This window comes from Lutra lutra, chromosome 15 (assembly GCF_902655055.1).
Source record: "Lutra lutra chromosome 15, mLutLut1.2, whole genome shotgun sequence".
Classification (NCBI taxonomy): Eukaryota; Metazoa; Chordata; class Mammalia; order Carnivora; family Mustelidae; genus Lutra; species Lutra lutra.
Genome location: NC_062292.1, coordinates 16,102,153 through 16,364,628, shown reverse-complemented (window position 1 = coordinate 16,364,628; position 262,476 = coordinate 16,102,153). Strand labels below are relative to the sequence as shown.

The window sequence follows — 262,476 nt, the reverse complement described above, 5'->3', positions numbered from 1 at the left end:
ATAAAGTAGAATGTATATTGTCATTAGAAAATACAACAAAAATATTTAATAATGTAAGATAGTGATGTTTATTAGACAAAGAGTGAATATGAGGCAGTATGAACTGTAGGGTTCTTTTAACCAGCACAGATAGAAAATATATGTTAAAATATAAAAGTGGTTACCTACACAGTGGATATTTTTATTATCTTAGTTTTCCTTTTTTAAGTTTTCTAAATTATTTTATAAAGAGAAAAAAACTAATAAAATTGCTTCAAAAACATTGAGAAAACACTGAAAGGAAATATATCAAAATGCTCTTTAAAAACCCATTGGAAGAGGAGTGCCTGGGTGGCTCAGTGGGTTAAAGCCTCTGCCTTCAGCTCAGGTCATGATCTCAAGGTCCTGGGATCAAGCCCAGCAGGGAGCCTGCCTCCCCCTACTCTCTGCCTCTGCCTACTTGTGATCTCTCTCTCCCTGTAAATAAATACATAAAATATTTTTATTTTTAAAAAAACCTATTGGAAGAAAAGTAAATTAAGGAGATGTATTATGAATTTTTTTCTTTTTTTCTCTTTCCCAGATTTTCTATAAACTGGTAACATTTTTTTCAGTAATATTAGTAAAAGAGAAAATATTTATATGCAGGGAATGTCAAGCATATGTGGTAGTGACTTTTATCATTAAAAATTTTATTTTGGGGGTGCCTGGGTGGCTCAGTGGGTTAAAGCCTCTGCCTTTGGCTCAGGTTATGATCTCAAGGTCCTGGGATCGAGCCCCACATCAGGCTCTCTGCTCAGCAGGGAACCTGCTTCCCTCCCTTTCTCTCTCTGCCTATTTGTGATCTCTCTCTCTCTGTCAAATGAATAAATAAAATCTTTTAAAAAAAATTATTTTGGGGGCGCCTGGGTGGCTCAGTGGGTTAAGCCTCTGCCTTTGGCTCAGGTCATGATCTCAGGAACCTGGGATCAAGCCGCCCCCACATTGGGCTCTCTGCTCAGCAGGGAGCCTGTCCCCCCCCCCCCCCCTGCCTACGTCTCTGCCTGCTTGTGATCTTTCTCTGTCAAATAAATAAAAAAAATCTTTAAAAATAAATAAAAATAAATAAATAAAAATTAAAATGCTTTCTGCACCTCCTGCTCCCCTCGTATGAGCTTGCACAGGTCCTGCCCTCTTTTCACTGCTGGTCACTAGCCTGTCACTGGGGGAAGGGGCAGCACGACTGTGGGGGACGCTTGCCCAGCGCTGACTCAGCAGATGCCTTTCTCACCTTTATCCAATGACACAGGAGCCCCGGGAGGCCCACTTGGTTCTCAGTTCTTGAACTTGTGGGCAGCAGCTCCCCTGCACCCCGCTGCATCCCCACTCATACACCCACTGTTCCTCGGCCAATAAATGTCCTTGCCACGTTCGGAGACTTTTCTAGAAGTATGAGCTAGGTTCCATTCCCAACATCTTCCACTCACAGCCTGCATCTGCCAAAGCACTCACATCCTTCCTGCGGCCTCCACTTTCCCATCTGTAAATGATGCAACCCCCATGAAAACCTTTCCTTGAGTAGATATTCGAGTGCCTTCGGCTGCTGATAGCAACGGGAACATACAGTGGTAATAACAGCCACCAACATTTACTGACAGTTTGAAACTGTGCCAGGCACCCAGGTAAGTGCTTCCACCTACATAATCCATCTTTTTCCTCATAACAATTCAATAAATGGTATTGTCATACCTATCTGGAGGATGAAAAAGCTGAGGCTGACAGGGGCTAAGGTAGTCTCTCCCCCCACAGAACAGGCGGAATGGCTGCATCCCACCGGAAGCCTCTCTGGTGGGTCTGTGTGGAGCTGACAGAGCAGGGGTCTTCTTAGTGAAAGCCACCCAGGGCTGGCAGGTGACCCACCAGGGGCGATAGTCTTTGGAGCAGACCTGAGGCTCTCAGCTACAACTCCGTCGGAGGGTGGGCACCAGAGGACGGCTCAGTGGTGATGGGGCTTTCCCCGGGTCTAAGTTCTGCCAGGGCGGTCGGTCAGTAAGAGTTTCTGGTGCTTTCTGGACATCTACACATTATGTTTCTGGGAACCGGACTCGACATGTCAGTGGATCCAGTTCCGAAGGAAGAAGCTCTAGAAACCCAATTCAGGAGAGCGATTATAGCTTGCAGTTGTCTAGCACTTGACAATTTACAGAGTCCCTCTACATATTTTATCTCATCTGATCTTCATAATCGTGCTGGGCTTCGGTATGATTATCAGGAAACGGAGAGGTTAAGTGGTTTGCCTAAGGTCACGCTGCTAATAAGTTGCAGAGCCTGCTGGAGATTAAATCCAGCCTTTGACTCCCACTCTGGTGCTCTTCGCACTCTACGAAGCAGACTTCTAACCCTTACATTTTAGGAGCTCCACAGAATGGGTGAGTTCACCCTCAAATGCCAGGAATTCCGAACCCCAACTTCCTTCTCCACTCACAACTCCTGCTCCCCATCAGCCCATCTCCAATCACCTCCTCCTTGTCCTCCTGCCTCTCAAACCCTCTTTCATCATTTGCATTTTGAAACTGTTTCCTTAATTATTCCCCTGCTGTTGGAAACCTGCTCTCCCCCTTCTCGGTGGCATTCTTTGATTTATCTCTGTCTGGATAACAGCTCCCCGGTTCTCCTTGGGGAATCCAATTTTCATTCATTTTTCCACTGAGCTAGATTGATATAGACCCTCTGCCCTGGTCCATATTACTCATCCCAACAGAGAGAACCAGGGAGACCGACCCTCAGCCTGGCCCCTGGGGAGCCACTGTCTTGTTCAGGGAGCCACAAGGAGTTCTCCAATAAAAGGACAGGGGCCTTTGCTCTTCCCCATCTGTCCACCCAGTCCTTCCAGTCATTTGTCAAGGGCCCCTTTCGTGAGCCCACCACTTTGTCATTTGTCTCCTTCTCTTCCCAGAACCTTCCAGGGATCTGCCCCCACCCCCAGGATGCTGATCAGAAGGCAGTTGCTGCTTAACTTAACCCTGCCCTGTGTCCTTGACCCAGGAATTGAAGGGCTGTGGAAAAGAGGTGGTTCTGCCCTTGGGCATCTAACTCTCAAGATAAGACTCTGAGGCCATAACCAACTGAGAAACAGAATAAGACAAGAGCACTGGGTCCTCAGTGGAAGAAGGGAGGGGACAATAGCTAACACTCCTTTTGCCAGCACTGCTCCAAGTACTGCTCCATATGTGTTAACTCATTTAATCCTCACAAACACTTTGAGGCAGGTATTATTATCCCCATTTTACAGATGAGGAAACTGAGGCACAGAGAAGTCAAGTGACATGCTGAAGGTTGCACAGCAGTAGACGGTGGAGTCAGGATATGATCACAGGTAGTCTGGCTCTACGTTTGCCAGCACCGCCAGCATCATCATATAGCCCTCATTTGAAAGTCTCTGGGTATAGCCAGGTGGTGAGTCCACACAGAGCCCATTACCTGGCAAGGCCAAGTCCTCTGAGGTCCATCTGTGCAGCTGTCACACCCCATGGCCTGGGTGCATGAGAAGCTGGGGAATGAATCCAGGAATTTGGTCTCATTCTAATTTCAGGACTTATTTTTTTTTTATTTCCCATTAGGAATCTAGAGCATCTTAGATCATTTCTGAATGCATGCACTCATTGAGCATCTGTTGTATACCAGCTCCTTCCTAGACCCTGGACGACAATCCCCCGGAGGGCCAAGTGCAGACGGCCCATAACTTGCTTTGCTCCAGAACTCCCAGCATTCCCGTGAGATAGTGTCAGTCAAGTTCCCCAGGTGCAATGAATACATTCCTTATGCCGGGAGGGGTTTGGAGAATGGGTGAGCAAACCTTTGGGTTCTGGGCTCGGGGTGTCTGTGTTCAAATTCCAACTTGGATAGAGTCTAAGTGGGGCAACTTTGGCAAGGTCCTTCTCATAGGCGGATTGGGGTAACAGTAGTACTCTCCTTGCAGGTGGTCACTAGAGGCACCCAGGAAGATTTCCCCTAGAAACTTTGGCTGGCATCATAATTGTACCTCTTCTGCAGTATTGTGTCTGTTTTTCTGTTTCTCTTGTTTTATATTTATGGGAGAAACCCGGGGACAAGAAACTTACTCGGGTGTTTTCAAGCAACGACTAGAACTTGGGAGCTCTTCTTCCTAAAAATGTTAGTTGGGAGAGAGAAAGACCCATGGTGGTAGGACCAGACTTTGCGCTTCTTCCCCCTTGCAGAGTGTGGGAGACCTGCTCCTCCAATATGGTCTCAAGCTGGGGTCTGGGTTCCAAAACTGCCCCTTGGGTGAAGTTCCAGTCATCTTATGAAAAGCTTCCTGGCGCCCAGGGCAAGTGAGTCAACCTTGCTGGCCTCATTTGCCTCATGTGTAAAATGGGGATAAAACCTGCCTACATGGTAGGGACTAGCTGGATTCTGGGGGCTGCATATAAACCCGAGAGCCCAGGGCACCACACGTAGAAGGCTCTCAAATGTCACTGCGGTGGTTAAGAACGGTGACAGGCGGCTCTGCTCCCTCTGCCTGCTTCTCCGAGGCACATGGACGTCTTCTCAGCAGAAGCTCCTCTGCCCACGCCACCTGCAATCGCGCCTTTGCTTCTGTTTGTTTTTAAAGTCGACTTAATATCTAGGTTTATTCAAAGAGCCCGACGGCGGATGTTCACCACTGGCAACCTTTCTCCTATGTTCTCTCTTCCCCCTCCAGGCCTCGGAGGCATCCCGAATCCAAAAATGAGCTCCGTCACCCACATCGTCATGGCGCTTTACAGTTTGTGAAGGGTCGTCACAGGCCTTTGCTCACCCACGCCTCCCCAGAGAGGTGGGGCTCCCCGGGGTTAGGACCGTTTACCCCATGAGGACCTGCAGCCCTGAGTGGGGGTGGGGGAGAGCTGTCTGCACTCCCGGATGAGGGCTCAGACCCACAGGGTCTGATTCTCGGCTTCTGTGGAGTAGGGGAGGGGTGGGATGACCCCCGGGCTCCCTTTGAAAATAACAGCAGGTGTCAAGGCTAATCTATAAAATAACCCCGTCATCATCTTGGCGAAAGATTTTTACTGGAGGAGCTTAACTCAGCGGTTTTGTCTCAGGATCTGACTTACAATAAAAAAATGTGGATGTGTTAGATGTGGGCCACAGGAGACCGGAGACAGGCCCAAGAGGCCTGTGGGGAGAAGTGGTGAGGAAGGGGTGGACCCCGACCTGGAGCCGGGTGGGCGGCGCTCCGACCTCCACCTGCTGATATGTGTAATGGGAGAGTTAGCACGGAGCCTGGCACACAGAGAGTCCCCACTAACGACAACTCCGATCAGAGTGAAAGGACGAGGAGCTCATCCCTTTTTGCCTCCCTCACCGCTTGGTCTCCTCTGTGCTCACAGCCGGGCCTGACCAGGAAGGGGTCTGCCCTTGGTCACCAAAGCTTTCTGCTTAAAAACACATGACCCCGGAGAAGGGACCAGGACACTGTCACTATGGCCACTTTGGGTGGTCAAGGAAGAAATACTGAGAGCTTTGGGGGACAAAGGATTTCTCCAGACCTCATCCGAGGAAGTAATCTGTGGAAAACACAAATCCTGGACTGACTCTACATCAGTTTTACAGCTGTGAGAAGTTAAACTCTCTGAGCCTCTGTGTTCCTGTGTTTACTGGAGATGATAATCCTCAGATCGTTCTCCTGAGAAGGGGTTGTGGGGGATTGTAGGGGACCCACCTCTACGGAGCTTCTAAGGCAAGTGCTCTGTGAACACTCGTTCTGTTTCCAAGCTCTGGCACACATGGGCCCTCGGATTTACTACGCACGTCAATCCCTGGGGCGTTTGGTTTAAATACAGATTCTGATCCAGCAGGCCTGGGACCTGAGATTCTGCATTCCTAACACATCTCTAGGCCACGCTGATGCTGCCGGCCCGTGGGCCACACTGCGTGGGAATGCTCTAGGACTCAGTGGTCCAGTGTGGTGGCCGCTGGTCACGGACGCCTACTGAGGGCCGTCATGTGGCTGGTCAGAGAGACGTTGTGCTACAGAGGCCAATGACATATGGATTTTGGAGACTTAATCCAAAGGAAAGAATGTAAAATAGCTCATTAAGATTTTTTAAGTTTTATTACATGTTGAAATGATAATACTTTGGATATCTTAGATTGAATTAAGTCCAGTCTTAAATGCCCTTTTTTCTTTTATGGGCATGGCCACCAGAAAATTGAAACTTACACAAGCGGCTGGCCTTGTATTTCTATTGGACTGTGCTATTCTAGGGCATTTAGAGGGAAGTACTGTACGCGCGCGCACACACACACACACAGACACACACAGACACACACAGACACACAGCAGTCCCTTTTCCTCCTAGCACCGAGCATAGTTTCTGGCACCAAGTAAGGGACTAATAAGCACTTGCCAGGTAAATGTGCTGGGAGGAAGCCCACGAATGTAGCCCCGAAAGAGATGGGGTCCACACACTGATGAGGGGACCTCAGCTGCACAAGACAGCAGGCGGGGGCTGAGTAGGTGGCTGGACCTGGAGAATGACCATCTCCCCCTTGCAGTTGACCCTGATCTGCCACCCATCCATTCTCCATCAGCCTCAGCCCCACCCTCCGCTCTTTCCAAGGATCTGATGGCAAAGAAAAAAAGGAATTCTTGTGCTCCCTCCCCAGAACTTGCCAGATAAAGAGGATAGTCATGGGATCACCAGGAGTCCAGGGACCAACCTCTCTGTGCCACACAGGCTTCCTGCCTTCCCTGAAAGCCACCTCCGCTAGCCTGTCCCTCTCCCCCAGGGGGCTCTTTGTGGTCCTGGCCCCATCCCTGCTTGGGGATTGGGGGTACAAAAGCCCAGGAGCACGGGGCACAGGAAAGACATGAACTTGCACAGACCTTCCTGAACCCCTGTCACAGCCCAAGGGGTTCTCAGAGAAAGAGATGGACAGCAGCTTCTGAAGATGGTCCCCCTGCCCCCCACCATGTCCACCCTGGAATTAGCAGGAAAGAGGAAAGGACAACTCAGTCCAGATTCCCACATCTTTTATACTCCCAATGACCAGCATCAGGTTTCAGGGCACCGCAGGGTGAGAGCTGGGAGTATGGGGTGTCTGGAGGGAACACCGGCCCCAGGAAAGGCTCTAGTGAGCCAGGGGGTAATCTTAGGGCACCCAGGAGCTGGGCTCTGCCCTAACCGCACGGCTCTGAGCTGATTTCTGCCCCCTCCGTGGGGCACTGAGTTGTGTACATGAGGCCCACACCATCCCTCTTCCTCCCAGGCTATCCTCCTCCTCCTGACGTTTTCCCCCTCAAACCTCTGACACGGAGCAGGACAAAGAGAATTCTCGAAGCATGTTAACTTACCAGAGGTCAGGGGACGAATCTGCCTTCATGGTGAGGCTTTGGAGGCTGAGAGTGGCTATTGTCGCTGAATGTGGGCAGCTCTAGAGGAAAGTCAGGAGAGTGTCTGGGAGGGGAGCAGCAGCCCCCTCTGGGGAAGGGGTTCAGGAGGTGGGGCAGAGCTCTTCCAAAGGAGGCCAAATGGATGGGTTTGGACAGAGCCTGAGGAGGCCCCTCTCCTCTTTTCTCTGAGAGAAGGTGCTCTGCTCCCCCCCGGAAGCTGGGGAAATGAGGGTCTGTCTGGGGGAGGGTAGCAGAGGGGCTGGAGACCGCCTCGGAGAAAATTAAATTGCACTTGAGGGCAAATTCTATTAGGGAATAGAGCCTGTCTCTCAACAGCCTGCGTCCATTTAGGTGATTAGCTCAGCCCCGCACCTCCACCCCACAGCCTGGTGAGTTCTGCTGGGGAAGCCAGGCTCGTGGCCTCTGGGGACCCAGCTGCCCCTGCTCCCCGCTCCTGGCCCCCAGCCAACCCTGGGAGGACCCTTCCCTCATCACTCACAGACCCCACGCTCTTTGAAAGTGGTCACGAACACCCCAGTGTTTACCTACAATGTCCTGGGCAATGGGGTGCCCTGGGACAGACATGGAGATCAAGGGCAGGCAACACCAGAGAGAAAGGAGCCAGGACTTCCTCTGATGAGGGAGAGCCCACCGGGCACTGGGTTGGACAGCAGGCTGGAAAGCAGAAGGGATCTGGGTAGGGGGAGAAGAGAGAAGAGAGAAGGAGACTGGGTGAGTGAATGGGCAAGAATGAAAGCAGGGAGAGGGGCCGGAGGCAGGGTTTGAATCCGCAGAATTTGGAAGTAGGTACAGAGAAATATAAGCAGCTGATATTTGGAGAATGTCAAATGTGATGATAAATTAATAGAATGTAATGGTAAATGGTATCATGAATTCATCTGTAAAATGGGCATGATCATAATAAATTGTGCCTTACGGGGCTGTGGTGCCACTTCAGCAAGCTTTGGGGCTTATGATTAGCTATTGGTGCTGCGTTCATACACTTGAGGCTGGATCCAAGCTTTGGCAGGAGGGTCTAGATCTGAGGGACCACTGGGGAGGGCCACTTACCAGCCCCCAATCTCCTAGCCCCCTTGGCACCACAGGTCCCTACTTCACAGGCCAGTCTCAACCGGCTGGACCCTCTCCTAGACCCTGTGGGACACCTGCCCATGGAGATGGTCCCTTCTCTCCTTCGTATTGACCAGTGATAGAGTTTGCTTGATTTCCCTCAGTATCTGGCTACACAATTATTTCATTTGCTTAATAAAACTTCATTAAGCACTTAAAATGTATCTTGAAGAGAACAGTGCCAAGTTTCTAGAACAAGGAGAAACGGGTACTGAAAACCCGTAACGGGGCATAAAGCATTGCCTCTGACCTGTGGCATGAGTTCTTCTAGTGTCTGTGAACCCCCTCTTCCGGGCTCTTCCACAGCCCACCCAAGTGCCCTGGGACACAGAATTCCAGTCGCAAGTGAGCTTAACCTTTAAACCAAGGATTAGGCGGTGTATTTATGTAGCTGGGGTGGTTGTACCAGGCCACATAGCAAGGGATTTGTGTGCTGTGGGGCTGCTCAGAAAGGGAAGGCCCTGAGGGAGAGAAAGAGAAAGTGTGTGGCGTGCTGGGGACTGGGAAGTTCCCAGCCTGGAGACTACAGGCAGGGTCCTGAGGAGGGAAGCCCAGAGCCTTCTGCCAAGCCCTCCAGCCTGTCGGGGCTGCTCCTGCCCAGAGATGGGCTCCAGGGAGCCTCTACCCGAGCTCTGACCCTTGCCCATCTGCCAGAGTGACAGTTTAGCATCTGAAGGCACTTGGTGAGTCCTGGGAACTAGCTGGTGTTGCAGACAGCCTGGGGGCTGCTGTCTGTCTCCCAAAGTCCAGGCTTCCTGGCCTCAGACAGCTTGACAAGGCCCCTAATCCCCAAGAACATCCTCTTCTCATTTCCCCCCTTTACGAAGGAGGGGCAGCCCCCCCTGCGCCCCCCCCGTAGGATTCCTACAGTCCGTAACAGGAACATCCCTGAAAACATGGCCCTGACTGGACTTGGGTACCCCTCCCTCAGGCACACAGTCATGGGGGTCCTCCCGGGTGGCTCTGAGAAGGCATTCAAGGACCGTTGAGTCTCCCTGGCTCCTCCCTCCACAGATAATTTGACTTTGATAGGCTTCAGGGCTGGGGCCTCGGGAAGCTGTTTAACCCCCGGAAAATGGAGGAATCAGCTGCCTCTCAGGAGGACACAGGAAGCAATGATGCTCCGGGCGGGGGGCCGGGCTCCATAGATGGTAACAGATGCTGCCATGAAGTCTCGCCCCCTTTCTCACCTCTCTGCTGACAGTAAAGAGCCGGTCTTCTTTACCATTACGCGTCCAGCTCCCAGGACAGGGCCCAGCCCATTCTGGCCTCTCACAGCTCTGTAGGTATGTGTCCCGTGAACGGGTGAGGGAGGGAGGAAGGGAGTTCATGTCACCCACTGCGACAGCCCAGGAACGGGAGAAGCCTGAGAACGTCTTCCTTGGGCCGGCCGGGAGGCCCTGAGCAGCTGCTCCCCAGCCCCGAGCCCCGAGCCCGTCAGGGGCCCTGTCAGGCCTGGTTAGGCATTATCGGTGTGGCCGCTGGCTGGATCCCCATGGTTACAGCTGTCAGGGCCCAGCTTACCTCTCACCCCTAATGGGTCCTGGCTTTTTATGGACTTGCTGCTCTCCCTCGGCGTTCTGCAGACTTTATTACATGGGCCCGGGGTCTCTGTGATGAGTTAAAGAAGAAGGGGAAAGCCTGGGCAGGTGACCCGGACACGGAGGCCACACCAGCCTCCTGCTTCAGCCCCTGTCATTGCGGGGGGGCTCCCGCCTGTAAACCCTTCAAGGGCTTCTGCAGCCCCCGGGGTGCCAGCCGCTCCTCTCCTCCTGTCCAAGTGCTGGGGCCCCTGCTCAGGCTCACCTCCATCATCCAGACCCGGGTGCCTCCAGCAGCGCTGGAAGTGACTGAGAGGGCTGACAGCCCAGCCCCTGCCCGTGCCCCTGCCCCTGCAGAACCTGGTCTGTGCACCCCTGCAGGGGGCAGTCATCCAGCCTCGGGCTGAACCCCGCGGGGTGCCGGGGCTCGCTCTTTTCAGAGGCGCTCAGGGCCATTTCCAGGCAGTTCTGCAGGGGACTGTTACGGTTCCCACAAAATCTGCCTTTGAATAAATGTAGTCACAAGTGTGATCTCGCTGATGTGTGTGTGCGCGCACGCACGCGCATGCAGGTGCCTGCTTTATTAGCGCGTACATTGTTGCAAATACATTCAAAATTACTTCAGCATCTGGAATTACTTGCTTTTCCCACCATTTCCTTAACCTGCAATGATAGGAGGAAGGGGTGATCTCCACAGTTAGATCTTGGCTTTTTCCAAGGGGCCCACTGATGTGTCACTGCATTTTAGGTTGTTGACTGTTTCCTGAAAACATGAAAATGAATTGCTCTCAAAGATTTCGTGACGATTCGGGTGATCCCGCCCTTGAAGACTATCCACAGCAGGCCACATTCTCATACCCAAAGTAGACCTTTGGGGTTTATACCAGCCAAAAAAAGGCCACGTGATAGTGTACCACACAGGTGATCCTAATGAACCACATCTCTGGTATATGTAACCTTGTGCAGTGCCCTCCCCTGGACTCTGGACTGGGTCTGTGACTTACTTTAACCACCAGAATGCGGGTGGTGTGACTGTGCCAGTTTCAGCATGAAGCTTGGAGAGGGCATGGCCTTTCTGGACAGGATGGGGGGGGCGTGGTGGTCGCCTATTCCTGTAAGATGTTCTACTACCCTGCTGGCCAGACCACACACCAAAAAGCTCACCAAAAAGTTCTATCAATGTACAGATCTTATGGTGCTTCTGAGAACCTAAATTTAAAAAAAAAAAAAAACCTAAAAAACATTTTAGTATCTTTCCTCTCCCGATGTAGCTGAGCGCCTCTGGGGTACAGGAACTGGAGTCAGCCTGGGACAGAGAGGAGCTGGGTCCTAGCTGGGTCAGGATGTGTTTTACTTCCTGTTGGGAAAGGAGGACATGTTTTCACACATCGGCCATTATTGGAGCAGCAAAGGTGCCAGAGATGCAGGGATGGAGAGGCTGCGGGGTTCACAGCCTGAGGGGGGTGGCCCGCATTCCAGAGTTCAGAACCTGTGGCCAGGTGGTCAGCACACACCTTCAGCAATGTGATGAGAACAGCAAGACAGGAAAAGGATGGTGCTTACCGTGGCCGTACAGGGAAGAGTTTGACTGTAGGGTGTGGCTCAAGGAGGGTCAGGAAGGCTTCTCGGAGGAGGTGACATTTGATCCCAGACAGGCATTCCGTGGGGGAGGATTTCAGGTGGGGAGAAGAGCACACGCAAAGGCCTGTGGATTGAAAGTTTTAGACCTGGCGACTCACGAGTCCTATAGTTCAGCCTGGGTGGGGCACCCTGGAGTGGCAGAGAGGCAGCTGGAGAGGCGAGCAGGCACAGCCGGACAACTACACCAAGCCCTTACATGCTATCGGCTGAGAACTGAGACCTCAGACCTCAACTTCTCACCCCAGGAACATTGTGCTAAAATATCCCTGAGGAGCACCTGAGGGGCTCAGCTGGTAAGCATCTGCCTCTTGGTTTTGGTTCAGGTTATGATCTCAGGGTCATGAGATCGAGCCCAGCATCTGGCTGGGTATTCAGCGCAGTCTACTTGTCCCTCTCCCTCTGCTCCTTCCCCACTCTCTGTTTCTTTCTCTCTCATAGATAAATAAAATCTTTTAAAAGATAAAAATCGGGGCGCCTGGGTGGCTTCTGCCTTCAGCTCAGGCCATGATCCCAGAATCCTGGGATCGAGTCCCACATCGGGCTCCCTGCTTGGCAGGAAGCCTGTTTCTCCCTCTCCTACTCCCTCTGCTTGTGTTCCCTCTCTCGCTGTGTGTCTGTCAATTAAATAAATAAAATCTCTTAAAATAAATAAATAAATAAAAATAAATAAATACTTGACCCTGTGCCCTCTAACAGCCCACCAGCCCCTGTTGCCCGCAGAGTCCAGTCCAGACTTCCAGGCTGTTCCTTGAGTTCCCTGCTTAGGCCACATCCCCCCCCCACTCATCCCCAGGGCTCTTCCCCCTCTTTTCCTCCCCTACCTCTCTCCCCCATGCTCATTTCCTAGCGAACCTCTGCTCTCCTTGCCTGCTCCCTCTCCATCCTGAAGAGGAGGTGGGCCCTGGGACTCCACAGCCCCCCAGCCATTCTGTGGAGCTTCTAGGAGGCTGAAGTGTAATGGAACCCTTCTCTGGCGGGTCTCCCCTTCTGGACTCCACATTCCTTGAGGGCAGGGCACCTTAATAAATACTTGCTATGCATTACTGCCCCTTAGAGAAGCCCCTTCAAGGCTTTCCCTCTGGAGAGGGGACAAAGTGTCAGGAGCAGCACCTCTGCGGGAGACAGTTAGTTCGTCTGAAGTGTCCACAGCTATGGCCTGAGGTAGCAAGCTCCCCCCCCACCCCCCAGACACATGCACAACATCGTTCTGGTCTGTGCCGTCACAGAAACGGGACCGTGGTGACAGGAAGTGTTGCTCAGGCCACAGGCTGGACACAGAAAGGAATTCTCCCACGGAGAAGCAGAATTAGCCCCAAGCTCCCCACCCCCCACCCCTGGGCCTAGAGGTGACAGCTTCCTTCAGGCTGGTAATCCGCCGTGAAGGCTGCATTTCACACTTGCTACTCTGGAACAGGCCTGCAGGGACTTGCTCCTGCCGAGTGAAAATTGGAACTCGTCAGGGTAATTTGTCCATTTTACCACACACATTTCAGGGCTGGTGCTCACGGTCTGGCCCGTGACTGGCCGTGAATGACACTGGTCTCCCGGAGCCCCTGGCTCTCGGCTGGGAGAGAGCTGGGACCGCCACCCAGCTCACCCGTCACTGTCCTGCTGTGCCATCAAATTCTCCACCTCAGTGCCCCCACCCCATCCCAGCACTGAGACTCTCCTGCCAGCCCTCCCTTACGGGGTCCTCCTCCACATGTCTACACCCGATGAGGAGGATGGATGACGAGCACAGAGGGGGTTTTAGACACCACAAATACCTCTTCTCAGCCGTCAACTCTGCTCCCTCGCCTGCAGTGCCCTCCGCCAAACAGAAACTCGTCGTTATAGTCTAAGAAATCTGTCTCCAGGGGTGCCTGGGCGGTTCAGTTGGTTAAGCATCTGCCTTTGGCTCAGTTCATAATCCCAGAATCCTGGATCGAGTCCCACATCCAGGAGCCTGCTTCTCCCTCTGCCTGCAGCTCCCCCTGCTTGTGCTCTCTCTCTGACAAGTAAATAAAATCTTTAAAAAAACGAAAAAGAAATCTGTTTCTACTTCATCTTGTAGCTTGTGCTCTTTGGTTCTTTTTTTTTTTTTAAGTTTTTATTTATTTATTTGACAGACAGAGATCACAAGTAGGTGGGGAGGCGGCGGGGGGGTGGAAGCAGGCTCTTCTCCCCGCTGAGCAGGGAGCCGAGATGTGGGGCTTGATGCGGGGCTTGATGCAGGGCTCAATCCCAGGACCCTGAGATCATGACCTGAGCTGAAGGCAGAGGCTTAACCCACTGAGCCACCCAGGCGCCCCATGCTCTTTGGTTCTTTTTTTTTTTTTTTTTTAAGATTTTATTTATTTATTTGACAGGCAGAGATCACAAGTAAGCAGAGAGGCAGGCAGAGAGAGAGGAAGGGAAGCAGGCTCCCTGCTGAGCAGAGAGCCCGATGCGGGGCTCGATCCCAGGACCCTGGGATCATGACCTGAGCAGAAGGCAGAGGCTTTAACCCACTGAGCCACCCAGGCGCCCCTGCTCTTTGGTTCTTAAGAAGTGATTTCCCTCCCTATGTTGCCATGATATGCTCCCACATGTTCTTTTATTGGTTTTGTAACTTTTAATCTTTCACCGTTAGGGTTTAAATCTATCAGGGCTCATCCTTGGTACGAGCAGAGGTCCCGTTTCCTTTTCCTCCATGTAGCGAGGACATTGGTTCCTACGGTAAACATCACACTTTAAAAAAGTTCTCACGGGGCACCTGGGTGGCTCAGTGGGTTAAGCCTCTGCCTTCGGCTCAGGTCATGATCTCAGGGTCGTGGGATGCTCTCTGCTCAGCAGGGAAGCTGCTTCCTCCTCTCTCTCTGCCTGCTTGTGATCTCTCTCTGTCAAATAAATAAATAAAATCTAAAAAAAAAAAAAGTTCTCATAAGGCAAGTCCCCTACTTTACTCTCTCTTTTTTCCTCTCAAACTTGACTTAGTGATCCATGGATCTTTAATTACCTATATACATTTTAGAATAAGGTTGCCGAGTTCTACCGAAAAAATCCATCTGGATTTTTGATTGGTGTTATACTGAATTTCAGGTTAATTTGAAGAATCTCTCTACAATGTTGATCTGCCCATCCATAACCACAGACCATCTCTCAGTTCCGTGAGATCTTTATGTCCTAAATAAGAAAGTCCCATTTCTTTTCTCCGCAGCATATCACTCTGGGGCATCCTTGTTCGTTTATTTACTTGATTAGAGTCTGTCCCTTCATAGCATCTCATCAAAAAATGTCATCAGAGATCCTTCCTTTACTCTTCCCTGTGTTCCCAGCCTGACCCTACTTTGCTGCTGGAAAAGAACAGAGTTGGGAAAAGTTGAGCTTCCTGTGGTGGCAGAGGGAGCCAGTTTGCCCTGGCTTTGATTCCAGGGAAGACAAGCTAGGAGAGGCCTCCAGGGGCCCGTGGGGGGTAGGCATGTTGCTAAACCAAGGGGTGTAGGCTCTCTCCCTGCAGATCAGAGCGGGGCTGGGCATAGGAAAGAGGAAAGAATGCCTCACTGGAAAGGCAGGAGGAGCTTCCAGGCCTGGAGGAGTGAGGGGAACTCCGGGGTGGCCAAGAGAGGGACCCGGCTTGCAGAGGAAGCCTTGGTCGGGAGCCAGAGATGCGCAGGGAAGCAAGTCAGCGGCGTGGGAAGCTGCGTCTGGAGCTCAGAAGGGAGACCCGGATGGGGCTAGAGCTGGGGGCGTCCCAGAGACAGGACACTGCATGGGTTGGCCGTCCCTGTCTGTGACGAGAGAGCATGAATGAAATCTTCTTTTAAAATTATCTGTTGTCTTTTCTTTTCTTGCTTTCTTTTTTTTTTTTTTTTAAGATTTTATTTATTTATTTGACAGAGAGAGAGACAGCGAGAGGGAACATAAGCAGGGGGAGGAGGAGAGGGAGAAGCAGTCTTCTTGCTGAGCAGAGAGCCCCATGTGGGGCTCGATCCCAGGATCCTGGGATCATGACTTGAGCTGAAGGCAGATACTTAACCAACAGAGCCACCCAGGTGACCTACAATAGAACTTTAAAATATTTTAATCCTATTTATTTTCCTTCTTATTCTTTGTTTTCAAAAGAAATGTATTTATTGCAAAAATTCAAAAAGGTATTTAAGTATTTAGGTCAGAGCCAGGACTAGGGTGAAGTTATGGAGGCGCCCACGTTCCCCAATTTGAGGTGGCACTGTCAAGTGTCAATCCCGAAGATATGTGTCTCCCTCAATTTTGTTCTCCTCGCCTCGCTCTAGTCAAAGCCCTGGTTCCAGGCCACCCTAACCTCACTTTCTAGATATAACCACTGGTCAGAGTTTGATGTATCCTCTTCCAGGCTTTCTATAGACAAACATTAACATTTATATATCTGTATATAACTACATATACATATTTTGTAAGATTTTATTTTTTTTTAAGATTTTATTTATTTATTTGACAGAGATCACAAGTAGGCAGAGAGGCAGGCAGACAGAGAGAGGGGTAAGCAGGCTCCCCACTGAGCAGAGAGCCCAATGTGGGGCTCGATCCCAGGACCCTGAGATCATGACCCAAGCCGAAGGCAGAGGCTCAACCCACTGAGCCACCCAGACGCCCCAGCGACCCCCATTTTTAACTTATTTTTAAAAAAATCAGCGTTGTCAAGTAGATCAAGTGCTCACATCAGTTATATTTTCCGTGGCTTTTATGCTTACAAAAACAGTGACGTGTTCAATGATATTTTCCTATGCCTTATTCTTTTTATATCACTGCACATGGTGTGAAGATGGGCTCTCAGCTGAATTCTCCTCAAATAATCAATATTCTCCACATCATTTGCTTAACAGCCCCTCCCTCTTCAAGGCGGAGCTCTGTGACCACCAGAAGTTTTGATGTTTGAGGACTCTGGGATCATGACCTGAGCCAAAAGCAGAGGCTTTAACCCACTGAGCCACCCAGGTGCCCCATGGAGCACCTCCTTAATGTCATTCCCTCATGTTGGCAGAGATCCCCACCTTTGCCTTGAGAATTCTAGATTCTTTCCTTCCTGCCTGTGACCCAAGGCCAGCACATGCATTCCCCAGGCAGAGGTGAAGCCTGGAGAGAAGGGGCCAGGGAGGGGGAGCAGAGAGAAGGGGCCACCAGCCATACCCCTGGAGGCGCTCACGGGCGGGTGCTTTCTTCCAGATTTCTTCCAGAGCAGAGACCAAGGCTTGGACTGGGGTGGGAGGGTGGGAGGCCTGAGTGCAGTGAACGGAGTCGCTCGGGGAACTGGGATCCCGAGGGCATGGAGCGACTCGCTATGGAAGAGCTTGCACTGCTGGGGCCCAGGCAGGAGGAGGGCTAAGCCGCAGGGCAGGAGAGAGAGAGGAATAAGAGTTGTTCTCCCTCCTGGGTGTGAAGGACCCCCTAGGACAGCAGAGGAAGGGAGAAAGCAAGTGTGAGGGACCGTTGAGGCGAAGCTGGAAAAGCCAGGAGAAGCCAGGGCCCTGCACTGTTGTGGGGGGGACGCAGAGGTAGGCCCGAGGAGGAGGCAAGCCAGGCACAGGGGATCAGGGCTAGAAATGAAATTGTTCTTCTTGGAGTTTGGTTGAGTTCTTAAAGCTGTGTAGATGGGAATGGGGGAAATCTTACCCACCTGCCTAAGCAGCAGCTTCTGCCCTCATTGGAGGTTGGCCCTGAAATGAGGTGATGGGGAAGGAGAGGGACATGAGGGAGGCGTCCTTGGGCTTGGCAAGGCGATCCTTGAGGGACTCAGGCAGTGCTGGGGGGTAGCAGAGGACCACTGTGGGATGAAGGGTGCAGGCTGGTATGAGTGAGCTTTCCCTTCTCACAGTCGTCTTGGGCTTCCAGGATGACACAGATCATAAAAGCTGTGATTTCCGTTAGCTGGGAGTCCTTTCTGGAAGGTTCTGAAGGGACAAGTCCCTCACTGAGCTGACAAGAAATCAGCTGAAATCACTATCAGAGACATAAAGGCACCTTAGGGACCATGAAGCTTCGCCTGAAGCCTTCACCTTAGACGTGAAGAGGCCGAGACCCAAGAGATGAAGGGTTCACCCAATGTCCGATGCAGCTGGTTAGTGGCCAACCCGAAGGAATGAACCAAGTCTCCTCCTCCTTCTGCTGCTGGTGACATTCTCCAGGGCCAAGACTGTGTGGGTTCCCTGGAGCCCATTCCTCACCCCCACACCCAGGGAATGATGTGCTGCCCCAGCCTCCTTCCCCTACCCTGTGCCAAGGCTGCCAGGCTGGAGGGGGGCCACCCACAGGGACCTCACCAGCCTGGAGGTGACTTCTGAGCAAAGCAGCCCCTGGGGCTTACAGTCTCCCCCCCAACTTCCTGGCTTCTCATCCTTCAGGTCCGGAAATCCTCCCCCCCTCTCAGTCCCACCTGCTGGTCCCACCTTCAGAGCGCTTAGCACACTCTCTCTCCTCTCCTCCTCTAGCAAGGAAGCTCCACTCCAGCGGGAACCTCTCTTCCCTGTCTCCCCAGCTTTAACCCAGTGCAGCACCGAGAACACCCTTATATGTATTTTAAAAGATTTATTTTGAGTGACAGCGTGAAAAAGAGAGAGAGAGAGCAGGGGGAGGGGCAGAGGGAGAGGAAGAGCGAATCCTCAAGCAGACACCCCCTGGGTCTCAAGACCCTGAGATCATGACCTGAGCTGAAATCTACTGAGCCACCCAGGTGCCTCTTAAATTTTATTTTTTTTAAAGATTTTATTTATTTACCTGAGATAGAGGGAGTGAGAGAGAGAGCACAAGCATAGAAGCAGAGGGAGGAGGAGAAGCAGGCTCTCCACTGGGCGGGGAGCCCGATGTGGGGCTCGATCCCAGGACCCTGGGATCATGACCTGAGCTGAAGGCAGATGCTTAACCAACTGAGCCACCTAGGTGCTCCTTAAATTTTTTTTTTAACAAAATATTTTTTCTGCATTCTTATACTGAGAATTTCTTGTATTCACTATTTTTCTTTCTTGGACTTGGCACGTGCTTTCCCCTTGGCCTGTGATCCCTTTTTCCTCCTAATTTTCCTTGCGAACACCCACTCATTTGTCAAAAGTCAGCTCCGCTGCCTCCATCTTGAAGAAATCCTTTCTGAATGCTCAGTAGGGAGCATCCCAGACAGTGGGGGATTTCTCTGTCCGGCCACAGAACAAGGAGCCTTTGCTTTCCAGGGCTTCCCTGAGGATCCTCTCCTGCATGGGAGCTCTCCCAGGATGCGGAGAACCATCTAGAACGGTAAGCAGAGTTCCAGTCACAGAAGCCTGGGCTCCCAGGCTGGCAGACGGGTTGGAGGGAGGGGACGGGCTGGTGGGCAAGCCAGTTTATGCTGCTGAGTGCGCCCTGGGGAAATCAAGGTGAAAGGCAGCAGCCCCACTAAGGAGGGGGCCCACCCTTGTTTATCAGTGAGAGTGGCTGGGACAGCCCAAGAAATGTTTGGCTGTGAAGAGACCCACACCCACTGCCAGGGCCCTACTAGGGCCTGCCTCACTGGAGCTGTAAGGGCTCTCTGTCCTTGACATTGTGTCAGGTCCCAGGTGGTAGAGGAGCTAGACGGGTGGTCTTGGCTCGGCACGCACTGGCCCTGGGACCTCTTTCTCCTTCTTGCAGGCCAGGGTCATCCTGCCCTGTGTGTCCTGTGAGCCTCCCAGCCAGGCCCCAGTGGGGCAGGGGGAGAGGGGGTAGAGCCGGCTTAGGGGAATGGAGGGGACAGATGGAGGAGGGACGAGGAGAGGGAACCTACGGGCAGACAAGAGGCCTGCGGAGAGGCTCCAGGCTGGACTATCCGGCTAAAGAGGTAGCACAGGGCTGACTTAAGCAGGGCTGGGGAGGGGGGTGTTGACCCCTGCCTGTGCTCCTCATGCCAGCTGCCCTGGCAGAGGGAGCCTGCTTGGGATCCCACCTGCTCCACCCCGTGCCAAGGCCATCTGAGCTGAGTGAAGATGTCAAAGAGAAAACCCTAAATCGGATTGAGGCTCCTGCTCTCCCTTAATGAGGTTCATTATCAGCGGCTCTGAGCCTTGTAAAGCCTGCCGGGCCGGATTAGGGGCAGGCTCTCCAGTCGGGCTGACTCCTCCCTGTGGAAGAGCTCTTGAAAACAAACCCAAACCGTCTCCTTCCTTGAGATGAGGGAGGGAGGGAGGTGTGGCTGTGGCGGGCTCGGCAGGTGCAGAGGAAGGTTCCGGGAGCAGACCCGGAACTCCAGGGAGACTGGGGAAACAGGAGGCAGCGGCATTAGACTCACCAAGCTCTGTCCCCTGGCACCCCTGGAGATGGAAGGGGATTGGGGCCGGAGGTCTCCGGGCACTGTGGAGGAGGGCCAGGGCACCTTGTCCCCTGCAGGGTGGGAGCTCCGTGAGCCAAGGGCCAGCATGTCTGGCTGGATTCCCACAGAGGCTGGATTCTGTGCATTCTGGACTCAAGGTCTCCAAACAGCAACTTAAAGAACACACCAGCGTTTGCTTTAACAAAAATAATTTATTCCACAACCTTCCCAAGCAGTGGGGCAGAGTGGGAATCAAGCATGTGTATGGAGCCACCTTCCCCGCTGACCCTTTGAAAATCTACACGACGGGAGGTGGACCTTCAGGAGAGAGGATACCCCCCCTTACTCCAGCACCCTCCGCATTCAGAGACTAACATCTGTTTTGGAGGCCAAAATCAAAAGACAGCAAACCCAGCTCCAACAGGGGTGGAGTCCGCTGGGGAGGAGTCAAAGCACATTTGAAGCAACCGTCTTTTCCCTGAAGCTTCCCTCTCCCCTCACAGCTAAGCCCAGAGCCAAGGCACTAAAGACACCACCACCCATCCCTAAGTCCCCTGCTAGCCGCTCTCAGGTCCTGCCAAGCTCACCACCCAGCCCCGAGGCCATCACCCGTCCAAGTCCACACCAGCGCCAGCAGCAGAGGTCTGGGGAAGGAGCCAGAAGCTCTCCTCCCTCCAACCCTGAACCCAAGCCTCACCTGGGAGACCAGCAGGACTCTCAGAAGCTTCCAGACCATCCCCTCCCGCACCCAGAAGCAAGCCCCACCCTGGAGATTCGAGGGGCTGAAGGACACACAGGCCACAGAGGGCCAGAGACAGTCCTTCCTTCTCTGGCACAAAGGCTTCTTTGCATCCGGAAGGGAGCGGGATGGATGGAGCTCGGGAATACAGTGAGGAGTTCGGCTCTAGCCCACTAGGCTGGGAACTCTCCTCTGGAAGGGGAACCCGGGGATCTTTGGCCTTGGCTTGCCCCAGTTTTTAGGGCCAAGACCAAGTGGAGACACGGAAGCTTCAGCGAGAGCAAGGAGGGACTTCAAATAAGGTAAAAGAGAGGAATTTGGTGCTGAGCCTCCCAACCCCTCTGCCCAACGCTGCCTCCCCTGCACTGTCAGATGAACACAAGCCCTACGCATGCCTTCATGTCTATGGAACATTCCTTCCCAGAAGGCCCAAGGAGGTCCACTGGAGCAACTGGTTTCTCTGGATTTCCCTGGACAAGGAACACGGGGAGAGGGGAGAGGGGCAGGGGGCTGGGAGAGCACCACAAGTGGCGGCTCCCGGCCCTGCCCCTTCCCCAAGTTGAATGGTTCAGGCTGCGGGGTGGCCAACATGGCCCTTCAGCGCCCTCATCCTGGCCCGGAAGTAGGTGTAGACGGCCAGGAGGCCCATGAAGGACAGGGAGTAGAGCCCCACACAGAGGCTGATGTCCAGGTGGGAAAAGTTCCCCTCCAGCACCTGCAGCCACTGGCCCTGGCCCCGCATGGGCCCCGCCTCTGGCTCCCCCTCGGGGATGCTGGCCAGCTGCTTGGAGCTGCGGCCCACTCGCCGCAGCTCCAAAGGGGCTCTGGGTTGGCTCTTCTCGGCCAGGAACTCCGCCAGCAGCGTGGCTCCCGTGTCTCGCCTGCTCACGTGCTGCCGCCCCTCGGGCTGCTCCGCCTCATCCCTCTGAAGCTTCGCTACGTGCTCGGGGGACCCCTGCTCTGGCTCGGCCGCGGTGGCCCCGAAGCCAATGAGCACATCCTGGGGCTGACTCGCCCCGAGTCTCTCCACGGCAATGCCAGGAACAGCGGTTCCGAGGGACTCTGTCCCCGGGCCCGCCACCATCGCCGCCTTCGCAGGACTCAGAGTGACATTTCTGGCTGCCATCCTCTGGGCAGCCATCCGGGGGCCCGGCCGAGAGGAATGCGTGTCCAGGACCACATTGCTGGGCGAGAAGTGGGTCTTGAGAAATCGCAGAGTATTGTTCAGGTCCCACACAGCCGTACCCCGGAGTTCATTGTGGCAGGCAGCACAGAGCTCACGGGGCGGCCACTGCACCTTGGGGAAGTGGGGGTCCTCACTGGCGGCCCCTGGGGAGGGAAACACACATGGAGGGGCGGTGAGCCCTCGGCCCACCTCGGAGCCCAGACCCCATTCCTCCCTCAGAACGCTCGCTTTCTCATCTGCTAGAAGGGCTCCCCACTGCCCTTGGAAATGACATGTGGGCGGGAAGCCCTGTAAAACCTAGCCCAGAGGGGCGCCTGGGTGGCTCAGTGGGTTAAGCCTCTGCCTTCGGCTCAGGTCATGATCTCAGGGTCCTGGGAGGGAGCCTGCTTCCTCCTCTCTCTCTGCCTGCCTCTCTGCCTACTTGTGATCTCTGTCAAATAAACAAATAAAATCTTTAAAAAACAAAAACAAAAAACCTAGCCTAGGGCCCGTGGAGCCCAACAGCAGTGCTGGGGCCGCTCTGGCCACGGAGGACTCCTACCCCGCAGCCACCACAGCCTGCCTCCTAGGGATGGACAGCGGCTCCCTGCTGCCACTTCCTTACTTTTGTAACTAAGGGGAAAATGTGTGTGTGTGTGTGTGTGTGTTTTGAAGATTTTATTTACTTCACAGAGAGAGTGAGCGAGCACAAGAACGGGGAGCTGCAGAGGGAGAAGCAGACTCCCCGCTGAGCAGGAGGAAGCCAGACACCGGACTTGATTCCCGGACCACCCTGAGATCATGACCCGAGTTGAAGGCAGATGCTTAACCGACTGAGCCCCCCAGGTGCCCCGGAAAATGTTTTAAAACAAGAGGTTGTGGCACATGGTCATTCCACAGGTGTTCTCCTTTATGCCACAGCAGCCCTGGGGGGTAGGAGTCAGTGGGATTTCCTGCTGGGGGTGGTGAGAGGGACTTCCAAGGGGGAGCATAGGGGCACCTGGGGGGCCTGGGTGGGGAGGAGGGCACTTGGGAGAGTCAGGAAGTTACTCTGATGGCTGATAGAGCAGGCAGAGTCTCCAGCGGAGCCTGCCACTAGCTCCTCGCCCAGGGTCACCCGGGCACATCCACCAGCCCAGATCTCTTGGAGGAGGCACCTCTCCTACAGGATTTCACAAGGGCAGAAAAAGGTGCTGGCCAGAATGAAGCAGTGGCAAGTGAAGTCAAAGTCCGAATGGTTATTTTGGGGTGGGGACATCGAGTGGATTCCAAGGGTATAATGAGAAGCAGTAGTGACCAGCCTTGCCAAGTGAGCCCTCTTCCTAGTTTGATCTGGAAAGACCCCACTGCAGAGGTCAGGGTTCTGGCTTCTTTTGGGCCCCTCCAGGAGAAGCCCCAGATCGAGCCTCCAGCAGCATCTGGGTCCCCAGGGAAGCAGGGAGCCTGCTGAGGTCATGAGGCTGGAGGGTCAAAGGGAGCATGTGGCGGTGGGGGTTGGCAGGGAGGGAAGGGGTGAGAGGAGAGACAGGCTCCTATCTTCCTTTCAAAGCCCGCCAGGAGGCCCCAGGAGACAGCAGCCTAAACTGCCACCTGCTCCATTCAGCTCCTTTAACCTCCCAAGGCTGGGCTGGGCGGGAGGGGGTCAGTCGTCCACATGCTCTCCCCTCTCCCCACAGATAAGCCTGGGCTCCCGCCTACAGATGGCCCCCTCCCCCCTCGCTTCTGATCACTCTGGAGTCTGATGCTTCTGCCTGTTGGACACATCAGACTCCTGTGCCTGGGGAACAGAAAACACCGGAAGTGGGGACCCTCAGAAAACAAGGCCTCCCCCTAAGGGAATCGGTCCATTTTTCCTAGGAAGGACGTGGTCTTTCCTTTCCAGCACATTTCATTGCTAGACCCTTTCTAGTGGGTGGAAAAGCCCATCTCTCTCCTCCCTGTTGGTGTGAGTAAGGAAGGAGACAACAGGCAGAGGAAGAACAGGGGAGGTAAGAGAGGGACCCCAAGAGTTCCAGAAAAGGGGCCCTGGTACAGGGGAACAAGGGAGCAGCGGCGTTGGAAGACCACAGTCCTAGAGTATCAAAGCCTCAGCTTCCTCACCTGGAAAATGGGTCCAAGACACTGCCCTACCTCAGCAGGACAGGCAGAGCATGCGGAAGGGCTCTGTGCACAGTGAAACACGGGGTGTTACCTCAGGGGCAATGAGTGTCCCGCCTCCTACCTCTGGTCCAGGTCCCCAAACCCCCCTACCTCCCTCTCCCTCTGTGGGTAACTCTGGCCTTGGAGGGGGCCCTTCCTTACCGGCGAGGCGATTGTTGACCTTGTTGTGGCTGGACCAGAGCCAGAGCACGGCGCTGTTCAGACTCTCCACCCGGTGCATGGAGTCGGCTGCCATCTGCTCGAAGTGGTTGGCGCAGTCTCGGCAGCCGAAGAAGAAACGCACGTAGCTGCGGATGGCCTGGAGGACCTCCTGGGCCTTGGCTGCGGGCAGGAGAGGGCCGTGCCTGTCACGGGGGCCTCATGGGCCGCCTGTGCCCGCCAGCCCCACCACTGCGCCTGCCGCAGGCCTACCTTCTGAGGAAAGGCTTGCGGTCTCCTTGCACACCCGGCCGCCTTCCAGGGGCCACTTTAGAGTTGACCCCGTCACCTCCTAAAGTCCTAAATCCCAGTTTCCTTTCTCTGCCACTCATCCTGGTCCCTGTCACCAACTGACACTCAGGATAAAACCCAAACTCACCAGAAGGACACTGAGGCTCTTGGAGACCCGTCTGGAGAGGCAGGCAGGGGCCACACGGCCCAGCACCCGCCCCCGCACCCCTCCTGCGCCCGGCCCACTTTAGGCTTCCTGTTCCTTCAGGCACTGCCTCAGGGGCCCCCTGGATCCGGCGGCACATCTCCTGCTTGGTTTCCATCTCCCCTTGCCTCCCACTCCCTCCCACGGGGCCCCCAGCTTGGCATCAGCACGCACCTTTGAATACTCCCCTCACCTCCTTGCTCTGACCCTGGGCTCCCCGAAACATGTGTCTCTTAAACCGTTTTGTCTTCCACACGCCTCATTCGTCAGGCCTGGGGCGGCAGCAGGCCCCTCCCTGTTGTGGGCTGCTGTCCGGCTGTCCTGTTGCAGGACCCTAGCCCCTCAAAACCGAACTCACAGTCCCACCCCTCCATTCTCTGGGACTCCCACACCCCGCTCTGTGTCCCGCTCACGACCACTCCCCACGCCATCATTCCTGGTGACGTGAGCGGCCCCGAAGGCCAGGCCTCACCTCCCACCTCCCGGGCCTCCTCAGTGCTGCCTTCTCCCGGCCCAGCTGCCACGGCCCCACAGCTGTCTCCCCCACCCCACCCTGTGCTCTGGAACCTCACCCCTTCACCCCTGTACATATATATTCTTTTGTTGGCACGTCATTGATTTCTCCCTTAATTGGACCAGTAAAGACAACTGCAATAAAGATATCCCTTCTCTGACCCCAGTGCCAGCCCCGTTATCTCCAATTCCTGGCCTCTTAGTCTCTCTTCACCCCATCTAGCCAGGCCCTTCTCGCTGCTGCCCCAACACAACCACGCCTGCCAGAGAGCTCCGGGCCTGGCAGCCACCACCCCCCTCCCCACCCCACTGCAGGACTGCGGCTCCCGTCGGGCCTACACCCTCCTCCTTCCGACACCCTCCTTCCCCGTCCCCTTCGCTGGCTCCTGCTCCTCGGCAGGGGCCCAGAGGCTGCACACCGCAGAGCCCAGGCCTCCGCGCCATCCGCTGCCCACCCGGTCCCGAGGCTTTACCTATCACCCCCCATGCTACTGCCCACAAGGTTGGGATCTCTCCCCTGAGCCCCGGACTCACCCGTCTATGACTCTGTTCACACAGCTAGTGGGCACAGACCACGGAGTCCCCCACTGTCTACACCCTCCCATCTCTCGACTCATAGAACCATTGTCCACCAGCTGCTCAGGCCCAACGGCTCTGGGGTCCATGCTGGGTCCTGGCTCCTGCATATGCTCTCTGTCCAGTTGGCCACAGCTCCACTCAGCACCACTTTCAAACACTCCCAAATCTGACCACTTCCTCTACACACCACCTACGCTCTGGCCTGGGCTGCTACCGCCTCTCCCAGGCGCGTTCCACCCCTGCCGGGGACAGCCCACCCTCCACCCAGTGGTCTCTCTAAGCACCCGTCCAGAGGCATCTCATAGCGCTGACCAGGAAATCCCAACCCACCCCCTCTGAGAGCACCAGGCCTGCACCGCCCCCCCCCCAACCTTCCCCACACTGGGCTCTGCCACTGGCCTCCTCTGGGGCTGCGAACCCATCAGATTTGTTCTTGGTACCTGTTACTCCCTGGCCTGTGTCACAGGCCATACCGCGTCCACCCGCACTCACACGTCACGCACGTCAGAAAGTGACTGTATTTGGACAAAGAGTCTAAAGAAACACTGAAGGTCAAATGAGATCACGAGGGTGGGCTCTAAGCCACAGGACCGGTGTCATAAGAACAGGCAATCTGGACACGCACACACCCAGTGAAGACCACACGAACGCTCAGGGAGAAGATGGCCGTCTACAAGCCAAGGAAAGGTCCTGGCAGACACCGACCCTCCTGACACTGAACCGCCAGCCTCAGGAACTGGAGAAAATAAGTTTCTCTTGGGGAAGCACCCCCGTGTGTAGCACTTCGTCGGGGCAGCCTGGAAACCTCTCTTCCCAGCCCGGGGTCTGCGCAGGGCCACCTCCTCAGGGAAGCCTCCCGGAGCCACGAGGCCCCCCTTCTTCGTCCCTCCTCCACGCCCCCTAGTGTGTCTTCTTCAGGACACTCATCACCCTACCTAGATGAGGTCCCTGTAAGGTTACTGCCTGTCTCCGGCCCCTGCAATGCCATCCCCTGAGGCAAGGACTTCCTGGCTTGTATACCACCAGACCCAATCCCAGGGCTGACGGACGGACTGGTCCTCTAATCCCCTCTGCCTCTACTGGGACGCTCTCCTCCCTCCTCCCTGGCTCAGCTCCTGCTCCTCCATCCGGTCCAGCTCACCCCCCCGCCGCCGCCCCTCCTCACTGCACGAAGCCTTCTTCCCTCTCCCTGCACGCCCCCTCCCTGGCTGAGAGCCTTGGCCCGCTGCACAGCAGCTCTCTGCCCCCTGCCCCTTGCCCCCAGAGAGCGGGGCGCTTTCCGGCCCACCGACGCCTCCTCCAGGCTGACCCTGGTGATCTAACCCTCAGTCAGTGGGGACTGAGCTAGACACCTGCCCTTTGGTCGTGAGGTAAAGGTATGAGGCAGAGTGAGCGGCGGAGGGCAGCCACATGGTTTGAGGAGGGAATAGGGCACAAGGGGCAATGTGTTTCCCCAGCCTTCCTTAGAAAATGATTTTTCAGGGGCGCTTGGGTGGCTCAGTTGGTTAAGTGTCCAGCTTGATTTCATCTCAGGTCATGATCTCAGGGTTGTGAGACAGAGACCCCATTGGCTCCGTCTGCTTAAGGTTCTCTCTCTCCCTCTCCTCTGACCCTCCCCCTCCCCAGCTTGCAAACTCCCTCTCTAAAAAAGATTTTTCCGTGGGAAACAATAAAATTGTTCAAAGTATGTAGTATCAGCCATGTAGACTGAAACAGACAAAATTCCTAGTTTTATAGGAGTATACGAAATAGAACCACAAATTTATCACAAAGTTCTATAAACAAAGCAAGCTTATGGCTCCAAGAAAGCCAGAAAGAATCTTACACCCCCGAGCTCGCACAGGGCACCACCCTGGGGCTGGGGACAGGAATGCGTGGCCACTCCAGGTCCTCCCCGTCCCGGTTCTGGGCTGAGTGCACGTGGCCAGCTGCAAATGCAGAATCAGCTACCTCTGGGCCTGCGACACGAAGCCTGTGGAGGGCTGGGCCGGGGGCACAGGCCTTGGGCTCACCTGTCTCCTGTGAGTGGTCGAAATTGTGCCGAGCTGCTTGCACCGTCAGGAAATGGAAGAGGATCCACAGAGAACAGGGAAAGCCCCGGAAATGTGGCTCACTCCCCTGGCAGCCAACCCAGTTCACCTTCTCGGCAATCACAGTGCCCTGAGAACACACACGTGCACGAGAGCGTACATGGGGAAGAAAGAGAATGGGATGGACGGCGAGAGGAAAGAAGCTTCCAGGAGACTCAAAAGTCAGCACAGCCCTGAGACGAATGAAGTCCCTCTCCAGTTCACCACCAGGAAGGTGGCATCTCCCTTCCACTGGCTATGCCCATCAAAGGAGCAGCAGATTTGAAAAGCTGTGACACAGAGTCACATCCCTATTCTAGCCTCAACTTCCCCATCTGTAAAATGAGGGGTTTGGCCTCTGAGGTCCCTTCGAGCTTTGGCATCCAACATACTTGTACAGCTGGGTGTCTCTGCTGGCTGCACTGGGCCAGCTCTGCACAGAGCGGACGCACAGGAGCCCGGACAGGTGCCCCTGGAGAGGGCCAGATGGGCCTTGTGAGGGGCCCGATGTGCCTGCTGGCAGCACCAGCGACAAACTTGCTCACACTCAGTCTTAAATCCCGGCCCAACCACCTACTGGCCTGATGATCTTAGAGAATTACTTAACCTCTCTTAACCTCAGCTTCTCCATCTGCTAAATGGGGATAAGAGCTACCTTCCGCCCATGCTGGGAAGATGAGATGAGATGTGCACGCAGACGGCTCAGTAAGTAGTGGTTTATTCATTATTGCTGGAAGGGCCCAACCGAGATCCTGGACTTCTTCCGGAATGCAAGTGGGTGGAGGGCAGAGGCTACAGGGTTAACCCCTTCTATCCCCACAGTCACTGAGGACAGGGAGGTCTTCAGTTGCCCCCAGACTCACCTCCTTCCTGTTGTCCAGGGCAGCTTTAAAGAAACCATAGGGAATTTTCCTTCTCTGCTGCCTCTTCAGCCAGTCATTTATGGAATGCAGGAAGTTCTGGACTAAGGGCTGGCCGGGGAAGTGCTGTGGGAGGCATAAGGAGAAGCTGGGGTGGGAAAAGCAATTCCCAGAGCTCCACAGTCCCACAGAGGGGAGGGGGTTCCACAGAGGTGAGGAGGGGCAGTTTCCTGAAATGCTCCTAAGCCACCAGGGAAACATTCTTCCTCAGATACAAATGCAGTTCTTCGTTACCTTTGCTCTGGGGCACCTGGCAAGGTGGGGGAAGGGGTGGGGAGAGGACAGAGCTCTAAGGGAGGCTCAGCCCTCAGGCCTCCCTCTCAAGGCTGACCCTGACCCCACACTGCCCCTGGGAGGAAGGCTGAGCACCTGGGAACCTGGGCCACGGGGTCCTCTCTGTGGGCGATCTTCTGACAGACCAGCTGACTGCCTGCCGGGCGAGGCTGGCCAACAGCCTTTCATCTGTATTCCATGGGCCGCTGGTGGGGACAAGGCGGCCCGGGGGCTTATAGCCAAGGTCCAGACCTTGCTGGTAACTCCCAAGAGTCTCCGAGGAACATGAAAAGCTACTCTGACAATAAGTCAACTGAAATCTGATTAGTATCAGCACTTTAAAACCACAAGGACTCCAGGGAGGAGGACAGATGTGCGTGCGTGCGCGTGCACACACACACACAACACACACCCACAGGCGGGGGGAGGGGGCAGGAGAAGGGAGGGACACCAGCAGAGCGGGTCAGATAAAACCACCAAGACACAGGTCAGGAGGACAAAGACACCGAGAAACTTGTGGAGGAAAAAGAGCAAAGAATGATCATGAAACAGAAAAACCTGCCAGTGGATCCGGTCCCCTGAGAAAGCCATTACAGATTCCCATCAAACCTCCAGGGCTGGCCACTGGTCCTGAGGGAGAAGGGGCCAGAAGAATCTGGTCTCTGACACGCTCCCGCTCCGGCCTCTGGGCTCTCAACATGAATTTACAGCTTCAAGTCAGCGTTTCTCACTGACCTTCGCCCATCATCCTGACTTGGACCCTTCCTCCTCCTCAGGCCCTGGTGTCAGGAGGAAGGATGAATTAAGGGCTCTAGACTTCAGGGAGTCACCATCTGCCTCGAGCAGGAAACGCTGGTGACCGCACGCCACCCAGTGGCCAGTCATTCCAGCTGCTTCTAGGAGAGAGCAGGGAACTGGGGGAGGGACCAAAGGCTCTGGACTCAGGCTGTACCAGCACCACACAGACGAGCCAGATGGGCCTGAAGGCCAGGACAGGGGTGAGGCTGGCAGGCAGTTCCTGCTGGGGAGGCACAGATCACCCCCAGAGGTAGCCCCAGCTGCCCGCAGACCTGGCACCCGGGGACGGAGGGTGGCTGTGTCAGCAGCCAGCCTGCAAAGGGGACCGGAGCCCACATCTGACTCAGCGGTCCTCCACAGCCCGGAGCCTGGGGTTCTAAGTAGGGCAGCACTGGCCAGGGATCTGGAAGCAGACGGAAGGATGTGGGGAGGGAGGAGGAGACAGGTGCGGAAGGAAGGGGGCCTGCATTTCACCTTCAGGGAGCTGAGCAAGCTGTGTGGCAAAGAAAGGACCACAGGCTCTGGGGCCAGAGATCTCAGCCCAGGTCCTCCCGACACCTCCTCACTGGGAGGCATGAGGCAAGTCCCCTGAATACCCTGGGGCTCTGAAATGGGACTAACACTTGCCATTGTGCAAAGGCAAGAGGATTAAATGCCTGACACACAGCAGATCCCCGACAGGCAGGAGATACACTTCAGAGAGTAGCCATGTCGGCTGGAAACCACCAGGAAGGGGTGGCCAAGGAGCCGGTCACACTATGACCACGGACTGGGAAGGAAGAGAGGAGATGCAGAAAAGCCTTCTTTCCTTCCCTGTGGCATCCGCGGGTCCCGCTTCCCCAGTGACCACGGCCTCACTCCATGCTCCGACTGTAGTGGGGGACCCAGGCAGAATCCGCGGGGAACATCCCAGGGCATCCGGCCCTGCCCTACCCAGCCAGCAGCCTGGGGCAGCAGGCCTCGGTGGACCGGGACCGCTGTGGGTCCAGGTGTCCAGCCAGATCAGGAGCTCCCAAGGGAGGTACAGACAAGGGAGGCTGGGGCCCTGCTCACCTGGGCCAGCACGGCCACGAACTTTTTAAGGGCCACCAGGCGCTGCCCCTCCAGCACAGAGAACTTGCCCACTTCCACCCGCAGGATGTAGTGCAGCGCAGATTCCAGGTCAGCCATGTAGATCTTGGAGCTGAGGACCCAGAAGGCGGTGGAGAGAGAGAGAGAGGGGGGTGTTAACCACAGGCTGGGGGCTGGGGATGAGCACCCAGGGCTACAGGGAGGGAAGGGGAGGGCCACTGCCGATGGTCACAGAGTCCTGTAAGTTAGCACTGGGCTCTGCCACTAACCAGCTCTGTGACCTTGAGTATATTACTTAATCTCTCTAGCCAGAGTTCCTCATTTACTATAACAGAGAAATAATAAATTGCTCACGGGAAGGCTGCTGAGAGGAATAAATAAGAGCAGAAACACAAGCCACTCAGCAGCTCCTGGCACGAAGTAGGGGTCTCCTCCACAGGCTCAGGGCCGGCCCCTCCTGGGACTCACTGAAGGTGCTTTTAATCAGGCGGCTGCGGGAAGGCTGAGTTTTGCTCCCTGTTCTGAACAAAGACCCCTAGGGACAGACAGAACAATGGGTACGCCCAGACAATGTGGCTCTGGAAAGCTGGGCCCTCTTTGAAAGACCAAGGCTCCGGCTGCCCTCCGAGGCAGGGCATGGTGGGGGCTGAGGGTTAGGAGGGCAACTGGTGTGTTTTTATTTGGGGGCCGATGTCCTCGCAGCTGCCAGGCCTTGGGGAGCGGGTGAGGCTCCCGGTCACACCTCTTGGGCCATCCCAGCCCCGGGGGAAAGGCTGCAGGCTCCAAGCTGGCTGCCTCACCCCGCACCCATCCTGCTGGCTCGGGGTCTGGGCTCGAGCTTCTGTAGGAAAGGGCTCGGCACGGTGGCTGCTTCTCTATCCCTGTCTCCTGAGGCCTGGATTCTGGCCTCAGTTCTGGGAGGCAACTCAGTCCACCCTTCTGGGCCTCAGCGACCCCACCTGTAAAGTGAACTGGTTACTCCAGCCACACCTACCTCCTAACGCTGCAGGGAGCCAGCAGGGTCACTCAAGGGGTCAGCACTGTAAACCCCTATGCTCTATCCTCAGGGCAAAGGACCCTCTCTAGCCCCCACCGTGGTGTCCTGGGTCTGGGTACCTCTCCATTCTTGCGGTCTGCCTCAAGACGTGGCCCCTGACTTATGGGATAATGTATGGAAGGTGCCCAGCACGGAGTTTGGCACCTGAGGCCCGTAAGTGTCAGCTGTCATAATTCGAACGATGGGAATCGTCATAATGTGAATGACCATGATGACAGTTCCCACGTCTAGGTCTCTGTTTCCTTCTTACCCAATTTACTAAAACTCTCACTTCCTACCCTGCAAGTCCTTCATGTTGGGATGCAAAACCCTCTGGAAATCAGATGACCCCTCCCTCAGTTCTCTTGTACCGTCTCCTCGTGGAGGCCACCTTCCTGATGCGGCTCTGAGCTCCCGGTCAGCCATTTCTCCTTGGCATACCGCCGGTGCCAGCTTAAGAGGCTTAGAGCCCCATCTCCTACCCAACCAGCAGGAATTCTGCTGTAAGAGCAGAGCCAAGGGGCTTGGGAGAGAAAAGCAGCTTCCTCATGGTTATGTCTATGCACAAAGACACAGGCTAGCCCAGAAGGTAGTGAGCTCCCTGGCACCAGAGGCATTCAGAAGAGGTCAGTGACCTCCTGGAAGGGGCTGTAAACTCTGGGGGAAGGGACTGCATATCTGTGTGTGTCTGAATTACAGTGCCTAGTGGGTAGCAGGTACTCAAAAACATTTGCAGAAGAGATGGCTGCTCGGGTGGGAAGTTGGTCAGAAGGCCACAGGGTATCCCTCCAAGCTGATCCCACTTGCTCTTGAATCGTGTTAAGTTTAAGGAATGTGGGCATTGGAAAGTGTTCACTCCATCACTTACACAAGCAAGTGCTGTCTGGCACCTCCCACAGTCAGCAGACACGGGGCTGGGCCCTGGGTAACTGCTGCTGATCCTAACAACTATGACTCTTCTGTGTGTGGTCGGCAGCCAGGGGAGCCCAAAGGCCAAGGCCAGGCTTCAGGGGGTCTGCGATTGGAAAGGCATGTGCTAAGCTCAAGATAGGGACCAGAGTGTGGTATGGAGGCCGGGGCTCTGTGATCAGAGGTGAGGCTCTGGGGAGGCAAGGGGGTGTGGCCTTACCGATCTGCGACTTTCCACACAGTGGGAGCTATTGTGTGAGCAGTGGTTGGCACAGCCTTGGTGGGGACAGGCTCCCGGGGGGTCCTGGAGAACCTCTTCAGGTAAGTGGTGTAGAAGGACCTGGATTCCGCAAGCCTGTGAGGGAAGAAACCAGAGGGGAGGCAGTGGGTATGGAGAAAGAGACCCCAGGACAAAATCATGTCAGGAGAGGAGGCAGGTGGCTCAGCTGACAGAAATGTTTATTTTTTTAATTTATTTTTTAAAGATTTATTTATTTATTTTAGAGAGCGCGAGCAAGCATAGGCAGGAGGGGCAGAGGGAGAAGGAGAGAATCTCCAGCAGACTCTGTGCTGAGTGTGGAGCCCGACATGGGGCTTGATCCCATGACCCGGAGATCACGACGTGAGCCAAAACCAAGAGCTTCATGCTTCACCAACTGCGCCACCCAGGCGCCCCTTGACAGAAATGTTTATTAAGAAATATTTGAATCCAGGGGCATCTGGGTGGCTCAGTGGGTTAAAGCCTCTGCGTTCGGCTCAGGTCATGATCTCGGAGTCCTACGATCAAGCCCCACATGGGGTTCATGATCTCAGAGTCCTGGGATCGAGCCCCACATCGGGCTCTCTGCTCTGCAGGGAGCCTGCTTCCTCCTCTCTCTGCCTGTCTCTCTGCCTACTTGTAATCTCTGTCTGTCAAATAAATAAATAAAATCTTAAAAAAAAAAAAGAAATATTTGAATCTCGGGCATTTGGGTGGCTCAGTCGTTAAGCATCTGCCTTCTGCTTGGGTCTTGATCCCAGGGTCTTGGGATCAAGCCCCACCTCGGGCCCCCTGCTCAGCGGGGAGCCTGCTTCTCCCTCTCCCACTCCCCTTCTTGTGTTCCCTCTCTTGCTGTCTCTGTCAAATAAATAAAATCTCCAAAAAAAAAAAAAAAAAAAAAGAAATACTTGAATCTGGTTACATCTCATCCTCAGTGAGGTCAAACCAAGGCGCCCAGGCCTCATTTTAGCCTTTCCACCCACCACTCATACTGTGGAAAGGCTCTCTGACACCAGTCTGAGGCCCAAGCCCCATCTGGAAAAGCGGCAGGTCTGAGAATTCCTCAGCCTGCCCTGGAGGGGCTGTGGGACGGAGCTACTTCTGCCCATGGACAGGATGGCTGGGTCTGACTATCTCCGCCGGAGACCAAAGGAGGTTGCCCACTCATGAGCTTGCTTTGGGGTACCAGAGGTGGCCCTACTCCCCAAGGAAATCAAGGGGGTTTGATACCTGATTTTTTAAAAACAGGCAGTTATAACAACAACACTAAATTCTCTAATCCTTGTACAATCCTTTTGATTTTTCTCTCTTCTGACAGAGAGTCCTCAGGGCAGGCGACACCTCCTGGTCACGGCCGCCTGGAGGGAGGGTGTGAAGACCAGCAGCCACATGAGGGGACACCCCGGGGGAGCTGGCACCGGGAAGCACCGCTTTCCACACCGCTGTCCTGGCCCGATGTTTATCGCCGAGCAGATGGCTCAGGAGCAGCGTCGTCACAAACAATTTTCCCCTCCACCAGCTCCAAGTGAGGAGACAATGCCTCCTCTCCCCACCAGGACTGGCACTTTCTGTCCCTCCCTGTCCCTCTGCTGCCGCACGCTTCCCTCCCCCGGCGGAATTCCCTGACGAGGCTGGCCCAGTGCTGTTTGGCCACTGGGGCCGGCAAGGGCCAGGGGCCGCCCTGCCGGGCCTCCGTCCGGGATGGCGCTAACGGCCCCACAGGGCAGCTCATTGGGCACCTCAGGCAAGTCTTGGTCTCCCTGGCCCTCGAGGTCCTGCCGGCAGGAGCCAGGCGACATCAATCATCTGCCCAGGGAGGGCACCGAGGCACCATCTGGCGCCATTTCACAGGCCATTCAGCAGCAGGAGCCTGACAGAGGGGCTGAGGCCGGCCTGATTGTTTTCTCTTGGCATTTTGCAACTGGCTATTGTCTAGCTCCTAATGAACTTTTCTGCAATTAGAAAACCAAAGGGAGGGAGGGTCAGGCATATCTGAGTGAGTGCCAGGCCCGCAGCCTGCCAAGGAGTCTGTGAACGGTGGAGGATGGGGACTAGAGCCAGGGCTGCCAGGGCGATGGCGCTGGAGCAGTGGCGAGTGCACCAGGGGCCCGAGACCGGACTCCTGAGCTGGAGGCCGGGGGGCCGCGTGCCTGGCACTGCCCACCCACTCCATGCACAGCTGCTTCTCCTGCAGAAGGGGGCTCCTCAGAGCAACTGTAGGAGGAAGAACATGGCAGGCTTCTGTAGGCGGGAAGGCGGGATGGGGGCAGGGGGAGAGGAGAGAGGGGACGGAGGGACACACAGCACTCACACGTGGACCCGAGAGGCAGAGCCATTCCGAAACAGCAAGTAGCAAGATGGGAAGTCAGTGACCCCGAACTTGCTCACCACATCACCCTCCGTGTTCAGGACCCTGCGCACTGCTATGCCTTGGTGCTGGGACAAGTCCAGAGTCACCTGTGGAAACAGACAGACATGGTGGGGGCGGGGGCCCAGCCACTGGGCAGAGGGAACCCTGGGCGGGCACCATCCAGACTCTAAGCCTTTTGGGGAGTGGACGAGTGTGCCGGCAGTCTCCTGCCACCAACCACAACTACCCCACAGGCGACAAGAGGCACTTGCTACCCAGGACAGGGGCCTTGGAACTGTGCACACCACGCGCCTTGAATTCCCAAGGGCAGTCCAATCTAATGCAATTTTCTTTCTAATGAAAGTAATTTGTAGAAGGCATAATAAAATGTGGTTTCATTTTTATTCTTATATTTACAAGGCTTTCTATCTCTATTCCAAATCAGAAAAGCATACTTAGACATGATTTTATTTTTAGAAAGAAATAAGGGGAAAAATCGTGTTAGCTAACATTTACTGAGAAGGTATTATGACTGTTATGGATCGCTTCATTGAATCTTCAAAATAATGCTATGAGATGGGAACTATTATTAGGAGACCAAGCGGGGGGCTGCCTGCGTTTGCATCCTGGCCCCACTGGCCTAAACCTCCCCGACTCCATTTCTTTACTTGCAAAACTGGAATAATAACACACATACCAACCTCAGAGGGCTGTTAAAAGGACCAAAGGGGTTAATTTCATGAAATGTGTAACAGTGACTGGGGCATGTTTAAGTAACTGGGGTATATAAGTGTTCATTAAAAAACTAAAATGTCTTGGGGCGCCCGGGTGGCTCAGTGGGTTAAAGCCTCTGCCTTCGGCTCAGGTCATGATCTCAGGGTGCTGGGATCGAGCCCGCATCAGGCTCTCTGCTCGCAGGGAGCCTGCTTCCCCCACTCTCTCTGCCTGCCTCTCTGCCTACTTGTGATCTTTCTCTCTGTCAAATAAATAAGTAAAAAATCTTTAAAAAAAAAAACCCAAAAAACTAAAAAGTTTATTGCAAATGAGAACACAGAGGCTAAGCGGTGAAATCAAGTGCTCGGGGGACAGAGGCAGGAAGTGCCGGGACTGGGCAATGTACCCCAGTTAAACTTGCTCCACGGTCTGGGCTCTTGACTACTGAGCCCTCCTGCTTCTCACACTAACCATCTCTGAGCACCATTTGCGTGGACACAGGGTACCTGGCCCTGCAGGACAGTAGGAAGAAGATCTGTTTCCAATGAACATTTATTAATCACTTCCTCGTCATTAGGCCTGGACTGGGACCCCAGAAGGGTCAGGAAGTCCTTCAGCAAAGCTCCGTGCCCCCCCCCATCGCCCTTTGTTTCCCCTCTCAGGGCTCAGAGGCCTGGAGGCAGCCGGCAGCGCCCTGATATGCTTGAGGAATTTCAGGAGGAAAGCATTCGGAGCCAGCAGTGGTGTTTAATTTCATCTCCACCTCGTGCCTCTTCTGCATCCCTGCATTGCCTTGGGACTTCACCCATGGCCTGGCCCGTCCCCCCTCGGCGTGTGGGAAAAGCCCACAAGGGGTGTAGAGAAGTCTGTGCGCCAGCGGCAGACTGGAGAGCTCTCTGCGTTAGGCCAGGGGAACGGATCTTTAAAAAGCACCTACTCTGCGCCAGCTACCAGTCTAGGCCCTTCCCCTAACCTGCCTCGTCTATGCCAGAGGTGCTCTGAGGAAAGGGAACGATCACGCTTTCCAGACAGGGAAACAGGGCTTGGGGCAGACAGACAGGTCACCATGGGGCAGTAATTCACACCTGCCTGTTCGGTTACTGTTTCCTCCCGAGGCCCCGAACGAGCTCTGACCGCCCCTCCCCACACCCAGGCTCCAGTTCCGCAGGGGTGGAGCGGTGTGGAAACCACCAGGCTTTCGGCACTCACAGACCTGGTTCAAAGCCCCACTCCACCAATCCACTGGCCCGGGGCCCTTCAACCTGTTACCCGATCATTAACCTTAATTGTGAAGATTAGCGACTACGCGTGCCCCACTCTAGTCCGGTGCTCAGTGAACAGCGGGTGTTGCAGAGGCGCGGTCGACAAGAGAGATAAAAAAGACAAAGGTTTTCCCACGGAAAGGCCCAGCTCCCACACTTCCTGGGTCCTCCAGCAGGGGTCAGGCCAGTGCTGGGCTAAGACGTGCACGTGGCCAAGACCCCAGAATTCACAGGAACAGCCCAGCCCCTGAACTCACTGGGCTCTCTGCTGACATCCACCTTGGGGTTGCAAGGACCCTGGGGGGAGCTCACCTCTCTACCCAGGTAGGAGCCTTCCTTTTCAAAGATCAGGGCCAGATAATCTTTGTTGTTTCTCGCAAAGAATCCATCAATCTCCTCCAGCCTGCAAGAGACAAGAGCGGCAGTGACCTGCTGGGGACAGCACGCCTGTCACAAAACTATGGGGGCAGCCATACATCCCCGTCCTGTTCCCACTCGAGGCTCCATGGAAGTCGCCCCCGCCAGCCCTCCAGGGGGAGCAAGCCAAACCCTTAGTCTCAGAGGACGCTGCCTCTGCTTCCCCACAAGCTGCTTCTCCATTTGGCCCACATCGTTGATTCCCCCCCCCCCCCACGTTGTCTCTTTTAAGAATCTGGAGTGAGTATGAGGTGGCCTGGGGAGGAGCAGGAGGAGGAGGAGGATGGGAGGGGGGCTTTGAGACCAGCAGTCTCTGTGTTCTGGTAAGGGCAAGGCTGAGTGAATACAGACAATGTTTAGGACCCATGAGGTTGGCAGGTCTTCCTGACCTGCTGCTTCTGAGATCCGTGGGACTGAAAACGCACCATGAAGGATGTGTGTGCATGAGAGAGAGAGAGATGGACACGGTCACTGGGAAATGTAAGTAAGGGCAGGCTGGCAGGAATGTTTCCTGGAGAGAAGGGGTCTAGGGCAGCCCCAAACCAGACCAAGACTAACACTGGGCCCAGGGTCTCTGTGGGACCTCTAGGAGGAGGGACACTTGGACAAGCTGATAAAAAAAAAAAAAATTGCGGGTTGGATTCAACCCCAACTGACGCTAGCAGCATAGTCTGTCGGCAGGACTACTGCTTTCAAGAACATGAGTAAATCGATGTGGGGGGCCTGGAGCCCCAGCGCCGGCTTCATGAGCCTCCTCAGGCCCTGGGATCTTCTGTGCTCTGAGGCTGGGCTCCCTCCAGCAGTGCCTGCTGGTACCCAGATTTGCTCCTTCTTGGCAGGAATCCCTGAGGCGGGCTCTATCCTGTCTCAAGTTCTCATCTAGGAGGGCGAGACCTAGTGCTCTCAGTTTACCCTCTGTGGGAGAGCTGAAGCGAGGCGCCGTGCCCCTTCCTTCTAGAAGAGGCAATCTTGGAAGCCTGCCTGGCAGGCAGATGCGGGCCACCAGCAGCGTGGCCCACCCCCCGTCACAGCCACCGCTCAGAAAGATGACCACTTCCTCTTATAGGCAGGGCTCCCTTTTCCTCTGAGCCTTCCTTCTTCGTCCCCATGTCCACTCTGTCAGTGCCCCCTCTGGGTAAGATCCTGTGAAGTCTGCTGCACCCCACAAACGTTCCTGAGCACAGGCTGTGAAAAGCAGAGGCAGGCATGGCCCGGAGAACCCCCGCCCATCTCTTCCTTCCCTTGCACCCTTCCGCCCCATAAAGCCAGGGCTCCGCAGGGAGGCCCTCCAGTGACAGGGAGTCTCCTACCAGCGGCTCCAGAGCGGCTCTGGGCTCTAGCCCACAGAGGGTCTGCCCCAGAGACAAAGGCCTTTGTATCCCCTACGCAGCTGCCCCCGCTACCCTCTCACTCCCAGGCCTGCGATCCTGGCCCACGCCGCACCACACCTGCTCCAGCCCCGCATACCTGGCAGGCTCCAGGGGGGGGCAGGCGGGGGGCCACGTGTCACTGTGGGACTCCAAGGCGTCAATGAGCCTCTTCCGCAGCGTCTCCACATCAGCACCAGCCACTGGATGAAGACGGACATGGGGGAGGGGCGCATGAGGAGGGAGGAATAATCCCAATGGCCTTGTCAGCTTTGCTGAAACAAAGGGCCCGGGGCACAGGCTAGTTCTGAGAGAAACAGAGCATGGGTCAGTCCTTCTCTATTAGAGCAGTGCGGTGGGGTCTTCTTCTGTGGCCCTAAGTTACACGAGAAGACCCATCCCTCAGAGGGCAGGAAGCAGCCCCTTGGCCTGGAGCCCGTGAGTGCTTTTCCCTGGAGGATGTCTGCTCTGTCCCTCTGGATGCCAGCCCCATTTTGACATGACGGGTTAGTCTGGGTTCATGGCGACCCTCCCCTCTTCCCAGGACCCTGAATAGAGCAAAACAGAAGGATTTCTTCAGCCCCCTTTTCCAGAAGGCATCGTCCAGGCTGGCCGGGAAGGCCCCAGGAAAACACAAAACTCCATTTCCACTTAGGAAACTGTTCACCCTACGGAACATGCTGGGCTCTCCTCACCTCAGCAGGAACCCAACAGAAAGAAAAAGAAGATATTGACAACTGGAACCAGGACACCCACCTGGCAATGCTGATCCTGAGCCATTCTTGGAAAAGGCCTTAAAGAACTGGAAGCAAACACACGGGCAAGAGTCAGTAACACACGGAGCTAAGACTCCCACACGGGGGCCAGAGGGATCGGTGTCTGAGACCTGCTGCTTACTAAAGAGGCTGACTTCGGGCAAATGACTTAACTTTTTTGAGCCTCAGTTCCCTCGTCTGTAAGGAGAACAGGGAGGTATCGGAGCTGCACGCTGATTCCTGTCCCCACTGTCCGCGCATCTGATCCCCACCCCCATGGCTCTGACGCACCCGGGACACACAGGAGCAGCCTACACACTCCACGAGTGGCGGACAGTCTCTCCGACTTGAAACGAATGAATGAAAATACTCATTGCATGACTGAGTGGATAAGGCTGACTTAACTCACGAAACAAAGTCACTTCATATGTCCCCCGAGAAGTGTCAGCTGCCCTCTGAGGCAATCTGTCCACCATCACCAGCGGCTGGGATCTGTCCATGGAGAACTAGCAGCCTGGCTCGGCAGACACCCCATGAAGGGAGGGGTCTCCAGGTCAGGTCCTGCTGAAGGGTGGGCCTGAGCCCCTGCAGACACAAGTCTAGTTACAGACAGGTCAACTGAACTCATCACTTTGTCCCCTTTTCCCATTTACAGGACACTCCGGGCTCAGTCTGTCACCTCCTTGGGCAAGAGGACAGAGAGAACAAAGACAACTTGTCAGAATCTGGGCTTCTGCCTAAGTGGCAAGACTGCTGCTAGAGCTCTGGCCTGTGCTCTCACGGGCTCAGGAGGGAGTCAAGCTTAGTGGTCCTGACAGACAGACAGCCACCTGAGTGTCTGGCAGAGAGCCTACGGGCTGGGAAGAAGACTCTTCCTGAGATCTTCTGGGGCCACCTGTAGCTTCCTCGGGCCTCTGCTGCAACGGCATGGCCATCCGTCCGGACTTCTCCCAAGCTGGCGGTTGAGTGCAGGCCCCGGGGTCTACCAGACCTGGGCACCAGACCTGGCTCTGCCATACCCCTGCAGGATGACCTTGGCCAATCCCTTCTCATTTTTAAGACAAGGATGGCGCCATCACCTCAAGGAACTGCTGTGAGGACTCAAAGATGATACGTCTCCAGCGCTTGTGGTTCATGCATACAGTAGGGGATTAATACATGTTACCTGCAGGGTGATTATCACCCCCTTCCCTTGTTCCACCTTCTAAACGCTAGGAAAATCTGATCAGGGGCGCCTGGGTGGCTCAGTGGGTTAAAGCCTCTGCTTTCAGCTCAGGTCATGATCCCAGGGTCCTGGGATCGAGCCCCCGTGTCGGGCTCTCTGCTGGGCAGGGAGCCTGTTTCCTCCTCTCTCTCTGCCTGCCTCTCTGCCTACTTGTGATCTCTGTCAAATAAATAAATATAATCTTAAAAAAAAAAAAAGGAAACACTGATCAGCTAGCATGTATTTATTCTAGTCATTTGTAGGCAGAACACGAAAATCTGGACGTCACCTGCCCACCTTCCCATGTCTTGCCACCTGCAACCTTATCCTGTTCCCCCAGCCCTTACCCGGCTCCTAAGTCCTGCTGTTTTATTCTCTTTTCTTAGACCATCAATATAAACTTTTATTCTGGGTGGAAACCATCCGCTGATATATGCCATGTATATTTATAATAATATCCTTTGCACTCACTGAACAAATTTTGAGTGAGATTATACGTTACCCTAACACTTGTAAAAATGCTCACAAGTTCCCTAAACGGTGGGAATTCAGGGCGGACCCGCGCCGCTACAGCTGTTATTTTCAGCAGCGTGGTCACTTTTCTTCGGCCACCACAGCCTCCCCCGGATCTGAGCAGGTGCCTCACTGCAAGGCGGCTGGCCTTACCTCCATCAAGAGGCAGCCTGCCGGCCCCTGGCTGAATGTTCTGAGGGCCCAGCTTGTGAGGGGTCAGGCAGGAGCCCCAGCAAGACTGACCCAGGGGAATGCAGGGACTCGGAGACACAGTCCTTGAAGTGCAGGGTCACGGGAAGTCCCTCCATGTTCTTCCATGTTCCCCTGTGCTGTCACACACACGGCCTTCCCTCCTGCCTTCAGAAGCCTCCCATCTGCCTTCCAGAGTGACGACAGCACTGGAGCTCTGGCTCCCACTTCATGTTCTGGGGAACTTTTTTCTGTCAATTAACCTCTCTTTCCCCTTTCTGCCAGCAACTTCCCTAGGCCTGCAAGTAGATTCCGATCCTTTTAATCTAATTTCTTTAAAAAAAAAGAAAAAAAAAGGGACAGGAAGGGCAGGCAGATGGGAATGGAGAGAGGCCCTCCTCCCTGCTCCAGTTACGGCATGTTCCGATTCCCTGGGCTGACAGATTTCTCGAAGCAGTGTCTGCTCTGCCTCTCCAACTGCCCCTCTCTGATCCCACTGTATGCCCCCCCACTTGCTTTCTCTGCTGTGTCTCATGGTGGCCTGCCTGCCCTCTCCACCTGGCCAGGGTCTGCCATGTTTGGTACCACATATGCCGATGTGCTCCTTCTTGGCCTTCCTGCTGCCACCTCCCTTGATTCATCCAACACTGACCAGGCCTGCTTGGCTACCTTCCCAGCCTTCCCCTAGCCCTGTCCTAGCTGCTCCCCTGACTCCTTTCCTGTCTACTGCCCCCACGATCTCTTGCCCCAGTCTCTCCTCCTGCCACGTATCAGCTCGACACTCTTCTCTGGGAAGTACTGTCACAAACATGTGTGTGTGTGTGTCCATGTTTTTGAATGAGGGAGCAAGTACATGAGTGAACAAACATGCCTACTGCTTGTCTTCCTTGCCAACATCATGTACTTGGTCTAAATGATTTGCCATCTGAACCCTTTGTCTCAAGTCCTCACCTGTCCTAGACTTGTTTCCTCCTGGTGCCCTCCACACGGGTACCAGCCCCCCGACCAAGACCGAGTCATCCCTCCCCCAACTTGTTTCTCTGTCTGTGTTCCTAGACTCACCCCATGTGCTCCCCGTTAACCAGACCAGCATCTTCTCCCCCCGCAACCTCCATCTGCCAGTCAGAGGACAAGATCTATGAATTTGACCTTGTGACTCTTCAGCAGTGCTCTGGGCCGGCTGCCTTGTCCGGACCAGGGCTTACCACCTATTTCCTAGACTAATGCAACAGTCCCTACCAGTCTGTGAGCTCAGAAATGTTCATCTGCTCCGTCTTTTTGTTCTCCAACTGCTCCTCATTGCACTTTGCTTAGTGGCACTGTTCTAGTCTGATCGTGTCCCTCCTCCTCAAATCTCTTCCACGACTCCCCATTACCAGTGAATAATGTCCAAACTCACTGTGCTCAAAGCCTTCCAGGATCTGACCCAAACTCTGAAACTTACCTTCCACTGCCCTTCTTTCCTACACTTTGGCTATGATGGGCCTGGGACCTGAACTTTCTTTCTTTCTTTCTTTCTTTCTTTCTTTTTTTTTTTTTAAGATTTTATTTATTTATTTGACAGAGAGAAAGAGATCACAAGTAGGCAGAGAGGCAGGTAGAGAGAGACGGGGAAGCAGGCTCCCTGCCAAGCAGAGAGTCTGATGCAGGGCTCGATCCCAGGACCCGGTGATCATGACCTGAGCTGAAGGCAGAGGCTTAACCCACTGAGCCACCCAGGTGCCCCGAACCTGAACTTTCTTGAGGACAGGACCACACTTCGGCATCTCGGCAAGCCCCACAGTGTCTAGGACACAGTGTCTAGGACACTGAACATCTGTTCAGTCCAACAGAGAACCTCTCTGTCCTTTGATCACCATAGATGCTCATGTGAAAATCATATTAAAATCTAGTCAGGGCACATTTTTGTCCTCCTATTAAAAGGCATCCTTCTTAAGTCAGCTGTTGGAGGCGTGTGCCTCCCTAGGGGAAACCACCACCACTCCTTGGGAACAGGTATTTAAGATGTGAGCAGTGAGTCTTCTTTTTTCCAGGAGCGGTTGGCACCAGGACCCTTTCCTTCCATCACTAGCCTCTGCCCTCCCCAGCGCTGGTGCTCCTGGAAGGCCTCCACGGCTCCCCAAAGGCACAAGGTGGGTCTTACCAAACCTGCCTTTCTAGGAGTCAAGGCTGAACGGGCAGCATGCTTCCCAGCAGCAACCATCAATGACACTGAGGCCCAGCTTTTAAAACAAGTTCCAAGGAAAATGACCCCATCTCCAAACAGCTTACAGTGAGCCCAGGAGGATCCACACGCCTAACCATTCCTACGCTGGAGACTGATTGTGGAGGAGGCCGGGGGACAGCAGGGGGGTGGCGGCCCATATCCTTCCTCCAGAGAGAGGCAGGAGTCACCCCCTCTGACACCTCCCCCATCACAAGAGCCACATAAAGGTAACAGCTGAGCCTCTGTACCCCCAAAGTGTATCCACCTCCCAGCCCTGAGTTCAGGGCCCTGCCACAGCCCTGCCTCAGCCCTGCCTCAACCCTGCCCAGGAGCCTCTGCCCCAGCCAGACCAGTCTTCTCAACTTGTGACACACTTCTGCCCACACAGGGCCTCTGCTCTTACCTCCTCCCCGGCCGGCATTCCTCCCCTCCTAGTCCAGACCCATACATCCTCCAACACCGAGTGGAAGTCCCCTCCTCTCTGACACGTGAGGGAAAGGGCTCAGTGAGCCCAGGTGAGCTCCTCTGGCATCTACCGCATATGGATCACTCACCGCCTGCCGGCGGGTTGGTGAGCACCAAGTCGGCCCCCGGCAAGTACTCACTCAACTCACTCAACAGCTGCTGATGGATGGACAGACGGACAGCCTAAATGCAGTGCCCACAGAGGAGCTACCGGGAGCTCCACAGGGTGACTTAGGGAGGAGACAGGACAGCGGGAAGGAAGCCGAGTGACATTAACTGAACTCCAAGTAATACCACCCGGTGTCTCCTCCCTCTCGCGTGTAAGACACTTCACACTTGGCAACAATCCTATTAGGTATAGATACTATCATCCCACTTTTTAGAGACGAAGGAAACTGAGGCCTGTCGCCGAGGCACTGTTAAACACTCTGAGTCATATCTAGTACATACAGTGGTAAGCCGTGGGACCAGAATTTGAACCCACATCAATTACCTAAGGATCTTGCAAAGGGGAGATTTCTGTCCTCTCCCACCCCAATGTTGATGCCTTCTGCAATCTTAATCCCAGCTGGGCCTTTGGCTACAAGGGGTCCTGATGGATGACCCCCTGAGGGCACTCCTGTGGCCCATGGCAAGGCCCCTCCCCTCGAGGTCCAGCCTCTAGGTTCCCTAAGCTCCAGCCGGAACCTGCTGCCAGCTAGTTCCTCCCTCCCTCCCCCACACCTTTGTTTTCTTCCAGCTGAGCTCGGCTGGTCTGAAGGGCCCCTGACACAGCAGGCCCTGCAGGGCCTGGTGTTTGCTAAACAGGCTGGGCTAGTGGAAGCTCATTGCCTGCGAATGGTGACAAGGGGCAGGAGGCGGAGGAAAGGGACAATGACATATGTACCTGGGGGTGGCCCAGACTCATGTGTGGGTCTGTGTCCATCATACCAGCAACACTCTCTCTTCCCCTGTTCAGTGTGTGCCCTCATCTTAGAGTTCTCACAGCCTTTATGCATAGGAGTGAGGACCCGCCCAGCCCCCGGGACGCAGCACACAGGGCCACAGGGCGCTCTCTCCAGCCCACTGACAGCCAGGCTGACCTGGAGGGTCTGCACTGCTTCCCAGGGAGTCCAGCCATGATGCCTACAGGCACGCCAGACTCTGTGGAGATCTACGATCTGTAGAGAGCGGCCTTTTGCAAACATTAGAAGCAACCTAAACTGTAGCATCAATTTAGTGAATCACAGCTAGAATTTAAAAAAAAATTAATTTAAAAAATATATGGAATTGAAAATAGCAGCGTGTACTGCATTTAGAAAGAATGAATATCGTTTTATGAAACTTTCGAGCTGGCGATCACACACAAACCAACTTCTGGATCTCTCTGTGAAGTGTACGTATCTTACTCGGTCGCGCCTTAGAGCAGAGACCCAGCGGGATCTAGAAGCACTTGGCCCCTGGGGTAAAGGCCAGAGGACAGGGCACTGAGGGCCTCTCCCGGCTGAAACTGAACTGCCAGGCCCAGCCAGGCACTGCCCGTGTGGAGGCTGGGGAAGGTCTAGACAACCAGCTCTGGGCCCTCCCAGCTCCCATCCCACAGCCAGCTGGGCGGGGCAGGACATGATTAATCATACGAGGCATTCAGGCTGCGTGTGCTGCGTGACTTGGGTAGGCGCGGGGAACTTGGGGACCTCCCTCACACCCACCGAGCCCCGGCCTCTCCCAGGTAGAAACACCAAGCCTCGGGTGCCAGGTCCCACAGAACCTGCCTTCTCCCTCCGGAGGTCCTGACCTGGCCCTGGCACCAATGCCCGTCCCATTCCCAGGGGGCTGGACTCCCAGGGCCAGTCCTCGCTGAGAAAAGCAGCAGCCTGTGAACGAGGACTCTTCCAGACGCACTGGTTTTCCCACAACTTTTCACACAGGGCTGCCCACCCTGGTTCAGCCAAAGCAACAGAGATCCTCGTCCGCCCCCGAAGAGTAATTTGGAATATTTTCAGTTACATGTTTTGGGAGGAGGATATGGCAAAGCAATGGCCCTGCCAGGGAGGTCTTTGACTTGAAAGAGATGACTGATAAGCCATCTCTCTCCTGGGGCCTCTAAGTGATACGGCAGGACCTGTTCCCCAGACCAGTCTGGTCTTGGCTAAACCTGGGGCCTAGGACTGGTCCCCAAGTGGTAACAAGAACGTTGGACGGAGCCCTCTCCGTCTGTGGGGATCTCGAGCCCAGCAGGATTTCACTGGGCATGAGGAACAGAAAGGTCACATGGAGTTCAAGCTGGACATTCCTGCTGGAGCCGGGCTTTCCAGACAAATTCTCTTGGAGTAATTAGGCTGAGATTCGGCTCATGGTTCTGCTTGGAACCTGAGGACCCTGAGCTCAGATATCTTGTTCAGGGGACAATACTTGGCATTTTAGCTTTCAGAGGCCTTTCCGGATTATTCTTAGTGGTTATAGAAGAAATGCTTTTCTAGATGCCATTCTGGTAGAAAGAGGCTAATTACAGCTGGAGGTAGGGAGAGAGGTTCTGATTCTTTAATGTGGAAGCAAACTAACTGCATTATAGCTGGGCCTGAGCCCTTGGAAGGGCACTGAGTGTAACTGCACAGCCTTGCCCTTCTCGGCTTCCCAGAGCCTTGGAAGTTGTTCAGATGGTAATTAAGCTGTCGATGCCCCACAGTGGGCAGGTTGTCAGGTAAGGCCTCACTGGAGAGCTCACGCTACTTTCAGCCAGAGCCGGGGTGACAGAGCCCTCATGTGCCGGGTGTGATGACTCCCGTGATGGGGATCTCTGCTGCCTGAGGCACTGGCGTTTGACCACGGGGTGAGGTTACTCTGACAGGTCACTTCTGAGCTACTTGGATTCAAGGCACTTGCCTGATGAGGAGGAAGCTTGCTGGTATTTTCTGAAAGATCATCAGGCCTCCTGAATCTGATCTTGACCGTGTGCAGGTCAGAGCCCGAACTGGGGTTTATAGGGTTAGAGCAGGCCTCTAAGGCTGGGAGTCAGGAGGGAGAAGAAATGGAAAGAGGCCCTTGGGAGCTGCGGGATCTCACCAGCCCAGGCGATAACCACCTCACAGCTCAAATCAGAGTAGCTGAAACCAGCCCATCATAACTACCCTCCCCTGCCACAGCCCCTTCCTTTTTAAGGGGCAGAACTTGCCAGACCCAATGAACCTCCCAATTCATACCCCTGTCTGCCTCTGTGGCAGGGGTCTCTTCAAGCACGGGGACAGTGCTCTAGTGGCTGTGACCGAAGCTGATCAAGCCCAGAAGCATGGGAGGACCCATGGAGCTCCGGGGCCAGGGGGGCATGGGGCAGCCAGCCACACGCTCCTCCAGCAGCACACCTGCTCCCCTGCCCCTGTCACGCACCCTCACGGTCGGGAAGCCGGGGATGTTGAAGTCTCTGCAGACTGCACTATTGGTCTCATCAGCACAGTCCAGGGCAGCGAGATTAAGGGCGGGTCTCCAGTCTGGAAGGAAAAGAAAAACAATGAGGTCAGTAAGAGGGGCCGGCACCTCTGCCTGCTCACCTGCCCCGTGCCACACTCCAGCCACACCAATGCCCAGAGCACCTGCCCCTGGGGCTCTCCCGAGGAAGGGCATCCCTTCCTCAGGAACGCTGAGATGGTCTGGTCATCCCACACTCAGTCCGTGCTTAGGACGTGGCTAAGTAGCACAGGGCGGGCTCTCCTGGGACGGCATCTGTGTTTCTCCATTATTCGGGGGGGGGGGGGGGCGGGCACGGAGGCTGCAGGGGCTGAAGAAAGATGTGAGATGAGCTTGAACCCCCGGCGACCCCTGACATGGCCTCTGTCCCTGCTGCCCTCTAGAGAGCATCAGTTCCAGAAGGGTGAGGTTTGCAACTCCGAGTGGATGCTCGGGAAGGTACTGGCAGTCAGCCCCGCTTGCCCGGGTGGCACACAGGTGGTGAGGACTGGCTCCCCCGCCAGAGAGGGAGGCAGGCAGCCCAAGGGAGGGAGGGAAAGGCACCTGGAAGCGAGGGACCACCGGGAAAGAAGCCCTGAGGCCAGAGTCTGGAAGGAGATAGATGAAAGGCTCCCTGAGCTGCCTGGGCACCTGCTCCTACAACAGGCTCCAGGCTGCCGGCCTCCCTCCACTGAAACTCGCCTGCAGAGGAAATAATGGCACCATTCTGGGCCACGGCCCAAGATCTGTGAAACAGAAAACCGACTTCTCTACCAGGCAGGGCCCCCGAGCCTGGGTCCGGGGCCCCTCAGGCACCTACCAAAGTTCCCTGTTACAGCAAGCCTGCTTGGGCTGGAAGGCAAGCTCCACACACACCGTGGGGTGGTGATGGCCTGGGCCCAACATGTGGCTCAGAGCTCTAACTGGGTGCAGACACGGGGTAGGCCAGCCCTGGGGACCAAGGGGAGAGACTGACTGCAAGCTTGTCACTTAGCTGACAGGGGGCCCGTCTGGGTGAGCGACGTGTTCAGGGCCCTGCTCTGGCCACCTCCATGGTCACAAGCCTGTCAGTCCCTAAATGCCTCTTCATTTTTGCATCCCTGCCCGGCCTCCCAACAGTGCAGCCCGCACTAGGTGACCTCTGACCACATGACACAGTCGACCCAGGCCAGGGGCTGGCTCCCAGCAGCTCCAGTGCCAGAACGGGGTCTCCCAGCTCTGCCCCAGCATAACGGGTCCAGGCGAGGGCTAAAGGTGAGGCATACGAGAAGAGCTGCCTAGGTATAGGGTTTTGTCCTGGATCACAGGCAAGAGCACCACAGGCTGCCCTTCTGTGGCTTCTTCCCTGCTCAAGGGAGGCCCAGGTCACCCCCTACAGCCATCTGCCACACTCTAGACTTGGCTCTGTCTTCCATCTCGGGCTCTGGTCACCTTGTGCAGGGAGACCCTCAGGAGAGATTTGGCACCTCTCAAAAGAGTAAGTTGATCAGACAAAAGGGTGGAAGGGGAACAATTTCTTGTCTTTCCACCAGCGAGGGCCGGCAGGGGTCTCACAAAGCCACTTGGCTAGGTGACCAAGGACTGAAGGCCTCGGCTGCTCCTGTCCTCTCCGAGAGCACAGGCCACCATGCCTGGGGCCAGAGTCTGCCCCCTGCCATTGGGGCACGAAGGCTGAAGGGATGGGGAGGGGAAAGAACAGGGAGCTAGCACTCAGGGGGTATCTACGGCATGCCCTAGATGACCTCTCTCCACTACTCCCCCTGGATGGGGGGAGACGCACCCTCCCCACGACTCTAAAAAAAGCACTGAAGCCTCCAAGTTTTCCACGGGCCCCAGACTCCAACCTACTTCTCTTCCCTCGCCCCCTCGCCCGAGGCAGGATATCACGCTTCTATTTTTGCTCTTTGATCACAACCTTCCCCATGCAAGAGACAATGGTAAAAACACTGCTGTCCTCAAGCGACACAGGACTCTAACTCAAGCACCCAGTCACTGCCGTAGATGACGTTATCACACGTATGGAGAGTTGGCGAAGAGTTCGTTGTGTCTACCTTATCTCATTCAGTGTGCAACGAACCTCCAGGGAGACAGGAGTTACTCTCTCCAGACCCGCTTTCCTCCCTGTGAAAAAACTACCCGAGAACCATGCCCGAGGTGCACTGCGCCAGCGGTGAATCTGGGATCTGAACCTCTGGTCTCAAGAGGGCCCAAGACAGAACAGCAGAGCTACTCTGCCGGCTTCCCAACCAGGAAAGCCAGGGAGGGTGGGGCAGAGTGGGGTGTTCCTAGTTGGGACCTGGGGAAGGGATGCCTGGGAATATTAGCCCCTTGCTCCCGGGTAGCTCTTTGACTCCTTATCTTTCTTTATACCTTGATTCCCTGTCCCTCTGTGAAACAGAACCGGTGCCTCTGCTTACCTGCCCCAGGTACCTCGGGAGGTGGGGGGGGGGGGTAGGCTGGGGCCAGTCAGGTGCTCAGAGTCCTGGCTAAGGAATGTTTCTCAGGAATATCAATGTCACTACCTTGATAAGCCATAGTGACAATGAACAGCTGGTTTGCTACTAATAACCATGGGCCTGACCATTCATTCTAGTCCCGGTACACGGAACAGAGAGTACACGGAACGGAGAGCACCGTTCTCTGGGCGGTAATGCAAAGCTGCAAGTAAGTAAAGTGCACTGCTGTCCGCGGGGAACAGAACCGGGCAAGGGAGGCTTTCTCAAGTGTCAGGTGACTTACACATCACCACCTGCAGGCTTAACACCTAACATTAGCAGTATCAGCCCAGCCCTACTCTTGGAGAGAAAAATGTCTCCTGGTGCAATTACTGCCCTGGCAAAGTAATTTCTCTATTACTCTATTAACAGCAGAGTAAATGAGCACATGGAGAGGGGAAGGGTGGGGACATCTATGGTCTCTGGGTGGCGAGTGAGGAGATGCCCTGTAGTGGGGGGGGGGGTCATGGGCTCCTTCTGGAGTCAGAGGCAGTATCCCTGCCCCCACTCACCACTCCAGGAAGGGGCATTGACCCAGAGTCACATGACTTGCTTATAGCCAGAAGTGGCCACCAGGAGCTCCACATGTCTCCTTTCTGCGCCTCATGGGTCCAACAAAGACCAGGATAGATGGTCTCTCCTGTCCTTTCCAACTCGAACAAACACCCATGGGTCCTCCCATGTTAAGCAAGCTCCTATTAAGACAGAGGCCAGATCCACCCAAACCAGCAAGAACTAGTCAAGTGGTGAGAACTCCATCCAAGTCTCCAGGAGTCCTCCCGACAGGGAGTTAGCCAGTCCCTGCCCTCACCACAGCATCCCTTCCTCCCTGCTGCAGACTTCTGGGCAGTGAGGTCATGGGATAGACAAAATGCCTTCCCTGGCGTTCACACCTACCTGGCTGACACCCCAGGGCCGAGTCCAGGAGAGCCATAGCACAAGCAGCAGGCTTGGTCACTACATTCTCATTAGGACTCCTGTGAGGGTCATACCATTGGCCTGCGTAAGTGTCCAGTGGGCTCCTACCCTGTGCCAGGCTCCGCACTAAGGCATTCACAGGGGTACAAGAGAGGTGGCCTACACCGTGGAAAAGAAAAGAAGGCAAACCACCACTGTTCAGTGTTACCCAAACACCCACACCTTATAAATGCCGTCTCCGTAGCTTGGCAGAGGGCACTTTCCCAGCCCGGAGGACTCCTCCTCCTTCGCCCACCTCTCCACCTGCCTAGGTTCTAGAGCCAAAGAAACGGGTTCAAGAACCTCCTCCAGCATCTGTACAATGTTGGGCGCGTTACTCACTTGTTAAAAACAACAGCGAAAATCCCCCATCGAATCACAGATATTTTTTCATAAAGTGTATATCTATGCGCACTAGTGGCCTGCAAAGGCCCATAGGCAAGTGTATAAGGCAAGTGTGTAATAAATAACTGCTTGAATGAAGGCCTGGTGACAGATTAGCCCTCGGTGACTCTACCCTGCCCTGAGCTCCGACCAGAAATGGCTGAGCCACTCCTGTGGCCTTTCCCGAACGCGGCTTTTCCCTGCTGTCAATTCTCAATTCTCCCGCTGTGTGTAGCTCATTTCCCAAACTGCAATGTAAACAGTGTTCTGCACACAGAGGTCACTCAACAAATATTTATGGATTGATTAGCCAGTGAAGAGTAATGAAGATTAAGATGAACACAATCAATTTCCCAAACATACGGTAACACAAGAAGAGCTGTCCTGGAATAGAAAGGGATGACCAGATCTTAGGAAGCCAGCGCTCTGGCCGTCGGGACAACTGCCCCAGAGAAGCCGTCCCACAAGTCACTGAATAAAGGGGCCCTAGACAGTCAAGATGAAATGCGAGGCCAGCTGGGCAGGGTTGCAAAATGTTTCTCCCCCCGATGACCTTCCACACTACTCTCACTGCTCCTACCCCAGACACTCTTACCATTGGCAGAAGGCGGGGGGCACACTCCAACAGGCCCCAGATGGTGTTCGAGCCCTGTGCTGGCCCACAACCATTTTCTCAAAGAAACTCAGTAATACAGAGATAATGTGAGAACAACCCTGGCTTCCAGCAGGGCCTTACCCTTGGACTGGAGTGGGGGAAGTCTCTATCATCGCAGGCTGATACCAGATTCAGCCGCTGCTCTCCCCCAACTCCCCACCCCAGTGCCAACGCAATCTTGTTAAGGCCGTCCCCGTGGCTCCTGGGAGATCTCCAGTTTCCTACTTCCCACTGACTGTGGTTCATCTCTACAGACTTTGGTGCTTCCATTGTCCTTCCTGGAGAATGAGTTTCGATTTGCATTTCTTAGGGGAAGACTGTCACTCCATGCCCTAGGGCAAGACCCCTTTTGGAAGTGGCAACCCTCACCCAGGAGTAAGCTGGGTCAGTGTCTGGCTATGCAATTCACTGGAAAACTCTGGGTTGCAAGAGGTCAAACACATGAGTCAGCTGGAAGCTAACCTTCCCTCCAGCATTCTTAAGATAGAAGAGTCTTCTAGATTAAGTTTTTCTGCAGCCATTAGAGACCTCTCATAGCCTCAAGGTGGAAACTGATCTGGGGATTTTTGTGATTTTCAGGCCCACAAGGTCCCCTGAGCACCTAATGTCCCCTCAGGTGTTCCAGTTCCATGTTCAACACTCTTCCTCCCCCTTGCCCTGCCCAGATGTTTTGGTATCACTGAAACAGTGTGAAGAGCGGCTGAGACATGGCACACTGAGGTGATGGGACCAAAGAAGCATGCAGACATGTCCACATGTACACTAGAGATAAAATGGTTCATCGGTTTTGTTAAAAATAACTTTCCAGGACCACATGGCTAAGAGATGTATACATCTTTCCATCTGGCCCCTTCAGTAACCATTATGTGAACTGCTTGGGGGACATGGGAGCCTAACTTTGAAAACCAACACCTATAAGTACACTATTCTACCATGAATGGTTGAGCTGATTAAGAAATACCAGGGGTGCCTGGCTGGCTCAGATGGCAAAGCATCTACCTTCAGCTCAGGTCATGATCCCCGAGTTCTGGGATGGAGTTCCATGTTGGGCTCCCCACTCAGCGGGTAGTCTGCTTTTCCCTCTCCCTCTGACCTTGCCCCAGCTTGTGCTCTCACTCTCTCTCAAATGAATTTTTTAAAAAAGAAAATCTTTAAAAAAAAAAAAAAAGGAAATACCAACAGAGTAGCAAGGAAACAGCAGTTCCAGTTCTCTCTCTAGAAAGAGACCTATTCCCTAAGACCCCCACAGTCCTCATTCAGTGATCATTTTCAGTTGGGAGCCAAGATAGGGCCCTAGCTAGCACCACAATCAGGAAGTAGCTTCATTCAGAGACAGCAAATCAGAAACAAATCACCACCGCCACACCCACCAAACACCCACTATCTGGGCTAGGCAACTGTGTGACACCACAGAGATCCTCAAATTCTGGAAAGGAAACTCGGAGATAATGCATGTCATGTACTTACCCAGAAAGGTGTCAGACATACAGGAAGCACTTGTAAATATTTACTACTATTATGACCATATTTTTTCAGTTCTAAAGGTTTTTATTGTTGTTGTTTTAATTTACCATTTCTGTAATAGCGTACACTTTCAAATCTCTATACATTTAGTGGTCTTGTTATCTCTCTACCCCTCAGGCTTAGTAAACGAATGGTATGTCTCACAATTGAGGTCTGAGAATCGAGGACACAGGGTGCTACGGGTCAGGCCAGTGAACAGAAACACGGAGCAAGGGCAAACACACACCAAGAGGCTGCCTTCAGTCAGGTCTCTGGGTTCACGGGTTAACACAGAAGGGTCTGAGAGGGTGCGTGGCCAAGAGGAAGAGAGAAGATGTGGCCCAAAAGCTAATGAGCTCCAGGCAGCAGGTCAGGAGAGGCCTAGAACCCACACAAGAACACTGTCTCCAAAGTAAAGCTGGGAAAAAACGTCTATGGAGCAGCTGGGTCAACCAGCCAAGGGGTTGGCAGAGGGAATGTCATTCTTTCTCTCCCCAGCACTGATCCCACAGCAGCCGGGGAATTCGGCAGGAAGCGACACGGGTCCCCAAGCGAGAGGAAGGGGACTGCCACAGGCGACAGCAGAGGAGGCCGTAAGGTGTCAGCAGAGCTAGAGGAACAAAGGAGAGGCCAGCGCAGGGATGGGGGCACTAAGCCGGCTGAGGACCCACAGGAAGTCAGAGCAGGTGTGAGGGCCTGCTGGGAGTGGGGAGCAGCTCGGGGCACCGGCCAAGGGGAAAGAGACTGCGAGGCGCGGGGGCCAAAAATGGAGGTGAGGGCTGAAAACCGCGGGGGAAGTGCGAGGGGCAGAGAGGAAGAGATGGGCGGAGGGCCGGGGCCGGAGGAGGCGGGCTGGGTGGGAGAGACCCTCGGCTGGGCAGGTGGAGGGGGTCGCCCCGGGGGGCGCGAGGAGATCCCCCCCGCCAGCGGCCCGCCCCTCACCTTTGACGTCGTTGGCCAGCGCCTTCCACGTCGGGGCGAAGGCGATGCAGTGGCCGCACCAGGAGGCGAAGAACTCCACGGCCCAGGCGCTGCGGGAGCCCAGCACGGCGCCGCGCACGGTGTCCGCCTGCAGCAGCGTCAGCGGGTCAGAGGACGAGTAGAGCGCGGAGCGCGGGGCCGCGCCGGCGCCGGCCACCGCCACCAGCAGCAGCAGCGGCAGCCGCGACGGCGGCGGCCCGGAGCGGCAGCCGCACCAGCCCATCCTGCGGCGCGGCGCCCACCACTGCGCACCAGTTTCGGCCGAGTGGGAGCCCGGCCGCTCCGCCGCTCCTCCGGCGTCCGTCGAGGGGAGGAGCCTCGGGGCCCCGCCCCCTCCGCGGCCCGGTGCCGCCCCCTTCCCCGCCCCGCGGTCCGCGTCGGCCGCGGAGCTCGGCTAGTGGGTTCCCGCCTCCGGCCTCAGCGGGCGGGGAGCGCAGCCGGGGCCCGGGAGCCCCCACCCCCAAGCGAGCGGGGCGTTTCCGCGGCAGAGGCCCGGACCGGTATTCCGGTGGCTGCCGGGGACTCGAGGAGGTCATTTGGCTTCTCACGAGCCCGGTGCCTAACGGAAAAGGAGTAAATTGGAATAGATTGGATCGATTCGTGCCGTACCAAGAAAGTTCTGGGGCTCCCTCCACGCCACAAGATGTGAGTTAGAAGCAGGTGAGAGAGAAGACGAAGGTCTCCGGGTCTGTGATCATCATGACCCCGCAGGCATGACGTGTGCCCACACCGCTGAGGCCTTTGACCGTCCAAGGGCAACAGTCACGGAGGAGAAGTTCCCTCCCCGCCTTAAACGCTGGGCCGGATGGCGCGGCCATTGCGCTGCCATCGCGGTTTCCTGGGCACACAGGTCTGGCCACCCCCGTAAGGTTGTGCGGCGATTCCTCCAGTGGGGGCTCCCAGCAGCCCGGGTCCTCTACATCTAACTCTCCAGTCTCCTCGAAGCCCTTCCGTACTCAGGTGTCCTTCTCACAAGGAGCCCGATAACTAATTTTGTGTTCCTGTGTAAGAAGGCGTTAAATGGTAAACGTACCCTGGTCACCTTTTGTAGCTCCTAGGCGGAGTGATTTTACCGGGAGAAAGAGCTCCCCAGAGGGTTGTCACGCGTGGTCTTTTTCCTGTGTGTGTGTTTTCCGTTAGCCCACCTCATCTGCAAGCCGTCGGAGCCTGGACTCATTACTTCTTCAGCGTTTACTGAGTGGTTCCTTTGTGCCAGAGGCACCGCTCTAGGTACTAAGTATTAGACAGTAAACAAAACCAAGACTCTATGGTCACCACTTCCATTCTACTGGGGACAGACACAGAGAGAGGATATACAAGTAAATATAGATCTAATGGTGGCAAATGCCAAGAAGCACTATACAACCGGGTGAGACTACAGTGACAGAGGACGTGCTATTTTATTTCGTAGAGTGTGGTCAGGGATGGGTTTAACCCTAGATTTACAGGGCCAGGCTCAGAAGTACAAGTGGAAGCCCACATATCATAAGTCCACATATTTAAAAATTACAAACCAAGTGAAACTGGTATGCACAATTCCTATCCTTTCATTGTGACAATATACCTTCATCATAATCTGGAAGGCCAAGTTTAAGTTTAGAATTCCCCGACTCCACCAAGATGTATGCTGGAATAGGGTGGCTTAGGTGGTAACTGGTCCCTGGCCCTCGACCTTCCCCCCTACTCTTTGCACTCCAGCTCTGTCCCATACTTCAAGGGGCCATGTGCCCACCCCTGTCATATCTGGGTCTATGTGTCTGAGCTTCATCCACATCTCCTGCAAATAGCTGTTTATTGGTTCCTCAAGAGGATGGAAAGGTCAGTGCAGTCTCTAGAAGCTGGGCCTGGTGCCACAGGGATGGAGAATTCTAGGGTCTTGGGTACCCACAGGAGGATCTAAGGAGGGGTGAGGAGCAGGAGCTTGGGGTGGGCGCATCCCCTTGGCACATGGGCTTCTTGCTCTGTGGAAAAGGGTATGGTTAGAAGAGGGCCAGAGAGCTCAGAACCCAAGGTAGGGGCTTCTCTTGCCCCCAATCATTGTCGTCGTCGTCTTTTTTTTAAAGGTTTTGCTTATTTATTCATGAGAGACAGAAAGAGAGACAGAAGCAGAGGGAGAAGCAGGCTCCCCACTGAGCAGGGAACCCAATGCAGGGCTTGATCCCAGGACCCTGGGATCATGACCTGAGCCAAAGGCAGACACTTAACCTATTAAGCCACCCAGGCGCCATGTTGTCCCCAGTCTTAAGGCACTTCTCATGAGGTAACATTTGAGACAAATGAAGTATAAGAGGAAGCGTGTGGCAGTCTGAGGTAAAGGCACTGCAGGCAGAGATCTGCCTGGAATGAGAGAGGGCTTCTACTCCCTTCCCATATTCATAGTCTCTGTGCCCAAGGTCTTGAACTCCATAAAGAAATTGTATGTTGACCAGTGGAGGTGTTAGGACCTCCCCAAACTCCCACAGCGAGTTTCAGATGGTGATGCTCCCCCCACCCCCAGCCAGTCCAGGGAGCTTCTGCTACCCCATTTCCCTCACTCCTAGCAGCTCTTAGGACTAGGCTTGGCCCAGGCTTATCAGGATAGGGTCCTAGGAGTCTTTTGATTCCTGGGGTTGGAAGTGTTCCAGTGGCTGGATAGGGGGCCAGCAAAAGTCAAGTGCCTTCAAACGTCTCTTTTGTTCAATAGTGCTGTAGTTATCTTCCCTAGAGGCCTGAGAATTAGAGAGACAATATTGGCGGACCATGCTGAGCACCTGGCAAAGACATCCCAGACGAGTCCACAAAGATTTGCTTGTTCACATATCTGTTTCAGAGCATCGGAAGTAGAAAAGAATACAAACCATTTGAATGAAGTAGAGAAAGTTTCTTGGCAAGGGGGTTAAAGAAATTAAGACTGAGAGTTGCGATATCCTGGAACAGGGATTTCCGACTCTTTTAAGTCTCAGAAGCCTTTGTTCAAACAGAACCTTGAAAGGAAGCTTGAACAGATAAAAGCAAGCTAAAGGGACCTAGAGCGATATCCACTTTCCGAGGTCTGGGGGGCTTCTTGGGAGCCTCAGAGGCTCTCTAGGCCACCAACTGGAAACCGATGGTCTAGAATTGAAAGCAGAAAACATAAGGATCATAAGGGACTTCTGGGATAAAAAGATGGCAAAGAAGGGAATCTACTCAACAGTGGGATGTGGAGGGGGAGGGATAAGCTGATGAAAACATTGAAAGTGGAGGGGCAGGGCTTAGGAATTCCTACCCAGATCCCCTGCTCCCCTTCTTACATACAAGCTATGGGAGAGTGAGCCAAAAGGAGCCAGACGAGAGAGTAAAATAATAGTGTTAGATAATACTTTGCACCTGCTATTCTAACACTTACAGATGTTACTCATTTAATTCTCACACCAGCCCTATGAGGTTGATAGTCTTATTATCCCATTGATACAGATGAGGAGACTGAGGTAGAAGAAGCCCTGTTGACTTTCCCCACTTGTGACTCATTCATGTATTATGTATGAATAAAAGAGAGGGAATTTGGGAGTTTGTCAACCAAAAATAAGACAGATGGTCAGAGGAATGCAGCTTATACACAAATAGAAATAATTACGGTGAGCAACAGGATTGTGTTTGGTACAACATGTCAGCCAGTAGCCAACCATTAGATGACTTTCCACTCACTCATTTGCACCAAGGAGGAGAGAGGGTGTGTGCAGCTAGAAGACAAGGGCCCAGCAGCAAAGACCTCTATACTTTGTCCCTTCAAAACTCACCTCTTGGTCTTATAGATGAACTAGTCCATAGCCGGGGTTGGTTAGAATACCAGTTTGGAAAGCATACGGAGAGATACTGAGAGTCTGCGTCAGACAGCTATGGCAGAAAAGAGAAAGCACATTCGAAGTGTTTGTTAATGGAAGGGCTGCCTACAGAGGTGTGTGCAGGGTAAAAGGAACTGACAGGAGGTGCCAGGTCCCCAGTGACTGAAAACAGCAAGAAGTCCTTTGAGTGCCAAGGAACTTGGTGATGGAACCTGTGGGAGCTGGAGTCAAGGAAGGGGGCGACCCAACCAGAGCTGGAATTGCCAAATGCCACCACTGCCAGGAACACAGGGAAGTGCGAGGAGAGCGGGGAGGCAGCAGGAGAGTTTCGTTTCTACCTCTTCCTCGTCTAGTCCTCCACCAGCGCCTCCCATTGGCCAAACCCAATCAGCCAGAGGTGAGGGTGCCCTGACTGTAGTCCATGGAAATTGGCTTCCAAGACAAAAGGCAGGTTGGAAGAAGGTGGAGAATAGAAATACCCTCGTATAGGGTCCCTCAAGGTGAGCCCTTAGAGATGAGAATGGAAAACAGGAAAATACTTGACTATCCTTCTGCGTGTCTCTTAGATGGGAGCAAAGGGTTGGAGATCCATCTGACCTCTGGAGCGAGGGTAAGCCAGCAGAAGAGGGTGGCTAAGCTGTCCCTTCCCAGCTCCTTCTTCATACTGTTCACACACCCCAGTTGCTTTCTTCTTATCTGTAGAGGAGACAGAGGCCCAGAGAAGTTGAGAGACTTGGTTAAGGCCACACAGCAAGTACGGGTTCCTAACCCTCCCAGGAACTTTCCAGGTTTAATCTGAAACTGACCCCTGTACTCGCAGGGCAGGGAGGGACCGAAGACAGAGGCAGGCCACTCCAGCTTGGCAGGTGGCAGTTCTAACAAGCCGAGGGAACCTCTCTATGAGGCCTGTGTCGGGCAGCAAAAAGACTAATGGTTTCCTGCACTGCCTGCCAAATCTTTAAAGTACATAAAGAGGCCTTTAACTCGATTCAGTCACATAAACCGTGTAGGTATTCTTAACACCACATCCCTATCTCCAGGCTCTGTCCTTGGAGCAGCCTCTAGGAGTGGGAGAGGCAAGCTGAACCCATAGTCCAAGGATAGGGGAGGGGGTGAGGAGCCTCCAAGCGCTGGGGTCCAGCTTACAGGTCAATTAGCAGTTTTCGTCTTTTTCCAGCATGGCTGCTGAAGTATTGAGAAGGCGATGTGTGTCAATGGCATATCCGGGGCAGAACCCCACGTTCATGTACAGCTTCCCTTGTCCTGGGTCGCACGATGGCAGTTCAGTAGGAACGGCCCCCCTCACCCCTCCCCCCAGCACACAGAAGGACAGACTGAAGTGGAAAGGAGATAAAAGGCTATAAACTCACGGCCTTGCTGTTTGGGCTCTCTGGCTCATGTCAGGAGTGAGAGCTTCTGGGAACCTGCAAGTCATCAAAGGAGGCCCGAGGTCAAAGGCAAGAAGACCACATTGCTGGCATGGATGCTTCCCGGCGCTCCCCTGGGAAGGCTTCCGGGGACTTTGCCAACTGTGTGATGCTGTGCGATTTATCTGGGAGAACTGTAGGTTTCTGGAGGAGGCATCTTAATTGGAAATAGTTTCTGCCCCAACTTCAGGGTGTGTCCTGTATTTCCTGTATGATAGATAAAAACACGAAACTATAAAGCATAACTAACACCAGCCCGGAGAAGGGACGGAACTTATGAACTTCTTGGTTTATGACAAAAGCCTTCTCAGAATTTGCCCGAAGAGAAGATACATACGATGACATCATACGTGTTGGAAGGTGTGCGCATTGCATGTGCATGCGGAGGGAGGGCTGGAGGAGCAGGTGTGAGTCGGAAGAGAGGAGTCCCCTGGGTTAGCGTGGGGACACCCTCCTTCTACAGAATCAAAAGAGTTCAGGAGCTCTTTTGGAAGACGCTGGGGTGTGGCAGTTGAGCACTAGGTCTCTGGAATTAAAACAGTTTCGATCCTTGGCAACTGCCTCCAGTTCCCTGAGCTTCAGTTTCCTCATCTGTAAAATGGGCACAGAGACCACGTGAGGTGCAGAGCTCTTGTCTGTGAATGTGGTGGTGATTGTCTTATTTGGCTGCAGTTCCACTTGTCCTCAGACTAGTTTCACTAGTCCAAGGGGTAAAAATTTCTCCCCCCGCCCCAAGATTTTATTCATCTGTTTGACAGAGAGAGAGCACAAGCTGGGGGAGCAGCAGGTAGATGTAGAGGGAGAAGCGTCTCCCCACTGAACAAGGAGCTGGATATGGGACTTGATTCCAGAACCCTGGGATCATGACCTGAGCTGAAGGCAGCCTCTTAGCTGACTGAGCCACCCGGGTGCCCAGGGTTAAAAATTTCTATGTTAAGATTCTGTTCTGATTTCCCAAGTACTTTAAAAAAAAAATGAAATGATTGAGAGATGAATAGAGAAGCACAGAGTATTTTTAGGGCAGTAAAACTGCTCTGTGTGATACTGCAATGGTGAATCCAGGGTATTACACATTTTTCAAAAACCATAGAATGGCTTTATTCTCTCAGCCTGGCGGTTTCCAGAAGACTAGGGCTGTAGTCCTGTGCTTTCATCTTTGAGGTCGGAGGCAAAAGACAGGAAAGACTTCTCTCCTGACCCTAGTCTGAGAAGTTCTGGGGAAAAACTCTGGCCAGGCTTGAGCTATGTGCTCCTTCCCAGATCATTCACTGTGAACAGGGAGATGGTGTATGGCCACTGCCTCATCCCAGACGTCTCCATTCCTCTAGGTAGTTGGGTGAGCACAGGAATTGGCAGCCCCCACCAGAACTACATGTCTGAAGTAAGACAGGAGCAGTTTCTCCCATGAAAAGGATTACTGTTATCTGGGAAAGAGGTCAGATGGGGCTGTGCGGAAAAAAAACAGAGGACGATCACCACCAGGAGGCAGAGGTGTAAGGATTGAATAGGAGAATGTGAGAGTCTCGCACAGTGCCTGGGACAGTAGGGTGGAACTAGCAGTTCTAAAAAATACGGAAGGCTGAGGTCTGAGTACATCTGGGGGTCACATTACCTATGTCAAGATGTATCATGAATGTACTGGAGATTTTCAGGTGTCCAGATAAACTTGACTCAAGCCAACTGGGTGCAAAATTGGGGAGAAACAAACGTAAAGAAGAAAGAATTTCTTGCAAGAATTTGCCTGGGCCACAGTAGGCTCTTAGTGCCTTTTGTATGAATTGCCCAAAATTGAGTGTTTTTATGGTCTCAGGTGACTGTATCAGAATCCAGATATTACATTCTTTTTTTATGATGGCCTTGCTATCAGCAAACATCCCAAAAGATTTCTTGAGGCTGCACCCTCCATCTTTAGGGAGCCCACTTGCTCCGTGCTCTTGCCCTTGGTTCAGCCCTGGTTTCCACCCACCTGCCCAGCCCCTTGAGAGGGTTCATCTGTTAGACAGATGGACTTTCTAGATGGGCTACGTCTGGGCACATAATCACTGCATCTCTCTGAGTCCCAAGTTCTGCCATTCGGTGGTCAGCCCTGTCTCATCGGCAGCTAGGCACTATGACTTCCAGTCTGAAATGGAAGTTTGGGGATACCTGTGTGGCTTGATTGGTTAAGCATCTCTTGATCGCAGCTCAGGTCTTAATCTCAGGGTCATGAGTTCAAGCCCCATGTTGGTCTCCAGGCTGAGTGTGGCACCTACTTAAAAAAATATTAAAAAATAATAAGGGGCATCTGGGTAGCTCAGTTGGTTTGCTTTCAGCTCAGGTCATGATCTCATGGTCCTGGGCTGAATCCTGCACTGGGCTCCCCTTCAGTGGGGAGTCCGCTTCTACCTTTGCTTCTCCCACCTCTCTGTTCATGCTCTCTCTGTCTCTCAAATAAATAAAAATCTTTTAAAAATTAAAATAAAATGGAAGTTTTATTTTGGAAGTTTTAAAAGTCTTTTAAAAATTAAAATAAAATGGAAGTTTTATTTTTAAAATGGAAGTCATCTGCTACTGTACTTTCATAAAAACATAAAATGTTCCATCAGCCACTTTGTGGGCCTGAATTTTCCCAACTGACTGTCGTGGTCTTCTCTTCCCGACTTTGCCTTACCATCTGGAACAAAAGTTACCCAGCTTCCTGTCCTTTCTGGTGACATATTAATCTTGTCCTAAGAACTAATCACACTTGTGACTGTCTACCTTATGCAGTTCCTGGTGGTGGGAGATGAGAGGAGATGAAATCTCTCTTCTCCTCTCTCGTCTTTGCATATCCCAGTCGACACTCAGCTGTGGGCTAGAAGAAAGGTAATGGTTCCCGTTCCAGCAGCCCTGAGTCCTTGAGCATCCACTGCGTAACCAGCAGGGTGCTGGGTCCTCAAACATGGTGATGAACAGAGGTGGAGGTACCAAGCAGCTGAGGAAGAAGCAGCTTCAGGCTCTTCACGTGCCCAGCCCACGTGAATACTGCGAATCTCAGAAAGTTCGCGAAGCAGGCAGAGGAAGCCTGGTTACCACCAGGAAGCATTTCTTTGTCAGTATGTCTACTAAATTTTCTAAGTGAGCTCCTAGAAGGGATTTCTATCTCCTAAGCTCTAGGAGCTTGTGGTAATTCCAGTGCTCGCTCTAATAAATATTTGTTTATAGTTAATTTTATATTTATAATTATGTATTTATTTTCTTAAGGAGGGCTCCCCGCTTCAGATGATAAAATCTTCCACCCCACAAAACCTGAACCTGCCCCTGGTGATGAGCCCAAGACACGGTCCTTGCTTTCACGTTTCCAGTTTATTTTATTTATTTATTTATTTATTTATTTATTTATTTATTTATTTTTAAAAGATTTTATTTATCTGACAGAGAGTCAGCGAGGGAGGGAACACAAGCCGGGGGAGTGGGAGAGGGAGAAGCAGGCTTCCCACAGAGCAGGGAACCCGATGTGCGGCCAGATCCCAGGAGCCTGGGGTCATGACCCGAGCCCAAAGCAGACGGTCAATGACCGAGCCACCCAGGCACTCCAAGTTTACAGTTTAGGGGAAGAAACGCTGACCAAAGAATAATACCAATAAATCTATAATTTTAAAGCATAAAAAGCTCATGAAGGAGAGGTATGGAGTATCCAGGATAAAATAATACAGAAGATATCAGAGAAGCTTCCCTGAGCCGAGAGCTAAAGGGTGAGTTGAGAATGAGGCAGGGGGGGGTGTTCTTTTTTTAAGATTTTATTTATTTATTTATCAGAGAGAGAGAGAGAGCAAGCAAGGGGAGCAGCAGGCAGTGAGAGGGGCAGGCTTCCTGCTGAGCAAAGAGCCCGATGTGGGACTCTGATTCGAGGACCTTTGGATCATGACCTGAGCGCAAGGTAGACGCTTAACCAACAGAGCCACCCAGACGCCCTGGTGGGAAGGGGATTCTTAATGTTGCCACCGCTCTGTCTCTTACCAGAGTCCCATCGCCACAGCCTAGATCTGAAGCAGAGATCCTGGGCAGAGGCAGAGAGGTGGTAGCAGACTTCTCCCCAGACTCTCTCCTCTGGACCCTTTCCCAGAGCGCCTCCTTCCCTGCTTGACACATTCCCAGTGACTTCCCCTCCACTTGGAAAATCCACACCTGTCACTTAGACCCCATCTGCTGCCCCTGCTGCTCTGCCCCTCACTGGCCATGCCCCACGTCTGTGCTCACTGACATACTTACTTTTGTTAATTTTCAATCCAGTGTAATTAACATATTGCATGATGTTGGTTTCAGGGGTACAATATGGTGATCCACCAACTGTCCTCACTCAGCGCTCACCTGTCCTTATTCAGCGCTCACCAAGATAAGCATTCGTTTCATCCCCTATGGACCCCTACTATGGTAACCAGCACTTTGTTCTCTGTAGTTAAGAGTCTGTTTTTTGGGGCGCCTTGGTGGCTCAGTGGGTTAAAGCCTTTGCCTTCGGCTCAGGTCATGATCTCAGGGTCCTGGGATCGAGCCCCACATCGAGCCCCACATCGGGCTCTCTGCTCAGCGGGGAGCCTGCTTCCTCCTCTCTCTGCCTGCCTCTCTGCCTACTTGTGATCTCTGTCAAATAAATAAATTTCAAAAATCTTCAAAAAAATTTTCAACAATTTACATTTCTATGGTTTATATTTCAAAGGAGATGTCAAATTTAAACCAAAAAAAGAGTCTGTTTTTTGGTTTGTATCTTTTTTTTCACTCGTTTATTTCCTAAATTCAACATATGAGTGAAATCATATGGTATTTGTCTTTCTCTAACTGACTTTTTTACTTAGTATAATATCCTGCAGGCCCATCTATGCTGTTGCAAATAGCAAGATCTCATTCTTTTTGTGGCTGAGTAATATTTCATTGTGTATATATGCACCTTCATTATCCATTCATCTATCGAAGGACACTTGGGTTGCTTCCGTGTCTTGGCTAGTGTAAAGAAGACTGCAATAAACATAGGGACGCATATATCTTTTCAAATTAGTGTTTTCATCTTCTTTGGGTAAATACTCAGTAGAAGAATTACTGTATCATATGGTTATTCCATTTTTTATTTTTTTTTAAGGGGTCTCCATACTGTTTTCCAAAGTGGCTTCCCCAATTTGCATTCCCTTCAGCAATGCACAAGGGTTCCTTTTTTCCACCTCCTTGTCAAAACTCATTATTTCTTGTCTTTTTTATTTTAGTCATTCTGACAGGGTGAGTTAATATCTCATTGTGGTTTTGATCTGCATTTTCCTGATGATGAGGGATGTTGAGCATCTTTTCATGTGTCTGTTGGCCATTTACATGTCTTCTTTGGAAAAAATGTCTATTCAGGTCCTTTGTCTGTTTTTTAACTGGGTTGTTTGTATTTTTGGTGTTGATTTGTACAAGTTCTTTATATATTTTGGATATCAAACCCTTATAGGATACATCATTTACAAATATCTTCTTCCATTCAGTCATTTGTTGCCTTGTAATTTGTTGATGGTTTCCTTTGCCGTGCAAAAACTTTTTATTTTGGTGTAGTCCCAATAGTATAATAATTTTGCTTTGTTTCCCTTGTCTGAGAAGGCATATCTAGAAAAATGATTCTAGGCTGATATCAAGGAAATTGCTGCCTATGTTTTTTCTTCTAGGAGTTTTATGGTTTTTAGGTCTCAAATTTAGGTCTTTAATCCATTTTATTTTTTTATTTTTTTTTTTTAAGATTTTATTTATTTATTTGACAGAGAGAGATCACAAGTAGGCAGAGAGGCAGGCAGAGAGAGAGAGAGGGAAGCAGGCTCCCTGCTGAGCAGAGAGCCCGATGCGGGGCTCGATCCCAGGACCCTGAGATCATGACCTGAGCCGAAGGCAGCGGCTTAACCCACTGAGCCACCCAGGCGCCCCCCATTTTATTTTTCTGTATGATGTAAGAACGTGGTCTAGTCTCATTCTTTTGCAGTAGCTGTCCAATTTTCCCAGCACCATTTGGTGAAGAGCGCGTCTTTTCCCTATCGTACATTCTTGACTCTTTTGTCATAGATTAATTGACCATATAGGCATGGGTTTATTTCTGGACTCTCTATCTTATTCTCTTGATCTATGTGTCTGTTTTTGTACCAGTACCATACTGTTTTGATGAGTACAGCTTTGCAGTTTATCTTGCAATCTGGGATTAGGATACTTTGGCTATTGGGGTCTTCTATGGTTCTGAATTTTAGGATTATTTGTTCTCATTCTGTGAAAAATGCTGACATTTTGATAGAGATTGCATTAAATCTGTAGATTGCTTTGGGAGACATTTTAACAATATTAGTTCTTTAGATCATGAGCACGGACTATCTTTCCTTTTGTTTGTGTCCTCTTCAGTTTCTTTTGTCAGTATTTTACAGTTCTGGAGGTACAGGTCTTTCATCTTCCTTTGGATTTTTATATTACGAAATATCCCTTTTTATTGTAGTAACACTCTTCAACCTTGAATTTGATTTTATCTGTACATCTTTAATATACTCTCTATTGTTTTCTCTTGCTTCCTGTTTACATAGTGTATCTTTTCCTTTTCATTTACATTCACGTTATTTGTGCCCTCATACTTGAGGTGTTTCTTGAGACAGCATAGAGTTGGGTCTTGCTTTTTATTCATTTTCACAATATCTGCCTTTTAATTGGAGTTTTAGCCTTCATTAACATACAATACAACAATGGGGTGCCTGGGTGGCTCAGTTGGTTAAGCTGCTGTCTTCAGCTCAGGACATGGTCCTGGGATCGAGTCCCGCATGGGGCTCCTTGCTCGGCAGGGAGCCTGCTTCTCTCTCTGCCTCTGCCTGCCACTCTGCCTGCTTGTGTGCTTCTCTCTCTCTCTCTCTCTCTATCTGACAAATAAATAAATAAATAAAATCTTTAAAAATATATATACAATATTGAGATGGTTGGATTTATATTTATCATTTTGTTATTTATTTTCTGTTTTTCCTTCCTTGTTTTTTCCTTTGAAAGAGAGAGGAACACACAAAGGAGGAAACTTTCTAGCCCTCTTTGGACTATTTAAATGTTTCCTAGGCTTTTTTTTTTTTTTCTGACTTCTATTTAATTTTTTGAAAGGCTTTATTTATTTGTTTGTTTAGTTAGTTAGTTAGAGAGCGCGAGCAGGGGGAGGGGCGGAGGGAGAGGGAAAGAGAATCTCAAGCCGACTCACGCTGAGCCCTGAGGGGCTCCGTCTTACCATCCTGAGATCATGACCTGAGCCAAAATCAGGAGTCGGATGCTTGACAGACTAAGCCACCCAGGCTCCCCTAGACTTCTATTTTAATTGACCTACTGGCTTTTTAGCTCTATCTCTGGAATTTTCGGTGGTTGCTTTAGGACACTGGTTGTTAATGGGGAGGTACTTGCCCCCCGGGGAACAGTTGGCAGTGTTTGGAGACAGTTTGGGTTATCATAGCTGGGGAGAGTGATGCTACTGGCGGTTAGTGGGTTGAAACCAAGAATGCTGCTCAACATCCTCCGGTACTCAAGACACCCCTGCCGCACACACCCACACCTCCCCCACACACGCACGCACGCACTCACACACACGCACGCAGTCATACACATCAAGTGAAGAAGGATCTGACCGAAAAGGTCAACACTGCTACTATTGAGAGACACTGGCTTTTCACAGTTCACTTAGAATCAGTGTTGTACCACTGCATTTAAATGCAGAAACTTTGCCCCTATATAAGGCCTTCTGCCATCCAACTGCCCTTTTCCTTTATGCCAGGAGTGGACAAACATGCGGTGGGTGAGCCAGATCCTGCCTGGGGCCGATGTTTGTACGTAGAGTCTTACTGGAACATAGCCAGGCCCTCAGCTCGCGTCTGTGGCTGCTTTCTCACTACAGTGCAGAGCTGAGTCCCTGTGACGGATCCTGTGGCCTTCACATCCACCATTTACTCTCTTGCCCATTACAGGAAAAGTGTGCTGTCTTATGCTTCATATTATATTGTCATGTGCGTTAGTTATACCTACTTACATTGTAAAGCCCACAAGAAAATATTTCTTAGCATCAAATAGTCATACCTATTTTAAAGGAATTAAGAGGAAAAAATAGACTTTTCTATTTGTCGAGATGGTTCCATTTCCAAAGCTCTTCGTTCCTTCTTGGAGATCGGAATGTCAGTCTGGTAATGTTTTCCTTCAGCATGAAGAGTTTCATCATTTCTTGGAGTGAAGCTCTGTTGTCAATGAATTTTCTTAATTTTATCTGAAATTGGCTTTGGCTTCATTCTTGAAGGATGTTTGCATTAGCTTTAGAATTACACTTTTTTGTTTCTTTTTAGCACTTTAAAGCTGTTTCCATGGCTTCTGATAACAGTCATTCATGTCAGTGTTCCCTTGTATGTCGCATGTTGTTTTTTTCTTTCTTTCTGCTTCTCTTTTTGCTTTTTAATGGTTTGATGTGTCTAGGCATAGTTTTCTTCATATTTACCCTACTTCAGGCTCACTGAGCTTCGTCAATCTATAAATTTATGTCTTTTACCACATTTGGGGAGGAATCAGTCATTATTTCTTCAATTATTATTATTTTTTTAAAAAAGATTTTATTTATTTATTTGAGAGAGAGAGATTACAAGTAGGCAGAGAGGCAGGCAGAGAGAGAGAGGAGGAAGCAGGCTCCCCGCTGAGCAGAGAGCCCGATGTGGGGCTCGATCCCAGGACCCTGGGACCATGACCTGAGCTGAAGGCAGAGGCTTTAACCCACTGAGCCACCCAGGCGCCCTTCAATTATTTTTTTGTTTCATTTTCTCATTCTTTTCCTTCTATGACTCCATTTGTAAGTATGTTAGACACGTGTTCCATGAGTTCCACAGGTATCTGAAGGTCTTTTCTGATTTTTTTAAAAAATTTTTTTTCTTTCCCTCTCTGTTAATTTCTATTGGTCTAACTTTGAGTTCACTGATCTTTTTTTCAGTCATCTCCATTCTGTTGTGAAGCCCATTCCATAATTCTTTTTATTTCAGATATCGTAATTTTTAGTTTACTTCATAGGTTGTAATTTTTTGTTCTAGAATTGCCATTTAGTTATGTTTTATGATTTCTATTTTTCCCTGAGATTCCTTAACTTTCTATTCGTTGCAAGCGTATTTTTCCTTGCATCACCGAACACAGACGTACGGCTGCTCCAAAGTCTTATTTCCTGATTCCGGCATCGTAGTCATTCGTGGTTGTTTTCTGTTGAGAATGGGCCACATTTCCTTGCTTCTTCATATGTCAAATAATTTTGGATTATCTCCTGAACATTGTGAATATTATGCTTTAGAGACTCTGGATTGCTTGGAGGAATACAAAGAGTTGATTTTTGGGTTGGATTTGTTGGGTTTTAGCAAGCAATCCGCTCAGCTAGACACAAACTACAGACACTTTCCTTGGGAATCAGCTCAAAATCAGTTTAGTTCCTTTGCTACCATTTGAATGTCTCCATGAGTTTTGAAGGAGTTCCTTCCGTCTTCATTCCCCTGAAAATTTTTCTTTTGTCTATTGTGTCCTACTTCAGGAAAAAAAAAAAAAAGGGTCATTTGTATGGCATTAGGGGACTGGCAGGTGGAGTAGAGACGGTGGTTGCGGAGAAGAACGCGGTGCCCTTTGTTCCGGTTCTTCTGTCATAGGTGGCCAGGACCAAAGGTTGACCTCAGCATAGTTTCTGGGCCAGAGCATGATGTTGCCCATAGACCTCTGACTGCCAGCGGTTAGTCTCAAAACCACCTCTGTCTGTGTTGAGAGATGTGCCTCCCCCCTCCCCTCCTGCAGAGAGGGCCAGAGCAGACACAAGACTGGCACGCAAAGGCTCTGAAATGCTGGCACTTTCCCTCCTCCTCCCTTTCCTGGAAGCAGACAGGTTTTGTTGGCTCCCGGAAGGCCGTGTTAGACGGTGGCGAAAAAACATGAGCTTGGCATCAAACAGACCTGATTTGGACTCACAGTTCCTCAGCTGACCTGTGTCTGACCTCCTGCTCTCTGGTCCCTGCTTTCCGCTTTCTGCTGGGAGAATGCCCTCTCTCTCTCATCACAAGGAGGCGTATTTAACTTTTTATAAAAATTCTCCAAACTCCCTCTACTACAAGTCCTAATCCAGCAGAGAGCTTTCCCAGGGAACCTAAGTTAGATTACTTCCTGTCACTCTGGGGAATCCCAGAGAGAGGACACCCAGCAAGTGGCAGGGCAGGACCGGCCAGATGACAGCTGTAGACATTAGGGCTGGAGGAGCTCCCCAGGGATAGCAAGCCAAGACCCAGATGATTGCTTCCTTTGTCTGAGCTTTTCTTGGGACTGGGTGGAGGTGGAAGGAATTGTTCACGCTTGGGAAGGGAGTGATCTCAGAGAGCAGAGCTGTGGCGGCACAGACACCTCCCCTGCACTCATCTCCAGCCGTCGGGGGATCTCCACGTTCACTGGTCCCCTATTACAGGACGGACCCCACCCATCAAGAAATACAGGGCTCCACAGGCCACAGAGCACTTCCCCCATGTGCTCTTTCCTTGGAAGGAAGTGGGCGGGGCACGCGTGATTGAGATGCAGAAGCTAAAGAAACTGAGGCTCCAGCCAAACAAGAACGTTGAGTCAGGTTATAGGTCAAGGACATAACATACCTCGGGGCCCAACCTGGATCCAAGAGATCCTTCACAGTCTCAGCGTCAGGGGCAGAAGAGAGCCAGCGGAGGCCAGTTCCTCCCACACTCCAAGAGAAACCATTCCATGTCTTTCTCGCTCTCCTCAAACCTCCGACACACCTCCCTCTCCACACACCCTCATGTGAGACTTCACTACGGTCATTTGGGTGACAAAGTAGACGCCATCAGACAGGAACTCCTTTCACCCGCCATCAGACTACAAACTACCTTGCACCTGTGCCTGTTTTCTTTGTTTTCCTTCCAGCTCATTCCTCCCTTCTCCTGTGCACCGGGTCAGGCTCCCTCTTATCTCTCTTGCAAGGACTTTGCCCTTGATCCCCACCCCCACCCCCTTGCAAACCCAACTCCTGTCTACCAGGTTGATTCCTTTAGCAAACACACATGCTCTGGGGCTCCTCCTAAGACCAAAAAAAAAACAAAACTCCTGGATGAACCCACATCCTTCTCCAGGTACCAGCCTACTTCCTTCCTTCTCTTCGCAACCAGACTTTACAACAGAGTTGTCTGTGTTCACCGGCCTACTTCCTCGCCCTGCCCTTTATTCCTCAACCCACTCCAGCCTAGTCTTTGACCTCACCACTCTGCTGAAACTGCTTGTCAGGGTTGACAACAAGCTCGGTGTTGCCCCATCCAGAGCTCACACCTGTCTTCCTCTTACTCCACCTCACGCAGCCTTTGACACAGCTGATGGCTCCTTTCTCCTCCTCCAGAATGATTTTCTCTTTGGCCACATGAACTCATCTTCTATGGCTGCAGTAACAAATCATCACAAACTTAGTTTCTTTTTTTTTTTTTTAAGATTTTATTTCTTTATTTGACAGAGATCACAAGTAGGCAGAGAGGCAGGCAGACAGAGAGGAAGGGAAGCAGGCTCCTTGCTGAGCAGAGAGCCCAATGTGGGGCTCGATCCCAGGACCCTGAGATCATGACCTGAGCCGAAGGCAGAGGCTTTAACCCGCTGAGCCACTCAGGCACCCCACAAACTTAGTGTCTTAAAACAATGCAGATGGATAAAGAAGATGGGTATATACACAATGGAGTACTAGGCAGTCGTCAGAAAGAACCAAGTCTTGCCACTTGCAGTGACGTGGTTGGAACTGGAGGGTGTTACGCTAAGTGAAGTAAGTCGGTCAGAGAAAGACAATCATATGATCTCACTCGCATGTGGAATTTAAGAAACAAAACAGAGGATCATAGGGGAACGGAGGGAAAAAATAAAACAAGAGGAAATCAGATTGGGAGATAAACCGTAAGAGACTCTTAACCCTAGGAAACAAACTGAGGGTTGCTGGAGGGGAGATGGATGGGGGGATGGGGTGACTGGGTGAAGGACATTAAGGAGGGCACGTGATGGAATGAGCGCTGGGTGTGACATGCGACTGATGAATCACTGAACTCTACCTCTGAAACTAATGATATGCTATATGTTAATTAATTGAATTTAAATAAAATTTGAAAAACGTGGAATTTACCTTGCAGTTCTGTAGGTCAGAAGCCCAACACAGGTCTCACTGGCTAAAGCAGGTTCTGGCAACGCTGTGGTCCTTGCTAGGGGTTCTAGGGGAGACGCCGTTCCCTTGCTCATTCAGGTTGGTGGCAGAATTCAGTACTTGCCGTTGTGGGATCTGGGTCCTACGTCTTTGCTACCTGCCCGCTGAGGGCCGTTCCTGTGTTCTGGAATTGGCTTCTCCACCTTCAAAGCCTGCAAGCATGGATGAAGTTTTTCTCATGTTTCAAATCTCTTACGCCTCTTCTTCCATCTCTCCAACCCCCTCTCCTGTCTTCCATTTTATTTTGAAAGACCCTGGTGGTTAGATTGGGTCTACCCACACAATCCAGAATAATCTCTCCCCTCAAACTCTTTACCCTTAATTTCCATCTGCATCATTCCTTTCGCCACATCAGGTAATATAGTCACTGGTTCCATGCATTAGGGTGGGGGTGTCTTTGGGGTCCACGGTGAGGCCCGCTGCACCAGTCTCCTGGGCTTCTCCCTTCCCAGCCCTCCCTCACTCTCCTTTCCCGGCTCCTCCTCTGCCCGTGCCCCCTGGATTCTAGAAGTCTGCGGCGTCAGCTCTCAGCTCCCCTTTTCTGCTACACATTGTCCGTAAGCAAGTCCATCCAGTCTTGTGGCTTTGAAACACCGTCCGCAAACCAATGCTTCTAATGCTGTGAAAGCCCCAGCTTCACTCTTGAGTTCAAGATTCATCTCTCTGACTCAACATTTCCACTTGAACTTGGGACTGCCATCTCAAACTGAAACTCTGGGTTTTTTGTTTTGTTTTGTTTTTGTTTTACGAAGCCTGAGACTTGGCCACGCCACTCAAAGCATCACATTAGCTTCTAGCTGAGGCCCCAGACCTCGGAGCTGTCATGCTGGCGTTCTGTGTTTCACTCACCCCCTCGTGACTTAGCCAGGCTCATTGACATGCTCTGCCCTTCTCTGTGGTTCAGAACCAGCCCCATGCGGGGTGCTCCCACCTTCCACCGGTGCCGCTTCAATTTCCTCCCCACTGAGTCCAGCCTTTTCTCTTACCCCTGACCTCGTCTCCACACTGAAGCCAGGGAAAGCTTGAAAAATATGGCCAGACTGAGTCACATCCCTGCTTAAGGTCACCCAAAGTCTTCTCAACATAGTTACGATAGAATCTGTGGCCTAAAGCCCCGCTTCTCAAAGTGTGGTCCCTGGACCGGCAGCATTGGCCCAACCTGGGAGTGTGTTAGGAATGCAGAATTCCAGGCCCTGCCTCAGAACTTCAGAATCTGAATCTGTGCCGGTAGTGTGTGGGCATATTAACCTCTGAGAAGTGCACGATCAGGTCCTCCTCTGCTTTTCTAACTTCTGTCTCCTGTCATTCTTCCCCTTGCTCACTACCTTTAAGTGACACAGGTGTTCTGTTTCTCATATTATGTCCAGTGCATGACAAACTCAGGGCCCTGGCACTGGCCAATTTCGTTTCTTGGAATAACCTTTTTCCTGATTTGTTATACAGCTGGTTCCTCCTAATTATTCAGGTCTCAGTTTTTGTCTCTGTTTTTTAAAGATTTTTTATTTAGTTTATTTATTTGAGAGAGAACATGCAGGAAGAGAGGCAGGGGGAGAGAGAATTTGAAGCAGACCCACCCTACCCCTCACCCCCCACATTGGAGCACAAAGCCTGACCCCAGGCTGATCCCAGGCCCCTGAGATTATGACCTGAGTTGAGCCGAAATCAAGAATCAGGGGCTCAGCTGGCAGAGCCATCCAGGCGTCCCTTCAGGTCTCAAGTTTAATGTCTCGGAGGGACCAGCCTGCTGTGAGCAGTTCACCCTCCCTACCTCCCATCATTAGCCGCTCACTGTCCATTTACACTGTTCGATTTCTTTCACTCCCCTTATCTCTGTCCACAAGGCTCTGTTTATTTCATTGCTTTCTTGTTAAGTATCTTCCTTCTCTCCCCCTCCCCTACCCCAAGAAGGTGGGATGAATGAAGTTGGGGATCTTGTCGGTCTTGCTCAGTCCTGTTACCTGCAACAGTGCCTAGAACAGTACCTGCCCCAGAAACACTCTCTGAGCCAACTGTCAGCAGATACCGAGCCCTCCCTCCTATCCCATTCCCTTCTGTTCTTATCTTTCCAGGGTTTCTGTCTCAATCCGAGCTCTGGCCCGATGACAGATCGGGTAGCCAGAGTACCTGCTTCTTGGAATTCTCTAGATCTCCACAGAAGTGGCTCTGGCTCTTCCTCGTCACCAGTCCTGAAATGAGGTTTTTTGCAACACTCAATCTGTTAACGATGTTGAGGACGCCCAAGTGCAAGTAATAATTACACTTAACAGACAGCACTCACTCACGCTTTGCCCAGCACTGCTCTCAGCACTTGGCCCATTCTGAATAAGCTCATGGTTTCCTGTTACTCCTTACTGCCTTTATCTCCATTGCCCAGACGCCGCAAAGAAGGCCCAGAGAGATCAACGAGCAGGCCCAGAGTTTCACAATCAGGGGTTGGTAGCGGCAACATCCTTTAGACCCAGCCTAGAGAGACCTCTTCCCTGGGCCCCCACGCTTTGGAGCCGGCCCTGCCCCAGGGCACAGGATCTATGGGGCTGAGCAGAAAGCCCCACAGCTCCCTTGTACACCACGCTTGGGCACCTGGGACTGTGCAAATCCTGGTCCAAAGAGCCACAAATCTGTTTCCAGGGCCTCTTCCCGGGGTTCATCTTTCTGAGAGTGGATGGCACCCCCCAGTGAGCCCAGATGGTGGCCCAGTGGCAGGCTTTTGCAAAAGGCCTGGGCAGAGCTCGAAATGTGCAAGCCCAGGGTCCACGTGCTTTGGGGAAGGCCCCTCAGGAGGGACGGCAGAGCAGGGCCTGGGACAGAAGGGGCCGCTCTCCCCGCAGCTCCTCATCCAGACAGAAGGCTCTGTGGACTTTGAGGATGTGAAATCCCCGGGCCTCCCAGGTCTTCATGAAGGTTCCTGTGTCAAGGTGGGAGGAGAGAATGTATTTTACTTGATGGTGTGTTAGCTGGATTGAACGTTTTAAAATATTTTAAATATTTAGACATGTGCTCTGTGGCCTCCATCTGTCCTCACACGAACGTCAGGGGTGGGTCTGAGCAAACCCAGGCATTCTGGCTCAGGGCTTACGTCCCAAGCCGTGCCTGGGAAGCCTCTGTGCTCTGAGCCATGCACCTCCCCAGAGGTCGGGACCCTCCGCTCCTGGGGAGGCTTTGCCCAGTGGCCGTCCCGCCCTGCTTTCCAGCTGCTGCTCCCAGGGGAGCTCACACAGAGGTCATCAGTGTATCCAGCAAACCCTGCGATGCTCTCTTGTGGTGCCCCCGAGGCTGAGGGTTTAGGGAGGCCTGCTCTGGCTGGTGCTGCCATATGCCTTGAGTTCACATCCCAGCTCCACGATTTATAAGCTGTGTGATGTTGGGCAAATTACGTCTTCCTTAGCCTAGTCTGTGTTCTACCTTCAAAGATGAAATGGGGAAGTACATACTTGGTAACATTTATCCCCGTCATCATACCTTTTTCACCCTCTGCTCTGAGATCCAGGGCTGTGGGAAGCTGCCCCAAACCAACCTCAAGCTCAGAGCTGGCAGGAACCAAAGGAAACAGGCAGCAGTGACCCCTCATGGTTAAGTCCCGGGTTCTGGGCACCACTTAGCTGGGAGAGGGGTGGGGCAGGTTCCCCTGCATTGCCCCAAAGCAGGGTTCTGCGGAATGTCGGGAGCCACTGCAGGCCAGAACCCTCGGACCCAGCCTCTGCCTTGGGAAATCTTCTTCCCTTTCAAATTCTTCCCCTAGTGTGACCTTCCCTTCATACATGCCCATTGATTGTTGAGTCACACACAGTCAAATCCATAGACATGCAAATTGTTTTAGATGAAGTAATTTTTAGTGGCTCGTTAGAGATCATTGTTTGACAAGAGTTCTTTTAACTCATTATGAAACCCTCAAGTAAGATGTTACTAAGTGTGCGGTTAGCAAGGAAAGCACCAGGGATTTCTACAGAATAGGATGTTGAACCTGGCATTCCTTCCTTTGCCCTCTTTGGGCAGATGCGGGGTCGGCATTCACAGGAAGTGAACTTCTGTGATCCTAACCGGGGCGCAGACACTCTCTGAAGGGCCCACACCAAGCGCTGGCTGCAGACCCACGTGGTTTTCTCTCTTTTCTGCACCGACACCTGGAAGTCGGGCTTCAGCGGTCTGTTTTCAGGAGACAGTAAGCACCCACATTCAGGCTCTGAGAGCTGATGCCGATGGGCGTCTGCCAACAGGTGCAGCCCAAGGCTCTCGATTCCCTTACTGGGATTCCAGGCCTCACCACTGGCTAGCTGGGTGAAACTGGGCAAGTGACTTACCCTCCCTAGGCCTCAATCATCTCGTCTATTAGATGGATCCTCTAATAGTATCTGTTTCATAAGGTAATTTTCAGATTAAGTGAATTAACATACATTAATGCATGTAAACACTTGGGTGCAGAACACACTTAGAATGGTGACTGCAGGAGTAAATACTGAGTCTTGTTGCTTATCATTATTATTAATCATCCAAGGGGACGAGGCCGGAGCCTTGGGAAATGATGCCACCACATGATATTTTTTAACAAACACCCCAGTGATACTGACGCTGACCTGAGCGTAAGTGTGTGATGAGGACATGAGCCCAGGCTGTGGGGTGTGCAGCCTTGCTAAAGGGTTTGGTTCTATTCTGAACAAACAGGTTGGTATTTAAAGATTTTAATTTTGGAGCATCTGTGTGGCTCAGTCGATGAAGCATCCAGCTCCTGTTTTGGGCATGATCTCAGGGTCATGGAATCAAGCCCCACGTCGGCTTGTGGTCAGTGAGGAGTCTGCTGGAGAGTCTCTCCCTCTCCCTGTTTCCCCTGCCCTCCGCTGTCCACAATCTCTCTCTCTCTCTCAAATCAATCAATCAATACATCTTTAAAAAAATTTTTTTTAATTTTGCCATAGGCAGGTCTTGCAGTGTTACATAGGATGCGGTGACCTGGGGCCCGAGTTTGCCCTCCCAGCCTTACATGGGAGGAGACGGAACTCATTCTGAGTCCTGCGGAAGGGACAATGTCCAGGTGAAGGGACAATGACCAGAAATAAACATAGGATATGGCTTAGGACAAACATAGCATGGCTTTGGGAACCAGACAGACCCAGGCGAGTCCAGGTCGTGTCACTCGCAAGCCCTGTGTTTTCGGACAAGGTCCTTAGGTTTGAAATATCAGTTTCCTGACCGGTGACATGGGGCCTTGAAGGTCTGCTAGGGGAAATAAGGCAGATAAAGAACAAAAAACACTGCCGGATCGCACTTATCTGGGGACTTTGAAAAACAAACAATGAACAAACAAAACAAAACCAAACCTCAGGGATACCGAGAACAGATCTATGGAAGCCTGCGGGGCGGGCAGGGGGAGGGGTGGGCAAACCGGGTGAAGGGGATTAAAGGGCACAAACTTCCGGTGATGTCGTGGGATGTCATGGGATGTGAGGGACAGCCTGGTGCCTGCGGTGGATAATCTTGCACTGCTACTCTGAACGTGAATCTTAAAATTTCCCATGGCAAGAAAAAACATTTTTGCTGACTTTCTACGGTGACTGATGGTAGCTAGACTCCTCGTGACAGTCATTTCCCGACATACACGAATGCCGGGTCCTTCTGTGGGGACACCTGAACTAACCCTCTGTCCTGCATCAGGCCTCAGTGAAAAAGAAACAGGGAAGCAGAAGAGAAAAGGTTGGGTCAGAAACACGATCCAAGGGTTTTGCCCACCGCTCTCTAATTTACATCACGTCTGAGGCTTTCTGGTTTTTTCTTTTCGGTTCATGAGACTTGTCCTGACTTCAGCGCGCGGCTCAGCCCTGGGAAAACTGACAGATTCCAGGGGCTGAACTTCTCAGACTGGGGGTGGGAGCCCGGGTTGTGGTGAGTTACCCCAAGTATTACTGCCTCCCCATGAGGCCTCTCAGGGGACCGGGCCGTCTCTCCTGAGGCCTCCCCCTACTCACGTTCACACCTGCTCCCGTAACTGCCTCTCTAAAGGGGCTAAGGAACGGGCAAGGGGACTCATTTGCTAAATGAGGTTAAGAACGGCCCTGATGTGGTCTCGCCACGTCTCCTCCTAAGAACACTGCTGGGATCCAGTCAGCTCCCTTTCTGTTTCTACCTGTGCTTTCCCTCTGCATGAAACAGCCTCCCAGATCTCTCCAAATGCTCAGGACCACCCTTCCCGAAAGGTCTCTTAGCACCACAGACCACAACGGTCTCCCCCCACCCCTTTGAATAACCTGAATTCACAAGTGTCATGGGTCCCAGCCTTCCTCTGGGTGCGTAGCCAAAGTCCCTCCTGCCCTTACCACCCCGCGCGGTCCCGCAGCCTCACTCCAAGCCAGCCGGCCCCTTGCTACCCACTCCTCTTGCGTCCAGCTCACACTCTAGTCCGTGTTACTGTCGTTCCAGGCAGTGGCCCCGAATTCGCGGTTCTACTTCAGCACTTGCCAGATTCAAACCCCTTCTGCACCCAGGGGCCAGAATGAGCTTTTTAAAAGTGTAGACCTGACCTTGTCTCTCCCCTGGGTACCACTCTCCAAGGCGACACACCACACCTTGAATAAATCCCAACCTGTCACCCTGGACTGTGAGGCCCTTTGTCACGTAGGCTGACCTCAGCCTACTGTCCTGTGCTCAGCACTGTCCTGTACTCCCTGGGCCACACACACCTAGTCCTCATTCGTGTCTTAGGGCCTTTGTGTGACTGTTCTCTCTGCCTGGAACACGCTTCCCTCAGATCTCCTCACACATGGCTCCTTTTCTCATCATCAGGTCTCAGCTCAAATGCCGGCTTCTTGGAAAAGGCCTTCCCTGACCTTGGACACGTGTCTCACGTTCATCTGTTCTAGAGTCTTCCCACAGACTTCCCAAAGACTACCCTCTTTTTGCATTGGTTTATTTATTTATTGTCTGTCTTCTCCAACAAGCACGTAAGCAGTTAGAATGGGGGCCTTGATTTCTTGTCTTGCGTTGGCATCCATAGCAGAGAGGACAGTGCCAGAAAATAGTAGCTATTTGTGGAATGGGTGAATGGAGAATGGACCTAGCCTTGGTTATTGCCTTTACTTAAGTAAATGGTGCCCTTTACTTAATTTTTAAAAAGATTTATCTATCTATCTGAGGGAGAGAAAAAGAGAGACCATATGTGTTGGGGGAGGGGCAGAAGGAGAAGGAAAGAGAATCTCAAGCAGATTCTGCACTGAGCACGGAGCCCAACGTGGGACTCGATCTCATGACCTTGAGATCATGACCTGAGTCAAAATCAAGAGTCAGGTGCTTAACTGACTACACCACCCAGGCGCCCCTGGTGCCCTTTACTTATTAACATGTGTGTGTTTTGTCTCCACACCCTAATCATAAATCGCACAAGAGAACTCTGAAAACCTTCTGGCTAATGAATGAGCTCAAGAATGATGGTTTCTCTAGCGCTTTGAAAGCTAGAGAAATTGGTCCATTTGGGGGCTGCTGGGCATGTGGTTGTGCCCAGGGGCAAAGGGATGGAGAAGGTGAATGCTCAAGGCACGTCTTGTCACCACAGAGCGCCTGGAAGGGTGTTGGCCTGATGATGCAACGGGCCAGCAGGGGTTACCCAGTTACACCTTTATTTAGTCACAGACTCATAATTTTTCCAAGAAAGTCAGCAGCTCAGGATACGGCACTGCTGGCTGTGAAATAAATAGCCGAAATCCCACTCTTTCTCTTTACCCACGGGACCTGCCTTCAGAAGCCAAAAATTCTAGATACCTGCTTTCTGAGTCTCTAACAATCTGAGGGAGGGCATTGCTGTCAGCAACCTATAAAGGGAAGTTCGCTGAGGACTTATGGAAATAATTTCAAGTATTTTAAAAAGTAACGTATTAAAGTGTTATATTTTGCATTTTAGAACAGGGTACTGGGAGCTGCCACACTATCCAGCCGTCATGACCGGGAGAGTCCAGGAGGAGCTGACACTTCGGAGTCATTGGCCAACACTGACCTTGTCCGCCTCGGATTCCTTGTTAAGGGAGAAGGGTAAGTCCCTGTTGTTGACTTAGTTTTAACCAAGTATTCTGTTCCTGCCAGTCAAGTGCATACTAGCTGCTGCAGTTCTTCTTAGTAAAATTTACTTTTTTTTTTTTTTAATTTTACTTACTTGTCACAGAGAGAGAAAAAGCACAAGCAGGGGGAGCAGCAGGCAGAGGGAGAGGGAGAAGTAGACTCCCTGCTGAGCAGGGAGCCTGACATGGGGCTCGATCCCAGGACCCCGGGATCATGACCTGAGCAGAAGGCAAATGCTTAAACAACTGAGCCACCCAGGTCTCCCTAAAATTTACTTTTCATACTGGTTATTTCATACATTGAGATTCGTAGCTCTTTTTTTTTTTTTTTATAAAGATGTAGAAACCAAAATGATCTTTAAAAAAAGTTTTTATTTAAGTTTCAGTCAACCTACAGTGTAATTTTAGTTTTAGGAGTACACTATAGTGACTCAACACTTCCACACAAGGCCTGGTGCTCACCACAAGGGCCCTCTTTCGTCGCCATCACCTAGTCAACCCACGCCCCCACCTGCCGCCCCTCTGGTGACCATCAGTCTGTTCTCTATAGTTAAGTCCATTTCTTGGGTTGCCTCTCTCTTTTTCCCTGTGCTTGTTTGTTTTGTTTCTTAAATTCCACATATGACTGAAATCATGTGGTATTTGTCTTTGCCTGACTTGGTTCGCTCAGCATAATTCTCTCTAGATCCATCCGTCTCATTGTAAATGGCAAGATTTCATTGTTGATGATGGCTGAGTAATAATATTCCATTGTATATATCTACACCACATCTTCTTTCTCCGTTCATAGCAGTGACTTTGTGTCCATTCACTTTGCTCTCGGAAGAGCAAAACTCTGGAAGGGTTCAGCTCCTTCACCAGAAACCACCAAATTCTCCTCTCCTATTCTGGATCTCCGGGATAGAAATGGTTAAAATACGACTTAAGGCAGACTCTCTGCTGAGGCATATTTTGGGCAATGCTACTTCTAGGAAGTAGAATGAACAAGATAATGCTCTCAAAGGCCAGAAGTCAGGATTATCCACACCGCAATTCCCAAGGAATTCATGAGTCAATGCCCCTTCTGTCCCCTCTTCTCTGAGGAAACTCAACCTGGAGACTTGACGTAGGAATCTGGAGTTTTCATTCCATTTTGCTCATCTAATTGTTTGAATTCGTTTTCTCAAAATAGTAGCAATCATACTGACAGACCAGTCAGGGAAGTTATTTAGATGATTATTATTTAAAAAAATATTTTGACTGTACTTAAATTAGGTCATCACACATGCCTCTTTGTGCTGTGGAAACTCAGAATCCTGGAATGTGTTTGGGGCTACAAGAATGGTTTTGAGTTTCCTGACCTGCGTTCTTCAGCGGGGAAGACAAGTTGCATAAAATGTGTTTTTTAAATGGTACTCTTGTTCCAAAACAAAAGCACAAGAAAATGTGATATCTGCTTGCAAAAGGCGCCAGTATCATGGCAAAAATACATCTGGAAAGGTCATAGGGTCACAGCCCCAAGAGAAATGCTGGCCCCCAGGGTGTATTTGCCCACAAGCCAACCCACCGAGGCCACCAGTAAGTGATACCACACAGTGATTCCTCTCCCCACCACTAGCTACCAACCTTCAAACCACATCTTTAGCCCTTTAAAAAAATTTTTAAAATTTTTTATTAACATATAATGTATTATTAGCCCCAGGGGTACAGGTCTGTGAGTTGCCAGGTTTACACACTTCACAGCACTCACCATAGCACATACCTTCCCCAGTGTCCATCACCCAACCACCCTCTCTGCCCCCACCCCCGCAACCCTCAGTTTGTTTTGTGAGATGAAGAGTCTCTTATGGTTTGTCTAGACTTTTTTTTAAATATGCAGAATTACTAAAGTATTCTTAATTATGTTAAATGCACCACTTAAATTATGCCTGGCAGCAAAACGTTTTAATTACTTTGAGTCTAGTTCTAACTTGAAATAGAAAATATTTAAGTTGAAAAGCTGTGACCCAAATTTAGCTTCCATAGAAAATAGTACTAGAATAGTTATGAAGTTATAAGAGGAAAGGGGTTATAATTCCATCTAAATATGCCTGGGTGGTTTTGTTGGTTAAGCGTCTGCCTTTGGCTCAGGTCATGATCCCAGGGTCCTGGGATCAAGTCCCGCTTCAGGCTCCCTGCTCAGCGGGGAGTCAACTTCTCCATCTCCCTCTGTCCCCCACCCCTGCTGTGTTCTTTCTCTCTCTGTCTCAAATGTATAAATAAATTTTTAAAATATTTAAAAACTCAATATGCCTTCTTCACATTTAGTAGGAAGTAAATAAAGAGATGCTGAATTTATCCTTTTTGGCGAGGTTTACTTCTTGGTGGAGGGAATGTTAATTTTATTTTCAAGGTGAAAGTTGTGCATAGCAAAAAAGGCTATTAAGCAACACGTGTACACACAGAAAACACAAGTAGTCTTCAGCGCCATTTCTCTCTTCTTCCAGAGGCCCCCTGGTTAATCAATTCATTTCGGCATCTTTGCTCTGATCTTGACTTCTGTATTCAAGAAAATACGCTAATTTTTAATCACTAGTTTTATACTTTAGCTGTTGACTTCCTGTAGAAGTCAGAGAAAGAGAACCAATGAATTGTGTGTGGAGAGAGAACAGGGGACAGAGGGCATGCCTGGGAGGTGTGAGAGATTGAGAAAGGAATTGGCTCTTGTGATTTATAGGGGCTGACAAGCAGAGCAGACTGGCAGCTGTAGACCAAGAGAAGACCTGATATTGTGGCTCAAGTCCAAAGTCAGTCTGAGGCAGAATTTTCTCTCCCCTGTGGTACCTCATTCTTATTAAGACCGTCACCTGATTGAACGAGGCTCACCACACTTTGGACGTTATGAAGGGGGTAACCTGTTTTATTTAAAACCTACTGGCTTAAATATTAGTCTCATATAAAAATACCTTCATAGAAACATCTATACCGGTGTTTGGTCAAATATCTGGATACTATGGCCTGGCTAAAATTAATCGTCATGCTTCCGTAGAGGGTAGTAGTGTAGGGTTAGCTCTCTTGATACCTCCCTTCCCTTTCCTCATCCTCTCAATTAAGTGATATCACAGTATTTACATTATTGTAACTATAAATATTGTTCCTAGGTGAACCAGGGAGTGCATTATAATTGTTTCTTACTCACGCAATGCTTTGCTTTTCCTCCTTTTTTCATTACTCATTCTTTGAACCTATCACTCCATCTTTTCCTCGCTCTCCTATGGCTTCTCAATAAAATTTCATGTTGTTAAAACTTATGCTATTTGTTCCCCTCTCTTCCACCTCCTTGCTTCCTGGGGACATTCCTACTGGAGCTCTCCGTACAACCCCCCTCACCCCGCCTCTGATCTGGACCGATGTCTCTCTAGGTGTGCCAGAGAGCCGTCATCCCGGGAATGCCTTCCAAGTCATCCTGGGGATTTCCTTCACAGGCTTCTGGGTGGAGCCCCTGTTTCTGGGCCTCAAGACTTCATCTTTCAGGGATTATGCTCCCCACCCCCACCCCAAGAAAGGATGCGTTCATATTCTACCCTTGATTCAGGATTTGGCCAAGTGTAGACTTCTGGATGAAAATGATTTTCATTTGATATTTGAAATTTCTGCTGTGTTTTCTTACAGTCTCCAATGTTTCCGTTTAGGAGAGCGATGACATTTTTATTTCTAGCCCTTTTCTTTGCCCGCAGAGTTCTGATATCTCCCCAGGATAGGCGTTGCTGGGGATTGTTTCTCGTGTAGAGCCCCTCATTGGCCTGTTTCCAATGGCACACTCACATAGGTTAAGTTCTGAATTCTTTGCTTTGTCTAATTTCTTCCTGTTTTCTGTGTTTTTGTTAGATTCCAATTAATTAGATGTTGGGTTTCCTGGGCTGGTTCTCTAACTTCATCTGTTTCTCTCCTATTTTTATGTACCTTTTTGTTTTACCTTTTAGAATGTTTCCTCAACTTTGCTTTCTAACGTTCTACTGAATTTTAAATTATGGCTGCTCTAGTGTAATATTCAAGAGCTTCGTCTGGTCCTCCAATTCATTACTCCTTTGGAGTGTCCTGTTCCTATTTCGGGGACATGATATTGTGGAGCTGTCTGAGGGTTTTCATTTTAATTATGGTTTTTATGTCTTGTGATTCCTTCTGTGCCATGCGTTGTTTTACCAGAAGCCTTGTTTATTTTTTTTTTTTTTTCTCTTCTATTCGGTCTGGCTCATCTAGGTGGCTCTCCTCAAATTTCTTGAGATGGCTGGCTGTTTGTTCACATCTGGGTGATGCGCTAACATGTGGATGAGTAACTCAGAGGACACGTGTAGGACTTTTGCCTCGTCAGCTTCCCTGGAAGGAGATCAGGGAACAAACCATCTTCTTCTCTATAGGAATTCCCCATGTCAGTACCTAGAGGACTTTCCTCCAAAGCCATTCTATTTTTTCAAAGGAGGGTCCTCCAGTCTTCTTCCTGGAGGAGGGGGTCCTGGATAAGCCTAGATCTTTCCATTCAATCCACAGACTTCAATTTTTATTGTCAGTGTGTTGCCTATGGTTGTGTTTTGTTGTGCCTGGAGCCCTCTAGTTCAGGGACACTCTGGTTCAGTTTCTCCAGAGAATAAATGATTTCCTGAGAGCATTTGAGAGGGGATTGGCAGTGACCTGCATCCTTTGGAAAGGTATGGGTACCATGGGGATCTAGGTGTTCCTTTCAGAATTCAGCCAAGTTCTCTCTTTTCATCCCTGTTGGGGGAGGCGGTCATGCACAACTTCTCACCTCCTACAGGGTCACATAAGAATGAGCCTTGGACCTGGCACACTTCCTTAACCAAGAGATAGGGTGCTCACAGCCTGTGCTGGGCTTATCAGCTCCTGTGGGAATCCATTTCCCTCCTCCAGACTCCCAGTGTGTGCTCCTTTGTTCTGCTTAAGCACATGTGACCCTGGCCCTCAGGCCCAGCCCCAGCTGTATTTCAGACCCCATGGGGTGGGTGCTGGTAACTTCCTGGGGGCACAGCATGGGGTCCGTGCAGTCACACCTCCCCCTTGGGCTTTGGAGTGCACCTGTTGGCCACGGGGAACCCACGCATAGCAAGGGGCTGGCTCCTGTGCCCTTCCTGTCCTCTCTGGCTGTAGGGAGATGCTGTCCCACTTGAACCTCGGGTGCTGTTGTCTGTGCCCAGTGACCTCATCTCATGTCCCTGTTCTCTACCCTGGGTGCCACTTACCTGCCTTTTAACCTTGGCCTCACGTAGGCCAAGAGTGAATGGTGGAACAGTCCCCCTGCTTCACACCTTCTTCTGTGGCAGTCACTGCCTTCGGTTTCTGAGCTTTTCTGGGATTTTGGAGAGCACTGGCTAGTTCAGCATTCACTTCAGCAGGCACTGCCCACTGCAGATCTCACTGCTGTGGGCCCACCATCATTAGCTCCGCTGTCTACCAGTCCCAGCTACCATTTGCACATATTTGGATTCAAGGAAAAAGATATTTGGGTTTTTCCCCGCAAGGTTCAACCTGTCATTACTGTTGTGTCTACTTAGCACCACAGTATCTGGCACACAATGGGCACTCATAGATCTATTCTAGGAGTCAGAAGGATGTCTTAGAATCTGTAGCAATCTGGGGTCAGTCCTCTTTGAGAATTCTTTTAATATTCACGGCTCTGTGGGGGTTAAAAGCACACCAGGGTTGGCCACCAGGAGGCTCCTAGAGCTAGAGCAATTCAGGCAAGACCATGGCGGCTACTTCCACTCTGGAGGGCTAGAAAGATTCATTCCCAAGTGCCTACGTTTCCATCTTGGAAACTGATTTATTCTTCTAGATCTCTAGCTCCATTCTTCTCCAAGCTTGTATTTCTAGAAATAAATTATAGCCTCCACACCTAGTCATCGGATGGCTGCTTTTTTGTGGCCCACTTAATTGCATGTGACTTTTCTGTGTGTTATTTTGCAAGGGTGATCAGAATAAGTCATCTGGGGGAAACGTTGTTTGCCATGAATTGCAGGCAAGAAGCCCATCAAGAGCGAACACAGAGTTATAATTTGCCAGGGAGCCATTCTCTGACCCATCCCCACCCGCTGGGTTCTTTTTATTATATATTCTCAAACCCTGCGCGTGTTTCGCGTGCTTCGTTTGCAGCACTTAACTGCGATTCGTCATGTATTGTTTTCGAAATTCTGTTTTGATGACTCTTGCATTAGACTTTCAGCTCCACGGGATCAGGGGCCACGGCCGTGGCCTCCCACTTCCTCCCCAGCACTCGGCACAGTGCTCAGAACGTGAAGGTGTGCTCCCGGATCGCACACACGAGCGACGAACGTCCAGGCTGTTCGGGTGTCTGGGGCGACGGCCTTTCCGAGCGGAGGGTTCGGCCTCTCCCCTCAGGTCCCCCGACCCCGCGGCCCGAGCGCACGTGCTCTGCGAGCCGGCTCGCAACTTCACGGGGACCGGCTTCTGATCTCAACTCGGAAGGTGAAAAAACGGAGACGTAACACAAACTTAATTTATAAATCAGTTTATTTACAGATTTTTATCTCTTCTTAAAGTACATTTCAGTTAACAAATCTATTTACACAGGTATACACGGGAACTCATCCCAGTTATTTTACAGATCATACTTACAAACCACACCCCAAGTCTTCTGTGCAAAGCTGCACCTGATGGGACCATTGGCTGAAAACGGCCTGATGAGCAGCTATTTACACATACACAGTAAACGGGTTTGTTTTTCATGTCTGCACGGTACAGTACACACACGGAGGCCAGGCCTCCCAGAGAACGCTTTGCAATGTGTTTACCCAGAAGGCTTTGCAAAGTCCGGAAGGAAAAGCTATTAAACACAGATAGGTTAATTAAAATGACAGTACCTCCTTTACATCAGTTTACACTGTTTTCTTCACATTTTTATAATACAAAGATATTTTATTGAGTTGCTGCACAACCAGTTCAAGATGATTTGTAAACATGTAAATTCCTACAATTTGCATTAAACATCATTGTAGTTTCTATCATTTGCTCTTTGAATTAATGTTTTCTTCACTAGTATTCTTAAGGTAGTAAAAGAAGATGTTAAGTTTGAACTTCTTGCAGAAAAGTTATGAGTCTCTAATGCTGTGCGAGGACACACTTTATTCAAGTATTGCAAAAAGCTAAGGCCACTTTTTTCAAGACAAGAAAGTGAACAAAATTGTTTTTATCAATAGGCCACAACACTCTTATGAGCATGGAATCTCTTTTGAAAGATAATTTCTCAGAGACCAGTAGTCACAGAAGGAATTTTCTTTTCTTTTGGGTAAAAGAAAAACCAATTACCTTCCTTATTAACTACTTTTGAGCTCTTCCCACTTTTCCCTAGAATAAAAATTCCTGTTTAGACCTGAAGAGGGAATCTATACCCTGTACTTGTTTAACCCAGAGGTCAGCACCCTGGGTAGCACAAATTATTTTGGACTCAGAACGAAATCTGAAGCCTCTATGTTGGTTTACTACTAAATTCTGATAGTGCTATTCTAAAAGATATTACTGCTGATGCAAAGATCTTTTTCTTAGAGGAATTATGAAGAAAGTGAAAGAGGATGGGAGCGTGGGGAGAAGGAACAAAGATTAGAAAGAGGGAATATTTAGATTCTTGGTTAAGAGGCAGAGCTTGATTAAAAAGATCCCAATATGGAACGAGTAGCTGGGGATCCACAGTCACCAGTCCTAATGCTAACACTAAACATCTTTTCAATTCTATCCAATAGTTAAAATAATAAGAAATCTGCTAATTATAGATTCCTCTGTTTGCTGCTACCAAACTACGGACAACCATTTCTAACAAGGAGTAAGACGGACCGACTGCTGCCTCTCGGCCAGAGCCCGGGATTCTGAAGACGGGAGATGGCGGGAGCATGTGATGGGGGCCAATATGTGGTCCCGGCTATATCCTCACTAAGGAACCCCAAGTCTGGAGAGCCGACTCCACACACTTAAATCTTTTTTTTTTTCCTTTTCTGGAATCATAATGTCATAAAGAGTAAAGATTAATCTTCTTATTAAAAATTGATTTAGGTCCAAATAATGAGAATGTAGAAAAACAACCTATATTCCTATTATATTATTTTCATATTCACTTATAAAAAATTTATAGCAGCTGTAAAGTTTCAGTATCATAAGGACAATGTAATCCTACAAACAGCCAGAGGGTGTAGACAAGATGTTTTTCTGTCTTCCAAATAACACGAACTAAAAAGAAAGGCCTTTGCTTTTCCTTGGCCAACGTGAAAACAACATCTCCACACTACTGGTTAATAACCCCAAGAAACTCTAGCTCCTCTTAGTCGATCTGCTCATTATGGCTACAAGACGAGAGCTCAACAGCAAAAGCCCAGAAGAAATGCTGACAACGCATCAATCTGCGCATTTCCCGAGACCCAATCACCACATTTCAGTGCTTTCCTTATTCGTCAAGAGCTATCATACCAGTCATTGTGCAAAATGCAAATATTCCAATGATTATTTCGGTAAGTTTCTCATAATGACAAGATGAAACCAAGGAGGAATGGAAGTGTGCATAGTGACACATCTGAGACGCAAAGGCAGGTTGGGAGGAAAGATGCAGAAATGAACGAACGTGCACACTTAAAGATTATACCATCTTTGGGGTTTTTCTAACATATTTTGAAGCTATAACATTCCAGGATATTTGCAAAAATGAATCCAGTGGATGGATGTCTTATTATATCATGCTTCTAATCAGGACCTTCAATATTAAGGCATTTACATTCACGCCTAAGATTATCCACATTCTTCTAGATTACTTGAAGGACAGGACTGATTAAGAGAAACCAGTCAAGAAGGCAGGGTACTGAGGTCCCAGAGAGCATCACATATGCTCTAATGTAGCAGCTGGAGTCTCTGTATTTGTTTTCAGGTACAGGTAATAGTTGTGAGAAGCAATGATCCAAGAGAGGCAGAACTGAATTTTACAGTGTCTTGAAATATCTTATTCCATTCCTGCTACGGCAGGTGATCTTGGAAAAGTTCATCTTCTTTTCACGGAATTAAACTGCCTTCTTCGATATGTGTATGGGTTTGTTAAAATGGTAGATTTTCTGTGCAAAAGACTGTGAACCACAGAAGCTTCAAGACGGAAGTTTTACTATTATAAGAAGAATCTTTCACTTCTGAATAGGGACATACATTTTCAACTTAATAATTTATCTCAGAATAAATTTTAAAATGTTCCATAGCGTAGAACAAGCACACAAACAATAGACAATATCTTTTTGTCTTTGGTGCACACACTCATTTCCTAAATCATTCAAGTAACAGCGTCTCTGACTTCTTGGGGAGAGATGGGAGTTGAAAGTTTGAAGGCCAAAATGAATTATTTCCACTTCTGCCATGCCTGGATGCCTGAGATGGTCCTGAGGATCTGTGACTCTAGGAGCAGCTGGTAGAGGTTCAGAGGGAGTAAGAAAAGTGCAGGAAGAGAAGAAGGGGTAGAAGAACCAGTCCTGCATCAGTCCTTTGGGTCCAGTCTTCAGTGGGGGGCATTCTTTGTTTCATGCCCACACAGAGAAAACTAAAAATAATGCAAAGGTTTAAAATTCTTTAGATGGTGCTCAGAAAGCAAGGCTACCATTGACTTCTGTTAACTCGACAGTCCACTTGGTGCTTCTCAACTGCAAAAATGGAAGAAAATGGTCTTCAAAAAGAACTGAAAGGAATTCCAGAATGTGAAATAGGCACACGTTCTTAGACTTGCCTATTTGGAAGTGGTGAGGGGTTTAATACTGTTTAGAGACTATAATGTCCATTTATGACTTTCATGGTGTAGACCAGGGTTACTTTTCAAAGAATGGTAAGACGCAGAATTCTATATACCTCTCCTGCCCGACTTCAGACTCAACCAAGTGTTAGCCTCATCTCAGCTAAGAGGTAAGTCTGGTGTTTTCAGCCCGCATCTGAGACCCAGTAGGGGTGGTAACAAGAGGTGGAGGATTATACTGTGTGTCAACATCAGGAGTGCAGCCCTGCCCACCGAAAATCACCAACTAATCCAGCGGACAGTCTATAAAGGCAAAGGCTGTCCTACCAGATATACCGCATTGTCCCATGAACTGCAAACCAGTAGTCTTTAAGGAAAGGTAACAAGTCCAGAAGCGCTCTTGCTATGATGGAGATGGGGTGTGTATCAGGAGGCAGAAAGGCCCAGGACTCATGTTAGCACTCAGTGTTCGGTTTATTTGCAAGATGTCACACAAGTAGCATTCTCCCCTGTTTCTCAGTGATCTGATTCAGAACATCAATAGTATCTCTGATCAAGGTCTCAAAGATCCCGTCGGCTAGCTGCATCTTCACGCACAACTCATCCTCGTCGTAGTTCACCCACTGTGCCTCCTCCTCATGGAGCTCCTGGACCTAGAATTTAGAGAACAGGAAGGTTAGAAAATTACTGTCACATAAAAGCTAGGAAATTGATTGTACTGATATTATCATTGTATATTCATATTAATCATATTCCCATCCCACTCCCATGAGAATATAGCCCAAGTCAATTAGAGAAAAAGGTAGTTTTGAAAAGACTTGGGGCACCTGGGTGGCTCAGTCGGTTAAGCCGCTGCCTTCAGCTGGGGTCATGATCCCAGGGTCCTGGGATCGAGCCCCTCATTGGGCTCTTGCTGACTGGGGAGCCTGCTTCACTGCCTGACATTTCTCCTGCTTGTGCTGCCTCTCTTCTCTCTCTCTCTCCCTCTCTGTCAAATAAATAAATAAAGACTCAACTGACGAATAAAAGTGGCTTCAAATCTGTCAAAATGGAATCTGACAATATTCCAGCATTTTATAGATATTAAGGTTTACAGGTATGTTGTTGTCTATGACAATATAGGCAAACGTGTAAAGATTTAAGGGGGAGAGAAGCATGTAAAGTATTAGATATATGGATTTACAAATATAAAATGCATATATCCAAAGAAAATACTGAATGTGATTCTAGAGTATTATAAATGAATGAAGTTTAAATATTCATTAGAGTATTTTAAAAATACATTATTATTTATTATTTATGATTTTATTTGCCCAAGATTTTTTGCTTGTTTATAATCTTTAAAGACTGCTCGTAAAAGACACATAAGAGATGTACGGTACACAATGAGACCGTGTGTGGCACAGAAGCCAGAGGCAGAAAGTGGACTGTAAATCCGGATCTAGTGAGGAATTCAGTGAAGTCAAATGCAGCGACGGAGGGTCTCTAACCAGAAGTCTAACTTGGCGAAAAAGCCACGTGACCACAAATGCCAGGCCTGCTCTGATCATAGTCTCATCTTGAAAAAGGTAGAGGAAGCAAAGACTGGAACTGTACTCTGCTTCCTGTTATGAGTAAATGAGAAAACTCTCGGGGGAGAGAGAGCCCATGGCCCTGGAGTCTGAGAGCAAGAGAAGGAAGAACAGCTTTGTTCGACAGGTGCCCCTGGCCAGGGATGACAAATATATGACACCGTGGCTGCCACATGCTCGCTCGTGGAGGGTGTTTGAAGGATTTGCCAAATAGCCATTTCCTTTGTCCCCTAATTTATGATCCATGAGCAGATATGCCACCAAAAAGGGCTCCATGGTCAAGTAAGTTTCAGAAAACCCCACCTGGGAGGTTCACCTTGTACATTAGCTTATTAAATAGAAGTCCACCAGTAGAGAAACTTGTTTAATTCAGAGTCTCTATATTTATTTGATCAAAGAATCATTCTGTATGGATGTGTAAGGAATGTTATTAACGTACCAAGGAACTGGTGATGCTCTCCTGAAGGAGGTTGTAAGCAACAGCCTAATGCAACACTTCTCAAACTGGTTTTGAGGGAGAACCGTGTTCTGGGAAAGCTAACGGGTGTCCCCAAAAGCTTTACTGTCCCCATGAATTTTGTCCAAAGTTGCCCGGCTTTCCTTTTTAGAGGTTTTCTCCGCCTTTAACATTAAACCTTTTCTTTGAGCAAATTCCTCCCCACTGACAAAATTCAGGAAGCACAGTCCTGACGAAATCGTTGGTGGTCTCACAGGAGAATACAGACTTGGGACAAGATCCGCGGTCTCAGCGTGCAGACGACGGGCCTCACTGCGCCGTGTGAGGTTTAGCAAAAGCTTTGCTCCTCCTTAGAGCAAGAACCGCTTTTCTCTCAGCTGGTGAGGACCAACATCATGCTTTCCGTTTTGCTTTGGCCATCCAAAAGCACAAAGCCCCAACTTCGAACTGCAAATGTAGCAATCAAGGGGTTCTCACAGCCTGCAGATCTGCCTCCATTTTCTTCCGTTCTGGCTCCTGGAGCCTCTTCTGTCTTATTACACATTTCCCTTGCTCTTACCCATGTATCATACACGTATGGTAAGTTAATATATAGTATATAAATAAATTACATTACATTACAAAGTCTAATTTTAGACTAATGTAATTTTAGTCTAATGTAATTACATTACATTAAAAAGTCTAACTTCATTTTCTTTTATTTTGACAGGGTATGAGGCGGGCAGGAAAGAGAAATGTGGGAAACTAAACGTGGCCAGATTTCAGCAAGCATGGGGCAGGGTCTTCCACCATATCCTTGCAGACAAGATGGGGAAACAGAAATAGGTCAGTAAAATGGATTTGTGCTTTTTGATTAAAGGACAAAATTACCACCAACCTGCAAGGAAGTTTCTGCCTGAAAGACTCAGGAGCTTTTTCCTCTGTGCTCCCAATCCATCTTGCTGGTATTTCATTATTTGGCAAAACTGTACTCTATGTTTCCCAGTGACAAGGACGGTGCAAATAGAATGTGTTAAATATCTGGCCCATGGATTTTTCAGTGAGCGCTAAAAGCTGTCTTTGGCTGTATCCAGTTCATCATCTTTGGCCATGACTTGGATGAATTTTAGAGGTAACACAAGGTTGAGAGAGAGAATTATGTTGGAAGAACGCACTCAAAAATGTATTGGTATTTTGGACATTGGGGAGGGTATGGGCTATGGTGAGTGCTGTGAAGTGTGTAAACCTGGCGATTCACAGACCTGTACCCCTGGGGCTAATAATACATTATATGTTTATAAAAAAATTAAAAAAATTTTTTAAAAATGTATTGGTGGCTTGGAACAAAGGGCCAAATTTAACAAGATGATGGAAGAAAAGAATAAGGTCCTGTATTTGGGCCCCCCAAATAACTACAAAAGCTCTCTGGTTTTGAGGTTTTCCCAAGTTTTTCTGAGTCTCATGAGGCTCATGTAGTCAAAAAACAAATGTGATTATAAGCTGCATTAATGGAAAAAGAGAGGAGGCTATATGACTGCACTAATAAATCAGTACATGAAATATCACATGGTTAACTCTGGGCATGGTGTCTAAAGGGGGACACTGAAAAAAGTAAAGTTGAAAATGTTGAAGGAACTTAAAAATACTATCAGACAAGAGCAGAGAACACCAACGTTTAACAGGAAAGGAAAGACTTAGGTAGAACATGAGAGCTGCCTCAAAGACATGCGGAAAGAATTACAATTATTATAAAACCCCAAAGCTGTAGAAGTAAGTTCTAATTAGTTATATGAAAACCTTTTTAGGCTTACTATGAGAAAGAACTTTCCAACAGTAAGCAGACACTCAAGAGCAATCTACCTAGCATCTTATCAGATCTTACATTGTAAAGGAGATTCAGTCATTAGCTGGATGCTTTCACTCCAGGATTTGTGGTTTTAAGTGCAATTCTACCTACAGGAGAGAGATTTTCCAAGGCTACTGTGTATAAAGGATATACAAAAGTTGGTCTAACTTCTTGTCATTCATTCCACACATACACACTTTGAGGATGCATTGCTAAAAAATAGTTCGACATATTCTTAGCTCACCTAAGTTACAAATTCATCGATGTCCTTGTGAAGTGGTAACAGGACAGTGAATGGGAACTGGAGTTGAAGGAAAGATTTCTTTTTTTGGCTAATGGAGGCCTTTCTGTCTAAGAAACATTCTTTAAATTTTACTCACCTCAAATAACGCCACAGACTCATGGACAGTTAGACTGATTAGGGACCTTCCGGGTCTGAGCAAGGACAGCTCAATCATACATTTTCTTTCTCTCTCTCTGTGTTTAAGTAGGCTCCACGCCCAATGTGGAGCCCAGTGCAGGGCCTGAACTCACCAACCCAAGATCAAGACCTGAGCTGGGACCAAGAGTCCCTAAATTATTCTGCACGTTCGTACGGAGGAAGCAACCGTGTATCACGAAACGCTGAACACAGTAGTCTATCGCGTCACAAGTGCTAAGGTTCCGTGGGAGGGCACCCGCCCACGGTACGGACACCGCCCGCACTGCCATAGGAACGAAGCTCCCGCAGCCCCTCCGCGCTTCTCTGCATCATCCCATTATCTCTAGCGAATTTTTCCTCTCAGCATATTTCTTTCAAGCTACAAGACCCCTACCTTGTCACCATGACCCTCTCCATCTTTCACTTTACCAAAAAGAAACGCCTTTGAAATATCCACTTTTGCTCTCACTAATCTCTCATTCCCTCTTGAAAGCTACTGAAACCCAGCGTTGACCTCGCACATCCCAGATTACTCACATTAATGGTAAGATCAGTCAAGACCTACATATTGCTAAATGCCACGGTAAATCCTCAGTTCTTATTTTACCTGACCAATTAGCTATAGCCCATGCAGTTAATTCCTCCTCCCTCCTGGAAACGCTTTCACCTGGCTTCCAAGACCCCACACTCCCTGGCTTTCTTCTACCTCACTGGCTGCTCCTTTCTCCTTTCCTTTGTTGGTTCCTCCTCATCTTCTGAATGCCTGAAACACTAGAGTGTGACAGGAATCAGCTGCTGGACCTCCTCTCTATTAGTCTCTTGCCACGTGGCTTTGACTGCCACCTCCATGTCCATCATCCCCAAATTCCTATCTCCAGCTCAGGTCTCTGGCCTGAGCTCCAGACTCATACATCCAACTGCCTACTTGGTGTCTCCACTTGGATGTTTATCAGACACCTCAACTTTAGTATGTTCGAAACAGAACTCTTGATTTTCCTTTCCAACCCGTTCCTCTCAGTCTTTCTCAAATCAGCAAATGGCAATTCTATCCTTCCAGTTGCCCCCACCAAACCAATGGAGTTGTTCTTACTACCTTTTTTTTTTTAAGATTTTATTTTGACAGAGATCACACGTAGGCAGAGAGGCAGGCAGGGGTGGCGGGGAAAGCAGGCTCCCTGCTGAGCAGAGAGCGTGATTCTGGACTCAATCCCAGGACCCTAAGACCGTGACCCGACCTGAAGGCAGAGGCTTAACCCACTGAGCCACCCAGGCGCCTGTCTTACTACCTTTCTGTCTCTTACATGCCACATTCAATTTATCAGCAGTTCCGTTATTCTATTTTGAAAATACGTCGAGAATCTGACCACTTCTCACCACCTCAATACCACCAAACTGGTTCTGGCCACTTATCACTTGCCTGGATTATTACAATATCCCACTGGTCTCCTTGCCCCCAGCTTGCTACCATTCCTTCAGTCTATTCTCAACACACCAGCCACAGAGATCCTGTTAAATGTATGTCACATCACGTCACTCTTCTGCTCAATCGTTAAATGTCTGCCAGTCTTATTCAGGGTAAAACCTATAGTCTTTACAAGGGCCTCTTAGACCCTACATGATCTGGCCCTCTGTGCGCACACGCGCGCGCGCACACACACACACACACACAAAATACCTCTGAAACATCAACTCCTACTATTTCTGACCCCCCACTCTGCTCCATACCCAGTGACTTTCCCCCAGCGATCACGGCCCTATTTATCGTTCCCAGAATGTTCTTCCCCTGGATGAGCGCTTGGCTCACTTTGTTTCCCTCAGTCCTTTAAACAAGTGTCATCTTCTCAGCAAGACCTCCTCCAGCCATCCGTTCTAAAACTGCCACCCCCAATATTCCCTTATTGCCTCTATATATTTAACTTATTTTATGTCTCCCTCAGTACAATGAAAGCTCCTTGCATTTTGTCTGCTTTGTTTCACTCATGTATTCCCAGTGCCCAGAGTATCACACTTGGCACACAGCAGACGTACAGGAAATAACCGACTGGATTAATCTGAACTGGCCACAGGTGCTCCTGGGAGCTCAGAGGATCCTTTTCAATAATGCTTTAACAGGCAAATATGTGAAGAGTTTCCGCTAGTTCTTTCTTAACTGCTGTGAAGCACAGTATTTATGCATACACACATCAGAGTCCTTTTTCCAATTAAACTGTTTTTACGTGATTTAATTCTGTGCTAATAATCTTTTTTTTTATCACACAGGACGCATGTTGATGGTGTTCTGAACCAGCATGATGAAAGAAAATACTGGAATTGGTTAGAAAATTGTACCAAAAAAACTTGACAATATGGCTGACATATTATATGACCTAATATAGAAAGATGGAGCCACAACATTCTGGGATTTAAATCTACTAATATTGTTCGGATCTTTGGGTAGAGGTGACAGTGTCTCCTTGCTCTGAATCAAAGTGCTTTTTTTTTTTTTTAAAGATTTTTATTTATTTATTTGGCAGAGAGATCACGAGTAGGTGTGGGGAGGTGGAGCAGGCTCCCCGCTGAGCAGAGAGCCCGACGTGGGGCTCGATCCCAGGACCCTGGGACCATGACCTGAGCCGAAGGCAGAGGCTTAACCCACTTAGCCACCCAGGCGCCCCCAAAGTGCTTTTATTAGGAATGCTAGACCAGGCACAGGTGGCAGATTTAAACTACCATAGTTGAAGGGCACATACATTTTTAATAAAAAGATGGACTTTTCACAACTTAAACCCAATATCTTCATAGTTATATATCTCATAGCACCAAGTCAAATTTCTGACCCAAGTTCTAACTGACATAATTTAGACTCTGGCTGTTTGCAGGCAGGGAGGGTGGGGATCAAGTAAGAAAATGATTGTATATCAATACAAATGATTATATTAATAATACCTAGTACTTTTAAGAGCTTCCTATATGCCACTTAGGACACAGAGTACCTCATTTGGTCATTACAACAACTCTCTGAGGCCGCCACGCTACAGATGGGGAGACTGAGACAGAGAAGTGACTTACCTAAAGTCACATTGTTAATAAGTGGGAGAGACAAGTTTGAAACCTTACAAGAGGTCTGATTCCACAGATCTTGCTCTTAACTGCTAAGCCATGTATTCTCATTTTAGTGGCATTAACACCCACGGGAACATGTGCGGTTCATTACATCCAAACATACTAAATGAGACTCAGGAAGTTTCAGGACCTTTAAAAGCTTAAGATTCTAAACAAAATTACCAACAATCAAAGCTCTAGAAGAATAAAACCCATCAATTTTAAAAGAAAAGATGGCTTCATTTTACCTATAGTATTGGGCTGACCAAAATATTAACCTCTGTCTTCTGCTCTTTTAAATTATATCCAAATATTACTTAGAAATAAAATTTGAAAAACTCCTATAGTACATTGAAACAAACCACCACCACCAGCACCGGCAGCAAATAGTAGAGTAAGATAATGCAAAAAACCTCTTATATAAACACAGAAATACTGGATAAAATATAACAAAAAATATTGGTAATGCATAAAGAAATCTTGAGAAAAGAGGAAAATCTTAAGTACTGGGACAAATAGGAATTTTAAGCAGCAGCAATTGTTTCATCTACTTAGTGGAGGAATTAAGAGCGATGAAAGAGAGAACAGGGCCAAAGGTATGTCCAGAAAAGTGCCACAAGGAACTGGAGACCTGGGGAGAGGAAACATTCTGAGAGACAACAGCTGAGATTTTTCCAGAATTCAGTAAAGATATGAATCCATAGATTTAATAAGCACAGTGAATCCAAAGCAGGAAAAAAAAGAAATCCACATCTAGACATATCCAGAGAAACTGTAAAATGAACACATAAGAATCTTCCAACAGAAACCAAGAAGAAAAGACAGATTCCCCGTAAAGGACTGTCGGCACATTTCTCAAGACCAAAAACAGATGTCAGATTACAATAAAAAAGTAACTTCAAGTTGCTGAAGTAAAAGAACTATCATCCTAGAATTCAATATTTATGTAAACTGTAATCCAAGAGTAAGAGCGGAAATAAAGCATTTGCAGACAAAGACCTTACGTTAAGTTAGTGAGATTAATGAACTAATTCCAAGTATGTACTTTAGGAAGACAGAAACTGGACTAAATTAAAGGGGGGGATGCAGAAACTGGTTTCTGTCCTGTTTTTGAATTTTGAAATATTTCATGATTAAACACGCAAAAGAGTGCCTGCTTTGACAGCACATATACTAAACATGCAAGATATTTAGAATAGCCAATAAACAGGTAAAAAATTAACCATGTTAATGACAAAATTAGAGCAGAATGAGCTCATTCTTTTGGTAAAGATTTAAAAATCAGTAAACAGCTAGTACTGGCAAAGGCGAGAACCTCCCACTCTTGTATTGTGCTAGTAAGTATGTATAATCGGTGCAACCCTTTTGGAGAAGAATTTGACCACACATACAAAAGCCTTAATATTCTGCATATACTTTTAATCAGCAATTCTATTTCTAGGAGTTTATCTTAAGGAAATCATTGGAAATAAGTACAAAGATCTCATGCTGCAAGGTGTTTATTACAACACTGTAAAAGAGCAAAAAAAATTAGACTGGTTAAATAATGGTACATCCATTCAATGGATTACTGTATTTCTAGGAAAATAGAATGGTATAAAGTTATTAAAAGTGATATAAAATAGAGGACCATTTAGTGACAAGATAAAAAAAATGTTCATTTTATTAAGAAAAAAGAATCAGATCACAATAAAGAGATGATCTCATTTGTTTAAAAAAATTCTTTGTCTAAATAAGACCATACATCACATATTAAAAGTTATCTAGATGATGAGATTATCATGATTTTCTTTTGATTTATTAGTATTTTCTAAGTTTTCTAAAATGATCTTGATTATTTTATAATAAACATGATTCTTCTTTTGTACTAAGGGAAGAATTTTTGGTTCATATGTTATAAAATATTGTTTTGAGGGGCGCCTTGGTGGCACAGTTGGTTAAGTGGCTGGCTCTTGGTTTCTGCTCAGGTCTGATCCTGAGATTGAGCCCTGCCACAGGCTCAGCACTCAGCACGGAGTCTGCTTAAGTTTCTCTCTCCCTCTGCTTCTGGCCCTCCTCCCATGCTGGCATGTGCGATGTGTACTCTCTCTCTCTCTCTAAAATAAATAAATCTTTTAAAAGAACTGTTGTTTTGAATCTCAATCTCTCTGAAGTGCAAAAACATCAAGATCTCCAAATGCGAGGCTGGCTAAGTCTAATTGTGGGAGGGAAGTTTATTTAGTATTTCTTAATAATTAACTCAAGGAGCTAACAGTACCATTTAGCTGCATATTAAGAAGAGTGGGGGAAAAACTCTTGAAACAAGTTACATAGGCCCAGTTCTCTCTGTAGGAAGGTGAAATGTATTTTATGACCAGCAAAGGGGATATTCACGTAATATATGCGTTCCTGTTTCCCAACTCCGAAATCTCTTGAATTGTTATACACGGATGTCACCCTCACCCAAGCTATAATAATCTTATACAATAAAAAGTAATTTTTTTTATTTGAGAATTTTCTGAGAACTGCTAGAGAGACAGATGTTACTGTTTAAGTGACCCTATCTGGCACCATTGGAAGCTTCTGCCGTCCAAAGACAGTATATTGTTTGGTACATCTAACACAGAGCCACAAACCAATTTGCTTACTGTTCACTTGTGAGATACATTACTTGTCACTTCTGATTAGTAATTCAAGTTAGAAGATGCCTCCATATTACTGCCTCCCGCTCCAGTGTATTTAATCCTTTCACTATTAAGATGACATTTCTATAACCGTGTGAAGGCAAAGCTGTCTGTAACTAGCTCGAGGCCATGTGTAGTAGGCCCTCATTCTCTGTGTCATTTTCAACTGGCACACGATGCTAGTTTCCTCATTTACTTTGACACATACTCAAAAGAAACTTAGCTAAGAAGGTTTGCTTTTAAAAAACAGCCACCTTTGCCATATAAGCTATATCTAGCTTATAATATAATTATATACATATATAATTATATATATAGAATATTCTATATTCTATATATATTCTATATTATAATACATATTCTAGCTGGTCTGTTTTCCACCACACACTTAGTTCTTTTGAAGCATCTACTTGGGGAGGTAGAGATATAGACATAGATACATTTTTAAAATTTATTTTTAAGATTTATTTATTTTTATTTGGGGGGAGGGGCAGAGGGAGAGGGAAAGAGAGAATCTCAAGCCAACTCCCCACTGAGCAGGGAGCCTGACACGGGGCTCGATCCCACAACTCTGAGATCATGACCTGAGCTGCAATCAAGAGTCAGATGCTTGACCCAGGCAACCCACTCTCCCAGCATTTTTAAAACTGGAAATCTGATCTTGTAATTTTTCTTTCTTAAACTCCTTGTTTTTACAATAAGATCCAAAATCCTTAACATGGCTTACAAAGCACTGGAGAATACAGACTCTACCTCTCCAGTTTTATCTCATGTCACCTTCAACCACTAACATTTCAGCTCAAATATGCTCCTCCTCATTTCAGGGCTTGGCGAATGTGGTTTGCTCCCCCTTAACTGTTCTTTGATCTTAGAATTCAGGTGATGCTTATTCATCTTGAAGATCTCAGATCAAATGTCCTCAGGGAAGCCTGCCCTGACCATCCTCATTAGATCAGTTTCCTCTGGCTTATGCTTTTACAACAGCTCCCATTCCTCTATTTTTATCGTTAAATTTAGAATTACACACGTGTGTAAATTATGTATCAATGGCTAGTTTCTGGCAGCAAAAAGCCATGAAGGTAGGCTCTACTCCTGTCTTGCTTACTACCATCACATCAGTCCTTCATCAGCACAGTTCTCCACTCAAATGTGTACACTGAGATGATTTATAGAGGATGTGATCAGTTTAATTGATAGAGGGAAAAATTAATGTGTTTTTTTTTTAAGATTTTATTTATTTATTTGACAGAGAGAGACCGACAAGAGAGGGAACACAAGCAGGGGGAGTGAGAGAGGGGGAAGCAGGCTTCCTGCTGAGCAGGGAGACTAATGTAGGGCTCAATCCCAGGACCCTGGGATCATGACCTGAGCCGAAGGCAGACACTTAACGACTGTGTCCTAAATGAATGTTTCTTGACAGTTTTTTCATCTTTTTTTTTTTAAGATTTTATTTATTTGAGGGGCACCTGGGTGGTTCAGTTGGTTAAGTGTCTGCCTTTGGCTCAGGTCATGATCTCAGGGTCCTGGGATCAAGTCCCAGGTCCAGGTCTATGCCCAGCAGGGAGTCTGCTTCTCCCTCTCCTTCTGCTCCTCCCCCACTCACCACTTGTGCTCTCTCTCAAATAAATAAAATCTTTTTTTTTTTAAAGATTTTATTTATCTATTTATTTATTTATTTGAATGACAGAGCAGTAGCGGGGGGAGGGGCAGACGGAGAGGGGCAAGCTGACTCCCCACTGAGCAGGGAGCCCCAGGCGGGGCTAGCTCTAGGATCCTGAGCTCATGACCTGAGCCAAAGGGAGACACTTAACCAACTGAGCCACCCAGGTGCCCCTGATATGCTTTCTTAATTACTAAAGAAGTGCTGGAAGTAAAATTATGGAAATTAACCATAACTCAAACTTTAAGCCACTGTTGAAATAAGAGAACAAGTTCCTATTCTTGAGACGCAAGGATCTACAAAGAACTAGTTGGTTAAAATCTTGGCTCTCATTTGCTGGACAAGTCATTTAATATCTTTGAGTCTAAACTTCCTCATTTATAAAACAGAATAACAGGAGTCCTTCCTATCTCATATAATTACTATGTTTTATAGTTTGCCACTCTTTTCATGCATGAAAAAAGCCTGAAAAGGAATGGCAAGCTATAAAACACTAAATAAATGTTTACCTAGTGTAGCTGTTACTGAGCAAATGAAGCAATGGGAAGGCATATACTTGGGGAAAACGGGTTAATTTAAGTATTACACTCGTTTTCATTACATGAATATAAATATAAAAAAGACAGAAAGTCCAGAATGAAAATGTTCGGAGATAAAACCTGAATGAAGTAACGAGTTTCCTAAAGTTTGCAATTAGTTAATGATCTTTTATGGAAGAAAGACTTTTCTTCCTTTCCTTTTTCATTCTTTTTTGTTTGACACACAGTTTTCTTTTTTTTAAAGGCTGAGCATGGAGCCTAATGCAGGGCTTGAATTTACAACCCTGAGATTAACACCTGAGTTGAGGGCGCCTGGGTGGCTCAGTGGGTTAAGCCGCTGCCTTCGGCTCAGGTCATGATCTCAGGGTCCTGGGATCGAGGCCCGCATCGGGCTCTCTGCTCAGCAGGGAGCCTGCTTCCCTCTCTCTCTCTCTCTCTGCCTGCCTCTCTGTCTACTTGTGATCTCTCTCTGTCAAATAAATAAATAAAATCTTTAAAAAAAAAAAAAAAAAAAAAAGACCTGAGTTGAGATCAAGAGTCAGGTGCTTAACTCACCAAGCCAAAACACCTTGATAAACATTTTTCTAATGCTAAAAAAATATATCGCAAAATGGAATAAATACTATCCAGCTAAAGCTCTGGATAATAATGATGACAAAATGGTAACAACTAATATTTACTGAGTTATATACAAGGAACTCTTCTATACATCCATTTAATCCTCTTAATAATTGTACTGGCAGATTACAGACAGGGAAATGAGACATAAAGAGGTTAGACAATTTGTCCAAGATTATGCACCAGGTAGGTGTCAGAAAAGGGATTTAAACTCAGGCAATCTGGACCCAGAATCTACACTGGTATCTTTTTACTGAGAGAGAGAAGGTGAATGAAAGAGAGGGAGAGAGAATCTGAAGTGACTTCACACTAAGCACAGAGCCTAACACCGGGCTCGACCCCACAACTACGAGGCCATGACCTGAGCAGAAAAACCAAGAGTTGGACGCTTACCCTACTGAGCTACCCAGGCGCCCCCTTCCCCTTCTTTTTAGACTCAAAATACATCTCGATTTTAGAAGAGATAATAAAAATAAAAATATTTCAGTTATATGCACTGACCAGGATATGATCCACTCGATCTCTTTTCTTTCTTCCAAATTTCATCATCTTCTGCCAATCTGTTTTGTGGTTTGGCTCCTTTTTAAGACTAAACAACTTGAGTACTTCTGTGGCTATGAAGTTCTGTGAAAATAAGAGGACGGAATGAAACACAAACAACCAAGTTCCTGGGAATTAGTGCTCATAATGGAGATTTATGCTAAGAATATGACATTTATAATTAAAAAATCACAACAAATTCTTCCATTTACTGTTCCACTTAGCATTTTGAAGACAAAAGCATTCCAAATCCTCACACTTTATTCACTTAAAGAATTTTTGTTTTTACACAACACACAAAAGTAAAACCCACCGATGAATCTGCAAAGAAAAATCACTTTAGAGTCCCCTCTACCCAAGAGCCCACCATCAGCTAACTTCAAGCTGGCAATACTAAAGGAAGCATAAAATAAATCTCTGCACCTGAAAACATCCCATATAAATGTTGGAAACAATGCCATGTGAGCAAAGTACAGGCTTTGGCTAAGACAGTTTATTTTGAAGCACCATGACTGAGTATGTTGAATTAAAAAAATACTAATCAACACTTCAGTATAAAAAGCATGATAATTTTAGTATCAATATTTAAACTATCACCCTTAAAAAAAACTTTACAAAATGCCATTTCAATATTGAAAATGGTGGGTAGCATCATTGTGTTAAAGATATACGCATTCTGATGACTGTTGATATATATATTCTGTATCTTATTTCAACTTATTTGTTCTCTGTTATTAACAAAATAATTTGGGTTTTTACTACTTTTTGTGGTTGTTCTATTAAAAAACAATGTTCCTAATGGGGGAAAAGATACATTTATGATTCAGAATCATTTGAGAAGATTCTCCAACCATTGTGTCCCCAAACTCTACCACCCCTCTCTCAAGGATGTAGCAATTTTGGAGGGCTGAAAGAATGCAGTAACACCAGTGTTTTGAAAAAGCTCCCCAGGAGGTTCTGATACTCTATTTCTCAAAGTTGAAAATATTTTTAAAGTCTTTTTTTTTTTTTAATGAATCAAATTAATCTTTGAAAACTTTTTTTTGGGGGGTACTACTTATTTCAATTTAAGCTAGGGTCAGCAAACTTCGGTAAAGGGCCAGACTATAAAAATTTTAGGCTTTGTGGGCCATGTGGTCTCTGTCACAACTACTCAGCCCTGCTGTTATAGCAGGAAAGCAGCCATAGACAATATTTAAACAACTGGGTGTGGCTGTGTTCCAATAAAACTTCATTTATAGAAACAGGTGGTAGGCTGCATTTGGTCTGTGGGCCATAGTTTGCCGAACTTCGAAGTAAGCATACATTGTCTCTCGTAAACATCTGTTGATGTTCTATGAGTACAAAATATTTTCAAAAGCTCTCTATAAGGGCGCCTGGGTGGCTCAGTGGGTTAAGCCGCTGCCTTCGGCTCAGGTCATGATCTCAGGGTCCTGGGATCGAGCGCCCATCGGGCTCTCTGCTCAGCAGGGAGCCTGCTTCCTCCTCGCTCTCTGCCTGCCTCTCTGCCTGCTTGTGATCTCTCTCTGTCAAATAAATGAATAAAAAAAAAATCTTTAAAAAAAAAAAAGCTCTCTATAGTTAATACTGTATTGTATATTCGAAAGTTGCTGCAACAGCAGATCTTAAAATTTTTCATCACACAAAAAAATTTGAAACAATATGTGATGATGGATGTTAACTAGACTTGTTATGGTGACCTTTTCATAACAGATACAAATATCAAATCACTATGCTGTACAGCTGTATAACATGAGGTTATAAGTTAATTATATTTGAATAAAAAAAGACTAAATTGCTTAGGCAATGCTTCCACATTATATATCAGAATATTGTGTATGTTCTTTACTGTATTTTTTAAAAATATTTTTATTTTTATTTATTTGACAGACAGAGGTCACAAGTAGGCAGGCAGACAGGCAGGCAGAAAGAGGGGAGTGGGAGAAGCAGGCTCCCTGCTGAGCAGAGAGCCTGATGCGGGGCTCCATCCCAGGACCCTGGGATCATGACCTGAGCTGAAGGCAGAGGCTTTAACCCACTGAGCCATCCAGGTGCCCCTACTGTATTTTAATAGACCACATACACTCCTAGATGACTAAGAAAATCCAGCAGTAAGATGAGTACAGGGAAGCCCTGAACAACATGGGTTTGAATTGTGTGGGTCCACGTATACACGGATTTTTTTCCAGTGAATACATAACAGTACCATAAATGTATTTTCTCTTCCTTAAGATTTTCTTTTTTTTCTTTTTTTTTTTTTTAAGATTTTATTTATTTGACAGAGAGAGATCACAAGTAGACGGAGAGGAAGGCAGAGAGAGAGAGAGAGAGAGGAGAGCAGGCTTCTTGCTGAGCAGAGAGCCCGATGTGGGACTTGATCCCAGGACCCTGAGATCATGACCTGAGCCGAAGGCAGCGGCTTAACCCACTGAGCCACCCAGGCGCCCCTCCTTAAGATTTTCTTAATAACATTTCTTTTCCCTAGTTTACTTTAAGAATACAGTATATAAAATATATACAAAATATGTGTTAACTATGTTATTGGTAAACTTTCTGGTAGGCTATTCTGGTAGCTAAAGATTTTCAGTTGAGTAGGGGGTTGGCATCCCTAACCACCGACGATGTTCAAGGATCAACTATAGTTGGAGGTATGCTAGCTATAGGGAAAATGAGCTTTCCGTGATCAAATAAAGTCTGGAAAACACAACTCTAAAGCTTTGCTACTCAGAGTGGTTCTAGGGTCAACAGCATTCGCATCACTCAGGAGCCTGTTAAAAACACAGAATCTCGGGTCCTACTCCAGACCTGCTGAGTAAGAATCCCCATTTTAACAAAATCCCCAGATGAGTCATATTCACATTACCATTTGAGAGGCACTGCACTGGAAATATAACCTTTGATATATTAAAGAAACATGTGAACAGGCAGAGATTTCTACCAATGTGACTCTAAAGTCTTGTTGGGAGTCACTGTAACTTCAGGGCACTTAATCTTTTCAGGGACTTCTTAGAAACAAATACTATATTTTATATATCATATTACTATCCCACATATTTCAAAGCCACATTACTAATTCGAAACCTCCAAAATCAGAGATGAAAAGGTTAACATCTGTCTAGGGCTGGCATTTTTGATATATGACATGTTTTCAGGTATATTCCTAGAATACCTATCTCTAAATTGCCAAAAATTTACCTAAAACTCCAATGAATCACAGTAAGTTATCTCCCTATTTCCCAATTTTTTCTTAAGTATTATAAACTATGTATATATAGGAAATGACTGTTCAAATTATGCTTTGCAAAATCCTGAGGATTCAGGATTCCCTCTCCCCCATCCCTCCACTGCTTATGGATTCAATGAATCAACAAACATTTATTTAATACCTCCTATGCGACAGGCCTTGAGGACAGAGGGCGAAAAATACAAGAGGGTACCTGCTTTTATGGCATTTATAGATCTGCATAAATGAAGAGCAAGTCAAACAAAGGAGATACTTTCTAGTTTGCAGTTTACCTTGATTTCATCAAGGTTATTTGGGTTTTTCACTCGTCGGAAATAACTGGAGTTGATCCTACATGGCTTCATCCAGACAGGCTGATTTAAGTTGGGATCCTCTGCAAATATTTCCTCAAAAATCTCTTTTGTTAAGTCAAAAACCGCCTTGATAGGGAAAAATAAAACAATACAAGATGGCTAAGAATCCAAATTTCAGACAATGGAGATAAATTTAAAAATTAAAATTATCCTTCCATGTTACATACCTGTTTATAGACCCTTTTACTAGTGCTTTCTAAATCTAGACCCTTACTGGCACAGCCAAGCAGTTTTGTAGGAATGCTAATGCTATGAAGATCATGACCTAATTCTTTCCATTTCCAGAGTTCTTCTGCTGCATTATGTACAAGAATTTCTACTTCCTCTGTAGTATGTGGGACTGCCAATAGTGTTTCGCATGGCTTCTGGGGAGGTCTTTTAGGTTCTGCCATTAAAGGTACAATTGTTTCTTCTGCCTTATTTTTGGGGATCTTGTGAGAAGAGCTCAAACCAAAGTCTTCATCAAACCAGTCTTGATCATCTCCTAACACGCTCAGGAACTCCCGACTGATCTCAAGTTCGGCAAGTCTCTTCGCAAGTTCTTCCTGCCCACTGGCACCAAATACTGGACTCTCCTACAGAAATGGAACCATTCAAAGAGAGCACCATTTAGTGACCTCAGATCACTCATTTGGGTTTGTTTTTTTTTTTAAAGATAAACCAAATATATTATTTATATTTTATTACTTCTCTATAAGCAAAACATTATGGTGACTACTAATCAACAATTTAAGAAAAAACTATCCTATATCCCATAATTGTGCTTACATAAGACTTAAAATTGAAATTTATAAAATGTTTATTGTTTTTTTTCTTTTTGAATCATCATTATTTTGTTTCTGAGGGACTCTTGTCAGTGGGGTATGGAAATCTTATAGGAAATTTCTCACCTTTTGTGATTATCTGGCTCAAGTTACTCAAAATCATTACTTTTGTTCAACTGTCCATGGGCAACCTAAGTAAGCTGATGGTCTGAGTATATGTCATAGTGGATATATTTCAGTTTTACCAGAATCAACATCACAACTGGTAATATCCACAGGGTAACTGAGTAACTAGGTAGACAAATAATTTCACAGACAAAAAAGGAACTGGATTGAGAACCACTAGGAAGCTCCATGGAATAAATCTGTTCAGTGAATCTGAAAGGGACTCTAACCTGTGGAGAGCACCTGAGGGTCACCAATACAGCATAAAGCTGCTAGTGTTTGTGACAACCCTATAGTGACCACTCATGACGTAACAGAGGACAATTATACTTTGTTAAGCCCTGAACAACATGGACAGACAGAAAAACAGCAACAAGGCCTTTCAGAACTAGTACATGATTTTTATCTAATAAATAACACGTCACAAAAAAACCTATCAGGAGCTACAGAATTAAAATGTGCTACAAAGATAAAGTTAATTGACATTCTGTCTAGATAAAATACTTACAGGTCTGGGGCATATATCTGGTGAAGAAATCTCTTCTTTTTCATCTTCCAATTCAGACCTTAAGAAGCAAGCTGGAACACTTGATGACTGTTCCTCAAGATTTGGGGATAGGGCTTGGGGTGGTACTTTCTTTTGATCATCATCAAGAAGCTCCTGATTGCTAAGCTGGATTTTCTCATCCCTAGCTTTTTTGATTTCTTGTAGTTGACTGACCGTGTCCTTCACAAAGACTGTTAGTAAACTGTCTGTCAGTAAACTGACTTTTTCTAGCTGTTGCTTTGACTTTTCCCCCTCACTTTGTGATGACCTCAGCTGGGCTTCCAATTGGTTCTTTTCTCTCGTTAAAAGATCCAGAAGTGGAGTAGAAAGCTTTTCTGACACCTCGGGATATAGGTTCTCTTCCTTTTCTGTAAACTGCTGTTGCTTCTTTAACTCTTCAGAAAAGTTATTATCTAAAATATCACCTTCTACAACAATGGAAGCCTTTTCTGTGGCAGGAGAAACAAGGTCTTTGTTTTCCTTTGAGGAGATCGGTGAATCCACCAAAGACTGCTGGTGAACATGGGTTTCAAGTACCCCAGAAATGTCCTGAATGTTGTCTGTTTCTATTTTAAGGCTTCTATCAAGTGAGGCTTCTATATCATGCATACTAGGTAGAGAGTTCTCATCAAAATACTTAACTGCTTCCTTTTCTCTATCAAACTTTGAATCCAATATATCTTTCTGTTCGTGATTATAGTACTGATACTGTCCATCTGAGTAAGACTCTTCATCTTCATTTATGTCTACATAGTCCTCAAAGTTTTCTGGAATGTGAGATATTTTTTGAGGAGGAGCAAAAATACCATGTTTCTCTTTGCACACAAAGTATACAATGCCGTCATACGTTCCATTGTTATTTCCTTCAGCTTTATCCAACTCCACTCCAGCCCAAAATCCTTTAGCAAAACTAGTCACACCTTTGAATCGAAGAGTTCCTGGCTGAACATTGCCAATCAACACCCTATCACCAATGTGGAAATTATGTAACTCATCTGCCACAGAAACTGAAATGAAGGAAGGGGATTCCATAATTCCCTGCTCATGCTCTACATCACCGCGCTCCTTACTTTTCATAAGCTCAGTAGGGGACTTGAGTTCCAACAGCCTCTCTGAGTGGATACTGCTATGAACAGAAAGGCTTTTCTCACTGAGGCACTCACTGATTTCATCATCACTGCCAAAGCTAATGGCTCTACTTGTAGAGTTCCCGGTTGGCTGTGATTTGTCTCTGCAAGACTGAGAGTCTTTCCTGAGTGAAAACAAAGATGACACCTGGAAGTCATCTTTGTACAATTCAGCTGAAATGTCTTTCTTAAAAGAAGACGCTTCAAAATCTTCAGAATATGATATTTCTTTAGGAGCAAAAAGATGTTCTAACAAAGACAAGTCCCTTTCCTTTATATTCTTTTGCTCCGGAATGTCTTTTTCTGATTGGATGTTCAGACTATGATCCATATCTGGATCGGACTCTTTCTCTTTCAACTCCTTTCTGTGAAGATTTTCAATGGCTAATCTAACCAAGTCTTTCTGAACATTTACAGAATCTAAAGGAAGATCTTTCCTTGAAAGAATTTCAGATGAATCTCCCTGTTCCAGGTCTAGTTTCAGTAAGACATCAGACTTCCCGGATTGTTTCGAACAGGCATCTTCAATCACAGGCGCCTCCAGTTTTGTATAGTCTACTTCTTGTATTTCTGATTTTTGACTAGAGTCTTCTTGGGCATCTGACACATCCAGAATTCTATTAGGGGCATTCAATTCTTTGAGAAGAGGTAATGAAGGTACATTTTCTAGAGAATCTCCAGATTCTGCTCTGGTTCTCCTTGATGATCTAAGAATTGGAGATGAAGTATGAAAATGCTCTTCTGTCTGTCTATCCAACTCAATCACTCTCTTTGCATATGCAGATAAAGACCTTTCTGATACCCATCTCTCAGAACCTGCCAATGCAGCATCTTAAAGGAAAAGAAAAAAATCATTATCAAAATTATTTAATTATAATCTTTCAACGTCTAGAACCAAAGGCTAAATAAAAGACAAATCTTTATGAGGAAAAAACTCTGGTCAATAACTATACCTGTTTTGGTTACTATAAAAGTAAGTTTTTCCTTTAAGAGAACATATTGTACCAACAATAACCAGAACATTTAGAATGACTGAAAATTTAAAGTTTGAGATAATTTCTTAAATGTCGTCTTAACTTATAAAGTGAAGAAAAATGGCTCTAAGTTTATGAAGACATTGATTTGCCTGATCATCCTGAAATCATGCAAAACCAGAATTGTACGATGGATATTACATATATATTTCATATAGAAAAACAATGAAGGAAGGACAAATATACTTCTATATATACTTCGAGAAGAATGGATTTTCCTGGAGACTTCAACTAAGCTCTCAAATGGAAAAAAAAAAAAAAACACAAGAAAAAAGAAAACTATTTCTGCAAATAGAGCATTTTTAAATAAAGATTTATTTATGTGGGGAGAAGAGCGAGAGAGAGAGAGAGAGAGAGAGAGAACTCAAGTTGGGGGAGGGGCAGAGAGAGATAATCCTTAAGCAGACTCCCTGCTGAGCACACAGCCCAATGTGGAGCTCAATCCCAGGCAGCCCAAAAATAGCATTTTAAGAGCTAAAATTGCAGAAGAAAAAAAAAAAAAGATGTGATGCGCTAACAAACCAAGAATTAAAAGTTTTTAATTCAAATCCCTATTTTGTCATTGTCTGTAAGTAGGCTTTTTTATGCATCAGTTTTATTTTCTCATTGAATTGTACTTTATTTTCAGTAATTCTTACCTTTCTTTGGATTAAGTTGAAAAAAATATATATGACCACTTAACTCTGAACAACAGTATAGGCTAAAAAATATATACTCAGTTATAAAATCTGATTAATGTTGCCAATAATACACTTAGCCATTTTAGATTAATGTCTTTATGCTTCATTTTTTTTTTATCTAATTTTTTATTTTTTTCAGCATAACAGTATTCATTATTTTTGCACCACACCCAGTGCTCCATGCAATCCGTGCCCTCTCCAATACCCACCACCTGGTGCCCCCAACCTCCCACCCCCATATGCTTCATTTTTTAATCACAAATTTGGGACAATAAAGACTTATTCACAAAATTTATATATAACAAATAAATCACTTTAAAATATCAAAGTAACTTAAAATTTCAATAATTATTATCTTTAAGAAATTTATTTTTCAATCAAAAAGCTGTAGAGGTAGAGTTGTGTAGGCACTTGGATAAATCCTTAGTCTACGTAGACAAAGCACAATTATTTTTTCTAATTACATACCAACGTGTTCAGCAATGGACTCCAATGATCCTCTGGAGCGTTCTGACTCTGTTAGTGATTTCCAGTTCTTTGCTGTTTCGGATCTGAAACAGAAAATTAATGAGTAGAAATGTACCGCTGATACTATAATAACTGGTAACAAAAAGCAGTCAAGTCTTAAGACAACAGTTTCTCCTTCACAGGAGGTGCCCTGCTCTGTCACTTTCATTAAGCCTGTTTTTGGCCCTTATCACTCTAATTAGATAATCCTGCTTCTTTTAGTGAGACAGAGACCACCAGCATGAACTTTCTTACTGCCAAACTTCCCACCTACAAATATATCTATATTCGTAGCCTTTCTTCCCGTCTGCAAGAAAGAAAAAGGGGTGTCTTTCACCCTTATTCAAAGCTGATTATTTGAATCTCTTTCTTCCTAAAATCTCACACAGTTCCACAGTCTCAATAATGGTACTCCTCAATTATACATTCTCTTTCCTATAATCTTTGGTCCTTCAACCTGGAGATTTTTTCCCCTTAGCTTGTAAGGATGCTATGAGCCTCAAAATTTTGACCCTCAATTCTTCATTCTTCCACATCCTGCTGTTGTCTTCTCTTATTAAGTTAATAGGAAGAGCTAGCTACCTTCTTCATTTTCTTGCTTTCTCTTTATTTGTGAAGTCATACTATTTGCCTTCTACTTCTGTCTCTTTTATAATGCCTTTAAATGCTATTTTATCATGTTTGGTACTTGGATCCCTCTTATTCTCTCTGAATGCATATCTTCTTTGGGTGATATTGTTATATTTGTGGTTTCAACCACCATCTTTAGCTGACCATCCCCATATATGTCACCCTGGTATCTTTCCTGGATAATTTCCCTTAGGTGAACTATGGGCACCTCACAATTAGTATTCTAAAACCAAAATCATAAGCTTCCTACAAAAGAACATGTGATTTTTCCATTTAGGTTAATGGAACTTTGACCCAACCAACTACTTAAGAGAAAACCTGAGAGTCATTCTACATTTCTCCTGCTTCACTATGTAGCACTTTAATTAGTCAAGTCTACTTCTTAAATGTTTCTTAAGAAATTTTAAGAATAAATTCTTTTTTTTTTTTTTTAAGTAAACTCTACCCCTAACGTGGGGCTCAAACTTGCAACCCTGAGATGAAGAGTTGCATGCTCTACTCTCTGAGCCAGCCAAATGCCCCCTACTTCTTAAATTCTAAATTCTTCTAAACATATCTCCTATCTCTGTTCTTATAACCACTTTTTATTTGAGGCTTGGCTTAGACTCCTGTTCTCCTTGCTTCTAAGCTTACTCTTTCCTATCTTTCCTTCACAGAGTAGTTATAGTCAGAAAGATCTCTGTGTGATTGCATTATTCTCTTGTTAAAATCCTCCAATAGCCTAGTTAATAAAATTATAAAGCATACAATAGTATATTATGTAGAAATCTAAAAATAAGATTTACAGTTTATAATATAATGGAAAAATGTAAATAAAATCTAAGCATAAGACATATTGTTGACATTTGCAATTTTCAGGTAGTTGGGTATACAATTTAAACTTTTCTTCTTTTTACTGCTTCCCTCAGTATTCTAACAATAATAATAACAAATATTAATAATAGTAACTAATACATAGTGTTAATTGTATGCTAAGCTCTAAGTTAAGTCTTTTAACTCTCATAACAAGCTAATTAGTCATGTTATTATAGGGATATAAATCCCTATATTAAAAAAACCCGAAGCACAGACAGATTAAGTAACTTGTCTGACAAAACTAAATAGCTAGCTGGTATTGGAACCAGGATTCAAACTCGGGTAATGTGAAATTAATTATATTGAGTCTACATTACTTCTGTAACAGACAAAAAAATCCCTAAACATTTTCTTTAAAAACCTTCAAAGTCTTCACCTCTTCTGAAAAGTGCAGGAGAAATTACTAAGAGTGAGTGAGTTCAAGATTTCACAGTTTGGTTTTTATTTTTCCAGTCTCTTCTAACTTTAGCAACATCTTAATATGCTCAATTTCTATGATATGCCAAACTCCTTACTGCTTTTGGTCATTCATGCAAGCCTTTCTCTCTCAAATGCCCCAATCTGTCAGTCCCCACTGACTGTCTACCCCCTACTCACTGTTCAAAATTTATTTTAAATATAGCAACCTGACTTTTTTAATGCACTATCTCATATACTCGAGCATCACTACTTAATATCTTCTGTATTTGCATTAACTCGTTGCATAATATTCTATCCCTGGAAAGAACCATAATTTACTGGGCTAGTCACCCATTTCTGGACATAAAGATTGCTTCCAATGTGTTACATTAAGATAAAGGATGTTATGATAAACATATTCATGCAAATAGAGACTTCTGATAGCCCGTATTTTCTCAAGCTAGGTATTCAGAAGTGGAATTACTGAGTCAAAAGTTACAGATTGTCTTTTACTTTTGAAACACTGGCAAACTGCTTTTTAAAAGGTCTATATCGACTTAAAATGCTACTACTAGCAACACTGGAGGATATTATTTTCATTGCAACCACCAGATTTCAGAATTCAAAATATATTTTTAAATTTGTACCTTATTATACATTTGATTTGTGATTTGTATCATACATAACAAATCAGTGAAAATATTAACCAATATTTTTACTTCTACAATTTCACAGTTACTTAAAAGATAGCTTTACTAAAAGTCTTTCTTTATGCTTTACACAAACTTCTCAAACAAGGCAGAATATAGGTAAGTTATCACAAATTTCTACCTGTGTAATGGAAGGGGCTTGATCTTGGGTTTTTCAGAAGCTGAGGAGAGCGTTTTAATCTGAGGCTTGGCTGTTGGTGATGTTTCCAAATCTCGGCTAAGCTCTGCTTCAGTTTTCTTAATGAATTCATCATATGACTAAGTTTAGAAAAATCAGAGGAGTCACTATACAGAATTTTAAAAAACTATTTTAAATTAGAAAATAGTACATTTTACAGAAAAATATTAAAATAGAGAAGATGTAATGTAAAAATCTTCCTCCCAGTTACCAGTGTCCTGGGGCACCTGGGTGGCTCAGAGGGTTAAGCCTCTGCCTTCAGCTCAGGTCATGGTCCCAGGGTCCTGGGATCGAGTCCCACATCGGGCTCTCTGCTCAACCAGTTACCAGTGTCCTAAATCAATCAGGAAATGACAGTCTCCACTCTACAGAAATTTAATACCTATGAACCAATAATTCAGGTTCTGCCACATTAAAAAACTTCTTTAGCTGATCAGGTAATTATTCTTTAAAGGCTGTCCTAATACTTCCATGTTATTTTTAAGAAGTTTAGCCACAATGCTGAGTTAAATGGCACCTTTTTAGGAATACAAATCCTAAGAATACTTGGGAATACAAATCCTGAGGAAGAAGGAAGGGTGTGGTTAAGAATATGATAGCTCAGAATTACAAAAAATGTTACCAGCCATTCCTATCCATTGTCACTAGCGTATAATCCTAATTTGGACGAAATCTAAGGGAAGCCCTTCATCTACTATATTTCTTAATTTTCTGGCCTAAAATCCCTACTTTTACATCATTATCTGAGACTACAGCTGTTCTCTTTAACACTGAATGTTCAGTACCAACTCAATGTGTTGGCCCCAAATAGGCTGTCAACAAATATTATGACTGAATGGATGTACAGATACTATTCAACTGCTACAGGTCCCTAAAACTTGGGCTAAAATCCCTACTTTTACAACTTGCACTATCCATATTACCTTCCTCTGAATTCTGATCTGAAAGCTATACATACATGAATGTAGCTGATTTATTACATCTGTGATTAAATAAAATCTGAAGGATTTTATATGAAATGCTATCTATTATGTATTTCTCCATCATATACTATAATTCTAAAACCTAAATACAGAAATTTCTTTTCCCTGTAAACCATTTAATAAAATGGTGGATGACGTGGATGCTATAGCTCTTCTCTAGAGGTCTTTCTGGCTGGCATATCCATTAATGAACATTTTTGAGCATCACCTTTCAATCTAAGTGTATTTCATTTAGTTTTCAATGGCTCCTCATGACCTACATCAGTGCTTTTAAATCCTGGGCTCCACCCTAGACCAATTAATACCTCTGGGAGGGAGCCTGAATATTTGTATTTTTCAAAAAGCTCCTCAATTAATTCTAATGTGTGGTCAGGCTTGAAGACTGCTGACTGGAAGGCCAAACTCATCAGTCTGACTCTAAGGTCCTGAACATGATCTTCATTTTTAAATTTTGTTTACCAATCCTTTCCAACATGATCTGGCCAGTGTGGTCATTCTACCTTAGCCACTTTTCCTACTTCTAAACATCTGTGCAAGTTACAATCTGTGTTCCCATCTCTGTATCATATATTCGTGTAACTGTCTATTTTCTCCACAACTGTTAATAGCCTTATTTCTATGTGGAAGATAGTGCAGTATAATGGTGAGGATACAAAATTTAGAATTAGAGATATATTAAAATCCTAGCTTTACCATTTATGAGCTGCGTGTCCCTCAGTATCAGGCAAACTGAGGAAACTCAGTTTCCTCGTCTGTAAGACAGGGACAGTAAAGCCATACATTGTTGCTTGAGGATAAATGAAGAACATGTGTGAAGTAATTAGCTGAGTTCCTGGCATACAAATAGGCATTTAAATATCTGATGATTAAACTAATAAAGGTAGGAGGAACACATATTTGGTGTGACCACAACAAGGACCATTAAAAAGACAGAAATACTGGCTAAACTTAATAAAAAGTTTTCTAACATGTAGAGAACCTAGAGTCTAACAATGAAACCAACTGCCTTGAAAATTTGAAATTTCCTATTACTGGAAGTGTTCAGGTAGAAGCTGAATGGTCTTCTCTGGTGATGCCATGAGAAATAATTCTTGTGAGGAGCAGAAGTTTATATCGATCCTATGATGAATGTAGCAGTTTAGGAACATGAGGCTGGCAGAAAGTATGCAAGCAACAGGGAAGCAACCAGAGACAGGGACATTCAAGAGGCTATGCAGAGAGGTCATGAGGATCCAAAGAGCATGAGGCAGTTGGAATGGAAAATGATAAGAAGATTTATAAAGAAAAGAATCAAAGGGTGACTGAATGGATAGGACAAAATAGAATAAGGAAGCTATGAAAACCAGGTTTCCAGCCTGGGGCAGAATCAGGGAAGGCTGCTAGAGCTTAGGAGAAGAGTCAAGTTTAGAATTTTCATTTTGGAGCCATTCAAATAGTACAAAGAGTCACGTTAATAAACTGTGTGGCATGAAATATCACTCTGCTTAAAAAACAAGTTGTTTTTAAAAAGGCAGTAACAATTACTGATTTTTTTTTTGTAATTTTTTTTCAGTGTTCCAAGATTCATTGTTTATGCACCATACCCAGTGCTCCATGCAACACGCACCCTCCTTAATTACTTACCTGATGATTCTCTGCTTCAGAGCGCATGGATATCAATCTTTCACAGGTCTACTTAGAAAAAAAACCTTTAACACTTGATTTTAATATTTACTTAATAATTGATATAATATTTATTATTTTAACATTTAATTTAATGTTTTAGATTGTCGCAGATTTTTTAGAAAGAGGTTAAAACGTGGCACCAAACTAATACTGAAAAATTCTAACCCATGACTTTATTAACAACATTAAAAACAGACTTCACATACACATTAGCCTTGATATCAAACCCCCTTCCTCCTGTGTCTCACCTCTAACTGTTTGATCAGACTGGCTTCTTGGGCTTTCAATCTTTCCTTCTGCCTTTTTCTCTGTTCCTTCTTTAGCTGGTCCACAACTGATTTCCTCTTCCGCAGCTCATCCTTTAGGGCTCTGATCCTACCCTCAATGTCACTTTGGTCGGATGTTGTTTCTGAAAGAGATACAAAATCTCTTATTTAGTTTTAACTTAAGAATAGTTAATTCGGGGCACCCGCATGGCTCAGTCATTTAAGTGTCTGACTCTTGCTTTTGGCTCAGGTCACGATCTCAGGGTCCTGGTACTGAACCCCACATCAGGTTCCACATGCAGGGAGCCTGCGTGAGATTCTCTCTCTTCCCCTCTGCCCCTGGCCCCCTTGCTCCCTCTCTTTCGCTCTCAAATGAATAAATAAATCTTTAAAGAAAGGAGAGTTAATTCAATAACTATTAATTATATTATTCATGAAAAGCTGCAATGTGATATTAAACTTGAATAAAGTCAATCTAACATTTAAAATTAAGGAATTTGAGCTTTCGAAAAAAATTTATTAGTGATTTACATTTCCTCTCCTTTCCCCTAAATCTCTATTGGGCGGGAGGGGTGAGGTGGAGGGGGAGGTTTCCACCTATTTTTTTCACTTTCTAATTATACTATTTGAAATTGCAAATAAATCTCAAGGTACCCCATCTTGGTGAGATAAGCAACTAGAAATTGAAAAATTTTTAGGTTAATAAAATTTGGACATTTTTTTAAGGAACTATTTCCTGATGACAAGATAATCATATTTATCTGTCTTTCCCCTTAGTTGTTAACAGTTTTTGAGTCATATTAAAATCAAACTGAGGGGCGCCTGGGTGGCTCAGTGGGTTAAGCCGCTGCCTTCGGCTCAGGTCATGATCCCAGGTCCTGGGTTCGAGCCCCACATCGGGCTTTCTGCTCAGCAGGGAGCCTGCTTCCTCCTCTCTCTCTGCCTGCCTCTCTGCCTACTTGTGATTTCTCTCTGTCAAATAAATAAATAAAATCTTTTAAAAAAAAAATCAAACTGATTTTCTGTCTTTTGTTTTTAAAGTAGGCTCCACTCCCAGCATGAACCCCAATGTGCGACCTGCACTCACAACTGTGAGATCAAGACCTGAGCTGAGATCAAGAGGCAGATACTTAAGTAACTGAGCCACCCAGACACCCTGAAATTCTGTCATTTTATTTTTTTTTTAAAGATTTCTTTTAGAGAGAGAAAGAGTGTGTATGCGAGCAGGGGGAGGGCAGAAGGAGAGGGGGAGAGAGAATCCCAAGCAGACTCCCCACTGAGTGCAGAGCTTAATCGCAGGGCTCGATCTCATGACCCTGAGACCATGCTCAGAGCCAAAACCAAGAGTCGGAGGCTTGACCAACTGAGCCACCCAGGTGCCCTGAAATTTTGTCATTTTAAACTGACTATGAATCATCAGATGATGTCTTAATGCCACATAAAAGGGAACAGAGAAATTAAAAAGAAATATACTCTGCTGTAACCTTTCTTGAGAAGCTCTTAAAATATTTAAAATAAATGAAATGAAGCTAGTTACATCTTATTTTCTTCCCAGTAGTTCCCTATACGCACAAAGTAGATGCCGAGTCATAGCAAAATTGTGAAAAAGACATTTCATTAGAAGTACCACACACATGCTATGAAAATCGTATCATTTAGAGCTGCTGCTTAGGGAAACCTTCTTGGGTCCCCTCCCTCCCCAGCAGCTTTGTACCACTACTTTGCTATCGCTCAGCAAACCTTGATTTACTGCCCACCAAAAATTTAAATAATTAAATAAACAAATACGCTGCTTATTTCACTACAGATGGAAATTACACAGAAATACAAAGGCCCGTTCCTCACACTTCCTCCTAAGCTCACGCAATGGCATCAGTTCCACACATCAATGCTGAGCGAGACATTTAATAGCAACAGAAATACTATTGTATATAGGCCTGAAGACTCAGATGTACACCACAACACTAGACCATAAGTAACCAGGCGTTTCTCAGGTTCTTCACATTAAATTGCATACGAACTCATTACAGAATTTACTTAAATGCAATAGGATTATAGTCTTTTTTGATAGTATGATCCAATATCTGGATTAGAGATAATGAAATCTAAGTTCCTGTCACTTCTCTGCCGTCGACTTAAGGTACCTCAGTAAAGTCACACCCATCTTATACCCGTGGTGGCATCATACTGAGCCTGCAGCATGGGCAAAGCTTACTATTTACTGATTAACACTCACAAAATAACGTAATAATAAAGGCCATTCTCAACTCTGGATCTACTACTGGTCATCAATAAGGTGTCTGCCCCCTACCGATTTCGAGCATTGATGTGCAAATTAAATAAGATGAATAAAGCACACAGCACCTCAACTACCACAAAAGCTCAATAAATGGTGGTAGGATTCATATTCACCTAAGACCAACATTTTATGTAGCTGTATTTTAGGTAATCTATTTTTTGGTCTGAAACCTAAAAATGGTGGTGGTGGGGAGAGAGCAACTATCTCCCTTTCTTTTTTTTTAATTTCTGAAAAAAATAATCAATTGGTTTCAGGCTTAAAAGGTTCTGAACACTTAGCGGCAGGCTTTGTAGAGATTCAATTGATGATTCTAGTATAACGACTGGGAGTAGGATTGCAGGCTGACCTAAAAATTAAAACCTTTCTAAAATGAGGTATAAACCCAAACCTTTCGTCTTCTAAAACTGTGCTTCTTTTAGCTTGATAAGCTTTTATGTGCTTCTGAAACTTGAGACATTACTCTGATAAAATTGTATACAGGACCATTATACTTCCACAGACTTAGTTTCAACTTTGCCCCCCTCCCAAAATGATTATTTTACTATATTTTAAAAATTGCATATGCCAGCAGTGATTATTCTAATAAAAACATTTATCATCTATGGTTGTGAAGATTTAACAGTGGATGATGAAAAACTTGGGAGTTTTTAGATGAAAGACTTTGGAAAATGTTTCTATTTTTAAGTACTAAAGAAACCAAAAGTATACAAATGAAGGGTAGAAATTAAATAAAAGTCTATGAGAGTGAATGGGACTATATTCTATATCTGCCCAAATATAGTATTACTGCATAGTACTTACCATTAGTAACATCTAAGAGAATCTCTACATGAATTTATTGCCTTTACAGAATTCTCTCCTACAGGGATTTTTTGGGCAGTGCGGGAGAGGGGAGGAGACAGGTAAATGACACTTCAATTTGTTTGAACACATCAAGATGGAGAGAATAATCTAATTGAAAAAATTATGTGGCCTGCATTAATCTGGCTTGTAACAAACTCTCCTTCACGTAAGTGAGAAAGGCATTTCATAACTCCACTACATTAAGACTGACCACAAAAAATGCAAATAATGATGTCATCAGTAACAGGTAGATGACATCCATAGTTAAAAAATCTCAGAGCTATGGGGCACCTGGGTGGCTCAGTGGGTTAAGCCGCTGCCTTCGGCTCAGGTCATGATCTCAGGGTCCTGGGATCGAGTCCCGCATCGGGCTCTGCTCAGCGGGGAGCCTGCTTCCCTCTCTCTCTCTGCCTGCCTCTCTGTCTACTTGTGATCTCTCTCTCTGTCAAATAAATAAATAAAAAATATTTTAAAAAAAAAAATCTCAGAGCTATTTCTCTAAACCTATTCTTACTTGAATTATGTTTTATCAATAAAATAGTGTCTTATTAACATTATCACTAATCCTTGCCCTGTAACTCATGCAAGGATGGTTATGCTCTTACTCTATGGAACAAATGGAAAAGATTATCCAATATGGGAAAGAAACTTGGAGAAAGTCACCGGTGAGTAATACAGCCAAGATAAGAATCCACGCTTCCAAGTATAAAGTTTATGTCTACTGACATGTTACTCCACTGTAAATTTTCACCAGAGTATGTGAAAGCAAATGTATAATATAATAATTTTCAACAAATAAATATAGTAGACAACATTCTTCGACTGGGTTGACCTAGTAATTCCATTTCTAAGAATTTATTCTTACTGAAATACACAACAAGAAAATATACATGAAGATGTTCATTAGAATATTGGCAATTTTGAGAACTCTAAATGATCATCACTAGGGAAATGGTTAAATACGTTATGGTATATCTACTCTTTGAAATATTATGCAGTTATTCAAAGAAAAAGAGTGGTTTATAAATATGGGTGATGGAAAATCCCATGATTTACTATTTATTGTTTGAAACACTGAAAACTGGGGGTATAGAAAAGGATCAAAGATCAAAATAAGAATAATATATTTCACTTTTTTTCTATTAAGTGTCTACTCTCAAATGCAAACTAAAAATGAGCTCAAAAGGCATACACTCAATACAGTAGCAATCATCCTTGGAACCCTACATAAACTGAGCACTGCCTAAATAGATATGTTTCCCAAGATCAAATCTTATAGACTGAAGTCTTACAGAATAGAGGCTGTTCATTCTTTCATAATCTAATACCACAGAGTTTTATAGGAGTAGAGAGGTTACAGGAAAACAGACAATGTTCCCTACTGCCATTTGCAGTCTATTTTCTACCTTTTCTCCTTTGAAACTTACACTATCCTGCACTACCTTCCTATCTCTCCTCATGGTCATCATTAATTCATTCAAGAAACATTTAATAAATACCTGCTATTTGCAATGCAAAGTACCTGCTAGGTTCTAGTGCCATAACTTTTAAAAATATATAGACTTGCCTTTCTAGGAGTCTATATGCTAGTAAGGGAGACCTGCTGGGTAAAGTCTGGTTATAATTTGTATACTGTCTGGTATAACAAGTTGAAGCACAGAGCACTCTGGGAACACATAAGCAGTATCTGGCACATGGAAAAAAAATTCAACAAATGTCTGATGAATAAAAGACTGCCCGTTAGCAACCCAAGAATGTAACAGTTTGTTGTATTTTGTATAGTAAGGGAAATAATTAATTATCAATGAAAAGCAATGAAATTATGTGATTTAATCTTGGCAAGCAAAAAGCCTTTACAAATGCAACAAAAGATAACATTATTAACAGATGGATAGACAAAGCTTATTAAAGAGGAATTCAAATATAATACGAATAAAACTAATTCCTTGTTATTAGTCTTACCTGACTGTGTCATAGATAATGACTCATCTGACCAACTGTAACAGTGTTGATGGGACTTGACAGGTAGACGATACTGTCCTCCAGTCCTATGACTTCCTTTGCTAGACTCCTGCTTTGACACAGATGTGCAGCTTTTGGGAGGTGACTGTTCAAACAGAAAACCAAGTGTGAACTGTTTTGTGAGACATTTGTAAAATCTATTTAACTCGAGAAACCAAGCAGTTAAAGATAATATTTACAGAGTTTTAAGTAACTCTGTGACAATAAAAAGTAAAAACAGTTTACAAATTATACAAAGGATAAGACCTCAACGTTTTTTAAAGTCACAGAAAAAGCTATATAAAGAAGTATGCTTTTTAAAAATGTTTATAATAAAGTAGGAGTGCCTACTGTTTAAGTGATATTTATCATCTTTTTTTTAATTAAAAAAATTCTAAATATGGTACAGGTATTTTTTCAGCATAGTATTTTAATTTCCTTCAGATGTATTCCCAGAAGTGGAGCTGCTGGATCATATGGTAGTTCTCCATTGACAGATAATGGATAAAGAAAATGCGTATGTATACATGTGCATGCATGCACAGACACATACACAAACACAGACACACACACAGAGGAATACTATTCAGCCATAAAGAAGGAAGGAAATCCTGCCATTTGCAACATGGACGGACCTTGAGGGCACTGTGCTAGGAGAAATAAATCAGACAGAAAAAGACAAATACTATATGATCTCACTTATATGTAGAACCTAAAAAAAAAAAAACTCACAGAAGAGATCAGATTTGTGGTTACCCAAGGTGGGGGGAATTGGAAGAAGGTGGGAAAAGGTACAAACTTCTAGTTATAAGATACATAAGTCCTAGGGATGCAATGAACACTGTGATGACTAATGAATGTTGCTGAACAGTACATGTAAAAATTGCTAAGACAGGAGCTTAAACATTCTCATTATAAGGAAAAAGACTTTTTTTTTTTTGGTTACTATATAAAGTAAGGGATATTAACGAAACTTATTGTAATAATCATCTCACAATATATGCATGTCAACCCATTATGCTGTACACCTTAAACTTCAACAGTGCTGTGTATCAATTGTATCTCAATAAAACTGAAAAAAAAACTTTAAAAATACTAAATATGTACTAGTTTTGTGGAAAGAAGGAAAAAAGAGGGGAAAGAAGAGAAGAAAAGAGCATAAGACTGTCCACAGAGCATACTACAAAGGATGTAATTTCTACCCTGACATCAGGTGGAAGTGAGAATGCCGACTTTGCCATCTAGCTATCACCACTTCTTATTTCTGTGAATCTGGCACGTTTCCTACCCTGCTGAGCTTTGGAGTGGGGCTTAACACAGTACCTACAGAATTGTGAGGATAATCCACATAAGGCATTTAGCATATTAGTTGACACTTGGTAAGTAGCAATCAACAAATATTAGTTTTTATTATAAAAACCACTTTAAGACACGCTAGTTTTAATTCTTTGACATATTTTCTTGAGAGGAAAAAAATAATTTTTAGAGCTTGATCAGGCAACGGTTATTCTGAATCTTAATAACAATGCTAGGTAGGATCTAATCAATACACAGGAAGTAATAATAAGATTGTGTAAAAAACATACTTTGTTGTGAATTCCATGCTACAATTATATATACAAGCCTATTTTCACAGAACTAAGAATTTGCTAACATAATTTAATTAGAAGCCTTTTATAATCTAAAACCTCTGTTTTCAGGTATGTTCCCATGACATTGGAATATTTTGCAACATAGCACAAAAACAGCTTCTTTGTTAGATCGTTGTTTAAAAAAAATGGTTTCCCCTCAAATCTTACAGGTGCATAACACACATGAATCTGACTGATTTTTTAATGGGAAAATGCAATTCATTCTTCATATCCACAATAAATTGAAGGTTCTACCAAAGGATATTCCATTCTGCATGTAAGTGTATTCCTTTTCTTAGAGAGAGACCTTAACAAAGTTTTTCACATAATATTTAATAATATGTTAATTCCTTTATATACTTTATAAAATCAAATTTAAAAACAAAACACTTAAAAAAAAGAAAAACACTTAAGTTTCTAGCTTAAATTTTTATCAGATAGATTTTTTTTAATGAAGTACAGAATTAAGGACAATGTAGAAAACCTTATTCTAATAGTGACTATTACTCTAATTTGGAGTCAATAACCATTTCAGATCTGCTTTAAAGAGATGAAACCACTACTTTTATTCCGATTGATAAGGGCAGTTATTAACTAAATTACAGATAGGCACAATGGTATGGTTTAAGACCTTATTGTTTCTATTATATGACAGAATAGATTTTAATAAGAACTTGTGTCATTCCAATATATTATCTTTAAATTTAAATTAAATGTAAAATTTTTTTTTTAAGTTTTATTTATTTAAGTAATCTCTACACCCTATGTGGGGCTTGAATTCCTGACTCCAAGATCAAGAGTCACATGTCCTACTGCTGAGCCAGCCAGGTGCTCCAACCTTAAATTATCTTTCAAAGATTTTAGAAGTTCCTGGGGTGCTTGGGTGGCTCAGTTGGTTAAACGCCTGCCTTTGGCTCAGTTCATGATGCTGGGGTCCTGGAATGCAGCCCCACATAGGGCTCCCTGCTCAGCATGGAGCCTACTTCTCCCTCTCCCTCTGCAGGAACCCAGCGCTTGTGCTCTCTTCTCTCGCTCTCTCAAATAAATAAATAAATAAAAATCTTAAAAAGATTTTTTAGAAGTTCCTATCCTCTCAATATCAATAGACTTAATAATACATAATTTTATAACTGCCACTAAAACTAAGATTGACATATTTATAATCTTTAGAATTCGATGAAAATCTTTACTCCTGTTCAAATGTCATATACGGTATGTTACAGGTATGGGCGATAGTCAACACTATCATGAATTGCGTTAAGTTTGAAGGAATAAATATATATTAACTTACATGTTTACTAGGAGAGGTAGAAGATTCCAGTTCCTGTGAAAAAACCATTTCTTCAGTAAGTACACTATGATCTGGGCTCCCTGGCTGCTCCTGAACTACAGACTCAGACAGAAGATAGCCCACAGCAGCGCTGCCCAGCTCTTCTGGAATAGAGCTTTCACTGTGTCGGTGAGAGTAGGAAGGTAGTGGAGATTCTGCTTCACTTGTTATTTCTACAGAGAGAGTAAAAAGAAAAAGTCCACAATCTTGGTCAAAAGAAATGTTCAACTGTTATATTTTTATTTGCTTTTGCATAATTCCACTTGCTGCACTTAGAGTTTTTAATCCCATCACTTAATGAATCATATTAGTATAAAATCTGTTAGTCTAAGAATTTGGGCTGACGCAAACTGAGAGAAGGGCTTAGTTGAAAGGAGAGGGAATTGCTTTACATTTTTAAAAGTATCTTTAATGTCTGGCCTAACAGAAGACAGTTGGATTCTCGTATCTGCTTCTGTCTGCAATCTGGGACTATATGTTGTTTTGGTAGAAGCATATGCAGAAAATCTGGCCTCACAAAGAATACATGTAATTAGAAAGGAAAGAGTATTTCAATAGTCTTTACAGATAATTGTGGGGATTTTTTGATGTTACACCAAAACTTGACACTTGGTACTTTCTTACATTTTAGAACGTGGAATCTGAAGTCCTATCAATAAACTTTGTGATCTGTTATAGTACAATCCTTTGGTCAACTTTCTACTTTCAATGGATTTTTTGACTCATGCATGATTTTCTATATCATCACTGGGCATCTGTAAAACACTGCTTCACTGAGTCATGAAGATCTTCCCAGTGTTGACACACTTCATCATACAATATGAAAAGATGATTCTGGGCCAAAACTCAGACTTGTAGATGCCGAGCTGCTCCACCACTAACCATGAGCATGGAAGCCGGAGCCACATCTCCCACATGGCTCCTCTGGCCAGCTGGACACCTCAGATGGGAGCTGTGCCTAGACCTGCGCCAGCAGCTCAGCCGCTGGCAGCGGCTCTACCATCTGCTGCTCCACCCCAGCAGCCAGGTCTCATAGCGCAGATGGCAACTGCTGCAGCTGGCGTGGCTGTGGGCTCTGCTGTCGGGCACACAATAGGTCACGCCATCACTGCGGGCTTTGGTGGAGGAAGCAATGCTGAGTCTCCAAGGCCTGCATCACTTACCAGGAGCCTCAGAGAACCCAGCCAGCATACCAGCAGCCGCAGTCTGGCCCATGCCATTAGGAGAGAAACAGTTTCTGGAGCGTGACCACAACCAGGGAGACCCTGCGCTTTGTGCAGGTTTCAGCGAGGAGCTGTAGCAGCGCAGATGTGCAAATGGATTAACCTAATGGAGAAGTTCAGACTGAAGATACAGATCATCTCTCATGACCAAGTTAATTTAACATAAAAATATGATTAATAGGGCGCCTGGGTGGCTCAGTGGGTTAAGCCGCTGCCTTCGGCTCAGGTCATGATCTCAGGGTCCTGGGATCGAGTCCCGCATCGGGTTCTCTGCTCAGCAGGGAGCCTGCTTCCCTCTCTCTCTGCCTGCTTCTCTACTTGTGATCTCTCTCTGTCAAATAAATAAATAAAATCTTTAAAAAATATATGATTAATAGTGGATATATAAAGTGTAAAACACCAGTTAAATCTCTCCTTCATCATTAAACACAGTTTTCTTCAGAATTGGAATGAATGAAAAAGGGTGTTCTTACTATACAGAAGTTCACTGAGACGGTCTGAGTTTGGGGCGGGGCAGATGTCTGTGTGCCTCCTTAAGTCACCTTTTGTAATGTCCTCGTTTGTGAATTAATTAGAAGAGTGGTTTTCTCCCCCCACCAAGAAGTTGATTCTAATTAATATCATCACCCATCATATCAGGAACATCTTTTAAGTACTGGAAAGCAGTCCCATTCACAATGGGGAAAAAAGCATTTCCAAAATCCTAAACTTTCACTTGAAATCTTAAATTTTATCACTTGCAATAAATACTGTCACTTGTGCTCCTTTCTTGAAGAGTCAGAGTTACTTCATTTATTTCTGAGAAATTGTTTGCCAAATACCTAAGTAGCCATGGCTTTTAGTTATTTAAGTGCAAAGGGTACTCCATGAAAAAAATGGCTAATTCAGCTTGTGACTCAAATCACTGCATTAACTGCTTTTCTTCAAGGCAACCACTGTCCTTCGGCACAGGCAAGTGCTTTATGCATATTTCCTATTCCGTCACACAAAATATTACAAAGATATATACTCAAAGGTTGAGATTCAACAAAATTAGTATTTGTAAATGCTTATTTAAGGACTTCCTTCTGTAAAACTGGCACGTTATCCGTAGTGCAAAGTGGAGAAGAATACAATGATTACCACCACCGCTTGGCGCCACTGCCTTGATTCTCGCTAAGGCATCAGCAATTTCGCTATTGTATTTGCTACATCGGTGTAATGGCAACATAGTGAAAAAGGCAAACAACATGTCAGTATTATTATAAAGATAGTACTAACCTCCCAGATCCTCTGAAAGGATTTCAGAGACCTCCCCAGACTTTCATGGGCCATACTTTAAGAAACACTGCTCTAGGATTTATGCCTGGGATTGGAACCACAGAATTGTAGGATATGTGTACCTCACTTCTATTCTTTTACTGATTGTTTTTACTTATTTTTATTTACTTATTTTGAGAGTGAACATGAGCATGAGAGAGGGGAGGGGCAGAGATTCTTAAGCAGGCTCCACAGCTGGTGCGGAACCTGATGTATGGCTCCATCTTAACAATCCTGAGATCATGACCCAACCCAAAACCAAGAGCAGGAGGCTCAACCAACTGAACCACCCATGTGGCACTCAATTATTTTTAATGCCTCTTTTTTCAACCTGTTTTTCAAACTAGGTTTAACAATTAATATATCAGCAGTTCCTTGTTCTACCTACATACCAGTAAGTTTGATGGGTATTGTGAAAGCGCTGAATGATGGCCCTCAAAAAGATATGTTCCTGTCTTACCCCCCAGGAACCTGTGAATGTACTCTTATTTTGAAAAGAGGTCCTTGCAGATATAATTAAGGATCTCATAATGAGGCCAGCCAGGGGGCGGGCATCTGACTCTTGATTTAGGTTCAGGTCATGATCCCTTGGGGGATCTATGTTTAGCTCCGAGTCTGCTTGGGTTTCTCCCTCTGGAGCCCCCGCCACCTCCTGCTCACATGCTTATATGTACGTGTAATCTCTCTCTCTCTCTGAGATAAAAAAAATCTTTTTAAAAACAGTGGAAGGATCTCATGATGAGATCAGAAGCTCAGAGTAGGAAGAACTGTCTCCTGGAACCTTCAGACGGTACACAGCACTGCCAACACCTGCTGTCGTACTTCTGGCCTCCAGAAGTGAGAGAATAAAACATTTTTTAAGCTATCAAATTTTGTAGTAATTTGTTACAGCAGCCCTAGGAAATGAACAGAGGTATCAAATAGTATTTCTTTATGGTTTTAATGCCCTAATTACTAAAAAAGTTGAACATCTGTTCAGATGTTTATTGATAATTTGACTTCCTCATTTGTGAATTATCTGCTCTTTTGCCCATTTTTTTAAATGTGTGTCATTTTATTTTGATTCATAGCAGTTGCTTGCATATTCTTATTCTACTCCTTTGCCAGTCCTATGTATTGCAAATATCTTTTTATTTTGTTGTTTTACCTTTTTTATGGTGTATTAATCAACAGAAATTCTAAATTTATTGAAGTCGAATTATTGATCTTTCTCTTTATGGTTTTGCTTTGTATAACACATTAAAGAAATCTTTCCCTCCCCTTGATGTCATATCTGATGTCACATATGATGTCATATATTCCCTCCCCTTGATGACATATATGATGTCACATATTCTCTTACATGGTCCTCTAAAAAGTTCTTTAATTCTAATTTTTAGATTTAAGCCTTAAAAAAAAAAAACCTTTTAGCTGAGTCTTTTTCCTTTTTTTTTTTTAAAGATTTTATTTATTTATTTGACAGACAGAGATCACAAGTAGGCAGAGAGGCAGACAGAGAGAGAGAGAGGAGGAAGCAGGCTCCCTGCTGAGCAGAGAGCTGGATGAGAGGCTCGATCCCAGGACCCTGGGATCATGAGTGAGTCGAAGGCAGAAGCTTTAACCCGCTGAGCCACCCAGGCGTCCCTTAGCTGAATCTTTCTAAACTGTCAATGTAGGGATCCAATTCACTTTTCCCTGTCCCCAAAATTTTATGAGAGTCTCTTTCATCACTGTTCTGTAAGGTTACCTGTGCCAGAAGCCAACTTTCCATATATGCAAGGGTCTTTTTCTGGGCTGTTTCATAGTCTATTTGTCTATCTCTGTGCAAATGATCCTGTTTTAATTATATAATTTTACAAGTTTTGATATATAGTAAAATAAGTTCTCCATTAGCAGTGTCTTTGCTTTTTGGTCCTTTGTTCTTTCATATAAATTTTAAAATGAACTTGTCAAACTTATGAAGAACTCTTGCTGAGTTTCTGATATAAATTGTCTTGAATCTATAAATAAATTCAGGCAGAATTAACATCTTTATGACACTGACTCTGTGAGTATGGAAAAGCTATCTATATATTTTGGTCCTCTCTAATGTCTCCTAATAAATTCTAAAGTTTTCTCCATAAAGATCTTGTATATTTTTAAGTTTATTCCTAATACTTCATATTTTTTATTTCTATGATAAATAGTATCTCTTTTAAAAATCAGATTTTCTAACCAATTTGTGCTGCTCTATAGACATGTAATCGAATTTTGTTTATAAATTTTATATCCAGCAACCATGCTAAACTCACTTGTTAATTCTAATAACTGACATGTAAATGCTGGATTTTCTATATGCACAGCTTTAACATCTGTAATAATGAGTTTTGCTTCCTCCTTTCACTCCTTAGGTAAAAATAAAAGCATCTTTGTCTTATTTCCAAATTCAAAGGGAAAGTTTTCTATGTTTTATCATTAAGTATGGTACCTTGTTGTAGGTTTGGTTTTTCATTTTTGTTAATAGATATCCTAGATCAGGTAAACAAAGTTCCCTTCCATTGCTACTTTATCTAAAATTTGTTTTATTACAAATGCTTTTTAGATTTTATCAAGTCCTTTTCCAAATCTATCGAGATGTCTTGTAACTTTTCTCCTTTAATCTGTTTAAGTAATTTGTACCACATGATCGATTTTTTAGAATGTGTTAAATCCTACTTGGTCATGGAATAACCCATTTCAATTTCATGGAATATACCTATTTCTTTGAAGTTTTCAAGTATATTAGCATAAAGTTATTCACAATGTTCTCATATTTGCAATGTTGGTGGCATTTGCAATTGTATCGCCTTCTTCACACTTAATCATTCACCTTTTAAAACATAATTAAGTAAATCTTCCAGTTATCTTAGGCTTTGGTTTGTAGTTAGAACAGAGTTAGTATTTATTACCTTTCTGTTCTGTTCTCTCATCCTCAAGTTCTTTCTTAGGAGTTTTAGGTTTTATTAATTCTTTGTCCCAGGCAGCCAAAGCTTGTTTTTCCATTTGACGGATTTCTGCTTCCTCTGCATCCAAACGTCGCTTCCACTCAAGCAGCTCCTCTGCATGTTGTCGCCGTTGCATTAGTTTTTGCTCTCGTTTTGTCAGAAACCTATGGTCACACCATGAAAAACAGTTAGAGAACAAATCTACGGACAGAAATCACTCTGAGAGCTCTACCACTCATTGCCTTATGAACAATCTGTGTAAAAACAGGACATTCATACTACTCCTTTCAAAAACTTTGAAATAACAGAAGCTTTGATGATGAGTCAACATATTCAGAAAACAAAAGAATTTATGTTTTACTTGTAACTGTTTGTAAAGACAAATTCAGAAAAGAAAATCTTCAGACTATCTGGACAGCCGTGGCTGATAAAACATAACTTACATATTCACTTCTCATAGGTGATTCTTTTCATAACAGAAGATATAAGGAATTTATTCTGAAGGTACAGACCAGAAACACACAAATCCAAACCCAAAACAACAAAGACCAAAACAACAAGAAAAACAAATCTCAAAGCCCCCAAACAAGCAAGCAAACAAAAAAGACATGTTCATGTCCCTTTCTGACTTTTACTTTCAAATTCAGTCTAGTTTTATTTCAGGTATCACTACACCACTCTTTGGTTCCCACTGCCTGAGAGATGCAATGTGAGGTGATAATTATGGAGAGAACACTGAGCACCACAGTCAGAGGCCTTATGCATATAAACATAACTAATTATTTACTTAGGTAAGAGGATGCAACAAATGCCTCAAATTTCTCAGTGTAACCCAATCGCTGAAATTAAATAGCCCAATATATCTTAGCTGCAAAGGGTTAAGAGAAATTACTGATTTAGGAAAAAGTTATCTAAGTAGTTAAAAAGCTACTACTAAACTCTCCTCATTTATAGATGCCAAAGATAATTAAAAGGTGGGCTGCTCCTATTACTGGTCTTAGATCTGTGCTGGTGGCTAATCAACAAAAATGCATTCACACGTCTGACAAACACTTAATAAAAGGCACAAAAACTGTCATTCCACTTCTTGAACAATCAGCATATCAAATTAATGTGGAAACAAAGATAATCTATGGGACATTTGACAAGAGGCCCCAGGTTGTTAAGGAAAAAAAAAAAGAAGAAAAGCAATCAAAACAAACAAAAAGAACAGAGCATGCTCTATCAAAGAGTGCACTGAAAAAGGTGCAAAGTTACCTGACCAACTGGTTGTAGATATACAGCTGGAATTTGGGATGAAGGTTGGGAAAACAGACACTGAGAGAGGCCCAGTGGTGAGACGTAAAGACAGAGAAGAAGTAGTGAACAGGAGAGCAGTGTCTACAAAATAAGGAGGAAGATTTTAAAACCAAGAGATCAAGAGGCAGAAAGAATGAGAAAGGGAAAGCAAAAGGGCTGAGTGGAGAACTTTTAATACGCTTCCTGAATAACATTATACGCTACTCAGTTAAAGCGAGTGTTATGCTCTATGTGACATATAAAACATGTATGACTATAGATCTTACCGACGATTTCTGAATAAACGTGCCTTTCTTCTCAGATGTTGCTTAACCATCATCTATAGTTTCAGGCAGATTTGCTTGTATGTGAGTAAAGTTATGAGAAGTACAATATGGAGCTAAATAAGCTTTCCCATAAGCTTTAACACAGACTACAACAATTACGGCTGTGAACCTAGTACATCCGCAATTCTATACATGTATATCATCCTGAGCAAATGATTTCTATATCCATACCTGGTCATATATTTTAAGTCTGAAGTTAAATAAAAAGCACTATGTTTGCTTTACCTAGCCTTTACCATCATGATCTAGCTTGAAAATAATAATTTAGAAAATAAATTTAGAGTTAAAAACACCTTGTTCACCTCTACAGCATGAAATTTACTGCCCATAGGACCTACCGAAGGTATCTTGCTTTATATTTACAAAGGCCCACTTTAATAAGATTGAAATACAATATCCAGTCTATAAAATATTAGAATGCATAATTAAGAATAAACTAAGCTAGTCATAATAAATACTCCTGGTTAAAAAAAAAATCATGCTATGGACAGCTCAAGCATAAGGTTAGAAGAAGAAAATTTCACATGCTAAAAGTTGTAAGTAGAAAATTCTCTTCTTCTTAAATAGTAAATCGATCATTTATTTATATATATAAATATAAGTATATATATTTGAGAGGATAAATAAGTCTACTAATAGTTTGAAAGGTTAGTTCTCTTTGACAGAGCACGCTCCTGTTCACATGCACACAACAGTAACCTGCAGATCAAGGCAACATTTTTTGCCTTGGAAGGGCAAGGAATATCATTATGTCAAAAAAGGGAGAAAATCTAGGTATAAATCCATCTCTTCATTTGGATTTTTAAAAGTGTATACAATCTCACCTGAACATGTATCTTTAGATACACAGACTACTTCAACGTCTGTTTCCCCACATACAACTGAAAATTTCACCTCCCCTTCATTTACTTATATACACACACTCACACATACATACACATTCATATTTGGATTGCCTTGATTTTCTGCACTGAAGTTCAAGGAAAAACAGTTTTGCCAAATTTTAGTAAGACACTGCAATCTTCCTTGCCATTCTTTATGAATGTATAACAAACTTATTTTGATGCTAATTATCAAAATACTACACAAAAACAAAGGTACTTGGCAAAAGGTCTAAAAAATCTATTCATAATATTCAAATATCACCCACCCTCTTAAGTATAGAACTGCTAAATGCATGCATGACCTAGTACAAAAAGTAGAATAGTATTGGAACATGTGAAATAAACTGTAAAAAAAATTACAATTTAAATTTATCCAGCCCAATATAGAGACTAATAATTTTCTCTACCAGAACAAGTACTGACCATTTATTTTTCATTTGTAAGGATTAAGCATATTCAAAAGCTAAGTTAGAAACAACAAAAAAAATAGCTAACAGAGAAAGGAAAGAAAATAGGTTAAGAAAGAGTGTGAGAAAAGTTCAACTTAAAGTTAAAACTTCTTTCCAGAAACACACCTTCCTTATTTATATATATTCTAGAAATAGTGTCCTTTAAAAGCTAAATAAAGTTGAAATAAAAGCAGCAGTACTTCACACTGGAGTTAACAATCCTTCAAGATGCTGCAGAAATAAAATTGGTGAATGATAGAGAAATAAATGCCTACTAACAGAAAACACTGCTAACAGTGTTTCTTCTAATGGTAACAGAACACTGGACTGGGGTAGGAGTAGACATAATAGATTTAATCTAGTATGTAAATCACTGTGTTCTTACAATGTTTAATCTTAAGAAATTCATGAGTAATTAGTTTTCTTTTAAAAAATTTATAAGAGAGAAAGAGAGAGTGAGAGCATATGTGCGCAGGGGGAGGACCACAGGGAGAGGGACAAGCAGACTCTGCTGAGCACAGGGTCCAATGCAGGGCTCAATCTCACCATCCTGAGAGCATGACGTGAGCCAAAACCAAGAGTCAGACGCTTAACTGAAAGAGCCACCCCGCCAACCCTGGTTCTCTTTTAAAGTCACACTTTCATACTCTAAACTTGAGCTGTGCAACTATTCAAGCCCAGTAATCAGTTACTCAACACTTTTCCAATTTGAACAGATCCTATTAAGTCATCACTGTAGTTTTAAAAAAAAACAAAACTATGAGTTTATAACAGTCTTGTACCCCTGAAACAATAATGTTATATGTTAATTAAAAAAACAAACAACTATGAGGTTGAAAGCCAATACGCTAACTCAACTTCAACTTTGGCTGGCTGATGTCCAGAGAGCAGGACCCTAGTTCTGGTTGTGTGTATGACCTGGGACGAGTTACTACTTATCTCCATGGCCTCAATTTCTTCCTGTGAAACCAAGGGACTACACTAGATGACTTCTCTAAAAGCTCTTTTAGGTCCAACAGTTTATAATGCTTTCTTTCTCCATTCAAGTAGCTCCTCACGCTTTTTTTAAGTTCTTCAAAACACTGCTAGACCATGTGACATAAATGAGAACTTTTTTTTTCCATTGAGTTAGTATAATTGTAGATTGTGTTCCAACATTATTATAAAAACCATGCTATCATTTGAAGGAGCAAAATTATGATGTAAATTTTAAATGAAATTTTGAGGTGTAAAATAATTTGCCTCTAAAAGACATTAAACAAAAGAAAAACCTAACACTTTAAATCATTTTAAAATTCTTTCTGGACCAAAAATTAAATCTATTATTATGATAAATAAAAACGAAACATAGTTTTATCTCAGGGACATGAGATTGAGACCCATTTTGGGCTCCACGCTCAGGAGGGAGTCTTCTTGAGATTCTCTCCCTCTGCCCCTCACTCTACTTGCATGTCTGCACACACATGCAGGCACTCTTTGTAAAAAATAAATACATCTTTTAAAAAGAAGATGTAGTCTTGCAATTTTTCCGAAACAAAATTTATTCTATTACTTAAAATTGTCTAATAATTTGCTTATATTTAAAATACATAATAATTTGAATATATTTAAACAAAATCCTAACCTAGGAACTAAAGAAAATAAAAATCATTATCAGGTTATTAGGATTTATTCAGCTACCACACTTAGACTAGAACCTTCTAAGAAATTATAGTTCTAATTTAAGGCAGGAGTGCCTGGATGGCTCAGTCATTAAGCATCCAACTCTTGATCTCCACTAGGCCTTGAGCTCAGGGTCACCAGTTCAAGCCCCATTTTGGGCTCCATACTAGGCATGGAGCCTACTAAAACAAAACAAAACAAACCCCCCCCCCAAAAAAACAGGCAAATTTTAATTTAAGGCAACAGTATTTAGTACATTTTTTAAAAAATTTGTTTATTTGACAGAGAGAGAGAGATCACAAGTAGGCAGAGAGGCAGGCAGAGAGAGGGAGAAGCAGGCTCCCTGCTGAGCAGAGAGTCTGATGCAGGGCTCGATCCCAGGACCCTGAGATCACGACCTAAGCCGAAGGCAGAGGCTTAACCAACTGAGCCCCTACATTTTTTAAAATTCTAAAGAAAATGTCTTCTTTAGTGTAACATCAAAAGTGTTCCTCTGCAAATCCTTAACTTTTTAAACTCAAATTAATGAAGATTTTATTTTTATTTTTTTTTTAAAGATTTTATTTATTTATTTGGGAGAGAGACAGTGAGAGAGAGCATGAGTGAGGAGAAGGTCAGAGAGAGAAGCAGACTCCCCATGGAGCTGGGAGCCCGATGCGGGACTCAATCCTGGGACTCCAGGATCATGACCTGAGCCGAAGGCAATCGTCCAACCAACTGAGCCACCCAGGCATCCCAAATTAATGAAGATTTTAATACTGACCAGACAATACCACAAATATTGTTAGACAGAGCTATGTCATACAATATCTGTTTAACTTTATGATTATTTAAAACCAAATAAATTAATCTGCTCATTTAATGGTTTCTAAGCTAACTGGGAATATTTTTAAATATTTAAATTTTAAGTAAATAAAATACTTAAATATTTAAAATGAAAGTGTGAGAAGTTTTGTGACTTCATTTTTCCATGCTAACTTGGTCTGCAATGATCAAACCAAAATATATCTTATGTGTGTGGGATTTTTTTTTTGTTTGTTTCTTCTTATGCTATAAAGTACTTACTAATTCAAAAGTATATCTAACTCAGAACACTCATCCATTGAAAACTGACTTGAAATATTCTTTTCAGTAAAAATTTCTTCCTCTTCTGAACTTCCTTAGCAATTAATTTATATATACTTCTCTACAGGATTGATATTTTCTCTTTTTTCCACCTAGAGCATATGCTTCTTAAGAGCGAGGTTTATGTTTGATTCACCTTCGTATCTCTCAGAACCTAATATACTCACACATTTCCCAGTAAATAATTGCTAAGAATAAGTATATATTTAATAATATGGAAGAACAGCTGCTATTCAATAAAAGAGAAAATGCACTGTGTCCTATTTTAACCCTTGAAGATAACCCCACCCTTTCTGCGTTTCATTTGCCCAGTAAAATATTTTCTTGAAACAGAACTGGCAAATTAACAGAAAAAGTCAATTGCACAGTGTTTTCTTCATGAATACATGTTTCAGGATTATAAAAAATGCAATTATAAATAATGCCCCTCACCATAACAAATAAAATTCAGATTTCATTTATCAACAGTACCAAAAAGATAGGGCTATTCAGTCTATGGCTTTTGCAAATATATATTCATTATGACTAATCTTTTTCACAACTTAAACTTCTTTTCTTTAAAGATTTTATTTATTTATTTGACAGAGACACAGCGAGAGAGGGACCACAAGCAGGGGGAGTGGGTGAGGGAGAAGCAGGCTTCCCACTAAGTAGGGAGCCTGATGCAGGGCTTGATCCCAGGACCCCCGGATCACAACCTGAGCCCACAGGCGCCCCACAACTTCAATTTCTTTTGCTTTTCACTACAGTGAGAAAAGGAATTTATAGATGTCAGACCAACAAAAAGGTCAGGAAAAGCCACAGATCAGAAATACAAACTTAAAGGCATCGCTGTCTCAATGAAACATTAAAAAAGGAAATCTTTCACTGTAGCCAAGAAAAGTTTGATAGTTTCAGAAAAATATCTGTCATAGAATTAGAGTTCAGAGGGTTAGCAATAAGCAATAACATACAATGAAAAAGTTCTTCCCCAAAGTTAGCTAACCTTCCTGAGGGAGGACTGCTTTCTGACAGGCGTTTTCTATCAATAAAATAGTAATCTCTTGGAAGACTGCTTTTGCAAATCTGCACAACAAATAATAGTGTCTACTATCAAAGGTTCAAATGATTTTGTTTTTAGGTATCTACTGTAGCAAATGACTATAAAATTAACTCTGTTTACTGACATTTATTTACTGACATTCCAATATAATTGAAGGAAATCTAATTGTGAAGTTTTGGTGATCTGAATGGTATTTAAAAACCAGTTTTCACAATGTTTTGTTCTAGACATTAAAAAGTATCACATAACAATACTCTAAATTTATAGTGCATTGCTAATTTTGAAAAAGACTCCAGTTTATCCTCAAATTTCAGCACCATCATAAAACATTAAGAATAATTCCTTTGCCACTGCTGTCCCCACCCCATCCCAACCCACAGACACAACTGCATTGCTTCAAACAACAAATCAAGTCACTGAATACTTCAAAGCCCATTTCTTTGATAAATTGCTTAAATGGTTCCTGTAGTAGCTGACAAAGGAAGGTAGAACAATAATACAAAAATCCCATGTGTTTAATATTTCAGATTCTGAGAAAAAAATAAAAGTTGGAACAAAATCAATACATGTAAGTCAATTTGTTATTTAGAATTTTTAAAGCTTTAACCAAATCTGAAATAAGCACCACGTAAACTGACTAATCTCATAAACAGATTTAGGACTGGCAGTTTCTTCTACAAATGTGATTAAAATTACCAAGATATTATTCATAAAGACCAGCAATGAAGACCTTACTTGATGAGCAAGGGATCAACAAAGAAATTACCCTTGAAGTGGTCTTTCCTCCAATATTTACCATTCAAAGACATTTGGAGGCATATATAAAATGTCAAGTTAGTTATAAAAAATCACGAGAGATTATTCTGAATTCAAACATCCATGAAGCAAAACAGTATGCCTATACAGACTATGGGGAAATTTTATCAGGAAAGGAATAAAGCATCTTTAGTCTACATTTCAATAAATTCCTATATGAAAAAGCCTTATTATTTAGTTTATCCCATGAAATCACCCAAAAGGAATATTTACATGTTTATAAATATTTGGTTTTACCCCCTTATATTTATTTTAAAAATTTGTATTTATTCTTTAAAACTTATTTTCATAACCAATTTAGGTATTTTAAAGTCATGAAATGCAATTTAACTAAGCAATGAAGGACCAAGGTATAACACTGTACCTACAGTAAGTAAGGCCTGATTTACAACTGCTTGACTGTTCAGAAACTAATTAAACCATAAGTTAATGTCACATAAATAGAGAGCATTATTAAATATGGTAATGTGTGACAAAGGATATCACACTACAACTGGGGTTCAAACTGTTAACAAAATAAAATAGCAGTCAACAAAAAATTTTAATGGTTTTCTAGGGGCGCCTGGGTGGCTCAGTCATTAAGCGTCTGCCTTCGGCTCAGGTCATGATCCCAGGGTCCTGGGATCGAGCCCTCCATCCAACTCCCCATTCAGCAGAAAACCTGCTTTCTCCCACTCCCACTCCCCTGCTAGTTTTCCCTCTCTTGCTGTGTCTCTTTCTGTCAAATAAATAAGTAAAATCTTCAAAAAAAATTTTTTTAATTTAAAAAAATTTTTCATTAACATATAATGTATTATTTGCCCCAGGGGTACAGGTCTGTGACTCATCAGGCTTACACATTTCACAGCACTCACCACAGCACATACCCTCACCCCCCATTTTTTTTAATGGGTCTTTCATATTTAAAGAAGGTAATGGTTATAAAGTCAAGGATAGGGTTCACGAGCAGATACTTCACAAGCATATTCAATAAAATGTATACTCAGAAGAGTAAACTCTCACATAAACGTAACTTTATATGGTCAACATTGACATAAAACTGAACTACATTTAAGTAGAAGTAGCTTTCTTTAAAGGAGCCTCTAAAAAAATAATACTTAGAAATGTTTTAGAAGAATGGTAGGCCACCAAATCATTTAACATCCTAGGAGAATTTCAGTTTTTCTGGTTTCAAATGAGCAATCCACACCTACTTATAGATTAAAACTTCTATTTCACCTAAGATTGAGAGTGGTCAGAGAGCCACAAGATGATATCTCAGGATATACCACTAACTGTTTCCCCAAGTCAGTAGACATATTCTCAGATTTCAGAGAAGGTATCAATTTCACACTTACTTTAGCTTTTAATAAAAGAAAGATGGAAATATTGTCTTGGGTATATGTGCCATTACTATGTTGGTTTTTAAAGTAAGAAACCTGACTATATTAAAAACAAGAAAATTTGTTTTATAATAAGATCTATAGTTAACTGACTTCCAGGTTGATTTAACAATTCTGTTAAAATGCTACTGAATTCATAAAATATTACATTGTATCAGTCTAATCTAATGAAGTACATTAAAAATATTTGTTGCAACAATATTCAACATGAACAGGAGATATTTATTTTAAAAAATTACTTTTCATCCATGCGGCTTCTCATTTTTTTCAATTTCTGCATAATGCTGCTAGTTTCACTGCTGGAAATTGAAATGGGGGAAGGACTACGGGTCTCCAAGTCAGTTGGGCCAGGACTGGCTGCCTTATTATCCTTTGTATCATCATCACTATGAGAGTCCTGCAAATAAAAGAGGGTAAAATTTTATAATTTTACTGGAATTTAAGATCTCAAAATAACTTTAAACATTGTTGTTTCAAAATTAAGTTTATCCTCAAGACCATATTTGTAAAATAGCTGCAATTAAGGAATTACTTAAAAGATAAAGTTATATCACACATTTAAAAATGGCTAAAATACAGATTTTGTTAAATATATATTACATATATTTATATATAATCACAAAGTTATCATTTCTTTTTTTATTTTATTTATTTATTTGAGAGAGAGAGAACACAAGCAGGGTGCGGGGAGCAAAGGGAGTGGGAGAAGCAGACTCCCTGCTGAGCAGGGAGCCTGAGTCAGGGCTTGATCCCAGGATGCCAGGATCACCACCCGAGCGAAAGGCAGACACTTAACTGACTGAGCCACCCAGGTGCCCCCTCAAAGTATAATTTGTTTAAAAGACTGAAAAAAATAAAAAAATCTTCTGCTACTAGCAATCTAGTATTTGACAATCCTAATTTCTTTTAAATTGAACCACTCAAAAGGAATATAAACACCATACACACACACGTACAGATACAAGAATGAAGGGAACACATAAACTTATTTAAATACTGAGGGATGGATCTTTTTTCTTTCCAATTCTAATGGGGAAAACAGTATTTTCTCAAGTTAAAAGGTTGAATGAAAACATTCAGAACTATTGGTTTAATTGCCATATTGTTTCTCTTGAGCAAAAAATAACATTAAATGCTTCATGTTACTGCTTAATATTAATGCTTGTCTTTCCCACAAATAGTCATTTAGTCTCATAACTTTTCAGGAAGATGAGTAGGGACAATCATGACCATTTTTATTTTGTGAACAATACACATAGCAGAGGTCTTCTCCTTCCCTTTCTGCCTCCTAAATGATTCAATCCTAAAGGCATTAGATGGAACAGAGCAAGGGAGGGGAGGTCCACGCAAAGGCAGAGGTGGACAAGAGGACCAAAAGTGGTGTGTTCCCACTGAAGTGAGATGAAGAGGGCATCTAGTACAGGAGGGTTATTATTCAAGGGGAACAATGAGGATGTCCGCAGGGGAGTGGTTCTACATGGCATGTCTCAAGTCCAAACAGAGTGAGGTGGCATTCCCAGAGAGTACAGAAAGGGTAAGGAGAGTACCGAAAAAGGGAAAGGAGATGGCGGAATAGCTTGATTTGGGAATCAGAAACCAGGGGCGGTGAGGATATCCACATGAGGAAAGGGGTGGCAGTGGTTACGGGAGATGGGTTACACAGAAGAATGATCAAATCATTATTTATATTAAGGGAGATGTTAACCAGTTGTCTATCAGAGATGGAAGTTTCAAAAAAGAGAAAACGAGGGGGTAAGGGAATGGGGTAACTGGGTAACAGGTATTAAGGAGGCACATGATCTGATGAGCACTGGGTGTTATACATAACTAGCGAATCACTGAACACTACATAAAAAACTAATGATGTACTATATGTTTGCTAATTGAACTTAATAAAAAAAAAGGAGAGAAAACTAGAATGGAACTTATGGTGCTGGACTGGAACTGGAAGGATGGGTATGAACTCATAATATTACATACTGTGTATGTATATGAAATAACCATACATGCAAAATGAATTTTTTATTACATCTACATAAACATATATATTGTCTACATTTGTTGCTCTTAGGAGGACCAAAACCCTAAGAGTAATGAGCATGCTTAGCACCTGATCTTGGTTTCTGAATAACTTTCCTCCTTAGAGAACAGCTGATTCCAAGTCTGGGGCAGGGAAGGTACGAGATGACCCTGAGATGTCTTTTTGCAGAAAACATGGAAATGCCTCAAAGACTCTGATGGAGACATGTCAAAAGCACACAAACTTGAAAAGGCTCCTAATGGTCTGACTTGGGACGAAGCGAGCACCAAAAAAATGATAGTAACAGATTTAACACTAAATAAAACAGGAATCTATAAGTCCATACTAACATAAATAAAAGAATAAGTTTAATGAAGAATAGAAACTTACGTATGTAGTCCCAAAATAACTCATGCAAAGTAATTATTATTTACAAAGGGAAAGAAAGTAACTTTATAGTGAAGTCTGACAGTCACCACCTTAATCAACATCATCAGTAATGGGATAAATCAAAATAGGGCACCACCTGATTGAATGCAGTGAGAATATAGCATCACGTCCGTGATACTCCAGCTAACATGCACAATCTGAACTTAATTATGAGGAAATATCAGACAAATCCAAGTTGACAACATTCTACAAAATAACTGGCATGCAATCTTCCAAAGTATCAAGATCATGAGAGTCAAGTAACTTTTCCAGACTGAAGTAGACTAGAGAGATATGAGAACTAAATGCAATATGTGATTGTGAACTTACCTTCTGATAAAAGCACATTATTGTGACAACTGGAGAACTGTCACACTCTCAACTCAGGAAGATAGAGTTCTTTGTACAGTGTTGGAAATTTTCTATAAATTTGAGATTGTTTCAAAATTTAAGTTGTATTTTAAAAATCAAGGCAGAAAATGCCAAGATTTATTTAACTATACAACTATCCAGTGTGGGTTCTCTAACACTACACTGACACTTTACAGTATCTCAGAATAGATCCAAATTTTGCTTTTATCTGAATACCTCCTTTGACTCTTATATCATATTAATACTGTATAGCTAAAATTAAATACTAAAAGCAAAAATAGTCTGTCTCATTAATTATCAGGAATATATCTGGATTGACAACAAGAAGAAGGCTCTCTGTCCCAAATGAGTTTATAAATGGAAAACATTTTTTCAGCTATTATATGAACCATGTGTCCCTTTCAAAACTTGAATATTCTGTGGGAAAAAAAAAATAAAAACTCTCACTATACATAAAGGCACATACATAGAACTTTATTCTAGTTCACCTATCAACTATCACAGTCCTGGGATGAACATATCCATCAGATGAGAAAAGTGAGGCAGAATTAGGCATTAGCAAGCAACATGAGGCAGAAAACAAATAGTAATTTTGTGTAATTTACCAATTTATTCTCTCCTGCTGACTTTAACTTCTCCTGTAACTTTATGGTGGTCTGTCGGATCCTTTCTATCTCCTCCTGCTGTTTCAGAATCAGTTGTCTTTCCTTCCGAGCTGCCTTATTGGCTTCTTGAAGACGTTTAATTTCTGCCTAAGGTTTAAAGAATTAGGAGAGTGGCTGAGATCTGGAGGATACAAGTTCCAAGGTAGCATTTTAAGAAAGCCCAATCATCACATACATCAATAAATAAATTAATTAATTAAATAAAGTATTCAAAATAAAATAGTACCGAAAAATTCTGAAGTACTGAAGGAGGAAAAGTCTCATAACCCCAACATGTTAAAATAATTTAACATGATCCCTTAATTTAAATAATTATAATTACAATAGACTGATAATTTTCTATCCCCCTTTAAACTTAAGATACTTCATATTTTTCACATTTTTCCATAGTGCTACTTGGTCTTTACACTTATTTAATAGTTGCGTAACAAGTAGTTAATATAACAATTATTACTGGTTAGATGAACAAATCAAAGAGGATAAACACTATGATGGCCCTTAAAATCACTTAAAGATTGCTTTAAAAAAAAGAATGGTCTCCACCAGAAACATTTAAGACTATACTGCACCAAAGTCTCTCCACACAGGGTATTGCTAAGTTTTCTGTCACTTATTAAGCAAAAGATGATATACTTCACAGTTAATAATTGTTAAAATTTAAGAGACTGTCCCTTTTTTTCATAAATTTATTTTAATCTGTGTTCCTGTCAATAATGTAAGCTTAATAGACAGTAAAAATTAGTGACTTATATTTTAGTCATGTTTGATTTTTGTAAACTATTTGAAAATGCAGAGAAGTGCACAAAAATACCTAATTTCTAAAATCTCATACTAGTACAATAATTGTTAATACTCTGTCATATTTTATCCTAGTTTTTATTTGTGAAGAAATAAAACATTACAGATAAAACCAGTATGCAATCTCATATCCTCAGAGGTAATCACTACCATGGTATATATCCTTCCAGCACATTCTTTTAAAATTCTTCTACAGTTATTTGTACTTAACCTGCAAAAAACACACTGTTTGGTTTGTATGTTTTTAAGTATTTTATAAATAATATCACGTACATATATTTTCAACCTTGCCTTATTTACTGGACATTGCTCTTGACACCTCTCTGTGTTGACTTACATCTAACTGTTGCATAACATTAGAGGCATAGAATATTTCATGTATCCATTACCCCTACGTGTGGATAAAGTTGTTGTTCATTATTCCAAACAATGCTACATGAACAACCTTATAGATTTTGTCTCGGCACATGTGTGATTTTCTGTAGAGCAGCAGTTCTTGAAGAGTGGACCATGGACATTAGAGGATTCCCAAGGTCCTTTCAGGGGATTCTCAGAGTCAAATAATCTTTATAATACTAAGACTAAATTGCCTTCGTTCACTCTCTCATGAGAATACAATGGCATTGTATGCTTTTAAAGAAAATAACTATCTTTCAAAAAAAATTAGTATTTAGATTTTTGCAAATCTATTGTCTGGCTTGAGTTTTTTGAAACATTATGCATCATCAGTCATTTGGAAAATGTCGGTTCACTGAGTTATGCAGATCTTTCAAATGTTGCCATATTTCATTATACGGTATTAAAAAATCACATTCTTTCACATCACCAGAGATCTCAAAAGAAAAGTTCTTTAGCTTTAGGTGTTGGACAGAAATTTTCCAAAATTTTGACTTGAAAGTCTGAATTTTGTCACTGGCAACAAATACTGTTATAGCTGTTTTCTATAAAGTAACAGGGACAATTTGTTCATTTTTGAGAAAATTACTGTCAAGTATACGAATCTGAATAGTTTGTCTCTGAATAATTCTTTCAAAGAAAACTGATATTCCATGAAAAAAAATGGTTAGGTCAGCTTGCAACTCAACTGCCCAAAGGCCTTTCCTTGAGTTAATCACGGTCCTCTGGTTTTCTGGCCAAAGTGCCTATTTATGGGCTTCCTAGGTCATGCAGAGTATGACAATGAAAGTACTCAAAGGTCAACACTCAGCAAAATTAGTAATTTTTACTACTTATCAAGACATTCTTCAGTGAAACTAGTGCTTTTTGTTTGTTTCACTGCGTGTGGCACTGAAAAACATGATGATTACTAGTATAGTCTGGGACCACTGCCCTGATTTGTACTAAGGCACTGGCAGTTGTACCCACCGCTGTTTTTGTTTGTTTGTTTGTTTTAATTTTGTTTATTCGTTTGACAGACTGAGATCACAAGTAGGCAGAGATGCAGGCAGAGAGAGAGGAAAGCAGGCTCCCAGCTGAGCAGAGAGCCCGATGCCAGACTTGATCCCAGGACCTGAGCCGAAGGCAGAGGCTTAACCCCCTGAGCCAACCAGGTGCCCCCCCACCATTGTTTTTGTACCACTTAGTACAAATGTCGAACATGAAAAGGGCAAATTCATATCCCACTATTAGGAAAACAGTTTTGACCTTCGTGACCCCAGAGCTCCACAAAGCACATTTTGAAAAGCTGCCATTAGCTTGGGCCTGAGTTTCTGAACCAAATTAATGTATAAATCCACCCAATCCAAGCCTAGAAAAGAAACTGTTTCACGGGGATTCTTGAGGAAAGATATTTGCTTTTCTTTTCAGAAAGCTGTAAGTTTATACAAACTGTTCACTTTAAAACGGTTAGGGGTATATGTGGATTATACTTTAAAATGGTTGTTTTATGTTATGTGAAATTTATTTCAAAAAAAAACAAAAAAAGAATACGACATAGGAAAATATGTTCTCTCTTGTTTTGGATACAGCTGTGCAAAGACATGTGGCCAAAATGGGTACAGAATCTCACTACCGGTCAAAATAATTCTTATGATACAACTACAGTAAATATCTTAGTACATACATCCTTCCCCGCCGGTGATTTTATTTCTGTAGGGTCACTTCCCAGGGGTAGAGAGTTAGATCAGAGTGGTTTTTGCACATTTATTTAAAAAAATATTCTGAAGTACTATAGGGGTATCTGGGTGGCTTGGTTGGTTGGGTGGCCAACTCTTGATTTTGGCTCAGGTCATGATCTCAGTGTCCTGGGATCGAGCCCCACATCAGACTCTGCTCAGCAGGGAGCCTCCTTGAGGATTCTCTCTCTCTCTCTCTCTATCCTTACTCCTGTCCCCTCCCCAGCTCACATGCTCATTCACTGTCTCTCTAAAATAAAGAAATAAATCTTTAAAAATAATTTATGAGAATGGTAGCATACTGTACATACTCTTTTGCATCTTGCTTTTCTATAAAAACCAGTATTACGATTTTTGATAAAGATCTACTGCTGTAACTATTCAATACGATAGTCACAGTTCCTAATGGAACTAAGCTGGATTAGTATTGGGTTGCAAAGTTGGTAGGCCTCAGTCTCCTCCTGCTTCTCATCGACCCTAGGTTGTAATCTTCCAGGAATTTCAGTTGAAAACCAGGTAAACCAGCATGAAAGACTGTGGGGATATCTCCTTTGCTGCTGAGAGGTTTCTGGTATGTAGCTCCTTAGCCTTCTGTCTGTGCTGCTTAAGAACAGGCAAATGGTTTGAGGGGGAGACTGAGTTGGAAGCCTTTTAAGTCTCCAGTTTTGTCACCTAAGGTCTGTGTACCTGTAGGAGTGGTGACTGGTGTAACCACTTTGGAGCAGTTTGACTGTATCTGGTCATGTTGACAACACATACAGTCTGTGAGTCCGCAGTTCTGTGTCTTTGTATATAGTTGAGAAGTTCTCACACATACACAGGGGAAAATGGAAACAGCTTAATCCTTTCATTAAGAGAATAGATAAAACAAAGCATATTCCTGCAAGCAAGTACAACACTGCAGGAAATGAATGCATTAGATATCAGCACTGTTCAACAGAGATTTCTGAAATTATTAACATTCTGTATTTTTGCTCTCCAATACAGTAGTTACGAGTCGCATATAGTTTTTGATACTTAAAACATGGCTAGTGCAACTGAGAAACTGAAATTTTAATTTTACTTTTAATTTAAATGGCTATGGAACTGTGACTATCGTATTGAATAGTTACAGCAGTAGATCTTTATCAAAAATCGTAATACTGGTTTTTATAGAAAAGCAAGATGCAAAAGAGTATGTACAGTATGCTACCATTCTCATAAATTATTTTTAAAGATTTATTTCTTTATTTTAGAGAGACAGTGAATGAGCATGTGAGCTGGGGAGGGGACAGGAGTAAGGATAGAGAGAGAGAGAGAGAGAATCCTCAAGGAGGCTCCCTGCTGAGCAGAGTCTGATGTGGGGCTCGATCCCAGGACACTGAGATCATGACCTGAGCCAAAATCAAGAGTTGGCCACCCAACCAACCAAGCCACCCAGATACCCCTATAGTACTTCAGAATATTTTTTTAAATAAATGTGCAAAAACCACTCTGATCTAACTCTCTACCCCTGGGAAGTGACCCTACAGAAATAAAATCACCGGCGGGGAAGGATGTATGTACTAAGATATTTACTGTAGTAAATATCTGTAGCAGTCATGCAGAAAAATATTAGATTCATCAAAATCCAAAGGTTTGTTCTTCAAAGCACATTATCAAGAAAAGTGAAAACATGGGGTGCCTGGGTGGCTCAGTGAGGTAAGCATGGGACTCTTAATTTTGGCTCAGGTCATGATATCAGGATCATGAGATCAAGCCCCATATTGGGCTCCACAACTGAAACAGAGCCTGTTTAAGATTCTACCTCCCCTCTCCACTCCCATCCCCTCACCAGCCCCTCTTTGCTCGCTCTCTCTTTAAATAAATAAATAAATAAGTGAAAACACAACCACACTTGAGAAAATGAGAATGAGAAAAAATGAGAATGAGAAAAAATACTGGTAAATCTAGCTTTTAGTCTACTTTACAAACAGAAAGCTATTGTAATGTAAAAAGTTACTTATTTTAACTAAGAAATTTTTAAGTTATTTTGAAACCAATTTTCCTGGATAAAAAAGATACAACTTCTTTGAAAAAATTCCAAATTTCTATTTTATTTTTTAAAAATTATTATGAGAGAGTGAGAGAGGAGAGGGAAGGGCAAAGGTCAAGGGAGAGAATCACGAGCAAACTCTGTACTGCACGTTGAGTGGAGACAGATGCAGGGCTGGATCTCACATCCCTGAGATCATGAACTGAGCCAAAATCAAGAGTCAGATGTTTGATCAACTGAACCACCCAGGTGCCCCCCAAATTCCAAATTTTTAAAGTTCATACAATCAGTGATGTTTCCTTGGGGTGAACGTATATTAAAACAAAACAAAACTACTTGAGCAATAATCCAATCTATAACTTAAATGATTATATTCCCACAGATCATCCAACATAGGGGTCAGTAGCTTGCATGAGATCAATAAAGGAAAAGAAAACTAGAATCCACTGAATACTTACTAGGCACTGTGAAAACATTTTACACGTTACCTCATTTTAATCCTCATAACCACCATATGAAGTATTATCTTACTCCTACAGGTGAGGAAATTAAGTCTCAGAGAGTTACTTAAACTTGACCATTATATTACACAGCTGTAAGTGACAAAGCTAGAATTTAGATAACAGCTAACATTCATTGAGCATTTACCACTGTGCCAAAATCTACTGTAAATTTATTATATGTATTAACTAATTTATTCTTTCCAAAAATCCGACAAAGTATGTTATCATTATTATCCTTGGTTTAGAGAGAAACTGAGGCACAGAGAAATCAGGTAACTTGTCCAAGATTATGAAAATAATAATTGGTAGATTTAGGATTTTAACCCTGGCAATCTGATTCTGGAGCTTGAATTCTTAACCACTAAACCATGTTACCTCTCCCAGATTCCAACCTGAGGTGTTTAAGTTCACTCAGCCAAAATATTCATCAATTTGTAATGAGTATGTCCTAAAAATCTATTTGGGAAAAATACTGACTAAAAAATTAATCCAAAGAGACTCATTTGCAAATAACTAGTTTTTAAATATGCATTTCACACTATTTAACAAAGGAAGGCAGGTTCAACTCTACATTATATTAAGTTAGTAGTGACTCAAATTAGAAATATAGCAGACTACCAAGAAAGCAATCTCTGTAACTACTGTAGTATAGGCAAAGACAGTGGCAAATATCACATAAATCACACTTAAGGTGATAATAAGAAAAAGAGGTCAGGCAAAATAATAGATTCCACCATCTAACTTGCCTTAGGAGAAATTCTCTTAAAGACTGTTTTTCTTCTAACATACCTTCTCTTGCTGCAACCTTAAAAGCAAACCACGCTGTTTCTTCCGAAGTGGGGGCATTTTATCATCTTCTCCTTTGTCTCGTAGATGTCTACAAATATTTCACATTGAGACAAAGAGTTGATTAAATTTCTATTATAATATCAAGAATTCTCTACCACTGAAAAGTCTCTGAAACAATTTAACATTTTCAAACATGGAAAACATGCAGCAAAGCCTACCCCATCAAATATTTTATTGCACATATAATATATGCAAACTCTAGACTGTGTCCTTTGAAGATACAATTGCTTTGAGAAATTTACAACACGGTAAAGTAATTAAGTATAAATAGTAATATGAGAGTCAGGTGATAAAAAAGAAATGCAAAGAGAATGTTATGAGAAGGAGGTCTGAACAGCAACAGGATTCAAAGACGACTGCCATATTTCTAGGTTAAGAAACTGGATTGGTGGAAAAAAAAAAAAAAAGAAATGGGATTGGTGAAATTAAACTAAATGAAGAAACAAAAACAGCTTTAAAGACAAAGCATTTCCTTGGATAGAAGAAGAAATTGGAAAGCGAAAACTATGTTCACTGAAACAACTTACTTTTTCTGATGCTCTAGCCAGGCTAATTCAGCCTTAGTTTTCTCCTTCAAGGCCTTCTCACGGAGACGCAAGAGGGAAGACTGGTGAGCCGCCCTCATTTCCTCTTCTTTCATATACTGTCGAACCATCTCCATAGTAAATTTAGAAAAACTATCTTGTCCTCCTGAGAATGGCATGCTCAGCTCCTAAAGTGGAGATTTTATTTCAAGTTTATCATTACCTAAGCCTTTGGAACTTAAAATTAATTTTGTTAAAAGAGGCATGTACTTATAAAATATATGTATAAAAAAGGGATGCTGACCATGTCAGAGAACTTGCTTCAAAAAAGGCACATGAGAGGGAGTAACACTCATCAGCTAATTTCTTCAGCCAATGAAGTTTTAAGAAGCCACTACATAAGCCAGGTATTGTCCCAGGGGTACAAGGTTGGGTAAGAACTGCCCCTGTTGCCCAGAAGGCTAACAACTGAGCAAGGTGATATGGACTTTTAAAACGGAATAAAATGTTGTAAGAGTGAAGCAAATGAAACATTAGAGACATAACACTGGCTCTAATCCTGAAAGGCCTTCTCCATTACTCCAAGGAGTAAGTCTATGTTGTACTTTGTAAAGGAAGCAAAGCCAGATTCTATAGCAAAAATTAGTTTAGCTATAAAATTGCTATCTTAGGAAAATCATTCTGGTAGATGACACCTGAGTTCAAGCACAAAACGTATGGTCCTATCTTTGAGAGAACATATCCACAGCTCTTTATGAAGTAATCACAAGTAAACTGAAGCACACCTTGGCAGAAGACAGTGTTGTCTTTTCTGGAGAGGTTTCATCATCAGAGTCATCATGATGGCCTCTCTTCTTTTCCATGTTAAACCTGCGATGACTCTCAGAAGGTAGTAAAGATCGAAATGATTTTTCTTCTATTTCATCTTCTGTCATAGATTCATCGAATTTCAGGGAATATTCTGTTGCAATAGAAGTAGAATCTAAAAGAATTTGGAACAAGTAGATTTTATCATTGTAATGGTTTTCAGTAAGTATTCATTAATAGCCCTTGCTGTCTCTGTTATGGGACAATCTAATAAATTCAGGGAATTGATGGCTAACAATTAATAGGCATGGCAATAAAAATTCACTGAACTATCCAAAAATATGAGTACAAGATACATGGTAAAAGTGTAATACACTATATATAAACAGCTCTAACAAACCAATTAGAAAACTAATAATCCTATAGAAAAATGAGAAATAGTCATGATCAAATGCATCACAAAGAGAATATGAATGGTCAAAATAAAGTAAAAAAAAAAGTTTAACATTATTAGCAAAGAAATGCATATTAAAATTTTTTTAGAATTCATCAATACCATGGTAATTTAAAACATGATGGCTCTTGTGTGCCTTTGACATGCACTCCTCACCTCCAATCCTTTTCTTATTTGGACAGGCTTACCTTCCAGTACTATAAGACATTCCAGGTTCATTTTGTGTTTTCCCTGTCCAGTCTTAGAATCAGTCATTTCTCCAAAGAGCTCTCATCTAATTTCTTTCATTAGAGAGTATTTAGAAACCACAATTATGGATACTGGTTATTCTTTTTTTTTTTTTTTAAGATTTTATTTATTTATTTGAGAGAGAAAGACCAGAGTGAGAGAGAGAGCACGAGCAAGGTGTGGAGGGTCAGAGGGAGAAGGAAAAGCAGGCTCTCAGCCAAGGAGGGAGCCTGATGCAGGGCTTGATCCTAGGACCCTGGGATCATGGCCTGAGCCAAAGGCAGATACTTAACCGACTGAGCCACGCAGGCACCCTGGCACTGGGTCACTCTTGTTACTACTAGAGCATCATGGTTTCTTCCCTCTGTCATTGGCCAGAGCTAGATGAAGTATGCATGTATACTAACCAATGTACAAACACACACACACAGTAGTTCCTGTATCCATCCATCCATCCAAAGATGGATTCAGACTGATGTCACTGACTCTAAACCAGCACCACAGGGTTCATTTCAGTCTTCCTTTCTTGTGTGTCTAATATCCTTCTCCACCGAGAAACCTGGCTCTTACCAAACAACATCAATTTACTTATTTGTTCAACCCCAATACATATGTAAGAACTGTTTACCTGTACCCCTGTGAAAAGCTCATTTACCAATTAGAACACAGTGTTTAATAAAAGAAATCAGACTCAAAAAACACATACTGTATGATTCCAGTTACATTATTTTCGAATAGGCAAAGTGAAACTCCAAGTACAGAAAGCCCATCAGGGGGTGCTTGGGGCTGTCCTGAGGGAGGGCAGTTGAATGCAAAGGGTCATGGGAAAATGTGGGGGGTAATATATCCTAAATCTTGAGTCTGATTGTGTACACTATGTAGCCTTTTGCAGCTTGCTTCTTTTGCTTAGTAAAATTCACTTAAAATTCATCTGTTACGTTGCATGAATCAATAGCTTGTTCCTTTTAATCACTGAATAGTATTCCACTGTACAGATGAACCAGTTTGCTTATCCATTCTCTTCGTAAGACATTTGGTGGCTTCTAGTTGTTAGCAATAATGAAAAACGGTGCTATGGACATTAGTGTATAGGCTTTTGTGAGGATCTAAGTTTTCAATTCGTTTGCCTAGGCATGTGATTGATGGATTATTATAAGACACTGAAAATGTCTTACAAAGCAGCTGCACCATTCTGCATTCTCATCAGCAACGAATTCAAGTTCCCGTTGCTCTGCATCTTTACCGTCGCCACTTGGTTGTCAGCTTTTTGGATTTTAGCCGTTCTAACAGGTCTGTTGTAGTACATCATTGTGATTTGACTCTTCATTTCCCTAACTCATGATATTGAACACCCTTCCTAAATCTACTTGCCATTTGCATAGTTCCTTTAATGAAGTGTCTGTTGAGATCTTATGCACATTTTTAAATAGGGTTGATGATTTTCTTGTTGTTGAGTCTTAGGGGTCCTTTATATAATTCTGGATATAAGTCCTTATGTGATTTACAAATATTTCTAACAGTCTCTGGATTCTCTTTTCAACTCTCTTAACAGTGTTTCTCACAGAGCAGTTTTTTAATTTAAACAAGCATAGCTTATCAATTTTTCTTTTTCAGAGACTGTAGTTCCATTGTTGTGTTCTAAGAAGTCACTGCTAAACAAAAGATGAGTTGGCTTTTCTCCTACATACAGGTTTTTAAAATGGTGTCGTTTCTTTGGCTCTTGGTTGTCCTGTGGACTTTAGTTGCCTTAGCTCTCCAGACCCCTAACTTCACTTCTTCCATGAGGGAAGACTACTGGGCTCCATGGCATGCAGCCTAGAGACTGCCTTCAGGAAGTAAGCTGGAGCAGTCACAGTGCACCTCATCTGCTTTTCATCGCGCATGAATCAATAGCATTCACTGCCTGATGTTCAATGTCTTAAAAATAGTTATTTCATATGTTTTGTCTGATATTTGTTTTAGGAGGGAGGGTAAATCTGGTCCTGTTCCTCCATTGTGGTCAGAAGTAGAAGTTCAAGTAATTTAATTTTATATTGTTTAAAGAAATGAAATATATCAAAAAGTCATAGCTCATGACATTTCAGATTAGTCACTTGACAGTGATAAATCTGCAGTTATTGGAGCCAGGCACCATGGCAAACAGCTTGAGAACAACATTAAGTCACGGATGGTTACTATCCTGAGACTCAAAGACACTTTCAATAAATTTGTCTTCACTATTTTACTATTTTAATTACAAGCACTATTATTAAGATAAAATTTTACAGAGATTAAATTCATCCTGTAGGAGAAAATTAACAGATAATTCTTTGTTTTCCTGTATCCTTTATTTCTCTCATTATGTGGAAGTTGTCATTATGAAGTCGTTATAGCTTTGAAATAGTTTCACCTAGATACACTTAATATCAGATTCAGATACACAAACACACACACACTACCATGGTCTAACTAGCTCAGTGACAAATATCTCAAAGGGTTCTGGAAGCCTCCCCAAATAAGTAACTATACATACACATGCAAGAAACATTACCTTTCTCATCAGGAAGAGACGGCACACTGTCACTTCGCAGAGAATCATCTACAGCAGTCTGAACCTGTTCATCAATAGAACTCTCCATCTTTTCACCATGAAGTTTCCTCTCATTTTCCTTAGAAGATGGAACTGAAGGGCTTTCTTGACGGCTGCTACCACTACTACTTCTGTTTATAGATATTATAGAAACAAACAAAAAAAGTGATAAGGTTCGGAAATTCAAAGTAAATTTATTTGGCAAGGGGAATGTGCTTCATAATCAAGATATGAAATGATGAAAAGTAACATAAAACATAAAATGCAAAGTGGGCAGAGATCTGAGAAGAAACTGTTGTAGAAAAGAGAATGGCTTCACTCTTAAATAGTCATGAAAAGCAAGCATTAATCCCAGGCTATCACTTCCCCTTTTCCTTTCATCTTAAAATCAAAATCAAGGAAAAGGGGCCTCTCTATTTGGCTGTTTGAACTTCCTTACTTTTCATCAACATCACAATTAATCACAATCAGCTTAATTCCAACTACTCTACTATAATCCTTCTTTCAAACTCAACCTAAACTTGAATTCCCAAATCCAATGGATAATTTTTCTGCAATATTATATGGTCTTGATCTCTACCTCCTTCTTTAAAAGCTCCACTAGCTAAAGCAAATGTAGTAAAATGTTAATATCAGTATAATGTGGATAAAAAATATTTAGGAACCTGTATTATTCTTGCAATATTTTTGTAAGCTTGAAATTATATCAAAATTAAATGTTAAGAAAAAGACTTTTCTTTCTTACACTCCTTTCTACCTCACCAGCTTTTCTACCTCCTGAAACAGTTTTTCTGTTTCTTTCATGTCCTTTGAATTTTCCTGGCTTTCCTTAAAACGATGGTGATTCCCAGAGTTTTGTTGTTGGTCCCTTTCTCTTTTTTGCTACATACTGTCCCTTGGCAATCTTATGTATCTCTGTAATTTCAACTACTATCATTCAGATTGAGCCTTAAATCTGTATCAACTAGTTCTGTCTTCCCCTGACTTTAGTTAGCCTCAAATTTCCAAATGCTTAGTGAATTTGTTTTCTTTTTTTCTTTTTTTTTATTGTGTTCAGTTAGCCAACATATAGTACACCATTAGTTTTCAATACAGTATTCAACGATTCATTAGTTGTATATAAGGTCAGTGTTTTCCTTCCTCCCCCTTTGCTTTCCTTAGTTTATTCATTCATTTAAATACACATAGAAAGAGACAGAGCCAATTACAAGCCATGTCTTAAGATCCTCTCCATAAGCTATGTCCTCTTCTGAAATGCCTTTCCTTCCCTGCCTACCTATTTAAGACTGTTCTGCCTCCCTGATTTAATAAGACTCAGTTCAAGTATCATTTCTGTAAAGTGCTCAATTACTCTACTTAGCAATTATGTGCCACTCATTCACTCAGTAAACATGTAGTGAACTGCCTATTGCATGCTAGGTATTTTGCTAAGTTCTGGGGATAGCAGTATAGTATGGTCCTCACTAGGATGGCTGTAGTAAAAAAGAGAGACAATAACAAATGTTGGTGAGGATGTAAAAAAAAATTAAATTTTTAGTGGGAATGTGAAGTGGAGCAGCTATTTCCAAAAAGTTAAACAGAGTTATTTTATGACCAAGCAATCTCTCTTCTAAGTGTATACCCAAAAGAAATGAAAATGTATGTCCACACAAAAACTTGTATATACAGGTATGTAGCAGCACTATTCATAATAGTAAAAAAATAGAAGCAATCCAATTTCTATTCACTGATGGTAAATAAAATGTGGGATATCCATACAAGAGAATATTATTTGGCCATATAAAGGAATAATATACTAATATGTGATAGATAAACCTTAAAAACCTTATACTAAGTCAAAGAACCAGTCACAAAGGACCACACATTGTATGATGCCATTTACATGAAATGTCCAAAAGAGACAAATCCACAGAGAACAGATATACAAGGTAGACTAGTGGTTGCCAGAAGCTGGAGAAGAGAGAGCAAAAGAAATGACTAATGGGTATGGGCGTTCTTTTTGGGGTGATGAAAATGAAGACCTCAAAGAATTTCTAGTGTACTCCATAACTGACAAGTAAAGCAACAAGAGACAGAAGGTGGTAAAGGCTCAAACAGTTATATATGGAGTGCTATGGGAGAACACAGAAGGGATATCTAAAGCAGACTAAGGGTAACACTGACTCGTGTAGGGGAGTAAAAGTAAATTAAATGAAATAGAGTGGGGAAGTTCTAGAAAGAAGGTATATCTTGGAGAAGTCCATGATGGCAAAGGAGTAAGAGACCTTAGTTTTGTCTGGTCCCAGGAATTCAGGTAGGTAGCTATTAAATCATTCTGAATACCTGCGAATTCAACTGAAGATCTAAGAAAAGAATAGCTACAAGTCCACAAACAGAAAAGCAACCACTTTCTGCAAGAATGATAAGACAGAAAAACTCCCCTCAAAAAAGAGAACAAGAGGCAGTACTGAATTCCAGGGACCTAATCAGTATGGATATAAGTAAGATGTTGGAACTGGGAGTTCAGAATAACAATTATAAAGATATGAGCTGGGCTTAAAAAGAGCATAGAGAACACTAGAGAATCCCTACCTGGAGAAATAAAAGAACTAAAATCTAATCAAGTTGAAACAGAAAAGACTATTAATGAGATGCAATAAAAAATGGAGGCTCAGGGCGCCTGGGTGGCTCAGTGTGCCTGGGTGGCTCAATGGGTTAAAGCCTCTGCCTTTGGCTCAGGTCGTGATCCCAGGGTCCTGGGATCGAGCCCCACGTCGGGCTCTCTGCTCAGCGGGGAGCCTGCTTCCCTTCCTCTCCCTGCCTGCCTCTCTGCCTACTTATGATCTGTCTGTCAAATAAATAAAACCTTTATAAAAAAAAATGGAGGCTCTAACTGCTAGGATGAATTAGAAGAGAGAAATAGTAATATAGAAGACAAAATGATGGAGAATAAAGAAGCTGAGAAAAAGAGAGATAAACAACTATTCGATCACAAGGGGAGAATTTGAGACATAAGTGATAAGCAAAACAGCATCAGAATAATTGGGATTCCAGAAGAAGAGGAAAGAGAGAGAGTGGGACAAAAGGTATACCAGAGCAAACTAGAGCACAGAACGTCCCTAATCTGGGGAAGGAAAAAGGCATTCAAGTTTAGGAGGCACATGAGAATCCCCCTCAAAATCAATAAAAAAGGTCAACACCTCAACATATAATAGTGAAACTTGCAAATCTCAGAGAAAAAGAGAAAATTCTGAAAGCAGCTCAGAACAAGAGGTTCGTTACCTACAAGGGTAGGTATTTGACTGGAAGCAGCCCTATCCACAGAGACCTGGCAGGACAGAAAGGTCTGGCGTGATAAACTCAGGGTGCTAAATGAGAAAAATATGCAGCTAAGAATACTTAATCCGTTAAGGCTGTCATTCAAAATAGGAGAGATAAAAAGCTTCCAGAACAAACAGAAACTTAAAGATTTTGTGATCACTAAACCAGCCCTGCAAGAAATATTAAAGGAGATACTTTAAGTGAAGAGAGAGCCCAAAAGTAACATAACCAGAAAGGAACAAAGAAAATATACAGAAACAGTGATTTTACAGGTAAGACAATGGCACTAAATTCATATCTTTCAATAGTTACACTGTAAAGGGGCTAAATGCTCCAATCAAAAGACATGGGGGGGCGCCTGAGTGGCTCAGTGGGTTGGGCCTCTGCCTTCGGCCAGGGTTATGATCTCGGGGTCCTGGGATCGAGCCCCGCGTCGGGCTCTCTGCTTGGCGGGAAGCCTGCTTCCCCCCCTCTCTCTGCCTGCCTCTCTGCCTACTTGTGATCTCTCTCTCTGTCAAATAAATAAATAAAATATTTTTTAAAAAAAGACATAGGGTATCAGACTGGCTAAAAAAGCAAAACCCATCAATATGTGTCAATGAGAGACTCATTTTAGACTCAAGGACACCTCCAGATTGAAAGTGAGGAGCTGGAAAACCATGTATCATGCTAACGGACATCAAAAGAAAGCTAGGGTAGCAATCCTTATATCAGACAAATTAGTTTTAAACCAAAGACTGTAATAAAAGATGCATAAGGACACTATATTATAATTAAAGGGTCTATCCAATAAGAAAATCTAACAATTGTAAATATTTATGCCTCTAACATAGGAGCAGCCAATTATATAAACCAATTTATAACAAAAAGAAATACATCAGTAATAATACAGTAATAGTAGGGGAATTTAACACTCTACTCAGATCATCTAAGTAGAAGATCAACAAGGAAACAAGGGCCTTGAATGACACACTGGACCAGATGGACTTCATAGATAATATTCCAAGGATTCCATCCTAAAGCAACAGAATATACATTCTTCTTGAGTAAACATGGAACATTCTCCAGAAAAGATCACATACCGGGTCACAAATCAGGTCTCAACATGTACCAGAAGACTGAGATCATTCTTTGCATATTTTCAGACCACAATGCTTTGAAACTGGAACTTAATCACAAGAGGAAATTTGGAAAGAACTCAAACATGTGGAGGCTGAAGAGCATCCTACTAAAGAATGAATGGGTTAAAAAAAAAAAAAAAGAATGAGTGGGTCAACCAGGAAATTAACAATTTTTTTTAGCAAAGGTGGTCCTAAGAGGGAAGTATATAGCAATACAAGCCTTTCTCAAGAAACAAGAAAAGTCTCAAATATACAACCTACCCTTACACCTAATGGAGCTGGAGAAAGAACAGCAAATAAAGCTTAAGTCCAGCAGGAAAAAGAATTAATAAAGATTAGAGCAGAAACCAATGAAATAGAAACCAAAAGAACAGGAGAACAGATCAATGAAAGCAGGAGCTGATTCTTTGAAAGAATTAATAAAATTGAAAAAAACCTTAGTCAGACTTATAAAAAAGAGAAAGGACTCAAATAAATAAAATCATGAATGAAAGAGGAGAGATCACAACCCACACCGAAGAAACACAAACAATTAAGAACAGTTAAGAACAAACAATTAAGAAATAAGAACATACTATAAGCAATTACATGCCAACAAATTAGGCAATCTGGAAGAAATGGCTGCATCCCTAAAGACATATAAACTACCAAAACTGAAACAAGAAGAAAGAAAAAACCTCAACAGACCCATAACCAGCAATGAGATAGAAGCAATAATCAAAAATCTCCCAACAAATAAGAGTCCAGGGCCTGAAGGCTTCCCAGGGGAACTCTACCAAACATTTAAAGAAGAATTAATACCTATTCTTCTATTCAAACAACAGAAATGGAAGGAAAACTTCCCAACTCTTTGAGGCCAGCACTACGTTGATCCCCAAACCAGACAAAGACCCCCCCAAAAAGGAGAATTACAGACCAAAATCCCTGATGAATGAGGATGCCAAAATTCTCACCAAGATGCTAGCCAATAGGATCCAAAAGTACATTAAAAGGATTACACACCACAACCAAGTGGGATTTATTACTGGGTGGCACAGGTGGTTCAACATCCACAAATCAATTAACATGATACACTACATTAATTTTAAAAAAAGGAGGGGACAAGAACCATATGATCCTCTCAACAGATGCAGAAAAAGCATTTGACAAAGTATAGCAGTTTTTCTTGATTGAAACTTTTCACAGTGTAGGGACAGAAGGAACATACCTCAATATCATAAAAGCCATCTATGAAAAGCCCACAGCAAATATCATTCTCAGGGTGGAAAAACTGAGAGCTTTTCCCCTAAGGTCAGGAAAACAGCAGGGATGTCCACTATCACCACTGTTGTTCAACACAGTGCTAGAAGTCCTAGACTCAGCAATCAGACAACAAAAGAAATAAAAGGCATTTGAAGTGGCAAAGAAGAAGTCAAACCCTTACTCTTCACACATGACATGATACTCTATGTGGAAAATCCAAGGCTCCACCCCAAAATTGCTAAAACTCATACAGGAATTCAGCAAAGTGGCAGGATATAAAATCAATGCACAGAAGTCAGCTGCATTTCTATACACTAACCATGAAACAGAAGAAAGAGAAATTAAGGAGTTGATCCCATTTACAATTGTACCAAATACCAAGATACCTAGGAATAAATCTAACCAAAGAGGCAAAGGATCTGTACTCAGAAAACTCAAGAACACTCATGAAAGAAATTGAGGAAGACACAAAGAAATGGAAAAACCTGCTATGCTCATGGATTGGAAGAACAAATATTCTTAAAATGTCTATGCTACATAGAGCAATCTATATAATCAATGCAATCCCTATCAAAATACCATCATTTTTTTTTCACAGAGCTGGAACAAATAATCCTAAAATTTGTATGGAAGCAGAAAAGATAGCCAAAGGAATGTTGAAAAGGAAAGCCAAAGCTGGTGGCATCACAATGCCGGACTTCAAGCTCTATATCAAAGCTGTAATCATCAAGACAATGTGGTACTGGCACAAAAATACATAGATCGGTGCAACAGAATACAGAACCCAGAAATAGACCCTCAACTTTATGATCAACTAATCCTAGAAAAAGTAGGAAAGAATATCCAATGGAAAAGGACAGTCTCTTCAACAAATGGTGTTGGAAAAACTGGACAGCCACATGTAGAAGAATGAAACTTGACCATTTCCTTACACTATACACAAAAATAGACTCAAAACGGATGAAAGACATAAATGTGAGATGTCAAAATCCTAAAGGAGAACATAGGCAGCAACCTCTGTGCAACACCTCAGCCACAGCAACTTCTTGCTAGACATGTTTCCAAAGGCAAGGGAAACAAAAGCAAAAATGAACTACTGGGATATCATCAAAATAAAAAATCGTTTGTACAGCAAAGGAAACAGTCAACAAAACCAAAAGACAACCAACAGAATGGGAGAAGATATTTGGAAGTGTTTTATCAGATAAAGGGCTAGTATCCAAAATCTATAAAGAACTTATCAAACTCAACACCCATAGAACAAATAATCCAATCAAGGAATGGGCAGAAGACATAAACAGACATTTCTCCAAAGACAACTTACAAATGGCCAAGAGACACATGAAAAAAGGCTCAATATCACTCACCATCAGGGAAATATGAATCAAAACCACACTGAGATACAACCGTACACAACTAAGAATGGCTAAAATCAACAAGTCAGGAAATGACAGATGTTGGCGAGAATGCGGTCAAAGGGGAATCCTAACCCTCTTATCTTACACTGTTGGTGGGAATATAAACTGGTGCAGCCACTCTGGAAAACAGTATGGAGGGTCCTGAAAAAGTTGAAAATAGGGCTACCCTATGATCCAGCAATCACACTACTGGGTATTTACCCTAAAGACACAAATGTAGTGACCCAAAGGGGTACCTCCAACCCAATGTTTATAGCAACAACGTCCACAATAGCCAAACTATGGAAAGAGTCCAGATGTCTACTGACGGATGAATGGATAAAGATGTGGTATAATATATATACAATGGAATACTACGCAGCCATGAAAAAACAAAATCTTGTCATTTACAAAGACATGAATGGAAGGTGAGAAATAATTCAATCAGAGAAAAGCAATTATCATATGCTCTCTCTGACAGGAGGAATTTGGGAGGCAGGGCAGGGAGCTGTGGGGGGAAGGAAGGGAAAAAAGAAGTAAGATGGGAAGAGGGAGGGAGACAAACCATGAGACTCTTAATCTCAGCAACTGAGGGTTGCTGGAGGTGATGGGGGTGGGAGGGATAAGATGGCTGGGTGAGGAACGCTGGGGAGGGTATGTGCTATGGTGAGTGCTGTGAATTGTGCAAGACTGATGATTACAGACCTGTATTCCTGAAACAAATAGTACATTACATGTTAATTTAAAAAAGAAAGAAAATGTGGTATATACATACAATGGAACACTACAAGCCATCAAAAAAAAAAAAAGAAATCTTGCCATTTGCAATGATGTGGATGGAACTAGAGGGTACTATGCTAAGTGAAATAAGTCAATCAGAGAAAGACAATCATCATATGATCTCACTCATAAGTGAAATTTAAGAAACAAAACAGGATCAGAGAGGAAGAGAGGGAAAAATAAAACAAGATAAAATCAGAGAGGTGACAAACCATTAAAAGACTCTTAATCATAGAAAACAAACCAAGGGTTGCTGGAGGGGAGGTGGGCAGGAGGATGGGGTAACTGGGTGATGGACATTAAGGAGGGCATGTGATGTAATGAGCACTGGGTATTATGAGTGATGAATCACTGAACTCTAAATCTGAAATAGTACATTGTATGTTAATTAATTGAATTTAAATTTTAAAAAAGAGAAGGTATATCATATGTAATGGCACAAAAGAGAGAGCATGGCTCTTTTTTTAGAGAATTACAATAGAGTAGCTGTAATTAGTAGAATAGGGTAAGAGGGGAAATGCCAAGAGAGAGGGCTAGAGATGGACCAAAGCTTCAATAATAAAGGAACTTTCATGCTGTACTGAGTGGCTCTAAAGGAATACTGAAGGTTTCAACAAGGTGAGTAACAAATTGGCTGCAAATTTTAGAAAAATCACTCTAGTTACCATGTGGTTAGTGAAGAGATTGGGGAATGGTTTGAGAAAACTATGAGGAATCCCCTATAATGACCCATCTGACACCCTCAATGAACTGTGTGTCAGGAAGGCTAAATGAAAGTCACATAGTTCCAGAGATATAATAGGTACTTAATGCCCCACACTAATGTTTTTTAGTCTCATGATTTAATTTTTTAAATGAGGTTTCACTTTGACAATGTAGGTATCCTACCATAAGAATGCTGGAAAAGGAGCTTCAAAAATCTTCTAATCCAAGGACAGAACCATAATTGAAAACTACAGATGTTAATACCATGCAAGAACCAATGACAAAGTATTTGATCCTCTTTTGTAATTATAAAAATTAGTACATACAGTAATGTCAAGAAATATGGATGTTATTAAAGCAATGCACAATAAACAAAGGCCTTGGAGCCAGATAAACCAAGGTTCAATTCCTTGGTATGCTACTATCTAAGTGACCTTGGGTGAGTTTCTTAGCAACTGCATGAACCTCTGTTCCCTTCTATAAAATGAGGTTGGTTATCTTAGAAGGTTGCTGTGAATATTAAATGCAGGAAAAAGAGGGGCACCTGGGTGGCTCTGGGGGATAAGCCTCTGCCTTCAGCTCAGGTCATGATCTCAGGGTCCTGGGATCGAGCCCTGCATCAGGCTCTCTGCTCAGCAGGGAGCCTGCTTCCCACTCCCGCCCACAACCTGCCTCTCTGCCTACTTGTATTCTCTCTCTCTCTGTCAAATAAATTTTAAAAAAAATAAAGAAAGAAAGAAACTGACACAGTGCTTGTAAAAGGCAGGCTCTCTAGGAATGGTAGTTACATTACCACATAGAACAATTATTTTATAAATCAGTTAATCAAATAAGGGAAGTGAGAACTTTGAAGGAAAGACTATTTCATTTAAAGAAATGAGATTAAGAAGTAAAAAGAAAAAGCACTAAGCCATTCACCACACTTTACTAAATCAAAGTGTTTTCACCTTCGATCATGATTCTTGTATCTTGAAGACTCAGAATAACTATCGTATGAAGGGGAATACTTCTGATGTTTTGAATCAAGGGTCCCTTCTTTACTCTGAGAGGCTGAAACAGATTGACTTTTCCTGCAAAGAGAATAAAAACTGATTAAACATTTAAAGTCTCTCATAAGAGAAGGATTTTAAATGCCATTTAACATTGAGATAAAATCTTGAATAGAAATTATGAAATAGCTATGACAAAGTTTTTAAGAAAGGCATTCACTCATAGAAAAGAGTATCTTTTGCTCTGTGAAAAATAAACACAAATCATCCCAAGTATCAGTAAATGTGAATAGGGACTTAAAATCTATGAATTAGAGACAGTCCAAATGTGATGTAAAAAGAGACACACAAACATGATCACATCACCCAGGCTGCCTAAAAAACTGACTCTTCATTGTTCCAAGAATAAACTCCAAAATCCTCAAGGTCTGCAATGTCCTACCGTCATCTGATCCGTGCATCATCTCCTACCATTCTCCCCTTTGTTCTCTGCCTCGAGTCACATTCTTCCCTCATTTTCTCCTCTTACATTTATATGTACTGACCTGCCAATCTTTATCTGCTTTACATCACTGACTCCTCTCCATCCACTGGATCTCACCAAAAGCTTTCCTTCCCCAGGAAACCTTTCTCTAATGTTGCTGTACCCCCAGGCTATTCAAATTCCTTTGTTTTAGATCTCTGAGATGTACGTTCTTTTCTCTCATAACACATGTCTCAGTGTGTAAGTGTTCATTCACTTCAGTGAATATTTGATTACAGTATCTATCTTCCCCACCACACTGTATGCCCGTAACTATACTCCCAGCGCCCACGACAGGGCCTGGGACATGGTGGATACTCATTGCATAGTTGCTGAATGACCGAGTATTAACCTATCTGTTTCAGCTCTGGTCCTCAGCTGTTTCACAAAGTCTGGAGCATGCTGTCGTTGGTGGTCATATAGCGTTGTCAGGGGAGCTCCGGAAGCAGTGATGGCATCTGAGATATGAGTTCGAGTCAACTCTGCCATCTAAATAAAAACACACACAAGGCAACAGTAGATGTGAAAAAAAAAATCACAGAAAACTGAGAAGGAGCACAGTGTCTTCGAAAGATCACTGGATTAAGAGCAAGTAAATTCCGCCATAAGAGGTAAAACACTGGGGGTAAGTCATTTAGATTCTTTAAGTCTTACAAAGCTTCCTTATAAAAATAAAAAGTTGGATGGACTACCTGATTTCTAAGTTTCATCTAGCTATAGCAACCTATAAATTAAAACAAAATCTTCAAGTAATATAATAAGCCATTATAAACCAAAAATAAATCTTCTATAAGAATCAACTCAATTTCTACTTCCTATATCTGTTTTGACCTACAATGGGAGGTATTTTCCCTATTCACCAGTACTGCAACTGCTGCCTCTATTATGCATTTGGTGTTCATTCAATCACTGCCTTGACAACTTGAAGTGTGTTTGAAATCTTTGTTAATGTTGTCTAAAATTTTCTTAAAAGAGTCTATGCACAATCCCATAGTACCCAACCCAGGAGGTTCCTGGTCTTTTAATATTAATAACAAAATCATTTCACAAACAATCCTAAATTGTACCTGCTAATATAAACTGAAACTAAAACTATGGACTATAATATCCCGTACACAGACAACAGTAAAACTATTTCTGGCTTTGTTCTTGGTACAGTAAAAGACAAGACACTATCATCACTGTAGGTAGAAAGGAACCATCTTCATACAAAGCAGATAAATGGCCTCCTGGGACCAAAGCTGGGGACAGAACAGATAGGTGCATGAAGAAACTTTGTAGTGACGGAAATATAGTTGCCTTCTGAACAACATGGGGATTAGTGGAGCCAATTCATTAAGCAGTCGAAATTTGTGGATAACTTCTAATTCCCCCAAAGCTGAACTACTAAATAGCCTATTGTTGATTAGCAGCCTTACCCATAACATAAACAGTTGATTAACACATATCTTATACATCATATGTACTTTATACTGTATTATTATAATAAAGTAGGCTAGGGGCGCCTGGATGGCTCAGTCAGTTGGGTGTCTGCCTCCAAGGTCATGATCCCAGGGTCCTGGAATCGAGCCCCACATCAGGCTCCCTGCTCGACAGGAAGCCTGCTTCTCCCTTTCCCACTCCCCCTGCCTGTGTTCCTTCTCTCTGTCAAATAAGTAAATAAAATAATAAAATCTTTTAAAAAATAAATAAAGTAGGCTAGAGAAAAAAAATATTAAGAAAATCCTAAGGAAGAAAAATTACATTTATAGTACTGTACTGTATTTGTCAAAAAAATTTTTGCATATAAGCAGACCCTCACAGTTCAAGCCCATGTTGTTCAAGAATCAACTGTATTCTATTTCTCAATTACGGTGGTGTTTATAGGGATGGACAGAGAGATAAGAAAAGACAGAAATATATAGATATAGATATCTACATCTAATTAGATACCTATATATTTGTCAAAACTCATCAAACAGTACACTTAAAATGGATATATTTTATAGTCTGTAAATTATACATCAATAAAATCAGTATATTTTTAAAAAGCCTACTCAAGGACAGACATTTAGAGTTCTTCTCCATTTTTTCTGCCTCTGATCACTCACATGTACAACCTCAAGTCAACAGCATTTGGCTCCCACCGAAAGTCACTAATCAAAAGTACATATTTGCTAGATGTTAGAAACTGCAAAGACCAAATCTACTCAGACTGACTAAAAGAAAAGGGTCTCTCAATGGCCTTACTTCACAGATTTGGCGAGCCACGTCTGTGTTGAGGCGAGCAGTGTCTGCTTGGTGAGTGGCTATTTTACAAGTTGCTTCCTGTAGGACCTCTGCTACTTCCCTTTGTGATTTGACCACCTGCTGTAAGGATTCTGCATGGACCTGAAAATAAAAGAAAGTAAAAAGAGAACTTCTGTTATGTCTCAGTCTCTCCCTACTCCAAATTAGCTTTAATTTCAAAATTGTTTTATGGTGCAAATGCCTTGTAAAACAAAACGTGTAGATTTCATGTCTTGAAATCTAGAGTTTAGAGTCTCAAAATTACTGCTGGAGTTTAATCTTTAACTCCACCATTCACGAGGTGATGTTTCCTTAGACAATAAATACTATGTACCTCAGCTCCCACTTCTCTAAATTGGGGATAAATCTTAACTCACAGGATTGCTACCAGAGTCAAATGACATGAAATAACCCAAATGGCATAATGTACTAAAGCATTATTATATCTTTCCTTTTTCACTCCTAGATAATTAAAAGAAAACTGAAGTGACTCCAAAGATACAAATTTAGATTTACAGAACCAGTGCATGCTATAAACGTAAGTACCTGAGCTGCTTTGTTTCGGGTTTCTTCTAATTGTCTCTGACATTCCAAAGCCTCTTGTTCAGCCTTCAATTTCAAAAGGGCCAAGTCTCTCTCATGGCGTTGCTGCTGTGCCTTCAAAATAAAAAAATGATCAACTACTAATTCTAAGATACTACACCATTTTTTTTTTTAAAGATTTTATTTATTTATTTGTCATAGAGTTAGAAGCGAGAGTGAGCACAGGCAGACAGAGTGGCAGGCAGAGGCAGAGGGAGAAGCAGGCTCGCTGCCAAGTAAGGAGCCCGATGTGGGACTCGATCCCAGGACGCTGGGATCATGACCTGAGCCAAAGGCAGCTGCTTAACCAACTGAGCCACCCAGGCGTCCCGATACTACACCATTTTAACACAGTGACAATATTACCCGTAAATACTACTCTTTCTTAACATAAGTTTTTTGAAGCAACCTGTTAGAACTTCAAGAAAAGACAGCAAATAGAATAGCCCTAAACTGTTATCAAAATATTTAATGATCACCTACTATGTGTCAAATAATGCAGTAAAATAAAAAATTTCCAAGGCACACAGGACTAAGAACTCATACAAAAAACTAGTTTTAAAGCAAAAGCTGCAGTGCCTAACGCTATAAGAGAGACTAAAATGTCCTATGTATAAAAATAAAGGTAACACTTCACAACTCAGAATTTTAGGACTCCTTTATTCTGGCTTTACAGGAGTAGTTTCATGAAAATATTGCCCCAGAAAAGGTCTCCTCACCAGGACCTTTTCTTTCCACTATTTCATATAACATTATCAATCAATTTATATTTTTTCATTTCTTCTGGAATTGTGCTAAATACAGGTTTTCTAAAGGTGGAAAGACTGTATATAAAGTTATATAATGCCCTGTATAAATCTGGAAGCCCAGAATTATAATGTATCCCTAAAATGTAGAAAATCTCAGTGCTATTTTGGATTTCAAGGTAATGGCCACTGCCATGGGGTCAGTTCCCTAATCCAGTGATTTTTTTTTTTTAAGATTTTATTTATTTATTTGACAGAGATCACAAGTAGGCAGGGTGGGGGAGGGAGCAGGCACCCTGCTGAGCAGAAAGCCCGATATGGGGCTCGATCCCAGGACCCTGGGATCATGACCCGAGCTGAAGGCAGAGGCTTTAACCCACTGAGCCACCCAGGCACCCCAATCCAGTGACTTTTAACCAAGCTCTTTTCAGTCCCTCCCCAGTCTCCATCAGGAAGACTTGGAAATGTCTAAGGGAGTTTTTGCTGTCCTGATGACCAGACAGCACTACTGTTGTTTATTGGGAGAGGTACAGGAATGCTCAACTCCTTGCAAAGTATGGGATAGTTCCACATAAATGGTTTTAGTTATTTTGGGAAGAACAAATGCAAAACAAAATTGAGAAAAAATTATTTACAACAGCATCAGGAGACATAAAATATTTAAGAATAAATTTTAAAATGTGTAAAATCTGTACACTGAAAATTACATTGCAGAGAGAACTATTTTTAAAAACCTAAATAGAAAAAGGTATCATGCTCATTTTGTTAAGATGTAAATTAGAAAATGCCATATTGTTAAGATGTAAATTCTCCCCCCAAACTGATCGACTGAATCAATGCCAGTCATATCAAAATCAACAAAAATAAAAAATCAGGCCCCCCTCTTTTTTGGTAGAAGCCAACAAACTAATTCTAAAAGCTATAGAGAAATGCAAAAACCTAGAATACCCAAAACCACCTTGAGGAAAACAAAACTGAAGTAATTACACCCTGATTTCATGACTCACTCTAAGAACATAGTTAAACAGTATGGTACTGGCATTAAGGATAGGCATATAGATCAATGGAAAAGAACAGAGTCCAGAAATAGACCTCCATATAAGTGATTACTTAATTGTTGGTAAAGGGACCAAGATAATTTAAGTCTTTTTACGAAAATGTTGACGGAACAAATGAAAATCCAGATGGAGGAAAAGATGAACTCTGGTCCCTTCTTCACACTCCATAAGTAAGTAGATGGCTCACACACTTAAATATAAAAGCCAAAACTATCAAAGCTTTTTAGAAAAACATTAAAAAAAAAATCTTTGTTAAAGTATCTTAACACCTTAGGGTAGGCAAAGATATCTTAGAAAACAAAATGAACAGAAAAGAAAAAAATGAAAAACTGGATTTCATTAAAATGAAAATATTCTTTTTTTTTTAAATGAAAATATTCTGCACTCAAAAAAATACAGTTTAAAAATGAAAAGACAAAAAAAAAATTTTTTTTAAAGATTTTATTTATTTATTTGATAGAGATCACAAGTAGGCAGAGAGGCAGAGAGAGGGTGGGGGGAAGCAGGCTCCCCGCTGAGCAGAGAGCCCAATGTGGGGCTCGATCCCAGGACCCTGAGATCATGACCTGAGTCAAAGGCAGAGGCCTAACCCTCCGAGCCACCCAGGCGCCCCAAAAGACAAAAAAATTTTTTTAAATTAAAAGGCAAGCTAAGGACTGAGAAACAGTATTGAAATATATCTGAAAAGGACTTGTTTCTAGTTTCTATATGTAAAGGACTTCTACACAATCCTGTTATGAAACAGGCCAAAAATATGAAAGACATTCATAAAGATGATATAAGAATGGTTAATAAGCACACAAAAAGATTAATAACCTCATGAGTCATAAAAGAAATGCAAATTAAAACCACAATGATGGGGCGCCTGGGTGGCTCAGTGGATTAAAAAACCACAATGATACTAGTTCACACTCACTAGAATGCCTAGAATACCAATGACAGCAAAAATGTGGAGCAACTGGGACTCTCACAGATTGCTGTATAAGATAATACAAACACTCTGGAAAATAGTATAGCAGGGCGCCTGGGTGGCTCAGTGGGTTAAGCCGCTGCCTTCGGCTCAGGTCATGATCTCAGGGTCCTGGGATCGAGTCCCGCATCGGGCTCTCTGCTCAGCAGGGAGCCTGCTTCCCTGCCTCTCTGCCTACTTGTGATCTCTGTCAAATAAATAAATAAAATCTTTTAAAAAAAAAAAAATAGTATAGCAGTTTCATATGAAATTAAGCATATACTTTTACTTGACCCAAGCAATTACACTCCTGGGTATTAAAGCAAGAAAAATGTAAACACATGTTGAATACAGAGTTGTAAAAATATTCATATTTTTATGAATATGAATTCATATTCATAACAGAAATATTTATAATAGCCCAATTTGTATTGGAAACAATACAAATGTACATCAAGAGGATAAACTGTGTTACACTGATCAATGGAATATTACTCAGCAAAAAAATAGCATGAACAAAACAATGGATACAACATGGAGGAATCTTAAAAACATTATGCCACATAAAATAAGCTAAACACAACAAAGTACAAAGGACAGTTCCATTATGCCTGTTCTAGAACAGGCAAAAAATACTATCGTGATTAGAAATCAGAATGGTAACTGCCTCTGGGAGAGCGAATTAACTGAAAAGATCGTCCATGGGTGAACTGTCTGAAGCGACAGAAGTGTTCTGTATTTTGATTAGGGTTGTGGTTACATTGATCAAAACTCATCAAACTATGCACTTAAAATCTGTGTATTTTATTATATGTAAATACTATTTTTTTTTGTTTTTTTAAAGATAGCAACAGCAACTCCACATAAGAACACTGCTTCTACCTTTATTGGATTTTTGTTAGCTAAGGAAAAGTCCACATTATCCTGGCTTTATCAAATACCCAGAACTCAGAAACTTTTCTTTTTGGTACAAATAAAGCATTAAAAACAAAACAATAAAAAGTCAGTCATCTCTGACTTGTCAGGAAGAGAAAATATTGAGAATTGCTTGATTAGCTGATTTTCAAAGTCATTTAAAAAAAACAGAGGAAGAGGAAAATGAAATATTTGAGAGACAATGACTGAATTACTGTTCTGCTACCAAATATTCTATGTTTAACTTTTTTAGTACTCTATATGACAGTTTTCCCCAGGGCTATTTATAAGACTATTTTTTTCTACTAGGCAAGTAAAAGTTTTATGTGCCAGTTTTGGTTTTTCACCTCATCATTGAAACTATTTTAAATACCAAAGAAAAGAGGAAAAGCACAGAAAGCTAAAGAGAAAATTCCACAAATACCTTTATGATCTGAGCCAGAGATACACTCTCCTGCTGAGCAAGTGATATGCCTCTAACTCTTTCCACATCCGACAGCTGGCGCACCGACTCCTCAATGGCACTCAGGTAACTGAGTTCCGCCGCCATACGGTGCTGGAGGCCAGCAGGAGAAAAGCGCTTAGAACCTGGAAGGCATAAGTGACTGTCAAATGTAAGAGAAATGACCTCTCAGATTTCTGAAATTCATTTTTCATCTTAAGAACCAAAACGAGTTTGCTTTCCACTGCAGGAAAGACTGACTTCTTATTAGCACAGTGTACATTTTCCAGGTGTGTTCTGACTTGGGCTGGCAACGGGAAAAATCACCACTGTTGAATGTTTCATGCTTTTCAGTATTTCTTTTCCTGCACAATTCTGAATACTTCAAAAAGTAATCACATTCACTTGATGGGATAACATCTTCCTACAGTTCGACTGAAAGAAAAGGGATTTTAAGGGACTGAAGTCGTATCTTGAGTGACAACTGCACGGATCTACTTGCCTGACGTTGAGGCTGTCTCTGCGGCTGTTCTGCGAGCAGCAAGGTTCATATCGGTAAAAGATGCATTAGGCTTAAATCCTGCTACAGATGGAGGCGTTATTACCGAGGATTTAGATCTTTCTAATGAAGTTCCTGGAAGGTCAAACTGCAACAATTTCTGAGAACTTGGAGACAGGGGAGAAGTTGGAGTTTTCTGAGATCTTCCCTTGTCTGATGAGACACTAGAAGTTTTGTTTCATATAAAGACGTTAGAAAAAGGAAAACTACTTCAAGAGCCAGCTAAACAATTCATAATAACAGCATGTGTTACATTCTTTATTGACATTTAAAAGGCTGTGTGACTCAGGCATTTAATCATTCAAACGTAGTCGCCATGTTGAATGAATGACCGAGTACGGCTCTCATTGCTAGACTTAAAATGGTGAATTAGCTAGGCATAAACCCTGCCCAAAATAATAAAACAAATAAGGAGCTGCAATTAAACTGGCACTTAACTCTTTCTTCTACAATGTACATATATAATGAATCACTTATTACAGTATGAGGCAAAACTTTTTAAAATACATAGACCTCATACAGCAATAAAATTATAGCCATATATAAAAGGTAAGGTCAAACCTATCATTTAAAAAATGCCTTAAAATCTATCTCTGAAAGAGAATAAAGTACCATTTTGTATTAAAAATTAAGAAATGAGGGGCGCCTGGGTGGCTCAGTGGGTTAAAGCCGCTGCCTTCAGCTCAGGTCATGATCCCAGGGTCCTGGGATCGAGCCCCACATCGGGCTCTCTGCTCAGCAGGGAGCCTGCTTCCCTTCCTCTCTCTCTCTGCCTGTCTCTCTGCCTACTTGTGATCTCTGTCTGTCAAATAAATAAAATCTTTAAAAAAAAATTAAGAAATGACAAAACCCACTATTTCGTTATTCCTCTTAACCCAAAAATTCACAGCAAAAAATTATTTTCCTACTAACCATCTCTAAGTACTTTATAGGTACTCGTTTGTTTTCACCTACTTTTAATGTTATAGTTCTTTCCTGATCTTTCTAAAAAGAAGTAATGTCTCATAAGCAGTCTGGAATAACTCTTAATGTATTTATTTCAATACAAGGCACATATCTAGCTCCTCTCTGAGAAATTAGACTCCTTAAAGTTACTGATTCTCATAACAAAAAGATGCTGCCATGCACTAAACATTAATTTATTGAATAAATTACTTGAAGATACTTCATAAAACATGTTAGCACAGTTAACGCATTTCTAACATAATAAAAGTTTACTTTTAGCTTTAATAAAACCAGGAGATAGTTTTCAAAGATAGACATTTCTCTTAAACCCAGCATATAAATATTTGAATAAAAGTAGTCTTGAGAGGCACTCACTTGTTTACAGTGACCTTTAATTTACTATTGATGGTTTAGAGAACTACTATTTCTAATAGTCTGACAACCTCATTTATGGAATAGAAAACGAATTTATTACTTCTTTTACTAGATTTCCAAGAAAGAATTCCAACACAATACCAAAATCAAGTATGCCTGAATCTCACTTTTGGTTTTACAAGCTGAATTTGTATTTGCTCTGCAGAGTAGATTCACCTAGACTAGCATTGCCAAAACTATGCTTCCAACGATGTTAATAAATTTTCCAAAAAATAAAAAGGACAGAAAAGTAAAGAGCTTGGGGACAGAGAATGGCTATAGCCAAATAAGTAAAGAAAAAAATGAGTTAAATATTGTTTTAAAAATCTGAGCACTTCTTCATCAAAGCCTCATATCATAGGTGAGGAAGGTGGCAGGGGAAGTCTATTCTATAGTATGGGACATTTATCAAACTTATTTGGCTATGAATTCTTTTTAGAAATGTTTAACTCTGTTGATTTTGCCAAATAAATCATCAGAATATCTCTATAGGAAGGTAAAGTTTTCCAACAAAAAAAAATTAAAATTCAATTTTAAATATAGTAATAATGGTATTAACAATATAAGATTTACAACATGAAAGCATTAAAATTAATTATCTGTATGTGACACCATATTAGAAAGAGCAAACAGTTAGTTTTAAAGAAAAAAAGAATATCTTCTCTGAGCTTAAACTTCCAGAAGGACAAAATTAGTGCAACACATAAAAAGCCATGCAGACAAAGGAATTAGAAACTGCACATGAAGCAATCACAAAAGATCATATATAAGCAACAGGCTCAGTGTATAATACTGTACGATATTAAAAAGAAGGGGAAAAGATAGTATGCAAGCTCTCTGTAAACAATATGAGAGTGAGATTTCAAAATCTGCTTGAGTCATCAAATAAGTTGAGAGAAAAGTTCACAGGAAGAAAGGTAATGAGACAAAAGGATGCTATATAGGTGTGTTGAAAGGGTGGATGAACAAAGATGAGGAGAAATGTATAGAGAAAAGAAATGAGGCAGTCTGTGGTAGCCTAGTGAAACACTTCAAATAAAGTTAAGTTCTTGGGAATTCATCTACAGAGCAGCTGTGAGCTCCCAGGGTAGCCTAAGGAGAGCAGTTGGTTGGTCAGAGGATTGATTCAAGACAACAACAATGGTAATGGCAGTTAGAATAGAAAGGGCGATTATGCTAGAGGCAAAGCATTCCCGAGAGAGGCTGTAATAGTTTAGGTGAGAGATGACCATATTCTAAAATATAAAGACCCCAACTATGAACAAAACTCCAAAGTCTCTTCAGAAAATACAGCAATTTATTGAATGGATTCTCTGAACATCAATGATGCTGTAACTTTAATTAAGTATCAATTACAGGTATAAAATATACATTACCTTACAGAATGCCCAGAAAGATCTTCCAAAATGCTATCAGTGTCAAGAGTCTGTTCATAATCTTTAACAGAAAGTTTGCTACTGGTCCCAGATTTCTTTCCCTGATGAGAGTCACGTTCCGAGCCAGAGTGTACTTTCTCCTCATCAATGAGTGAGTTCTGAACATTTCCAGTGATCGAATCCAGCCCTATAAAGCAAATTTCTTATAAAACTGATTCCCAATGTCAGAAGCTACCAAGAAATAATTGATGCCCGTATTTCAAGAAAGTAATGCAATGTACATATCAGACTTCTTTTAACGTTATTTTTCATATATAAAATAAAGTAGTTCATCCTTCTGTTTCCATTTAAGAAGAATAAAGTTTCTTCCATTAACATCCCCCCACTTGCTGCTAAAAAATAAATTGCTAAATCGAATGGTAAAAAAGACAAGCATATTAAGTAAGAATGAAGTACTATTCTATCCCTATGAAAAGACTTTTAAAGATAAAACCCAGAGCTGGGAGAAAAATAGTATTGAAGGCCAACTGAAGTACACAATCATTCTGAAAAACTTTTTGACTAGAACTACGTAGCCAGATTCATAAAACTTCTCATATTCTCTCAGAATAATCTTACTTCTAGGAATATCTTAAGGAGATTATTGAAATAAATAAAAATTATGTATAATATTGAATGTATAACTTTAAAAATTTTTGACCTGAATCTCTAACAATTGAAGAGTTGTCTAAATTACATAGAAAACAGTAATTTGATCATTAATTAACTAGCACTTTGTAATTTAAAATGCACTCATTTTAACTGTACAGTTGGTTAAGCAACTGCCTTCAGATCAGGTCATGATCCTGGAATCTGGGGATGGAGTCCCACATCGGGCTCTCTGCTTCTCCATATGACCTTTCCCCCTCTCATGTTCTCTCTCTCACTGTCTCTCTCTCAAATAAATAAATAAAATCTTTAAAAAAAGAAAAAGGGCCTCATGACTCTTAGTCATGACTAAGACTCTAGTGCAGCCTGATTTTATGTTTCAACAGCAACATGAGAAAACACTTGTTACATTTAAAAAAAACAGAAAAAAGAAGAGCATATACACTTTAATGATAGCAAAAATTTTCTAATGTAGATGGTTAAAGATCCAAAGAAAATGAAAAAGGAAACAATTATGCTGCACACCCATGTTCACAGCAGCATTATTCACAGTAGCCAAAAGATGGAAGCAGCCCAAGTGTCCTTCAACAATGAATGAATAAACAAAACGTGGTATTTACATACAATGGTATGTTATTCTGTCTTGAAGGACATTCTTTTTATTTTTTTTTTTTTTTGAGAGAGCACACATGCATGTGTACACATGAGAGGTGAGGGAGGCAGAGGCAGGAGAGAGAGAATCCCAAGCCAAGGTGCTAAGCATGGAGCCCAAAGCTGAGCTTGATCTCAAAACCCTGAGATCACAACCAGAGCTGAAATCCAGAGTCCAATGCTTAACTGACTGAACCACTCAGGTGCCCTAAAAGGAAGGACATTCTGACACGCACTACAACACAGATGAATCTTTGAGCACATTATGCTAAAATAAGCCAATCACAAAAGGACTAAATTGTATGATCATACACTTATATGAAGTACCTAGTATAAGAAAATTCATAAAGACACAAAGTAGACATTTGTTACCAGAGGCAAGGGGGGGGGGGAATGAGAGTTATTACCTAGAGGAATAGAGTTTCAGCTGGGGATGATGAGAAAGTTTTGGGGATAGACAACAGTGACAGCTGCACAACATGAATGTACTTCATAACACTGAACTATACACTTAGCAACAGTTAAATTGCCTAGTCAAATTCAAAGACAAAAAAGTAGAATGGTGGCCGCCAGGAGTCCAGTGAGGAGGGAGGCAACAACTGAGGAATGGGAAGGCACTGTTTACTTAATGGGCCCCGAGTTTTACTATGTGAAAATAGAAAAAGTTCCAGAGATGGATATGATAATGGTTGCAAACAGTGAAAAATCAAAACAAAACAAAAAAACCCAACCCCTCAATGCCACTGAACTGTACAGTTAAAATGGTTAAAATAAGGGGTAGAAGGTATTTGCAAAGGATATATTCAATAAGGAGTTAATATCCAAAATAAGAGAACTGACACAACTCACCACCAAAAACCCCCAAATAATCTTAGTTAAAAATTTATTTAGGGGGGTTGGGAGGGGGGGGTGGGGTTATGGATATTGGGGAGGGTATGTGCTATGGTGAGTGCTGTGAAGTGTGTAAACCTGGCGATTTGCAGACCTGTACCCTTGGGGATAAAAATATATGTTTATAAAAAATAAAATTTTAAAAAAAATTTATTTAAATACTCTTACTTAAAAATTTAAATCTTATTTAAAAATAACCTTATTTTAAAAACCCTTATTTAAAAATCTTATTTAAAGGGGCGCCTGGATGGCTCAGTGGGTTAAAGCCTCTGCCTTCAGCTCAGGTCATGGTCTCAGGTCCTGGGATCGGGCCCCATATCGGGCTCTCTGCTCAGCAGGAAGCCTGCTTCCCCTTCTCTCTCTGCCTGCCTCTCTGCCTACTTGTGATCTCTGTCCGTCAAATAAATAAATAAAATATTAAAAAAAAAATCTTATTTAAAGAACCTGAATAGACATTTTTCCAAAGAAGGCATACACATGGCCAACAGACATGTGAAAAGATGCTCAATATCAGTAATCAGCAGGGCAATGGAAATCAAAACCGCAATAAGGTATCACCTCACACCAGTCAGAATGGCTAACATCAAAAAGATAAGAAATAACAAATGTTGGTCAGAAAAATAACAAAGGTTTGAGAAAAGGAAATCCTTCTGCACTGGTGAAGGAAATTTAAATTGGAACAACCATTGTGGAAAACAGTATAGAGGTTCCAAAAAAACGAAAACGGAGATACCATACGTACAATCTAATAATTCCACTACCAGGTAATTATTCAATACTAATTTGAAACACTAATTTGAAAATATATATGCACCCCGATGTTTACTGCAGCATTATTTAAAATAGCCAAAATATGGAAGCAACCTAAGTGCCCATCAGTAGATGAATGGCTAAAGAAGATGCATTGTACATACGTGCACACGCACAAAAACACACGCGGAATATTATTCAGCCATAAAAAAGATGAGCTCTTGCCATTTGTGACAACATGGATTGACCTAGAAGGTATTACACTAAGTGAAGTAAGTCAGAGAAAGACAAATACCTTTTTATTTCATATGTGGGAATTTAAGAAACAAAACAAATGAAGAAACAATAAAATAAAGCAGAAACAGATCCACAGATACAGAGAAAAATCTGGTGGCTGTCTAAGGGGAAGCGGGGTAGGTGGATGGGCAAAATGGGTGAAGGGGAGTAGAAGGTACAGGCTTCCAGTTATGGACTAAGTCACAGATATGAAAGGTACAGCACAGGAAAAATAGTCAACAGTATTGTAACAGCACTGCATGGTGACAGATGGTAGCTACGCTTGCAGTAAGCATAGTATAATTATAGTTGTCAAATCATGATGTTCTACATTTGTGACTAACCGTGTGTCACCTATACTTCAATTAAAAAAAAAGTGTTTGGGTGGCTCAGTCAGTTAAGCATCCAACTCTTGATTTCAGCTCAGGTTTTGATCTCAGGGTTGTGAGTTCAAGCCCTGCATGCTGGATGTGGAACCTACTTTAAAAAAAAAAAAAAAAAAAAAGTGTGGTGATGACCTCCCCATGAGAATATGCTCCTCACAAAGGACCTCCTCCACCTTTCCAGAAGAGGAGAAGAGGAAGCACCTAGTGCAGAGCCCCAACTCCTACTTTACAGAGGTGAAGTGCCCAGGGTGCTAAAAAATCACCACTGTCTTTAGCCACGCACAAACGGTAGTTTTGTGTGTTGGATGCTCCACTGTCCTCTGCCAGCCTCCAGGAGGAAAAGCCAAGGATTACAGGAAGCTCCTTCACACAGGGGCAGCAATAAAAGCACCCTGAAACAAGATGAATGGGAAACTATCCCAATAAACAGATTTTGGATTAAAAAAATAGAGAAAACAAAATCAAAGAAAGAAAATAACATTTAAAATGGCAATTTTTATACTGGGTGTATTTTACCACATAAAAAATAAACTAATAAATAAATATACTCTGCTATAGTGACAGTAATTGGATAACAACTTTTCATTAAAATTTAGTTTAGGGGCGCCTGGGTGGCTCAGTGGGTTAAAGCCTCTGCCTTCGGCTCAGGTCATGGTCTCAGGGTCCTGGGATTGAGCCCCGCGTCGGGTTCTCTGCTCAGCAGGGAGCCTGCTTCCTCCTCTCTCTCTCTCTGCCTGCCTCTCTGACTACTTGTAATCTCTGTCTATCAAATAAATAAGTGAAATCTTAAAAAAAATTTTAGTTTAAAAAAGGAAAAATGAAAACAGTCATAGCATATGAAAAAATAAACAAAGAAATGAAAACCAATCAAATAAGATACCATTTTTCATTATCAGATTAGCAAGTATCTTTAAATAATAGTCTTGAGTGTTATTCAGCACACAGAGAAAAGGATACTTATACACTGTTTTCAAGGGAGTGCAAACTGGTATTTTCTTTTTGGAGAACAACTTAAAATATACATAAAATAATTTTTGATCCCCCTTGACCCAGAAATTTCATCTCATTCATAGTAATTCATCCTAGGAACCAACATAAAGATGTATACCATGAATTAGATATGCTGAACGCATTACCACAAAAGGTGGGGAGGGGGAGACACATGCAAATAATCTAAATGATTATCCATCAGTTTGAATGGACTCACTAATCTAAAACCTATTTATAATCCCTAGACTAAAAGCAAGTTATCAATACTGGGTATCTCTAATTTTTTCATAATAAAAATGCATTTCTTTACTCATTTAATATTAGCCTTTTTAAAAAGATTTTATTTATTTATTTGATACAGAGAGAGATCACAAGTAGGCAGAACAGCAGGCAGAGAAGGAGGGAAGCAGGCTCCCCGCTGAGCAGAGAGCCCGATGCGGGGCTCGATCCCAGGACCCTGAGACCATGACCTCAGTCAAAGGCAGAGGCTTAACCCACTGAGCCACATAGGTGCCCCCATTATTAGCCTTTGAAAAGAAATACACAATTTAAAAATTGCTCTTCATTTCAAACAACCAAGAATTGTAGACAACACAAAGGACTATGCAAAAAGAACTAAACTCCAACCAAGGGACCTCTACACAAAGGAAATATGTGCCACCACTTTAAAAGATTGCCAAATGAGGGGCGCCTGGGTGGCTCAGTCTGTTAAGCATCTGCCTTTAGCTCAGGTCATGATCCCAGGGTCCTGGGATCGAGCCCTGCACTGGTCTCCCTGCTCCAATAGAGTCTGCTTCTCTCTTTCTCTCTTCCTCTGCCTCTGTGCATGCTCACGCTCTCCCTCTCTCTCAAATAAATAAAATCTTTAAAAATAAATAAATAAAAGATTGCCAAATGAAAGTATATTTATAGGTTCCAAATTAAATTAAGATAAAAAAATTTTTTCTTATGATCACCACTTTAATCTACCAACTACTTGCAGCCACGTTGGGAAGTTTTTATACAGAGCAAGCAGATGCTACTTCTCACCACCAGATGGAGTATATACAACAAAATTACATTAATTTTAGAACTTAGGGATAAAGGAGAAACTAAGTTTTAGATAATGCTGTATAAAGTACAATACACAGAAATTTTTTAAGGCATTATGAGAGGGGATTAGGGAAATGGAAAGCCATAAAACACTACCTACACTTCATCTAATTATGTTTTAGATAACAATTTTTAAAAACCTATATTGAATCATATTGCTTATAGATATATATTCAACATATCATGATATTTTAAGTTGTACAGTATATTATAGTAGAAGATAAACTAGGTTTAAGAATCAGAAGTCATAATCCAGGCTGTGCCAATAACTAGTTGGTAACCTTAGGTTTGACACTAAAAAAGCAAAACAATTGCAAAGTAAAAGAACTGAATTAAGTTCAGCATTTCCCAAAATACGTTCAGCTGAATTCGAATGCATTAACATGTTGATGGAAGAAATGACTCTGTGGTCAAATAAATTTGGAAAATACTTCATACCGCAGCCTCATCCTCATCCTAAAATAAACAATGCATGTTAGCATATTAGGAGTACTGATAAATCCTGCAGAAAACAAGCTGATCTCACTCTAAAAGCATTTCCCAAATTTATGGAACCACGGAGCTCTTCTCTACTCAGAACACTTAGGAAAGTGCTTATCCAAATGAAACAGTATTTCACAAGAAAAGACAGACATTGGGAAGTGCTATCAGAATGATGCCTAATTGCCACCAAAAACTTTCAGAACAATCTGCAAGAGAGTTAATGATTAAGTAATAATTTCTCCTAGCACTCTCATAATGGGAGCACAAAGTGGCATTAGCTTTCTGAGGGGTTATTTGGCAAAGTGTACCCAAATTCTGAACATGACATACTCTTTGCCCCATTACCTCATTCTAGAATTCTAGAATTCTAGCCTAAAAGTCCAACAATTTGGTAAATAAATTATACCAAAATAATAAAACACTGGCTAGTCTTTACAAGGGTGATTCATATTTACTGACAGAGAAAGAGATCTATAACCCACTGACAGAACAAAAGAGCATGTAAACAAATGTGGTCCCTCATGTAACATTTCCTTTTACATATGTCTACAAATTATCTGGAAGGATTCTTACTAAAAATCTTAACATTTCACAGTCAACAGAATGTCTATTACTTTAAAAAAAAAACCAACAACAACAAAAAAACACGGGAAAAGAAAACAAGTGTTGGTGTGGATGTGAAGAAGCTGGAGCCTGTGTGCATTACTGGTGGAAATGTAAAATGCCAGAGCCACAATGGAAAACAGTACGACATTTTCTCAAACAGTTAAACACAGATAGACCATTTGATCCAACAAATGCGTATCTGGCTATATATATATACAAAAAACCTGAAAGCAAGGACTCGCAACAGTTGTATGTACACCAATGCTTATGTCAACATTATTCACAATAGCCAAAAGGTGTAAACCAGAATGTCCATCAAATGATAAATGGATAAACAAAATGTGATGTATTCACACAACAGAATATTATTCGGCCTCAAAAAGGAAAGACATTCTCATGTAAGTCAACACACAGATGAAACTTAAAAACATTATGCTACTGAGCCGAACTAAAGGACAAATTTTGTATGATGCCATTATGTAGCATCTAGAAGTATCTAGAGTAGTCAAATGCATAGAAGGTAGAACAGTGGTTTGCAGGGGCTGGGAATGGGAGGAAGGAAGAGTTAATGGATACAGAGGTTCAGTATGGGATGATGAAAATGTTCTGGAGATGGATGGTAGTGATGGTTGCACAGCAGTTGAATGTTTTTTAATGACAATGAACTGTACAATTGAAAATGGTTACGATGACGGGGCGCCTGGTTGGCTCAGCTGGTTAACCGACGCCTGGCCTCTGGCTCAGGTCATGATCCTGGAGTTTCCCGGGATAGGGTCTCACATCAGGCTCCCTGCTCATCTGGAAATCTGCTTCTCCCTCTGACCCTCCCCTCTCTTGTGCCTTTTTTTTTTTTTTTAAAGATTTATTTATTCATTTATTTGACAGAGAGAGAGAGAGCATTAGCAGGGGGAGCAGCAGGTAGAGGGAGAGGGAGAAACGGACCGTCTACTAAGCAAGGAGCCTGACATGGGGCTCGATCCCAGGACCCTGGGATCATGACCCGAGCTGAAGGCAGACGCTTAACCGACTGAGCCACTCAGGTGCCCTGTGCTCTTCCTTTCTCTCAAATAAATAAATAAAATCTTTAAAAAATAAAATGGTTAAGATGATAAAGTTTATGTTATGTAAATTTTACCACAATTGTTAAAATAAAACAAAGTTCAAAAAACATTAGCATTGGTTATTTTCAAGTAGAGGGATTATAGGTGATTTTAATTTTTCAATAGTTTGTTTTTGTTTTTGTTTTTGTTTTTTACTGATTTCTACTCCCCTTGTGGTTTGTTTTGTTAAGTCAATGAACAATTTTTACACTTAGAAAAAACAATTTGGGAAGCAAAACTTTCCCTAGGGATCATCCTTTGAGTGTAAGAGGCTTTTCCTAATTACTGTATCTTCTTATGTCTAGGCTTACAGAGCAAATTATAACCAAGAGTAGAACTGAAGGGACTGAGAGACGTTCTCGTCAATCATTCAAAAATACTTGAGTGTCAAAGGGCAGCTACAGTAGCCAAATACTGGCATGTATACATTCTACCTATTAATTTCACATATACTTCCAAAATTACCACACAAAGCACCTACTGATACCATTTACTGATATCATCTTTATTTTAGAGATAAGAAAATTTGAGTACTTTTAATTATGCTTGAAATGTACAGGATATACTCTAAAGTTTTTTTAAAAGCAGTTGCAAAACTAAATGATTTCATTTGTTTTTTAAATAAAGGTGTGTGTGTGAACATGGTTTTATGTATACACTGGAAAAACAGGCACAAAAATGTTAATAGTAGTTATCTCTCAGCAGGGGGATCAGTGGGGGCTTAAACTTCTTTTACAACTGTTTATCCATAATCCTTAATTTTTTATCATTGCAAATTTATTCCTTTTGTATTAAGCAAAGGATTTATACTGTTATATATCAGGAAGTTACTGTTATAGTGATAAATATGAAAACTATCACATTTTATCATAAAGAAATTCATCTAACTTCTTATGGAATCAAATTATAACTTTAGATCACTACCACAAAATGATTGGTAAGAGAAAAAAAAAATCACCATGTAGAATTCCTCTTACATTCTATCTTTTCTTTTTTTCCTTTCTTCCCTTTAGAAGAAGTAGATGAACGAGACGACGCAGCGGACTGGGCCCCTGACGAGTGCTGGGAGGTAACATCCACAGAGGACAGATCGTAGGCAGACTTTCTGCTAGAATGGTCCTCCTGAATGCCCAAATTGCTACCACCGATACTATCAAAGAACAAGCAATAGTGGTTAAAGAACAAAATAAAAGTCTTAAAACACAGCTAGAACTATGGATATTTTAAAATCTCTTTAATCACAAGGAGGATATAACTATAATTGAAGATGCCTTCCACTTTTCTTTTTTGTTTTCTTACGATCATAAGCTTGGATTGTTCCCTATGGCTCAATTTATTATTGAGAAAAATCTAAAGGGAGTTGTCTACTGAAGTAAAAACCAATTAAAAAATGGATAATTCAGACACATAGAAGAAAAAATATAATGCTGGAAACTAGAAAATAAGGCCTCAACTTCCATTCAAATTCATTGTTTAATGTTATAATTATTTTCCACCCAATAATATGTTCTTCAATCTAGAAATAAAATACAATAAATCATCTTGATTGGTGATATTAAATCTTTGGAAATTTTGATTAAAAAATTTAATCTTTTTGTTAGAGTTCAACAGTTAAAACTATACTTTTCCCACTTTAACTTGAGTAACATTTATTTTCATAAGTTTAACCAAACAGAACTAATTTTCAAAAGATCACCCAATAATTTTATATGGATTATAATTTGTAATTTGTGAAGAAAATTATATTGAATGTGAGTAATAACAGATTACTTCATATGGTAACAAAATTTAGGGAGGAAATTCTCTCTAGCAAAGTCTGATTCACTTACTGTATGACTTTGTACAAGTAACATAACCTGGATGCTTCAGTTTCCTCTCTGAAGCAGGAACGGTAACAAAAATACTTAATGCATCAGGCTATTATAAGAATGAGTAAATACAAGCAAAGTCCCCCTCAGTCCTCTCAGTGCCTTGTACATTTTGTCCAACAAATATTAATGCTGTAATACTGTTATTTTTCAAAGACTTGAAAAAGTTTAGATGTTCTCCCAATTAGGAAAAAAAATGAACTGATTTACTTGGGAGCACGGAGTCAAGGATCTACCGATGTCATCCTCAATTCTATCAGAAAACCATTACTTAATCTTGTATTAGCATACCATGGGAGTTTCCCGATACCATCCTCTACCAGGGACTTCACAGATTGACTTAAGAGTGTATAATCTGCTTATTGGGTGCCAGGCCGTGTTCTAAGTACTTTGTATTTCACTGAATATTCACAACACTCTATGACGCAGGTATGATTATTTTCCCCATTTACAGAGAAGGAAACTGAAGCACAGGGGGTTAAGTAATATGCCCAAAGACAAACAACTACTATCAGAAGAGCCAGGATTTAAAGCCAGACAGTGTGGATCCAGAGCCCATGTTTTTAATAAGCTCTATGCTATGCAGCCTCTACATGTATCTTTAAACAAACAAAACTGACTCATAGTCACACCACAGTTCTCATTTGTAAATTTTCCTCACTCCTTGGATTTTATCCCATGTCAACAAATCCTTACTTAGGTTCGAGAGCTGATTTTCTTTCTGTCAAAGTCCCACTCCCTGGAGAGGAGACAAAATCATCTTCATACGAAACACTGCTTACAGGGGTTGTAATGGTATTTAAAGGCCGTGATGCTGAGGTTCCTCTTTCCAACCTATCTTCAAACCCTGTCAAAAGTAGTTGTTGAAACGTCCTTAAAACAAAAATAAAAAGACTACAAGCAAAGCATTCCACAATATGCAGATTAACATGGATTTAGGAACATTTTAGTTGGCGTTTTTAATGCTTCTATTCAATCTATCTTTATATCTAACATTTTTAACTTTTTAGTAGGGAAATTTTCAAACATACAAGAAAGAAAAAATAGCATGATGAAACCAAGGTATACACCACCTGGCTTTAATAATTATAAATACATGACCAATCTAGTTTCAACTAAATTTCCTATTCTCCACACTTCTCACTCCCCCCCCCCAGACTACTTTGAAGCAAATCCAAATAACATATCATTTCAACTCAAAATATTTCAGTATAATTATAAAATCTTCATGAAAATCCAGTAAGATTTAAGAAAAAAATACAATTCTTTAAAAAAAAAAATGAGGATGTTGATTTAACAGCACTTTGCTTTCAACTTCTGCTTTTCAGTTTTTTTAAAACTTTAAAATTACCACCTATAGGAATAAGTGTAACAGGAGATTGATGGCATGGTTAGGTCTGCACAAGATCAGAACAAAGTAGCTAAATACGAATCCTAGGGAAATGCACCACCCAGTTAAGCATAAAATGAAAAGATGAAATCAATTCATTTATCAAGTAAGTTGTTCACTGTGCAGAATGAAAATAAAAAACCACAGCGTATTAATAGCTGACTTAAGGCTCAGTCTCATTCTCTAACCTGGAAATTCTAAAGTTATGTTAGCATAAAATGGGTAGAACCCACCTAGAGTACGAAGAAAAGAGAAAGTGACTTGAAGGAATTACCAGAGAAAAGGAAACCTGTATTGCAGGATTTCAGAGATAAGAAAGAAACTTTAGAAGTCATTTGTTTCATGATCCAAATACACGTAGCTACATTTCTGTTCAAAGTCTAATTTTTTTCAGATTTTTTTATTCAGGTAATCTCTAAACCTAATGTGGGGTTCAAACTCACAACCCCAAGATCAAGAGCAAAGTCTGACTATTTTTAAAATTAGTTTTGACAAGTAGTAATAGTTTCCATATTAGGATGTTACTACAGTTGCCCCCTCTCAATTCTTGACCATTATATTCCCAATGACTCACAATCACTGTATTAATATACTTATTTTCTATCTAAACACATAACGATGGTCACAGAAAATCTAGCACACACTTGGCACAGACCAATCCTGAACACCACAAATGAATTTCTCTAAAATTAGAACAAAATTTCTCCAACTATCAATTATTGGTTCATGACAATAACAACCAAAAAGAAATGTTAATGATGAAATTATAGTACTTTAGTTAAAGCTTACAGATAATTTAGATTGATAAATCTCTATTATCCTCATAAATGAACAAATGAAAATTTGTACTTAAGTATTACCCTGTACAGAATTATTAAATGATTTATCTTAAGATAACATACAAATAAGCACAAGGCTTACTTCTTTTTCTCACCTTTTCCATACAACTGATACGACTTCGTAAAAATATTAATGACACTATGTGGACTTCCTTTTGCCAATTCTTCCCACGGTCCTTTGCTTTGTGTACCACCTACGTGCCCAAAAAGCGGCAAGAATTTTTCAGCTTCCTTCTGAAATTCTTTGATGGGTTCATAACCATTTCTTTCTCCAGCACAAAATTCCTTTTCCTTTAAGATTTCTGCTACCTTCAATGGGGGCTGTCCATTTTGGCCTCCCTCTTCTTCAGAGAGACTCCCCTCACTAAGAAGAGGCCCTTCACTGACTGAATCTGTGCTAGAACCAAGAGACAATTTGGCTTTGTCTTGAGAAGCTTGCATATCAGAACTAGAAGAGTCAGTCTGCCTCTTACACAACTGTGCCAGGAGCCCTTCTGGCTTGGGACCAGGGGATCTCATTCTGAATCTTGATATGGCACTATGAGGTCTTATCATTTCAGGAAGCTTTTTAAATTCACTCAGGTTGCCTACACCAGGAAGATCATCATCAAAAGTTGCATGAGATACACAGGTTCCTATCATCTTTTGAATTCGGGCAGAGAAAACATCTTCAGGATCCTCTTTCACAGGTGGACTTACAGCCTTGGTCCACAGTCCCTCTTCTTGGGGTGTTTGCTGTACATCATACTCAGCGTTCCATACTGACCCATAGTTTATGTGAGCCCCAGCTAATTTCTTGGCTTCACTTTCAATCCTGCTGGACAGAGAAGCAGCTGTTGCTTTCAAGGCTTCAATACGATCCAGTTTACTCTTATACTGGCTGGCACTAGGTTTTAACAAGGCATCTGGATGAGCAGCTGGTGAGGTCAGATATGGTTGAGGTGTAAAAGTTAATGGCCCTGAGGCCATAGTATGATTCTTTCTGGTTGGTAAAATAGATTCAAAATCCTTATGCAAAATTCCTACATGCTCTAGACTCAAGAGATGGGACAGTAAATTTCCGGCTGTTCCAACAAGAGGCTGTGGTTGAGGATTCTGGACTCGTGGGCTTAGTCTGTCAGGCTGCACCCATGTAGGTTCCATCAAGTCCCTTCTGGAAATGAAACTCATAGTACGTTAGTTAACACAGTAACTCATCATTAAGCCACCAGCTTTTTTTTAACCTTTTTTTTTTTTTATAAGAGTAATGCACATTCACCACCGGAATCAAAAAGGACAGGTAAAGAGGATAAAAAAGATAGAGATCACTCATAGTTAAACAATGAGAAAGCGGCACTACTAGTATTTCATTTAGAATTATAACTTTCCAAAGATTTTTCTATGTGTGTGATATGTTTTGGCATTGTTATTTTCATAAAAATGGAATGCTATCATGTAAACTGCTTTCTTCAACTAACACATATTTTTAAACTATTAATTAAAGAGAAGGCTGTATAACCTTTAAAACTCTGTGAACAAAATTCTTTACAACATTGGCTTTACCCGTTTCTTTTAAAAGTAATGTTATACAAGGGTGCCTGGTGGCTCAGTCAGTTAACCGTCTGCCTTTGGCTCAGGTCATGATCCCAGGGTCCTGGGTTCAAGACTGACATCCAGCTTCCTACTCAGCAGTGAGTCTGCTTCTCCCTTTCTCTGTGCCCCTCTGCCCCTACTTGTGCTCTCTTGCTTGTGCTCACTTTCTCTCAGAAATCTTTTTAAAAAATTAAAATTAAAAAAAATTAAAATAATGCTCTATAAAAGAGAAATGCTTGAGATTGCTAAATACTAACATAGGCATCATATTCATTATTCCAATCAACAAATATTTAGTGAATATTTATGTTTAATATTGTACATACTGAAGAAATAAGGAGATTATTACAATCTCAATTTAAAAAAATTAACAGGAGTGCCTGGGTTGCTCAGTGGGTTAAGCCTCTGCCTTCAGCTCAGGTCATGGTCTCAGGGTCCTGGGATCAAGCCCCGCATGGAGCTCTCTGCTCAGCAGGGAGCCTGTTTCTCCCTCTCTCTCTGCCTGCCTCTGCCTACTTGTGATCTCTTTCTGTCATATAAATAAATAAATAAATCTTTAAAAAAATTAACAAATATCAACGAGTATCAATGCACAATTATGAATACCAATTTTATATATACAATACAGAGTAGGGTGTTCATTAAGTCTAAAAACAGAATAAAGACGTCCCAGATGGCATTATATAAATAACATATGTTTCTAGACCATGGACACCCCGTATATTAAGGGATATTATAAAAACATGAAAGGTCAATATTAACTATTAAGTAGATGCTTATTAAAAAACAACACGAGAGGCGCCTGGGTGGCTCAGTGGGTTAAAGCCTCTGCCTTCGGCTCAAGTCATGATCTCGGGGTCCTGGGATCAAGCTCCACATCGGGCTCTCTGCTCAGGAGGGAGCCTGCTTTCCCCCGACTCTCTCTCTGCCAGTCTCTCTGCCTATTTGTGATCTCTGTCTGTCAAATAAATAAATAAATCTTTAATGAAAAAAACAAAAAACATGAGATTCTGTCCTTGGTCTTGTCCATTATTTTTGGATGATGACAAAGATATGCTTATCAAATTTGCAGATGACAGAAAGCTAGGAGGCATGGCTAACCTAAAAAATTATCAAATTATGATTTAAAGTGACTTGGACAGGCAGCAACCTTGACCAAACTAGTATGGATAAATGTGAAGTCTTACCAACTAAATTCAGAAGAATCACCTAGAGGAGGGTAACCAGAGTGGTAAGAGAATTGGAAAGCACGTCATGCAAGGTTTGGTTGGAAGTCATGCTGTACTGTCTTTTGTTTTGAAGTGTTGCTAAGAAAATAGAATGAACGAAGACTAGAACATAGACTCTATGCCACAAAATATAAAGTGTGAGGTTATATGGGCTCAAACTAAGCTGCAGTAATGGGAATATAAAGGAAGTTGTAAATATAAATGATATTGTTGAGTAAAAATTCAAGACCTTTAAATTCAAGTATTTAGAATGCCAATTATGTGCCAGGCACTATGTTGATACTAGAGGAACAGGGGAGACAAAAATCCAGTTAATCCAGTTAAGACTTAATCCTTAATCTTTTGTTTCTCAAGATCTAGCGGGGATAAGAGACTAATAGTTAAAATACAATGCCTTGGGGCGCCTGGGTGGCTCAGTGGGTTAAGCTGCTGCCTTCGGCTCAGGTCATGATCTCACGGTCCTGGGATCCAGTCCCGCATCAGACTCTCTGCTCAGCGGGGAGCCTGCTTGCTTCCCTCTCTCTCTGCCTGCTTCTCTGTCTACTTGTGATCTCTCTCTGTCAAATAAATAAATAAAATCTTTTAAAAAAATAAAAATAAAAAGAAATAAAATAAAATACAATGCCTTAAGTACTATATAAAGATATATAAAATTCAATAGAGTGTGTATAGAAAATAATAAACTCTGCTAGCCAAGGAAAGTGGTTTTTGAGCTAGATCTTCAGGTTCTTCAAGGTCAGATACATTGTAATTTAGAGTTTCTCAGGTAGCTAATGAAGAACATGGGATATGAAGGGCAAGGAAAAGAAAATGATGCTTCCAAGCATAGAGTAACTGAGATATGTTGAAAGAACTAACAGAAATGGGGAACCTAAGAAATGGGTGGAGGGGAAAGTGGAGGCAAGAGATTATATCTCACAAGTTAAAGAAATTTGATATTAAAAAGAAAAGGAAAGGAACATGTGCAAGTTAATAATATAGATCTGTTTTACATTTGGTTTGTTTTTAAGACTGGATAACTTATTGAGAATTAGAAGAAAATTCAGGGAAGGGTAAAATAGAAGACAGGAAGCCAGCAAAGTATGTCTGACAATAATAACGGGACTGAAATGAACTGGATATGAAATGAACTGAATACCTACCTAAAGGTATTCAAATTAAAAGAAAAAATTTTCTTAAGATTTTTTACTTATTTATTTGACAGAGAGAGACACAGCGAGAGAGGGAACACAAGCAGGGGGAGTGGAAGAGAGGGAAGCAGGCGCCCCGCTGAGCAGAGAGCCTGACGCAGGGCTCAAACCCAGGACCCTGGGATCATGACCTGAGCAGAAGGCAGACGCCTAATGACTGAGCCACCCAGGTGCCCCTCGAAAAAGTTTTTAAAGTTTATTTATGCTTGAAATTTGAAAGATACTTACAACCTTAAATAAATCATATGAAACTTAGTAGGAGGTAGTGTGTAGACTGGCTAAAAGTACAGATTTCTGGAATTAGACTGCTTAAGTTCAAATCCCTCTTCACCACTAATGTTTTGACCTTTGAGAAAGTTAAACTCAAGACCTCAATTGCCTCTTCTATAAAATGGGAATAACAAGAGTACCTAGCTCAAGGAATTACCAAAATTAAGTAAGAGAACATACACAAAGTACTTAGGTAAGTGCCTGGAAACTAACAAGTACTCAATAAATGTTGGCTATTTTTATCAGTGTTCTTATTCTTTGGGGGGGGGGGGTGTACCATGTGTATTAACCCCTAATTAGAAAGTGATTTGATTTTTATTTGTGTGTTCTCAAAGAAGAGTTTTAAAAGCTTTCTCTTCCCAAAATAAAGTATTTAAAACCGTATCATCTCATAATCACCTCAAATTCCACACCGTTTACTTTTACTTCATTGCAAACAATATATTACAGCAAGAAAATTTTTTTCTTAAGAAAACTTAAGGTAAAATAGTCCTTCATCAGCAATCTAGCCCTTGTTCCTAGCCTCTGTTCATATGTTCACACCCATATCCAAATATAGCTTTCGAAAGGTACCATGATAATCTGGGAAGAGTCACATGAAGAAATTTTGATTAGTAATAGCTACAAACATGCCTTTTGAAAATTATTCACCACAAATACTTGAAAATATTAATTTCACTGTGATTCATTCATCTAACACAGTGTGTGTTTAGTCCAGAGAAAGCAAGAGTGCTTCCAACTCCCCTGGGAGGGCTGACGTTGACATTGGATAGAAAAGGACAGGTAAAAGTGGAACAGCAGAATAGGGTATGCATACGTATAGTTGTACACCATGCTTAAGTACCATCAGAAGATACTAACCGATTTCTAAATAAACTTCTTGCTCACGTAAAAGGCCAGTCAACAAAATTCACTACACATCAACCACTATACTAAATTTCACGGAAAAAAAAAAAGAACCTTAATCATCTTTCATTCTCTCCTTTTTACCTTGCAAGAGGTTGTGGAGGTTCTGACAGAGACATGTCACTACTGGAAGATGCACTTAGGGGACGTTCCTGTACTTTGTTTTCTTTGTCAGATTCTCCAGAAGGCTGATACCCTGGTCTGGTCTAGGAGAAAAGGACATCAAATTTACGTGACTCCTATCACAAAGACATACTAAGGGACTACATAACACAAACACTGAGTCACTTCAGCTTTACAAAGATCATGAAATGTGGGGGCTTTTTCTCTTAAAATTGGTTCAAATTTAGTCTGTCTTAAGCAGCTATTACAATTAATAGCAAAATTACGCCTGAAATCCAAGAAAGGCACCTAATACCGCATAATTTCAAGTTTATAAACTCTTTTTAAACCTCAGTGTTTTCACCTAGAAATACTAGTAGCATTTACCTTTTCAGGGTTATGAGGATTTACTGAACCTTTAGCCTATAATGCCTTTAAAACAGTCTGTGGTACACAGTACATATTCAACATTATTCTTAAAAACAACAGCAATCCTCATAAAATTATCACATACAGTAGGATATTCTCTAATTTCAGCACAGATCACAAAAATAGGCTTTTATTAACATAATCTAACCTTCTGCTCAGTAATACAATGAAAACTAGGCAAGGACTTAACAGTAGTGATGAGAGGAACAGAGATTGGCAACAGTCACTCTAGGAAGTGCTAACTGAGCACTTGTTTTCAATCGTGTTTATCCAATTACTCTCCAGATACAATAAATTTCACGAAAAGGTCAACATTATTACAAAGTTTGAGCATATGCCTGAATATTATGAATGACAAAAACAAAATGACAAATAAGTTTTCTCTCATCATGAATGAGTTCCTTTCGCATTCCTGACACAACTATTACCTGTGTTTCCTGCGTAACATGTGGATGAGGCGGCTCTTCGAGCAAGGTCTTTTCTAGTAGCAGTTTGGAGTAAGTATCCTGCAGTCGCCTAGTTACTGATGGCTCGGAAGGAGGCACGTTTTTTACTTTAGTAAAGGCTTCTTTCTGTTTCCGATAGAGCTCCTGTAATCGTTTGTTCTTCTGCTCAGTGGCCTCCTTTTGAGCCTTCTTCTCTTCATTTTGCTTCCTTTTCCTTTCCTCCTGCTGTCTAACAATGTACTGTCGTACTTCATCTGTGTCATAGTGGCGCTTTTTGGAAATAACAGGGGGATCTTCATTAGCTGTTATTTTGTCAGGTTTTCTTTTTACGGGGCTGTGACTTCTAGGAGCTTGTACTGGGGCTGATGACTTCTGATTCTGTAACTCTCCTGTCTCTTGTCTTGCAGCCTGAACTGTAGAATCCAGCTGTAGGTCATCAAGAATTCCACGAATTTCAAGAGGTAAGAAATCCTTATTTAAGGCAGTATTTTCCTCCTGTTTATTATCTGGAAGAGATGGAGCTAATTTCTTTGTATTATTTTCAGACCGAGCTCTACTTCTCGAACGTTCTGAGTTTCGTGGAAGATGTCTATATGAAACATCCAATCTGGGATCAGATTCTGCTCTTCCAATATGGCCCCCTGCAAAGTATGAACTGTTAGCGATGTATTAAAATCCTATATTCACTCCTAAGATTTATCGTAGTGAGAGAAAAAAATTAGAGAATTTCACTTTATCTTAAACTCAAATTTAAATATCCTATGAAATTGTTTAAAGAATATTATAGAAGGAAAGAAAACAGTTTTTTAGAAGAGAATAATTTCACCCTTTAAAAAGGACTGTACATACTTGGCATTTAAAAAAGGGATTTTAACTATTTCTGAAATAAAGATAGCCCTTATTGTTGCCGTGAATATTTAACTATTAATAGAGAGTTACTATTTCTCCCCCATGCAAATATTTAATGTCACTGTCTCTCTCCATCCCTAAACCCCTAAAACAGGTGTTTAAAAACCAACAATGTTATGCTGCCACAACTCTCCAATAAATAACAGAAAAGAAATTAAATATATAGAAAAGCAATCATTTTATAATCTAAATGTCTGCTGATGTGACTTAATTTTAAACTGAGAACAAAATAAACTGTGAGTTTATTTACAAGCTAGAGGAGAGTGAAGAAGAATAAATGCAAAGTATATATTGATTTCTATATATACCTAAATACAGTTGTAATTGCATTTCTTACTGAACCCATTCTTAGAAGCTCAAATTAATTGAAGCAAATTTTATTACTGGAAAGGAAAGCTGGCCTGTAGGTATTTGTATTTCATTTCCCAAAATCAGTATTCGTGAAAAAAGTAACTAGTTATTTCAAAGAACATTTAAGATACTTCAAAAAGAGAAAAGCAATGCACTTGAGGGTCAAACCAAAGAGTTGTAGACCCTAGATCAAATTTTGCCACCCACTTAATGTATATACTCTTGAGAAAAATCACTTCTCTCTTGGGGCCTATTTCCTAATCTGTCAAACAGAAAAACCCAATATTGTGAATGTGTGCCTATGTTGGTGTATACAGGGATAAGACAGATTGGACTTAATTCCCTTAAGCTCTCTAAAAGTCTAAGAAAATCTGATTAAATGATGCTTTTCTATTCCCATGGCAGCTAAATGTAATTAATATAACAAACAGAACTCTTAATAAAAGTCGCCATAACACCTATATATGGAAATTATCGATAGACAAGCCCAACAGAACATTTCTTCTTTTGTAAGCTACATCCACAATTATAAACCAAATTCTTTTTTTTAATAAACCAAATTCTTAAAGCATTCTCAAAAGAGTTCTTTCACCTTCTCTAAGAATTTACACAAGCAATTTTTAATTGCTCTTCTCAACAATTTTAATTATTGAAACAATTTAATAATTTAATTACTCACCCGATTTAGCGCTTCTTTCTCTTCCGCTTCTGTCACCTGATGCTGTTCTTCGCTCTTTTTGCTCCACTCTGGGTGCAGGCCCCAGGATCTTCTTTACTAGTTTCTGTCCATCTCGCCAAGAGGATGTACTTATCAGACGACTGCTACCTAAAAAATTACATATACATAGTGGGTTGAATTTAAAACTTCAAATTTATCTCTAACAAATTTATCTAGTCAACCATACAGGTTTTGTAATTCATTTTATGCTTATCTTATGCCAAAGTCAAATGGTTTACAATCTAATTTTTTTTTTTTTAAGATTTTATTTATTTATTTGACAGAGAGAGATCACAAGTAGACGGAGAGGCAGGCAGAGAGAGAGAGGGAAGCAGGCTCCCCGCTGAGCAGAGCCCGATGCGGGACTCGATCCCAGGACCCTGAGATCATGACCTGAGCCGAAGGCAGCGGCTTAACCCACTGAGCCACCCAGGCGCCCTACAATCTAATTTTTAACACAATGTCCTGAAAATCAAGTATCAGTTTGTTTAAATCTTGATTTATCCACACATCTCAAATAAGTGTAAAATGCTTTGAAAGTTAAATACCAAATATTAACAACTCCCAAAACCTCAAGTAGAGCACGGAATCCAACAGTTTGGGCACAGAACCAAAGTATGTCTTAATTGTAGTAAGGGTTTGGTTTACCAATTGTACCATTTTACATAGTAAAATGCATGTTTGCTTAATGAACAAATGACTTAATTTAAGCATAGGAAAAAAATCCAAAGAAACGTGTAACAGTTAACAGTAATAACCTTTGAAGAGGATAGTATTATAGGGAATTTCACATTATATTTTATAGATACATACCAGAACTACATACTACCTTTTTATACATAAAACAATGATACTCAAAAAGTATCATCATTTTAAATTGCCCTCTTTATAAAAGTTCATAAAAATAAAAGTATGGTCCAATAAATATAGCTGTTGACTAAGAGAGAAACTTTTCACTTATTACTTTCAAATTGTAAAAAAATTAAAATTAGACCATCATACTCCAACATAAGTGGAGCACTGTGTGGCTACTTTAAATTAAAATTTCCATAAGAGGGGTGCCTGGGTGGCTCAGTGGGTTAAGCCGCTGCCTTCGGCTCAGGTCATGATCTCAGGGTCCTGGGATCAAGCCCCGCATCGGGCTCTCTGCTCGGCAGGGAGCCTGCTTCCTCCTCTCTCTCTGCCTGCTTGTGATCTCTCTCTGTCAAATAAATAAATAAAATCTTTAAAAAAAAAAAATAAATAAAATAAAATTTCCATAAGAAATTAGAAAAATGTTCTTGTGGTAAGACGCTAAGAGAAAAAGATAAAATGTTATTACTATAACGATTACGATCACCTATTATGATTTTAAAACTACTGTAAGGAAATAACAAAATACTAGTACTTTAAGTGAGGATAGTGGTTTTCTCTGTTTTCTTCTATTTTTCAAGCTTTCTATGATGCTGTTTTATTGTATTTATAACAAAAGACATCCTATTTAGAGTTATTTTAAAAAGGCTTTCAATTTGCACCTCGGTGGCTCAGTCTGTTAAGCATCTGCCTTCGGCTCAGGTCATGATCCCAGGGTCTTGAGTCCCACATCAGGCTCCCTACTCAGCAGGGAGTCTTCTTCTCCTTCTCCCTCTCCCCACCACCCACTCCCTGCTTGTGTGCTCTCTCTCTCTCCCTCTCAAATAAATAAAATCTTTTCAAAAAAAAATAAAAAGGCTTCAATTTAAAAGTTTAAGTTGAAAGTACAGTTTTAATGAAAATATCCCATATAAAGAAACATGAATCACAAATCTGTGTGTGCTATTTACTTTGTTTTTGCACCTTGTTAAGGTGCATTAACCTTAAATGATCTATTTAAAATATTTAAATGGCTTTAAGTCTATTGCTGAATCTATTTACAAGAAACTTTATGTTCTTAAGCAAAATGAGAGAACAGGCTTCTCTTCGATTTCAGCTTAATTTTCCGAATCAAAAGCAAGCAACCACAAATACACTGGGTAGTTATTTATAAATGCTGGCTTCTGTATATGCTGTGTGATTATTTCTAAATCCTGGCTTTCTGGAATAGTCTCATGCAGTCACTGGTAGAAAAAGAGGACTTTCAGTATAGATAAGCTATTAATATAATTTTAGCACACTTAATGACTCTCTGTCTCTTAGTTACTGCACAGTGCATACATGGGAATTAGCCTACCACAAAACGGGATAAATACAATACAAGATCACTATTTATAAGTTACAGCGGTCTCAATACTTCATTTCAAACTATGCCCCTGGCAAGAATATCAAATAATACATGAAAAATATCACTTTTTTTCATGTAAAAACTATTTTATATTCCAATAATTCATGTTCTTATAAAATCTTATTTTTGGGGGTGCCTGAGTGGCTCAGTCACTTAAGCATCTGCCTTTGGTTCAGGTCATGTTCTCAGGGTCCTGGGATCAAGTCCCATGTTGGGCTCCCTGCTCAGCAAGGAGTCGGCTTTTCTCTCTCCCTGCTTTGCTCTTCTCCCAGCTCGTGCTCTCTCCCCCTCTCTCTCTCAAATGAATAAATAGAATCTTTCTAAAAAAATTTTTTTTTAATTTTTTATTTGTATGTCATTCTGACATCTAGAGTTAACAATGAGTGTCACAAAATATGTTATTTGACATTCTAAAGATTAGTCTATGATCAGAAAAACAAGTGCCTGCTTTTAACCAGTGTCCCATCACTCCTGCTCTGTGTTCCCGTAAGACCTTGTAAAGTCACTATGATACATTTATCACATTTCATTATAGATGTATTTACTATTTTCCTGACAAGACTGTAAGTTCCAAGAAGGCAGAGGCCACATGTATGCTGCTTAGTACTGTATGGCCCAAGCTTAGTATAGCACAATGCTTCACATACAGCAAGTGCTCACTAATATCTGCATGATGAATGAATGTAAGAATCACTGATTCTGAATGTCTCCAAAATCAAAGTGACAAATTCCGAACTTCTACCACTCTCTCAGCCCAAATTATCCACTAACATGAATAGGACAGCTAAATAACCCTTTTCAGGATAACCAGAAATAATAATTATTATTAATGGAATCATACCTAACATCTGAGTACTTACTATGTGTCAAATACTGAGTTCCTTTAGGTATTAACTATTTTAGTTTTCACAACAACCCTGTGAGAGAAGTACTATTGCTTTCCCATTTTACATAGGGGGAACCGAGGGACAATAAATTTCACTAACTCACCAAAGGAACAAAGCTAGATATGACAGGACTAGGCTCTAAATCCAGGCAACCTGAATTGGGCCTGGAGTGTTAATCACTATAAAACTAAAGAATTCTCCTTTTCCCTGTCCTAATCTATTTAGAGTCTGGCCTGACCACTACTGGTGTGGGCTGCCATGCTTTTCTTCTGCAACATTTATTATCTTATAAGTGAAGGGACTTAGTGACAGTTATAAGCAATCCCTTTATATATAAAAGTTCACTAAATAAAAATCATTATCTTCAATCTAGTTAATTTCAATTAAAAATAATGATACAAAAATGCGGGCAAGAGATGTGTTCAGTATTACGGTGAACATAAGGTTTCATGGGTAAATACTGACATGAAAAGTTATCAAACTAACATTCTAACTATGTACATCTTATTCTATGTCAGTTATGCCTCAATAAAACACATATACGAAATAATGATACATAAAAATGTACTGAATTTTTCTATGTGCCATTTGGTTAACAAACAATTATTTCCATATAGGATGCCATTTCAGTATTATGTAATTTTAGGGTGGACATGATATTGAGAAAACTAACCTGTTTTGCCTTCTGGACTTGATAATTGTGTTACCTTTTGGACTTTTCGTACTGGCTTAACCACTTTCTTCTCTCTGCTTTTTTCAGCAGGTTTCTCTTTCATAGAGATGTCATCTGAAAAGCAGAAACACTTACAGTAAATACCTTAATGATTTCTACCCACCCACTCATCCTCTCCCCAGTAGAAAAAAATCAGTATAAAGTATATGACTCAGGTAGGGAGGAAAAAAACCTTCACTGAGGCTATTTCTGTGACCCATAAGCTACTAATGCCAACTCCTTAAATGGAAGGGTCTAAAGATTACCGCTACCCATACTACTGGGTTCTAATTCTTTATTTTTTGTTTTTCATTTTTGTTTTGTCTTGTTTTATTTTCAGAAAACCCTTGAGAAATTTACCTCACTTTCATGAACTGGAAGAAGCTATAAAAGTAATGCTTTCCAAGCCAGGGTCATATCATTTATACTCTCACAGGTGAGCACTTTCACAGATTTCTATTTCACTTAAAAATTCCTATGTAGGGGCACTTGGGTGGCTCAGTGGGTTAAAGCCTCTGCCTTTGGCTCAGGTCATGGTCTCGGGGTCCCGGGATTGAGCCCCATGTCGGGCTCTCTGCTCAGCAGGGAGCCTGCTTCCCCCTTTCCCTCTGCCTGCCTCTCTGCCTACCTGTGATCTCTGTCAAATATATAAAAATAGAAATCTGTAATAAAAAAAATTCCTATGTAACTAAGATATTCATGAACTTCTAGAATAAAACTTTATAAAATGCTCAATGTAATATTCCCAAATAATGCCAAGGTATTTCACACAGAAATTACTAGTCACTGATTTTTTAAATTCCAACATAGGGGAAGAGACTAGCTATACATATAAACTTAAAAATCAACCTCAATTACAGATCTGAAGAACTGTAAACTTAAAATACATATAGAGCTCTGCATTCCGGGCAAAATGGAAGTGTGAGTAAAAGCCCTAAAGCAGGCGTACATCTGAGAAACAGCAAGCTGGCCAGTGTGAGTAAAATGAACAAAGAGAAAAGTAGAAAGAACTAGAGTCCAAGACATAATTGAGGGCCAGATTGTGTTGGGCTTTACAAGTCATCCTAAGAACTTCAGGTTTTACCTAAGAATGAGATTGAGAGATTTCTGGAAGTTTGGGGGCAACGGAGTCATATGATCTAAATTAAATTTTAACAATCTTCCTCTAGCAGCTGTGATGAGAACAGATGAATTAGGACAAGGAGAAGCAGAAGACCAGTGAGAAGGCTACTGCAATAATCATGCAAGAGACTCATGGTTGGGCGCCTGGGTGGCTCAGTGGGTTAGGCCGCTGCCTTCGGCTCGGGTCATGATCTCGGGGTCCTGGGATCGAGTCCCGCGTCGGGCTCTCTGCTCAGCAGGGAGCCTGCTTCCCTACCTCTCTCTGCCTGCCTCTCTGCCTACTTGTGATCTCTGTCTGTCAAATAAATAAATAAAAATCTTTAAAAAAAAAAAAAGAGAGAGAGAGACTCATGGTGGCTTAGCCCCAGGGAGTAGTGACAGAGGTGGGGAAAGTCATTATATTTTTAAATATATTTCAATAATATAAAATATAAGGTCTGTGAGAAATATGAGAGTCAAGGATAACTGAAGATTTGGGTGCTATCCCCCTGACACTAATACATTATCTGATAACTAACTGAATTTAACTTAAAAAAAAAAAAGATTTGGGGCCTAAACAAATAGAAAGATAGGATGGAGGGACTATTAGAGAAGTAGGTTTAAGGGGTATATCATGACCCCATTTAGTTAGCTCCATTTTAAATAAAGCTTGAGAAACCCATTATACAACAAAAGGGAGATGGGAGTTAGCAGCTGGATACAACAGAGTTCAGAGAACTCTAGCCTAGAGACATATATTTAAGAATCATTGACAACAGGGGCACCTGGCTGGCTCAGTGGGTTAAGCCTCTGCCTTCAGCTCAGGTCATGATCCCAGGGTCCTGGGATCCAGTCCCACATTGGGCTCCCTGCTCAGCAGGAAGACTGCTTCCCTTCCTCTCTCTCTGCCTGCCTCTCTGCCTACTTGTGATTCCTGTATGTCAAATAAATATATAAAATCTTAAAAAAAAAAAAATCATCGACAACAGAAAATATTTAAAGCCCTGAGACTAGATGAGCTTGCCTACTGTGTATGTAAATAAGTAGCAGTACTAGTAGTAGCAGTAGTAGAAGGAGAAGTAGGAGAAAAAGAAGAAAAAGAGTGAGGAAGAGGAAAAAAAGGACAGATCCAAAGACTGAGACCAAGGCATGGCTATGATTAGACATTAGGGAGTTGATTTGGGGGGCTGAAAAGCAGCACCCAGACTCAGAAGGAAAACCGAACATTTAAGGTATCCTAGATGTCAAGTAAAAAGTTTCAAGAAAGAAGTGACTGATCATGTCTAATGCTGCAGAGAGATCAAGAGGCAACTGAGAATTGAACACTGGATTTAGCAATGCAGAAGTCTCTGATGACCCTAAAATTAGCAGTCCACAGAGAAGCTGTAACAAAACTAAAGAGAGCAGGGCCAAAACAGGGGTTCTTTTATGATGGCTGAGGTAACAGCATGTTATCAAACAGTGTGTTGATGGGCATGACCTTGTAGAGAAGGAAAACTTGATGATGTAAAAGAAAGGAAATAAGGACAAAGTAATGTCCTTAAATACACAAGAGTAAATGGAATCTAAAACACAAGTAGATGGGTCAGTCCTAGCCAAAAGAACAGAGAAAGTGCAACCACCATGAGAGAGAAGGTAGTCTTTTTTTTTTTTTTTTAAAGCTCATTCCACACCCAGCATGGAGCCCAAAGTGGGTCTCAAACACACGACTCTGAGCTCATGACCTGAGCCAGATCAAGAGTCGGACACTTAACTGGCTGAGCCACCCAGGCACCCGAGAAGGCAGTCTTAATAGACCTCTTGAAGAATTCCTTGGTGTACATCATTCTACTAGTCTGTAAAGATACTGACCTATGAAAGTACACTGTTATTATCCCTACCTTACAGATGAGAAAACAAAAGAGGAGGGGTTATGTAACACTGGTAATACACGCAGGTAATAAGAGGCAGAGCTAGAATTTGACTCAACTTGTAAGTTGATTCTAAAATCTTTCCTCTTAACTATTATATTATACTCCCTTTCCACTTGAGGAAAAAAATTCTAAATACAGCGTTCCAATAATAATAGTGGGAAAACTGGACTGGACACTTAATACCACAAAACTTACTATTAAAATCTCTATGGGGGTTTAATAGAAAAATCTCTGGCTTTAGAGTCAGACAGAGTTGGCTTTGAATCTTGGCTTCAATTTTCATCTCCCCTATACAACCTTGGGAAAATTACTCTGTGAGCTTCCATTTCCACAACTACGAAAAAAAATACAAAAGTCTAAGAATGCAGCACCTTGCCCCCAATTATACCAAGTGTTCAATAACGAGTAACATTATTATATGACCTTCCTATTTCCCTCTTCCAGACTTTCATAAGTCCCTCCTATTTCCAATTCTGTAAATGTATTCCTTTCCTATAATGTTTTTCTTTCTGCATTTTGCCCTCATGTTCATATCATCTTATCTGCTGCCTGCCAAATTACTGACCATCTCAAAGATATCAAAGGTCTAGTAGAAATAAACTTCAACTAGACTCAGCTATGTTTCCTTCAAATCAGACAGGCCTGACTTTGAAAGTCCCTTTGGTTAAAAATAGCCTCGTTTCTCTCTCATCAGACATGTATACTAATTTTAATCCTGGAGCAGAGCCTAGAGGCTAAGAGAGCCTTATGACTGAAACCACAACTACTTTAGTATACCATGCAGTTAAAAAAGGGAAATATCTTTAGTTTGGTGACAATTTTATGTTTAAATATGTTAGACAGCATACATGATAAAATATGCAAAATCTAAGAAAGCTCTACTCTCACCTGCAAAGTGAAGTGCTAAGTCTCGATACAGTTCTCTACTCATGTTTTGAAATTCGGCCTCCTGCCACACTTTCCCATCAGGTGTTCGTATCTTGGTCTCTGAAGGATTGAAGCCTAATTTATACCAACAACACAAAACATTCTTTATCAAAACTGCTTTATAAGTTGTTTTACTTTTTAAAATGAGATGTAATTAACACACTATAAAAATCACTCTTTTAAAATACACAGTTCAATGGCTTTTAGTACATTCACAAAATTATGGACCTGTCCCTGCTCTCTAATTTCCTGCACCCATTAGTAGCCACTCCTTCATGCCTCTCTTCCCTGGCAACCACTAATCTACCTTCATGGATTTACCTATTCTGGACATGTCATACAAACAGAGTCATACAATGTGGCCTTTTGTGTCTGCCTTCTTTCACTTAGCATAATGTCTTCATTGACTGTGTAACATGTATCAAAGCTTTATTCCTTTTTATTACTCAGTGATATTCCATTGTATAATATACAAATGCTGTTTACCCACTTATCAGCTGATGGACCCTCTAACTGCTTCTACTTTTTGGCTAGTATTAACAATATTGCTATGAACATTCATGGACAAGTTTTCCAGTGGACATATGTTTTCAACTCTCTTGGACACTATACCTAGGAGTGGAATTGCTGGGTCATATGGTAACTCCATGTTTAACTTTTTGAGGACTGTCAAACCATTTTCTAAAGGGGCTGCACCATTTGAAATTCTCATCAGCAATGTACAAGGGTTCCAATTTCTCCACATCCTCATCAACACTTGTTATTGTCTCTTGTTTTTATAAGAGGATCCTAGTGGTTGTAAGTGGTATCTCACTGTGGTTTTGATTTGTGTTTCCCTAATAACAAATGGTATTGGGCAGCTACATAAGCTTTTTAAAGGATTCATAATTAGCTGCCACATAATGTACTGACAAATACTGTTTGGAAAAAAGCAAGCTTCAGTGAGATGAAGCAATATACATTTGTTCAAAAAGATTACAAATGGAGAAGCACTAAATTAAATAAGTGAATGCCATTCATAAATTATGGACTTCAGAAACAGAACTACTCTTCTCAGGACTAAGAAAGAGATAACACTAATTCTTCTTTCTTTGAAGATAGGCATTAATTGCTACTATATGTCTGATTTTGCCTGTGGCTGAACAAACAGAAAAGCTGCTATCTACACAAGCAAAACACACCCAAAGTACGGAAAACAGGTCTTGAACAGTTTGTTCAATTTCTCAACAAACATTACACATGTGCTATTTCCTGGGGTTTAATATTCTGATTTTCTACTCTGAATTTATCTCTACTCTTTAAGAAATACACTAAACTTGGAATGTTATTTTACAAATAATACAATAATGAATATGGATGATAACCACAGTAGTATTTATGTTTTCAGGTGGGCTTAACTTACCAAGGAACTGACAGCTAATAAATATTTGTAAAATTGAATCAATATAAATAACTAGACTGGGGTCAGAAATTGGTAAAAGCACTCTAGAAGTGTTAAATAAAATGTACTAAATTGATTGCATGTCTAATAGAAATTCATCTATTCAGCTTTTAGGCACAATAGCATAAGCTTAATTTCACCTGACATTTGTGGCAAGGTAACATGATCATGCCTATACAAGGAAAAAGTTTATAAATGTAGTGTCCAGTCTGTTGCAAGTGAGTCTGTAATAAAAAAATATGGCAATCCCACGCCAATCTCTCTCTCAACTTTTCATCACTAATACCCCCAACTCATGTCTCTACATTCAACGCTTTTTTTCTTCTCTCCTCTTAAGAAAACATTTATCTCTATGGGAGCCTTTCTTTGTATTTGCATCTTTACTTATAAATTAACTTGAAGAACCTTTCAATATCTACAATAGTTTCTTTTTCTGTAGTCTCCGTTTCCCACTTTCCAGAGTCTTTCCAGTCTCCGTTACCCACTGTTACCCATGGTGCAGGATCAGGTGACCCTTGCATTGTCAGAAGGCCGAGAGTAGTAGCCTAATGCTACGTCACAGCGCCCATGTCACTCACTTCATCTCACACAGGCCTGCTGTAACCTCACAGCATCAAAAGAAGGGACAGGACAGTATACAACTTTTATTACAGTGTATTGTTATAATTGTTCTGTTTTATAATTAGTTTTTGTTGTTAATATATTACTGTATATAATTGCTAAACTGAACTTTATCATAGGCATGTATGTATAGGAAAAAAGTAGTATTTATACATTTCAGTACTGTCTGATTTTAGGCATCCACTGAAGGTCTTGAAATGTACCCCCCAAGAATGGGGAGGACTACTATATTTCCATTCTTTGTCCTCTTTTTTTCTTACTAGCTGAATTTATTGAATAGAATAAAAGAGTTACTATGCATTTATGTTCAAGACACTATACTAGGCTCTGAAATAAAATAAGGATGACCAATATAAGGTCTTAAACTTCATGGACATTCAGAGCAGGAAGAAAAATGTATGCAAAAAACTTAAGTATATAAAAAAAAAATCATATAAACACTGTTTGTGTTCACTACCTCAAGTTTTAAAGCAGAATTGTAGAACACTTTCTATGTCTTTAAAGAAAGAAAAAACATACATGAAAAACCAAGGTTTAGAACAGGCTTAGTATACTAACAACAGTACTAAAAAAAAAGAAAATAAACACACACACACACACACACACACACACACACACACACTGTTTGTGTATGCAAAAATTATCTCTGGAAGGATATATAAATTGTTAACACAAGTAATCTCCAGAACGGAAACCAGGTAGTTGGAGCACAAGAGCTTTTCAAGGTACACCCTCTTCATCTTTTGAGTTATGAACCAAGTGACTTTATTATATATTTGAACAAATGACATTGAAATGTCATTTAGAATACAGCATATTAAGATCCTTTTAGTTTACACTGCCAAAAAGTTGACAAAAAATAATTTCTCATTTCATTCACAGCAATAAATCCGTTGCTCAGGACACTGGAAACTATGCTGTTATGATTTCTTAAATGTATGCTACAATTCATAAATTAGCCCCCCAAAAATTCTATTTGTAAAATATTTTAATACAAAAACTAACAGGTAAAATTAGTAAGTCAAAGGCATATGGGCAATCCAGTTACCAACTCAAAGGAAATTAAGATTTTTAAGATTTTCACTCCAGTTCTTAGGGCTGTGTTTTGTTTTGTTCTATTTTTCATTTTTACAAATTATTAAATAAAATATGGACTTAAGTTGGCCATCTTAACTTTCCCAAAGTGGAATAACTTTTGGAATTTCAGAACTTTGATTTCTAGAATAAACACACCTTACCTGTACAATCTTCATTTAATGGATCTGACATTAGTATAGCAAAAGTTCTGGATAATCACTACCTCAGAACCAACAAGAACATTTTGACGCCACCATTAGCTATTTGCTCTGTTAAGGGAGGACAACTACTACATGGTACACGAATGACTAGAAGGATATGAAATAATTTAATTAACAATACATTAGATCAACCCTGGATAACAGCAAGTTTTCAGTATTCTAAAAGTAACTGCTCACAATTTTATCACAAATTAGCAAGAATAAAATGCAAATTACCATCTTTCACCTAATTCACAATGAATATCACTAGCAAAATGTGATAAACAACATAAAATAAACAGGTAATTGCTCTAACTGTACTTATAAAATTTTTTCCGGAGAAAAAGACTAAAACACCTTAGGACTATAAAGAAGTGCCAAGCTGGTCAGAGAAAAGCTGGACTTGGTAGAAAAATACAAAACAAAATTAACTATAGCAAAAACTGTCCTAGTTTGTTAACAACTTAAAATTAACAGGAAAAAATGAATCTTGACAATATTTTCGTCTTTATACACTTATCTAGAAGAACTTAACTATGAAAAGTATCCACAAAAGAAAGGCTAATATAGCACAAGTCTTAATGACAAAAGTCTAACAGAGACTAATCTGGTCAATTAATCAACTCCTTATATTAAAAACTTTACATGAACAACCCTGAAAATAATTTCAGAAACATAAAAATTCAAACTCCTTAAAACCACCATCTATAAAAACTTCAGTTGCCTACAAATCAGAAATTCTCAATGAAAATCTATCTATATTGGCATAAATCTGACTTATTTTTAAAATAGTTTTTAGGTATAAATCTGATCTAAATATTTCTCAAACATGGGTGGAAAACAGTTATTGTCAAACCTCAAAGCTTAAAGCAACAATAGGATCAAAATATCAGTGTCAAAATATTCTGTAACCAAATATAACTGGAATTGAGTAAATTATCTTTTAAATATTTGTTTTGAAGGAATCCCTAACAGCAATCCAAATATAATGGCAGAATAAGAGTAATATACTTCCAGTTCTCTGAAAATGGTACTAATTCTTATTTTCTCTTTTGTTCAACTTATTAACTGTTCAGATCAGGGTTTTTAACCTGTAAGAATCTCCTGAGGGACTCGCTAAAAATTCCAGTTCTGAACTCTATACCCAGAAATTCTGATTCAGGTCCGTGTAGCATCCAGGAATCTGCTTTTTTAACCTGTACCTTGAATTGATTTCTTAAGCATTTGATTTGAGAATCACACACTGTTCTAAGGACAATCCTCTCTACTCAAATATATCCTAGGGAGAACAGGAGACAAGCAGGCAAGAAGACAGAAAGACACAAAGACTGATTACAAACCTTTGTATGTTGGAGCAGGCGGTGCTGTTGCCACTTTCCTGACTTTTGCTGTCACTGAGTTATCAACATTAACAACCATTACTGGATGGTCAATATGACCCAGATTCTGGCCACGGCCATTTGTTTCTTCTGAGTGTTCCCACTGTTTTCTAATTCGCTCCTTGAGTTTTTCCAATTTGACATCATGTTGTCGCTGCTTTAGGATATCTAACCTTTGGGAATTAGAAGTACTAGTAGAGGACGGAGAAGAGTCAGTTATCCGTAACACTTTTGGATCAACATCATGGCCCATGTTACTTACAGAAGCCTTCTCATTTCCTTTTGTTCTAGTAGGATCTTCTTCCTCAGTTCTCAGAGGAGCTGCCATCTTAATCAAACATTCAGAATTTTGCAGTGCATCAACTGCTGGTCGATCATTTAAAAACCTAACCACTGTATCATTGATGACTGATGACTCGGAGCTCTCAAAATCATAGCAACGTATATTCCGCTCTTCTTGATTGCATACCAGCCGATTCCTGTTCTCAGGCTTTTCTTCATTAACATCCACACAATATACATGCTTTGACTCTAGAAGGCCAGGATTTATACTGGAAGTTGTACCATGGATTTCCCTATTATTAAAAAATAATCAGTTTTGAATAAAGATTTCAAAAACCAAACTGCACCAGTCATACAAACTGAAGGGAGAACTCTAAGCTAGTATTAGAGACCTGAAAAAAGCTTTGGAATTCTAGTAGGTTCAATAACAAAATAACCATTACTAATATTAAGACTCAATGTTTAATGCCCCGCTATCAAGTTAGATGGCAAATAACCTAAATCATTACTTTCCATATTATAAACTAAGAAATACCCAAAAGATGTATGGAGAGATTTCCTTAAGAAATCCCAGAAAAGGGGCACCTGGGTGGCTCAGTGGGTTGAAGCCTCTGCCTTCGGCTCGGGTGGTGATCCCAGGGACCTGGGATCGAGCCCCACATCAGGCTCTCTGCTCAGCGGGGAGCCTGCTTCCCCCTCGCTCTCGGCCTGCCTCTCTGCCTACTTGTGATCTCTGTTCTTTCAAATAAATAAATAAATAAAATCTTTAAAAAAAAAAAAAAGAAAGAAAAAAGAAATCCCAGAAAATAGGATTACAGGGGCGCCTGGGTGGCTCAGTGAGTTAAAGCCTCTGCCTTCAGCACAGGTCATAATCCCATGGTCCTGGGATCGAGCCCCACATCGGGCTCTCTGTTCAGCGGAGATCCTGTTTCCCCCCCTCTCTCTGCCTGCCTCCCTGCCTCCCTGTGATCTCTGTCAGATAAATAAATAAAATATTTGAAAAAAAAAAAAGTAAGAAAATAGGATTACAATTTGACTTTGGATACAATGGACATCTGTTACCAAAATGTATATTTGATTTCTCTATGGACTCTATTTTTTTCTCTATGAAATCTTAAATACAGGGAAAAAAATGTCTCAAATTTTGTATTTGTCACTTCTAAATGATGTACCAAATTAACAAACAGATTGCAAGCAGAAGTAAAGTGGAGGTATAATAAATATTTTCCTCCGAATAAATGTAGTTAGTAAAGTGAAGCGTCTCTGAACAACAGAACACTTTTTTGGTAGCTTCAAACTATGTAAAGCACATCTAGGAATTGTAGAATAAGCAAAAACTCGGCATTGCCAAAGTACATATCACAAAGTCCATATTCTCTACTTATAAAAACATCAGCAAAAGTCTTCCTTCAGAGGTTATTTTTATTTTATTCTATTTATTTGTATTTATTTATTTATATTTTATTTATATGATCATTCTAATAAGTTACATTTTAGAAACAGAAACAGTTTATTAAAAGGGAAGTTAATGAAGACAAGTCTCAGCAGTAAGAAGAGCACATGATTTATGAAAAAATACCCAAAAGAATTATAAAATTGAACATAACAATCTGGATCTGCAATGTCTGAAAGAGTAGATATCAGCCATATGTGTGAGCACTTGAAATGTGGATAGCCCAAATGGGAGATATGCTAGAATGTAAATTACGTACTAGATTCTAAAGACTTAGAATGACAACCGAAAAAGAATATAAGACATCTTCATGTGTCTAGGTATGGGACTACTAAAAAAGCTAAATATGAGGGCGCCTGGGTGGCTCAGTGGGTTAAGCCTCTGCCTTCAGCTCAGGTTATGATCTCAGGGTCCTAGGACATAGCCCTGCATTGGGCTCCCTGCTCAGCAGGGAGCCTGCATCTCCCTCTCCCACTCCCACTGCTTGTCTCTCTCTGTAAAATAAATCAATAAAGTCTTCAAAAAAAAAAAATTAAATATGTGTGGCTAACATTAACAATTCTATTATATACCACTGATCTAGATGTTTCATGTAAAGGCATAAAACTCTAAATATCACGATAATTCTTAAAGCCATAATTCTGTTATAGTGTAATATGATAATTACATCTATTGTGAATCTGTGAGTATGTGCATTTTTCTAAGGAGATAGTCTACAGTTTTCATCAAATTCTCATTGGAATCCATGACCTAAAAACCATTAGACCCTGTTCTGAATGGCTGATTATTAAACAAGATGGGGGCTGAGAACTGACTCCTGTACCTTCCACTATCTAGAGATCAAGACTAAATTCAGTTATTTGCACTACCTTTACCAGAACATAATAATTCATAGTTAAAATGATTTAGGTATAAAATTAGCACATGTAAAGAATAAAATAAAGCACAAAAAGGTAGTTTACATATCATGTCACAATCTTAAAAAGGGAAGAATTGATCCTGAACCATCAAAAAAAAAGTAATTTCACAGTTTTTCATTAACTCATTCATTAAATATTTACTGAATCCATATAAGAGTGTTTATTACACAATTCTTTTTTTTTATTACACAATTCTTTCAACTTTTTTGTAAGTATGAAAATTTTCATAAGTATTAGGAAAAATAATTATGGAATACTTAATAAAAGATAGGCATTAAGTTAATGTTTTAAGATTAAGACAGATTTACAGCTTTACATAAGCTAATATAATGGAATCAAAATATAATGCAGCATGAAAATGCTTTAACAGAGGAAGTTATATAGTATTACAAGAGCACACAGGAAGGATTTAAATAGGCTGTGGGAATAGAATGGGATAAAAACAGATCCAGCAATGCTTCATACAGGTGCTAACAATGAGTTTTAAGTGATAGAGTCAGCCAGATGAAGGATGTGCCCTTCACAGCTATCCTATAGGTATTCCTTTAAATCCTAAAAGATATATAGTTTACAAAATTTTAAATATCAAGTAGTATCCTTTGCAGGAAGAATACCAGAATACGAATCAAGAGTAATTTATAGTTTCAATTCTGATGGTGATTATGTTTCTAGGCAAGTTGCTTAATATTTGTGTGGTTAAAGACTTCTAAACTCTATTATTTTTCACATTTTTTTCTTTCTCCTTTTACTAAACTATGAACTTTTACCCAGATTAATTCCCTGGCCTTCTCTCTGTCTCTTCACCATTTTTATCACTTCAACGCCAGTGAAAATTTTCCAAAACTCCCAAATTCCCAGCCCTGACCTTTCCACACACATTCCTGCTCAAATTTTCATATGCCTACTGAATATTTTCACCTAGATATTTCAAAATTATATCAAATCAAATTCTGATATTATGAACTCATGATCTACCTCCATCTCCCCAATTCTTTATCTCAAATTTAAAGAGTACAAATATATACCCAGTAGTATCTAGCACCACCATGATACTCGACTTACTGACTGATATTTTATAACACTAAAAATGTTAATAAATGAAGCAAAGAAATATAAGGTCCAGTGTTTATTACTTAATATTATTTGCTATACTGAGAGCATTACCACATATTTTATAACATTAGTAAAATGCTCCTCAAATATAAAATTCTATCATTTTATCTACTGAAAATTCTAAATCATCAGCTAACAAAAATACACATCATTTGATATTATCCATACTATCAAAATTCATACATCAATCCTGAACATCTGACACTAAGTTGCTGACGGGAGCCACAAACAACAAAGTGAAACAATAAAACAACTCACATTCTCACTAGGAAAGAAATTTTAGGTAACTGATTAATGCTACCAAAACAAAAAAAAGGAAGAAAACTAAGCTATAAAAATTTCATTATGCACAACACCTAATCTGAGAAATTAAGAAAAAAAAAATCTGTACTTCCAGAGACTGAATAATCTGTCTACAGGAAACATATATATTACAATGGTGGTAGCCTGAGCCACTACTTCTTCCCCCCAAATATTCAATCTGTGAAAGAGTAGAAAGTTAGTATTTCAGAATATAAAACATTTTTGCTTTATCTTTTTGGAAAATGAAAAAGGTAGTAATATTAGAGCCAGAGTGCTATGAAAAACTCAGAAAAGAAACCATAATCCTTTTGTAAATATTACAGGCTAATCCTATTTAATAATTTGTTTTTAATCACTAACCTGTAAGAAACCAAAGGTTCACGAAACTCCACACGGTTATTTTTCTTTACATTACTCTCCAAGGTGGTAACTCTGAGAGGACTCCGAGATTTCTCTTTTCGTGATTTAGAAGATTTAGAAGTTGGAGCATTAGCCCAAGAATCATCCAGGAATCTACCATCTGAAGAAAAAGAAAATCTGTAAGAACATACGACTGCCTCTGAATTTGACTAGTTTTTTGTGAAAATAACAGGTTATCTATCATTTCTGGCATCTCTAGTTGGATATTATAGAAGTAGATAGGAAACATTCAGGTTAAATTATTTACTCAATCTATAAAGAAAAAACTATTCTGAGCAAACAATGAAAAACTCCACATACAAAATTACTTTTTGTTAAAGGTTGACACTCACTTAAAAAAAAGAATTATCAAGTAAAATGCACCAGATTCACAGGTTAAAAAAAAAAATTAGTTTTACTTTAGTACTAACCTCTAGGTTTTAGACCACTAATTAAGGAACTACAAAATTACATACATGACAGGTAATGAAAGAAAGTATTTGCATTTTGTCAATTTATGACAGTATCTGTTAGATATTCCAATTATGATTTAAAACTCCCTAAAATATGTAAAATTCACTAAGTCAACTAAATCTCAACGTTGATAGATCTGTGAATTTAAAGACATATATAATTTCAAACACTTAAAATCAAATTCTCATCACTAAAAAACCAATGAAAAGTCACTGTCAAAGGTGGTGTAGTAATGCTAAAGTCCCTGATGAAAAGATGATGAAGGGGCACCTGGTTGGCTCAGTTGTTGAGAGTGTGCCTTCAGCTCGGGTCATGATCCCATAGTCCTGGGATCGAGCCCCATATCGGGCTCCCTGCTCAGCGGGAAGCCTGCCTCTCCCTCTCTCACTGCCCCCCTCTGCCCCGCTTGTGTTCCCTCTCTCACTGTCTCACTCTTTGTCAAATAAATAAAATCTTAAAAAAAAAAAAAAGAAAGAAAGAAAGAAAGAAAAGATGGTGAAAACATGGGGCACCTGGGTGGTTCAGTCAGTTAAGCATCCGAGTCTTGATTTCAGCTCAGGTCACGATCTCAGGGTTGTGAGATCGAGCCCCATAATGGGCTCCGTGCTTAAGATTCTCTCCTTCTGCCTCTGCCCCTCCCCCTGCTCATTCTCACTCTCTAAATAAACTTAAAAATCTTAAAAAAAGAAAGATGTGAAAACATCATCTACAGTCACTGAACATGAGGTTGCTTCATGACTACTCAGTACCAAAAACAAAAAACCTAAATGTTGATGAGGTATCATCTCTGATTAAAGAGCTAGCAAATATGAGGGACTATATAAAGAAATTAAGCTGAAACAAAATTAATATCTATATTTGTATCTTTGCAAGTAACTTTATACATACCTTTTCTACTTATTTTTCGGGTAGCACTTGCAGATTTCTTGGTATCCATGACAGAATCAAACACAGCTGTACTTGTAGGGGTTACTTCTAATTTGTTTTCAATGTGTCTCAGCTAAAGTTTAAACACCATCACAACAAAGAGGTTAATTCTGTAAATAAACCAGCTACCATTTATTTACATAGTTAATTTTTTATTTTTTACTTTTTTAAATGTAAACTCTATGCCCAATGTGGGGCTTGAACTCATGACCGTGAGATCAAGAGTTGCATGCTCTACTGTGTCAGCCAGGCGCCCCAATTTACAGTTATTTAAATTATATTGTCCAGTACTTTTCTCCAAAGTCAAAACAATTCAGGAATGCCTTTTTTCAATATTAATTTTTTTCATTACTTGCTACTTCACCTATAGTAAGAAGTGGTACAATGCTGCCCAAATTTGGACAAGAAAATCAAAAAGATTCTGAAGAGAAGAGTATCAAAAAGTTTCATTTGTCTTTTTGACCTTTTTTTTTATTGATGATTTTTTTTTTTAAGCAAGCAGTACATTTTCTGACATTATAGGTCACATATCATTATGCTATATATCCTGTGGACTAAAATTTAGAACTGTTCGAACAGTTTATATTATAGGCATAACAGTCTTATGCCTATAAGTTTCACAATAAAGGTAAAATTAGTAAGATAAAAAACTCAGGTTTCCATACACTTTACAGTGTAAGTGAATTTCTGATAAAACCACCAATGCTCTTAAATTATTTAATATAGCATTTTTCCCTAATTACATGCTTATAAAACTTGGAAAACAGAGAAAAGGCATAAAAAATGAAATTAAAATCGTCAAAACCCCACCACATAGAGATAAACACTTTGTATAAAATTCTAATTTATCTTCTCTCAGATTTTTGTGGTACAATGTACTCAAAAGATGAAATAAATCTTCATAATCTGTATCAGGCTTTTTCTCCCATTTATATTATAAGCCCCCTTATCATCCTTAAAAGTAATTTCTAAAAACACAATAGTTTTGAAAAATGAAAATTAACAGTTCAGCTCCCAATTAGGTTAACTCTAAATTAAACTGGGGATAAAAACTATTCCTACATTGTAGATACATAATGCTCATGTAGGAGAGAATATATATAATGCGCATTTGACCCTACATTATGACCAAATCTAGGTTTTGATACCTTTTCCAGATCCATTTTCATACCAGTTCAAAAGATTAGGGGGCAGAAAATACCATATTCATAACGTAAAGAAATAGGTAACTCAAATTCAGGTAGGAAAAAAAGGAAACAAGAAAAGAGATATTAGGGGCGCCTGGGTGGCTCAGTGGGTTAAGCTCTGCCTTCGGCTCAGGTCATGATCTCAGGGTCCTGGGATCGAGTCCCGCGTCAAGAGCTCTGCTCAGCAGGAAGCCTGCTTCCCTCTCTCTCTCTCTCTCTCTGCCTGCTTCTCTGCCTACTTGTGATCTCTGTCTGTCAAATAAATAAATAAAATATTAAAAAAAAAAGAAAAGAAAAGAAAAGAGATATTAGGAGAGTAATTTTTCTAGAGAGCAAATGAAAACGAAAAGAAAAAGGAAAGAATCCCCCCTCAAAGAGACTATGTATCAGCTTTGCGCAGCGGCAGTATAGTAGCCAATGAGGTTTATCCTAGGCACAATTATTGCTAATTGAAAGAGACTATGTATCACTTGCCAAATTTGGATTCCTAAACTCCAGACAAGACTGGACAGAACACAAATGAAAACAGGTTGCCCATAGTGATTCTTCAGCTGTATTGAGAGAAAGCAGTCTGTCATTGCCACAAAAGAGGTCACTCCTAGTCCATTAAAGCTGTTCCTTTCATTTCCTCTCTGATTCTGAGCTTTCTACACAGACATAACCCCACATTCCCAAATTCATTTTGTTTTAAATCTTCATTTCAATAAGCCAAATGAACAAAGTCATTAAAGGAAAATAAATAGTACAAATCACTTTAATATTTATATGCCATAGTATTAATGTTCCTGACACCTGAAGTAGTGTCTTAATTATCCCTGTCCTATTTAATAATCATCCTTAATGTTCATTTTGTGATAAATGGTACTAAACTTCTTACTAAATTCTTTATTTTCCTATGAAAAAGTACTACAGAAAAAAACTTAATCTATTCAATTTTAACAGGAAATCAATTTTAAACCAGAAAGAAATAAATGGAAACTCTAACTACTTACAGCAGCCTTAGTCTGAGAAAGTGCGTCCCACGATGTGGTTCTATCTGCTGGGAAACAATGATATTTACTGAATCAGAATCTCTAAAGTGGTCCTCAAAATCTGCATTTCAGTAAGCTCCTAAATGCACTCAAAATTATGAGAACCATTTTATTAGGCAGAACTATTTCTCAGCAAATGCTTTATTATATTGAACCAAAACATGGTACTTGGGCGCCTGGGTGGCTCAGGGGGTTGGGCCTTGGCCTTCTGCTCAGGTCATGATCTCTGGGTCCTGGGATTGAGCCCTGCATCAGGCTCTCTGCTCAGCGGGGAGCCCGCTTCCCCTTTTCTCTCTGCCTGCCTCTCTGCCTACTTGTGATCTCTCTCTGTGTCAAATAAATAAATATCTTTTAAAAAAAAAAAAAGGTAATTTTCCCATTCTATAAAGCTAAGCTTCCTAGTATATGATTTAGAGTTGTATTAGACACTGATCCTATTAATTCTTAGGACAACATCCCCATTCACAGCCCCATCAGACAACTCCAACAACAGGCAGTATCCTCAATTTACCCCAGTGACCTAAACACGAAATTTTGTATTGTAGTGTATTTCAGTCATGATGTTTAAGAGATTAAAAACTACTCCAGACCTCAATCTACCAATAGAAACCAAGGTAAAATCCAGTCTTTCAGATAAGAGCCCTTCAAATAGTACAAGGCCACCTAGTTCCCTTAAATCATCTTTCTCTAAGATAAACAGTTTCATTCCCTCCAAATGTTCCTCATGTGACATGATTTCCAGATCCCTCATAAACCCAATAATCTTCCTCCAGATATACTCTAGTTTGTCAATGCACCTCAAAATATATCGTGTCCTAATTAAAGTAACCCTTGATGCATCATTAAAAAAAAAATAGTTCAATGAGATTTTCCCTTTTCTTATCTGTGATTTTTCTTATCTTCACAGTCTAAAACCGTATTAGGAGCTATATTACAACATTTGTTGACATTAATCAGAATTTCCAAGAAACTGTGTAAAACTAATTCTAAATATATACTGGTTCTTTTTTATGTTTTCCTTTATAAGTTTGTCATAGGACACCTCTGAAGGTGAGGTACCTTGCATATTTAAAGCAAACTGAACCTAAAAAATTATCCACTTTATAAATCAAAGGCAGGCATTAAGTTCTAAAGTTTAAAGAAAATAAATCATACCTTGAACAGTATCCTTGCTTTGAGAGTTCCTTGGATTTGGTAAAGGCACCTCTTTTGATTTGCTGCTCCTCATCCTGCCACTTTACCTACAATCATAGCATCAGCATTCATTAAACATCAATATTATAGTATTAGTAAAGAAAATACTCTCATTTATCTTAACTTTCATGGAAGTCAGAAAAAGATTTATCTAAATTATTATCAACCCTACAAGTTATCTTTCTGCCTTCTACAGTCCCTTATAATCTACTAACTTTATTTTTCCTTGGAAAACTAAATCATTAAGGAGTCTATCATGACCACCTCACACCAACTAGGATACCCAAAAACAAAGAAACAAAACAACAACAGAAAATAACAAATGTTGATGTGGAAAAACTGTAACTCTTGTGCACTGTTGGTGGGAAGGTAAAATGATATAGGCTCTATGGAAAATAGTATGGCAGTTCCTCAAAAAATTAAAAATAGAATTAACCACATGATCCAGCACAAAAAAAATGAAAACAGGGTCTCAAACAGACATTTGTACATCCATGTTCATAGCAGCATTGTTCACAATAGTCAAAAAGTGAAAGCAACAAAACTGTCCACCAACAGATGAAAAGGTACGTAAAATGTGGTATATACATACAATGGAACATTATTCAGCATTAAGTGGAAAATTTTGCCATATACTATAATACAGGTGAACTTTGAGACATCAACTAACTGAGACAAGCCAGTTACAAAGCCGAATACTACATCATTCCACTTCTATAAGACACCTAGAGTAGTCAAAATCATAGGGAAAAAACACAGTTGCCAAGAGCTGGGGAAGGGTGGGGGGGAACAGGGAGCTATTGCTTAATGGGTATAGAATTCAGTTTTACAAGACAGAAAGTGATCCAAGACGGATGGTGATGATGGTTGCACAATGCTATAATTTTTTTTATAATTTTTTTTATAAACATATAATGTATTATTAGCCCTAGGGGTACAGGTCTGTGAATCACCAGGTTTACACACTTCACAGCACTCACCATAGCACATACTCTCCCCAATGTCCATAACCCCACCACCCTCTCCCTCCCCACCTTCCCCCGCCCTCCTCAGTTTGTTTTGTAACATTAAGAGTCTATTATGGTTTGTCTCCCTCCCGATCCCATCTTGTTCCATTTATTCTTTTCCTACCCCTCAAACCCCCCACATTTCATCTCCACTTCCTCCTATCAGGGAGATCATATGATAGTTGTCTTTCTCCGATTGACTTATTTCGCTAAGCATAATACCCTCTAGATCCATCCACGTCGTTGCAAATGGCAAGATTTCATTTCTTTTGATGGCTGCATAGTATTCCACTGTGCATATATACCACATCTTCTTTATCCATTCATCTGTCGATGGACATCTAGGTTCTTTCCATACTTTGGCTATTGTGGACATTGCTGCTATAAACATTCAGGTTCACGTGCCCTTCGGATCACTATGTTTGTATCTTTAGGGTAAATACCCAGTAGTGCAATTGCTGGGTCATAGGGTAGCTCTATTTTCAACTTTTTGAGGAACCTCCATGCTGTTTTCCAGAGTGGTTGCACCAGCTTGCATTCCCACCAACAGTGTAGGAGGGTTCCCCTTTCTCCGCATCCTCGCCAGCATCTGTCATTTCCTGACTTGTTAATTTTAGCCATTCTGACTGGTGTGGGTTGGTATCTCATTGTGGTTTTGAATGCTATAAATTATTTAATACCACTAAATTATACACTGAAAATGGTTAAGGTGGTACATTTTATGTTGTGTATTCTATCACAAAAAGAAATAAAAGAAAAAATTATATCATGACTCAAAGAGAAAGATCATCATCTACTTATGCTGACTAGACAGCTTGGTAATAGTCATTTTTTCCTATGAATATAGAATTATTCTGTTATAAAACTCACAAAACACTGAAAGTTTGGAAAATACAGGCAAGGAAACTCATCCCTAGTCCCCAAATCTTAAAATGATCATTAAGCTATTTTGCAGTTTCTTTTTCCTAATTTTCTTTTTTTCTTTACTCTAATTTGTGTAAAGAATAAAAAATTTTTATTTTTGTGTCCTACTGCTAGATGTTTTTAAATATATTCATAAATTCTATGATACTCCTTTCTTCAAGTAGAGGTTAATTTTTCTTCCATTAAGTGTAAGCTGGTCTTAGGGATACACTTTTAACAAATCAAATGTCATGGAAGTGTCAATATGTGACTTTTAAGTGTAGGTCACAAAAGGCATTGCTTATTCTCTGGAGTTACACAGCAACAGATTACCAGTACAATATCCTGCCTTATTTTCTCTATTACAAGTAACACTGAAATGAACATATCTGTATCTGTGAATAGAACAGGATCTACAAAGGGGATCTACAAAAAACAGGGGATCCTACAAACAGGATCTACACAAAAATGAACTAAAGAATGTGAAGAACACGCTGCTCTTGAGATCCAATGTTAAACTGTTTTCCAATTTATAATTTACAACTGTTCGTATTTACAATGAGCCTACCAGTTTCATTAACCTCTTTTAATATTGAGCATTATATATATTCTATTTACCTTTGCTCATTTAGTAGGAAGAAAATGGTTGTTTTAATTTGAATTCAATAAACTGCTAGGATAGATCTGCTAGGATAGATCTCTGCCATAGATCTCAATCTTAGTTCTTCATGTGTGAATTATCTTTTCATGTCCTTTGCCCATCTATCTACCAGGATCATCATGTTTCTCTTATCAATTTGATGAGTTCTTTACATTATGAATATATGATCTTTGTCACATTTGATAAAAATAATTTTCTTCAACCACTGTTTTCAAAGGCAGTTCAGTATGTTGTATATTAAAGAACCTAATTTAAATTTAAGGAAAAGATGGGCATCTGGGTGGCTCAGTCGGTTAAGCCACTGACTCTTGTTTTTGGTGGGGGTCATGATCTCAGGGTCATGGAATCAAGCCCCATGTTAGGCTATGTGCTCCGCATGGAGTCTGCTTGAGACTCTCTCTTTCCCTCTCCCTCTGCTTCCCCTCATGCTTGTGCTCTCTCTCTTTCTCTAAGATAAATAAAATCTTTTTTAAAGATTTAAAGAAAATTTAATTTTAAATTTAAAGAAAAATTTAAAGAAAATTTTAAAGAAATTTAAAGAAAATTTAAATTTAAAGAAAAACCTACCTACTAAAATACAAATTAAAAGAAAAAATTTAAAGAAATTTAAAGAAATTTAAATTTAAAGAAAATTTAAAGAAATTTAAAGAAAAACCTACCTACTAAAATACAAACACATAAAACTGAAGGCATAATTAATTTTTAGGGGAGTTAATTTCACCCACAGTAAATAATCATTTTAAAATTTCTTTTAGGGCACCTGGGTGGCTCAGTTGGTTAAGCAATTGCCTTCAGCTCAGGTCATGATCCTGGAGTCCCGGATCAAGTCCTGCATCGAGTTCATTGCTTGCGGGGAGTTTGCTCTCCCTTTGACCTCTCCACTCTCATGTTCTCTCTCTCTTATTCCCTCTCTCTCAAATAAATAAAATCTTTAAAATAAAATTTCTTTTAAAAAAACTTCAAAAATGTTCTAAAAATAAAATTTGTCATAAATTATACAATATGTCTCTAAGAAATGTCAATCTAAGTTTTAGAAAGATACGAATGATAGAAAATTAAAATCAACATATATGCCAATAGTTTAAAATTTTTCCAACCATAAAAACTTCCAACAGTGATGCCCACATAGCTCAAAAAATTAACTCATTTTACTTTCCTTCTCATAAAGATAATTTGGCCTAGTGAACTATCAAAATAACAAACATGAGCTATTCCATATTTACTAAATAATTTGTCAACCATTTGGCAAAAGTTTTGAGCAAAACTCTCTTTGCTTTGAAACTAAAATAAATGCTAAAATATATAGTAATTCTCAATTTCCCAATGAGGAGAAATATACCAAAAATCGCATATATGTCCATAATCTCTATATTCTGGGGCCAGTGCTGATAAGAAATGCATTTATATCTACTTCAAAATAAAACCTTCTTAATGGTTAATCATCATCAAATGCAAATGACTCAATTATCAGGAGTGACATTTATGTAAAATTTCATCTTATAAATTATAGCATATTCACCATTTAATATGAGGATGAATTAGAACTACATGCTCCAAATAGGTTAGGTGAAGAATGCCAGAAACAAGTATACATGCTGCATAATTCCATTCTAAAAAGTATCAAACAGGCAAAAGTAATCTATGGTGTTAGAATAGTGGTTACATACAGTTTGGGCAGGAGGGTGGTGACTAGAATTGGAGCAAGGAAGGGCCTTTGAGGCACTGATAATATTGTTTGTCAATATGGGTGCTGATTACATCAGTGTGTTCAGTTTATTAGACTTCCATCAAGTTGTACATTTACATGCTTTTTCAATGTACATAATACAGCAATTAAAAGTATTTTCTAATAACATGCCTGATTTGGGTTTATAATTATAATTCACTTCTATAATATGCCCAATCTCATGAAATGTCAGTTTTACAATATCTTATCTTTCAAAATCCCAGGTTATCCTATACCTAAGAAGTATTATTAATAGAATCTATTAATCTAGGGTTCTTTAATATACAACATACTGAACTGCCTTTGTTAACAGTGATTGGAGAAAATTATTTTATCAAATGTGACAAAGGTCTTATGTTCATAATGTAAAGAACTCATCAAATTGGTAAGAAAAACATGATGATCATGGTAGGTAGATGGGCAAAGGACACGAAAAGATAATTCAGACAGGAAGAACAGAATAGAACAGAATTGTTATAAATAGAATCTATTTAAGTAGGACAGTTCTTTATGGTTTTTTTTTAAGATATTATTTATTTACTTGACAAACAAGAGATCACAAGTAGGCAGAGAGGCAGGCAGAGAGAGAGAGAGGAGAAAGCAGGCTCCCCGCTGAGCAGGGAGCCCAATATGGGGCTCTATCCCAGGACCCTGAGATCATGACCTGAGCCAAAGGCAGAGGCTTTAACCCATTGAGCCACCCAGGTGCTTCCTCAGTTCTTTATATTTTTATCTTTATATAAGAATTTATATGTAAACATCACCATTTTCTCTAAAAAATAGAAAAATTAAGGAAAAAGTACACCAAAAAAAATCTCCTCATAGAAAGAAGAATCTAATCTGTCAAAACTCTTACTATCTTTAAAGTATAAATCTCAGGGACGCCTGGGTGGCTCAGTTGGTTGGGCAGCTGCCTTCGGCTCAGGTCATGATCCCGGCGTCCTGGGATCGAGTCCCGCATCGGGCTCCTTGCTCGTCAGGGAGCCTGCTTCTCCCTCTGCCTCTGCCTGCCATTCTGTCTGCCTGTGCTCGCTCTCTCTCCCTCTCTCTCTCTGACAAATAAATAAATAAAATCTTTAAAAAAAAAAAAAGTATAAATCTCAATCTATAAAATGCCTTTTCTAACCACTTTGAGATGACTAAATCAAACAGATTAAACTTATTCAAGATCGTTTACTGGGAAATAATGAAACTTACCTTCCCAGTTAAATGTTTTAATAGGCAACATGACAACTTTATTCTATAGCCATATGGGAATTTTGGATTTATTGGATATTTGTGCATTCTCTTTGCCTAATCTCTCAAGAATTAAGAAAGGCAGACAAAAAACTACCATGACTACTTTTTGTCTCCTTCTCTTCATATTTCTTAAATTAATGTTTACATAGCTTGATAGGATTATTTAGTACATAAAGGTTCATGGTTGTTATATTGTCATGTGGGTTTTATATTTCTTGAATAAAAAATAACAATCATTGTCTGTAGAGAACTATACTTTAGTATTCAATTCTATTTTGTATGCTATTAATAAAAAGCAAGTATTGCTTTATTCTATTATACCTGCTGTATCCTTTCCATTCTATGCTTTCTGGGACACTTTATTTTAGATATATCCTGTATACAGAAAATAGAACTTTTTAATCCAGTGTAATAATCTTTGTTAAGACTAAGAATAGGGAGGGGCGCCTGGGTGGCTCAGTTGGTTAAGTGTCTGCCTTCAGCTCAGGTCATGATCCCACAGTCCAAGAATTAAATCCTGCATCCCAAATCAGGTTTCCTGCTCAGCAGGGAGCCTGCTTCTCCCTCTGCCACTCCCCCTGCTTGTGCTTGCTCACATGTGCTCTCTCTCTCTCTCTCTCAAATAAATAAATACTTAGGGGAAAAAAAAAAAAAGACTAAGAATAGGGAAAATAAACTTGCATATCAATCACCTCATGCTAACATTTTTTTTTAAAGATTTATTTATTTATTTGACAGACAGAGATCACAAGTAGACAGAGAGGCAGGCAGAGAGAGGAGGAGGAAGCAGGTTCCCCGCTGAGCGGAGAGCCCAATGTGGGGCTGGATCCCAGGACCCTGAGATCATGACCGGAGCCAAAGGCAGAGGCTTTAACCCACTGAGCCACCCAGGCGCCCCCATGCTAACGTTTTTTGAGTACCTACTTGTGCAAAGTATCGTGTGTTATAGAAAAGGAGATGAAATGTCCCTGACTGACTCTCCAACCACACAATCCAGTGTAAGTATTCTTAACCTAGGGATCCACGAGTGAAATTCAAGGAATTTATAAACTCTCTAAAATTACTGTATGTTATCACCTATGTATATTTTCCCAGAGAGAGATGTCATGGCCTTCATGACATTCTCAAAGAAGTTCAGTAATCAAGTAGGTGAGGTAAACATATACATAACTGAGAAATATAATAATCTGGACAATACCATAAAACATGTACAATTATCACAAAAGGAAACATTGATTCAATGGGGGAGATCTGTTAAAGCTTCTTGGGAGTATATCCTTAAAGACACCATATTAATTAGGATATGTCTATTATATATTTGGTATGAAGAAAAAGGAGGGACAGAGACTATTTTGCATTAGGAGGCCTCAGCATACCATGTTCATAAAAGTTAAGTGTTCTGTTATCTAGTAATAAGTCTGTGACAACCCTCCACTTCTACAATGGCAGAGAGCCATGGTTTTCTTATAAATGCTTCTGAGAGTTAGACTAGATCATCTCATTAAGTTGACATTTTAGAAGTTATTTTATGAATTGTATTAATATAGCTAAAAACCATACTGTCAATAACTATGACATTCACAAAAGGGTTAATAAACTTGCAACAGCATGTCAGATTGCTTTATTTTCTAAGACTTGTTATCTGTGAAAGTCCAAATTTAAATGACTGTCAATCATCCACAAATTACACTTTCTTCTTTACTGGGTTTTAAGATACTATAGTTAAGGCATACAAAAAAGGTATAAGAAATAATAATATACATCTATGTACTCATCTCTCAGTTGAAGAAATAAACTACTGAAATTTGGCTGAAGTCCCCTACTCATCTCCATCTCCCCTCATCCAGAAGTAATAACCACTATCCCAAACTCAATGCTTATCATGTATATCCTCCTTGCACTCTGAACATTTTCCAAAATACAAATGGCAATCCTTCCTATTCAGCACAAAACAAATTATCTCAAAGTATATCTTTAAAACACTATGTTGTATACCTGAAACTAATGTAACATTGTGTGGCAACTAAATATATACATATAATGTTCCCAAAAAGATTAAATGAAACTGTGTATGAATGTATTACAGATGTCAATAACTGTGTCTGCCCAAATACAGCCCCCTCTCTGAAGAACAAGCACCCCCATTCCCATCCACAACCCCTCGCTCCCCTTATCACTGACTGAAGAACAGTGAAGAACTAACTCAAGAATGGCCTATCCAGTCCCTGGCAAGAAGAGATCGAAGAATTTTAGAATGGAATGTTAAGCAACTGAGTCAATGAGCTGTGAGGAGTCAAGCTGAAAAATCTTGATAAAAAGCAAGATGGAGATCAAAGAAAAACAAATGAGAGATCATGTAGATTCCCAAAAAAAGGAAAAAGTGGCCTTGTTCTTAGCCATTTTGTAGTTCCCATAATACCACTACCTCATTTTTTGCTCCTGCATTCCTTGAGACCTCTCTGCAGTCTTACAACAAACTTGCTTTTATTTCTCTTTATTTAAGGGGAAAAGGGACAAAATCCTAAAAATAAAAAGAGGATTCCATGAAATCATTCATTTCAGCCTCTAACTCATATAGAGGAAATAAGTTAAGAGAAATACATGTGAAATATATTTCAAATATACTATAGAGGGGCACCTGGGTGGCTCAGTGGGTTAGGCCTCTGCCTTCGGCTCTCGTCATAATCCCAGAGTCCTGGGATCGAGCCCCACGTCAGACTCTCTGCTCAGCAGGGAACCTGCTTCCCTTCTCTCTCTGCCTGCCTCTCTGCTTACTTGTGATCTCTGTCAAATAAATAAATAAATTCTTTAAAAAAAATACTATAGAAAAAATACATTAAATACATTGTTTAAAAAAAGAGAAAGAAAATACAGAAAATTTCTATGACAATTCTTTTGAGAGAGGGTTATCTCAGGTCACCAGAAAACATTTTTTTAAATCTACTGAGAAAATTTCCCTTTTTTCTTCAAATTCATTTTCTTATAAACAGTCCTTCAACTAAAAAGTCCATACTTTCTATACTTGCTTTTTCTTTTTTTTTCCCCCCCTAGAGAGACAGAGAGCATGAGCTGGGAAGGTGGGACACAGGGAGACTGAGAGCATCTCAAGCATTCCACACAGTGTGGAACCTGCAGGGCTTGATCTCACAACTCTGGGATCATGACCTGAGCTGAAATCAAGAGTCCGATGCTCAACCAACTGAGCCACCCAGGTGCGCCAAAAGGTCCATTATTTTCTAAAGTCTGAAAAATTACTTTCCTGATTTATAAGTTTCTTTTATGAAGGTCTTAAAACTAAGTTTAAACATTATATACATAAGACTATATGTATACATATATAGTCCATCTGTCGAGAAAATCCAGGAAATATACCTTTGTATATTTTCCAGCTGGGTATTATAACTCTATTACATTTGTGGTTTTAAGCTTTCATCTTGAAATACTCGCTACTTTTGGGATCAGTCCCACTTGATTTTTTTTTTTCCTTAACTTTTGCCCAATTCATCAACAGTAACATTTCCAAAGGTTCCATTCTTAGTCTTCTTCTTTCCTAGCTCCTTCTACCCAGGCAATGTCACACACTTTCGTGGTTTCAAACCTATTTCTATCCTAGGTCTTTCTCTGAATTGTGGACCCAAGTTTTCAGTCTATTAGATAGTCCACCTCCAAATCCCACTGCCACTTTGAATTTATCAAGTTTAGAACCAAATTCATTATTATCTATCTTCAAAATCTCTCCTCCTCCTTCTCTTAGCAAATGGGGTTATCATGCACCCAGTTTATCTTTGCCATTTCTGCCTCTCCTCACCAGCATTTACTGAGTTACCAAGTCAGTACTATCCTTAAGATATTTCTCTCATAAAATAGAACTCCATAAAGCTGTTGAAAAAAAAAAAATTCAGGATATTTCTAATTCCTCTCTTCCTTTCTCTCTCTTCCCCTGACCTCCGTTCAGAGCATTTCTTTAGCCTAAATTGTGGTAAAAGCTTCCTAAATTATTCTGTTCCTAATCTATTCTCCATATAGATTATCCACAATTATCTTTCTGAAAACAGAATCTAGCAATTCTGCTTTTATAGCTCTTCAGTGACTATCACCTCTGGGCTAAAATTCCAAATTCCTTAGCATGATGGAACTTGGGATCCTCCACAACCTTAGCTTACAGTCTTAACCCCCTTGCTATCTTCACTGTATACTACTTGTTCTTGTCAAAAAGACATAGCGAGGGGCACCTGGGTGGCTCAGTGGGTTAAAGCCTCTGCCTTCGGCTCAGGTCATGGTCCTGGAGTCCTGGGATCGAGCCCCGCATCAGGCTCTCTGCTCAGTGAGGAGCCTGCTTTCTCCTCTCTCTCTCTGCCTGCCTCTCTGCCTACTTGTGATCTCTGTCAAATAAATAGATAAAATCTTAATTAAAAAAATCTTAAAAAAAAAGACACAGCTAGAGTGCATTCCCTAAACATGCAGAAATTTTCATTACCTCCCTATCTTCTTTTCCTAAATTTTCTCTAGCAATAATAACCTTCAAGTCCAAATGTTAATGCCATCTATCATAAATCTTTCCCCAACCGTTCCTTAACTGAATTACTACTTCATCTGTTTCCCCAATAGCATTCTGTTAATTTTTTTTTTTTAAGATTTTATTTATTTGTTTGTCAGAGAGAAGAGCACAAGCAGAAGGCGCAGCAGGCAGAGGGAGAAGCAGGATCCCTACTGAGCAAGGAGCCAGACATCCTGAGCCAAAGGCAGATGCTCAACCGACTGAGCCACCCAGATGCCCTCCTTTTCCTTTCTTAGGGGTATTTTCCAGCCTGGCTTTTTAAACCATCTCTTCTGCTTCTGTGATTATGTTTCTTGTTACTTCTGTTGATTTATCCCAGTCCCTCCCCTGTTTGTCCTTTCACTGGTTGCCTTTGATTCCTCTATTCTTTTCTGTTTAAGTTGAGATCATAACAGCTTTCAACATTGCCATTTGTTTTTCTGTTCATGGAAGGTCTGTGTTGATGGAAAGGTAAATAAGATGTAGTCCTTAAGGACCATACAAACTTGTGGAAAGACTGATACACATGTGATATTTGAAACTTTATTAACTTTACCACATTGTATACTATTTGTTCATGTGTGTCACGACATTGTGAATGAGCATTAAGTGCTCAAGGAATGTTTATTGAATGAATGAATGAATGCTGTGTGTGTGTGTGTGTGTGTGTGTGTGTGTGTAATGATAAGGGCTCTAAAAAGGTAACAGTGCAGGACACCTGGGTGGCTTAGTTGGTTAACCCTGTGCCTTCAGCTCAGGTCATGGGCCCTGGGATTGAGCCCAACATGGTGGGGCGGGGGTGGGGGGGGGTAACCATGAAGGCAGCTAATAGTTAATAATCATACTGTTCCTTCTGTGTGGGCCAAGTACTGTATTGTTTTCCACATCTTATTTTCAGTCTCCATCACAACCCACAATCCTCTCCCTTATTTGCCTTTTACTCCACCCCTTTACCTAAATCTCTGTTCAATGCAACTGGAAATCTTTATTCTTCTCTGTCCCCCCTTCCCTTACATACTCTCACCACAGGGTAGGAGAAAAGTGCACAACGCACCACTCCCCCACCATTTCCCCTATGCATTAAAACCCCTTATTTACCCTTTTCCCTCCTCCCATTTCTTCCCACTCCTTTTCTAGCAAAAAAAGAGAGCCTTTTGCTCTCTGTGACCCTAAGAACATACTGCACAGAGAAACTGCCCCCATGTGGACCTGGCTCCACTCTGGGGTTTCTCTTGTCCTCTTCTGCTCTTTTCCTGATGCTCTTTTTCTCAGTGGGGTGTGTGTAACAAAACAGCCATGAGCTTTTGGGGACCTTTAACATTTTCTTTTTTGTTTATAAAAACACTAAACACTGAATTCCAGAAAACCAAAAATTCTCTCTCCCTACCAAGGGAAGGGTATATCTTCTGCTCCATACCTTTTTCTCTTTTTCTTTTTCTTGCTAATGCTTTTAAAAACAAGTGAGTTTTTTTATATAAAGTTTTTAAAGTGTGAAAGAGAAGTATTTATATATCTATTTTACTGATGAAGAAACAGTATCAGACAGACCATGGAAACAGTCCAAGGTCATTCAGCGACAGATCTGGAAATTAAATCTAGATCTCTCTCTCTCAAACCTCTGAAAGCCTCTAATGAGCATTCACATGATGCCTCTTTGAATATGCAAACTCAACCACCATTTATAACATTATCCCCTGTCCTCTCACATAACTTCATTAGAAGGCACTTGGCTTTCTCACCTCAATTCTATCCTCTTCAGAACCTCTGTTCCATTAACTTCAATGCACTTTAACTTCTTTAGAGAATGCTCATTTAACCTACATGTCTTGATTGTTATCAAACTCACAGGAAAGGACAGGACTTCCTCACATTTGTCTACAGATGAAGCATTCTATTCCACCCTCCTTTCTAAACGGCAGGTAAGATGTTTCAGCAACCTCCTTGGTGTTGCACCAAACTGTTCTTCCACACTTACAAAAAACCTTTTCCTCAATCTGACCCATGCCATCCACTCGTTTAACAAATATCTGCTGAGGGCCATGTATGCAGTAGGAATGAAAAGTACTAAGCAACTGGGGATATAGCAGTGAAAAGGAACATGGCCCCCACGTGAAAGAAATCTAAAGGGTTACTCAGAAGTAAATATTCCACAATAATATTGATATTCAACAAATATTACAAATGGGTTGAAAATAATTAAGGGTAAAAAAGGAAAGTGCCATGGAAGCATGTAACAGAAGGAAATTCATCTAATCTAGGAAGTGGAGAGGAAGGTGTCATCAAATCTAAGACCTAAAGGATGAATACAGGTGGGCAAGAAAGAGCTTTCCAGGCAGTAGAAACAATATTTGGAATGGCCATGAGACAAAAAAGACACAACATGGTTTAAGAAACCAAAAGGCCCATGTGTCCGAAAGGAAAAATGTCAAGAGATGAAGCTGGAGAAGGAAAAGGACAAGATCATGTGGGGTTTCCAACATGATTTGTTTTTAAAGGATCAATTATTGGGGCACCTGGGTGGCTCAGTCGTTGGGTGTCTGCCTTCAGCTCGGATCATGATCCCAGGGTCCTAGGATTAAGTCCTGTGTTGGGCTCCTTGCTGTGTGGGAAGCCTGCTTCCCCCCCTCCCACTCCCCCTGCTTGTGTTCCCTCTCTTACTGTGTCTCTCTCTGTCAAATAAATAAATAAAAATCTTAAAAAAAAAAAAGATCAATTATTGCCCACTCCTCTCTTATGACCATAGTTTCGAGAAGTCAGTAAGAGAATCTGTATCACTCCATTGCATTTTGTATCCTTACTGTACTGCAAGCTTCTTAAATTTCAGAAAACTTAAGAATACATTTTGTTTTTTAAATTAGAGAGAGGGTGGAGGAGCAGGAGAGGGAGAGAGAGAATCCCAAGCAGGCTCATGCCCAGTGCAGATCTCAACACAGAGCTCTATCTCACAAAACCAAAATCATGACCTGAGTTGAAATCAAGAATCGGATACTTAACTGACTGAACCACCCAGGCAGCCCAAACTTAAGAATACTTTTATTACTCATTTAAGTGACTCAAGAGTTTCATTCTAGTGTCCATTTTCCAGTGAGTGAGTTTAACTGGCATCTTGTAGAGAAACAAGTTGTTTCATGCAAAAAGTCAGAAGGATAAATGAACAATGCTGCTTTGTTCAGACTAAAGTCAAATCACGAGGACTAAAAAAAGAAACTATATTTGACATGGTTCTATTTACATTACATAAAGTATGAAATGCTCAAAACAATTTTAAAAAACTTCCTAAAGTTAGCTAAGGATGTCTCTAACTCGTCAACAGAAAACAAATACAATTTCACTAAAGCTATAAAAATGATATTAAAAAATCTGGTTAGGATGAAACATAAAAAGCAGAAACACCTTATACCAAACACGAATGCAACTTTAAAAAAACTATTTATTTGCTAAGAAACAAAAAGCCTAAACTTCGAAGTATCACCCAAATACCTCATAAGGGAAGCACAAAGGCTCAGGGAAAACTAACAGTCAAGAAATTTAAAAGAATTACATTTACCATTTAACTTCCCCACTTATCATGCAGGCTAAGAGTTTATAAAGGGGAAGAACTGGAAAAGAATATAAAAAGTAACTTTCAAAGGAAAGAAGACATGTGAATACTTCATCTGTTTTAAGATCTCCCAGTTCTTTCAAATTCTTTCAAGAAACTTCAACAATCAGTTACATTTTCCCCCGTGTGTATGTCTAGCCTCCTCCTCTCACCAAGATTCTTCCTATCAGCACGTATACTTAATCTTCTTAAAACTACACTAAAGTCCCACAACCCAGCACCCTCTCTTTTTCCTTTATAAACTTCTCAAAAAAGTTGACTGAATACACTCAGTCTCCATTTAGAAATATTTTTCACTCACTTTTCAATTTTTCCAATGTGGCTGGCACCCCCATTTCTCCATAGCAGTTCTCAGTAAAGTCACCAAAGATCTCTTCATCTCTAAATCTAATGGCCATTTTCTTTTTTCTTTTTTTTTCCTTTTTCTTTCAATGCAGGGCTTGAACTCATGACCATAAGATCAAGACTTGAGCGGAGATCAAAGGTCGGATGCTTAACCGACTGAGGCACCCAGGCACACCTAAGCATTTTCAAATGAAAACTCCTCATCTTGCTTGGCCTCTTGGCAGCCTTCATCACAGTTAACTACTCTCCTGAAGCACTCATTTGTCTTGGCTTCCATACGCTATACTCTGGTTTTCCATCTTCTCTCTAGTTCTCTATCTTAGTCACCTCTGCTAGCTAGTCCTTTTCTCTCAAATCTAGAGATTCAAACAGATTTGACCATGGGCCCTTTTCTAACACTATACTCTAGGTGACGTCACTATGCCCAAGGCTTTGAATACCATGTATATGCCAATGACTGCCAAACTCTAGCCCAGATCTTATCTCTGATATGCTAACCCACATATCAAACCTTATTCAGAAACCTCAAAAGCACATCTTACTCACCATCTCCAAAAGCCAACTTATGATTATTCCCAAAAAACAAGCTTGAGGTATTCTCTCAGTCCAGACGTATGAGCCAGAAATATCCATAAGAGGTGATTATAACTACATGACCTCTAAGGTCCTTATTCTATAATCTATACCACCACTTCCAACCATGGTCCAGGGATCTCTAAGGGTCCACCTTTCAGGGGAAGTCTATGAAACCAAAACTATTTCCATAATAATATTAAGACATTACTCCTCTTTTTCACTTTCATTCTGAGTATGTGTAGTGCAGGCTCCTGAAGGCTGCATGATATAAGTTATCAGAACAGATGGAATGCAGAAGGAGATAGGAGAACCCAGACGTCTTCTATTAAGCTAGACATTAAAAAGATTTAGAAAATGCCCAACAATGTCACTCCTTTCACTAAATGTTTTTGTTTTGGAAAATAGTTATTTTTCATTTTAAAAATGTTACCTATTTTAATACGGATTTATTTTAAATAAATTAATAAATATATTTAAAACTTCCATATCAGGCATCTTTTCCAACCACAACGCTAGGAAACTAGAAATCAACCACAAGAAAAAATCTGGAAAAAAATATACAAATATATGGAGGTTAAACAACATGCTACTAAAAAAATTAATGGGTCAACCAAGAAATCAAAGAGGAAATAAAAAAAATACATAGAAACAAATGAAAATGAAAACACAACCATCCAAAATCTCTGGGATGCAGCAAAAGATATTCTAAGAAGGAAATTTATAACAACACCAACCTACTACAAGCAGCAGAAAATTTTCAAATAAACAACCTAACCTGACACCTACATGAGATACAAAAAGAACAAGAAACAAAACCCAAAATCAAGAGAATGAAGGAAGGATAGAGCAAAAATAAATGAAATAGAAACTTTAAAAAAAAAAAAAAAAAAAAGGCAAGATCAATAAAGCCAGGAGCTCTGGTTCTTTGAAAAGATCAACAAAACTAATAAACAGTTAGCCAGACTCATTAAGAAAAAAGAAGAGAGGACTCAAGTAAGATCAGAAATGAAAGAGTAATGCCAACCAACTCTAGAATTATAAAGGATTATAAGAGATTATGAAAAATTATATGCCAACAGATCAGACAACCTGGAAGAAATGAATTCCTAGAATCTTATTAACTTCCTAAAACTGACTCAGGAAGAAACAAAAAATTTGAATAGATCGATTACCAGCAATAAAATTAAATCAGAAAAAAAAAACCCACAAACAAAACAAAAACAAAACTGCCAACAAACAAAAGTCCAGTAACACATGGCTTCACAGGTGAATTCTACCAAACATTTAAAGAAGAGCGAACACCTATTCTTCTCAAACTATTCCAAAATATTGAAGAGAAAGGAAAGCCACCCTGATACCAAACCCAGATAAAGACACTACAAAAAAAAGAGAACTACAGGAAAATATCTCTGAACACAGATGCAAAAATCCTCAGCAAAATATTGGCAAACTGAATTCAACGATACATTAAAAAAAAAAAAAAAAAAAAAAAAAAAAGTTCACCACAACCAAGCAGGATTTATTCCTGGGATGCAAGGGTGGTTCAATATTCACAAATCAAACCAATGCGATACATCACATCAACAAGAGAAAGGATAAAAGCCATATGATTATTTCAAGAGACGCAGAAAAAGGATTTGACAAAAAATGGTGTTGGAGAAACTAGTCAGCTACATGCAAAAGAATAAAACTGAGCCATTCTCTTACACCACACACAAAAATAACAACTCAAAATGGATTAAGGATCTAAACATGAGATGTGAAATCATGAAAATTCTAGAAGAGAGCACAAGCAGTAGCAACATTTTACTAGGTAGGTCTTCTGAGGCAAGAGAAACAAAAGCAAATACAAACTACTGGGACTACACCAAAATAAAAAGCTCCGAGCTGCTAAGGAAACCACCATCAAAACTGAAAGACCCCTGAATGGGAGAAAATATATCCAAGTGACATATCCAAAAGAAAGGTTGGTATCCAAACTACAGAAGGAACTTATACAACTCAACACATACACAAAAACAAATAATTGATTAAAAAATGGGCAGGACAAATAATACATTATATGTTATTTTTTTTTTTTAATTGGGCAGAAGAGGAGGGGCACCTGGGTGGCTTGGTCGGTTAAGCATCTGCCTTCAGCTCAGCTCATGACCCCAGGGTCCCAGCTGAGCAGGGAGCCTGCTTCTCCCACTCCTCCCCACTCATGCTCTCTGTTGCTTTCTCTGTCTTTCTCCCTCTCTCTCAAATAAATAAATCTTTTAAAAAATAATAATAAAAAAATAAACTTTAAAAAACTGGGCAGAAGAGGGGACTCGTGGGTGACTCAGTCCATTGAGTGCCCAACTGTTATTTTTCAGCTCAGGTCATGATCCCAGGGTTGTGAGATCTAGCCGCACATTGGGCTCATGCTGCATGTGGAGGCTGCTTAAGATTCTCACTCTTGGGGCGCCTGGGTGGCTCAGTGGGTTGAGCCTCTGCCTTCAGCTCAGGTCATGATCCCAGGGTCCTGGAATCGAGGCCCGCATCGGGCTCTCTGCTCGGCAGGGAGCCTGCTTCCTTCCCCCTCTCTGCCTGCTGCTCTGCCTACTTGTGATCTCTGTCAAATAAATAAATAAAATCTTTAAAAAAAAAAAAAAAAGATTCTCACTCTCCTTCTCCTTTTGCCCCCCAGCTTTGTCCCTCTCTAAAAGAAATTTATAATAAAACTAAAATAAAAAATGGGCAGAACACACAAACCAGACATTTCTACAAAGACAACACACAGATGGCCAAAGACACACATGAAAAGATGCTCAACATCTCTCACCATCAGAATGCAAATCAAAACACAATGAGAGGTCACCTCACACCTCTCAGAATGGTGAAAATCAACCATACGAGAAACAGATATAGAAAAAAAAGAACCCTCACTGTACTGTTGGCAGGAATGCAAACTGGTGCAGCCACTATGGAAAACAGTATAGAGAATCCTCCAAAAATTAAAAATTCAGCTACAGTATGATCCATCAATTCCACTACTGGGTATTTACCAAAGAACATAAAAACAGTAATCTGAAAAGATACATGCACCCCTATGTTTACAGCAGCATTATTTACAATCACCAAAATATGGAAGCAGACCAAGTGTGTGTGTGTGATGGAGTATTAGTCAGCCATGAAAAAAAAATCTCGCTCTTTGCAACAAGATGGATGTATCTAAAGCATATAATGCTAAGTGAAATAAGTCAGAGAAAACCATACGATATCACTTATATGTGGAATTTAAGAAACAAAACAAACAGGGTAAAAAAAGAGAAACAAAAAAACAGACTTTTTTTTTTTTAGTTTTAGTTTTTTATTTTTTCAGCATAACAGTATTCATTATTTTTGCACCACACCCAGTGCTCCATGCAATCCGTGCCCTCTACAATACCCACCACCTGGTGCCCCCAACCTCCCACCCCCCACCCCTTCAAAATTCTCAGATCGTTTTTCAGAGTCCATAGCCTCATGGTTCACCTCCCCTTCCAATTTCCCCCAACTCCCTTCTCTCCATCTCCCCTTGTCCTCCATGCTATTTGTTATGCTCCACAAATAAGTGAAACCATATGATAATTGACTCTCTCTGCTTGACTTATTTCACTCAGCATAATCTCTTCCAGTCCCGTCCATGTTGCTACAAAACTTGGGTATTCATCCTTTCTTTTTTCTTTTTTTTTTTTTTTTTTTTTTTTACAGCTTTATAAACATATATTTTTTACCCAGGGGTACAGGTCTGCAAATTGCCAGGTTTACACACTTCACAGCACTCACCATAGCACATACCCTCCCCAATATCCATAACCCCACCCCCCTCTCCCAACCCCCTCCCCCCATCAACCCTCAGTTTGTTTTGTGAGATTAAGAGTCACTTATGGTTTGTCTCCCTCCCAATCCCATCTTGTTTCATTTACTCTTCTCCTACCCCCTCAACTCCCCATGTTGCATCTCCTCTCCCTCATATCAGGGAGATCATATGATAGTTCTCTTTCTCCGATTGACTTATTTCGCTAAGCATGATACCCTCTAGTTCCATCCACGTCGTCGCAAATGGCAAGATTTCATTTCTTTTGATGGCTGCATAGTATTCCATTGTGTATATATACCACATCTTCTTTATCCATTCGTCTGTAGATGGACATCTAGGTTCTTTCCATAGTTTGGCTATTGTAGACATTGCTGCTATAAACATTCGGGTGCACGTGCCCCTTCGGATCACTACGTTTGTATCTTTAGGGTAAATACCCAGCAGTGCAATTGCAGGGTCATAGGGTAGTTCTATTTTCAACATTTTGAGGAACCACCATGCTGTTTTCTAGAGTGGTTGCACCAGCTTGCATTCCCACCAACAGTGTAGGAGGGTTCCCCTTTCTCCGCATCCTCGCCAGCATCTGTCATTTCCTGACTTGTTAATTTTAGCCATTCTGACTGGTGTGAGGTGATATCTCATGGTGGTTTTGATTTGTATTTCCCTGATGCCGAGTGATATGGAGCACTTTTTCATGTGTCTGTTGGCCATCTGGATGTCTTCTTTGCAGAAATGTCTGTTCATGTCTTCTGCCCATTTCTTGATCGGATTATTTGTTCTTTGGGTGTTGAGTTTGCTAAGTTCTGTATAGATTTTGGACACTAGCCCTTTATCTGATATGTCATTTGCAAATATCTTCTCCCATTCTGTCAGTTGTCTTTTGGTTTTGTTCACTGTTTCCTTTGCTGTGCAAAAGCTTTTGATCTTGATAAAATCCAAAGAAGAAGTCAAACTATCACTCTTTGCAGATGATATGATACTATATGTGGAAAACCCAAAAGACTCCACTCCAAAACTGCTAGAACTTGTACAGGAATTCAGTCAAGTGTCAGGATATAAAATCAATGCACAGAAATCAGTTGCATTTCTCTACACCAACAACAAGACAGAAGAAAGAGAAATTAAGGAGTCCATCCCATTTACAATTGCACCCAAAACTATAAGATACCTAGGAATAAACCTAACCAAAGAGACTAAGAATCTATACTCAGAAAACTATAAAGTACTCATGAAAGAAATTGAGGAAGACACAAAGAAATGGAAAAATGTTCCATGCTCCTGGATCGGAAGAATAAATATTGTGAAAATGTCTATGCTACCTAAAGCAATCTACACATTTAATGCAATTCCTATCAAAGTACCATCCATTTTTTTCAAAGAAATGGAACAAATAATCCTAAAATTTATATGGAACCAGAAAAGACCTCGAATAGCCAAAGGAATATTGAAAAAGAAAGCCAAAGTTGGTGGCATCACAATTCCGGACTTCAAGCTCTATTACAAAGCTGTCATCATCAAGACAGCATGGTACTGGCACAAAAACAGACACATAGATCAATGGAACAGAATAGAGAGCCCAGAAATGGACCCTCAACTCTATGGTCAACTCATCTTCGACAAAGCAGGAAAGAATGTCCAATGGAAAAAAGACAGCCTCTTCAATAAATGGTGTTGGGAAAATTGGACAGCCACATGCAGAAAAATGAAATTGGATCATTTCCTTACACCACACACGAAAATAGACTCAAAATGGATGAAGGATCTCAATGTGAGAAAGGAATCCACCAAAATCCTCGAGGAGAACACAGGCAGCAACCTCTTCGACCTCAGCCGCAGCAACATCTTCCTAGGAACATCACCAAAGGCAAGGGAAGCAAGGGCAAAAAGAAAACAGACTCTTAACGATGGCAAACAAACGGGTGGATGAAACCTGTGACTACCGTGCAGAACTGCTGACTCACTGACCGATAAAACATTGTATGTTAACTATACTGGAATTAAAATTTTTTAAAAACTAGTAATGTTTAAAACTTCTAACATAGTAAATACCAATAGATATAACCCACGTAAGCAAAGCCCTTTGAAGCTTTTAATAAGTCAAGAGTATGAAATGGTCTGGACACCAGAAAGTTTGAGAAATGCTGATCTATACTTATGGTATACACACAAATAAGATACAAGATGGCATTTTATGAAATAGCCAATTTTCAAGTATCTTCTAGCAGCAAATTCTCCCTTTACATTTATTGACCGGGCACTCATTCAGTCACATAGATTTGACTCAATTATTTATTGGGCTCCTACTATGTGTCTGGTCCTGGAGACAGAGATGAAAGAAATTACTTTGTTTTGGCCTTTGCTACATTCAGTTCTCTCATCTTTATCAGATCCTATGTAACAACCACAGTTGCCTGAAAGAATGAGCAAAGACAACCCTGCAACAGTCATACTATCTCATCTAAATATAAAATGGACAAATGTAGTAGGGACCACGCTAGAAAAAAAAGAGAAAACATTTCAGCTCTAGGTCAGATCTATTACACTGTTCCAAGTAAATTCTCAGATTAATCAACACTCGCATAATATAGTATAATACACAAATACAAATGGTCTGAGAATTCAGCCTCACCTCTCTTTACATTTTAAATACAAAAATCAGGGGCACCTGGGTAGCTCAGTCGTTAAGCTACTGCCTTCGGCTTAGGTCATGATCCCGGGGTCCTGGGATCGAGCCCCACATCGCATCAGCCTCCTTGCTCAGCAGGAAGCCTCCTTTTCCCTCTCCCATTCCCCCTGCTTGTGTTCCCTCTCACTTTCTCTGTCAAATAAATAAATAAAATCTTTAAAAAATAAAATAAAATACAAAAACCCCAACAACTACTTTTACAAATGCAAGGCTGATCTACTGTAATCTAAGAAATCCAGAAGAAAACTGTGTAACATTTGGTACCAGTTTGGCCTTTGGAACATAAGTGGAAGGTGAGGATCACAAAGAACATAATATTTCCCATCAACAGGAGACGAGCTATACCTGACTAGAGGTGACCCTAGTCTTTTACTTAAGAAAGAAAAAGTAACAACAATGAACAAGACCAGGAACAATGTTGAGGGTGCGGAGGGAGTCCTAGAAATACCAGCCTACACTTTGCTTACCTACCATCTAGTTATCCTGAATGTTTATACTTCCAAATTAATTTCAAGGAATATATGTCTATAAAAGTGTCTCACAGTTCACAAGTCAGGATTACTTTGTCCTAAAGTGTAAAATTCACTTATAAATAGATATATACATATGTATATGTATATATCTATTTACTATTTACTATGTATGTGTATATATCTACATATGTATATGTAGATATATGTATATATCTACATATGTATATGTAGATATATGTATATATCTACATATGTATATGTAGATATATGTATATATCTACATATAAATATATGTATATATCTACATATGTATATGTAGATATCTGTATATATCTACATATGTATATGTAGATATCTATTATAACCCTATGAAAAATATATTTCTTACTGTGAGGGTCCTAGTCAAAAGAGTTGGGAGAGGTTCCCGCGCCTTTTCAGTTCACAGAGCTCCCAGTGTCTCAGTAAGTTTCTCATGGTGCCCCCAAGCACCAAAAAAATAGATAGCAGTTCCATTTATTAGATCCATACAATCAAATAAGGCTTTGTGTTCTAACAACTTAGTAACAGTTTGAAAAATACATATACATTGAAAGGGATGTTTTATTACTATATAACCACAATGACTTATTAATGGGATGTGTGCACCAGCTATACATTACACAGCTTCCCAAACCTTGAAATCACTTTGGACACTGCCAACTTTCATTTACCATTCACACTGAGTTTTGCACAGTACTCACAGTACTTGCTTTTTATCATAGCAGCCCCCCAAACGCAGCTTTTTGAAGACATCCTGTCATCCGAAGAAATGTAGCACAATCTCACAGTCACTGCCTCAAACTAATAGTTTGAACAGTGTCCCACAGATGTCAAATATCACACAGATATCCCACAGCTGTCAAATATTACTGTGTTTCCCTCGAAAATTTTTAAATATTCCACAGTACCTGTGTGAGTTCACTACAGTGCTCCAAGGCACCTCATGGCACAGCCTGGGAATGCTGGGTTTAAGGAACACTGATCTAGCCTATGTACTTACTTTGTAAATGAAGAAATGACACTTAAGATCACAGAGCTAGTATGAAATAAATACTTTTAAGTTTAACCTTCCGTCAACAAAAGATTTTGAAAGAGAATCTCACTGTGGTATCATGTTGATGAAATCTACAGATCTCTGAAAAACAAGTAAATTTGAAAATGTATTTATATGACTATATAATAGAAGAAACTGTTTCAATGTTTCTTTTTAGAAAAAGATGTTTCAAAAATTATAAAAGTGGGACTTTTAATAAACAATACAAAAGTGTCTAAAGTAAAAAAAGGAAAATCATCCACTCCTACAGGGATAACACAGCTAACTGTTAAACATCTATCCTTACAGACTCTTTCCTATGCACACAAAAAGTTGTAATAAAATCAAACTAAATTTCTTTGCCCATGTGTTTATTTCAAAACCGAATCATATTCCACAGTGTTATGCAATTATTTTTCTCACTCAATATTTTATCATGAATGTTCTTCTATGTGAGTACCTAATAGTAGTTGCAAACACTTAAACATGTATTGGTGCTTACTATGCTTACTTACAGCTGAAATAGCGACTCATTTAATTCTCACAACAGCCCTGTCGGGTGAGAACTGTAATTATATCTACTTTATAGGTGAGTTTAAGTAATTTGCTAATGGCTGCATCTAATAAGTGATACAACTGGGATCTGAACCCAGAAACTTAGTTGCATGGTCCCTGCACTCAATGAGACGGTCAGCTGCTTCTCATGAAGAGAGCTATCCCTCAACCTGTTAATAAGTGCAAAGTACTTCACAGCATAAATATAATTTCAGCTATTCCCCTACCAGATGGGACATTTAGAACACTTTTTATTTACAAATTCTACTGGCATTCACTTATAATAACGTTAAAATGAACATTCTTATAGATTTGCTCTTGTTCTTTGTGTTAAAATTTCTGTAAGATAAACTCCCAAAAACGAAATGATGAAATGTGTGCCCTTTTAATTCTGATAAGTAACACCAAATTTTCTTCCAGAATATTGTCCTAGCTGTACCAATTTATAGTCCCAGTGACACAGGGGAGGGTTGAGGTCCATTTTTAAGTTAATATTTTTGATTCATGGAGAGGTCTACTTTGAGTTTTCACTCTGATGTAGAATGAATAGATTGCCCAGCTGGTCACAATCATGGTCTGATTTGATCATTATAACTGATCATTATAATTTGATCATTATAACCTGACATTAAACAAGCGAAGACTTAGCAGTCTTCTACAGTGAATTCTTCATCCAGTTATGAAACCACTTTGGGTGAGATATTTCCCCTATATGATACTGTTCACTTATGTGTAAAACATGGGAATTGGACTAGCTGGCCTTTAAGACTTAAAACTCCCAATGCTGTAATTAAGAAGTGACTTAAAGTTATTAAGAGCCTATAATTATAGTACTAATTAGGTCAGGGTCTTAAACCTTCTATTTTCTTTAAATTATAGTAACTATTGCCAGAACACCTAGGCAAATCATTAAAATATCCAATAAAGTTTTCAGGATCCACCTGTGGCTTTTTAATCGCAGGCTTTCATTCCCTGCTACCTAGCCAACTGGAACATACCTCTGGAATATATGCTTAATAAGAGTTGATGTGTGCCTAGGAACATGAACCAGTGTTTCGTTTTGTTTTCTAAACACTATGCCAAGAGACGCCTGGGTGGCTCAGTTGGTTAAGCAGCTACCTTCGGCTCAGGTCATGATCCCAGCGTCCTGGGATCGAGTCCCACATCGGGCTCCTTGCTCGGCGGGGAGCCTGCTTCTCCCTCTGCCTCTGCCTGCCATTCTGTCTGCCTGTGCTCGCTCTCTCTCACTCTCTCTGACAAATAAATAAAAAAAAAATCTTTAGGGGCGCCTGGGTGGCTCAGTGGGTTAAGCCGCTGCCTTCGGCTCAGGTCATGATCTCAGGGTCCTGGGATCGAGTCCCACATCGGGCTCTCTGCTCGGCAAGAAGCCTGCTTCCCTCTCTCTCTCTCTCTGCCTGCCTCTCCGTCTACTTGTGATCTCTCTGTCAAATAAATAAATAAAATCTTTAAAAAAAAAAAATCTTTAAAAAAAATAAAAATAAAATAAACACTATGCCAAGACCACTCTTTAGTCAATTTATTCAACTAATACTTACTGATTTTTTTGCTATATGCTAGCCACTGGGCACACAATAGTTAACAGAGGATCTCTGCTATCGTGGAACTTACAGACTAAATGAGGAAGGCAAATAACCAACCAAAATAATCACTAGTAAATGTAAAGTTATACCTGTGATAATAATAAACAAAAAGCTATTAGGGCAGAGAAAAAAATGCTATTCAATCTTTTGATTGTGTTTTTGGACTATCTGTGACACTAGAAACTGTTGGAGATAGAAAGAAAATGTCAATAAAGAAAATTATTTCACAACTTGTCCCATGCTGCAAAAAAGAGCAATCACAAGTGTAGATGGCAAATTAACTTTTTAAATCATCAGTTCTACAATAAAATCACCAAGATGCTACTACTCTTCAGTTATGCTACCAAGTGGACCAAATACTGGTTTTTCATAACCAAGAGCATAAATGATTTTAATTACCAAAAATGACAGAACTAAGAGTATCCAAACAAAATGAGAGACGACAGATCAACCACAATTTCTTAAGAACACCGTTCAAGCAAAAAGTACATATAGGCGTAAAGCCATCCACTATAGTAATTCATGACTTGCTCATAATTAACAAAAATTATTGAAAGTATTGTTTTTAAAGAACAACAATCATCAGCATAAAGGAGTTAGTGGCATGTCAAAAGGAGCAAAAATAGAATATTTTTTTTAGATTTTAAAAATCCATGGTCCAGAAGTATATTAATATTCAATTTAAAAATAAAACTAGTTCTACAATGCTAACTAGAATTGTGGTGATCATTTCACAATACATATACACAGAACCATTACACTGTACAACACCTAACACTAATGTGTCAATTATACCTAAATAAAAATAAACAATTCTAGATCTGCAGAAATAAGAGCATCATTCATATAAATGAACTTCCTTGCATGTCAATTTCCACAACTGCAAAACAAAAATATTTGCCAAACCTACTTCGCACTGCTATAAACTCTAAATAAAATACCATATGTGGTGATACACCAAAAAATGATGTCAATTATTTTAAACTGTTGCTTTTTTGCTGCCACTATAACACAGCAATTTAACAAATAAAATTGGTTAGACAGGGATTCCACCTCCTTTCTTCTGTCCATGATACAACAGAAGTGTTATAAAATGGGCAAAAGACTGGCAATCAAAAGCATTAAAAGAAATTCACAACTTCGTAATTCATAAATTGATTACCCCACAGGTTGATTGTTTTAAGTAGTAACACTCTTACGTAATAATGTCTCAGAGAATTAGAGAAATTATCTCCCATATGTATGTAATTGTTTAGTTATTAGACCTCACCATCATTACAAACACACAAGTCCTGCTACTATGAAAAAATGAGATACATGTATTTATCCACACACACAAGGTATTTTAAACTTGATGTTTATCTTCTGATCAAGGCATCTTAAATTCAATGCAATGAGGCGTGAGTGCTTCACATCTACTTTATTACACTGAACGGAGTTCGTCAAGTTTGCACACCAATACTAATTCATATTACACATCCATGGGTTTGAAGCAACTTCTACCATTGGTCTAACAACCAATCCCCCAAAGTCACAATCTCATGTTATTAGCAGCACACTGCCTGGTTTAAAAACAGTATTTTATACTAAGAAATGTTTAAAGTGGAGAGCAGCTTTCAGGATTTTACCATTGCTTTTACAAATCGTTTCAAGCTGTTGCTAGGCTGGCCTAAGATAGCCTTTCCTTTAAAACCTTCAAATACAAGACAGGAGGAGGCATCGTTAACATGGCAACATAACCATTAACGACTTTTCCAAATTCAAAACAAGGATCACCATCAAAACAAAACAATTAAAACAATCAGGTGGAGTGCATGGATACTGACTGCTACTCCTGACCCCCTGTCCTTTATGAAGGATCTTTTCCTTTATGGAAGATTTGCTGCTACACTAAAACCACATTTAAAATCGTATACCTATATGCAACTTCCTATCTGAAAACTACAAATCCAGCGAAATTCCAAACCGTATTTGTGACATTAGCTAAATATTATTTACCATGTTGGTAAATACATTTTAAAAAGAAGGCGAGGAAAATACTGACAACGTTCAAAGCGTAAAGCTTTTTAAATCCCCCACTAAATCATTTGTGAATAAATCGGTAGACTACATTGAGCAGCTGCTTGACTGGCGCAGACCAAAGTTTACCCTATACTTGAGAATGTTTATCCTCACCAAAAAGGAACAGAAACCAGTCATCCTTGCCACTGGAGCCAGTTGCCCAGAATTTCCTAAAGTATGCCTGATCCGCAAGTGAAGAAGGAGCACTTCTCCGGAGACCAAAGGCGAGAGGTACCTTAATCTTTCGCAGACGAGAGGAGGGGCGGGGAGCGGGGAGAGCCCTGGCAGGTTAAGGAAGGAAATCCGTCTTCGGCAGACACCGGTGGGACCTGAAATCCAGGTCTCAGGATGGCCCTCCCCGCAAAGGCTCAGGACCTAGGGAGGTTCCCCGAGGGGGACGCCAGGCAGGGCCAGGGCTCCCGGCGCCCCACCCCGCCTCTCTCGCCGCCACCGGGGACCCGGGACCGCGGACAGAGACAGCAGAGGCTAAGCGAGTGTCCGCGGTCCCAACCATGTCCTCCCGCGGCTCACCTGAGAGTGTCGCCTCCGCCCTCGGCTCCCACGGTGCATCCCGCGGGGCCTGGCGGAGGGTGCAGTGATGCCGCCCCGACGGGCCCCAGGGCTGCCGGGCCTGGCCTCCCCGCTCCGGGGACGCACCGGGTGCCCGCCTCGCACCGGCTCCCGGGATCCGCCGGGCTGCCGAGAAGGAAGGAGAGGCGGAAAGGCTGCCTCCCCTCCCCCACAGCAAGCCTCCCCCTGAGCTGCGGCTCTCTGCAGTTCCCTCTGGCGCAGGTCCGGCCCCGCTCCCCCGCCCGGGAGTCACTTCGGCAGCGGCGGCCCAGTCGCCATTACAGCCCAACAACTGACACGGAGGAGGAGCGGCGCCGGCGGCAGTGGCAGTGGCGGCCGCGCGAGGCAGGGCGGGAGCAGTCGGGGCCCGGGCAAACCTCGCGAGAACTGTCCCCAGACCGTTCCGCAGGAATGCAACCTTCGGTTAGGACCATGTTGAGTGTGGCTGAAAGGCTGAGAGAGAGCTAAAACGAAGAAAGGTCACTCGAAAGCGCCATGTTTAGTGTGGCGAATCTGTGCCTCGCAGGACTCGGGAGGAGCCAGAGTAGATCCGCAGCGGAGACCTCCCCCCCCACCCCCACCCCGCTGCCTGCCCTCCTTCTTCCGACGCTAATTGGGCCTTCTGGCTTTGCAATTCGTACCCGGCCAAAAAAGAAAAAAAAAAAAAAAAAAAAAAAAAAAAACACAAAAAAACTCAAGGTGGGGGTTCACCAGGGTGAACTCAGAAATCGAAATTGCTGCTTCTCAGAGTTTACGATGTTTCACCAGTTGTCGTCCAAGTAAATCTTCTTTGCCCCAGTCAGTTTCAGAGTAATTGCAGCTCTGCGGCTGCTGCAGTTACCCACTGCTGTCAACTGTGGCGGTTTTATTCGCGAGAGTTACAGTTCTGTTCAGCATGCAGTACCTAATGGCTAAAGATTCAGGAGCAAGTAAAACGGAGCTTCCTCCCGTTAGGTATAGGCATCGACAGAACGGTGCTTTGAGAGATGCTCTGTGATCAACGTATCTTCTAATATCTTTATCCTCTTCCCCCAGTCTCCGCATGGTGAATTCTATCGTGTGTCGGGACTTAGCTTAAATGACCTGCCTTCTGCAAATATTGCCACCCTCCGCTAGGTGCTCACTTCACACAGGTTCTCTGCCCATCACCTTCCTCCACCGCCTGAACTCCTCCGACAGCTATTTATCCAGAGGCAGTTTCTCATCTTTAAGTATCTTGAAGACCCTTTTGTCTCTCTGTACTCCAGTAGGGCCTAGGTCAGTAACTAGGACAATTAGGTGCTCGATAACTGCTTGTTGAGTGGATCTCATAGTAGAAGCAGGAGGCAGTAACTGCTCCCTCTTTGTAGGGCCTTTAGCTGTGCCTGAGTAGGACGTAAGTGGATGTAAAAAATCCTACACATATGTAAAATGTGTACTGTGACTCTAGGTAGCTCTGCTGGAGGGAAGAACAGGAAATGTGGGTATCCCAAAGGTGCGGGTGGTAGCAAGAAAAACAACATAAGGAAAGAGTTATTTAGTTGTTTTCCCATCCATTCCGTGTAAAGGAGTGGGATAGATGATTTTCATATGTTATTTCGCTGAATTTATACAACCACCCTATTAAGTATTATAAAACTTTTTTCAGAGGAGGAAGTAGATTGAGAAAAGCTAAGCAACTTGCCTGATATTATACCATCGGTAAAGGGCAACTATGAGATTTGAAGTCTCCCTTACTCTAAAGCCTATTTATACTTCTCCACCCCCTTGCTGCTTCCTGGGTAACAGAGAAAACACCAAAAGTTCCCGTCACTTTGCGGAGAGCAATGTTATCCTCATATCAGCCTATGCACAATTTCCACCTCTCGTCTCTTGTGCTGATCCCTGCCTCTCCTTTGCCTCCCAAACACCTCAAACACAGCCATCTTTCTCCTTTTTGATGTGCCATTACTTAATTGTTTATACCCTACACATTAGCTCTTGAAGCATTTAACCATATTTGACTGTAATGAATATTAAATTGCAATTTTTTAAAAAGATTTTATTTATTTATTTGACAGAGAGAGAGAGAGCACAGCAGGGGGAGCAGCAGGCCGAGGGAGAGGAGGCTAATAGAGCAGGGAGCCCGATGTGGGGCTTGAAAACCAGGACTCAGGGATCATGACCTGAGCTGAACACAGATGCTAACCACTGAGCAACCCAGACACCCCCTACATGGCAGTTTTTGAGTGAGATCCTAAGACAAACTGATAGCAGCAAGTAAATTATGAAACAGACATCCAAGCGGCAAATTTGCAAAGAAGTACTATGTCACCAGTTATGCAATTCTTGGCCCCTCTCTCAAGACCCTTCAGCCTGGTCAGTGATATGAAAGGCTTGAGAGATTGTAGACTCACTCAATTTGAGGGGAGGATTTTTGGGGAGAATAGGCAGAGGGGTGCAGAGGTAGCTGCTTCTTTACCTCAAACTAATGAGAAGGGCTTTGAGGAGACATGCAAAGCTTGATGTGTGCACCAGAATCTGGAAGCCAGAGAAACCAGAGGCTGGATTCAGCTTGAAAAAGGTATAGGAACCTCCGCAGCCAAGTAGAGAATGGTACCCACCAAATTAAGTATTCCTGCTCCAAAAGAGGAGGCAGATAACCGAACCTGAAGTCAGAACCCATGTAAATAGTGCCCTACTGTTTGAGTTAGGAAAAGGTGGAGAGGGGCGCCTGGGTGGCTCAGTGGGTTAAAGCCTCTGCCTTCGGCTCAGGTCATGATCCCGGGGTCATGGGATTGAGCCCCGCATTGGGCTCTCTGCTCAGCAGGGAGCCTGCTTCCCTTCCTCTCTCTGCCTGCCTCTGCCTACTTGTGATCTCTGTCTGTCAAATAAATAAATAAAATCTTAAAAAGAAAAGAAAAGGTGGAGAGATCTACACTATTTGCCTGTACATGTATAAGTTATCTCTACATAAATGGAGAAGACATTGCTAATATTGGCTGTGTAGAAGGAAACTGATGACCGTGAGTAAGAGAGAGATTTATCAGTTGTACTCTTTAATATTTTAAGAATTTTGAACCAGGTGAAAATACTAACCATTTAAAAATAAGAATTTAAGGGGCGCCTGCGTGGCTCAGAGGGTTGGGCCTCTGCCTTCGGCTCAGGTCGTGGTCTCAGGGTCCTGGGATAGAGCCCCACATCGGGCTCTCTGCTCAGCGGGGAGCCTGTTTACCCCACCCCCCACCCCCGTCTACTTGTGATCTCTCTCTGTGTCAAATAAATAAAATCTTTAAAAAAAAAAAAGAATTTAAAAATAAAGATTAGGTATATTTCTTAAAAAAAAAAAAAAGAAGTTAAAATTGAAGGGATCCTCCTAGAAGGGTGGCCTGCCAGGGTGAGTGGAACCCAGAGAAAGAAGAGTATTTGCCTGGGGGCCGAAGACGAAGTGATATTGGGAGTGGCCAGCTGGAGGAGGGGCAGTCACAGGAGCATCAATAACAACATTCCGCAGGCAAGACTGGAAGGATCAGAAATGTTCGGGAAAGGGGGAGAAAGAGGAGGAGATTTAAAACCCTAAGGAAACTGGTATAGCCACTGTGGAAAAGAGTAACGAATGAAAAATAGAATGATCATGTGATCAAGTAATTCTACTTCTGGGTATTTATTCAAAGAATACAAAAAACTAATTTGAAAAGACATGTACACCCCTACGTTTATTGCAGAATTACATACAGGAGCCAAAATATGGAAGCAGCCCAAATGTGATCTGCTTATCCAATTCCTATCCACATCTTCTTATCCACTTATATGATAAAAAGATGTGGTTTACATACAGTGCAGTATTATTCAGCCATAAAAAAAAGAATGAAATTTTGTCATTTGCAACAACATGGATGGATCTAGAGAGTTTAGTGCTAAGTGAAATAAGTCAGAGAAAGACAAATACCATATGATTTCACTCATTGTGGAATTTAAGAAGCAAAACAAACGAACAAAGAGAAAAAAAGAGAGACAAACCAAAAAAACAAACCCTCAGCTATAGAGAGCAAATAGATGGTTACCAGAGGGGAGGTGGGTAAGGGGAATGGGTGAAATAGGTGAAGGGAATTAAGAGTCCATTTATCATGATGAGCACTGAGTAATGTATAGAATTATTGAATCACTATATTGTACACCTGGAACTAATACAACACTATGTTAACTATACTGGGTTTGAAATAAAATAAAAATAAATAAATAAATATAAAAATACCACCACCAAAAAAATAATAATAACAATAATAATAATAAATAAAAAGCAGTAAGGCAACGTGGTCCACCTTTGGAACATTGAATAAAAAAACTTAACAAATGCACAAAATAATTGAAGGTCAGTAGCAACGGTTCAGAAAGTTCAGTGATTTTAAAATAGCCAAACTGGGACACCTGGCTGATTCAGTCAGTGGAGCAAGTGACTCTTGATCTCAGGGTTGTAAGTTCAAGCCCCATGTTGGGATAGAGATTTCTTAAAAATTAAATCTTTAAAAAAGAAAAACCCTAAAAACCAATTTTTAAAAATGGCAACCATTTGCCACAACATGGATAAAACTTGGGGACCTTATGGTAAGTGAAGCAAATCAGACAGAGAAAGACAAAAATACACACATATATCAAATCTTTAAGCTGTACCCCTAAAACTAATACAATGTTTATATCAATTATATCCCAATAAAAAATAATTTTTAAGAAATTCAAATGGTAAGATGTTCTAATCACTAGCAATCAGAGAGACAAAACATAACCACAATGAGCAACCATCTCCCACCAGATTGGCAAAAATTAAAAGGTCTGATAATACCACATGTTGACAGTGACATAAAGCAATGGGACTTTTTATGCACTTCTGAGAGCTGTGTAAATTGGTATAATGGTTTGGGAAAACAGTTTGCAGTGAAGTTGAAGATGTGCCTATGAGCTAACAATTTCACTGCAAGTGGTCCACATTCTCAAACTCATTGTTACTGGACCACAATAAAATGAAGAGCTTGTCCAAGTATTTAAATCAAAAGTGTCACTAAGCACTCTTCAGGTGAGCTGACACTTTTTTTGAGGTAAGGTTTTGTTAATGAAAAGAGTTGGTATACTGATTTATATTCTTTTTTATTTTATTTTATTTATTTATTTGACAGAGATCACAAGTAGCCAGAGAGGCAGGCAGAGAGAGAGGGAAGCAGGCTCCCTGCTGAGCAGAGAGCCCGATGCGGGGTTCCATCCCAGGACCCTGAGATCATGACCTGAGCCAAAGGCAGAGGCTTAACCCACTGAGCCACCCAGGAACCCCTTACTGATTTATATTCTGACCCACGCTCCCATCTCAGATTTGTATTAAGTAGGTAATTAACATAAGTAAACTGAGGTGCACAAGGAGACGAATACAAGAATTTTTATGGAAGCATTGTTTATAATAGAAAAAATAAAAAATAATATGCCTGTCAGTAGGAGAATGGGTAAGCAAGCAGAGGAAAATTAAACACTGAAACAGCAAATACAATGAAAATAAGTTAAAGAATAAATCTCACAGAGTTTTTAAAAGGGAAATTACAGGGCCACCTGGGTACCTCAGTCGATTAAGCTCCTTTCGGAGTGGGAAGTCTGCTTCTGCCTCTCCCCCTACTACCTCCTCTCGCTCGCTCACTCTCTCAAATTAATAAATTAAAAACAAACCTTAAAAAAGTAAAAATTAAAAATTAAAATCAAATTACAAAAGGAGATACACAGTATGAAACCTCTTCCAGAAAGATTAAAAACACGTGCAAGTATTGGTAAATGCTATTTAGGAATCCACACAAATGTAGCAAAGCATTTTTAAGTGCCCAAGAATAAAAAAGAGTAAATTCAGAGGTATAATTACGTCTGAGGTAGCAGAAGGAGAATTAATATGTGGAATGGGTGAACATGAGACACTTAAACAGTATGGTAATGTTTTATTTCTCAGGCTAGGTGTGGATGTTTGTATTGTTATCCTTCTTAGCTTTTGTGTAGCTAAAATATTAAATATTATATTTTAAACATAAAAATAGGGTGCCTGGATGGCTCAGTTGGTTAAGCGGCTGCCTTCAGCTCAGGTCATGATCCCAGGGTCCTGGGATTGAGTCCCACATCAGGCTCTCTGCTTAGCAGAGAGCCTGCTTCTGCCTCTCCCTGTTACGCTCCCTGCTTGTGCTCTCTGTCTCTCCCTCTCTGTCAAATACATAAATAAAATCTTTAAAAATAATAATAATAAATAAATGAGAGTTTTCAAATACATGTAGGGAATAAGAAGAACAGCCAAAATGGAAGAGTAAAAGATATATATAAAACTATATCATATATTTTATATATTTTAATATATGACATAAATATAAATATATCATACATTATATATTATCATATACCATAAATGTACACTTTAAAATATTAATATTAATATTAAATTAAAAATATTAAAAAGTTTAACAAAAAAAATCTTAAAATTCTCATTCCAAATAGTCTATGAATAAATGAACATTGTTTTTACATAAACCAGTTGCTGAGAAAGAAAACCTTGGGATAAAACAGAAAAGAAACTTTCATATTTGAGTAGCAGAGCTTTGTTAATCCAACCTACATGTCTCTGTCTCTCTCTTTACACACACACACACACACACACGCACACTGGTTATGTCATTCACTTTTATTTTCACATTCGTTTTAGGCAGGAGGGACACTACACTTTACAATGACCAGTAACATCGGAAGCCAGTCAGAATGGACCAGGGTTAGAGACTTCCCTTTCTGGCCAGAATAAATGCCTTAGTTGTTCGATCTTGGGAGTGAGTTTGCTGAGGGACAGCAGCTATTTAGCAACTGGTACAGAACTTTTTTTTTTAAAGTTTTTATTTAAATTCCAGTTAGTTAACCTATAGTGTAATATTAGTTGCAGGTGTATAGTTTAGTGAGCAAAGGCTTATGTACAACAGCCGGTGCTCATCACAGGTGCCCTCCTTAATCCCCATCAACTGTTTCACCCATCCCCTCCCCACTCACCTCTTCCCCTGGTAACCATGAGTTTGTTCTCTGTAGTTAAGACCCTATTTCTTGGCTTGGCCTCTCTCTCTGTTTTCCCCTATGATCATTGGTTTTGTTTCTTCAATTCCACGTATGTGTGAAATCATATGATATTTGTCTTTCTCTGACTTTATTTCACTCAGCGTAGTACTCTCTAGCTCCATCCATGTTGCAAATGGCAAGATTTCATTCTTTTTTATGGCTGAGTAATATTTCATTATTTATCTATACTGCATCTTCTTTATCCATTCACCATTTGATGGACATGTGGGCTCTTTCCATAATTTGGCCATTGTAGATGTTGCTGCTATAAACTTCAGGATGCATGTATCCCTTCGAATTAGTATTTTTTGTATTCTTAGGGTAAATACCTAGTAGTGCAATTACTGGATCATAGGGTAGTCCTAGTTCAACTTTTTGAGGAAACTCCACACTGTTTTCCACAGTGGTTACTCCATTTTGCATTCCCACCAACAGTGCAGAAGGGCTCCCCTTTCTCCACATCCTTGCCAACACCTGTTGTTTCTTGTGTGGTTGATTTTAGCCATTCTGACAGGTGGGGGCTGGTATCTCATCACACTTTTGAATTGTATTTCCTTAATGATGAGTGATGATGAGTATCTTTTTATGTGTCTGTTGGCCATCTGGATGTCTTCTTTGGAAAATGTCTATTCATGTCTTCTGACCTTTTTTTTTTTCTTAAAGATTTTATTTATTTATTTGACAGAGAGAGATCACAAGTAGATGGAGAGGCAGGCAGAGAGAGAGGGAAGCAGGCTCCCCGCTGAGCAGAGAGCCCGATGCGGGACTCGATCCCAGGACCCTGAGATCATGACCTGAGCCGAAGGCAGCGGCTTAACCCACTGAGCCACCCAGGCGCCCCCTGACCATTTTTTAATTGGGTTATTTGTTTTTTGAGTGTTGAGTTTTATAAGCTCTTTATATATTTTGGATACTAACCCTTTATCAGATATGTCATTTAGTGCAGAACTATTTTAATATTTAAACAACCAAACCAGTGCAGACTAAATGTCACCTAAGAATTAGTTATGATATTATTACAGGATTTGCAGTGGGCTTTGAACCACTGGTTTAATCAGCCTTATAACCCTAAATGAAAAACACACAAAAATTTGCTGGTGGTAAGAACACGCCGGACCATCTCAGCAGAGTCTATATTTTACTGGACAAACCTGTAGGTATAAGTGTATGCTTAACAACATATGTTTCTCATGCTTGATACCATTCAGTCTGTCCTGAGACCATGATTCAACTCAGCAAAATTTTCCTGAGATTTTGAGATTCTCTGAGAGGGCACATGATGAAGCCTCGTTGCTGCCAGAAATACGTAATGTGGAATGTACCTGAAAGTTCTTTGAGGATCCAATCATTCATAGTCATAGATAATATGACATAGATAGCAAATAGTGTTTGAAAAAGAGGAACTTGTGATTTGAGCTCATTTGTGACTCAGAATCTCATTCCTCTTCGGTGTAAAAAGTTACCTGACCATTGCAAAATGCCATAGCTCGAAAGAAAAGAAATTCCAACAAAATGAGGTCTAGTAAAACTAAAACAGAGCCCTTTACTCCACTTACTTAACTTACAACCTCCTAAATAAATATTAAAACAGATTGGTTCTGCTTTACTCCTAGGTAAAAGATTTACCCTTATCTGGGAAAGTCAAGACACCACTCTTAAGAAAGAGATTAGAGAGACTTTCAATGAATTAAGCAGCAAACAAACCTAAGTCAGCACAAACTTATATTTAGATGGTCTGGGAATTTGTTTTCTAACATTAAAAATGATCCTAAAACTCTACACCAGGGGTGACTAAGTGTCTCAGTTGGGTAAGCATCTGATTCTTGATTTTGGCTCAGGTTATGATCTCAGGGTTCTGAAATCAAGCCTCACTTGGGCTCTGTTCTGAGTGTGGAGCCTGCTTAACATTCTCTCTCCCCACAAAAAATTTAAAAAAAAAAAAAAGAAGATTCCCTTTCTCTCTGCCTCTCTCTCCCATTCCTGTGAGCGTCCGTTCTTTCTCTCTCAAAAAAAACAAAACCCACTCGAAATAATCTATAAATACAACTAATATTGACTTTACACAAACCAGTTGTTGAGAATGAAATCTTTGTGGTAGAATACCGCAGGGCTTATAAGGGCTTGAATCTCTCATATTGAGTAGCAGGGCATTGTTGATCCAACCTAGATCTGATTCCACATCCTCTATTCACACTGACTTGTCCTGTGATTCTAGAACAAGGAATTTAACCTGGATGGATCTAATAATGTTAGTAGGGATTCTGATTTTAGGGTACATATATTTCTCTGGAGGTATAGGACATGGCTTGAAGATGTACTGGGACTGTAGGACAGACAGTTAAATCCTCAGTAGGATCTATACTTTCTCCCACCCTGTTTTTGAGTTTTTCATTCATACTGGTTGGTAAAGGTAGCTAGAATTTGGGAAGTACATCCTGTATTGTGTCAAGTTAACATGGAAAAGATAAACATGTCCTTCACAAAGGGCATGCCCCTTCTTCATGATCACAAGTAAAACAAACTTGTTTTAAAAGCCCAGTCTGGGGTGCCTGGGTGGCTCAGTTGGTTAAGCATCCCAACCGTGACTTCAGCTAGGGTCATGATGTCAGGGTCCTGGGATAGAGCCTGCATTGGGTTCCATACTCATGGGGGAGTCTGCTTGGGATTCTCCCTCTGCCCTTCCTCCTGCTTGTGTGTGCTCTCTCCCTCTCTTTCTCTTTAAAATTAAAAACAAAACAAAACAAAAAAAGCAGACTCTTAGCTATAGAGAAGAAACTGGTGGTTACCAGAGGGAAGGTTGGCGGGGAATGAGGGAAATAGGTGAAGGGAATTAAGAGCACACTTACTTTGATGTGAGCATTGAATAACTGTATTGGACACCAACTATATACTGTTCAATAAGTATATTGTACACCTGAATCTAATTAACAGTATGAAATTTAAAAAATAAAAAATAACATAAATAAATAAAACCTGTTTAACAGAATGCTGTGCCTTTAGTTCTAACAGTTAGTGAAAAACTCACGGAATGGAGAGACGGACAAATTCATTCTACCAAGCTGGTGCAACCACTCTGGAAAACAGCATGGAGGTTCCTCAAAAAGTTGAAAATAGAGCTACCTTACGACTCAGCAATAGCACTGCTGGGTATTTACCCTAGAGATACAAATGTAGTGATCCGAAGGGGCACATGCACCCGAATGTTTATAGCAGCAATGTCCACAATAGCCAAACTATGGAAAGAACCTAGATGTCCATCAGCAGATGAATGGATAAAGAAGATGTGGTATATATACACAATGGAATACTATGCAGCCATCAAAAGAAATCTTGCCATTTGCAATGACATGGACAGAGCTAGAGGGTATTATGCTTAGCGAAATAAGTCAATCAGAGAAAGACAACTATCATATGATCTCCCTGATATAAGGCAGTGGAGATGCAAAGTGGGGGGTTTGAGGGGTAGGAAAAGAATAAATGAAACAAGATGGGCTCGGGAGGGAGACAAACCATAATAGACTCTTAATGTCACAAAACAAACTGAAAGTGGCTGGGGTGAGGGGGGAAGGGAGAGGGTGGTGGGGTTATGGACATTGGGGAGGGTATGTGCTATGGTGAGTGCTGTGAAGTGTGTAAACCTGACGATTCACAGACCTGTACCCCTGGGGCCTAATAATACATTATATGTTTATAAAAAAAATAAGAAAATTTTAAAAATTAAAAAAAAAATAATTCTACCAATGAAATAGACTAGGAGAACTAGGTAAAAATTTAAGAAAGAACAAAGCCTACTTCTTAAATATCTGGTTGTTCAGAGTAGCTTTTGGGGGATTGAATTATCTGGAACATTTCTTCAAATCCACACCTCACTTTTGATGGTTAATCTCTCCCTTACAATGAGCACTGAAATGCTGGGGGAATAGAACCAAGCAATGGGGTTAGTGAGTTTCTTCCTTTTTCTATTTCTGATAAGGTCAAAAGCAAAGTAGGATTTAGAACAAATCTGAGGCTGATTTTTTTTTTTTTTAATATACAGGCTTTAAATCATAGATTAATTTATTGTAGTAATTGTGAGACATTGGAAACAGTGGTACATCCCAAAACACATTTTTTAATAAGTGTTGTTGAGTGTAAAAATGCTACTTGCTTAAGTGATGTCTGCAGTCTAACTTTTTTTTATTAACATATAATATATTATTAGCCCCAGGGGTACAGGTCTGTGAATCACCAGATTTACACACTTCACAGCACTCACCATGCAGTCTAACTTTTATGTAAATAAAAAAATAATTCTAGACATATTCTCTCATATTTACATACAAGTATATAATAGTACATAAAAATAATAGACTGGTGTTGGGGAGTGGGTCTGGATTAAGTGAGGCTGACTTTTTTTTTTTTAAGATTTTATGTATTTGACAGACAGAGATCACAAGTAGGCAGAGAGGTAGGCAGAGAGAGAGGAAGGGAAACAGGCTCCCCGCTGAGCAGAGAGCCCGATGCGGGGCTTGATCCCAGGACCCTGAGATCATGACCTGAGCTGAAGGCAAAGGCTTTAACCTACTGAGCCACCCATGTGTCCCGTGAGGCTAACTTTTGATCATTATGTTACTATGATTTGCTTTCATCTTCTTAGGATTCCTCAATAAGATTGTCTAAATCGAAGTCCCAAGTCTAAATCTAAGTCCCAAGTCTTTCCTATTTGTCTAAATCTAAGTCCCAAGTCTTTCCTATTTCCCCCAAATTAAGTTTTATGGTTGTTAAGAACAAGAGTACTTCCGAAACGGGTGAATTTGAAAATTTTTAAGCTTTAAAAATTCTACTTTCCTATTTTTACCTCCATGCACCTTCAAAGACTAGTCTCATTTAATGTTGAGTGCCTAATACTAAAAAGATTTTAGTATTTTCCCTGTTGGCATTTCTTTTAAATAGCTTAGCTAAAAGGCATGGTAATCCCTTTACTGTACAAAGCCCCCCCCCCCTTTTCTCAAAACACTCTTAAAGAGAAGACTGTCCCTTTTTAGAGCATCTCTCTGTTTCAATGCTGTTTTATGGACCAATAATACAAATGAAACATGCAGTGGAACATTGCAGAGCAAGACAGCTGCAATTAAAAAAAAAAAAAAGGTGCTGAAGAATGTAAGTCAGAATAAGGTTACATGTAACCAACCCAGGTTATATTTTGCAAGGGGTGAACCACCCTATTTACAGGCTGTGGAAAGTTTTAAACTCTTGACAGGAGATTTTCTGTGGCCCTTCCAAAAATAGAGAAAGGCAGCTGGGTGCCCAGTGTGGAAGAAGACCCACAGGTTATAATGGGGCTTATCAGCCTGTAAAAAACCCTTCTGGAATCCCAGGATTGGGTGCTCCCCACCTGTTGAAACAAGAAATAAAAGCATGTGAGCATTTGGTTACAAACCCTACTGCCCGAACAAAATGTTATAAGGGGGCAAAAGCAGCTGGAGCTGCCAGACAGAAAAACTGACAGGCAGGAGTGAGAGCGCTGGGGAAGAGAGAGCTGGTTTTGGAAATACAAGGGATCACATAGATTAAGCATGAATGGAAAATTTATGGAAACATATATGCAGTTCTAACACAGGCCAATGATTATTTTACATATATAAGTGGTTATAACTAAAACATATGCATTTTTAAAAAGATTTTATTTATCTATTTGCAGACAGAGATCACAAGCAGGCAGAGAGGCAGGCAGAGAGAGAGAGAGGAGGAAGCAGGCTCTCCGTGGAACAGAGCGCCTGATGCGGGGCTCGATCCCAGGACCCTGGGATCATGACTTGAGCCGAAGGCAGAGGCTTTAACCCACTGAGCCACCCAGGCGCCCCATATGCATTTATATAACTAATTTTATACAGCACATATTTATATAAATAACTATTGTACAACATTTGGTAACCTTAGTTATTTGCACACATTGTCTTGCTTAATTCTCACCAAAACCTGTGGAGTATCACCACAATCGCTCTCTCAGAGATGAGGAACCTGAAGCCGGAAGCCATGATGTGGCTTACTTTTGGTCGCTGGCCGAAAAGTGGAGGAACTACATGTGAAACCTCCATCTTCTGAGTCCCTGGAAGGTGTCCCTGTTCCAGTACACAGTGAGGCTGCTTTAAGAAGTTGGAACCTCTTTAGAAGAAAGCACTGGAAGTCATCCCTGGGTGGCTCGGTTGGTTGAGTGTCTGCTTTTGGCTCAGGGCATGTTGCCAAGGTCCTGGGATTGAGTCCCACAATGGGCTCTTGCTCAGCGGGGAGCCTGTTTCTTCTCCTGCCTGTTCCCCTCCCCTCCATGATTTTCTCTCTTTGTCCAACTCTCTGGTAACCTTTTAACCATACCACACAGGTGGTAAAAGAAAGTATGTATATATCTGTGGATGTTTATATGCACCTCTCTGCCCCAAATTAGCCTGATCGCCCATCAGTAACCTTAATCCTGAGCTCAGGCCAAAATGAAGGAGAAATTGATGAATTCTCCATTTTGAAATGTATTAGAGTACACACGCAGTTAATATTACTAAACTTTATTTTTGTCCTGTGATTAGGTTATTTTTAGCACAAGCATTTGATATTAGTATATATAAATATAACAATCTATATTTGTGAATTTTTTTTAAAAAGGGTTATTTATTTGTTTATTTATTTTAGAGAGAGAGCACAAGCAGGAAGGGCAGAGGGCAGAAGAGCCTGACATGGGCCTCTATCTCACAACCCTAAGATCATGACTTGAGCCAAAACCAAGAGATAGTTGCTTAACCAACTGAACCACCAGGCACCCCATGTTTGTGATTTTTGTCAGAAGTAGTAATACCAACTCCGAAAAGTTTGTGTTCATGAAGTAGACTATAAAAAAATCTAAAGGAGTTTAGAGATTAGGACCAAAGTCAAAGTAACATTCTTGAAAGGACGACAAACAAGAACCATCCTCTCCCCTCATAATTTGTTCCCATAGAAATTACAGAATTTTCAGGGACAGTTCTGAGTTGAGTGGGAGTAAAAAGTGTAGAATAATCCCTTAACTTTTCCTGTTCATGCCCACCTTACCGAAAATAATGTAAAACACACACACACAGAATAACCATTAGGACATTGGACACTAACTGACATAATTTCATATGGTTCTATATTAGATACCTAACATAGGTTCTACTAAATAACCTAAACCTAATGTGGATACTTTTTTGAATCTGGGATAATTTATTTTTGAATCACCTCTTAAATTTCTCCCATGAAAAGCAACCATGACTTCCAACAAAAGCATTTTCATTTAACTGTTTACAGAAGATAATATCAGTTTTAAAAGTACATTTAATACACATTTACACCAATAAATGTCTCTTGGATCTGGAAAGCTGACCTAGTGATAGGAACAGAAAAGTAGATTAGATTCCTGAAAGAAATTTCTGGTTCCATCACCAACTCATTGTACATACTTAAACAAGTTATTTAATCTCTTGGTATCTTAGTTTCTCCACCTATAAAATGGGGGTAATAATATTTGCTATTAGATAATGTCAGCAAAGCACTTGGAGAACCTCAGATGAAAGGCGCCACAAGTATTTCACTATCTTAAGCATGACCTCATACTGTCTGAAAAATGGACTTTACCAGGCTTGCTGATTATCCCAGCACCTTAATCCTAAACTTCTCCTATTCAGCTGCTTTCTGGCTTTATACATTTCTAATTATACTCTTTACGTATTTCGACTTCATTGTGCTGTTTGTATTTTTTTTAAGACTTTTTAAAAATTTTATTTATTTGACAGAGAGATCACAAGTAGGCAGAGCAGCAGGCAGAGAGAGAGGGGGAAGCAGACTCCCTGCTGAGCAGAGAGCCGGATGGATTCGGGCTCGAGATCCCAGGATGCTGAGACCATGGCCTGAGCCAAAGTCAGAGGCTCAGCCCAATGAGCCACACAGGCACCCTGCTGTTTGCATTGTTTTGAGGAAAGTTGATGCTTTGAAGAAACCATGAGACCATGCTTTAATTTGGTTGGTTTGGGGTTTGTTTGTTTGTTTTAACTCCTGTGATTATGTTTAAGATTTGAAACAAATATAGAGCATTGAACAGCTTTCTAATTATGGGAGACAACTATAGCTATGTGACTTACATTGACCTTATCCGACCATCCCACTTGTTTATGTTATTTAAAGGTAATTTTTAGGACCCGCATATATATTTATACTCCTTCCTGAACACTTCTTGATAGGTTTAAGGCAGATGTTGAGACGCTGTAAATTTTGATGTTTCTGCCACTTTCCTAGAGGAATGAGATAACATGATATAAAGGCAAAAGACTAGTTGCTTGAACTAAATCTGAGCTTAACCTATAGTCCAATCATCTAATATGCATAGTTCTCCTCGGAAAAAATGGCAAAGGTCAACAGTTACTTCAAGAACAACCACATGACTCAAAACGTAGAGCTGCTGACTCAGTAACAATTAGTATTCAGAGGTGAAATCAGAGATAAGAAGTTGGCTGCATTTCCTGAACAGAAAAACACTTCGTCTCCTCTGTGTCTGTCATCTTGCGTGTCCAAGGCTAATACAAATATTTCAAAAGGGCGAAACTTTGGTCTTTGGAACCTACCAGTGAGTGACAGAAGATCTAATTCTTTGGGACAATTTCCAACGAGAAAGATTTCATTTCAAACCTGCCCAGGAAGATGTTTTACTTCAAAGAGCGAGTATTACACTACACAACCACATTTGAATCATCTGTTTTACAATGGACAGAGAATGAACTGCCTGAGATAAAGACTCTTTCAGAGAAGCCATCGAACAAAATACTTAGGGCTTTACAGTATTTTCAGATATTAGAACCTTTGCCAATTTGTAGCATTGGCATTGGGAAAGATTTTAAATATCTAGTTCCATGTACATTCAGGTTAGGAAATCAGAACCCTGGCCTGCTTTGGTTATTAGAAAGGTATTCTAACAGAGCTTCAAACCTTTCTGCCAGTTTTTCTCTCTCTAGAGAGGTGTAAATTTCACCAGATAATGAAGTGAGTCTGTAAGTCAGGCACTACATTTCCCTAACTTATATCCATCTTATGTTTATGGTTTGTAAGATATGGTTTAACATTTCACTTAAAAAGTGGAGATTATGGGGGCACCTGGCTGGCTCAGTCAGTAGAGCATGTGACTCTTGATCTCAGGGTTACAGTTTTGAACCCTATGTTGGTTAATTTTTAAGATTACTTAAAAATAATTTTTAAAGTAGATATTATCATGGGATAGAATGTAGTATGATGGTTAAGAATGCAGGTTCTGGGGTGGCTCGGTGGGTTGGGCCTCTGCCTTCGGCTCGGGTCATGGTCCCAGGGTCCTGGGATGGAGCCCCACATCAGGCTCTCTGCTCAGCAGGGAGCCTGCTTCCTCCTCTCTCTCTGCCTCTCTGCCTGCTTGTGATCTCTGCCTGTCAGATAAATAAAATAAAATCTTAAAAAAAAAAAAAAAAGAATGCAGGTTCTGAAGTCAGATGGGCTGAGTTCAAATTCTATCTACAATAGGTAGGAGTGTCTTTGTGTCTTTGTTTTCTCATCTATAACAAGGAAATAGTATGTACTTCAAAAGACTATGAAAACTAAATGAGATACCGTATATATGGTGCTGTCATGGTGCTTGGCACAAGGTGTCAATAGTGGAGTGTCATTCACTCCATCTATACACTAAGTTTAGAGTGTGGCACAGGTTGGGGTCTCTGAGAAGCAGACTCAGACAGGATTTAGTGTGCTGTATGTTTACCAAGGAACGCCCTTGGTATGAACACCTATGGAGAGAAGGCGAAGGAAGCAGGACGGGATTGAGGGGGGCGTCACACTATAATACAGGTCCCATAGCCTCAGCTAACTCCATGGGAAAACTCTGGAGTGAAGATGGTCTATCCAAATTGCACTGTGTTGGGCTTAGGAGCTTGAGCCTTTATACTCTCTTTATCAGTCATTGGATGCGTACCACTCATCCCCTAACCAGGCATGACCTTGGGCAAAATGGCTCCCGTGCTGCTGAAGTAATCCAGGAAGTGGCTGCCAGGGAAGGCTGTTCACTGACTGCATGCCCAGCCCTGGGTGCAACACAGTCACCTTTACAACATAGGCTACTCTGCGCTGCACTTGGAAAAAAAATCTCAACCAATTACAATCGCTTGAATAAAAGTGAAGTCTTTAAGGATAAAAGTGGGATAGTGAAGCTGAATAAGCCATGAAAAGATGGGAGAAACATGTCTCTGTGTGTGACAGGAAGCTTTCTCATTCTTCATAATGACAATAAATATAGGTAAAATGAAAAATAATTAAAAATTAAATAAATGTTATTAAAATTATTTTAACAATTATCTAATAATTTAAGAAATAATAAATTAAATAAATGCTTAATAATAAATTGTTATAAATCATTAAAATAATTAAAAATTAAATAAATAATAATAAAATAGATATATATAAAATAAATAAATAATAAATAATAAATGTAAAACCACCTTCTCTAAAAATCTGGATTCTGGTTAAGTAGGAGACCATTAAGGAACTGTGATGTGGGTTTGTAATGAAGATGTAAGCTAGGAGAAAGCCCAACTACTCTGCATAATAAGGGTTGCTTAGGAGGGTGGAAATAGAAGCCAGCCGGCTGATGTCACACGGCAGAGAGGAGAATTAATGGTAAGAATTTAAGTGAACAGAAGTGGTTAACATAGTACCCTTTGTTGTTCTCCGGACTTTCTAAGTGCTCTGATAGATCAACTGACTTAATCCTCACAACACTGTAAGATAGTATTTATGTTATTTTCCCCATTTTACAGATGAGAAGACTGAGTCAGAGAGAAGTTAAGTAATTTGCCAATGTCATTGAGTGAGGAAGGTGTGGAGTTGGGATTTGAAATCAGGCAGTCCAACTCCAGACTCCAGACTGTAGGGGGGTGTGCTCTTAGTCAAAATTTCCCCTCCGTTCCTGTGCAATTACCAATGTCTCTGATGCAAATAGACTCTTTTTCAGCAGTTCAAAGAGGTGTCATTTTGCATCAAGACTGTGAGGACAAAGACAGAGGCGGTGTGGTATGTAGGGGCAGCTAACACCTAGGTTACATACAGGTATTTCAAAAAGGACCCACTGTGAGTCCACACTGCAGGCCTTGAGTTCCAGAAGCAGGATGCTGGTATAAGCAAGTATGAGTCAAATTCTTCCTATGCAAAATTCTTTAAACTCCTAGTTTGGGCAATATTGGATTCCATAAAGCTGGACAAGGAGGAAAGACAGGGGTTTAAAGGAGAGCCACAAATAAGAACCTTCAAAATGAAAAAATACT

General features: G+C 42.0%; 2 protein-coding genes, 1 non-coding gene and 1 pseudogene across 6 annotated transcripts; 2 read left to right on the top strand and 2 right to left on the bottom strand.

Annotated features, from left to right (window-relative positions):
* Positions 1 to 21,066: 21,066 nt before the first annotated feature.
* Positions 21,067 to 55,185, bottom strand: QSOX1 (quiescin sulfhydryl oxidase 1). Its single transcript, XM_047704807.1, has 12 exons — positions 54,842 to 55,185; positions 47,849 to 47,949; positions 39,910 to 39,955; positions 39,254 to 39,356; positions 37,682 to 37,772; positions 35,355 to 35,500; positions 33,005 to 33,139; positions 30,822 to 30,951; positions 28,641 to 28,763; positions 27,721 to 27,868; positions 24,124 to 24,303; positions 21,067 to 21,986 (listed from the first exon to the last, which is right to left on the bottom strand). Exons 1-12 carry the CDS (start codon positions 55,101 to 55,103, stop codon positions 21,226 to 21,228), a joined length of 2,226 nt encoding a protein of 741 aa, XP_047560763.1. The 5' UTR covers positions 55,104 to 55,185; the 3' UTR covers positions 21,067 to 21,225.
* A 34,069-nt stretch (positions 55,186 to 89,254) lies between these two features.
* On the bottom strand, positions 89,255 to 244,436 carry CEP350 (centrosomal protein 350). Of its 4 annotated transcripts, none has more exons than XM_047703679.1 (39): positions 244,055 to 244,436; positions 216,616 to 216,701; positions 215,422 to 215,468; positions 213,204 to 213,315; positions 211,803 to 211,962; positions 207,333 to 207,946; positions 202,615 to 202,728; positions 198,674 to 198,787; positions 194,836 to 194,982; positions 192,879 to 193,537; positions 192,004 to 192,125; positions 186,848 to 187,905; positions 185,220 to 185,370; positions 183,633 to 183,805; positions 174,783 to 174,969; positions 171,991 to 172,211; positions 171,471 to 171,634; positions 167,343 to 167,453; positions 166,758 to 166,898; positions 164,881 to 165,017; positions 163,964 to 164,086; positions 154,433 to 154,602; positions 151,199 to 151,395; positions 150,417 to 150,601; positions 149,830 to 149,917; positions 143,552 to 143,698; positions 140,365 to 140,522; positions 132,398 to 132,520; positions 131,105 to 131,304; positions 125,638 to 125,849; positions 122,677 to 122,821; positions 117,555 to 117,715; positions 114,602 to 114,738; positions 111,848 to 111,930; positions 108,500 to 110,496; positions 107,230 to 107,637; positions 106,982 to 107,128; positions 103,427 to 103,549; positions 89,255 to 90,743 (listed from the first exon to the last, which is right to left on the bottom strand). In XM_047703679.1, exons 2-39 carry the CDS (start codon positions 216,686 to 216,688, stop codon positions 90,579 to 90,581), a joined length of 9,474 nt encoding a protein of 3,157 aa, XP_047559635.1. In that variant the 5' UTR covers positions 216,689 to 216,701; positions 244,055 to 244,436; the 3' UTR covers positions 89,255 to 90,578. The 4 variants fall into 4 exon arrangements, with proteins under 4 accessions (XP_047559635.1, XP_047559634.1, XP_047559636.1 ...); XM_047703678.1 differs by having other exon boundaries at positions 164,851 to 165,017; positions 215,422 to 215,465; XM_047703680.1 differs by lacking the exon at positions 132,398 to 132,520 and having other exon boundaries at positions 164,851 to 165,017; positions 244,055 to 244,435.
* On the top strand, positions 125,905 to 127,006 carry LOC125086222 (coiled-coil-helix-coiled-coil-helix domain-containing protein 2-like; annotated as a pseudogene).
* On the top strand, positions 214,818 to 214,959 carry LOC125086501 (U4 spliceosomal RNA). The gene has a single exon (XR_007123227.1). It is a non-coding gene; the product is annotated as a U4 spliceosomal RNA (small nuclear RNA).
* Positions 244,437 to 262,476: the final 18,040 nt, after the last annotated feature.

What these genes read in the sequence shown, in the direction of transcription:
- QSOX1 (XM_047704807.1), bottom strand. Translation starts at nt 55,103, where the DNA reads ATGGGCTGGTGCGGCTGCCGCTCCGGGCCGCCGCCGTCGCGGCTGCCG. An exon ending in CCGGCTTCCCGACCGTGAGG is followed by an intron (nt 39,956 to 47,848) that starts GTGCGTGACAGG and finishes GTTTGCTTCCAG; the next exon opens with TTCTTTAAGGCCTTTTCCAA. An exon ending in CTCAGGATCAGCATTGCCAG is followed by an intron (nt 39,357 to 39,909) that starts GTGGGTGTCCTG and finishes GTCTTCATCCAG; the next exon opens with TGGCTGGTGCTGATGTGGAG.
- CEP350 (XM_047703678.1), bottom strand. Translation starts at nt 216,688, where the DNA reads ATGAGGAGCAGCAAATCAAAAGAGGTGCCTTTACCAAATCCAAGGAAC. An exon ending in GCCTGCTCCAACATACAAAG is followed by an intron (nt 202,729 to 207,332) that starts GTTTGTAATCAG and finishes GGTATAAATTAG; the next exon opens with GCTTCAATCCTTCAGAGACC. An exon ending in CTTTCTGGGCATTCTGTAAG is followed by an intron (nt 172,212 to 174,782) that starts GTAATGTATATT and finishes CAAAACTTCTAG; the next exon opens with TGTCTCATCAGACAAGGGAA.